At 42.3% G+C, this 249295-nt stretch overlaps 6 protein-coding genes across 20 annotated transcripts; 4 read left to right on the forward strand and 2 right to left on the reverse strand.

Annotated features, from left to right (window-relative positions):
• Positions 1 to 9839: 9839 nt before the first annotated feature.
• Positions 9840 to 55179, forward strand: LOC134047795 (calcium-activated potassium channel subunit beta-2). 2 transcript variants are annotated; one of them, XM_062499202.1, is made up of 5 exons: positions 9840 to 9913; positions 39881 to 39991; positions 46002 to 46172; positions 48599 to 48794; positions 54895 to 55179. In XM_062499202.1, exons 1-5 carry the CDS (start codon positions 9840 to 9842, stop codon positions 55177 to 55179), a joined length of 837 nt encoding a protein of 278 aa, XP_062355186.1. The 2 variants fall into 2 exon arrangements, with proteins under 2 accessions (XP_062355186.1, XP_062355187.1); XM_062499203.1 differs by lacking the exon at positions 9840 to 9913 and adding an exon at positions 12110 to 12150.
• Positions 55180 to 80339: 25160 nt separating this feature from the next.
• On the reverse strand, positions 80340 to 117704 carry ZMAT3 (zinc finger matrin-type 3). Of its 10 annotated transcripts, XR_009933474.1 has the most exons (8): positions 110574 to 117704; positions 100760 to 101085; positions 99118 to 99237; positions 97222 to 97388; positions 97010 to 97110; positions 92898 to 96014; positions 90148 to 90282; positions 88549 to 88858 (listed from the first exon to the last, which is right to left on the reverse strand). XR_009933474.1 is itself a non-coding variant. In XM_062499443.1 (7 exons), the coding sequence occupies exons 2-6, from the start codon at positions 101027 to 101029 to the stop codon at positions 95803 to 95805; spliced, it is 870 nt and encodes a 289-aa protein (XP_062355427.1). In that variant the 5' UTR covers positions 101030 to 101085; positions 110574 to 117704; the 3' UTR covers positions 80340 to 82331; positions 95790 to 95802. The 10 variants fall into 10 exon arrangements, 9 of the variants coding, with proteins under 9 accessions (XP_062355427.1, XP_062355426.1, XP_062355425.1 ...); XM_062499443.1 differs by lacking the exons at positions 88549 to 88858; positions 90148 to 90282 and adding an exon at positions 80340 to 82331 and having other exon boundaries at positions 95790 to 96014; XM_062499442.1 differs by lacking the exons at positions 88549 to 88858; positions 90148 to 90282 and having other exon boundaries at positions 91755 to 96014; positions 110574 to 116479; positions 117656 to 117704.
• Positions 106456 to 150452, forward strand: PIK3CA (phosphatidylinositol-4,5-bisphosphate 3-kinase catalytic subunit alpha). 2 transcript variants are annotated; one of them, XM_062499433.1, is made up of 21 exons: positions 106456 to 106480; positions 123157 to 123570; positions 125097 to 125306; positions 125993 to 126243; positions 127730 to 127975; positions 128824 to 128909; positions 130396 to 130501; positions 131561 to 131713; positions 131818 to 131952; positions 133591 to 133715; positions 134068 to 134149; positions 134596 to 134760; positions 135323 to 135426; positions 136119 to 136290; positions 136633 to 136739; positions 137215 to 137336; positions 137858 to 137936; positions 138794 to 138964; positions 139201 to 139318; positions 139486 to 139637; positions 140799 to 150452. In XM_062499433.1, the coding sequence occupies exons 2-21, from the start codon at positions 123219 to 123221 to the stop codon at positions 141067 to 141069; spliced, it is 3207 nt and encodes a 1068-aa protein (XP_062355417.1). In that variant the 5' UTR covers positions 106456 to 106480; positions 123157 to 123218; the 3' UTR covers positions 141070 to 150452. The 2 variants fall into 2 exon arrangements, with proteins under 2 accessions (XP_062355417.1, XP_062355415.1); XM_062499431.1 differs by lacking the exon at positions 106456 to 106480 and adding an exon at positions 120169 to 120352.
• Positions 150453 to 151428: 976 nt separating this feature from the next.
• ZNF639 (zinc finger protein 639) lies at positions 151429 to 157063 on the forward strand. 3 transcript variants are annotated; one of them, XM_062499434.1, is made up of 7 exons: positions 151429 to 151600; positions 151851 to 151957; positions 153479 to 153739; positions 153913 to 153989; positions 154528 to 154623; positions 155439 to 155573; positions 155827 to 157063. In XM_062499434.1, exons 3-7 carry the CDS (start codon positions 153690 to 153692, stop codon positions 156972 to 156974), a joined length of 1506 nt encoding a protein of 501 aa, XP_062355418.1. In that variant the 5' UTR covers positions 151429 to 151600; positions 151851 to 151957; positions 153479 to 153689; the 3' UTR covers positions 156975 to 157063. The 3 variants fall into 3 exon arrangements, with proteins under 3 accessions (XP_062355418.1, XP_062355420.1, XP_062355419.1); XM_062499436.1 differs by having other exon boundaries at positions 153479 to 153585; XM_062499435.1 differs by lacking the exons at positions 151429 to 151600; positions 151851 to 151957 and adding an exon at positions 152766 to 152921.
• A 3173-nt stretch (positions 157064 to 160236) lies between these two features.
• MFN1 (mitofusin 1) lies at positions 160237 to 181855 on the forward strand. Its single transcript, XM_062498958.1, has 18 exons — positions 160237 to 160289; positions 160884 to 161005; positions 161815 to 161950; positions 162952 to 163114; positions 163783 to 163907; positions 165356 to 165464; positions 167773 to 167880; positions 168528 to 168681; positions 168805 to 168872; positions 173193 to 173314; positions 174781 to 174907; positions 175183 to 175287; positions 176365 to 176467; positions 177436 to 177665; positions 178146 to 178301; positions 178828 to 179024; positions 179594 to 179728; positions 180417 to 181855. Exons 2-18 carry the CDS (start codon positions 160891 to 160893, stop codon positions 180484 to 180486), a joined length of 2223 nt encoding a protein of 740 aa, XP_062354942.1. The 5' UTR covers positions 160237 to 160289; positions 160884 to 160890; the 3' UTR covers positions 180487 to 181855.
• Positions 181856 to 182046: 191 nt separating this feature from the next.
• Positions 182047 to 212558, reverse strand: GNB4 (G protein subunit beta 4). Of its 2 annotated transcripts, XM_062498910.1 has the most exons (10): positions 212519 to 212558; positions 196789 to 196888; positions 192498 to 192536; positions 191712 to 191818; positions 190797 to 190860; positions 189912 to 190074; positions 189662 to 189728; positions 189320 to 189521; positions 187945 to 188161; positions 182047 to 186800 (listed from the first exon to the last, which is right to left on the reverse strand). In XM_062498910.1, the coding sequence occupies exons 2-10, from the start codon at positions 196843 to 196845 to the stop codon at positions 186694 to 186696; spliced, it is 1023 nt and encodes a 340-aa protein (XP_062354894.1). In that variant the 5' UTR covers positions 196846 to 196888; positions 212519 to 212558; the 3' UTR covers positions 182047 to 186693. The 2 variants fall into 2 exon arrangements, with proteins under 2 accessions (XP_062354894.1, XP_062354895.1); XM_062498911.1 differs by lacking the exons at positions 190797 to 190860; positions 192498 to 192536; positions 196789 to 196888; positions 212519 to 212558 and having other exon boundaries at positions 191712 to 191735.
• Positions 212559 to 249295: the final 36737 nt, after the last annotated feature.

Raw genomic sequence — 249295 nt, forward strand, 5'->3', positions numbered from 1 at the left:
GGTTCTAAGAACAAAGTGTTACCTCAATGTCTGGTCACAGAGCCAGGTATCTGCAGTGGGGCTCACACCCTGCAGTGAGAGCAGGCAGCACACATCACTAAAGTCCAAACATCAGATGTTAAAAGATACATTGCAGGAGGAGCACATGCATTACAAAACAGTTGGGGGATTAGTCAGAGAGACTGGTAAAAGACCAGAAAGGCTGGAGAACACTTGAGCATGATGCCAAAAAGCACAAGGCACTGAATGGCTCTGCTGTTCTGCAAGCTGAATGGCTAGTCACACCATTAGGACCAAGAGTGACAGCATTAACAAGATTTATCACACAGCATCTACTCTGGACTCAGTGAAGAGCTGCCCCAACAAAAACCTGCCAGCTCTGCTGTTGTATATTATCTTCATTAGAATGGCCTCTCTAATAACCACATTCATTAGGAATTTTAGCAATTCATTTCTTCATAAAAACTTCTACGTATGAATTCAACACAGACAGATGTGAGCAGGAGAGTTGGAAAGACATCATTATACTAATTCAGAGCTATATTTGTCAGTGGGTGTAGCAAAGAGAAGGGTTTAGTTATTTTTCTGCAAAGCACATTAGTAAATGAAATGGTAAATTACTGAAGAGCCTGTGCTACCACCTGAATTTTTATTTCCCCCCGCCCCCCAATCCTAAAGCCAGATGCAACATGGGGACACTGAGGCCATTACACTCAGGGTGTAGTAATTAGTGTTCTTCATTGTTCTTGACCAAAATTTACATATTCTTAAAAAAATAAGCATTTCAGGCCAGTAAATCCATCCTCTTTAACCTGTGAAGAAAAGGGTTTAACCTAGCAGCAGTATTGACACAAATCTCACAGAATAGGCAAACAGCAACTTAATTTTAGTGGCGTATTTTTACCCCTGGGTGGCCAGTCTTGCTAAATAGCATGTCCAATCCTCCAGAGGGACAAAGACCAGCAAAACCTGCAGCATATTGTTATTGCAACAGACAGGTGAGGAAAATCACCACACAGCCCCAGGAGCCCATCCCACACGAAGGGACACAAAAGATGTCAAAGGTAGCAAGTGCCACAGTGCATTTAACCAAAACTCTGCTGGAACAGTGGGAATAAGGGCTGAAAGATCTGCTCTCCTAACAAAAAGTTCATCATAGCCTCTGTGGAAATGAGATGGCCTTCCCTACATCAACTGGTAAACGTGAAGAGACAAGAGGAGCAGATAGACCAGAATTCCAATTACATGGTGCTGGCTTGGACATGGGTGCTACATCCAACTTCACTCTAATACTTTAAAGGACTTCAGAGGAATTTTTAAACAAAAGGCTAAAATGTAAATCTCAGTTCTTGCCAGCAAGAGAAGAATTTTCCACAGCAGCCTCTGAAACATTAGGCACGTTATTATTAACGTTGTGCGAGAAGTGGACATTAATTAATGCTGAATTGTAAAGAAATTCCAGTAGTATCACATATTTCACTCCTGCTGCAGCAGCAATGTGCTCATTATGAATAAAGAAATTAAAAACATATATCAGAAGGCACAATTAATGGTCTTCCACTTATTATTAACTGTGAACAACTTATACTACCAGACTAGAATAAACGAGAAGGAACATATCTCAGCTTTTGTTACAGGATAAGATCACAGCCCAAGGCATCTCCTTTGCTGAGAACAAAGTGTTTATCAAGTGACTTCAAAGATACTCACTGTGACCTTGAGCCAAACACTTAATATCTGACAACCAGCAGGTTTTCTATCTGCAAAACAGCAACAACAACTCTTACCTCCTGTAAATTCCAAGTTTAGGGTGTGAAGACTTCTTTTCTACTCTGTCTTTGCACAGTAGATTCCATAATGGTTGTGAACACCCTTAAGACTCCTTCAGCCACAGCAAGGGGATGGTGAAATTACAGCTCAAGGTCACCTGGGAGGTGTTCAGGAGCAGCCCTGCTGTGGTAACCAGGAACACCTGGACACGGTGGCTGACAGTGTGGAGAAGCTCAGCAATGGGTGCTTACAGCAAATCAGGGGAAAACTGGGCTCAAAGAGTCAGAGGTGAGACAAGACCAGCTGAACTGGGTGAAGCAGATGAACCAGGGTAGGGTCAGTCAGTCAAAACTTTGTTTGTGCTGCCAGGAGGGGTGTGGGGTGGCTTTTATTTTTCGAAGGTGTAGGATTGCAAATTCATCCTTAAAGACAAGCGCCAAAGCCAGGGCTGCAGTAAATCACTGATGCTCCAAGGACACCTGGGGGTAGCTGAGCTCCGGGAGCAGACCTAGTCCAGGGACACCAGCTCTGCTCTTCAGCATTTGCCCATTCCCAAGACATCTGTTACCTTGCAAATTAACCCAGGCTGACATTCAGCCAGGTGCAGCTGCAGCTACAGTGAATGTCTCCTGAAAGTTCCCGTGTCAGATACTTATTTCAGTACTTCTTGCTTTCAAATCTCTGGTATATTTACTATTTCCATCAGTCTTTTTGGCTTGAACTGAACAGTTTGCCTGCACATTATTTCCATCATTGCTCTGCCCATATCCAATACGCGTGTCAGTAACTGCAAAATTCCATGAAGCTTCACTAAATCCATGTTTTCTGGTAAATAATAGCAGCATGCCCCGTTCAAAGAAAATTATGAGAGATTTATTAATGTAGCATCAAATGAATTTCTGTTTTATGTAATTATGCATTGAATTTAAAAGAGATGTCATGCAGGCAATCTTTAGAGTCATAATAAACAATCTGTAAGAAGGAACAAAGGAAAATAATGTTAATAAAACATTATGCCCTAAGCAAGACATATGCTTCATATATCAAACATGAGTAAAGATAGTTATTTGATGTAAAATGGAGGTGTGACCTTGCTGCAGAAGTGTTCATTACCTAACACTGCAACAAGCAAATTAATGGATTTTGGAATGGTGCAAATAACAGTAATAATAATAGTCATTTTGGATTTTGGCATTTGCTTGCTGACAGCCAGATTTAGCAGCAAGTGGTTTGTGTTATTTTTTTTGTGAAAGGGATTGCAAACAGAATTCCACATAACCTTAAAGGGATTACAGAAGCATGTGTCTCGTGAAAGGGTATTGATGAGTAATCAAGGCTTTGCAAATAATTATAAACCAAGTAGTGGAAGCCCAAAAACAAAAGGCTGGCTGCCAGAAGATGATGTACTTTACACAAGGACACAGGTACATGCAGTACCCTCAAGTATACAACATCCTGACATTCCAATCCCTACATGGGAAGGTGATGGTTATGGTTACTGTGGAAATTACTCACACAATTTCTCGTGCATTTTCCACATGATAAACTGGGATAAACAATTAGTCTGTTGACGCTGTTGGAGGGAACTCCAACACTGTAGCACTGTTGGGAGGTGTAGAATTTTTGTAGAACATCTTCCCCTCTGCAGAAAGTCCCTTGCTAAGTGATTAGGGCTGTCTGAATCACCTCCTCCAGTAGGTCCCAGTTCAGTTCTGGCCCTCCTGGGCTGGGCTGTAGCTGCACAGAGCCCTGCTAGCCAACATGGCACCACCTCGAATTATCAGTCACAAACTTCATCTTCAGCAGCTGATGGAGAAGGCTTGCCCTTCCCACCCCCTCAGCCTGTCTGCAGAGCACCAGGAGCAGGCCACAAGAATAATGTGTTATTCTAGGTGAAAATTTACTGCAACAGTGACTTCTGCTCCTGGAAGAGTTGGACAGATAGGGAAAAGCTGATGGCATTGCAGTGATAGAGAGAGCACTGAAGCGTGCTGCCCCAGCTGAAGGATGTGCTGCCAAAATTTACCAAAGCGAGCAGGAAATGCTGTGCAGGGGGTTTTACCTCATTAAACCTCACAAAATCTAAACTGAGCCTTAGGAGCCACTTGCAACAGAACAAATATTCTGTGTGGACCTGGCAGGATTGCCTTTGTTTTTCAACAAAGATCACAAATAGATTTCTAAAACACTTTGATGTGTTTAAAACGATGAAGTTACTAGGCAAGTAGGCACAATAAAAGAAACATCTCTGCAAATGGAAAACCCCTGGGCATATATGCCTTTCTAAATGATATTGGAATTTTAAACTCTGATAATTGCTTTGTAATGTAAGCAATTGCATTATGAGCATGAACATCACAGCCCATGCATCACCAGGGCTGCACTTTCAGCTCTGCCTTCAGTCATTTCCCTCAAAACACACTCTGATTGCAACAGGCTTAGATCTAACTCATGGCAAACACTCAAGTGAGTTCATTTAATGTACAAACCTTGTTTCTCTGTGGTCATCTGCTCAAGAGTGGCAGAGGGAGGAAGCCCTGCACTGTGGGGCAAGGCTGGGCACCAGCTCCAATGCTGCCAGCTGGGAGCTTGTCCTGGCATGGGAAAAGAGCTCCAGCAACATTTCCAGAGGGCACCAAATGCTTTTAGGTGTCTACAGCCGTGATTTATTAGAGACCACTAGAACAAGGCAACTTTTCTAACATAGAAAATTTCCCTCCTCATAGTGAAACAAATTAAAATGGAGAAGGCTGAAAACAAACCTGGCTGCATCTTTGCAAGCTGTTGTTTCTTTCAGGCTTGCTCTGAATTTAGGAGCTTCAGAGGCTGCATCTAAACCTTTTAATCTGCCCTGGGTTCCATGCATTTCTCCTTGCCCATCACCACCCAGGCTGATGTCCAGCAGCCCACAGTGGAGCCCAGCTGCCCCACGCAGCCTCCTTGCCCCAGGGGCAGGTGCCAGAGCAGGCACAAGGAGCTGCCTTCCCTCCCCTCCACCTCTTCTGTGGACTAACACACTCAGCAAATCACAAAAAAAAAAAAAACTAGCTGCTTCAGGGAGGGAATGAAATGAGGAGGGAAATTGCCTGAAGGTGCAGGAAAGGCTGGATTTGGTACACAGCAACCAGCAGCTCCCCAAAGCTGGAGTAGGATCTCCATGGTGCTGGGCTATAGGTGACCAGCCTATTGCTAGTAGGTCCTCCCAGGCATTTGCTGCTTTTCATAGAATTTGGGCTGAAGTTGTGTGGTGGGTGCCTGCTGCTGAGTTTCTGGAGTGAAAGTTTCACAAAATAGCACCACAGTTTGTGAGTAGTGGCCTGGAGAGGAAATGTTGTGTTTTCACTCTGTTAAGGGCTCTGAAGCATTTAATTGAAAATCTTTAGCAACGCTGTACTTAGGAAGAAGAGCTGGGAATTTGACAATAGGTTTTTGGTGTCAAATGTGTGCCTTTTGCTATTTCTGAAGAGGAGAGGAGAGGAGAGGAGAGGAGAGGAGAGGAGAGGAGAGGAGAGGAGAGGAGAGGAGAGGAGAGGAGAGGAGAGGAGAGGAGAGGAGAGGAGAGGAGAGGAGAGGAGAGGAGAGGAGAGGAGAGGAGAGGAGAGGAGAGGAGAGGAGAGGAGAGGAGAGGAGAGGAGAAGCCAAACTGGCTAAATTGTGATCCTATCCAGCTTTGCAAATACTCAGTAAAGACTGGCTCAAACATAGGTACCAAATTCTGCAGTCAGGCTTGCTCCCAAATGTCCTTATCCCCAGATTCCTGGAGGGGAAACTTCCTTTCCCAAGTCCTTGGGTTTGGTGACGAAAGCAAAAACTCCTTCTCCCTGTCTCCTTCCAGAAGAGTCATCCCCAGTGCACTCCATAGCTCTGAGCTTCCTGCTGGGTGCTCAGGACTGGGTACACCCCGCCAGAACTGGGGAGGGTGCAAGGGCTGCACTGTCCTCCCACAGATCCCAGCACGACAAGGGGTCATCCACACTTGGGACAGGAGTCTGTTTTAACCACTCCTGTACCATGGCCCAGACCTTCTGGCCATGCTGCAATTGCAGTTGTTATCGTTTCTGAGAGTGCTGTGATCTTCTGTACTTTCAGTTCCTCAATTACATTGATTATCACTTTAAAAATTTTTGGTACTACAGGAACAAACTAAAAATAATAAGCTTGTATCTTCCTAATACAAATGAAACCCATTTGTACTACTAAAAGTGTAGCAGGTTCATTGTTTCGCAGTAATGAAGCTTTCATCTCAAGAGATTCAATTCATAAGAAATACTTGCCAAGGCTTTGCACACTTTTTTTTTAAACTGCCAGTAACAGTCCTTTAAGTTCACATCTTATTCAGAATTAGACCAAGAGTTGAAATAAAAGGGAAGAGACACAGAAAAGCAGAAAAAAACACCATCATCTCTAATGGCAGGGACCTCACATCACCCTCAGCCAGGCAGCCCAGTGCCCACCCAGGCTGAAGGCACTGTACACCTTCCCCTGCTATAAATAGCTGCAGACACCTTTGTTCCACTTCCCAAAATAGAGACACATTGCAAAGGAGATAGGAAGAGCAAAACACTGTACATAAGCTCTCTTTTATATCTATAAATATGAATTTGTAAACAAACCCAGGCAGGGTGGGCAGTAGACCAGTTGAGGAGATGCTGCCAGCAGGCATCTGCAGGGGAACCAGTGGAAGGATTCAGGCACTAGGTGGGGGGTGAGGAGCAAGAAGGTTTTGATGCTTTTCCACTTCTCCCCATGACATGGTCCAAGTTCCAACACTGCAATTAAAATGTATAACATAAAAACTGAGATCTGGCGACTCCAGAGTTGCAGCTAAGGTAAACAGTCCATCTTCAGGTCTGCCTCCATAGGTTAGTAAGGTTTCAAGAGTTGTGTGGAGGGGCATGGCACGGCACCCAGGCTCTGCTCTGGTGCTCTCCTGGGGAGATGAGCTCTTGCTACCCCCTGGGCAAAACAAAAATTATCCTGCTTTTCCCAGCCCGGTGGCTTCTGGTGACAGAATGGAACTGAGTGACTGTACTGCTGGACTTGCCCTCTCTCCATCCTTCCCTCCATGAAGGCACCCTGGAGATGAAAACAGTCAGAATATGTCTGCAGATATCCCTCCCATCAGGGGCTCCATCCTCTTCCCTTCCACCAAGTGGCACAGGCTCACAGATCTGATAGCAGCGAAGGCTTTCAAGCTTCAGGAAGGAAACTCATAGGCAGGAAAGAGGTGGAGGAGAGACTTCCCCTTGTAATTTCCCTTCAAGCCTGAAACAGCAGCATCTGACCCCTCACAGCAGGGCCTCACCTGCCCATGCCAAGCCTCAGCACACATAGTGTCAGCAGGAGAGCAGGAAGGGGAAGGATGAGCATCAATCTCCTCTTTTCTTCCTAACCGAGGTGGAAGTCAGGCCTTGCTTATCAGAACTTTGATTATCTAAAAACTCATCCCTTAACTAGAATGAGGTTGTGTTCCTGACATGTTCAATTGCATCAAAAATGGGCTTGAATATATCAGCCCTCATTTATCAGAACTAGTTTATTGTCACCTGTATTCCTTGATAAATGTAGGTGTGAGCACTTTTGGCTTTACTGGTATGGGCTGCACATTTACACTCAAGTTTTTTCCTGCTAAAATTAAAAACCCTGAAACCACAGGTCTGAACCTAAGCAGGGCTGGATCAGGCCTCTTCAGGCAGAGTATATGGTCCTGGAACTCTCCTGCTCAGATATTAGAGGTGCCACACCACCTTATGGGAGTAGAGATTTTTGTCCCAAATTGCTGACATCCATGGAGCATGATCTCCCTAATGCCAGAGCAGCCTGGAAGAGCCATACTCCAGCTGCTGGTGCTTCCCAGAGCTGGGCAAGCTTTCACAGTGAGCTCAAAATCCTCTGCAGGAATTGAAAAACATTTCATGGATCTGGTGCTTTGTGGCTGTTTGTTGTAATGATTCAGAGGAATTAGTTCCATGGAACATAAGGGAAGTGAGGAAATACAGAGAAGGATGTGGGTTGCCCAGTGTCTGTCTTGTGAACCTGCCTTGCTCTTCATCCTCCCTCTGTTCACTTGTGCCAAGGGCTGCTGGAAGGGCTTTACAAGAGAAATCTAGGAGTGATATTAGTTCCTGACTTGTCTGGTAAAAAGAATTGGAAGCAGCTTGGTTCCACTCATTTAGAATTGATGTCCCCTTCACTATGCCAGTGGTCTCAGCATGACAGAAAGCCCCAGACAGAGCAGGATTGTCCTGCTGGGGCAGACACAGCATGCACAGGGACTTGGAGCTTTCTGGCTGTAGGTGCACCAGACATGCACAACATGAACAGTCACCTCCAGTCCAAAATATTCCCTCATCCCCAAGGAACCCCAGGCAAGTCTCACCACAGAGCTTCCTGGCCTCCAGCATCCTCCACTTACACTGACTTTCTGAGCACAACAACTCACTATTTCAAACACAGTATTCTTAGCCTCACCTTGGACCAACTTTTCCAGCAATACTGATTCCTAGGAAAAAGGAATCTTCGGTGACCACCTTCCCTGCTGCTTGAACAAGCACCACAGCACAGGCAGCACTTTGCTATGTGTGAGTAGGGGGTCAGGCAGCAGGGGCTCATTACCAGAGCCAGAGGGCAACCAGGCAGCATCAAACACACCAGGCACACCTCCTGCAGAAAGTTACCCCATCTCTGAATCTTTGTACTTGACAATCAGTCCCACACAAAGCCAGAAATCTGGCTTATTAAAGCATGCACTGCTGAGCCCTTCATTAAACACCAACCTCATCTTCTCCTGGGGGATTATTTACCCCACAAATGAGGTTACTGACCCTGGAGTAGCAAAAGGGACTGCTAGCAGAGATGAGGCAATTGGGGCACATTTGCCCCCATAGGGTAATACCATGCTGTCTCACAGAGAGGCTGCTTCCCACACACATCAGAAAATATCCAGTATAGCTGTGTGCACACAAGACATATGTTTCTGTATAAGGTATCTGTATAGCGTAGCTCTTCTTTCTGCTTTCACTGTGTTTTATCTTTAAATTGGGAGAGCTTTTTAGTAGCAAATCATCAGAGAGGAACTGCTAGTTACCAAGGAGATTCTCTGATGAATCAGAGACTGACTGGTATAAGACCTAGACAGGCTGTAGCTTCTTAATTTGAGAGACCTTACATTTTTAAACAGGGGAACAAAAGATCCTACCACAACTAGCTGTGGACCTCACCAGCAAAAGCTGCTTTTCTTTTTGCCATAGAAGCAAAGAATAAGAGTGCAGAATGGGAAATCAGTGAGCAGCCGGAGACGAACGGGAGCGTCTCTGCAGTACATTCTTGACTCAGAAAAGCCAATTCCACCCAAGGACAAAGTGGTCCGATGGAGGTGACTGAGGGAAAGGCTGGGAAGCCCCTGATTTCACACCAGCACAGGCAAGGGTACGCAGGGATGAGTGAGCACTGGAGAAAGAGCTGCACGTCTGCTCCTGCACAGCCCTGACATTTTGGGAAGCAGAGGGTGCAGCGAGGTGCTGCCTGTCCGTGTGCTGGCCACGGGCTCAGCACAATATTGGGACTGCCCCAGCTCTGATCTCGCTTTTCTGCCTGACTCCTGCAGCTTTCTTCCAAGGAGCAGGTGAGAGGGATGAGCTTTGCCAAATGACAGAGAAGGCACCTACCCCACACGGAGCATCCTGCCCTCGTGGAAATGGTCATCATGCCCCAGAGGAGTCACGGCCACCAAGGATGTGCAGGCAGAGTGGATCTCAAGAAGAGTTTTTATAAATGTGAGGAGAAGAAAGAGCTTCGTGAAATAAAGTTTGGAGAGAGAAAGCTCAGCTTATTTTGGGTTGACTTTATTCAGAGGGTCTTCACACCCACTTCCTTCTGACAGCTTGTTTCTGTGTAGTTGCTGAATTCTGGTGCTTTGCCTCTATTTAAAAACCAAAAGTAATTAAAACTTCCTGGGAACTGTGAAAGCAGCGAGAAATACTTGGACACATTGAGAGACAAGATATTTGGAAGCCTTCCGCTGGTAGATAGGCTGTTTTCCCAAAGGTGGCAATTACAGAAGTTCATAGATGAGAGGGAAAATCTCCCTGTCACATCCCATTGAAATCTCCATTTTAGGCACTGCTGCTCCTCTGCTGCTCAGGTAAACCTGATCCTTATGAGGGGAAAGTGCTGGATGGGCCAAGGTATTTGGGATGGGGACGGTGGGAGAACTTAGGGAAGTACTGGGGAATGGAGAGTAAAGCCTGTATTAGAGCACATACAGGTTCTACTGCTAAGTGCACACTGGAAACTGATTTCCTAGAGAGATTACATCTGACAAGAGGCTGGCACCAGCCAGTCTTTAACCGAGAAGGCAAGTGAAGGACATTTTATTAGTCAAACAGTTTCAAGTGCTGATTTGAGTTATAAATTACACTTGCTCATCTGAGGAATGAATTCACTGTTGGTAGCATTTGTGGGCTGGAGCAAGAGGCTTACAGTAATGTCTAACTGATGCATGTTGTGATGTTTCAACTTATTAGCGTACCCTGTGGACTTCATTTGGAAAGCAAAATACTCCAGAATGCTGCAATAGAGACTGAAAACAGCATATGGGGTAGGGAAGGGACAAAAGAAACATTCCCTGACAGTGAGCTGTTCTCAGAACCACAAAGAAAAACTGTCAGGAAATTCCAGGCTGCGGCTCACAGCCAGGGGGGAAGTCACTGTCCATTCCCCTCTAATTTCACACACAGCAGTTCATACAGCATTCACTGGCAGCACTCCCCAGCTGTGTCAGGCAAACCAAAGGTGTAGGAGTAACAAATTAAAACAGGCTGCCAGCTTTAATGCCCTTATTGGTGGTTTGGGTCTTATTTGACTTCATATTTATGATCTTTATGTCTTTTAGGGTGGACGTGAAGTCATTTATGTGTTTGCATTTAAAACAGAAAAATACAGTGGAAGCTGTAACTGCACACAGACTTGTAATTGACAGAGCACAAACTTCCACTCTCCCCACCTTCCAAGCATCGTGCTACAGCACAGCAGTGCCATTACTCCAGCCCTGGGTTGATTTGGAATATCCATATTCCTCAGAATGTATTCAGAGGTTGTTTGTCCAAATGTGTACAAGCAGCAGAAGCTGCTGGAACAGGAGTTGTATTATACACAGTGGTTTTAATCCAAGAATAGCAAACAGGCAGGTTAGGGATTTACGAACAGAAAAACTAAGGCGGTGAGCATTTTAAATAATTTGGATAAAAACTTGAAGTTGAATAGGACAAGTGTCCAGATGGCAACTTAAATCTTCACTCACACTTTGCAATAACAATCTGGAAAGCCTTGGACGTTGCTTGCTTGTGATTTTTGTTGCACAGTGCAGTTGGTCTGAGCACAGGGACCAGCAGTAGCAAAGCCCTTTGTGGTATGATCCCTGGGCTGGAGCAATACCTGCATTCTGCTTTTGCTTGTGAATTCTGACTGCAGTAAATGAGTAGGACATTAACAGTGGTCTGCACAGTGGCTTTGGGGTTAGGTTTGTCACCACAAACATTTGCCTGTTGGTGGTGAATAAGGTCAAGGAAATAGGTGGGGATTCAGGAGGAATGTAAACTGCCAGCTGAAGGGTGGTTTCCACCAAGCAGTGATGCTTGACAGCACATTTGGTCCCTCCTACTAACCTGGTGTGGGAATAGGAGAGATTTTGTTAGATAACACTAAAATACAAAGAGACTGGGAAAGCTTTCTCACACATTCTTACATGGTGTTCCTGGGCAATCAATGATTCTCAGCACACAGAGTGTCTGTTGCTGAGCATGGAGTCCAGGCACTGGGGAAACTTATGAAACATCCATACAGATTAGCTCTCTGTCATAATCACTCAGTCCCACTGGAGGAAATCCTGTCTTTCCCTAGGAGGCCTTCATTGCCCCACTAGGAATTTTCTTATTCTCCAGCAGCTCCTGGGCAGAGCAGGTGGATTTTGCCTCACAGGGATGACCTGTCTCAGTCACTGGGTCCTCAATACCCAAAAAAAGTGTGTGGATAGATTCCACAAGGTATTCTCCCTGTGTCCCCAGCATGGTGTCCCAGCATTGTCCAACCTCATCATCCCAGGAGCCCCAAGGCTGCAGAGATTTCAGTCAGACAGGTTTAGGAGCAGCTCTCAGGACCAGCCCAGCACTTCCCATGTCCTGGAAGGCAAAGCTCTGTGCTGGCACAGCAGGGAGGTGCAGGATGGCTCCTGACAACCTTCTCTGAATGACCCAGATTGCATCAACAGAGCCTGCAGCCAGAGTTCTTCAGAGGGGAGCATAGGAATTACAACATGAAGCCCAAGGGAGACAAGGGGAAAAAAAGCAAAAGGCCTCAGCACCCTTCCCACTTTCAAAGCTGGTAATTGTTTCTTATTTCCCTTCTACTTTTGCTTTTAAAGAAGCTGGAGAAGTCACCCCTTCTCTATGCTGCTTTGCATGCCAGGTACAGACTGCTGGGAGATCCCAACACCAAGCACTGAACCATCCAGGTCCTGTGCCTTTCAGGCTACTATCCAAAATGCCAGCAACAACCCAGCAGACTGGAACATTGCATGTATCCAATATGGACCAACATGTCTCTCCTTTATACTCCAGGATCATTTGGTAGATCAGTGTACCCTGAGCCAGATGCAGGATGTTGTGCCAACAGAGGGCAGGGATAGCAAAGGAGTCTCCTGGTTTTTTGCATGCTTCTTCAGGGACTGCACATACAAAAGTACTGATGCTTGCAGCTGCAGGTGAAGGGCAGGCAGAGGCAGCAAAACCCAGACAGCAAAGGGGTCTGCATGAGCTTCCTGAAATAATCCTTGGGGCTACATGCCAGAAGTTCCCACTCCCACAAGAGTGTCCCTCCCTTTGGAGCACTGCAGCTCTGCAGTGCCTCTTGGGCTGAGCAATCCTTTTGGTTCATATCACCTAGTTTAAATGCAACAAGCATCCTCCCCTACGCAGGTGCAAGGCACAAGCACCATTATTCTGGACAGATAAGCCACTTAGAGCAACACTGCCTCTCTCTTAATGGAAAAGAGGCATCACAGCAGTAGCTACACCATGGACCATTAACTTACTGCCTGGCAGATTGATCCTAGATTTTAACATGCATTTAACTAGAGGTATAGAGCAGAGGTATCGCAGTGCAACTGTAGAAATGCACTTTTACAGGAGCAGCTTTAGTGCTGGTTGAACTCGCTGGCAAAGCTGCCAGGGACTCACTTCCATGGATCCAGGCACTGCCAGGTGGAATATTTGAACGTTAACAAAAAGTATGAGGCAGTATAATTTCATTAAGTGTTTCACCAGAAATCAGGCAGAAAATTTCTTAAATGACATTTATGTAAAACTTCCCCAGTACAGAACTGAAATCTGCACTTCTGATGCAGCCCCACAGATGCTGGTAACCCTTGTGCTTCAGGCACATTATTACTCCTTGCTGGGCTGCATCCAGATCAAGTTGGCTTCACTTAGCACAGCACAGGCACGTACCTGCCCCTTACTGCCCAACCATCATCTCCCAGCTGCACTATTGGGTATGCAGCAGGGTAAGAGACCAAATTTCCATATAATACCAGTCAGTTTAATTACAGCTTGCTCAACAGAGCCTTGCCCATTTCTAAAACAGGTCAGTTGTACCCCTCAGTTGGCAAGATGGTGTTGCTAACTGGTGTGTGTCCAGCAGCAGTTGTTTTCTTCTTAATATCAATGGAGATTTCAAATTGCCTTTAATTGAAGCTTTCAAAGATCCCCCTGCTTCTCAGCAATTAGCTTCTGTACTGACATTGAGCTGAAGAGTAGCCTTCCACACTAGAAATACAACAAACTTGGAAAACTGTCCATTTTTCATTCTGCTTTAATTCTTAACTCTGTTGTTGATGTGTAAAGGCTGGTGGGGAGATGAAATGCATCCCATATGAGAGAAGCACAAGTGAAAAACCTCAGAAATGTTTTAAGCCCATCCACATCCCACCCACATGCTTACAGTTGGGTTTATTCCGTTTAAAACTGAAGTCTGATTCCTGCTAATGACACAGTTAATTATCTATGAGTGAAGCAGTGAGGTTTTGAGGAGCATTGGACATTTCAGAGGCAGGGGAGCCTGTTGGGAAGCACACCAGCACTGCCAGATCACCTGACAGGTCTCAGCACTGCAAACTCCCCTCCAGTTCAGCATTAGGAGGCAAAGGTTATTCCTGGGATTTTCTGCCAGCACAGAAGGTAAAAGGAAAAGAGCTTTCCTCCCACTCACCTCATTTCCAGCCCTCTCATTTCCCACTCAGCACCATGTCCATCCTTCTGTGTCCCCCAGCTCTGTCTCACCCTTATTAGATTTCCCACCCAGGCCTTATTCTACCACCCCAGCTGCCCTCAAGCTAAGGCACTATTTCTGACACTACAAATTGCCTTACTCTTTTCCCATCCCTCTGCTCTCCATCCTGTGGCCTCCTGCCCTCCTGCATTGCCCCCTCAACAGGTCCAGAGATGTCACAACATTCTTATCTGAGGGACGGTGTGCTTTCAGCACCTTGAAAAAACTCCCTAGCCAAATTATTAAAACCATTTAATACCACATCTGACTGGTAAAGGCATTGAACTACTTAAAATAATTGCATTTCTCGCCAGTTACAGATAAAACAGACCCTCTTTAATAGTTTTTTTAATGATTAAGATACAGCCTGATGTGCATTACGAGATTATTAACAGCCCCATAAGTGAAATAACAGATACAAGACCAAAAGCTAAGTCGTAAGTATTCTCAGATGCCTGTAGATTAATAATTTTATATCTCCATTGGAGCATTCACCAAGGCTTTCCATTATCACAGAGTCTTAAAGCCACAAGACAGGTCTGTTCCCAGTTGCAGCTCTGCCTTTCCTACAGGAGGCAGAAGCAGGGAAGGAAGGCATTTGTTTGCCTCCAGATAGAAGTTAATGAAAAATATGGAACAGGATATAGAAGTTTCGATTCCTCATTTTTCCATTTCACTCAGTGAAAAAGCATTGAATTGGTGTGTCTATCCTCTATAGCAATTATAGAATTTCAAAGTGGTTTTTTCTTCAGCACTTTCTTGAAAGTACACAACCACTCCTGATCTCATGGGCTCAAACAGTACTGTTAGTATTTTTTAAATTGATTGCAGATCCCTGATCCATAAAAATTAGCAACACCACAAGCAAAACAAGAGCACAGGTGTTGCTGGAAAGTGCAGTGACTGCTCAGAATCTGAGCTTGTGGTTGCACAGCCGGAGACAGAAACCTGCAGCCTCCTCCCTGCAGAACAGAGGCCAATTGTGCTCCATTTGGGGTTCAAAGAGGTGCCTACACAGCAGCATCTGAGCCCTGTGTACCCCTATGGAGTGCTGTAAGTGCTCAAGAAGCAGCACAGCTTGGTTTTAATTGCATAAACACGCAGCTTGTTCAAACTCCACTCAGTCCCATACTCAAGGATCTGAAGTGTTCTTTAGAGCAGTCACAGCCCCGGATGCATCAGTCTCCTTTGCATACACACAAGGGGCTTGAAAGCTCCCATCCTTGCTCCTGGAGTACAAATCAGTGTTTCCTTTTATGCTGGTGAGTCAAAAAGACCAGCAAATTACTGATGTCAGAGTGGTCAGGGAAAGCAAGACAAAGTTTGAGCAGAAAGGCTCTATCAGGGTTCACTGTAAAGCATTGGATGAGTTTAATCCATCTCCTGTTTATCTTTACAGCCACACAAGGCAGAAACAGTACATTTCATCAGGGCACCAGGAAGCCACAGCTCTGCTCCTAACCCAGTTATCTGCAGGAGGGACCATCACGTCACACACACAAACAACCATTCCAGACTGGTCATTTTTGGGGGTTGTTTTTTTGTTTGTTTTTTGTTTGCACCTGACACGAGCACCCAGCCACACTCATAAGTCAGTCAAAGCATCTGCAGCTTCCACAGGCAAACCCATCATGTGAGACAAATGGCTCATTTTTTCTCACCATGGTTAATGGCCATGAACTTGGAGGCTGAAATTTCAGTTCATGCCAAGGAATACAATAATCATCGATAAATTCTGTCCACAAACAACCAGAGAAATCCTGAGCTGTGCTGTGGACCAAGGATGGAAAGAAGATTCATTTATGCCTCAGTTGTTTGCGATCACTCCAACACTCCCAAAATTGGCTCCCTCAGAATTATATTTAATGAGTTATTGCTATAGCCTAACCAGAAGAGCTCGGTGGTATGTCACAAGCTCTGCTGTCTGACACTACAGACAGCTGCTCCCACCCAAAATCGCCCATTAGAGTGCTTGCACTTGTTCAGCTACAGACAGTGCCTTTAGAGCTTGAGCATCAGGCCAAGAACAGAACAGCCAGGTACTCGGGTCAGGCAATTAGAGCCACTAAATACCCTCTAGTTAGTCATGGATGTGCTGTGAGGAAAGGTTGTGTGTTTAGGGGAGGTAGTCAGCTGGGAGAAGGGAAAGCAAGTCCTTTGTCCCTGATCAGAAGCATTACAGGCTGGAGATCCTTTTTGTGGGACCACAGCCAAGCTATTGCTTCTTCAAGGACCTGGCCAAAATCCAGCCTTTAAAAAGCATTATCAATGGCATGTTGTTAGGTGTCCAGAGGAAGAAGATATTACAGAAATATGAGCTATCATTCATTATTGCTGCCAATTTTATCGGACAAATGTCAGCATAACACAGCCAAGGCCTCATGTTTCTGATGCCAGCAGGAGCTCTTATTCCTGGAAAAGCAGGTCAGGCACCCTCATGCTTTGCACCAGCTGGAGACAGGGCCACCATTGAGGGCTACTACAGACAAGACCTCAAATGCCCCACCAGAGCTCAAATCTGTGTAGTTTTATAACTTTGCCAAAAGTGCTTTTTTCCTCCACGCTTAACTGAAACCCCTGACTGTGCCTCTCCCAGTGAAGTGACTTGGTGCCCACATGTATCTTCTGGCTGCACCCTCATGTTTTCCCCCAGGCTGCTCCCCCATCAGGGGTGTCCATAGGAGCACTCAGGCTCAGTCTCACGCTGCAAACCATCTGGTACAGGCAGCATCAATCAGCTTCCCTTAGGCAAGGTCTGATTATTAACAGTAGAACTTTCCAAATATTGACTCATTTTAGCCTAAATAATCTCATTCTGTTGTTATCACCTACAAAGCTGTCTCTGCTTCACCTTCTACAATACTTTGAAAGTGATTTAACTGCCTCAAAGATATCTCACATGTAATAGCACCAGAACCAGGTCAGGTTTAGTACAGTCCATCAGCTAAACTGGAACTCCCAGACCCCCATCTGCTCCTGTCAGACAGTGATAGGCATAAATCAATACACTCATTTCTGCACTCTTTTTCCATGACTGCATGCCTACAACAGGGAGGGAAGCACATACACTGAGCCTCATTGAACTTTAACAGAGATTACAGCAAACACAAAAAGTGGCATCTTGATACAATATAGTATACACATCTCACCCCAGAGGGGTACACTACAGAGAGTAAAGATATTTTAAGAAACCATGCACACATAAATAGGAAATACATCAGACTAGCGTGCACAGTGCCTTAGAACACAAAGAACAGTTTTCTACTTGCATGCAGCTCCTCATTCTTTGGCCCAACACCTCTTAAAAAAACCAAAAACAAACAAAAAAACCCCTCAAAATTTTATCAAAACAAAAGAAACACCACAGAACAAACCCCCAAGACTCCCTCTCTCCTGGGTGAACTATTCCTCTGCTCTTCATTAGCCTTGATCATGGGCACCTGGGACCCACAAGCACCCAGCTCATGCTGGGCTGATTGCTCTGAATTGCCATGGTTTCATTAACTTCAACAGATCCCTAATGGTAATCAGTGTCAGCTGAGGATGCAGGAGTTGTTTCTGCTATTTGTTTATGAGCCCAGGCAGTGTTTGGAGAGAGTAGAAAAAAACCCCTCATGTTATTTTTCTTATTAAGCCTGAATTCAGGAGGGCAGTAGCTAGTTAACTTCCTTGCAATCAAAAGGATTTGCTTTGTGATATATTGATTCTTCCTCTGAAATTCAGGTATGAGGTTTAGCATCCATTTACTTAGAACAACTTCAAGGAACAGCAAGCAGGAGGTAGAAGAGGTTTTGGATGTTTTCCTGTTGCTAAGGAAACTTCTTCGGTGGTGACTCTGCTCACCACAGCTGGGTCACTTGGGCTTTGCTTCTCTGAGTAAGGCATGAGTCATGGCTGGAAAGTAAATGCACAAACTTCCTAAGGAATGCCTTTATCGTCTGCTTCCACTCACATGTGAAAATAAAGATTATTAGTAGTGGCTCATAATAAAAAGCTATAGCAAATCTATATTAATACTTTCATCAGTAGTCGCATGATCTATATTACCAACTGTATTTGACCCTTCAAACACACAGGAAAAAGAAAATTATTTTTTCTACAGACTTACTAAAGATTTAACAGCTTGGCATTTGAGCATCAGTGACTTTGTTTCACTGAATTTTCCCATCCGCTCCCTTAACTAGATGTTACTTCCCAACACAGAGCTCCAGGGCCAGCCCTGTGTCATGAAGAGCCAACAAGCAGCATATGGTGACATTGGAAAATGGCAGTAAATTTTCACATGTTGTTTGGCCACTGACTGCAGTTGTACATGGCTCAGAGAGAAAAGCTCAGAGCAAGCACCTCTGCCCTCCTCTCAACACCTGAGCCAAGCAGAAGGTCATGGGTTGCCTCCAGGGCAGCCAGAAAATTGAACCCAAAATCAACCTCAACTCATTTGCAAACTTCATGCCTCTATTCTCCAAAACGTGACTTGCTCTAAAGATAATTCCATTTGCTTCCAGATTGCCTTAAAAAAAACTTCACCTAACTTTGACCTCAAATCCTTCTGCTCCGGTAAGGGCTGAGAGAAGATTGTTCTTTAGGACTCCAGCACTTGTTAATACTCTTAAAGAGATTACTCAAATCTTCTAAACAAATATCAGAATAGATTCTGGATTAAGATTGGGTGCTAAAATGACCTTGCTGATAAAATCCGCGTCATCAAACCTCACAGATTGAAGAGGGAAGCCTTGGATGTAATTTTGACTCGGTAGCTACTATCATGGTAAGTTATCAGACTGCTCTGCATCTCTCCCCCTATCTCTAACACTCTTGCAATATTCCTTGGGAATCAGTACAAGTAGTGTCAGATCTTTCTGATCCTCGTGGGAAAAACAATATTCTGAGACAGTCACTGGGGCTATGCACCACCCACTCTTTTCTTTCACTAAAGCTCTTTGCTTTTCCCATTTTGGGTATTTGAGTTGTCTGGTTGGTTTTGGTGTCAGCACGAGGCTGGTTTGTGGAACATGCCAACTCCTGTATTGATCAGATGTGGATTCAGTTCTGTGCATTTGGCAAGGTGGTCGGGCGTGTTGGTGTACCCCGGGGTCCAGCATGGACCATCTCCTTTGCCTGCCACCTCTGAGTGATCTCCCCTGCTTCCAGATAATGCCCAGAGTTATTTATGTCCTGTGCCTAAGTGCAGTTTCCTTTGCATCTCACTTGGGTTTCAGAAATAATTAGTCCTGCAAAGACTGATGTGGATTTTGGCTTTGTAACAGATCTTTTCTTAAGAACCAGGAGTGAGTTGGTGAGGTTTATGTTAAGTATTTTTGTCATTGCGTCATGGACAGGAATGAATCCCAGAAATTTTCTCAGGAATCTGTGACAAGCATTTCACAAAAGAGAGGTCTTTGCATCACTTTCAACCTACATCTCTTCTGTTGTTCTTCTATAACCTCTTCGGATTTCTGTGCAAAATCTCTAGTGTCTGTAATGGGAAAAAATTTAAATCAAATAACAATTAACAGGCTCTTTGAAAAAAAAAAATTCCTTAGAGGGCAAAGTCCATTACAACTGAAGCATTTACATTTACTTCCAAATCTCTTTACCCAATTTTCAGTTTAATTTAGTCATTTGCTAATCCTAATTTTCCAGCACTGTGCTTACAATATCTAACTGAATATCACTCATGTGGAAACACATTAAAATTTTGCAACAGACTGCAACTTATGGTCTCTGAACTCTTGTCACTTTGCTTCTCAAATGTCTACAGTAATGGTGGGTCTGTCTCCCTCTCCTCACAAACATTTTAGTCACCAGTCCCTTCCTGTACACTGTGCTCCATTTGACTGGCACTGTTGTCCATTATGGCAAAAGTCCCACCAAACTTCAAGGACACTTAATGCAAGAACACAACTTTTTCCAAAATATTTCTTCATATGCTCTTATTTGGGTTTCCTTAGGTCTTAAATAATTTAATACATTTCAGTGTTGACAGTGCGGTGTGTTGTGCATAGAAATAGCAAATAAATGTACTGTGTCAAAATACTGGGAATGGTGTGATTTGTGTACAGCAGTCAGAACAGAGAAGCTGTGTGCTGTACACCCTTGACTCCCAAGTGAAAGGACGAGTGATCTGGTTTTGTTCCACTGAGGAGGGCTGCTGTTAGAGCAGGCAGATCCCAAGGCTCCAATTCCTTCACATCGTCCTGGTTCACCCACTCCAGATGGAGTTCTGGAAAAGAACACCATGCAGGGGGACACAGTGGACCTGATCCTCTGATCCCAGCCGGGCTCACAGGGATCAAAAGTGTCTGTAAGGACCCCAGGCTGAGGCTGAAAGTGCATCTCCAGATGAGGCAGCTGAGAGACACTTTGTACTCAGTGATGCTGGCTCCCTTCCCTCCACAGCTGCCTCATTTGCTCTCTTCAGGGGGTTAGCTTTCTGTCAGCTAATTTAAGGAGAAAAGCCTTTTTAATCCAGTATCTTACCAACTCTGAGTATGTATATTTTTATACTGTGAATAAAATATGAATATTAAGCTCTTTAGGAAGGGACTTTTGTCTTCTGAGATCTCTTCAAAGCCCTTAGTATGCTGTGGGTATTACAGGTGTAAATATTACAAATAATATAATACAGTTTGGATCCCCGAGATCCATTTCATTGGGAATGGGCTCACAAACTGCATCTCTTTGTTGGACAGATATGGCTCAGGAATGAGGAGGGCTTTCCCAGAAGTTAGTGCTGAGTTTTGACCTGGAAGAACTTGGGGTCAGGACCCTGTTTTGATTTAGGTTTCCTCATAGTTCATGAAGCTCTTCTTGCTTTGGTTCCACCAGTTAGAAAGGTACAGCCTGCCCAAGGGAAAAAAAATACAGTTTAGCATACAGAGCACTCCTTTAAGAAGTGGACAAGGGCTGTTTAACCCTGCCAGGTAACAGCATATAGTAGTTCAAGGCAGAAAGGGAGAATTAATTCTCTAACTAGATGAAGGCAAAGAGGGGAAAGGACTTCAGAAAGTAAAATCTTTGTAGAAAAGAATATATTATTAACTGAAAACATAATTTAACAGAATAGTAATATTCTCATACCACTGAGCAAATCTAATACCAACTCTGCAAATTTAATGAAATTGCTGCAAAGGCAGAGAAGTTCAATCTGAAGTGCTCTCTTCTGAGGCTGAGGCCAATGCCCATTAAGTACAATGGAAATACTTCATCAGCTTCAACACCAGCCGGATCAGGAGTCCACTAGATTTGGATTGTCAGTGGCTGTTATTGTCTCCACAGAGTAATCCACTCAAATTTGCCCTGATGACTAAAGTAACATCTCATTTCCACAGCAATACAAGCAAATTCTCAGTATGGAATAATAACGTCCTTTAGATTAAAAAACACCTTTAAGATCATCAAGTCCAGCCACTAACCCAGCGCTGCTGAGTCCACCACTAAACCATGTCCCTACATGACTCCTCTACATCTCTTTGAAACCCTTCCAAGGGTGATGACTCAATTACTTCCTTGGGCAGCTTGTTCCATGGCTTGACAGCCCTTTTGATGAAGGAACTTTTACTAATAGCCTTGTGGCCATTTCCTCTTGTCCTCTCACTTGTAACTTGGGAGAAGAGACCAACCCTCACCTTGCTAAAACCTCCTTGGCCACCTCTGACTTCTGTTTGGTCAGCTGTTGACCTGTATGCTCAGGTCGTTTTCTGCCAAGCATCTTTCCATACCGTAATCCAAGTGGAATTCAGCAGGCTGCAAAGCACATGGAAAACTCTGGCCACTCAGTAATATTTCACCCAGCTATCTTGGTTTATCACTTTTTGCAGGTCTCAGCAATGTCTCTCAGTTGAGTGTTCCATTAACTTTTTCACCTCTTATGTCTTAAAAAAGACAGAAGCAATCTTAATCCCCCTTATCTTTCTGCACTGTAATCTTTCTGCATTCCTGGTGCCTTCCCACAGAGACTTTTTGGAACTGGGGTTTTTTTGCTTAGCCCAAAATTGGCTTGGAGGAAGACCATGAGAAGAGTTACTTGAACAAACTAGAAATAGAAATTAAAGCCTTAGTTTCTTCCTGATTTTAATTCAAATCAGATAGAGCAGGGTTCGTTTTACTGCATTTTAAGAGAAGGAAGCATTTCTTTTTTGAGGTAGGTGATTGATTCCTGTTAGATCTTCTCTATAGATTAATCCCTTGGATGATCCACACACTGGAGCCACTGGGGCCAGCAATTAACCCAAACCTATCAGCTCTGGAAAGAATGTCACCATGACATCAGTGGTGTTCTTTCCTCTGGTGAACTCAGGGTGATTGTAATGAAAGAAAATAGAGGTATAAGATTGGCAACTGTTTAAATAAAAATGACCAGGAAGAACAGGTAGAAAATCAACTTCCTTTAGCATGGGATTGAAGTAATTTTGTGGATAATACATCTGTAATAGCTTGCTGTATTAGTAAATGCAGTGCAGAAGCTTTCAAGTTCAAAGCAAGTCTCTCACTTCATTGCTTCAGAAAGTGCAGCCCAAAAGCTACTGATCTATTTGTACAGATAAGCACCCCACAGAGTTCTCAGAATCAATGCAAACACTCAGGCTAAGATTCAATGCAAATAATAAATAAGTACAGACTTAGGAAATAGAAATATATGACTTAAAACTAATTGAAATGCTGACCCAAAGTATAGTTTGTTATGTGCATTTCTTCAAATGTAATTCCAAGAAAGGGAAAAAGCAAAAAAGTGGTAATTTCAAGGGGGTAGACAAGAGAAGAGACAAGCAGAATCCAGAGCAAAGAAAATAGACAAGGGCTAGGAAGTGGTGGAAGCAACACTGGATTTTTTTTTATTTTTTTTTTAATATATATGAACTTAAAATTACTTTGTACAAATGAAGGTCTAGTTTTGTACCCATGTTCTTTTCTGAATTCAAGAGGAGTTTTGACACTAAACTTCTTTGTGTTTTGCTGAGCCATTTTCATCTGCTTTATTTGTGGGATGGGATGGGATGGGATGGGATGGGATGGGATGGGATGGGATGGGATGGGATGGGATGGGATGGGCCACCAATCTTTAAAGTTCATATTAGCCAGTTCATCAGTTCAGCATTCCTGCTGATGACTATATGGTAGGGCTTGGGTCATGCTAATCTTGAAATTATTTAACTTCTTCTTCAAGGCCTTATGAATTCCAGCAGCTCCAACTGGACTGTGCAGGGCACAGCAGTAAAGAAAGGCCCTCCTCAGCCCTGAATAACTCACAGCATGCTCTAGTTTCATTTCAGGTGTGGTCCAGACAGAAAAGATACAGGCAGATTCAGACCAAGTGTTACCTCACCCAGTTCAGTGAATTACATCTTACCCTATAAAGTAAATCCCAGTTGTGAACAGCCCTGCTTTGCTTGGTTTTGAATGAGGAATGGCAGCAGTGTGGTTTTCTGTGGAGAAAAGGTCACAAGATGTATCTTTTCATCTCATTCACCTTAGTGTTAAGAGTTCGCAAAATCTACAATAATTACCAGCTAAAAAAATACTGTTTAGCCTGGGAAAGCTGAGTCCTTCAGGAGAAGTTCATCAGGTTTTGCCAGACAGAGCACTGAACATGCTGGACCTGGGCTTTCACCCAGCTCCAGGTGGAAGAAGTAGAGGGCAAACTCCACTGAAATCACACCAGACAGTCCTGGAAGATGAGAAACACCACTGAGTTTCATACATGGTCCAAAGGACACTTACGGAAAGAAAGACAGAGGGAGGGTCAAATTTTTTTAAAAAAAAATTGATTAAAAACAAGGCACTATCAAAATATCAATCAGAAACCAAGTTTTGGCAAGATCTGCTCTTGTTTAACCTTCAGCATGAGATCAGGTCTAAATCTTTCTATTCTTGGTAGCAGCTGATGAACGCAGTGTAACAAGGTATTAATAAACATCTGCCCAGCTCTTAGATTAATATGGAGAAGAATTAATGGAGGTCTTAGCACGTTCATATTTTCTAATTATGGCAGATGACTTTATTTATAGAAATAATAGAAAGAATGGAAATTGTCACTGACACCATGTCAATATACATAACCAGATCCAATCATTTAATTGCATTACATTTGGCCATGGAGTCACATCAATAAAGGGCCCTCCTTGGTCACAGCAGTTCAGTGGTCACTACATACTTTATGTTAGAAAGCTATTAGGATTAATTTTATTTTCAATGATTCATGAGGGAAGTAAGTCATCACAGACATACATATTCCTATTGGGGGAAAGGGCTGGGGGCAAAGCTTTCCACCACAAGAGGGGAAGGCCACTGCCCCTTGTGTACCTCTCTGATTTTCATGCTCATTTCTGGACACGCTTTGCTTTCAGTCCCCAGAGCATCCAAAATAATGAAGCAGCACCCAAACTGAGGGCTGTGCTCTGTTTCAGATGTTGCTGGCCAGGGATGAGCCAGCTCCTGCAGCAGCTCTGGGTCATGCAGTGCTCCCCTCTACTACAATAAAGTATCACCAGTGCTTCCGTGGGAACAATAACACACTACACCACTGAGATAAATAAGGCATAATGTTAAACCTTGATGTGTTTACACCTCCTAAGAGAGGGGAAAGAGGCTTATAAAACTCCCACTAGAAGAGCCAGGGCTGTTCAGTTTGATAGGTAAACCCTGCAGCCTGTTTTTATTGGGACAGGCTGGTCTTAGAGAGCAGTTGGGGTTTAAGAAGGTTTTGGATTGAGTGTGGCTGTTTCTTGAGGGTTTAAATACATTTCATAATGTTCAATTTAGACAGGTAGCCAGGGAAGTTTGAATCTTTCCTCCAAGGAGCAGGGATAAGTAAAACAAGGCTATAATTGTGGTGACAGATGGCTTGTCACACCCAGAGCATTGCTAGTAATTTTGCTCCTTACACATTGAAAGAGATCTGGAGTGATGCTGAAAAGCTAAGAAAGTCTTCTAGTTCTCTCTTGTTCTTCCAAAAGGTGGAACTGGTCTTCTGAAGCTATCAGTCTGAATTAATGAAAGCAGAGCAAAGGAATGGTGCAATTTCTATTAATTATAGAGGCAGGTTTGTGCAATAAACAGAATTCATATCCCTACAGTGCTGCTTAAGTACCTATAATTCAGCTGCCCGGCTCACAACTGCAGCATCTTCTTCACATTGTTTTACAAATTAGCAAACCTGGAATCAGCAGCTGTGTACAGTGTGAAGACATTTAGTTTAACTGCAGGGGATCTGATCTGCTGAAATCCACGGGTGGTCTTCCAAGTGCTGCTTTTTGCTGGGATTGAGTTGCAGCTCCCAAATTAAGTACTCCTAGATGAGCTAAATGTTTTCCACAGAAGTGAAAATATAGACACTTAGGAAATAGTATCAGTTACTTATTGTAACTGCTGATGTTCTTCCAAGTACTGCCAAGCTAACATTTGGGGGATGCCCTTTCAAAGAGGAGCAGGAAGGAGGGTCAGGACACTGCTGGAGCCAGCCTGACCTCCCAGCTCAGCCAGTTGGTTTGTATTTACAGCAGGGTACATGGAATAGGAGCCCACACATGGGTATCTTTACTCAGTAACCCATACCCCACAGGAATTTATTCTGTACATCAAAATCTGCAGAACAGAACTGGATGTGCTGTCTCCTAGCCAGCCCTTCCTCTCCCATTGCCAGTGTTGGAGTCCCCTGGGGGAACTGGCAGTAGCAATGGGCTGAATGAGCATCCTCTGTCCCATCAGACCAAGCCTAGAGCCTCAGGAGGACCTGGCTGCCAAAAGCACTGTTGCCCCAGCTGTGGTGAAGCAAGTGAGAGCTTTGGAAGTGGTCACAGACAAAAGAAAAAAAAAAAAAAAGCAAAGTTCCTGGGGGCATAAAGGAAAGCTGAAAGGTGCAGACCAATAGTTTCCACTCCTGCTTTCTACTTTCCAGATTAAATAAACTTCGCTTTCCTCTCCACTGAGTGAGAGGAAGCAAATTGCTGCTTCCCAGTCAGCAAATGGGCTTGATAGCAGAACTCCAGCTGCAAGCCCAGAACTTTGCACCAGCAAACTGGTCTGACTGGGGAGCACTCTGGGGACTGAAACACTCAGTAGCAACATTTCCCAGCCCCTGTAATGTGCCAATAGCAGACCACTTTGGGTGAAAACGTGTTCTGATAGTAAATGACTCCACCAGGCTACAGAAAAAAAACAAAAAGGCACTTTGCTGAGCTATAGTGCAAAATGTTGATTTTTTATAATCGACTACTCACAGGGCTGCTGGTGTTACATTTTAAACATCTGACTCAGGCAGTCGAGTGGAAAGGTGATAAAATCCTTGACTTTGATTGAATTTGCATTGTGGCAAAACGTAAAAACAAATTCAAACACTATGAAGAAATATTAAAAAAAAATACTATTCGGACAAAATGTTCCACATTGGTTTTTTTTTTTGATCTGTACAGATGCTAAAAAAACTATCTCTTTTTTGCCTTTCATGAAGGTCAAAAAATCAGCTTTCAAGCATTCTTTCAGCAGACATTATGTTTAAATACTGAACTGCCTGCCTGTTTAAGGGGCATATTTCTTCAATTACATCCAACATTAGTGCAGCTGTTAGGATTTCCCAAGGGACCACTGCAAACTGAAGAAAAGTTTTTGCTGTGTTGCTGACAGGCTCTGCGGCATTGCTATGGCCCTTTGCTTGCTCCTGCATTCAGCTGCTGACCTCGCAGGTGTAAATAAGAAGAAAATCAAGTACCCAGTCTTTTCTGAGTGCATATCAAAGAGTACTGAAATGATGGACTTAATTAAGCTTGTACAGCAGCTGAAAAGGAAGAATTTTTAAAAAGCAGCTCTAGTGTAAGGAAGAGGAGCAAGTATGGGTGAAAGTTAAATTTTTCACCCTGTACAATAAAAATTCAGTTCCTGATAATATTTTCTCTAATTGAATTACTACTATGAAATCAATAAGAGATAAAAGCCCTCTGAACACATTAGGAAGAATAGCAGCAGATTTTATTTACTTACTACACTGTATTAGGGAGAAAGGCACACATTTTTCAACAGGGACACCTCAACGCATGAGCAGGGCATTAGCTGCCACCTTCACAAGTTACCCCACAGGTTTGTCTTCTTAAATGATCCCAACAATTTGAAGAATTCAAACACCTGCTTTCAGGAGCAAGATAGTATCCTGAGAATATCTCCACTTGAAAAACGTTTTTGGTTATACTTCCCTTAGCAGCTTCCTCAGCCACAAGCTCTGCTGTACAGCACCTTTATAATGGAAATGCTCTTCAGGATTTCAAAGTCAATGTGACAACACAGCTTTTCTGAATTTTGATTCAAATGTAATTCACATGATTTACTGAGGCTCAGAGATTCTCAAAAGAAATGGAGGCAGGAAGAATGTCCATAGAAACATCAATTAAACTGTCCTAAAGAGCAGAGAATACAGACATAACACGTACATTCTGATTTTCAGCATCTGTTTCCTTGTTTCCTTAATGACAGTATCAATTATTAGTAAAAGTCTTTTGTTGTCTGGAAGAAGGTGGGTGGAGACTGGCCAAATGATGGACACCTTAGAAACAAAAAACAGAGAAGGTGAGATGGTGCAGGCTGTACCTGAGGAAATTGTTTGAATAAATCCCATTTGTCTGGCACTGCTCTCTGGGCAGGCCTCCTATGTGTCTTCAAGTGCACATTTTAGCAACCAGTCTGCTTTTCATCTCCCTTGTGACATTTGGTGTGTTAGGGCAGTGATTTCTGCCTTGATCCTGATCGTTGCTGTCATTCAGCAGCTGCTGGGTGGGCTGTGGCCAGCATCAGCAGCATGGCCCATGGCAAAGCCAGCAGTGTCTGGGAGTGATCGATCCCAGAGAGGTGCCACAGGGCTCTCCAGCTTGGGACTGTCCCCAGGACAGAGGTGGGATGCTCCTCTGGCTGTGACTCCTTGGTGGTGAGGAACTTTCACCCTGCAGCACATGAACCACTTCCCAGTTTGGGAGGTCCTTCGTACTCTGAGTGCTGGTCCCCAACACACAAACGAGATTCCCTTGAGCCTGGGAAAGGGGGTGGTGCACAGAGCTGCTGGAGCAGAGTGGGAGCATCTTCCCTGAAGAAAGGTAGAACAGGTGTGGACCTCACACATCCACACACAAGGACATGTCCTGGACACTGCCCCTGTGTAAAGCTGTGGGAGGTGGGTAGGAAAAAACCCACCCTCACTGAGCTGCCCATGCACAGCTTTGAGGTTCTCCCCAGCTGCAGTGGGGATCAGGATGACGCTGAAATAGTGTGGTTTGGAGAATTTGGTGACCTGGATTGGGACTTCTCGTGGATCTGCAGCCTGCCCTGGTCAGCAGAACCAGACATGCTGCCAGGTGAACCCACTTGAGGAGAAGCTGTTCAGTGCCAGTCCTCTCACTGACTCTCACAGAAAGTCAGTTCTTTCTGCGTATCTTGCACGGGAGCTCCATTACCGAGATGAGTACCTTCCTGAGACCTATTATAAAATAACTTCCCACAAATAGCACAACAACCCAAAGTCTATCCCAGCATTCTGACAATTTCAGTGTGTTGCCAGCTCACAGCTTTGCTGCCACCAATTCCGTAAGGCAGTTTTGTCCAGCACTGTTGTAAAGGAAAACGCTCACTGTGCCCTGGGGGAAATGAAGCATGGAAGTCCTGTTATCACTGACAGAAGTTTTGTCTCTAATTCCCCATCTGCTCTTCTGAATGTTAACCTACAGTGCTGGCACATAAACTTAAATGATAAATAAGAATTCCAAGCAGGAAGCGACAAAATATTAGTCAGATAGGCTGGTGGTGTCTGCAAAAATGTGGTGTGGATGCTCATGTTTCACAGAAGAGAAATTATAGGGCAAAATAATATTATGTTACACTGATCAAGGGAAAGTGCTGTCACAGGATAGGACAAAGAAATGGACAAAACCAGATTTATTTGTTTTTTTACCTTTAATACATATAGGATCCTACATAGTTCCTCCTCCCTGCTCTTACTGTTATTTGTGTTTAGCAGCTGAGTAAAGCAGCACACGAAGCAAGAAATCTGTGAGGAGAGTAATAATGTGATGCATAGTGTTAACTTGCTTGCTTTGGAAATATCAATTTATCTTGGTTAAATAGAAGCTTGGCCCAAGTACTAAGTCAAGTAATCATGATTAGGGAGAGAAAAAGACATTCACTTCCTTGGAAACTCAATACTTTTCAACAGTAAGAGCACTGCAGTGACATTGTTCAAAGCTGGATGCTTGTAGTAATTAATATAGATTATTGTCATATGAGGAATGGAAGCATCTGTGATGCTCCTACCATTCCTTTCATTTCCAGACCAATTATAAGACCAAAAATACACGGGGTTTTTGTTTCATGGACGTGGCCCTTTCACTGTTCAGTGCTCCACTGCCCTCAGAGAACAGCAGAGATTTTCTTCTCTTTTTTTGGTTCAAAACTGCATTGAAGGCATATTCACACCCTTCTGTCTAAGAGAGACTTTGCTTTTGTTCTTTCTCACTATCATTTTTCCTGACTCTCAAGAAAATTGGTTTTATGCTAAAAATTATACTACAGGAACACATCTGTAAAGAGATTCATGAGCTCCCGAGCTACTGTTCTCCAAAGAGGCTGAATCTGCATCTTATCATCCAGCATATCAAGCACTGGACTCATCTGCAGAGGAGGTGCTTTGGAGTTTACACTGATTTTTGACCTCGTGGCCGGTGCAGAGCTGGGCTAAGCCCAGTGCATCAGCCCCATCTCAGCAGTCAATTGACTCCTTGCCTCACCACATTTCCCATCCACCTCGTGCCAGCTGCCTTGTGCATTTCATCACTACCTTGCTGCAATATGCTGCTGTTCCTGCTCTCTCTTGTGCAGTCACATCTCTACTCTCTTTGAGGTTGTGATCCCTGTCTTTCTAGCACTCTGCCTTCATGTGACCCACTTAGTTTCTACCTTTCTCCCTTGCCTTGCTCATCAGGCTGGATTTGATTGTGTCCTAACCATGAATGACTCCACTAGAAAGGCCTCCTTCTTCTTGCACTGGAAATGGTTCTCTGGGACATGTACCTGCCCAGGAGGAATTAGGGTTTTGCAATGTTCTTCCAATCAGCCAGATGACTTCTATCTCTAATATGTGGCTTGGACAATCCTCATCATTACTCCACAGATTATTACAGAAGATATCTGGTCACATATGAACACAGGTCCCCAACTGGTAAGCATTAAAAGTGTTTAGAGATCACTAGAACTATTATTTCCACATTATTCCCAGAAGCTGTTCTATTTTGCTATGAAGAGTAGAACAACTCAATGGAGAGAACTCCCTTCCATTCAATTACTATCTTAATACTGAACTCATTGTTAAAACAACAGCTCCTCTCCACTAATCAGCAAAAAGCAATCAGGCAAACAGGGATCTCCAGAGGACACATGTGAGTTCAAAGGTCCACAGAGTTGTAGCCATGTTGCACATGAGTTAGACTCAAGAGACAATAGACAGCTGCACTACAAAATCACGTTTTAAAAAACAAGGACATAAAGTTTTAAATTCTGTGAAAACTGTGTGAAATGTGTGCAGGAAAAAAAAAACACGTCTGGAGCTTTTCTACAGCACTTGAGCACAAAATTTTGTTTTATGAATCTGAGCAATTTATCATATTCATCTAAGAGGGCTACAGATGGTGAAGTTTGTGTTCTGAAAGGATGACAAGCCATTGCAGAGTGCTTATGATGCCAATTTTACCCTTTTCTAATAAGACAAAGAGGAAAGATGCTCATGAGTACCAAGCTGGGTGTTTGTTTTTACCAGAGAATTGCTCATTTCACAGCTCCATGACTCAGGATCAGTAATGTTGAGAATTACAACTGTCTGTCTCCATCAAGCCCTTTCCTTACGTTCAAGGGAGACAAGTACTTCCTACCCAGTGTCTGCCATATCCAGGTTTCTAAGCTGATGTGTCAGGACTATTCACAACCTACCTGTAGACATTCCCCTGCATTCAGAGGTTCTCCAGCAGGTCCAAGAGACCACATGTGATGGAACACAACTGCCAGTCAGCTGGAGATACACACATAAGCTCATCCTGTTCCTCCAATCCAGCAGTCTCTGACATTTTAGATCTCAACTATCTGTTCCTTGCATATGTCAGCAGATTTAATACAACATTTTTCACTGTAAGAGAACTTAAACCAGCAGCACATAGTTAAGTAACTTTCTTGAATTTCCAGGTCACATTGGCAGGGCTGATCCAACACTCCCAGTCCTCTTCCCTGGTCACTTTCTTGAATCAGAATTTTTAGGAACTTGCCTGCATAAACCCAGTGCAAAAGTGGTTGCCTGCAACAGTGAAGGAGCTTTACATCAATACCCAAAGCCGAGAGCCAACCTGCTTACTGGGTGAGCAGTGCAGGCTGGAGCTCTTGTCTGGACCAGGGATGATGCCAGGGAAGAGCTTTTGCAAATGATATCCTTGCTCTGCTCTGCTCTCCGTGTCACACCTGTACCTTCAGATGTCTCTGGTGGTCTTCAGCAAGACGTGACATGAACAGCTGCAGCAGTGGCTTTGTACTGGTGCTCATTGTCCCCCCTCAGCAGCACACAGGTCTGGTCAGCTGTGCTCTGCTAGATGCTCATAATAATTACCAAGAAGACTTAGAGCAGACTGCTGTATTTTACCACAGAAAATAAAGTCAAACAACAGCTAAAACTGGGGAGGGGAGGAGGGAAAGGGGAGCACAGAAGACAGACCAAAGGCAACAGAAGAGTTGTATTTATTTTCTAATCCCATCTCTTTTAGTGGCTGTGATGAGCGCTGTAACTAAAGGAATCTAACTGAATTAGAATTTCAATATGTCCTGAGCAGATTGGAGCTGTTTCCATTCATAAGCAGCACGTCCCAGCTGTAATTGCCTGCTTGCTTATCCACATAGCTCTTTACAGCTAATCCAAATGCAGACTCAAAATAAATAGTGCCAGAGTATTCACTTCCCGCTGGGCAGTAGTTTCAGCTCTCCTCTGCCTTTGCTTTGTTCCGGCTGGTGCTCTCCATGGCACAGGGACTGACTCAAAGGAGATAAAAGATGATTGACCCGCTCAAGGAATTTGGTGACAGAAAAACCACTCCTGCCATATCTGCCCTGCCTGTTTGTGCTTTTCCTCTGGGTGCTGCTTTGCATCTGTTTACTTTTTCTGCCCTCACCTCTCTCCCCTGCCACATCACTCATGCAATATACTTCTCCTTCGTGGTTTCCCTAAAAGCTGCTGGTGTCCTCTGTGTCCTCAGCAGCCCATCACCCTTCCTCTCCCTGTGCTCCTACCCTCAAACACACCGTCGGTACTTTAGTGCTGAAGTGAAACCCTCTTCAGGGACATTTAAAAGCCATGTCCTTCTCAGATCAGCTCCTCAGGAGGGGTGTAAAGCTGAGGCACAGTTGCACAAAGCTGGAAGGGGTGTCCCCATGGACGGGACTTGGCACAACCACAAAGCAAAGCTCTGCCTTTGCTCTCTGACAGAGGCATCTGTACATGTCTTGGCTCTCCTCCCTCCTCCCTGGGTGGAAGGTGGTTGTCCACCATTCTTTAGGCTCTTTTTCTTGACTACAACCACTACAGACTTCCGGAGAGCCTTTGGCCAACTCTCAGCAGCCTCTGTGCCTCTGTTCATCACCTCTAAAACAACACCCTGTTGCTTCACACTTTGGGGTGTAAATCTCAGGTCCCTCAAATGGCAGTGGTGAAAGGACATAGGAGTCAACTCTGAAGCCACTTCACTTCAGCATAGTCAGAGGCATTCAGGTCTCACTGTGCAACCAATTACTCTTAAAAATAGATTTATTAGTATCCAAAACAGCATCCTTTAAGATCTGGTCAAGTAGGTATCCATAAAAACAGCTGGGGAGGTCATTCCCTCCTGATGACCATCAAAGAGACTGATGACAGTATGGAGTAGTGTGCCTCCACTCCATCTCCTTTCTCTCGTCCCATGTTTATTTCCCACTGGGTTTATCAGGGCATAGCCATGAGCCACAGAGCCTCCTCACTGTCCTTATCCCACATACTCTTATCCAGCCAGCCTGGCCCAGCTCTTGTGGTGCAGCGCAGCACCCAAGGTGATCTATCCCTCTGCAATTGCAGGGGACTGTCTTAAGATTTAAAGGAGAGCATCAAGTGAGGTAGTGAAGCATTTTCACTGCCTTCCTCCTTACCCCCAGGATTCTTCTCCATCAGTGTAATACTACCTGGTCTTTGGCAGAGCAGATCTCCCTATGAAATTTTCTTGGCTCAGCTGGATAGAAGCAAATTGCAGGGAGATGACCCTGCACTTGCCACTGCTGAACCCCCTCCCAGAGCCAACCTCATTTTACAGGCAGATTTTGCCCTTCTCTGAAGCCAGGGAGCAGCTGAGATGATGAATATAGTGCTTGTCCAATGTGTCTCTACGTAAATTCAAATTCAGCACAGAAAGCTAAAAATGTTTGCAGAATCCTGACAGGCAAAGTGGACAATTATGTTCAGCTGTTCCTCACAAACACTGATCCTCGTGACTGCAACGTTCCAAGAGAGGCATTGCCACGTGCTTGGATTGCAAACTCACCAGCACCAAAACCTGAGCATGGTAGCAGGCTCTGGCTCTTCATCACATGTTCTGCCACCTGGAGATGGTCAGAAAGTGTTCTCTTCCAGGAACAGTGGCACCAGCACTTCTCTTGTACAGACAAGGAAACTGATAATAATGCAAGGCTGCCCCAAGGCCACCAAAAGGTCACCAAAGAAGAGAAATTGTGAGTCGCTTGCTTGCAGTGACAGACAGCAGCTCCCTCCTTTGTAGCTGACCTGGGGACACAGGGATTTCTTCAAATTTGTTGTTTCAATCAACTAAATCCGAATAATTGAGATTAACACCATGTGGCCAAGGTGAATGAAACGAGTTGTCACTGGGATAGTAATGTATAGGAAGAAACACCTGGGAAAAAAGTAAATAAAATTGGAGGAGGAAGTTAAAGGTAAAAAGATTATGAAGAATAAAGGCTATATCTACAGATATGCTGGGTGGACTAGGAAGGTGGTGGAAGCCTAGGGATGAAGGGCATAATTAAATGACAAGGTTCGAAAGCTTTTTCAAAACAAAGAAAGTCAGCACTGGAGAGAAAAACATCATGAGATGGAAACCTGGAAGATTCAGAGGTTACATTGGAATATTTAATTCTGAAGTGTAGACATATTGTTATGTAGCAGGGAGATACAGACACCTCAGCCTTTCTGCATAGTTCTCTTTCTCCTGTATATACTGGAAGGAAGGAAGGAAGGAAGGAAGGAAGGAAGGAAGGAAGGAAGGAAGGAAGGAAGGAAGGAAGGAAGGAAGGAAGGAAGGAAGGAAGGAAGGAAGGAAGGAATTAACAATTGTCAAGGGTGACTGAGTATAAAGAAATATTTCCTTAGAAGACATACCCAAATGTCACTGTGTCCCACAAACAGCTGATCTGCACCTCTGTGTGATGGTTTCAGTTGTCACTGACAGCCCTATTCTCCTCCTTTGGATGTGGAATGACCAAAGACATGCCTGTGACATGGGGATACAGCAAGACCGCTCTGCCCAGGATGTCTCCTTCATTCAACTCAAAATCTAGATGGAGAGCTCAGCTCCAAGCTCTGAGCTCTGGGGAGATTTCGGAGCAGAGTCGGAAAGGGAGGTGAATCATTAATGAAGCATCATTAACCATCATTCTTCCTATACTCTTGTCAGTACATTAGCACCAGCTGCCTGCAGTCCATTTTCCCCTTGCCACAGGGAGGAACCCCAGACTGAAGGTCATCTGCTGGTTGGGTTAGTTTGTTAGTACAGCTGGGGCTCCTGAGATGCTGCAACAAGAGCAGCAATTTGTGTCACTCTGTCCTGCCCCGTGCCCATCAGCTGTGCAGCAGCAAAGTTCCATCATGAGACACAAATTCTCCCTTTGATGTTGCTTTTGCTGCTCCTCAATTCAGAGCTGCTGCTGCTGCCAGAGCATTAAATGTTCCCTAAGTGGTGACTGTCTTCTGCTAATGCAGATTTGTTTCTTTTGTGTGTTAGCTTAATTGTGTTCTTGGTGTGTGTTTTCTGCCTTGTTCTGGATGCAAACAAGGGTACTTGGTCCAATTCTTTCATTCTTATAATACCAGGATTGGGAAACTGCCCTGGATCATCTCCTGAATCAGACAGGAGCATCTTGAAACAGTATTTACTTCTACCACTCTGCCTGGGAAACTCTTCCATGCTCTAGGGCACATGAAAGGCAGACTACTCTCCAGACTGGCTATACTTTACATCAAAAATTCAGGAGGCTGTTCTATTTATTCTCCCATCCTTCATCACACACCAATTCTTCCTGTTTTCTGGCTCATCAAAGCCATGAGAGAACATTCTATCACCAGACAGAGGCACGGGTAAAACCTATTGGGACACAAAATCTAATTGTCGATATTCAGTAAATTCACCTCAAAGTGAGTGACTGTCCCCTTGTAGATTGTCTTTGATTCCTGGTTTCAATCTCTTCCTTTCTCATAGGTGATGGTGGTTGAGACCATTCAAAAAAAGGTCTATCCAGGCATGAGAGAAACCAAATATTTCCCATTACTCACCAGCAACTGACCCATCTGTCCAAGAACTGGCACTGAAGTCTGTGTGGTGACATGGGGAGAGGTTAACATGTGAACTAGCAGGAAAACTTTGGAGTTTCCAGAGAACTCCCTTGGGGTTTGAATGAATCTTCTGGTTGGGAAATACTGGGATAAAGCATCCAGCACCTGTCAGCATGGACAGTGGGGGATGTGGGTGTATTCAGAGAAAGCTGAGGTGGTCAGTGATTGCATCTTTAGGTGAATGCTTAGCTTTTGCTGCCTTTTGATGAATCAGGGTGTCTTTTATGAGGCAAAATTAATGGAAGTTCTTCTCTTTTTACAGTGGCCCCATTACCCAGGAAATGAAATGTCATAAGGGGAATAAAGCTCATTAGTTTGGTGCCATAAATGGTTCTCCAAGGTGTCAGAAACCCTGTAGTTAACATAAACATAGACAGAGGCAATTACAAGCAAACACACATACAAAATCCACCTTTCCATCTAAAATCATGGTCTGCAACATGTCTCTTTGGCTGTTAACAGCTATGGTGACCTAGAGGTAAGGGACTTTTCATACCAGTCATGACACAAAATGAAGACAGAGGAAGGAGGGCAGCCAACCCAGGGTGAAAGTGAGGACACAAGGTAATATAGGGTATACAATATAGGGTATGTAATATAGTCCCCAAGGTACCAGCTAAGGGATTTTGTGATTTAACCACAGAACTACATCCGCTTTTGGAGCAATTTGAAGAAAACGCTGCCTTGTTGTGTTTTCTTCACACTGAAATACTCAATCAGATGGTTGCTGTTGGGTGGACATGTTGATACTCCTTAGGACAGGGCAGAAAAGTTCTAATTTTATAAGAGCTATCTCATATCTTCACCTTGCAATGGCTGAAAAAGTGGACATCTTGTCAAGTTTTCTAGTGAGTTCCATGAAATCCACAATCAGGTAATGTTCAAGAAGAGGATAAGGATAAGAAAAAGAGAAGATGGAAGGAGTGGGACAGCATCACAGACTCATATATTTGTACCAGACTGAGCAGTCTTTACTCTGAATTTCTGCTCTTAACCTTGAGCATTTACTCAGAATAGACCCAGAGATGAAGAATGAATTTTGTTTTGTAAAAACCAAAGCTTGCCTCCTTGTCTGTCTCTGTGGCAACTATGTCAAGAGTCAGCTGTGTTGATGCCACACTGTGAAAATAGTGAAGGAGGCAGAGATGTTCTGGCAAGGTCAGGCAGAAAGCCCAGAGTCCCACCCAGCATCCTGACTAGCAGAAGTCACATCAGCTACAGCACTCTGTGGATAACTAGCCCTATAGGAATGTCCCCCACAGAGAACTGGTAGTCAAAAAAGCAGCTTGAAGCATCTCTTCTGCACTGTTTTTAACAGGTATTTTCATGACTTTAGGTACTCCGTCTGTTCAAGCAATAACACAATCCACTCTGAATGCAAGGCTGACATCCTGCAGTAATGAGTTTCACAGGCTGATTACTTGTTGCATGATAAAGATAAGTTGCCAGCAGCTCACTCTGAGAAGCAATGGGGAAAAACAAACAAGAAAAAGTAGTGTTATTTGTTTTCCCAGAAAAGAGAGAGGGGGCAGTGAAGAAACTTGGTTCACAATCCTGTCTAGAGACTTACCCAGGAGGGAGAAAGGCATGGAAGTTTGTTAACTGACCTGGTGGGGCAGAGCATGCTCATGAAGGTTGTAACTTTGGAGGTTATGAATCCTCCAAAGGCCTCCAAAAAGTCTTGGGGAGTTTGTATTGTTGCTGATGCACAAAAGGTTTTTACCTAACATCTAACCCCTGCCTAAAGGAACCATGGACTTCAGTCACTTATGTCGACCTCTGGAGTAGTGTTATGATGTCATCAGTGTTACAATTTTACACAAAATTAGGTGTGCAATTGTGTGTTAAATGGTGGTAGTTAGCTTGGATTGCTCAACTAACGAAGCAGGCAGCATTAAAGCTGTCACATATGGACTGCTCCAGGGCACTGGCACTATAAGGCAGTCTGAAATCACTCCAACTTCACTGGGAAGAGAAGCACCCATTTTCCTTCTCTGGCATCCCCTCACTGGGACAGACCCCCTCACCCAGCCCCCAGCCCAGTAGTGCTCCTGCAATTTGCTCTGGAACTTATAAATCTGGCTCCCTGCCCAGGGAGTCCTCCCCAGGTGTCCCTGTAGGCTCAGACAGGTGGCAGAAGCTGCTGATGACCTCCAATGTGTGCCCAAGATTTGCTTAATTAAGAAAAGGCTCTCTAATAGCATTCACCACCATCTCCTGATGGCTCTGGGACCACTCAGGCTGTGGCAGCACAACCAGCCAGGCTTTTCTGTTATGTGACATCTTAAAGAGTGCAGTGGCAAATACATCATTTTATTTTCCAGCATTAAGGGACTCAGAATGGGACAGGCTCAGTCCAGCATGCAGTGTGGCCCTTGGGGAATTGGTCTGACCCCTCCTGCATGGCTTGGGGCAGAAGCACCAGCTGGTTGGTCACTGTGGTGCTGTCTAAGGTAATGTGGGTAAAATCTTATCCAGAAGTGTGAGGATTTGGCTCAAGGTCTTATGAGTGAATTTTCTGACCAATATCACTATCAAAACAGTTGATGGCTATATTAATTAGACCCGAGCAGGTGCTACTTTACCTTCTAAACTATAGTTATTTCAGGGAGGTAGTGCCTCATCTTGTTGATTATTCCCCAGTACTTAACTACAGTGGTTGGTAAGAAAGAACAAAATTGTTCTTGGCATTCAGGCTGCAATGATGACTACAGAATCAGGGAGAGGGCTGGGGGAGATTGCCCTCCTTCCTCCTCCCTTCTTTTGGACCACCTTCTTGTCCAATTTGCTGATCACAAATTCAGCCAAAACCTTCATCAAATATTGCCACCTTTTATTTTAAGCAAGGTCTGCAAGTCCCAGTTCCAAGCCAGCATCTGAGGAGGGCAGCAGGATCCCAGCAGGGAGGAGGTGACAGGAACACCAGTTTGGCCAGTTTGCCTGGCCAGCTGCCCAAGCAGGATGTGAATTTGGCCTGAGGCTGGGTCATGGACCCTGTTGTGGGGGCTCTGGGCTGACTCCAGGTGGAATGCTGAGTCCCTTAGCACCCATCAGCCTGTCTGCACACAGATGGATTTTGGCCCCTGTCCATGTCAATCTTCCCCTGCAGCCACCTCTATGGTATTTAAGTATTCTCCTGGTTCACCACTATGCAAATATTGAAATTAGCCTTTGTATGATTGTGGAGACAGTGACATTAGAGACTTTCTCAGATCATGTGCCTTCTCTGCTGACAGCATGAGCCATTAGGTTTATTTTTCAGTGAGGTAAAGAGTGGGCCCCAGTGTATGAAAAGTTCACAATTAAGTATTTGGTATCTGGAATATTTTTTTTCCTTAAGCTATTATCTGAATGCATTAAAAACACAAAATGTTGTGCTGTGAAAGAACGCAAAATGCAGCCTTCATAGGCCCAATTCTCAGAGACCAAGATTTTTAACTGAGCCTCACTAAAACCAGAAGAATTTAAAAGGGGCTACAAAGGGAGCCATAGCCCCACTAGCAGTTCCCATATGGCCTGAGACCCTGAGAGAAGGCAGCAGATCTCATACCCTGAAGTGAAAAAAAAAACTCCTTGGGCAGGGATCTAGCTGGTCTGGCCAAATGGCCTCAGGATAGTTATTTCTCCAAGGGAAGAGATATCTTTTTTATGTGAGTTACATTTCCACAAAATGCTGCATTTACATGTCATACTTGTGCCTCATTCAGACACTTTCTCCGAGAGCCTCACCTTACAGAGAGCTGCAGAACAACCAAAAACCTGTAATGAGCATGTATGTGCTTAAACAATAGCCATTTTGTCCCCAGAAAGTACTGCCATAAGAACATTGGACACAGCTGTTACCTTTTCTTAAACTACTGATGATTTCTTGCCCATGGTATGAATCCTTTGCAGCGTGGAGCAGAGCTAAGCCTGATTAGCCAGCCTCATCTTTTGCCAGTGGGGCTAATGGGATTTATTCTCCATTCTAACACACTGGTCTTTCATCCCCATTATTTTACATCTCACCTCGAGTTAACAAATGCTCCATCTTCAGAGCACATGGGGCATGGCCACAGGGCATCTGGCACTCTGGATACTATGTGCTCTGCCACACTGGATGGGCAGTGACAAAAATTATCCCTCTTCCCCCAGGTCCTTCCATCGTCCCACTGCAGCGAGCAGAGCCAACACTGGGCAACCCTCTAAAATGTTTATTTGGACCAGTGGCCGGGGATCCACATCTTACAGACACGATGAGAAAAGGTAAATGGCACCCGTGCAGATTGTCTCTTGTGGGTTTGAATATTTATGGGTGTGCCCCATGGCTTCTCCCCAGTGGTGGCACTGGACAAGTAGGAGGGATGCAAAGGATGTCCTCCCTGTGCCTCACAACCTGGCTGCTGCTCCCCCGGGCACAGGAGCAGCCCAGGAGTGCCAGGGTTACCGTGCCAAGCCTAAGCAGAGCAGAGGGGCAATACCAGAGCCATGGCCAAAAACTTCCTTGCTGTCAGGACATCAGCAGCACACCGTGACCATCTGTGATTTAGGTTTAAAAGCGCACTAATCCCCAGCCACAGGAATGCAGCCCCAACCCCTTTGAAGCCTTCATCTTTTTGCAGGTGTCCTGCCTCCAGCCATCAGCCACACTGTCCCCCATCCAGATCACTGCCCCACACAGCTGTTGCACATCTGAATGATGCATCCAGCTGCCAGAGGTGTTTTCTGGTTGTGCAGGACCACGTGTGAGGAGGAGCATGTGTGCAATACACTGCAGAGTAGCTGGAGGTTGTTCAGCTGCTTGAAAGTGAGCTGGTGGCTCACCAGCCCACTTGAGTGGTGTTGCTGGAGGGAACAGGCTGAAGGAGACAGAGGAATAAATGAGTTACTGGATCTCCCGGGGAGCAGAGAGATGTGCCAAAGAGAAGGAGAGGGAAGGAGAGGTTTGAAGTCCACAGACAAAAGCAGTGCTCAGTTGGGAATAAAAGAAATTAAATATCAGTGATGAAAGAATAATTGTCAGTAATGCTCAGACTCATCCTTCCAAAATCCCTCTCTTTTGTAGTAAGATTTGCTGGACAGCTTGTCTTGTCACAACAAGGACATATTTGCCTTTCTTTTCTTTCCTTTGCCCCTTCCCACATCTCCTTCTGTTCCTCTTGCAGCCACTATTAAACGTAAATCACTCAAGTGAAACAAAAACAGATATCAATGTATGTACAGTGCCAATTACCAAAACACACTCTTCAGTAATTCTAATGAGACATTACTGTTAGCACCTGCTTGGGAATATGCGCTCCTGATTCAGGCAGCAGAGCTGCCCTCAGGACCCTGAGATTCTTTGGAGAATTGGCCAATTCACTGAATGTTTCTGCAAAGGTTGCATAGGTGTTCAGCTCTTTGGATTATCTGATCCTAACCAGATATTTTGAAGACAAAAAGGCCAGCTTTGCAGCATGAACTTTCATTGGAGCTGGTTGTCTAAATGCCTCCTGTACTTCTGCCAGTCTCTTCTTCAACTGAATTTTCCCCAGGCTAATGTCCTTCCACATTAGAACACTGTCATGGTCCAAGGTTAGACACTTGGAGGAGATATTTACCCACACTTTGGGCTGGCTGGAAGCTCCTTATTAGCACAGCCTATGACTCTCACCATGGCTTGAAGACAGGCTCATCAACGTGGGCTGAGGGCTCACCAGAGTCTGGCCAGTATAAATCCAGGCAGAGCTCATCCCTGTTGTCTGCAGAAACAGGGAATAGGGAGCAGCATCTCTATGCCTACACACCAGCCATGGTAAATTCAGATATCTTGACAAACCTTCAGGTGGGTTTATTTCCCAAGAGGTTCTGTAGAGCTGCACAGAAGGACTTCTTAGTACCTTGTGAATGATTAATAAAATGCAGGAGGGAAAGGGAGGAAAAGAAGATGGAAATAAGAGAGTGCTGATGGCAGCCTGAGGACTGCAGAGGAGAGGTGTGAACACAGAGCAAGTGCTGTTAGAGGGAGAAGCTCATCCTCCAGTGTCTGGCAGTGATTTTAACACATGTAAGGTCACCAGTGCCATCATTATACCAAACAAGTGGTGCCTTTTAGAGAAATGACTCACCTTAAGTGACCCTTTCCCAGGAATTTTGTTCTTTATGCTTCAGACAGGAAGATTGTCATATGGATCAGCAAACCTGTCACCCAACATATGCTACAACCACAGACTTTTGAGGGGTTGCACCATAATATTAACTGGGCTGCAATGAGCCACTTGTTCTAAAGGAATCACCTCCTCCTGGCTGGAAGGTATCCCTCAGGCATCTCTTTTTGCAGGATCAGCACCCGGATATCTGTATTTCATTGTTGTTTTAGCCATTGACAATTCCCCAGCTGCCACTTTTTATGCTTTGGAAAACTAGTTGAGCCCTCATTCTTTCTCAGCTGTCAAAGAGGCTCTCCACACCATTGCAACCATTGAAAAACAAAGCACTGGTTTGGTTTGGTTTGGTTTGGTTTGGTTTGGTTTGGTTTGGTTTGGTTTGGTTTGGTTCTGCCCAGCCTGGTGAGGAAGAGGTGAGGAATTGAGTGAACAAATCTGTTAATATCTATAGGAATCTGCCTACAACCATCACTAAGTCTATTCTGAGGGCTCCAGTGGGATTTGACTTTTGCCATAGGTCTACTAGCAAAAACTGGTGTAGCCAAATATACCTGTAAAGAAAAATGTAAAGAAGGTGGCTTCTGAGCAGAAAAATCCCTGAACACAGGGAATTCTGCAGATAAGATATAGTAGTTTCTGACCATTGCATTTAAGGATTTCTGATATCAGTAAACACCTCACCATGAGGTAATTTGAGCGACATCTGCATAACAACTGTGGTATCAGAGAAGTGAATGTGAATTCAAAGTCATTCTGAATTATTCAGGCAGGCAGGCAGGCATCCCTGTCTGACAAGCCCCACGACTGTGGTGCCAGAGGAGGCAATGTCTCCCTCAGTGTCACACCATGGTCCGTTTGCAACGGGAGGGCTTTGAAGATAGGTATCTGTCTTTAATTGAAATAAATAAAGTAATTGCAGGTGCCTGTTATTCTAGCTTTCCCATGAGGACACTTAGCAGTCTTTACAGAGCTCTTAGTACAGCTCATTTTGGAGCAGGAGATACAGAAGGATCTGCTGACCACATTGCAGAGGGATCCTGCATGGCAGCAGTGCTGTGCATGACATGGAGACATGGAGAGGGAAACCTCTGCTCTGTCCTCAGCAGGCACAGTCACAGCTGAGAACTCCTCTCTGGCATTTCAGCCTGGGGAGAGCAGCCAGTCTTTATCTGAGCAACTTGGCAGAAACAACATGGACATTTAGCAGGGGAGAGCTTCAGTTTGGAAATAATCAAGGGTACAAAGACCTTTTGTCCTTGGGGGCTGGCTTCCTATTAAATGCTTTGCACAGGTCAGGGAGGCCCTGTGTTTTGACCTGGGGCTTCCTTAAAATCCAACAGCCCCCCTCGATGTCGTGCAGGAGTTATCACAGGTAATCACACGTGTTAGATGGAGTCATTTGATGAGCAGTGTCTGGGATGCAGCGACCTGGGCTTAAACACAGCACAGCAGGCAGCTGACTGTGGCTGTGCAGCTCTGGGATCCAAAATCAGCCAGCTAAGCATGGCATTATTCCAGCTGACTGAGCAGAGAGAGGCCCCTGAGCTGTGCCAAAAGTTCACAGGTACAAGAGCCCACCCTGACACAGCTGCACTCTCATGTGCAGGCACTGCTGCTGCCCAGTGAGGGAGTTTGTGTTTGCTCTTTGTGGCCAAATCCTGGGCAAAGCATATTGTGTTCCCCAAACCAGGGATCTAAGGGGTAAAAATGTGAAGTTTTGTAAGAGCAGACGTTCCCAGTATCACACAAAGAGAATTGGCAGCTCCCCAGTGCAGGTACAAGCATGAGGAGGAGGAGGAGGAAGAACAAGAGGAGGAGGAGGAGGAGGAAGGGCTGCTCAGCACTCTGTCCTGGGCTGTGGCAGGGCTGCTGGCATGGGCTGGCATGTGCCACACCACCACCCACCCCAGCAGGGTCACCAGGCTGACTCCTGGCAGGGATTCAGGGGAGAAGAGCCCTCAGTGAGGTGTACCAGGCTATCACTTGGCTGTTGTTCGGGACTTTGAATTACAAATATTTACAAGGGAGCAATGGAAGCAGTGCTCCAAGCCTGACCTCTGAGGCAGAGCTTTCTTTAGTTTTATTTCCTTTGGTAGGTAAGCTTGGAAGATGCCCCTTGCAGGTGGTGACCAGCCACCTTTGCCAAGTAGTTCATTTTCACTATACACCCTTCAGTCCATCCTTTTTTTACCTCTGATGGCATGTTCCTTGGATCCAGACCACATGGGAAACACTTGTAACCAATCTCAATTAGCTATTTGTTTTTAAATTGTCCATTTGTATCCCTTTTATGTCCAATGACATTAGTGAGTGATTGCACAGGGTCTGTTTTATGCCTACACATTGACATAAGTTATGCTGTGTGATCGTTTAATGTGCTGGAACTGCATGACAGTCTCTGCCTTCCTGTCTGCTTCCATTTGGGAGCAATGCAAATCCTAGTGGCAGCAGTTAAATACAGTTTGATAAATAATAATAGAAAAGTAACATTAGATTATTACTCTACATTACTTCTTTGAAGGCAATTGCATCTGCCAGTTTACAATATATTTTTTCTCCCAAACTGCAGAGAAAATCTTGACAGCCTGAATTACCATTTCATTTCCAACTAGGAAAACACTGACAAGCTTTAAAGGATGGTTTTGAAGAGGAACCATGGACACCTAAAGATGTAAACTACAGTTGGGTAAAAAAATCCTCAAGGGTTCTTAGGTACAGGAGATTATTTACTGCAGTACCATCTAAGCAAGATTTTTGCTATAAAACCCCACACCATATGTGCTTTTCCTGACTATGACTCATCATCTAAATAGAAATTCAATTCCAGTCTCAGGGACTCTATGATTAAACACATTTTTTGCTGTTGCTTCTACTGTGTTTATGTATGATTTTACATCTGTCTCATCTCTGTTTCTTTATCCTTAATAGTCAATGTAAGTTCTCTGGTTGACCTGATTCAGTGATTTTTTTTCCCCCCACGGGTGAGTGAAACTTGGTGGCTTCAGCTTAAAGGAGTGGTGGGTTTGCAGAGCCCAAAGTGACGTTGATGTTGCTCACCTGCCATTTTGCAGACAGTAGAAGAGGAACTTCTCCCACGTGTACTACTGTGTCCATGTTATGGTGGTGCCAGGGCTCAGAGGTGTGCGGTTCACATGCTTCGGGTGCTGCCTGGATGATTCAAAAGAACCATAACAGAAAACACAGGAGATTTTGACCAGCCTCAGGTCTGTAAGTACATTTTAAACCCACAAAGTTTGAGTGTGTTTGAAATGTACTCAAATATTTCCTTCTCCACCATTGTGTCCTCATGACCCATTGAATCATCAAAGGCTCGGAGATGAAAGAAGGACTTATGGTTAGAAAATGCAAAGGACTCTCTGCTGAATGGGGAATGGTTTGTTGTATCTTCTTTTTCCTTTCTTTTTCTTTCTTTTTTTTTTTTTTAATCCAAGAACAAATAGCTCTGGTGGATAATTCTCTGTGAGGGTTTTGCTGTAATGAGTAACTGGGCTTCCAAAATGCTGTTTTATGAATAAAGTAAATAAGCTCCCCATCACAAAACCCCACAGAAATCAATTGCAAAATCCCCATAGTGTTTCATGAGCTTTGAGTCACACTCAGGGCGGAAAATTGCCCAAACCAATAGCCTGTAGTAAATCAAAAGAGAGCATGGTCCTTTCAGATAATATTAATGATGACTTTCTTCAGGCTATTTCCTACATGTGATAACATAAGATCTGTTACCCTATTCAGCTGGAGAAAAGACACCTCATACACCTGAACATCTTCTAGTGGCCTAAGATGGCACTGGCAGGTCAAATGCACCACTGGGATAATTCTCCTGAGCCAAAGAGGCTGAACCAAAGAAGTATTTACTGAGCTGGCACAAGTGTCTAATGTTTGTATTTGCTGTAAGGGTTTTTTACCTTTTCAGAAATGGCTGTAATTTATCTTGGAGATGAATAAGTTTCCACCAGGTCAGAGTGAATCTGTTGAAAAAGGACGCCTGAGGACCTTTAAGCCTTTCTCTCCCATGAGATGGGTATGGAGGTGGAACTGCCCACCCTGTAGAGGCTGCATTGATATTTAAATATGAACTTTACATAAGAATGTATTATTTTCAACCTCAGAAATATTTACCAAAAAATCAGGGATCACGACCTGCTGGACAAAAGGAAAACAGTCACAGCCCTGAAAGCTGGAGAAGACCGGGCCATACTGCTGGGGCTGGCCATGATGGTGTGCTCTATCATGATGTACTTCCTGCTGGGAATCACGCTGCTACGCTCCTACATGCAAAGGTAATTTCATGGCTGTCCCTGCTCTCACACCCTCTGCTCCAGTTGACTTCATGTGGTTTAATCTTTGGACTCTTTTTATTAAAGTTTTATAATTGTTCATTTGGACGACACAGGTCTAGATCTGCATTTCCTTGCCCCAGTATAAATTAGGCACAGCCACAGTGAAAGCAGTTCTGGTAATGCTGGAATGAAGTGAGAGAAGAAGTAGATCCCTGTTTGACGAAATCTCGACCCACAGGCTATAGACTTGGCACAGTTTAACACCAGCATAATATCCATATCAGCTGGCCTGCAATCTGCTGAACCTTATAAGCTTCTCAGGGGCTGTTGCTGAAAAGCCCAGACTCAGGACAAAAGAGCAAAAATTATTTTGCAACTTTGAGAAACGATATGCTTCCAAATGAAGGATGGAGAATTAATTTGGGAAAGAAATCAAGCTCTTCGTAGCATGTAGTTTTCCATGTCAGTTATTGCTTTCATTTTAACAAGTGAAATCCTCATGAAAGATAGTAATTTGCTGAAAGCCAAAGACCATCTTTCATCATTCCTGCACTGCACTTAATTTTTCTGCAGTTTTCTCTGGCTTCCTCCTCTGTCACCAAGCAGAGAGTTTGGACTGTGATTCATTAACAACATTTGCAATCAGTTTTCAAGCATCAGTCCTATTTAAAATCCAGCTCAGACTCCAGTAAGACTGTGATGGGGTTTTTTTTCTGCTCTGATTGGTGGAGTTAAGAGAATAAAAAATGTGTAACTGGGGATCAAAGCATTATTCTGCCATGGCCCAAACCACACTAAGGCAGGGGCACATACCTGGAATATTTTGGGTTAAACACCTCAGGCTGCTCCTTAGGCGGGTGCAAGAAATGCCTACAGATAACTGGTGTGAACATCCTCAATTATACTGATGCACCTGCATGAGAGTATTCCCTCTTGACCCTGCAGTGATAAGGAACACAGTTGAGGATGAGTTGTACTGATTTGCAGCATCTTATTTATGTGATAAAGTTATTTTTTCCTCTTTAAATCAAGGCAAAATTTAGATTTTGAAAACTGAGATCAAGACCTGTTAGGTATCCAAGGGCATTTGCTATTCCAAATTGCTCTCCCAGATCTTTCAGCAATATCAGGATAAATTGCAGAGGCTGCTAAGGTCAAAATCGCTCACGTGGAAAGAGTTGATTTATATTATATGATATGTGAAAAAAAATGCCAGAAGATATCAAAACACCTCCAAAATATCAACTATTCCATCTTCACAAGTCTGTGGTAGGTAGGTGCTACGTTATTACCCCCCTGCATGAATAAAACAGCAGCCAGAAAATTGAAAGTGAGGAGAAGACAGCCCAGGAGCCTTTGCTGTCACTTTTTTCCATACAGATCTCCTCAGGGGTTATTTTCCTTAACAGCAATACCCCTCCAACAAATACTGCCTGGGAGGGGGGAAAAAACCCTTTCATTCAATTCCCACTGCCCCACCCCCCAGAAAACATAACATAATTTAATATAAATGTAAAATGGAATATGCAAGCAGAATTACTGTCAAAGTAAAACAGCAATAGAATTAGAAATCTTTGATATCACTTACTATGTAAAGCCTCTTATAGGGTTTTTTTGAGGGGCAAGCAGACCCTCATCCCCTTCATGGTAGGGCAAGACAGTCAGTTTGGGGGTGAGCTGGTGGGCTGAGCACACAAAGAGCTTTTTGCAGAGCCCTCAGTGTGCCCTTTCCCCAAGGGAAACACAGCTGTAGATTTTTAAATGCATGCCAGCAAACATTGCTAGTACACCGCCAGGCTCCATCGTTCCAGTTTTAGCCTCTGGTGAATTGGAGATGAGATGAAATCCTCCAGAAAAGTTACAACCGCTGACTTAACCTACAGAACACTGAGCAAGCTGCCACTAGGAAAGCTTTCCTATAGGCAGAGCTGTGTGAGGCACCACTTGAGGGTTCCTATGTCTTCATGTACATGAGAATCCATACCCTGCTAATTCAAAATTGTCCTCTCAACCTTCACTTTAAATTGGCCTGGATTTTGAGTTAACTCTCAAGCCTTAGCTCAGGGTGTCCTGTCAGGCAGTACCATGTGTGTTGTACTCTCTCCAGCACAGGCTGCTCAGTTTTCTTCTCTGTCTGCTGACACCCTTTTAAATATATACCTTCTCCGGGGTCAAAGTCCCAGTTCACTTTCCATTTATACACAGACATAAGTGAATAGGGTAATTTTGTGCCAAAGGCTAAAGTTTGGGTACTACAGAATAAAACACTTCATGTGATGAGTGATGTGAGACATCCCAGGCTTTGCTGCAACACAGCCTCTCCTACAAGATGCTCCAGGTATATCTCTGATGGGAAGACTGAGATGGCTTTAGTGCTTATTTGCCTATTCTTGCCTCGCTCTAATGTCTCCTTTTTTCCTGCTCAGTGTCTGGACAGAAGAGACTCAGTGCTCACTTCTCAATGCATCCATCACAGAAACCTTTAACTGCTCATTTAACTGCGGTCCAGAGTGCTGGAAAATCTCTCAGTACCCCTGCCTGCAGGTGTATGTTAATCTCACCTCTTCTGGCCAGAAGCTTCTACTCTACCACACCGAGGAAACAATGAAAATTAATTCTGAGGTAGGAGCACAGAATCAAATTTGTTCCTAAATGGGTTTCTGGAGGGCTTCTCATCTCATTACATCCATTCCTCACTTTAAAGCAATATAGCACTTCCAGCTGCTGCTTCACTGATAAATACAGAGCAGAGAAAGCAGAAATCAGTGCAAAAACCCAGTTCACATGTCTGGAGAGGGGCAACCACCTCCATCCACTCCTATGGGGTGCTGTGCCCAGAGGCTGGAGCCTCCCTCATTCTTTCCAAGAGCTCTACAGGAGCAAGGGATCACCGAGCACTTGTCACATTGATATTCTCATGGAACTGTGGACAAGACACTTCCCACCCAGGAATGGCTCCCCATGACAGTGAACACCCCTAGAAATGTGCAGGGAGCATCCACGTGACAGTGAGAATGGAAATGGCCATTGTGCTGGGCCAGGCAAGGTGGCAGGGGGAGACAAGAGCCCATCTCCATCTCTGGTGACAAACTCTGTGCCGAAGAGCTCCACTGATGGCAGCTGTGCTGCTGGGCTCCAGTCACTGCATTTGCCCTGCAAAGATCCTGAAAGTTTGCTGAGTGGGGAGTGCTGCAAGATAAAAGCAGCAGCATAAATATAAAAGGCCTGGCTTTGGGACGTGAATAAGATAAGGAGTTACCCCATCTTTACAGCACAGCTTCCCTGATTCCGTACACTGGACTAATGGAATTATTTTGAGCAAGTCTGAAGAATTCCCCTCTCTGCTTCTGCAAGTACAAAGTGCTGTGTAGCTCCAGCCAGGTGGGATGGAGAGAGCTCGTGTGTGATGGGGAGGTGGTGAGGAGAGGCACAGAAGGGGCTCCCCCAGCAGTGGCAGCACAGCTGTGTGCCTGACCCAGGGCCATGCATTGCTCCCTCTTCAGGGCAGCTCCAGCTCCTTCCACAGAACAGGGAACAGGGAAATGTCTCTCTCCCCACTTTCCTTTCTTCATATTGACAGCACCTCTGTCCCTCAGAGTACAAACTGGAATGAGCTGGGACACAGTGGAATCATTAGACTTACAGGCACCAGGTTTTCTTTAACTACTTGGTTATCCAAGGTCACTGAACCCCAAACTTGGCAAAGCACGCCCCAGAACAGCAGATCCCCGGATCAGGCTGCTGACAACGTAACCTATTGTGTTTCTATTTATAGCAGCTGTTCAGTAGAACAAATTACTTCTGCATATTAAGATGAAGTGATATTAAAATTAGTCAAAGCATGGCATGGTTGCACAAGGCTGCCTATTCTGCTGCATAATTAACTCTCGTGGCTGAGAGATGGAGTCCTCTGGATCTGAAGTGTGAAATGAAGAAGAGTTCCCCCTTTTTCCCCTCTGCTCTGGCATCCACTGTCCACGAAGCCTGAGGCAGGACAGACCCCACTTCCTGCTGGGGCACAAGCAAAATCATGATGTTCACACCTTAGTTTGATTACAAGAAATCAGATAAATCTCTATGCTCCCATGATTCAAATAAATCGAGAGATTCAGCATAAATTTCCACATTCTGTTATTGATCATTTTTGTTTTCTGAAGTGCACTTTGAAATTCTCCCAGATGCCACCTCTTCTTAATTTAGTGTAGGCACAGTTAATACTTCTCCAGCCCAAGGTTGTTTTACAGGTTAAGCTCTGCTCTCAGGAGGATTCCTAGGTTTTCCTGACATGCTGCTGGCTGTGTGACCTGAATAAAAAAGCAGTTCTGAGTGGAAGTTTGCAATGTCTATAAATTACCTGTCTTCTTGCTCATGGCTCAGATCAGCAGAGTTTCCAAGCTCAAATCAGCACAGTCAGTCTCAGCACTCCAGGTGTGCTTTCCCTCTTCCCTGGCCAGAGAGTATCCCCATGCAGCAGGAAAGCAGTCCTGAGCAGTGCTGGGTGGTGATGCTCCAGCTGGGTGCTAAGTTGTGTCTCTCCATCTACTCAGAGCTGTGTTCCCTGTCTTTACCCTTGCCAAAAAAAAAAAAAAAGGAAAAGAAAACCCTGTGCCTGGCTCACTGAGCTCTGCCATTACTGTGGACAACACTGGTTCTGACACTCCAAGGCCAACACCAGTGACTTTCAAAAGTTGAGCACCCCTCCACCAACCTCTCTGCTTTGATGAGCACCCACACACAGAGACAGAGCAGCATCAGCACGGACAGAGCAAAATCCACTTTGATTTTAAATAATGGTTTATCCAAGAGAATTGCTGTCTAACCTGGCTGTCAGCTCAGAAGGTGGAATAAGAGTAGGCACAATTTATACTGAGATCTGCAGCATGCTGCTGCCAGTCTCTGGTGGGAATCAGTGGGAAGTCAGTGGATATCTGTCAAGCTGCTTGAGTCTTTCCAAGACAAGCACATAAGATTTTTTTCTGGTTTTTCATTCCTCTCCCTGTGCCTACTTTATCTCTAGCCTTTAGAACAAGCCTAGCCCCTTGTCAATACTACAGACTAAACAGTTTAAATGCTTCCCTGGCTGCACTTTCCTTCCTCAGCTGCCAAAGGCTCTAACAGCCTCTGCAAGAGGTAAATCAGCCATGGAGCTAGGCTGTCACTGTGAGGAAGGGCTGTGGTAGTTAAAGCAATTAGAGAGGCCCCATTTTGATCTCATATTATGTAATTTTGACTCTCTTCATGTCATTGGAGCTACTGCTGATTTCTATCAGTTCTCCATTAGTAGATAGCAAGAAGAATTTAATCACCAAAATCAGTTGTAACTGCCTGAGACTCAGAAATTATCTGGATTCTCGGGGTTTCTCACTGAAGACTCAGGTATTTATAAGCCAGGAAAGAGTTTGCCTGGTGCAGGGAGGGGAAGCAGAGATGCTCAGCTGTGGATTCCAGTAGACCCATTTTAAAGCTGCAACTGGAGAATTCCATCTGGAGGAATCAATTCGGGCCCACACGGACACAGAACTCTTTCTTCAACCCTTCTCCAAACTTGTTGCACTTTCCAAAGGAGGTGTAAATTGACATCTGACACTTTCTCACAAAGATTGCCACAGCACATCCTGCCCGAGTTTCCAGGCTCAGCTTGGACACCACTCCCAGCCACAGACATATGATGAGAGTTGTGTATTTCACTGCCCAGCCTGAACTGGGGACTTTTCTGGCAGTAGCCTTTTAAGTGTATCTTCACTGATTTAAGGGAAATTGCCTCCAGCTCGCCTGGAGAAGTTGTGTGATCTCCATCCTTGGAGATATTCATAACTTGACTGAACAAGTGCCTGAGCAGCTCTGCACTGAGCAGGGCACTGGACTGGATGCATCCAGAGGTAGTTCAGGCAGGATACCTACCCAATCCTTTATTTTAGGAAAGCAGAGATTAAAACATTTATGACAACTTCTATTTGAAACTGGTAGATCTGGTAGATCCTTCTTGTGTTCAAATTGCAAGGAACACAGGAACCACCTTCCTCATGCTGTATCACAGAATCTTCACCTGAGGCAGAGCACCAGATTTTGTTTACTTGCAGATTTCCAAGTGCTTGACAATGAAGAAGTACCAAAAACAAGCATAGATTTAAACATCTACATCCACAGGTACAGCATAATAGTTGTTCCTTACCAGGCATTGGAGAAGACTATTGAAAATTTAAACTATGGATAACAAAGGAAACATCAATACATCCTGTTATTGAGTCTTCCTACTTGTTTGCCAAACACCTATAAAGCACACCCTGTGCTATCCCTGGGATCTCACTGGGAAAGCTGAGATGTTGAAGGTGGCCAGGAGTGCCCCACAACCAAAATTTAATGTCCTTGTGCTGAGGACTTTCTCAAAGCTAAGACCAAGATGTTTCCAGGATCCCAGGAGAACCAGAGTGAGGCAGTGAGCACACAGAGTAAAGGGCACACACACCTTGGAGAGCACCTGGGAGACCACAGCCTGGAGACAGAGCACAAGGATTCTGGATGAGAGTCAAAATAAAACAACTTCCCGTTCACAGGTGCCCTTCACAGTTTCATGCTCCCAGGCCCTCTGTCACAGCAACCCAAAACAGCTGGTGGCTCTGTGCCAGCAGGAGTAGGAGGAACAGCTCAAGTTCTGCTTCAGGTCCCCTCTGAAAACACTTGGACAATTCTTAGACTCCTTGCACTCTTGGGATATTTCTGCAAACTTAAAGCCCAGGAATCTTTCATCCTTTTGGCTTCTACATTATCTTCTGTTTTCTGTCAATGGGAAGTTGTATATTGATAAAAGTGACCAAGTTCTCATTTAATCACCTCATTGAGAATACTTCATAGGAAGTTCAGAAACAGAAATGAATAGCAAAAAAATTACAAGAAAAAAAAAAACAAATTCCCCCAAAAAACCACAACACAAATAGATTTGAACTGGAAATATTGCTCTTATGAAACTGATAGCAGATAATTTATTAAGGGAAAATGACAAATACTTCACTGAGAAATTTCCCCTACTAAGCAGATTATGATCTATTAAAGACTCATGGGCACTGGAAGAGGGCTCGTGACTTTGGACATTTAAGACAAATTTGGTCAGAGTACAAGAGAATATCCTATAGAGAGCAGGCACGCACCAGCAGCAAGATGGATGAGATATTAATGCTGTGATATTTTTCATCTCTAATTTCTAGAGCTCTATGAAATATTCATTATGGCAGTGTGGCCACGTTCCACCATTAACGCTCCAGTCTGCTAACGACAGACAATCCCTCTGCCATGCTCTCTGCAATCATATTCTGTGTTAATAACTTGCCAATGAATCAATCAAAGCCTGTTATGAGGTTAATTCTTTGATCATAATTAGAACTAGAGATTTGTTGCAGTATGTTAAAAAAAGAAGTCACAGCACGTCACAAAGAAGAACAGAGGGACATTCATAAAGCATGTACATTAAAACAGTAATAATCAAGACCCATGGGACACATTATTTTAATCAAGACATCTTTTTTCCTTTGCAAAACTCACTTTCTCATTAGATTATCTGGGGTTACTTTAGGTTCTCACCAGGACAAGTAGCCTGCTGGGTCCTCCCCCCAGCATGTCCAATGAGAAGTCAAGCAGCAGATTTCCATTCCTCCCAAAGCAGTTAATCAAAATCCTGTGCAGGTGTAGAAAACTTTCAAATTTGGTGGGGTGTAAGTGCATAGAAGAGAGAAGGAAGTGGAACACCCTGGACTGCTCCCATCAATCATCTTCCAGACCAGCAGGAGCAACAGCAAGTTCAGGGGTTTCTGCTCTAGGTCAAAAGTTGTCCAGATGTGGCCTCAATCCTTGTGTCTGCCTACCACCTCTCCTGCCCACCCACACCAGCTCTTGGCAGGGAGTGCTCAGCACAGCCCAGGACTACTGTCCTACCTTTCCCATGGACTATCTTCAATGCATGGACTCCATAAGGCAGGTTTTAAATAACTTGCCCTTAGTGTTCTCTGGAAATCTGGGTTGCAACTGTGCTAGACAGAGCCGCCCTCAAATCTTATTTCCTTTGGGACTAAAACTGACATTCCAGGAACATCTTCAGAGAGAAGTGGATGTTGGACTTATGTTGGGGTCAAAAGCAAAAGCATTACTGAGAGCCACCCTGGCAGCCAGGTTGATCTTCAGCTAGAGGCTGAATGAAAGTCCTCTGGGCTGTCAGCAGGAAAACCTAGACTACTTATTTGTCTCTAACTAAGGCATTAGAATATTTGTATAAAGGTCTCTTCTCATGCTTCTCCCCTCTGAGTGAACTCCTGTGCCCACTGTGATCATTTTGATCCAAGCCAAGTGAGATCCTAAACTACCAGATTTGTATTTACAGAAAGTCAATTACCCATCTAACTGCGAGCATATGTGTGCCACTTAAGATGAAGAGGTACTTCATCAGTTCTATTTTTGCATGTGTAAATTAGCAGTAATAATATATTCACCTATCTCACAAGGCACTATGCAGATTAAAGCATTAATGTTTGAACAGCACTTGGAGGTTCTCCAATGGGAAATTCTGTAGATGTTCAAAATATTGGGTTTTGCTGTGATAAATTTATTATTAGCGTAATAGTATTCCACTCTCGTTATGAAAAGCATAATCATTTAGAGATTTCCCCACTTGCCACCTGAAAACAGACACTGCAACAGGTTTGGAGACGTTTTTCTCCCTCTGATTTCTCCCCAGTGTTCGTACATCCCCAAGTGCGGCAAGAATTACGAAGAGTCCATGTCACTGGTGAACGTTGTGATGGAAAACTTCAGGAAGTACCAACGCTTCTCCTGCTTCTACGACCCCGAGGGCGTTCAGAAGAACGTGATCCTAACCAAACTGTACAGCTCCAACGTGCTGTTCCACTCCCTGTTCTGGCCCACCTGCATGATGATCGGTGGGGTCGCCATCGTCGCCATGGTAAAGCTGACTCAATACCTTTCCCTGCTCTGTGAGAGGATCCAAAGGATCAGCAGATAGGAAAGGAGACTCCTCTGAAATCTAATTACAGCGAAAATACTGTTCTTCTCATTCTTCACCAAAGAACCTTAAGTTTGTAATGTGCAAGTCTGGTATAAGTTCCTTACTATATTCTTCTACGTAGAGCAATAATGCAAAAGCTGTTCTATATGCAAATATGATGTTATTATTATGCAGACAACTGAAGTTACTGTTTTGTGTTGACGGTCTCTATGATCTTCTTTTATGCTGGGATTAGTACTTTCTTTTTCTACAGCCAAGATAGGGCTCAGTGTGACCATTGGCCAGGCTTTAGTCAATTGATGTTTTCAGTGTAAAAGATTCTGGGGAAATTCACTGCTGGACAAAGGGCAGCCAACCACTTGTGCATCACTGAGGTCTCACACCTGGCTCAGTCCATTCAATGGATTTGTGGTTTTGGATTTTTAATGTTGGCTGCAGGGGTGAGGGGAAAAACATTGATTAGGGGTTTTTTATGGTAAGATGGCACAAAAAGGATGAATTTTGAGGTCTGGATAAGCCTACAGTATTGTCAGCCCCAGTAGGTTTTGGTGATGCTTTCTGTTTGCTCCCTCAGTTCAGAAGTCAATTGTACCCTATGGTGTTTATAAGGTCTTTTGGAAAACATTTTGGAGTTTTACTTTGTGTAGTGCTAAAATTTTCTTCTGTCTTGCCAACATAACTTTTGTCACTTGCAGAAGCTGTAGCCAAAAAGCAAAAAACACCTTGTTCCATTTTGTATTCTAGTCTGAGCCCTATTGATGGAGGTGGGACCAGAACTCCTTATGTAAAGGTTTATTATTCATTTGTCTTGTATTTGCTACCATATCACTGTAAAGAAAAAAATAACACTATCAGCTATTTTTTCATTTTTTACTTCCAACAATTTTAGATTTTTTTACTTGATATATATACAGATATATATATATATATATATACAAAGAAAAAGCTATATTATATCTAGTTGTGTATTGAAACTTGTTTAGGGGGTTTTTTCTTTGTTTTTACCCACTGGAAAATGAACAGTACAACTCATGTATTTGTAACCTTCATCCTTGGATAATATCATAACGTGGAGAAGCAGCACTGCAGGATCTTATCCAATATTCATGATGTTGTTTCAGTCAAAGGTCTCTGTTGCTATGACATGGGAAATGACAAAAATCTCATCCAATTCTATGGCTCTATTAACTGAATTGTTAGATAATCATCATAACACATTTGGAAATCTCTCCTGACCTTAACTCACTATGCAGTGCTGGCTGACATGAATTATGATTTACAAGACCCAGGTGCAATGATTTATTGGAAAAACTGAGAATCTGGCTAAATTGTTGTCCTATCTGTCAGATATTTACCACAGTATACTTGCCAGTTTAATTTCATACACACTGTAGTCACAATTTCTGCATAATTTATTTTTATTCCCCTATAGAAAACATTCCTTCTTATGTTTTAAAGACACCTCTCCCAGTTCTTCATGTTGCATCCAGCCCTGAAGAACAAATACAAGGCACATCCTGGAAGCAATCCTGTAAACTCATTATCCAATATCTCAAAGAAACCATATACAGGCCTACTCAAACCAAGAAAATAACATTTTTCCCTCCAAAAAGACTGCAAATCAAGTATTCTGCCTAGTTAATCTATATATATATATGAGTACCTTTCCTCAACACAGCATTAAAAATTTCAAGATGTTGCAAAACAAGTCATGCAAGTGTAATGTGAGCTGTAAAAAAAAAAAAAAAAAAAAAAAAAAGTTCTCAGCAGTGAAAATAAACCTGAAACCTGCAATCTTGTAATCAGTAGTATAATTTTCCTTAGGTAATTAAATTCCTGGAGGGTGGGGGGATAATGAAGGTTCCAAAAATATGTAATAAAAATATTCAATTAAATCTTCCATATTTCAGTACTTTCTGCCTTCAGATCTGGCTCGTTTCATCAAACTACTTTGTGTAGCTTCCATTACCAGTGTGAGAGGAGTGCTGGTGCACCAGGGAATTCATAAATGTTACTGGAAAACACTCCATTTTGATCGATATGTTGGAATTGCAGAAGCTGGTGCTGGGAGATCTGGGAATCTCAGCATCAGTGGGACTGGACTGTGCTGCCAACCACAATTCCCAAATCAGGAATGCTGCACAGCCCCAGCAGCACAGAGCTCTGGTGTGGTGGCTTTTCCACACCAACACCAACACTTGTGCTGGCCATTTACACAATGATTTACGTGCCTTGTGACATTTTTGGGGCCTTTGTTTGTGTATTTTCTCTCAGTGACAGGGAAGCTGATTGTTCTTGACATTTACACATCAAACGCTGCTTTCAACATATTGTACCATAAACCATTTCACCAGAGCTCCTGTGGGTGAAACATCTTGCTGCTGTTGTAAGCTATAATCATTTTGTTGACATTAAGGGAGAGATCTGTGGGATAGGAAAACAACTTGAGTAATTGGATGGAGTGAGGTAAAACAATAATTTTGAAGGGAATTATCCATCTGATCCCTGGCACTGTTAACCCCCTACTGAAGTGTTAGCACTGCAAATGGGATTTTTGACAACTCCTGCTGCCCCAAAGAGAGGTAGTGTTTCAGCAAGGATGTTAGTCTGCCCTATTTCTTTCTCTACTCTATTTTAATATCATGTTTTCCCTTGTAAAAGGCACTGATGTTCCTACAGGCAGCTCAAATGAATGAGAAAAACACATAATGCAATTCAGCAGCCAGGCAAACCTACCCTGTTTCTAACACTGGTTCTGACTCTTCCCAGCACAGACATTTCAACTCTTGATGTCCCAGCTGGGCATTTGGGACAGCAGGGAAAGACCTGTCCTGGAAAACCCTGGAAGGGAGAAGTGCAAGACTGTGCAGTATTTCCAGGCATCAGAAGCCTATGACAAGTCCCCTTGTGTGGTTTAAAATGATTTAAAGCATTCATAAGTATTTCAGATACCAAATTCCCAAGGCCTTTTAGTAGTTGTTATTTTCTTAATTAGATTGCATATGTCAAGCCTTATTCCTATTCTGGAACATCTAAATCTGAAGCTGAAGTGTGAACATCCTTGCTGTAATACTTTGAAATTTGGCACCTTGCAGCAGATTTCCTAAATGTCACCAGCTAGGACAACAGAGGGTTTATTTTGATTTCGTTTTTTTCATTGATGAGATGTCAATTTACCTCACAAAATGTACTCAGGAGAAGAATACCTCTCTGCAGGGTGACCTTGGGTGAATGCAGCAAGGAGAGAGTGTACAGGAAACACAGGAACAGGAGGCACATTTCAAGGAGACACAAAGGCAGTGATTTCCCACCTGAAGGACAAATAGGGAATAAAGTCCCACCTTGTGACTTTCTTTTTTTTCTTTTGTTCAGAGGATAAGAGTGAACTTGGGTAAAGAATTTTTTAATTCTGTTTTAAAAATAGGGTTGGAATAAGGGTTAGGATTAATGTCAGCTCAATGGAACAAGTTGCTGAGAAAGAACTGGCTGGTGTTAATCTTTTCCATGAGGATTCCTGCTTTCATTTGACTGTCAAACCTTTGACCTTACAGCAGTACAAACTCTGTCATGAGTGGCATTGTCCATTTAATACCACCTTTATAATTTTTCAGCTAATTTCCCTTCTCATACAACCATGCCAGCATTAAATTAGCTCCAGGTATTCAAGGACGTTATCCAATATCTTTTCAGTAACACAATTTTTCCATAGACTATGAACATCTTCTTTCCATTAGCCACTGTACTGTTCATCATCCATCAGAGATTTGGGAGAATCCCTCACTTTTCTGCTCCACTGAGCACTTGTTACGTCCCAACACTCAGTTTTGCAGAGGAAAACCACGCACAGTTTTTGGAGTTCCCAAACATCTCACGACTGAATACAAACTTTGCCAAATTGTTTTTGTTGTGCAGGATAGAGTGAAATCCAGGATTAAACTTCAATTATTTTGTTTCAGTGTTTTGAAAACAAAATGTTCCCATTTTTCAATTTGAACTGAAGAAGCATTTTAAATCTAGGGATGAGGGAAACATCTTATATAGGAAATCTTGAAAAATAATAGTTAGAAACATAAAAGCTCCTCTGATGTGAAAAAAAAAAGTCAACAGTTGATCAGTTCACTGAATATTTTGAGGGGGGGGGGGGGGGGTGTGGTTTGTGACGTTGATTGGAAAGGTTCTTCCATTTTAATCTCCCACCAGTGAAATGCAGGATCCATCACAAAGATGTGACCAGCAGCAGCCCCAGCCAGGGTCCAGCCAGGCCATGTGGGTGATGGTCATCTCAGGGATCACCAGGATGGCTAAAGCAAAGCCCAGCACCTACCTCCAAGAGTGTAACAGCTGCTGGATTGAGCTGTTTGTGTGGATATACTCTGTGTTTAATGTTAAACCAAGCTACCTTGATTGATTTTTTTTTTAAACACAAAGTGGTCAGCTCATGGGATTCAATTATTTGAGCTGCTGTAAATTAGGGAGGACCCTGCATTCAGAGGCCCTGGGCCAGTGGATTCCATGTCCTGTTAGCCCCAGGAATGTGGCCAGCACAGCATTTGGCCCATTATGGGCTGGCTCTCCCAAGCTCTGTCCTCTCCTGTGTTTCATAAATCCCAGTGAACCAGGAGGGGGTTGGTGCTGCCTTTGGCCACCAGCTGGTTCCCCAACAAGCCACCTTTTGTCCCTGACCTGCAGCTGCTAAATGTAAAACAAACTTCATTGGACACAAAGGGCTTCTTCATCCTTCAGATATGATCTAAAATCAGCAATGTTGCCTGATGAATTTGGACCAAGATTTTTTAAATATATCAAATTTATCCAAACACTGAAAAAATATGTTTATATTAGCAGAGCCCTCCATACAGCCTGTTTACATTTTATAGTTCTCCATTTTCATAGAAGGGGCTGATAGATATTTATTTTTAACAGAGCTACATTTATTTAGGTAAGAATTTAGTGTATTCCATTGCTTAGTGATTTTACTATAATATATATGGTAAGAGATGTTCATTCTAAAATGCTTTGCAAGTTCTTTTGAAACATGGCCATTTCCAGGCAGAAGCTCAGCAAATGACTCATGAAACATGGGCAGAGATGGAGGATCAGCTCTTACTGAACACATAGAAAAAAAAAAGGTTTGTTTAATTTGGAAGTTCAAGAGAAGCAGGTGAGAGATAGAAGCATGTCCAGAGGCAGTCAGGAAAGTCAGATTTAGGGAACCATATAAATTTATGTTCATACCCTTCAGTATAGACACTGCTATAGGTTGAAAAGAAAAAAGCAAAAAGCACGGCTTTTTTGTCCAGTAGTGTGCTCAATTTTCAGTACATTTGAGGAAAAAAAATGTTAGAAAACTGCTGAAACACTGTGACATTCAGTGCACACAAAAACTAGCTTTCTTTTTAAAGATACCACTTCTACTATGCCTTTTTTTTCCCGAAACTTGTCAAAAATGCAAAAGCAAAATCTGAACCTGGAGTGATCTACCATTATTTCACCTCTTTGTATTGACCCAGCTTGATTTTTTTTTTCTCAGGTTTTTCAGTCTGCAGAATATTTTGAAGATTTTTTTTTTTACATTCACAGCTGAAAAAAATATAGTGGAATTGAAAATGTGCTTCCCACTCAGCTCAGGCTAAAATCTCTAAGCCTCCTACAATAGGTTTTCTAACATATCATATGGAAGGTGTCCTTTCCTGTGACAGGGGGTGGAATTAGATGATCTGTAAGGTCCCTTCCAAGCCAAACCATTCTGTGACTCCACCATGTGAAAATGTGAATTAAGAAGGTGGGATTTCATCTGCTCTTCCTAAAATCTCCACCTTGGCAATTCTTTTGCATAACTATAGGTACTGTTCTGTATTCCAGCACTTTTTAACACCCAGCCACCTGCACAGCTAACTCCAGATCACAAGCAAAGGCTCTGATGTGCCAGAGGCTGCTGAACTGCTCAATCCCCAAAATCCAGGGGGCAAAAAGGAAGAGCACCTTGAAACCCTTCCACAGGGAAGGCACTTGTGATTTCAATCACGGTGCACTTGAGCTCTCCGTTATATTCATCAGAAATTAAACAGGAAGCAAAGTCTGATGACTAAGCAGCAAGACCTTAATCACTCCCCTCAGAAGAACGAGTTCAAAGCCATTAATACAGCAAGGCAGCTGAACAATGCAATGGGAGGCTGCAAGCACTGCAGAGGCTGCAGAACAGACACACAGGGAGTCTGGGGGTAATTACTTGCCACTCGCTCGGCATCACTTCCCTGCATGCTCCAAGACTGCGGGAATGCAAGTTTGTACCAGCAGCAGCATGTTTTCCATCACTGGCAGCTGCCTCTCCTCCCCAGCACCTGCTGGCTCCCAACCCCACACAGGAGTTTCTGGGTCTCAGCCTTCAAGCACAAGACAAGATCTCCCGTCTGAGAGAAAAACAGAGGCCAAGAAATCTGTCCCAGAACAGGTTTTTCCACGGCACGTGAAGTGTCACTGATCCAAGGTTTCTATTAAACAGCCGCCAGGAAGGAGAGGGAAAGACAAACAGCAAACATGAGTAAATGAGATGTTCTGCTTTGCTCAAGGGAATTGAGGATTATCTGCTCACACACAGGAGTTCCCAGGGCAGGAGTTGTTCAGGGGCCTCATTCTCTGTTGGGAGACACATCATGTTTGGATATAACATCCAGGTTTTCATTTCATGGGCACAACACATGGCCCTTCACAAACCTCTGCTTCCCAAGGAAGGCCCACTGAACCAGATGCTAAAAGTTTTGAGTATTTGGTATCGAAACAGAATTATTCAAATGCCATCTAGACACAGTCCTGAGTAATGTGCTGTATGGGGGCCTGCTGGAGCAGGGGTTTGGACACCCCAACACCTGGTAGGCAAGTGCATAGAGTACAGTCTTGTCAAAGGAGCAGGAGTCGAGTCAGAAGCTGTGATGGACTTGGCTGTGAGTGGAGAAATTGGTTAACTTAATTTAAAAAACTGATTTTCTTCTAATACTCCATCACACTCCATTTTTCACTCTTTTAACTCAAAACATCCAGTGAAAGACACAGAAGCAGAGCTGGCAGAGCTATCCAGGAGGCTTTCCTTTGTTAAAGAGCACCAAAATTAGAACTGGCATCAGAGGGAATCCAGATCCTCTGCTGTCAAAACCAGGAAGCTTTAACTGTAACTTCAACCAGAAGGTTAATCCTGAGACAGTAGCCAGGAGAGAGGGACTGCAACCCAGATCAGAGAAGGGCAAAGGGGAGACCAGGCAACTTCAGGTGTCCCTGTCCCACCAGCACATTTGCCTTGTCCTGAGCACCCATGGCCGTGTGGACATGGTCTGTGCACAGGAATTTGGGAGGCACTCACTGCTCCTGTTTCCCCAGTGTTGTGCCATTAGCTCTGTGCCGCTCAGCAGTGACCTTAAGAAATCATCTGCAGTCCCAGATTACCACTACTGTCCCTGGCAGTCCTTCATCTTGAGCCAATAACACTCTGGCTGCAAATAGCAAATTAATGATCTAGGAAATCAGTTGTTCCCTTGTACCCTTTCCAAGTCGTCTCCCACCCCTTCTGGCCTCTCTCCAGGTGAGATCTTGGCCATGCAGATCAACACATGTAGGAAAGCAGGAGATGGATGGAATTCCATCTACTTCCCATAGTCAGAGCCATGTAAACTGGATCAGCACTAACCCCCAGTCAGATGCTTGGGCAAGGAGACCTTTGAGTTTGGTGCTGGCCATCACCAGCAGCAGCAGCTTGTTATGGACCCATCACCACGAATGACTCAAAGTCCCAAAGGGCACAGTGAGGAAGGAGCACCCAGGGCTCTCTCATGCAGTTGCTGGCCAGTGACACTTGTGCTGAGCTGACCCACACCCCCAGCTCCCAGACTGTGCTGCCCCATGCCTGAGATAACCTCAAACCCTTCACACCTCACACCAAGAGCAAGATAGGAGGTGACAGTCAACTCTAGGCATGCCACCATGCCCATGGAACACAGTGAATCCCAAATGTCACTCCTTCCTTCACCAGCTGTGGTGCAGATATTTTGGCGATGATCTTTGCCCTTTGACGTGCCCCTTCAAAGTTCACGAGGCAACCTGTCCACCACAGAGACTCTGTGTACAGACCCAGGGATGTGCTTGTCCTCTCCTCCACTTCGTGACTGGGAAATGCACGGCTTTGTCCTTCCCTCGAGCCGCTTGGCTGCTCAATACTAGCCTGACAATTACTTCCAGCCTTGGATAAAAATCTCCTGCCCTGATGCTGTTAAATTATGTAGAACAAGATTATAATTACATCCTAAAAAAAAACCCTCCTAAACTCTATACTTAAAAGAACATTATTCAGGTTGCAAAATCAGGCACTCCAAAGTTAAAAAATGCCAGAAATAGAGCTGCCTGAATAGCTTCCATGCTGCACCACTTGTATATGTGCATGATGATACAGGCTCTAGCCCTACAGGGATATGCCATTTTCTACAGGACCCCTGACCCTGCCCTAGTGAAAGACCTTTAGGCAGGATCACAGCTGTGGTAACATACAGGCATGGCAAGAGTGGAACAGGGAGATATGCCTGATGTCCTTCAGAGGAAAACACTGCTGAGATGCCTGTGAGTGTGGAGAGGATTAGGTTAAGGGAGGCTGACTGGGAGCCTTCTTTGCCCCAAAATACTGTGGATCCCTTTCCTGCTCATGTCTACCAAGATCTGGTGAAACCACCAGGCTGGAGCAGAACAAATACTGGGCTCTGCTCTGAGCAGGGCTCAGCTCAAGCAGATCATCTTCTTGCTGAAAACAACTTGAAGGAAACATTTTGGCAGCTCCAAACTGATCATCTTCAGATATTTTTGACCCGTGGGAAGCAGGGCCAGTTTACCATTAGTTTTTTAACACCTTTGTGTCAAAACTCCAGGAAAGTGCCATGGATCAGAAGCCTCCCTTATCTCCCCTGCCATGCCCTAGCAGCAGGGTTTGATTTACCCTTTACTCTGGGTGGCTGAGTGTCACCAAACCCACCCACCCCACAGCCAAAGGGCTCCACGACGAGAGGCTGCTCCCCTCCACCAACCCTGCTCCAGGAGCCCACAAATGCTGCCTCACCTCACCCCAGGAAGGTCTTTTTATTTGTTTCAAGGCTGAGCAGGCAGACCAGAATCAGCCTGCCTGAAATAGGGGGTTTCAGGCAAAGCCTATTTCTGCCTGTTTCTCAAATGAAATGAAAATCTATTGACACAGAGACCCTGTAGCCACCAAAACCCATGTTCCTCCAGTTCATGCCCATATGCCAGGCCAAAGGTCAGGGTGTTCACGTACTCAGTAAAGTTGAAACTGGACAAAGCCAGCCATTAGCCCCACAGATAGACCAAATCCTGTTCCTCTCACAATGGATTCTTCCCAGACAATATCCACAATAAGACATGAGGGTCTACCTGGATTTACCATCAGTTGACACCCAGCAGTAGCCCTGGTTCACATCACCATGTTCTATGAAAATGTGGTGAAACACAGTAAGGCAAAGTAACAATCAGGAAGAAATTAAGCAAAACTAATTGTCTTACCTGGTTTGTTTCAAATTTTTTCCCATGGTGACTACAGCATCACTTTGGAACAGACTTTCTCAATGGTCCTTGTTCTCTGTGACTTCATGTTTGGGTTTTTTCAGTGTTTGTTTTGAATCTGGCAAAGCTCCTGCTCAGTGATTCCAGAATATCTCCAGCACAGGAAATATAAAGAATTAATGCAACCTCAATGCTTAACACATTTGCACTGTGTAGCATCTCCAGTTCCTTGGGAAACAAGTGTACACAAATTGCAAATATTTGAGCTTTTGAACTGAAAAAAAAATAATTATGTCTACCTTCTCAATAATTCACAGTTCTGCGTAAGATGAGACAGTCTAGATGTGGGCTATGTAGAAGCTCAAGACTTTCCTATGTCTCTTCATGACTGTGGGTTTCAATCTGGGCCTGAGCCTCACCTTCCATTCCTGACTCAATTGGCCCCAGTTGACCTTGAGGTGTCCCAGAAATACAAGCCCTGTCACTGGCCTTGTGCTTTAGAACACTGCTGGGAAAAAAAGGAGGCAGAAACCCAGAAAGAATAAATCCATCAAAATTTTGTGGGAATCCAGGACCACACTTTCGTAGAACAATGACACAGAAACCTGTACTACAGCAAAATTTTTGTCTCTTCCATCTAGCCAGTACCAGCTGCTTGCTCCCCATGCCCAGTGGTGTCCACCTGGGATGTCCCATCATGGACCACGAGCCCTTTGGACACAAAAACATCTTCTGCTCTGGTGTTACAGGGCTGAGCATAGCTAAGCCTTGACACGCACAGCTGAAACTGCCCTAGTTACCAAAGTAAGCACCAACCTCAGCAGCAACTTAATGACTGATTTTCCATAAAAACAATAATTTTAAAAAATGAAGCCTCTCTGCAGGAGAGCATGAGTCTTGTGGGATGTCTGAATGATTTTCCCCTGGACTGAATCCCTGCAGGATGGGAACTGCAGGTGGTACAACTACAACACCCCCGTATGACCCCCAAGCCACAAGGAGGAAATTTCAACCCATCAGCAAAGAGCACACCCAGGGTGCCAGGGGCTGTGTTGTCTTGCCAGGGCTGGCTGGGGTAGCATATAGAGAAGATGTAGATATTTTCTTGAGATTTTTTTTTCCTTTTCTTTTTATTTTCAAGGTTTACTTCCAATGCTATTTGTCACATCTCTGCAATCTGTTTGTACAGCATTCATCTTCTCACCAGTGATGAAAGGCAGTGCCCTTAAGGACTTTTTCTGGCCTTTTAATTGAGTTGTTTAACTGATAAATTCAACTGGGGAAAACTATCTGAGAAGGAGTGATGATTTTATTAAATAAAGAGAGAGCATGAGCATCTCTCAAGCCACAGCCAATCTGGAGGAGCAAGTGCTGGGACACAGAACCACCCTCCTCTCCAACTGCATTTCTGCATGGCTAAAAATGGTGGGGAAGGGTAATGAGGGCACCAGAAATGCCTTAAATCAGCACCCTAGAGAGCTGGAGCCCCACATCTGCATGTTCAGATGGTCTTTTTAAAGATGGCCTGGCAAAGGAACAACCTTTAAAAATTATAGTACATTCCCTTAAATAAATACAGCTTGTAAATACATATGATTGTGCTAGTGGGTGAAATATCTTTCCCCAAATTTGGGGACTCACTTTCATTGCTGGAGGATAACTCAAGTAGAAAAACGCTGATCTGTATTGCAGAAGGGTTTTACAGCTGCACAGGATTCCTTCCACAGGAAAAATCAGTGATGAGAAAATCCAAGCTTAGAACATCATGGTTTAAAACAAATTTTTGCTTTGAAAACCTACTACAACATCTCCCTGCTACCAGTGAATGTACCCCAGGGCCAGGTCCTGCTAAGGGGTTCACAGGCATTATCCACTCCTTCAGATTCTATCTTTGGCAGTGAATAGCTGAAATCCAGGCTTTTCCAGCCTGTTCTGGCACCAAACCTGCTCTGTTCACTAGGTACAAACACCAACACTCTCCAGCTCAGTTTGACTTTTAAATAACCACGAGTGCAAGACCCACATCAGACCCAGGCTCAGGGGACCAGCTGACAGCACAATGCTGCCAGCCTCCTGGGATCCACCAAATCCCACCTTGAATCCTTCTTTTCTCTCTGGCACTTCAGTTCACTTGATGTTTTGCCCCTGTAGATTTTGATCCCTTGTTTCCTTCCCCTGTATTCCCTCAAGTGTTATTAAACATTCCAGCAACTCCCAGCCCAGGTCAGATTTGCAGGGAAGTACCAACTCCTGCAGAGGAAAAATTCCTCCTGCTCCAGCCAGACCTGACACTCTTAGCAGAGGAATGCTGAAATACTGAAGTACATGAATATCAATCAACCTGAAGCAAAAAATGAATTCCCTGCAGGAGCAGTACACTTCCTTCCTCAGAGAGCTGCTGATTAGCAAGGTTAATTGCTACCTGCCAGCAGCAGCCAGCGTGAGCTCGCCGTTCCTTGTGAGGGACAAGAGCTGATAACAGCATCCTTGCTGTCCTTGGGTGTCTGAGCACACACCAGCAGCTACAAGCTCCAGCTCTGCCAGGCTGGACTGGGAATTTGACTCAGGCAAGCCAGAAGCAGCTGTGGCTTCATGCACAACCACTGAAAATCCTCCACAGTAATATGTCTTTCTACAGGTGACAGATATTTCTATAAGAAGCAGAATAACTGATTTTTCAGCAAAATCTTTTTCTATTGGATAATAATATTTCTTATCCCAAAATTTCCAAAGGTGGAACATGATAGTATCAAAAGCATTTTATCTTAAAAGGTACAACAAAGGCATTTGATCTCTTCAGATGAGGATTTTCTCTTTGAAATTCAAAGTAACATATTTCTTACTTTCATTTACTCTCTATTGTAAACAAATCAAATGTCATTTTGGTACCGAAATGAGATATCACCCAACTGTGGCATTTGCACTAAACTGAATCATCATATTGAAAGAAACCACAAACCAGATTGTGGTACAGAGAAACACATTCTGGGCTCCAGCTACAGCACTCAGAGCAGGTATTTCATGCTCTGAACACCCCAAAACACACAAATCTGCTGTTGGGCACAAGAGAAAAATTTGGAAAGTTGCAGCCTCTGTGAATGTGGGAATTACAGGGCAAAAACACAGTGAGAGAGAGAGAGAAAACAGGGAAATGACTGCTGTATTTGGCCTGGGAAACCTGCAGGACTTGGCTTTGTCAAGGGTTGGTTCTGGAGGAGAACCTGCAGCAGTAACAGCTCAGCAGGGAGAGCACTCAGACTCTGGGTAATGCCTTGGACTTGGAAGCTGAACTGAGTTATTTTGACTTCTTCGTTGTTCCTGATGAGCAGGCCAGGACTAGAGCTGGGTGCTGCAAGGATGGGATGGACAGAGCAGCACATCCCAGAGAGCTGAGCTGGTCTGCATGAGAGGAGAAATTGAGGCTGACTGTCCTCAAGCATAGGAAATTGTATTTATGTTACAGAGGCACAGTTTCAAACCCAGGTGCTGAACTTGCATCCTTGGAGTCACAATTTGCCCCTGTCTGTCTGGAGATGAAACTTCTGTGAGTATCTCAAAACATGAGCTGCCCTGCCCAGCTCATGCTGGTGTAGACCTAGGCAATAGGACGCCTATGGTCTGTTCTGGCTCACTAAACTGCCTTAGAAATATCAGGTGTGTGCAAAACTCAGGTCTTTGGAGAGCCCAGAAGAGCAGGGCTATGTCACAGCAGCAATTTTAGAGGCTGCACTAAAGCTATTTTGGCCACTCAGCCCTGAAAGCCCTCCCAAAGCCCAGAAGAATTTGCCAACAGCCGAGCTGTTTGGGCTGTGCCAGGCTGACACCCGTCATCAGCAGCATCCCCCCAGCCTCTGCATTCCAGCTGCGCTTCCATCTGCCACACTGCTGCCACAGGAGCCACTGAGCAAAGCAGGCAGGCTGTGAGGGACCTCTGAAGGAGGTTTGCACTCAGCTAACCTGTCTAGCATGGCACAGAGATCTGTGCAAGAGCTTGTCTTCCAGATCCCATCAAAAGCCAGTGCAAGGCAGCGTCCAACACAGCTCCTGGAGGAATGTTTTCCAAACATTATCCTCCAAAAGGCAGAATAATAAATAGCGGGAATAGTAGTGTTTTGTTTGAAAGAAGGATGCAAAAGTAGAAGTTGGGTAAATTTACCTGGAATGTTGCACTGGATCAGTACTACCATTCAAGATGAAAATCAGCAGCAAGTTCTCCCTTAAAGAAATAAGTAATCCCAAGGCAGAGATAAAATTGGATAATGAATGTCCCGTGGGACACTGACAAAGAGCAGGCTGGGACACAGCTGAGCTTGTCTTACTCCAAGTCAATCCCATCACTTTTCTTCTCTGTTTGACATTGACATTTTCTGCAGAAGAGGTGCTGGAGCAGCATCCATAAAGCAGGACTTCTACATGAGCTGGGCTGTGGTTCCTCACACTGCTGCAGCATGTCCCAGGCCCTGAGAGCTGCAGATTAGCTCTGGCATTGCTCACTGCTAGGAGCCCTTCACAGCAGAAATACCAGGAATTTAATATATACACCTCAGTCAACTTATCAAAAGCATTCAAGATGTTTAGGTCATTAAGAAGCAATAGAGAGTAAAAAAAAAAAAAAAAAAAAAAAAAAAAAAAAAAAAAAAAAGCTTGCACATCATTACTACTAACTGCAGTCTGCTGAAAAGTGGAGAGGGAGAAGTCATGGAGAAGGGAAGAGCAGAGTCAGGTCTCTCCCTCAGAGCCAGTAGCACATATGTTACCCCTCCTGCAGCCTCTGCTCATTTGCTTACCTTGGGGTGAATTCAGTGGGGAATGCAGAGCCCAGACAGCAGACAGGGACCCTAGCCCTTCCAGAGGCAGAAGAAAGAAGAAGGGCTGTTTTCCCAAACCTGGCTCTGCCACTGCACCTTGTTCCTAACCTGACATAGCCAAGGGTCTTTCTCAAGAACTGGCTGCCAATTTCATCCAAAAAAAAAAAAATAGCCTGGGAAAGATGTCTCAGATTGCTCATGTCTAAAAAATTCAGGTTGCAGCAATGGTAAACTACTGGATGTACTCACAGCACGTACTTCAGCACAGCCTGACCTCTCCTCGCTGTACCCCAAAATGCCTCAAGCCCTCTTTGCCTTCACAGAACTACTGGGTAAGGCTTGAGCAGGGCAGCAAAGGCTGTGAGTGGTACAGACCAGCACACAAGACCTGTCTGGCCACCAAAATGAAGCAAAGCCTCTGCAACATCTGTCCTGGAAAAAGATTTTGCAGCATGTCCCATGTTGGCATTAAGACAGGCTCAAGCAGCTGAGAGAAAGAAAACTTCAGTTTTCCTGAGTAAAAATGCAGAAAGATGTTCTCTTTTTCTAAATTTAAAAAAAAATGGTTAAAAGCTTTTTGTTTTCATCCCCTTTTTGTAAAATAAAATCATAAAAGTCTTTGGCTGGCAGATCAAATACAAATCATCCTTTAATAGAGAAAATTAGAACTCCCTTAAAATACGTTTCTTACCTGTAAAAAAAATTCAGTTACACAGAAAAAAGAAACATGACTCAGGAGAAAAATAATTATCATCAATTCTTCCAAGGATACTTCAAAACTTTGCCACAGCCAAGGTAGCTGCGCTGTATTCATAACATCACATGGCAAAAAAAAAAAGGTGAAATATTATTAAAGCCTCTGAGCAAATAGTGGAGAGCTTCAATGTTAAGTCTGGTCTTGACAGCACACACCCTGTACAAGTCACAGCCCCTCTCCCCCATTTTTACCCCACAGCAGGAGCCCTGTGGTCCCTGCTCACCCCACAAACTGCTGTGCCACCCCACAGTCCCAGAGAGCTAAAGGGTTAACCTGAACATTTGGGTGTTTATTTTGAGTAGAGCATAAAACCCTGACAAGCCATAATTGCAGTGTTGATAAGCAGGGAAAGAATATTTGATGTTTCAAACATCACATGACTAATTGGTGCTGGAACAGATGTGTGTGTAATTTGGGGATGCTGCAGCGTGTCACAGGCTCGAGCAGCACACCCAGGAGGAGGGGGCTCCACGGACCTGTGCTCCTTCCTCACACGGTCCAGCCCAGCCATGCATCCCCCTGACACCCCCAGCACAGGGGTGACCTTCCCCTTAGTGCACCTTCAAGCTGAACAAATAGAAAAGTGAAGAAATAAACACCCATTTCGATTCTTTGGTTATGTTTTCGTATTGGGCTTCTCTGCAGAGCATTACAGACATTCCTAAAAAAAAAAATGCTGGTATTTTCCAGTCTTTGGGCAAGAGAGCAGTCAGAAAAACCTCAGGGGATGCCCTGGGCTGTGGAGAGCAAGGTGTGAGGCAGGTTTCTATAGTAAAATGCACCCTCATTTTCACATCAGCATACCAAATTTTCTTTTCTTGAGCTAAAGATAATAGCCAGGTATGTTAGTGGTCCTTACAGCAAAGAGTTCCAGAAACACCACAAAGCCCAGAGGGCCAGGGTCAGACCCTGGTGGCACTGGCAGCCTTTCTGCACCTTCACAGTGGGTTGGGTCAAGTCAGAGTGAAACTTCATTGTTCCTTTTGCCCTTCAACATTTCTCCTCCCTCGGGGTATCTTTGCACTCCCATCCAGTTGGGATGTTAAAAGAGTTTAGGTATTTATTTAGAAAGGGGTGAATATTTAATTGCTTTGAATCTTCTTGTTCTCTTCCCTTTCTCTCTCTTTGTCTCTCCAGTTTCCCCCCTCCAACTCTCCTTGGGAAAGGTCTCACCACCTTTCAGAAGAGATACAAATTTCATAGGCTACTCTATAATACATTACTTTAGAATCACTTTTTCATTCTGTAGTCCAGAGGGAATAATGAACTACACTTAAACCAAAACTTGGTGTGATAAGAGTTTTTAATTACTAAATACAATGTGTGCACCAGGGTATGAAGTTTGACTCTTTCTAAGTCTCTTTAAGGAAGAATTAACATGTCTGCAACTGCTCATGAGAAAAAAATCCTGACATTCACCAGTGGGAGCTATTTGCCACATGAAAGCAAACAGAGTGCAAAAAAAGAGTGTAGGGGATGAGCACCTGACCCAGCCCAAGTTGAGATGGAGCCAGTGAGTTCCCACAGAAAGTCCAGCATTCACCACAGCATATTTGCTGATGTCAGAGCCTCTCACTACTGACAAAAGAGCCCAGTTCACAGATAGAATTCAGAAAGAGTTTATAATTCTCCTCCATTTGTAAATGTAAGTCTGTTCACACCATCCCAACACATGTGCAGATGGAGTGAATGAAGCCAGCACTGGGGCACTACCCCAGTGTCACAGACACTTTCTCTAGGACAATGTGGCCATCCATTAGCATTTCCATGCACCTACAACTCCCCATTCTTCACAAAAACCTTTGGTGTCATGCAAGGATAGAGCTCCTCCCTATTTCCAGAGCTGCCACAGCTCCCCCAGGTCCATAACCTCCTCATAGCAGTGGGGTACAGCCAAAAACACCGAACAAAAGGGCATTGACAGACAAGTTGTGACCCATCAATTAACAGGCAGATTTGGCATCACAAGAACCTCTGGAGTGCCTGACCACCCACCAGGCTGCCAGGGACATCCTTATCTAGAGCCTTCAGCAGCCACTGGTGGAGTCAAACCAAGAGCCCATAGCTACAAAGATTTATTAAGAAAGTCATCTGTCCTGATGCGTTGTCAGAAGAGCTTTTCCTCAGCAGCCCCATCTCTGTCCACAGCCACAGCCACGACCACAGCCACAGCCACAGCCACAGCCACAGCCACAGCACCAGGTGAAGCTCACTCAGAGCTCCAAACTCACTTCCTACCATCAGGGGTGTGGTGGGTACCTGAGGAGCACCCCTGGGAACAGCAAACAAGGCACACATGGCAGACAAAGCTGGAAATATCTAAATGTGGGGGTCACAAATTCACCTCTTGCATTTTGCAAAGCTTGGTGTTTTACTGTAATTATGTTTTGGCTACAAACTGCAGAAGAGGGAAATGATTACGGGTTTTACTATCTCTTAGAATTCAGCACAAGAGCCACAGAGCAGCTGTGGCTGAAATGATGAAGTATTTATATTGCTGTTTTTCCATCACAGGTGTTTCCTAGCATAAAAAAAAGGAAGATTCCCTTGCATTGCAGTAATATGTAAGTGTACACTGATCAGAGCTACTGGCACCTGGTCTCACAGCCAATAGGAAAAACAACTTGTACATCATTTTCTATTCATATTTTTATAAGCTCACCAGTTATGCATGATAGCATTGTTGTATCTAGGCCTCATGCAACAGTAAGAGGGGTTTATTCCCCAAATAATGTTGCATCATGATATTTTTTACCAGTGACTTGTGGTGAGGTAAATCTGGAAGCCTCTACATAGATTTAGGGAGGAAGAAGGAATTTTTACTCTTTCCTTTCTCAGGGTAGAGGAGGGGTGTGAATACATGGTGTGATGTACTTGCTACATAATTTTTTGCATGTAAAAACAGTAAATTTTTGTAGGAACAATTCTAGAGTAAATCCACTGTGACTGAAGGTGAGATAATTTAGTATTTAATTTAAAATCCACTAATATTGATTTCTGAATGCTTTTCCTCCCCCAGGGCTGCAAATCAGGTAAAAGACTGTCAGGGCCTGGCAGCACACCCCTGCCTGTGGTCAGCATCTCTTCCAGACCTCAGCCAGAATCCACCAGCCCAGGGGAGAGGCCCTGGACCCAGCATGGCTGATGTGGGCTGGGAGCTCTCCTGCACCTTCCAGCCAGGCTTTCAGACATTTCTGCAGGTCAGGGGACATCAACAAAGCAGCTGCTTGTTTGGTTCTGTTCATCCTGATCCATGGGTATCATGGATTGGATCCAAGGACTGCTGTCAGCCACTGGGGCTCAGGATGTTCCTTCAGCTTCATTTTCCTGCCTCCTCATTCACAAAATGATGTGTGTCCTCAAAAGCTTGAGCAGCAACACCTCAGCTCCTTGCTGGGGTGGGTGACACTGATGTCCCCAGCACTCTCTGCTGGTGTGACTGTGGCCTCAGCTGTGCCTGCAAACCTGGAGTACCTTAGGGTGCCCCAATCTTCCTGTGGTGTGACAGCCCAGGGGCCTTGATGGACTTTGCCCTCACCAAGGTGCAGATCTTCCATGAGCCAGGTGGGGCAGGACATCCCTCAGATCCAGGGCAGGTGTGACTAAAGCCATGGAGAGCACATGGACATCCCTCAGATCCAGGGCAGGTGTACCTAAAGCCACGGGGAGCACATGGACAGCCCTCAGATCCAGGGCAGTTGTACCTAAAGCCATGGAGAGCACATGGACATCCCCTGGAGCCAGCCAAAGCTAAGGGCAGAGAAAACCACGAGCTGCTGCTCTCTAGACATCAAAGCATCTCTGGAATGTTGAGCTCTCAGCTCTTCCACACAGGGGCTTGGGGATGTGCCCTGACCTACTCCCTCCCAATCCCACTCCCAGAACCACTCACTGATTCATGTGAGTAGGTGGAAATGAAAGAGGATCCTGTGGGAGGCTTTTTGCTCAGGATTAACTTCTGTCTGAGAGGGCTGAAATCAAAGTGAAGCAAGTGGGCAGTAGGATAGCTAATATCCAAGACCTGTGGTGGTGGAGTTAAAAACTCAGCAAGGAGACACAGATGACTACTCGTAGTGAAAGATTTGGGAATGCTGCACCTCTGAAAGTATGCAATGGGAAAAGGAGAGAAGCGTTTTCAAAGTCCAAAAGCTACTCTGCCTCTTTGCATAGTTTGTGTAGCTGTCCAGAGAGGAAACAAAGAGGGCCACAAGATGTGTAAGGCTATAGGTTCAAGAAGCATAATTGAATATCTAATAAGCATCCTCACTAAAAAAAAAAGCAGAATTCCTCACATCTTATGACCCATAAGATGTTGGTGTTACTTGTTTACCCAGGGCTATTTTCCAGGAGCTGCCTTGGTTATCCTGCCACCTGCTGCCACAGGTCACACAGTGGTTAGACTAGACTAGCAGCCAGGCTCACCCCTAGTCGTGATCTAATTCATTCAAGTTTGTGCAAACTTAAGCTAAAAATTGATCTCGTGATGGTGTAGAAAAAGCCTAGACTGGAAGCACAAAACAAGCATCTTGAAAGCAAAATGAGGTTTAACTACAGCTGATGATCCAACTTTCAAGCAGATAAATTACTTTGCAAAAAGATTTGTACAGCCAAGCCCCTTTTCATTTGCAGAAAGCTAACTCAATCAGTTCCTATTCTTTTTAGATAGATCTGCTGGGTGTAAATGAATGTGCATAATATGTGGACCATTTATTTCTAAGAACAGTGTGGTGAAAGTTTCTTTATGGATTTGCTGCAAAATCCTAAGTAAAGGAAAAAAAATCAATAGAAAGTATCCACCTTTCTTAAAAAGAAAAGCCATTTTTCACCCCGAAGTTAATTTCATTTTGCTCTGGCACTTACTGACTTTGATTAAGAACCTTTCTGTGTTTGTGCAGGGGCTTTCCTCCAACTTCCCTGGAAGAAGTTTCAAGTCCTTAAGCCAAGGGTTGTCTACAGAATTGGAGGGGCTTTGATGGGATATGGGGAGCAATCACAAATCTGAAACTCATGTCTGCAAGTGAAGGTGAAGTTGTTTTATTATTCTTAACTGGGGGTGTCTGTGGGTGTTGTCTGTATTGCAGCATCAGCTGCAGAGGCTGCACTGCCCCAGTATGACCAGTATACACTGGGCATGACAGACTTAGGAAGATGGACCAGCCCAGTCCAGCCTGTGGTCACCAGATCCCTCTGAGCTTTCCTGAAGCATCCTGGCTTTGAGACATTGTCTGGGGCTCAGGGGCTTTGAGGTGCCAGCAGAACTCATCATTGAAGTGTTGGTGCAAGTCCTGAGGCAATGAATTCAGCAAGGATTGGGACTGGGAGCAGAACAGTCCACTTGGTCTCGCTTACTTAAATATTTTGCCTTGATTTGGCAAAGAAAAGTGGCCCCAAAGGTCTTGGCAGCCTCACTCACAACAGCACTGGGCAGTATGTCTGTTTTTGGAGAGCTAAGCACTGGCACTTTGAAGGTGGGTGGGTACCAGCAGAAAGCAGGAGATTCTGCCAGCTCCTTTTTCTTTCTCTCAAGGACCAGCTTGGCTCAACCACCATTATTAGCTAGCAAAGTGGAGGTTTTCATCACCCAGTAGCTGTAAGGAGGTGGTTGTGCTCACTCTGAAGTGAGATAAGACATGGCAAGGGCGGGTTTGGTGTTCCTGTGAGCTGCTCATTCCCCTGTATCTTCTACCAGGCACAGCTCCTCACAAGGGTGGGCTCTGTGAAAGGGCAAGACCCTTGCACAGAGAGGTAATGCTCTTTCTGTGGTGCTGGGGTATCTCTGATAGACTATGGAAGCAAAGAGTGAAAGTACCAAACAGATCCTGTGCTCGTAGTGAGCCTGACGTTATCCTGTGTCTGTGTACACAGGGAATGGAAAATGTCAGATAAATGCAAAGGCACCTGTACCTTCACTCCATCCAAAGTCAAGGGATGGCAGATGAAGCAGGTGTCTATAAATGCAACATGCTTTGTAGAAGCCTGTCTCTTCTAAAAATGCTTCCTTTTCCCCCAAAGAAATTCACAAATAACTTCAGGCTAAATAAATATTTGGTGAGAGATATTTTTCTTAATTTCTTGAGATTTCCTTGACTGGAAAAAAAAACCACTAACTCATTATTAAAAAGAAGACATCTTACCTTTGATAAAGCTTTTTTTCATTCTCTTTTGCTGGCATTAAATAGGAGGTCAGAAGAAAAGCACAAAGGAGCAAATGATTTCCTGAGATGATTTTCAAACCCAAATATATGACTTGAGGCACTCTAGACATTGACTATATGGAAGTCAGTTGTCCACAAATAATAGCATGGAACTCATTAAACATTGTTCCAAAGCTGTTATAAATTAAGATGTAATTGTGGGTTTTAGTAACATGTGTCTGGTATCTGATAGTTTTACCTATCTCTGGGGGTGGGGAGGATAGATGTCTCAGATTAATTATCAACTACCTTGCAGATTAATGTGAGAAAATGTCTACTCTGGCCTTAAAAATGTCTGACTGCTTTACATTAATTGGCAGCCAATTAAATTGTGGCAAAAAGTGCCCAGGGTGGACATACTCAGAGGAAAAGAATTCACTCTGTGTGCTGTGTATGTTAATTTAAAATCACTATAACAGCCATTTCAAAGTGAAGTCTTTTCCAGCGTGACTGAGGATTAATCTTCATTCACATTCCAAGGGGGATAAGTGCACTGCTGTTAAATAAAGCCATTTTTCAGTTTCCCAAGCTAAAGCAAGAGTTACGACCTTTCTGTCAGAATATGTATCACGATTTTGGGTTTTTAAGTGACCAGTCTTTGAAGTTCTCCTCTGGAGACTACTCATCAGACATTGTGATGCAACTGGAAAACCCTATGCAGAATGAGGATTTCCCCTCATCCCCCACCTTACCTGTGGAAGGCAAATGAATTACTCAGGGTTAGGGAGGAAAAGTCACTTCTCTCTGATCAGATGGCTCCCGTGAACTGAGTACCAAGAGTTCATTTTTCCCATCTTGCTCAGAAAATCGAAAATCTCAGCAAATAAAAAGTGTGAAATAAGAATTAAGGGCCAAACAGGGAACTGTATGTATTTTATTGCAAGTACTTTCATAGGGACATTAGGGGGTTTGCTGCATGGCAAATTGTTATTATGAACAATATATGAATTTCTTTTAGACAATTTTCTTCTTTCTTTACCTCAAAAAAAAGAGAGGCATTAACAATGCTCTCAGCTATTAGTGAATCAGCTTTGTGCTGTCTGAAATTAATGTAAATTGAAATCAGAGCCTCAGGTGCTGAGGTGAAGTTTGAAGTTTTCTGTGATGTGAAGAAAAGAAAGCTGAAAAATCTCAAAGATACTCATGGAAATGGGCCATTTTATCTGCATGGTTTTTTCTATTTTCAGAAGGCAGCAGAGGTGAGATTATCACAGCAGTTAAGAGAAGAAACTGAAGTTTCATTGAGCTGGCACATCTAGATAAATTAAATCTGGTTGTGAGATGTAAATGAATAAAGAAGGCAGCTGAGATGGAAGGGGGGAAGTTTCTCTCCTTCCTTCCCCTGAGTCCCCATCTCCTGCTTTGACAACCAGTCTGGGCTGAATGGCCACAAGAATCACAGAATGGTGTGGGCTAAAAGGGACCTTAAAGATCATTTAGTTACAATCACTCAACCATGGCACCCTCTAGATCAGGTTCTTTGGGGCCCTGCCTCAGCCTGGCCTTGAACACTGGGGTACCATGCTTGTATTTTGTGGCAGCTCACATCCTCTCTCCTGCAACAAAACCCTGTTTCTGTCCATATTTACTGATGTGGTCACACCAGACTGTCCTTCAATGTGCAGCAAAGAGGTTAATAAATAGGACTGAGATTCCTCTCCAGGAGCAACACAGGCAAGCTCATCACACTTAGATACTTCTGTCTTTTAGTTAACTAATAGGTTCATTCTGGTCTGGAGCAGTCTGCCTTACCTACATGGACCAGCTGCTGGCAGCCATTGAAACCCTCTGGCAGAGCAGCACTAGCTGCACTCCTTCTTCCAGATGCTCACTGAATCCAAGAAAGTGAAAAATATAAATTAAAAGGTCACTTTTCCACATGGACAACTGCTATCCTTGCCAAGAGGGTGTTCTATCAGCTCAGATAAGGAAAATGGAGAGAGAAGTATAGAGCTCCAAGGGGAAATACTCCTTGCTTCCAAAGAACAGGTTTCTGTCTGCCTCTCTTTCCCACACACAGAATTAATTCAAATGTACCACGTGGTTGTAAAACACAATAGTATAAAAAACAGTCAGGAGTTTAAATAGTGCAAATGTAATATAAGCTTTGGGGACAGAGGAAAATAGGTGGGAATCTGAGTTTTCAGAGTAGAAAACAGACCTTTCCAGAGGATAATCTCTATTAGATTGAGGAGGGATGTTAGAGTAAATTGCCAGTGCTAAGTAATTTTCTGATTTAAGGCATAGGAGGTTTATAACAGCCCCATGTGTTTTGGTTTAGATCATTTTGTCTGTTTTGCTAGCAAATATCACCATGTGCTGAGTAGCTAATTTTCAGCAAACCTTGGTAGAGCCATCAGGGAACCAGGTTTGTTCTGTGCTTTAACTTCACCAAAACACTTTCATTTTTTTCTTTTCCTTTTTTTTTTTTTTTTTCCTTTGACTGAAGCACTGCAAATACTCTGATCCCAATCTGAAAGAACAATCTTGCCCAGCAAACACAAGCTTCAGTCCCTGGAACCTTCATTGCCCCATCCCAGGTCCCCCTTGGCAGGTGCTTTGGAGCAGTCATGATGACACATCAATCATTTCAAGCTCCCTTGGTGCCTTTTCAACATCTACATCAGTTCCTTGATATCCAGCATTTGGAGAACAATAAACCCAGCACTATTTATGCCATGGCTTTCCAACCTACAGCTTCACAGCCAGTTTTCCTTTGCCCCTATGTGCTATCATTTGCCTTAGAAACCTGCATGTGCTAATTTCTGGGCCCCAGCCCAGCTCCTGGGGAAAAGTTCATTGCATGCCAAGGTCACTCCAGCCCTCAGCATCCAGCATGGAGGAAAAAAGGAGGAAAGGCTCACTTTTCTGTGGATGTAATCACATTTGTGACACTTCCAAGTTATTCATTTGATTGGAATAGGACAATCATGCCAGCTGAGCTGTGTCTGTTGTTTCAGAGAGCCTCCTCCTCCAGCAATATTTCAGAGAGCCCATGACCATCAGTGGATGCAACCCAAATCCCTGGGGTCTGGCTCCTGCCCATGATCCCACCCAGTCTCTATGGACCTAGCTCACTTGGAAGAATTCAAACAACAGGGCATGGCTGTGCTGTGCCTAATTGATAGTAATGTTAAAAGACTGATCATAATTTGAATGCTAATTAAGGAAGATAGTTATTGATTTTAATGGGAGGCAGAGCAGGCTCTTGCACATCTACCACATAATGAGGAAGTACTGGGGCTGCTGTCAGTGCTGGGAAAACAATCACAATAATAATGTGCTGAGAAAAATGCAGCTTCCTCTTGATAAACCCGTAACAGCACCAAGAATGGCACTAAAGAAGAAAGGACTTTCTGTTCCCAGCCCTGGGAACTTAACTCATTTATTTCTGTATAATTTACCATAGTTATAACAGTACTTACAAACCCCAGTAAACACAAATATGGATCTTATGAGGCCACCTGGCACTAAGTTATGTGGACAACTGGAGCTTTTAAGATGCTTGCATAAAATGTCATTCTCTCCCCACTCACAGCATCCAAAATTCTCAATTTTTAGTACAAAATTCTGCTTTAAAAGTTCTTTACTTTTAGTAGGTTTAGTGTGAGCTGAGGTCAGCTAAACACCCAGCATCCACAAACACGTGGTCCATGATTCCAGGGGAATTTAGAGAGAACATTATGTTACTGTGACATTTGGAACTAAATATTTGGTTTACAAATATCCTTCCCCAAAATTCAGCACCATGAGATTTTTTTCTGACTGTAATTTTTAATTCTGTCAATTCATCTTTGATTTATTGCTCCCTTTTTTAACAGCAGAGGGGGAGAGGAATGGTGTGTTCAAATTCCACTCCATCAGGGTCCTCAAAAATAAGAATTCAAAAATCCATAAAATTGGCCATTGTCTTTCAGCTGCAAAATCCACAACCCATGCCAAGAATTACCACAACAATAAAAACTTCTCCATCTTTATTGCCACAGAGCATATGATTCATTGCAAAGTTTCCCAGGAATATTTGTATTTATGCACATGACTCCATGTTGACCAGAGAAGGTGGAAAAATCTCCAAGCCCCCTCTTTGGCCAAATTAGATTTCACAGCTGAATCGTTGAGATTGTATTTCGATTTTCAATGCTGGTGCTGGCATTTCTATGACAGTGGCTCTGGCTTATTAACAGAGCATATTGAAACCAGCTTGGTGATTTCCCCCTCCTTCTTTTCACTCTGTTATACCAAAGAACATTTATTACTTTTTGATAAAAGATGCACACCCCTCCCTTAGGAGAGGGGTACTAAAGCAGGATGAGATGGCTCCTGCCTTTGTCACTGTCTCCAGAGTAACTGAGGAAGGGCAGGAACTGGAGTGTAATCATTCAATAGAGTGACAAAATGCAGGGCTGAAGGAAAAAAGCTTAGATTAAATAATTCTTCGGTGTCCCTTATGTCTTCATCTATTTCTCAAAAGGCATTATGTGCAAAGCAGAAAATGGTATTACTTTTTTGTGTTAATAGCAGAGATGAATCATCTAATGCCATTCAACAGTTGGAACTAACATCAAGATTCAGGTTTCACAGCTGGTTGTAAGAGAGACTAAAAAAGTTGCATAGATCAAAAGGCATTCATGTTTTGGGGAAGGTCGCCCTCCAGTCCCTCAGTCTGTGACTTCCTCTGAACTTGGAAATTGAAGCTCTCCCTTTAAAGCCTTCCAATTTATTTCTTGTTCTCCTGAAAGCTAAACATCCAGAGAGAGCATTTTCAGGATATGCAAGGAGGGAGTTTGGGCTTGCTGCCATATAGCCATTCTCCAAAACCCCAACAAAACCTTTAGGAGGATGATGACAGGGCCCTTCAGGGTGTTCAGAGCAGCTTGTCAGGCCAGCAGCAATCTCCTGGCATCACCATGTAGACTCCAAAGAGCCAGGTGGTTGCTAAGGGTGGAGGCCAGGCTGCCAAGGACTCACTAGCCAGGGACCACCTCCCACAGCCCACTGGCCCCAGGGATCTGGTAGGGTCTCCATGCACATCTGGGAGATTTGGAGGAAGTCTCAGATAAAAAGTGGCTCTGGAAAAAGACATAAGTAAGTCTACTGGTGATGTCAGATTGTTTCTAAAGAGCTGAGCTTTTTGGGAGGTGCACTCAGGATTAGAGGCTGAGGTGGCTTCACCCCATGGATTGTTCTCTCTCACCTAGGGGCTGCCTGGCCTCCAATTCCATCTGTGACCCACCAATCCCTGAATAACCAAGTGAAGTGGCACTAATTTGTTGGTATCAATTGGTCTAAAAAATGAGACCATGAAGCACAGAGAAGCTGTTCCACATGAGGTTCAGCTGTTCCTGCTGCAGAGGTGGCTGGCACTCCAGGTACAAACTGCCACAGCCATCTGTGTTTGATCCACCTGCATAACCACTCAGCCTGTCTGGAAAAAGCCTGGATGTGAGTCCACTAGGACATTATGACTAATCATGAGAGGGGAAATAGAGGGAAGAGCACTCAAGAGGGTTGTGAGTAGTACTGTCTCCAGAGCAGGAAGAATTCATTGCTTGCACCCCAGTTCTTTGCAAGTTGTGGAAGTCAGCGTGAAGAAAGGATGCCCACATCTCACAGAAGGAAGGTGTGTAAAGCCAGGGTCACCTTTCACAGCAAAACTTCATAGGAATTAGATGACAGCCCAACCATACTAAGAGTTTCTCCACATCAGAGGTTTTGAATTGCAGCAGAATAATTCCAGCATCTGTAATTAGCGCTTCCATTAAATCCTCGTTGCTCTCATATTAATTTCAGGAGTTTGGAACTGTCAGGAGCATTATTAAGGGATGTTACCCTTGTCAGGAGCTGAAAATAAAATTTGAGCCTCTGATTAAAAGTTTAGGGCAGCCCTCATTATTTCCTGCATCAGAAGAGCAGTCTGTTTTGGGCTACCCTTCCAGTTAGTACTGTTTCATTACGGAGGGTCTCTAATTATTTCTGCCTTGGAGCTATTAAAAAAAATAATAATAAAAAAAGACAGTTTGTTTTTTACATGCTTCTTGGTGCAGCCAAATACAAAAATTCCCATTTGTTTTCAGAGCTGGAAGGACACAGTGGAACTGGGAAGGTTCTGGGAGAAGTCACTCTTGAGTTTTCCAAATTACCTATCTGGACCAACTAAAGTACTGGGAAGTACAAGTCTCACATGAACTGGAATTAACTGCCCCTCTCTTTAAGAGCCACATGCAGGATGTGCCATCCAGGAAACACACAACAGACTTGAAGCAAACACATCCAGGACATGTGTTTCCATGGGATTCAGTAGTATAATTTTGGCTTTAAAAACAGACCCAATTTCCTGACTCTGGATCCAGCCATGCTCCCAGCCGTGGGGACCTGGGAGAGGGGATTTTAGGTTTTGCATTGTGGGTTTTTGCAGGCATCATGTGGAAAATCAGGTATGGGAAATTTTATATGGAAAACTTGGCCACCCTGTGCAAACTGCCTATGTGCTGTTTGTGTACACTGAAAAATACATGTACAGGTTGAAGGCAAGGCAGGCTGGGGCTGGTGCCAGAGTAGGGCTGCTCTGGGCCTGAAATCAGGGCTCAGGGCTGCACACTAGAGCAGCTGCATGGTCTTCAGCCAAATATTTGCCAGGAAATAAAGATCTGGATGGAGTTAACCTCATTGCAATCTCCTGTCAAACTTGTGTAATTGTTAACATTGGAAATGGAAGTTTGAAAAATCAAGATGCCTTATTTGAGAAATTACAAACGAAGGTTTCACTCCAGGAGGATGTTTTAGTTTGGAATTTATGCATTTGTTGTTTAATAAAAACTGAAAACCTCTTTCAATCAAAAATGACCCCATGCATTTGGGGGCTTTGAAAAACATGTACTAAACTTGATTTTTCCATGCATACAGACAGTTGACAGCATTTTTTTCCCCCCATGGGCAGTAAATAACGAAACTGACTCAATCCAGTCAGCTGCAGATGCCTTTTACTTTGTCTGAAGCTGAATATCTCTGAAGACCAAATTCTGTATTCCCTTGGTTACTTTTTAATTACATTGCAATAAAATTGCAAGGAATCTAATTTTGCCAGACAAAACCCAGGGACTCAGTGGAAGGTGATGGGGGTCCAGCTATTTTACACACTAATTACACCAGCACCAGCCCTGAAATACTGTGCTATTTTTATTCATTCATGAAAAAAATAAAAAGCTCTCTCATCTAGATCTGAGTGACTGCTATTTCATTCTCAAAAATAGTCAATGCACTCTTCATTTCCCAAAAAACAGCTGCCCTCTTCTGTTTCCAGGGAATATTGCTACCTTTCAAAATCCTAATGGGTATGCTGTTGAAATCAAAATAAAATGCCATCACTCTGCCTGTCTCAAAACAACAACCTAATCTCAATAAAGCACTTCCACTTTTCTTAAAACCTCTGAAAAGGAGGCAACATTAAATAAGAGCTTGAAATGTGGGTCTAAGGAGGGAGTTGTTGGGGATTTCTAAAAGTATGTCTGCAGTGCCATCAGGAGGTATGATCACAGCATAGAAGGCTGGGCTGAGCTGGGGCCAAGCCGGCTGGGTGAGGCAGTACAGCCACCAGGACAGACAGACACCAGGGCATGGATGTGGGGACAGGCATCCCATGTGCTCCTTTCCAGGGATAACAGCATCCTGAGAGCTCCAGGTACCTGGAAGACTCACCACAAGGTGTTGCCACCTCTGTTGCCCCTCTGGCTGCAGCCAGCACTTCAGAGCCCCGACCCCTCTGATGGGAATTCTGCATCCAGGAGGCTCAAACACACGGAAACATGCAGTCTTCTAAGGGCCTACAAGACTCATGTAATTTTTTCTCTTAATTTTCTGGAAGCCAATTAGAAAACCACAGCCTGAATATGCAGTGGGTGAGAGGATGATGAGTGATGCCCAAGCAGGACACCACAGCCCACAGCAAAGCTGCTGGACCTGCAGGGAGGTGGCAAAATTAGAGCCTGAGAAGGTGAATACCAACTAATATGAGTTATTTTTGAGTTGTGAATTACTGTGACCCATTTCTGCCAAAACTGACCTCAGATCTCTATTGTTCTCACCTTTCCAGTTACTAAAGCCATCCCTCCAGGGAATAAAGATTAAACACTTGGTAGAGAGTTTCAGGAGAGATTGCTCACTCATCTCTTGGCCCCATAAAATGCATCATAAAAATGCCTTCTTTACTGCCTAATAAAGGAGGTTCAAGTGTATCACTGCATATACATGAATGTTCAGGACAGTCAGATTTTCCACTTAGGTATTACACCTTGAATACTATTTTTTTTCCTTGAAATAGGACTGAATCCAGTCATCCTACAGTTGCTCTTTCCCCAGAGAGACAGGTAAGATTCCACTGAGACACAAGAAGGTGGAGCCAACAGCTGTTCCCTGTTATATGTTCTATTGGAAATCTGGGCATGAGGATGCTGATTAAAGCTGGCCTCTTCTTGTGCAAGTGGAAGTCTTTTCTGAGTAATAGAGTCTGGCTGGACTTAGGGCATCTGGCCTTGTACATGTGCTCCAAATGAACAAGATTGCCCCCCAGAATACTGCATTTCATCACCAGTTTAGCTTCATAGCAAGAACCTCCACCGCAGCTGGTGATCTGGGTTTAGAAAGGTAATAACAGAAAGATAGAAAAAAGGGGAGACAAGCCAGTGTCTGCACTCCTCAGCTTGGCTCTGGACTGGCACAGCCCTGTCATCTCAGAGCCCCTGTTTTGTTCTTCCTTCCATGGGCTCTCCATCCACACCACTTAACTTTCAACATTTCCCTGTCAGCAATACATTTCCATCCTTTGAGGGTGCAAACTCTTTGGAAAGAGCCTCAAAGCACACAAAGCACATGAAGAGCTAACACTCTTTTAGCCCTTCAAAGGCCTAATTTCTGCAAGGTGACAATTTGCTTTGGTCATACAGCATGTGTATGGAAACAAAATGCTGCAGACAGGATTTTCTCACAGTGCTGTAGGTGGAACTAGCTGTATTGGGTTAAAGGCAGCACTTCCAAAATAGCTAAGCCATTTCTAATAAACAGAAATTGGAAAAGCCTCCAGCATCAAAACCATATTAAAGATTGAATCCTTCTGGGAAAGACATGTGATATTTGTCTGGCAAAATTGCTGCCAGCCATTCGACACTGTAATTGTGTAACATTAAGTTTTATTCCAAATGCCAAGCATTAAATGATGCTCCTGCATGATGTGACACAGCTTCACTTCCTTCTGGAGGAAATCTAGATCAACTTCAGTGGCACCTGCTGAGCACAGGGTGACTTCAACCAGTCTCTAGAAAGACACTCAAACATTTTCAGTTTGACTGGGGCACTGCAGCATTGAGATGAGTTCCTACATGAAACATATAGCTTGAGACTGGAACCAGAAATGTACCCTGTAAGCAACAGGGGGCTGTAATCCTTAATTTTGGGTGTAGGCAGTTCAGGCAGCTCTGGCTCTCTGCAGGGAATTGCCCTGGAAAGTTCTAGCCAGGCTCCAAGGCTGCAACTTCACCCACTGCAGTTGCACAACCACATGCTGATGACTTCATTTAGGGTTAAATTCTGTAAAAAAACCAGCTCCCTTGGGGTTTAAGCCTTGTTTTCAAAGATAAATTGCAACCAGATTTACAGAAATGCTACAGCAATTTGAAATGTCTGCTGGGGATGTTGAAAACACCCAAGCAGATTAAGTTGCCAAATGTTTTCAAATGTTACTCATGACCTGCGCTGGTCTTAGGTCCCAGGGTTGGCAGGATCGTCCCAGGGAACTTCAAAGTTTCTCATTGTTTCTATTCTTGTTTCTTCTACTGATCGTTACTTTCCCTTCTGGGATGTGTATGTAACATTCTCTTTTAAGTATAACAGCCTGTGATCGGGACCCAAGGTGTGTGTCTTTGGGTGCTGATATTTTAGGGACACGAGGTCTGATTTGGAAGACCTGTGCTGTATTCACTGTGGGAATACTATGTTGTATGCCAATGACAGTAAATGCTGGCTGAACCATGCTCATGAACCATTGCAGGGAGCTTGGCTGCTCATCCATTTAGCATGCAGTTTGTTAAATGGGCAGCCTGGCAGTGGCAGTACCACAGCTTCATTTTCTCCTAACAGCTTTAGACAGCATTTCTTAAATCAAGACAAAGCCTTTGAAGTCAGTGTGCGGAGAAGGCAGAGCTGGCTTTGTTACAGCAATCAGAAATGCAAGTTGAAAGCATGTATGCTAATTGCCAAGGCTGCTGCCATATAATTAGCATATATAGTCTGTACCCAAATTAAGAAGAACTCCCTTGAAAGCTTATTATGCCCTAATATATCCCCAGTATGTCTACACCTATAGCTATGCTCTGCCCCACCTTTGCATTTCTCAGCAGCTGTGAGGAGCTGTGTGAAGATCAATGCTAATCCATGTGAACAAGGTGTCTGCAGAAATCTGTCTCATGTGTTACACACTGGGCAATGCATGACAGGAGTTCAGGCTGATGTAACCATCTGTCAAGAACCCTGTGAAGAGGAGAGATGCAGCTCCATGCAGCCATCCCGACCGTCCAGTGCCTCCGTGTCCTGCTCACACACAGCCTCTGATGTCTCAAAGCTCCAGGTATGTAGCTAAATCTTACATTTTAATTATAGTTGTCATGTCTTCTGTGCTGACACCAGGCTAAAAACAGCCCACCCCAAGGTCATGGGCTTTTATACAGCTTGCTGCCTTTGGCCTTTGTAGGAAGAGAGTGCAGGGGAAGGAGGAGGCAGCTTGGCTCTGCAGAATGATCCCTGCAGAGCCTCTTGCATCCTGCCTCTTGTCTGCAACTGCAGGTCAGCCTTAAGGAAAGGGTAATTCACATGGTCAGCAGTGCAGCTCGGATTTTATCAGACTTTATTTCAAGGGTATAATTGCAAGTACAGCAGCTGAACCCTCAGAGTATCTTGGGATTGTGAGATTGGCAAAAGACAGATTGGAACTAACCGCAAGTGCCTCCCATTCCTGCATCCTCACTTTGTGTGGCTAGGGTCATTGCAACCTTGCAAATCTCTCTTCTTTATATTATTCTTTTTTATATTCTTATTCTTCTTACCCCTGTTCCCTGTGCTTTTCAATAATATCCACTAGAAATTGGGGTTTGCATAATAAAAATCTGTGCTTTGTGCAAGCAATTAAATTGAGGTGTCCTGTTAACTGCACTTCTGTGACTGTGACAAGGCAAACCAAAGATACTCTGGTCAAAAACAGATCCTCAAAGACACAGTCACAGGGAGGAGGCACAATAGGAGGCATGAGAATCATCTAGCCCTCATGCCTGGGTACCTTGATGCCAGCTATGGAGGAGCAGAATGGATGGCAGCCCATAATCCCATCTGACATAAATAAATGCAATATCCTGCAGATGAATAGCTTTGCTACTCTGTCAGAACTCATGCCTGCTAATCCAAACATGGTCTAAGTATTACCAGCTTTTACAAACACGAGATACTTGTCCAAGATCTCATGTGTTGAGTGATTTGGCCATTTCTTAATTAAGCTGCTGTTGAGATGCTGTGAGGTGTTAGAGGAAGCTGCTAAAAGGAGCTACTGAAAAATTATCTTTAATAATTAGTGGACAAGAGCAAGGAGGAACAGTCCTTAAAGGGACAAGCAAGCACAGACATGGCAGAATTAGCCCCTGGAGGCTACTGAGACCACAGCCCTGCCTTCCAGAGGAACCTCCCCCTTTGCTGAAATAATCCCCACCTACGCAGGTTCACACAGAGCAAAAGGAGCTGTTGTCATAAATGACATCTCAGTCTCCAAACTCTCCAGTCAGCTGCAAAAAGAGAGTCTTGACATCATTATGTTGTTCCTACAAGTCTCTTAATTCTGAAGTATTCTGTCCAGACTCCCCAGAATGTCAGGTGTTAAGGTATATGTGATCATCTCTTCTGGTGCACAGGGATTTGGCCATTTGACATTTTTTTTCATACCATGTGTTTCAATTTTTGTGTTTTTCACACTATTGGTCATGTTGCATCTATTAAAGTACATAGTCTGCTTCTTCAGGTGAATACTGAATTCCTGCACAAAATTCCACCAACACACTAAATGCAGCCTATTTTATTTCTCATGCAACTGTGTTAATTTCTTCTTAGAACCCTACAACACCTTGTTCTTTCACTCATGGTATCTGTGTACCTTGATACTATGAAACACCTTAGATTAATACTTTTTTAACATCTTTATATGTACTGCAAACACCTACCACATTCCCTAGTCTCAGATAATACACTGTAGATAATCTTCATATCTCTCTCTCATGTAATTCCAGTGACTTCACACAGGTAGAGAGGTTAAGGAAGCCCAGTCAAGAGCGTGTCATACCCTGAAAGATAGGCCAATAAATCCTTGATATTATCTGTTACAGCAGCTTATTACTATTCCAGAAGAAAGAAGCAGCCCTAACTACAAATGTTTTAGGAGAAGTAGAAGTAGGAATAAAGGGAATTTATGTGAAGGGGGCATAAATGAATACAGAAGAGCTTCCAAACCTGCACTTTACAAACCTGCATCCTTTACAATCCTCCTAAAAGTTGTTTTTCCATGTTTCCACTAAGATTTAATGGCAGAAGCAATACTGGAAGAGCTCTCTGTCAGGATTCATTATTTTTAAACCACATGCTAAAGTCTTAATGCTTTATAAAGCCACTACCTGAACAATGAAAATCCAACCATTATTAATCAAATTGGTTTTAAAATCCAGTCATTTTCATCATCCTGGGAGCAGGAAGGCTGGATGGAGATGAGGCAGGGACAGCAGCTTGGTATTTAAAAGCACTAAGTTCAATGTTCCTTTTTAACCATAGACTTTCTGGACAAATCATTTTTCCCCCAAATTTTACTTCCTCAATCGTAAAATGTTACAGGACAACTACGTGAAATCCTTGGACACCAGGCTAACTGTAGAAGCAGATGGAGGGCTATTTATGCTTTCAAATTACACATTTAGTCTTTGATTTTCATCTTTTTTTTATAGTACTTTATTTGCTGAGTAATTCAGCAAATGCCTGTGATTCTCAGTTAGGCTGCCCAGGTATATATGTATCACTATGGTTTTTGGCTGTACCAAATTGCTATAGAATTGATATAAAATACAATTACCACATGTAAGTATTGAAGAGGCAGTGATTTATCAGAGAAATCTGATATAGGGGATGTGCTGCTTTGTAGGGGTTTGGTTTCCAGGATAACCAAACACAGCCTAGATGAACTTGAACAGTAAAGGGCTGGGGTGAGATTTAACATTAAACTGCACTTACAAGTTTTTATGACTCTATTTACTATAAGTGATAACACATAAAGCCTCCAGTAATCTCACTGTTAGCACAGAAGAAGTCACCTAAGCACGGAGGCAGCTCTCATCCCAAATGCTAAATCAGGGTAATTCCACCAGTGTCAGTGGTCTCTGTAAAGGTCCAATGCCTAGAATAAGAGAGGAGAGTTCAGGGACACATCCCTGTTCATAGGTGCTTTTACACACAGATCTGTGCCCCAACAGCAGTTACACCCCCAAATGTATTTGGTATGCCCCCAGGACACTGCCCTTGAGATCAAGAGCTCACTGCACCAACAGCATGGCTGCAGAAGCACAGAAGGACTGTGCTTAGCTCTTACCTGTGCTGAACTCAAAAAAAATAGATTTTCTCTCTTTCCAAGTCTGCAGAATGTTCCTTCTGTTTGGAAAGACATTTACGCTGCACAAGCACACGCTCTTCCGGAGCCCTCAAGTAATTAAAGGGGGAAACAGCTCTGTGGTAAAAAAAATGTGCAAATATAAGTATCAGGCTCAGCTTGTCACCACCTTTTCACAGTCAGAGTTGAAAGTCAGTCCACGGTTCAGCCTGGGGCTGTTGCAGAGCTTGTGATGTCCACTCAAGGGGAAAGCACAGACAGAAAGAGAGCCATTTGTGTCCCCCTCCTGGATCCTGTCCTGCCAGATGCTGACTACTCCCTAACCCTCCCAAATCCAAGACAGGTCTCAGCTGGCTTTCAGTAACAGCTGGAAGTACACTGACCCTCCTCCAGAGTAACAAATTCTACCCTGAATCAGACTCCTTTATCAGTGTGTGAAAGCATGTTCATGTAGTTGCACTCAGTGCTGGGCTAACTCAGTTGTTCCAGTCCAGCCATGAACAACAGCAATACCAAACATAAGGGCTGCACAATGGTAAGAGCAAGATGGTTTATTATAGAATGAAGAAGAAAAAAAAATTCATTTTTCATCAAGTATTCCCTCACGGGTGTCAGTACAATATAAAGGAAATAAGGGAAAATGTACAAAACAACCTGACAAGAAAGCTCTAGATGAAATATGTTCAAAGCACTTGCAAATGATGTTGCTGGACAGATGCAGAAGGAAATTAAATCAAGTAATTTTTCCCCTGCAAAATACAAACTGAAAAACTGATTTTATTTTCAAAAATTCAATTCTGTCTTTACCTGCAGACATTTCAGGTAAGCTGACACACTTTTAGCTGTGACATTTTTCAAAGGAAGGATTCCCAGAACTACTGTTCGACCACATTTATTTCAAGGTGGATTTCATTTTCCTTTCCAACTTTATGCAAGTGGTAAGCTGAGCTCAAAATGAAAGAAGCTTAGCCACTGACTTCAAAGAAACCAGGTCCATATTTCTCCATTTTCTGTTTTCCTTTGGCAACCAAGGCATTTGTTTTTTCCATAACTAGCAACAGATCTCCATCTCATCCAGAGCATCCTTGTATATATGGTTGTAAAATTAAAAAAAAAAAAACAACAAACCACTAAACAAAAAACACTTATAAAACATCAGCAGTGAGAAATTCCTAAAGGTTTTCAAGCCTTGCTCCTAACTCCACTGAAGTCAAGGTGCTTCACACTATTTTAGCTGGAGCAAGACCAAATCCTTACAGAACCAAATACATGGTCCTCAAAAAGCAAAACCATAAGAGTGCTATAATCCAAATGGAGGAGTAGAAGACAAACTTAGCAATGTACCTTGCCTGGCCCCAGCCAACATAATATCTTTGCCTTAGGTATTTCATTTACCCCTGACCCAGGCAAGATTCCCATTGGTTACAGTGAGAGCATCACTTAAGTAATGTAGCAAAAGGACATCATGCATTAATAAGCTAAAATATGAATCCATGCTTATGGCAATAGCTTTCCCTTCTAATGCCCTATAATGGGCATCTAGGAAAGGAAATAAGCAGCTTTACAGAAAAAAATCTGCGTTTTGTTGACCATCCTAAGCAACTCCACAGAAGTTTTCAGGGTTCCTTTCAATGGGCATGAAGAAAGCAAAGAGTCAAAAACAGACCAATGTTAGGCAAGATTATAACAGATTTACTCATTAGTGCAGAATGCAAAACAACAGCTAATGCTTAATACAAACAAAATAGTATCACTTTCATAGTCCTCAAAAATTAACGGATTCCACATGGTTTACTTCCTTGCCTTAAAAGAAATTAATGTTTAAATGAAGCATGAACTTTGTGTCTCTAAAAATAACATCCCAAGTTAGCAAAGGAATTATTTGAGGAAAAAGAAATTGGAAATGGGCATTTAATAACAAGTTGCAAGGAGATCCTCATTTTGTTTAGCATGACGAGATCCATGGGTTGGATTTGGCTGGGGGGTTTTGCTGTTTGGGTTTGGTTGGGTTTTTTGCATCAAGGGAAAGAAAACAATAGCTATGTGGGAGGAATAACATTTTCACAATACAATAAATAACTGCTCTGATCCAAAAGCAAAGTGCGATGTAGAATTTTTCCACTTAAAAACAACCTACAGCATAATGCCTTAAATACTGACAAATCAATTAGTGGTCAGCACAGTAAAATAAATATGAACATACTGATTTACATTTTGTTCCTAGCAGCAAAAGTCATTAACCTACTGGCCAATGTGACAGCTTCACAGAAGTCCTGTTTCTTGGGTTTGGTACTTGGTTTAATATGAGAAAAAGATTAATTGGGTCTGGAAAATGGCACTTCAGCTGTACAGTGTTTTCCCCAGCCCACCTATGTCAAAAGGGTTTGCCCAGAATGTAATTTCACTATTCTTTGAACAGTGATTTGGAGAACGCTTTTCACAAAAAGAAATAAAATTAGGATCTACTCAGTATCTAATGCTGATGAGTATGAGTTTGGATTGTCCTGAACCCTAAGGATAATGGGGAGGTTGGGTGTTTTCTCTTTGCAGTCAGCAACTTCCTATGCTGAAAGGTGAGTGGGAAGATCACAAGCCATTAAGCAATGCAGAAGAGGGAGAGGAAAGCTTTGGTTGCTTGCAGGAAGAGGCACAACACTGCACTGGGGCAAAGTGAGTCTCAGCTGCTTGTCCCAGCAATACAACTTTCCTTCCATGGAGGAAATCTGTCCTACCTTGTCACTTGAGTTCCACTGCCTGCTGTACACTTGCTCTACAAGCCACCACTCTGAAATCACTGGGATGACTACATTCACTTGTACTCCCCTGAAGAGAAAAAAGCAGATTCAGGCTTCTCTGCTCAGGGCAAACTGAAGCCACCACTCCAAACCAGACTCAGCCCCAAGCAGAGAAGAGCCTGCAAAAACAGCCCCCTGCACATTCCTCACACACCCTCCCAAAAGCACCAACACACAGCTGTGCTGTGGCACATCTGCACAGCTGGAGCAAACCAAGTTTTGACACCTCCAGCTGTCACTGGAAATGCCAAATGAGGAGCAGAAGGCTGGGCTGGGAGTAGGAGCAGTAACCAAAGCTAAGTGGTGAACAGCTGATTTCTGGGACATGTGAAAGCAAGCAAAAATGCCTCCTCATCCCTAGGAATAAGCCAGACAGCACCTCCAGCTCCTCCAGCTCATATTTCACATAGGGTTGTTTTTCTGCTACTAATTGCAGCCTGTGGGGAATGCCACATTTTAATTTACAGCCAGAGGGATGTTTAACCATAATGCAGGGGTCACTGTGCTGAAGCACATTGTGGTAAGGCTCATCTAACTTCCTCTGTCCCTCTGGACAGTGGTGTCAGACTGGCAAACTAAAGGACAGGACACAAAGAGAAAACCAGAGTCCTTCTGTCAATACAAATAATGAGGAGGGAAGGCTGATGAGAGATTTTGGAAAGGCAAACGTTCTTCAAGGCTACACAGAGGGTGAGGCAGGGGCAGAAAAGCACAGAAGAAACAGACTTACAAAGCTCTCATAATTATTCAGTGAGTGCTCTACAACCTGGGCACCTGTTCTACCTTCTCATGCACTCCGGGACACAAACCCCATTTAACTAAGTTTTGCACAAAGGAGGGGAAGAAATCTCATTCATGAGGACACCTATTCCTCTGCCTCTATCTGCAGGGCAAGGAATGATCTAGTGGGGTGCTCCCAACTACTTTGCAAGCACTCACCTTGTCTGGACTTAGGAAGGCTGCATTCAGATTGCATGGTTCCCTGATGCTCACTCAGGGAGCTGAAGAAAACAATACTCAATTTCTGAGGAGCAGCCAAGTGCAACAAACCTTTTGAAGGTGGACTAGGAAGATGAATAAAGACTATCTGGAAATTTTTTGTTATTCATTCTTCACTTTTTAAGGCAAGCAGAAATTCCTTCTGGAATGCAAGAGGCAGGATCAGAATGGCAATAAAAGGAGGGAGGGGACTTCTCTTCAACGCTATGCACTAGGTACAACATATCCCTGGTAAAATCCTACTTAAACTAATGGAGCTGCCTGAAGAGGGGTGAGAGATGAGCCATGGTGCTTCCTGAACCCTCTCTCTGCACCTGCCACTGAAGTCAGCGAAGCTGAACCAGTGCACAGCTCCAGCAGCACAGTGGGGGATCAGGTCCAACAAAAGCCACCTGTGTGCTGCACTTGCCCCTGGAGACCATGTTTTAATGACACTGAACTGGACTCCAACACAGCTCCTCACATCTACCCAAACAAGCAGAAGAATAACTGACAGCCCTACTTCTGCTCTTTATCCCCTTCCTACTTTTGCTAAAGAATATCAAAACAAACACACACACACCTTCTGAGTTTGTCTACAATTAAAAAGTTGCTGAACAAGTTTCTTGAATACCTTCATGAGGCCAAAAAGCTGTTACTCAATCATCACCCTGACATTTAAATCCTAAATAACTTTGAATTTTTGATGGTCCCTAGAACAGTCAAGTTCACATCAAGGAATGGAATTAAAACCCATCCTGAGATGGAAAAAGAAAGAGAGGGGGAAAAGTCAACCAATATTGGCAGCTCTAGTTCAAAGCTAGAAGTTTCATCTTTGCTCTATAAACACCCATTAGGCTTTGCCCAGGGAATGGCATGGAAGTGAGACACACCAATACCAGCTACCCAGAGTCCAGGAAGCCCTGCTCTGCCAGAGCAAGGACTGCAAGACAGAGAACAACTCTTGCTCTCTTCCACATCAACATGCAAAGAAATTACAGCTGACAGCTCCTTCCATCTATTCTCAACCTGACTCAGTCTAAGGCAGAATCAGAGCACAGCACATCTCACCTGAGCAGGTTTGCTTTCCAGTTCATTTCATTAAGCCATGGAGATCACCAGAGACACTCTTTAGGGAGATGAGCTACACCCACGGTATATTAAGGTGTACAGGCAATAATATCAAGAGTAGAAGAATATTTCAGAATGGGGCTAATCAGCTGAAATCCATGTCAGAGGTTCAGAATGGAATCTGCATCGCAGAGGAAGCAGTAAGTGGCAAGACCCTCCAAGGAGAAGAGGTATGCACAGCCTTTCTACAAGGATGTGGAAAGAACCTACTCTGGACTGTAATGGGGGCCAGAAGCAGCAAAGTGTGGACAAGTACACAACCTAATTCACACATTCACAGGCCCTGCTCCTGCCCCTCTTTTACAGGCTGCCCAGAGATTCAATCTGCTGTAGGGAGGCATTCTGGAGCGCTGCTCTGTGGTGTGCCAAGAGGGGAGCGGGCTTTGCACATGGTCCATCCATGTGGAAGAACCACAGAAGTTCCCAGCACTTCTTGGGCTTTGCATATTCATGCAGAAGGCTGGGGAGAAAACACAGTTCCTCCCCACCACTCAATACAATGAAGAGCCTTAGATAATTAGCAAACAAACACCAAAAACACTTCATGTCCTGCACAGCGTCATCCTGCCGACTATGATAGAAAAAAAATCTAACCATACCAGTAAGTTTGCAGGTGTTACATGTACAGCTCGAGAGCATACTCCTACCCAATGGAGCACAAAGCAGGGCATGTGGCAAACAGCAGGCGAGAGACAAGCTGCTCTAGTTGCAAACTACTACCGAGGGTGGCGCGTCATTGGACATAGCCCAGGTTCTCCATCTCGTTCCTGTACCGCTGCTCGGACACTTTGCTCTTGTGCTGTTTGCTCTCCAGGTGCTGCCTGAACTCCACCTCCTCGCTGGCACCCGCGTTGCACATGGAGCAGTAGAACTGGCCACTGGGAGTCACACACATGGCCAGGTCACGGGGGATCCTCTGGCGCGAGCGGGGATTGAAGTAGGGGCCTGGGGAGCCAACAGAAAAGCCTGGTTTACCTGTAAGGAATCAAAGCTTGAGGCAGCCCAGTGACAATGCTTAAGTCCAATGAATGATTGAAAAGCAGATAAAGATTTGCTGCTTTAACGAATTAGAGTCAAGCTTTATTTTCCCCACAATTGCTCTGCTGATTTCTAGAATTCCGGAGGTGCAGCCCACAGGGCAGCACTTGAACTTTATAAAGTAGTAGAGTGGGTTTAATATCACAGTCTTATTAAAAATCAGGAGTCTAATCATTTAGGTAATGAATTAATTCTTTTTTTCCTTAACCATCTAATTCCAGAACTGGAACAGTTTTTGATTAGAATAAGCTGCCTCAGTTTAAAACTCACAAAATGATATTTAATAGAACTTACAAAGATTCATCTTTTCCACATAACAGTCATTAGAATGACATGATTAAACCCAGCTTCACCAGGAATCAGGGTTTCAGCTAATGTGTGCTTGTAAAACAACTTAAAATGAAAAAGAGAAATAGATGCCTGGCTGGAGATTATAGTACACTCCTTAAATCATAGTAAAGAGGCAAAGTTAGTATCTAACACCTGAGGAAGGACTCTATGCTAGGAACAGATGGTCTTAGAGGGAGGCTAACATGCTCTCTCATTCTGGTCATGGGAGTGCAAGTACAGGTTGATGTGCCACAGCAGGAGTCAAAGCACCTGGCCACCTGCCAAGAAAATAAAGCAGGAAAACTGTCACCACTCAGAGCAGGCTTAGAGACAGGCAGATGGTAAATTAAGTTACAAACTGAGAAAAAGAACTAACAAGCAGGCTGACAAAACAAAGGAACTTTAGCAGCTGGGAAAAAAAAAACATGCAGATATAAAGGATCAGCAGAGCTTGGACCAGCTCCTTTCACAACCTGACTCTCCTAAAACAGACCTCAGAAAGAAAAGAAAAACAAGTCTGTTTATTATTAATTACTATTCCACCTAGAGAACAAATGCAAGCTCCAAGTTACCTGTGTTGTTCTGAACTGTATATGTATTTCTCCTGTTTTGCATCATCTTATATTCATTTCCTTCTTTCCTTGCCCTTCGTTTGCCTAGTTCTGAGGCATCCCTGCAGATTAAACAAATACAAACAGCTGCAATTCAGGGTTTTCTCACAAATGGACCGCCAGAGACACTGCCACATGCTTTCAGCCTGAGCATGAGGTTGAACAATACCTACGAGAATGAGTTATTCTGTGCCTCTGCAAGACGCAGCCGCTTGGCGTGATTTTTCCCTTGGTAGTGAGCCTGTGCCACAGCCGGAGAACTAAATGAGGCATCACAAAGCTTGCAGTAATCATTCTCTGTAGCCAAGATCACTCTGCCACCTGGTTTACTGGATCCCATCTAGTAGCAAAGGGAGAGACAGCATGTGAAACACAGGAAGGTTAAATCACTGAAATATTTCAATCACAGGGACTGAGACCACTGCCATCTTCATCAGATGGAAGGAGAGAAGCAGGAATTAAAGCCCATGGATTAGGACAAGTTCTCCCCAAAGTGTTCTTACAACAAATTAATTGTTGCTGCCTCAGCCTCCAGGACAGCCTGCAAATTCCTGGTCTAAGGTGGAGAGAAAAGCAACCTGAACAAATAGCTCTGCAATAGCCAGAGAGGCTTGTTTATGTCACAGGATTTAACTCCTCCTAACTGCTGGGAGCTGATCAACAGTGACTTTCACACTGAGAAAGAGGTAGAGGTGCTTCTCTGTCCTATTTACAGTCCACCTGATCTCTCCACAGCACCCTGACCACAGCAAGAGGAAAAAAAAAAATCCAAAAAATACAGTAGCAAAGCTGCCAAACCTCTGATCCTTAACCTTCAGGCAGGAGGACACCTGGATCCAAACTTCAAAGGAAGGACCCAGTCTCACATAAGTAGCTCCTGCTATATGAAGGACACCTTGTCTGTGGAGTCAAACCACATACAGTGATCCAGGCAGGAACCAAGCCTCCTCAGCATGTAACATCCAGGGAAAAGTGTTTTGTAAACAGGGCAGCAGCAGTGATTCATGCAGCCGTGTCACTGCAGCACTTGACAAGCCAACATTCCTTCACATTTCCTTTGATACTGCTCAAACCTACAGACATACAATTCTGACTCCTGGCTTACAGTGTGAACCCTCACGTGGTCCCAGAGTTGTATTTTTATTGCCACGGGCCGTTTCCTCCATTAAAAAACACACCACCAGATACCCTGGCAGGTACAGCAGCCACATCCCTGCAGCCCGGGCCAGACCCCACCCCATCCCTGCTCACATCCCTGAGCTGCAAAGCAAATTTACACGGGGCCAAGTCTCCCTCTGGTGGCTCCCTCTGGTCAGGAACAATCTGCCACTCTGCAAATGGTCTCTGCTTCCCTACACACAACACTAGCTTACACTGTGGGGACTGACAGGCACAGCTTCAATCCCTGGGGCCCAGCTGTGCTTCCCTGCACAGCCACAGGCAAAAGCCAGGTTAGCTGTCACATCTCATGACAAACCCAAGGGATGAATTCTAGAAGGAGATCGCAAAAAACATCTCTTTTGCCTCTAATATGCCCAAAACAGAATTAATCTGGATCACTGAGGGAACAATCCATTCATTCTGCACACAGGAATGAGCACTTCCAAAGGTGCAACAAAAGAAGAATTAGCTAACAGCCCTGGGCAATGGGTGTAGGAGCACTAAAGCACTTTTTCCATGTAGGCTTCCCTCACACAACAGAGGGATGGATGATTGTGCAGAGCAGATGCCACACCCTCACATCCAAATCCAATTCCAGCAATGCTGTTTTATACCTGCCCTTAAACAGCTACAATCAGCAGCACATCGGGCTTACTTAGGAATCAAAGTATTTGCCAGGCAGAAACAGAACATTTGAAGTCCAACATTGTGCTGCAAAGGCAGATCAATATCTGCGTCTTCAAAGGCAAGCAAACAGCTCACAACAGGCCATTTCCACCATCCTGTGCCATCACAAGGAAAATTCTTTCCCAACTCTTGTGGTAATCCTCAAAGCCTGAGATCTGGTTCTCTTTACTGGGGGTTAGGTGACAAGCAAGCATGATCTCAGTCCCCTTCCCATGCCTTACCTGAGTTGGAAGAGAGACAACCTGAGGTGGGGCAGGCTCAACAGAATTACTCATCCTGGCAGGTGCTGGACAGCTGTTGGCAGCATAGTAATTCCGGAGTTTCTTACTGTGGTTTTTACCCTGCAAAGATAACCCAGAATAATCACTGTCCTAGTAATAGCATCTTACTCTGAAAGACAAAGGATCCAGAGACTGAAATGAGAAAGTGCCCATGAAGGTGGCAGCTCAGGTAGAGGAGCTGTCACTCAGAAAATAACAGCTCTGAATTTAAGAGATGCAGACACTCCTCCCTTTCTCCAAAATACTCAACACGTAGAATGACTGGGACTCATCTTCAGCTCATTTTCTCAATAAGTTTACAATTAGTTTCTCAGTCTGTTTCCATTTCACTTAAAAGCAGTATTTTGTGTTTTAAGACTATCAACTGCTTTGCAGTTTTTGATAAGCCTGAACACACACACAGATTTCATGAGACTGCAAGCTTGAGTTAAAACGTAAGACTGAACACAAAAATCCACTTCATATTTTATTTTCTCTTGGAAAACACAGACCATGGTTGTTTCTGGTGTTTTGAAAACCTGATAGAACAACATGAGATTATGTATATGCATTGTGGATGCAGAGTAAGGCAAATGCAAGTTATGTACAAGTTCACTTCTGTCCACTCATGGCAGAAATTCTGCAGAAATGAGATGTTAAAAGTGTAACCAATCCAACCTACCCCTTCAATAGCAAAATACTACTTTTTCGGGGCCAATAGCAAATCTCAAATCTGGGTCTGATGTCCTGAGGTTATGGATAACCATTGTTTTGCATTCACTGGTGGAGAAAGTCACTATCTCCAATACTCATGCAAACACAGCCCTAGGCAGAGAAGGTGTAGTAAAATGGGGTAATGCAAGACTGACATGTTCAATCTCTCAGCAAGAAGCATATGCAACGAGTCCTTTTCCTATTTCAGATAAGTCAGCAAGATCAGCTCAAATAAAATAAATTTGATCTGAACCAATCCAGCTGATGAGAGTGTTTACATAAAAGGCCCCACCAGATCAATGCTATGCTTAGCTTCAGAAAGGAGACCCTGACAAACACATGGCAGCAGCCCCCTTCCTAATGGCACAGCTGGATCTAACAGAAAACACCTGTCCAGGCTTCACAAAATCATGTCTGGAATCAGAAGGTCAATTTTACTAAACTAGGGTAGATGTGAAATACAGGTTGCATAAAACAAAGGAAAAACCGTAAGTGTCTGCTTTTTGACCCATGCCATCTTATCACCACTTCTCTGTCCCCAAGGACAGAGGTTTTGCAAAAAGTTCTACTAACAACACCTTAAATGAAAGCACTGCAGCATGTCTGGACAACCAGCAAAATCCAAGTAGAGTGAAGATATTGCTACAGAGCAGTTTCAGTCCATGAAGTGGTGCAGAGGTAGCTCCAGATGAGCAACATGAATGCTGCTGCTGGTGTGCAGCACTCAAAACCCCCTCTAGAAGCTGAGTGAGTCCTCCTGCATTAGCCCACACTTCCCTCTGTGCTACCACAGCAACACTGCTGGCAGTGCTCATGCTGGCATGAGAATGTCTCCACAAGCTGCAGATGCAGCAGCCCCAAAAGCTGAGCCTCCTGCTCCTCTCCTTACCTGGTAATGAGCCTGGGCTTGCTGGGATGAATTCAGAGTGACATTGCAAAGCTTACAGCACAGGGGCTTACATAGTTCCTCCAGCATAGGGTCCTGCTCCACCACCTTGGCAAGTTCCTCTTCTTGTGTGTGATGAAAGGAAGGCCCCAGTCCGAGAGACTTTGGTGGGGACAGTGGTGAGCTGGCTCTTGGCCTTGTAGCCACTGACATAGGAAGGGATGAAGGCTTCTCAGGATGAGGAAGAAGTCCTGCTTGCTGTAGAAGAATCATTGGCCAGGAAGACTATGGGCATACTACTGCTGAAGGAGGAGGAGTCTTCTTCAGATCTAGACAAGAAAGACACAAATGCTGAAATAAGCAACAAGAACAGGAACATGAAGGATGCAGGGGCAATTCCTGTAACTCCATTGCCTCTACTTCATGCCTTTTCAAACTGCCAAGCAGGATACAGTCAGTTTGCAACACTTTACCACCCACGGGAACAGCAACATCCCAGACAACCAGGGCCAGATTACAAGATATTTGTGTAAGAAGTGGGTCCTCTGGCACCCTCCTGGCCAGTGAAGATTCGTAACACCCATAGCACCTGACAACTCCAAGACCTCAACAAATATTACAGTGGACTACTGCCATGAACATTTACAAATACTTCAAAGCAGCTTTATTGTATATAGGTTGATACAAAATAAATAAACAAATCAATCCTCAAATACTCACGAAGACTTTCCTGAGGAAAAGCTTCTCCCCAGTAAGTCAACAAAAGAGTGGGAATGAGCTGGAGCACACCTTGTTGTACAGTCAGTTCCCAAGCGCTCTCTCCCATGGTCTTCTTGAACGACCTTGAGCTATTTTTCACATTTCCATTACTAACTACAACCAGTGCAACATTTAAAGCTACATCTTCTTCTGCAACATGGAGAGCTTATCTCATATTAACCTTTATTCAATTATTTCTCAGTTAATTCAAGTTATTAGAACTAGCTCTACATTTCCAACAAGAGGTTCTGAGAGATTTATTTAATTAAAGTTTATAAACCACATCTACAGTCCAGATGAACATCCCTAGAATAATACAGAGAAGTCGCATTATGAATTAAGGCACAGCTACTTTTGTTAATGTCTTATTAGCTTCTTATCATAACAAATCCTGTTCAGTGCCACACTGGGATCAAGAAAAGCATTATCTTGGCCTTTGCAGTTCATTCCCAGCTAGGGCTGCATTGGTACCAACCATGTTTATACTCTGGGCTTTGCTCATTTGTTTAAGCAAATAACGAGACACATCTGTATTTTAAAACAGCACTTGTGGGAAATTAGGGAAAAGTAAAAGAAATGCCACCAAGGAATTTTGTTCCCGAGTTGCTCTTGAAAATAGGGACTTCAAAGGCATTTAGGAACCTGAAGAAGCAGATAACATTTATCTAGGATAACTTCTGGGATTTTTTAAACCTGTCAAAATTAGCTTAAAATAAATACACTCAAGTGATAGAAAATCCCAGTTGATGCCTTCAGTTTTAAGTACTGTATTATCTTTGGATCTCTCTTCCCAGAGAGATCTATGTTCTATTAGGAAAAATAAAACATAAATTAATGAATAGAACTAAAGCATTCAAGTGACAAAAAAAAACATTTCTGAAATGTTTATCTCAAACCCAAACTTACTCTAATACAAGACTTGAGGCAGTTCACTTATTGCTAATAACTACAGCTAAGGAAAAAAATTTAAATTATTTTAAAAAAAAGGGGGGCAGTATGCACTGGTTTGGGGACAATGTTTTAAGGCAGTAACAGAGCCACCATGAGTTTTCATGTTTATATTATTCCTCCACCACCAAGGCTCTGTAAAATTTCAGAGCAGGAATTCACCACAAAGAAGGAAGAGGACACACAGGAATGGTGCTGCAAATCATCCATCAGCAGTGTAAATTCTGTAGTGTTACCTAACCCCTCTCCTATTTTCAGCACATTACCCCGGTTAAACAGAAGAGAAGGCAACTTTATCATCTTTATTTTCCTCAACTAGTACTCTGTAGACAGTCTAATTAATTTCTGTGGGACTACAGATGGAACAAGTTCATATTCATGTTGGTAAAATACATCATAACGCAAGCCTATCAAGGCAGTTTAAATCAACTATGCAAGCAGGTAAGCATGCCAGCTAATTCCACAGTTTTGTTACACGAGTATAAAGGGCCTCTTACCTTAAAATGAGAGTAAATTATAGCCAAATACTTCACAGAGCAACATAAAGAGATGTACAGTAAATGGCAACTGAGATTTATCTGCTCAATTTTGCATGAGCGTTTGTTGCATCACATTTTCTTGCAACTGTCACAAATGGGATTTGTCATATGCAAGAGGACACAACACTTACAGGATCTATATCTACAGGGGGGAAGGTATAAGTAATAGTCTTAGAAAATCTTTAACCGTAAGGTCATTTACTGTCTGCTAAAGTAAGCAGTTGTCTGAAGATAAAATTAATGCTGCACGAGCAATTTCAATAGTAAGACTTCTTGATTCAGCTTATGCAATATATATAATTCTGGTTTTCCTCTGACAGTGATCTTTAATCACTGAAATTGCTCAAGTTATGCTCATTTCTCTCTTATTGGTATTATTTATAAGCAAAAAAAATCACTTTACAGGTCCCTTTAATCCTCCACTGCTGGTTGTTACAGCTACTCTGCCCAGGAGGGGAAAAAGAACATTTTTAACGCCTCCTTTCCCTTCACACGGGCAGCTATAAAATCTTTACCTTACAACACAGCAAAGGAACAAGGCACCTCCATCACCAGGGACCCCAGGCAGCACAGCCCAGGGCAGGGTAAGGACCTGCAGCTCTCCAGGGTGAGCTGAGGAGCTGTTCTGCCACAAGACAGCACCTCTCAGAGCTCAGCATACCAGGATACACTTCCATCCCATTCCAGCTGTCCTTGAGTGGATGAAAGGGGGCAGAGCCCTTCTCCCTCCTTTCATTTGGGGCATCGCAAAGGCAGCACTGAAGGAGGAGACCCAGCCTCCAGCCCCGAGTACCACAGCCTGGAAATGCCCACCTAAAGGGGAGCAACCTCCCCAGCTGGCCACAGCACAGTGCTGGGAAACGTGCTGGTCCGTCCTCAGGTCTAAGGCTGGGGAAGGCATGGCTTGACTTTCCTTGGTGAAAAGAATAAACCACAGTGAGAAATCCATGTGTTCCCCCCAGAATTGTTTTGTAAATGCAGCTGATGAATATAACAGAGCTGTAAAAATGGTGAACAATCTGTGAGTTTCACTGCTTTATTTTCAAGACGGGAAGCGTTTCTTCTCAAGTTCACTCGTCTATCAACACATGGACATCCCTTAATGTAACCGTGCCAGGAAGTTTCCTTTGGCCACAGACCGGGCCTACACCCTTCACCCTGAAAGGCAGGTTGTTTTGTAACGCTGCGGGGATTGAAGGCAACACCAAACACACACACATCATGCACAGCTCGACCTTAAGGTGCTCTGACCCTCCCCTGACGAGGATACACATTTAGCAACTCAGAATCACCCCTTACGTCAGCGGGGGTATCAGAAACCAGGGTGTAAATCCCGACTCCTCGCAGGCATTCCCGCAAAGCCGCTTGCCTCGCAGTCTTGGGAACGGAGAGCAATTGAAAGAAACAAGCCCCGCTACCTTACTGCATGGGAGTCACCGCAGCCTCACGGCACCGCCGCACCATTCCGGGAAGGCACAGAGCACAGCCGAGAGGCAGGGACAGGCATCCGCATCTCCCGAGAGGCTCGGCACCGCCCCGGCCCCGCCAGACCCCCGCGCACACCCCGCACCTACCGCGGAGCGGAGCGGAGCAGGGCCGGGCCCGGGCTCGGGCTCGCTCTCAGCTGCGGGAAGTGACGGCGGCCGGGGGCGGGCCGGGCCGGGGCGGGGCGGGGCCGCCGCTCCGAGCCCCGCACCAACGCGCTCCCGGGCATCGCCGGGCAAAACACGCTCCTGGAGCTGCTTCGAGTAGTGCTCAGTCCTGACCTGTGGTTCTGCAAAAGGGCAGTCTTTAGTCTTTTTTTCTTTCTTTTTTTTTTTTTTTAATATAATTATCTTATTTTTTTTCCGCACAGCCGACATTACAATCAACCTGATTTGCATATATAAACATCTTATTCATGCTGCTCGTAGCCAAAATGAGTAATGATTTCCCCTCGAGCCACCAAGGCCTCACCCGCTTGGTTGGGCCACCCTGTTTCAAAGCATATGGAGTTTCTGTTGATTTTTCTTCCCTTTTGTTAGAACACGAAAGTGTTGAAAAGTCACTGCAGGCTGAAACCATCACCCAGATTTTACAGTAGTCATCAGCCAACCCACTTGGCAATCCGCTGGTTAGACACACTGATTGTTACTAATTTTTGTTAGATTTTTTTTTTTTAAATCCATTTATCAGATTCATGGGTTGGAAGGCCCCTTACACCTCATCTCGTTCCAACTCCCCTGCCATGTGCAGGAACACCTTCCACTAGCCCAGGCTGCTCCATGCCCGTTCAACCTGGCCTTGAACAATTCCAGGGATGGGGCAGCCACAGCTTCTCTGGGCAACTTGTGCCAGGGCCTCCCCACCCTCATAGTCAAGAATTTCTCCCTAACATCTGATCTAGATCTGTCATCTGTCAGTTTAAAGCCATTCCCCCTTGTCCTCTCACTACATGCCCTTGTCACAGGTCCCTCTCTTGCAGGTTCCCTTTGGGAGCGATGCTGCAGGTTGGGACAGGGAGCCGTGGCGATGTGGAGCAGAAGCAGCAAAGGGGCAGCTCAGCAGCAGGAATGCTCTCGGAGCCTGCTCTGCCCTGTTTGCTGGGTGTGTTCTGCCATGCCCCGCACGGCTGTGCTCCCACCTCCTGCGGCACCAGCTGCATCTCAGCCGGGCCACGGCTGTGAATATGGTCCCATGCTAGGCCCTGCAGCTGGAGAACCAGTCCAAGGAGGAGAATTCACCGAACGCCCTCACATGTTCACACCTGGCTCCAAAACTTGCTTATGCCATCTCTCTTGTTGAAAGGCTAAATATCCCTTGACAATAGACTGTTTTGCCAAAAAAACGCCTTAAGAATTAATAACCCAGCTTATCCCTGTCGTCCTCCCTGTCACCACCTCAGTGCCACCCTCACTTGTTGCATCTTGTTGGCTCTCACCCAGCTCGGCGCTCTCATTTCACACCCTGAAAACCCACACCACTTGGGAGCGTGTATTTACAATGCTCTTCGACTTCTAATTTGTACGGGCATTCGCTCGGCGGGCCACTCTTTCAACAAATCACCGGACTCCGGTACGCAGACTTGATGCCAGTGGCAGCTGGCTGTAAAGAAACCTGGGATCCAAGCGGGAAAAGGGCCAAGACTGGGTCACGATGTGCAGGGCACGGGGGTGTCAGCGACAGCTTAGGGCAACAAGCGGGGCAGGACGAGCCCTGGATACCGCAGCACACCCCGCTTCCCCGGCCCGCTGCCCGCCACGGCCGGCTCGCCCGCCTCCCCCCGCCGCGGTTCCCGTTCCGGCGGGCGGTGCCTTCTCCATCCGGGGTCAGCCCCGCTCCCTTCCTGTTATTCCCGTGCGGGAGGCGGTGGCTGTCGGGGAGCGGCTGCCGGCGCCGCTGCCGCCCGCGCCCGGGGCACAGGCACCGGCCGAGGCGAGCGGGGCGGCCGCAGCGGCGGGAGGCGGCGGGCGCGGCCCGGGGCGGCCGCGGCGGGCGGGTGAGTGAGGCGGGCGCGGCGGGGATCGTGAGGGGCCGCTCCCGGGGTCGTGAGGGGCCGCTCCCGGAGCGCCGCTCGCCCGGGGTGAGGGCTCCGGCGGCAGCGCGGGGCTGAGGAGCCGTGGGGCTGCGCTCGGCCGGGAGAGCTGCCCCGCCGCATCCCGCGCTCGGGGTGCTCACAGGGACGTGACCCGCGAGAGGAAGAATAGCGGCTTGTTGTTTTCCAGTGTGGGTGCCTCCACCCCTGGAGTGGAGCTGTTTCTGTGGATGTGCTCCGGCGGTGCTGGGGATGGGGCTGGGTGATGCCGCTGGGAGCAGAGCCTCTCCCGATGGCTGTTTGTGTGTGTGTGTGTGTTTGTGTGTGTGTGTGTGTTTGTGTGTCTGTGTTTGTGTCTGTGTTTGTGTGGATCCTGGTACTCAAGCTCCTGCTTCCAGATGCGCTCGCTGGCAGTAGCAGTTTCTCGTCCCTGCTACCTGCAAAACCTTTCCAATTTTATGCTGCCCAGAGATCGGTTTGTACTCATGTTAAATATGAAATTGCTGATTCTTGCCGGTATTTTTGTGTTTTCTGGTAGACTCTGTGTTGGCAAAACTTTGGCCAAACTAACACTGTCTGTTTTTCTTTGGGGGATTTGTGGCTGTTTTCACTATTCCTTAATATATTAAGGTATCAGGCCAATTACTTCTATAGCTTCTGTTATGGATATGTCTCTAATGTTTATATTTTTTGTCTGTATTTCTTTTCTTTTTGACTAAGCAGTGCCTGTTCAGAACAAACAGGAGGCAAGCATATATACTTTAAAAGTAGACAGTAGGGAATATAATGCTTTTTTAATTTAATTCTGCAGCAGACTTAAAAAGGAGTGGTAACTTGAGTTCTGAGTCTAGATATTTTATAACTTAATATAAAAAAATCTGTTCTGTTCTGTTAGTTATTTGTACCTTCACATCCCTGCTTTGAGCTATATACCAGGCATTCAAATTTATCACACTGGATAAAGTTAGAAACTTTCCCATCATGATCTGACTAATTCTTTAGTTTCTTCCACCTCACAGTTACTTTACAGAGATGTACTCATACTTGTTGCTTCTATGCTGCAATTCTGTAATGCACTGTAATAATCAAAATCCACTTCTTGTGTGTAAACTTTGTTAGTTCCTAGGAATATTCCAGTACTCAGGACGATGGGATTTAATAGTGTGTCTGCTATGAGGAACTGACTGGATAAGGTATTCTAAAATAAAGCCCCACGTGAACTTAAAGCTTCACAATAATTAACTTTATTCTCAAAGAACAGCATTGGAAATCTCCTTTCAGAGTTGTTACTTATTTAGAAGCCTATTTTAGCCAATGTAGAGAAACCACACATCAACCAAGCTCACAGTGTTCACAGAGGAATTTATGAGAACCACGGAATTCCTGTGGGATCCATGAAATACTCCACTTTTTCATTAGGACAATAAATGCAGCAGCTCGAGAGCTGCAATTGGAATTTGACTGGTGAGATGCCCTGCATTTCCTAGGTGTTAAGTTGGTGCCATTCTTAGCAACCTGGAGACAGGTTTCGTGTTTTTTCAGGACAGGCAAATCCCAGTGCAAACCCATGCCAAAGTGTTTTAATTGGCTGCTCCAAATTGGTATTCTGTATCAATAACAAGTTTATTCTGTTTGTTTGTTGCATTTACTGCCTGAATGATGGCTCTGAGAGGTGGGGGTTTTTTTTGTTTTTTTGGTGGTTTTTTTTTTTTTTTTTTTTGTTTTGTTTTCTTTCTTTCTTTTTTTTCTTCTTTCTGGAGTGTTCTTTGGGAAAGGGGGTGTAGCTGATTTGTTTACAAAGCAATTGTGCTTTTATTGGAAGTCATAAAGTGGTTCAATACTTAGTTCACTGTTTCTCTGATAATCAGGCTATTCCTGCTTTCTGTGAGCAAATGGGGGATAGTTTTTCCTGGATAATTCTGATCTTAAAAGTTGCTCAAAGCTTTAGAATATGATTTTCTGCAGCCAGCAAGGAGTTCATGCTTTCTCACAAAACTAATTAATTTTCTCACCCTGTCTCACAAACCAAAGTAAGTAACCTCACAAGAGGTTTCCAGTTATTGGAAGAAAAGCACACACACCTTTAAAGGGTGTTGTGGCATAAGGAATGGACTTCCTGATCCACAGATTCTCAGATTTTAGTGTATGTGGTGTGCTTTTTAATGGCTTGCTCCTGTGTAATACAACTTGGAACAACCTTGATAATCATCTTAATAATAACCTTGATTTCTTTCTGAGTTAAAACTGTCTATAAATGACTAGACAGCAAGCCTAAGGCTGACATGCACTCTGCAAAAACTGCTTTCTTATGTTTTGTACATAAAACATCAACTCATTATGTAATCTTTCAGATTGCTGGTGCAGATTCTCTGGGTTTCAGGAATACCCTGAACACCTTGCAAATATCCATTTCCAAATGGAAGATTGTTGCTATTGCTTTTGTTTGCCTGTTATGGGGGAGAGGAAATTGGGATGATGATACATTAGTTCCAAATCACACAAGAAATAATACCAGCTCTAGATTGGTATCATGTAGCTTTGCTTTGCCTAGTTGAGTATATTAATGAAGGTTAACAAAGACTGTAGGTAATAGGACATTTGAGGATTGTTGTGTTTGGGTGAGGGGAAGCTAAGATACTTTAACTTCAATACTGATGCAGAAACTGGTTTGGTATTTATAACTGGACAAAAATAGTATTGTGAAACTCATCTTTCTAGTTTAGTCTTCAAATGCCATTATAAAACTAAGCTTTGTCTTACTACTTACGGGTTTGTAATTACTGAAAAATATGTGAGACCTAGTAAATTCTCCCCACTGAGAAGTGGGCCATATCTGCATTTTTATGTGTGTGATGGTGTTGGAGGGGAGCACTTGGAGGAAAAGAACAGGAGTTTGGACTTCGGCTAACTGGAGGACAGATTTGGCTTCTAGTATGAGCTAAGGTTTGGGGTTTTTTCAGCTTTTTATGTGTGGCATGCCATGCTTGTAGGAGTTTTGTCTCATCCTTTTAAAAAGCCAGACATCCAGCTGCTCCAAGGGGATGATGCCTGTCTGTAGCTATGACTAGGAGAGGCCACAAAAATATTTACACTAAAACTGGATGGGAATTTTCTTTTGCTCTTGAAGTTGAATGTGTCATGGCAAAGAATTCTGTTACAAATGTCTCTTTGTAGTATCCTAATCCAAATGGGAGCAGTGGAAAGAATAGATTTGCTTCTCTCCATATTTAATTGGACAACAAATGTATGTGATTTGTTTTGATTACAGAGTTGGTAAAGATAACCTCCAGAGGTTCCTCCCAACTGAATTTGTTCTACAGATCTATTTTTGAATGGTTAATGAAGTGTTAAATACTCTGAGTATTAACTGCTGGGTTTTTTTGGTTTTTGGGTTTTTTTCGGTTTTTTTTGGGGTTTTTTTGGCTTTTTTTATTTTTTGTTGTTGTTGTTGTTTTGTTTGTTTGCTTGTTTGTTTTTTCTCTTGCAGCACTGGTATATTAACGTTAACAAAATCCAAACAAACAAACCCACACAATCAAACAAACAAAAATCCAGCACAAAATCAAGTCCAGCTAGGGGGTAGAGGGAATTAACTGGTTTGAAAAAGGAAAAGAGGCATTTTTATAAATCCTGTATGTTAATTTGTAGTCATATGGAAAAGCAGCAGACTGCATACAGTTTATGTAATTCTGGATCTCACTTTTCAGTCTAAGCAATACTTAATGATTTTGCAGCACATATGTTGTTTTATATGTCATGCATCTACACTTGAATTCTAGAAAAGTATTTTTCTAGTTAATTGTGGGCACAGATTTTGTGCAGGGCAGTCTAAGATACCTGTGTATTTCAAAGAAGAAATGTGAGGGACAGTAGACATCATCACTTGTTCTCTATTTCCAATGTTCTTAAAGCTAGCAAAGCAGGGGTTAAAAACACTTGGGTGATTGTGTCTGCTAAGGAAACTCCCTGGGAATGGTTATAGTCTGTCTTTGGAAAACTATGCTCACATACCTGAGCTCCAGAAATGTAAAAGCAGAATTCTAAGAGGCCAGCTTACCTTTGTAGAGTTGAACAGGACAAATGGTGGAGCACTGGTGAAGCTGTTGCTTGACTTGCAGCAATAGAAGTGGCTGCTTCAGTCAAGTTTAAGAGCAAACAATTGATCAAACATGCAACTTTAGGCTCAATGATCTCTGTTTTCATGCCCTGTTACTTTTCACCAGTAAAGGCTTAGAGAAATCCCAAAGAGACTGGGGTTGGTTGTTTGGGGCTTTTATCTGCTCATTAAGATATTTGTTTTGATTAACTTACTTTCGTGGATTTTTATGCAGAAAAAGCTTGGCAGTTTTGCCTACACCTTCTGATTAAAGAAACATTTGCAAATGTAGCTTTTGAGGATTGTGAACTACAAAGCGTATTTGTTGAATGCAGAAGACTTATTGAATTGACTGACTCTAAGTTCCTTGAAATTTTGAGACAGCTGAGTCGCATTTATTATGATAAATCTGTATATTCTGACCCTTTTCTAAGGCAAAGAAATGTAGAGAAACATCCCTTGGGTTATTTTCTCTCCAACAGAAAAGAGGAAGCTGGATGGGTGCCTCCTAGATTGTACAACATGTCAAAAAACTTATCTGTCATTAAGACTTCACTGTTTTTCTTTTTTTTTTTCATACTCGTTAGTAGTCTTTTGCCAATACTTAATCTAGCAGTTAATGGTGATTAATGACTCTTGCCCAATATGTTCCAAGACTTCCTGATTTTTAACTCTTGCTGTTAATTTGGGTCCTGCTCCTTCCAAAAACATGAATTTTCTGGTGAAATTGCATTTGTTGTCTTGGAAAAGTGTCCTTGTCTGTCAGCTCTAGCCGTGGATCCTTGCAGAGGACACTAAATTGTTGAATAAAAAATTACTCCTTGTTGCAACCTTATTCCTTCTCTTGGCTATCAGCAGTCAACAAAGAAAGAAATTCTGGAACATCCTCAAAATGCAAGAAACTTTGAACTTTACTGAAAGGAAAATATTCAAGATTCAGCATTTAATCTGAGACTAATCAGCCATAAGTAGAAATACATGCCCGTTCTGTGATCTGAATCTAATAGAACAAAATTTCCAGTACTTTGGGACTTTGACTTCTGAATTGCTGGAAAAGTGAGGAGATTGATGTCTGCAAAGACATTGGCAAACTAAATGTGGAATGCTTGAAAATCCATGTGCAAAAGAGGGAGAATGAGCAGAGGGGTAAAGGCTTGTTTACCAGGCAAGCAGAGTGGAGAGGAATTGTTTCTTTCTCAAATTTCCCTTTCAGTTCTGACAAAACTCAATAAATATGCTTACTGTGACAAAGAATGTTATGATCCAGCTTTGGCGCTTGTGCCATTAAGATGCTTTTAATTAAATCTGAAAAACACTTAATTTGGCTCTTGACTACAGGCAGAGTTTGAAAGATGGAAGTTAATAGTGCATAAGAAGTTTCTAGATAGAGCTAACTTCCTCTGGGAAAAAGGAAGTCAAAACTATCATTCCAAATACTCCAGAATATGCTGGTGATGTCATTAAACTACTTAGACTCTAAAACATAACACTTAGTCTTAATTTTTTTAATTTATATTCCCAGCTCATTACAGAATAATCAGGAAATGCTGTGACAAGTAATAAAAGTGGAAGTGATACTAATAACACTGAAAACTGTTCTTCTGTCTTTGTGGATGTTGAACAACCAGTTTATCAAGGCAGTCTCCACTGGTGGGAGGGAAGTGATAAATATATTGTGTTTCATCTTCTTGCAGTTTCATGCTGTCACATCTGAAATCTTCAATTTTAAGGCGTAAAGTACTGTAAAAGAGCACTTGTCCCAAGAAAAGCTCTGGTGTTTAAGAGCTAATTTTTAATCAGCAACCAGACATCTGGAATAGTCTTGATTGTGCTGTATAATTGAAGATGTACCTGTGAGTTCCACTGCCAGTCTAGCAAATTTTTTACAAAGATTGATTTGTGATAAATGGCATTTGTATTTTGGTGTAAAATGGTAATATATGAAACTAATGCTGTGATTGGAGAGGATAAGCTTGTACAGTTACATGGAGTTTCGGATAAGAGATTGCTAGTTAAAAGAAAGGGCTTAAATTGATTTTCACATTTTATTTGAGAAGGCAGAGATTAACTCTTTTGCTCTTGTTTCAACCAAGGTTGAACATCTAAAATTCTAATAATTTCCCTTCCTCTTCAATTTGCTCTCAAATGGAGGATACAGCACTTGATGTTGTTATCACTGCTCAGCAGCACTGCCTTGATCTCAGATACCCAGCTTGGAATGTTTTGACAGTTCAGGAGCAATGGCAAAGAGTACCACTAAGAGATAAAGATGAAAACAGAAGCCAACAGGCAATAAAATGGCAAGAGTTTATATATGAAGAAAAGGATAGCAAAACGTATTCCTGACTATGGAAACTCTTCTTAAATACGTTGTCAAAGTGCTTTGTAATCCAGCTCTTCAAGTCTTCTTTCATCACCTCTTTTCCAGGCTTTCCATTGTACATCAGCAGATAGTACAGTATCACAAACAGCTTCAGGGTGATATGAGAAGTGTAACCATGATTATAGATTCCAGTCTCTTGTTGTCCTGATATGTGGGCAGGTTGTTTATTTAAACAACAAAAAAGATGCTTTGCAAGATAGATACATTTCCCTAATTGTTTTTTTTTTTGTTGTTTTTTTTTTTTTTTTTTTTTTTTATGGTTGGAAATTAAATCCAAAACACTTGAGCTTTTGTGGTCTTCTGTTCTATTCCATGGTTAAACTTCACCAGGCTGAAAACTGATTTCGTTCTTTTTGAATATACACACCTACAAAAACATTAATGAAATGTTTCCAAAGAATCGCCCATGTATTTAAAAAATACTTTTTTTGTTTGTGCAAATGTGTAAAATTCTCTCAATGGCAGTGACTGATTACTACTGATTACCGGTATCTTTTTGGCTTTTTTAAAATAAAGACATTTCAGTTTAATAGATGCTTCTTACAGAGCTCTGATTGTAGTAGGAGGCTGCATGTACCTTAGTCTCAAACCATTTAATCTGGATATGAAAGTGACTTTCTAAACTGGGAAGCTGGTAAATCCTTAAACTACTGCAGAGATGTGACTGATAGTCACTGCTTAAATACCTATGAGCTTCTGTCACTTCTTTGGGAAGTTCATGTTCACTACAAACATTATCTATTTAGACAAACAGTAGTCATTTCTTTCTGGTACATCAACCACAAATTGCTGGTACGCTGACCTTGTTAGAGAAACAATTTGGGTTACAGCTTGAAGTAGAGGAAAAAGGGACGCACAGCTTCATGTCTCAGTAGCCCCATGCTTACCGTGCTTGTGTTGCAAACATGGTTTGCAAAGCAGATGCTGCAAGGAAAGGGGTCATAACATTTCCAGCATCTGCCTTAAACACTTGCTCAGTGTTGCTCAGAAACTTGTTGCAGAAACACCAGAGCTGCCTCTGTCAGAGCCACAAAAATGAAGAGTTTTTGTTCTGACCAAAGGCGATGCTTTTCACAGCACTGCTCCATTGTAGCGTGTTAGAGAACAAGTGTGTGACTGCACCAGCCAAGGAGCGGGGTCACAAAGAGGACACTTGCTTTTGGGGGGTGTGTGTCTTGTATGACTGGCAGAGCAGACCCTTAATGACCACCAAAATAAGAGCTGCCCATGTGCATTGGTGAGACCACACCCTTCTCCCATCTCATGCTAGTGAGGAACCGAAAACCACTCAAGCTCTCATGCTAGTGAGGGATGCTTTAAAACTGACTGGGACTGAACCACGCGGGATTCTACCACCACTGTAAAAAACCCAGGGCACTGGAGGACCAACAGGACACCATAGGATTCACTCTGGTGACTCTCCTGCTTGCACACTCACTCTCTCTCCTCTTTCTCTTATATACTTAATGTGGCAGAATAATGTTGATATTGTTGAACAGGCGTTTGGTTTCATTTGCAGCCTTATTTATGCAGGAATTTTAACAGCAAATCATAACAGGTGCTTCTAACAGTTACATACAGGAATGATCAACACTTGATTAAGGATGCTGAAGAACTGCGTCCCAGTTCACCAGAGCTGGTTTTGTGCTTCAGGCTGAGCGTGCAGGGCCTGCTGACACCAACAGTCACAATTAATCATGTTTGTTTGCACTTGTTGAACACAAATGCAAATGTATTGAGGTCTTGAGCATCATGATTGTGGTATCCAACCAGTAAATGCAGAGAAAAGTGCTTGCTGTTCAACCAGGGTCTACAGCTACAAGAAGAATAAACACTCCTTGATGTTTCAGAGAAACTTTGATTTCTTTGTAACTTACATGAAGCAGTCAGATAAGTTTACAAAATGGGGAATTTAGTCTTGCAGTGTTGTTTCACATAGAAGGCCCAGTTTTCTTGTGTGCTTGGGTGCAATACAAGGATGTGATCTGTGACTTTTAGGGAGATGAAGCCTGACTCGAGCAATTAGTGGTGCCAAATTCTTTGCAGGTGAATATTATCCCCACTTGGTGTGGGGGGCAGGCAGGACAGTCTTGGTCTGTTGAAAACATTTTATGGAAAACTTGCTGTTTACCTTTCAGCAGGGTTATCATCTACTGCTAAATAAATATTTAGTTAATCACTATTGACTGTATCACAAACAAGTGATAGGGAGTAGGACTTCATTTCTGACTGACCCTTGAAAAGCTGTGGTATTTTCCTGTTGTGATTGTAGCTTGTGTGGAAGTAGACAACAGCTTCCACGGGGCAGGGTTTTCACAGAACTGGATTTGTTTGCTGCTGTATTTGTACAGGATAACCTGCTGAAAACTGTGTGAGTTTCAGCTGTTTATAGGACAAGTGTAGCTGCAGAATTGAATTTTTTCATTATAGTGGCTGTGCCTTTGTGTTAACTCTGCTACAAACTTCCTTAATTCAACAAATGGTTTTGAAAAGGGAGCTAAGTAGCAGCTCAGTGGAGAAAGCATTGTTTTAGTTTTTCAGTTGAGGAGTTTAAACAAAGAGACAAACCTATTTCCATGGCTTTTTCTGAGGCATGTGGTTCCTTACAAATCCTCTAACAAAAATGAAGTTGCATACTTCCCCTGCTTGCCAGTAAATAAAAGATAACGATTTCTGCTAACTCAATTCTGTAAGTCCATGCAGACTAAACCCATGTTCCTGTTAAGTACTATTTGGCTACACAAGTCTGTATAGATAGCATAAATGGAAAGCTAATTTATATTTGCATTACAGAACTGAAACTTCTGTTTCCAGTTCACTGTTCTAGGCTTATTATTAAAAATCCATGAAGGTGCAAGAATGGTACTATCCACTGCCACTCCACAAGCTTTTTCTGGTTTTACACACTGGTTGCTTTCAGGGTCTGGAGTAACTTGGTGCAGCAGAAACACTTTATCTCAATTTAAAGTTGCTGCCAAAGAAATGTTACATGAGAAGTAAACAAGATACTGTAAGTCAGTCTGAGTCTGATGTCTCTTTCAGCTGCTTCTTAGTAAAGAAAAGGCTCACAGGGTAACTATTCTGAGTAAAGAAGAATGTGAATTAATAATTGAACCCTCTTTATGCTGTTGCTTGTGTTAGAGAGGCAAGTGTAGCTGTGTGAGGTCTGCAGTACCTCTATAGAGTTTTTTGCAGTTCTTTCGCTGCCTTTCCTCTCCCTAGTTGGGAGAGGAAATCTTTCCTCTTCTTCAATGCAACTGGAGGTTCCTCATGCTGCAGCAGTTACTTCTAAAAGCCAAGGTGACCAATCTGGGGAGATCAGCACTGGGAAAGGCCCTGGATCTGAGTTCCAGGTCTGCTACACAGCTGCTCATGTTGGGTGTTGATTCAAACTAGACTGGAGCGCAGAACACCTGGATTAACTCTGCTCTGGTTCCTTGCCTGTGTGCCAGCACTTCCTGTTTTTAAAGATCCTGTTTACTGTCTGCATTCCAAATATCCCAGGAAGGTGGGAGGATGGGAAGAAACATGGAAAGAAAAGTAAACAGCATTATTTAAGGTGGAATTTTTATATTTTTTTTTAGTTATATGACCAGCATTTGTTACTTTTCAAACCTGGTTTCATTAGTTACATTCTAGAGTAAGCTTTTGTTTACATCATCTGGCACTAATTTCCAAAAGCAGAACTGCATGTTAAAGCTGACATTGAAACCACTAATATTTGCAGCAAGGAGCAGAGTAATGTTTTGTGGTGTGCTTTGGCTTCATGTTCTTCCTGATGTTCACATAAAACAATGTTTGTCAGCAATATGAAATGGAGTATTAAACAAAAATACGCAATCAGATGAAAACCTTATTTCTATGGGTACGAAATGACATGTTGCTCTGATTTTGTTGCCAAAGTTTAAAAACGTTTTTATTTAAACAGTTTGAAAGAATTTGGGTGCTGCTCACTGACCTTCAGAGCTCACAGCCTACTGTACAGGAACAGCAGAGAGCCAGGTGGAAAGATAATTCTTATCCTGCTACAGAGCAAGCCAAGCTAATTGCTGAAATAATGAGTAAGCAGATATGTGAAGTGTAAATAGATGGTATGTTGCTTTTCTGCTTCTTTGTTGTACTTTATGACTACTAGTCCTCTATAAATAACAAAATCCTGTACTTTGAGGTGGAGCTAGAGATGGAATTACTGAATGATTTTGGACTAAAAGGAAAATTTAATTCCGGGCTTTTCTTTGTTTAACAGAAAGTTCTGCCTTTAGCTGGAAGAAAATGTTCTAGGACAGATATTTTGCCTTTGCTATGTCATGGGATCCCTAGGGACAAGGCACAGTCATAGTGGGAGTTCTGGAGGTCACCAGCAACTTGAAAATGCTTCTTTCTTGTGATCCTGTTTTCATGGCTCCCAGACAGTGAAGGAAGCTATAAACACTATGCCTGCATGGATGGGGGAGGGCGAGCAAGGGGATTTCAGAATAAGAATTCACAAAGGTCTTTTGGTTCACTTGGAGAGGAAGAAAATACTACAGCAATAGTAAATCTTTTTAAACTGATCATTTTGGATTTGTTTCAGCTGTTTGATCCTGCAACAACATAACACACATAGTTCCTCTTGGGAAATACTTTGTAGTGAGTTCTTCTTTTTTCAGGATGACCTCACCATTAATTTTATTCATAGTATCTGAGAGTCACTAGGAGAATATTGTATTCTGAAAAAAAAAACAAAAACAAAAAAACCCTGGATGTAAGATAGTTTGTAGAGAACAGCTCTGAAACATAGCCACACCATATTCTCATATCTAACTAAAGTGAAACTTCACTAATTTCTAGTGAGCTTTTGCATTCACAGGAAAGAATGATCTTGTGTTTCAGCAGGACTATTATTCTACAATTGTTGCAAATAATTTTAGGGGGCTTTAGCTGTGTCTAGAACAAGACAAATGTAGTCAGCACTGTTTGTGAAGGGTGGAAGAAGTGGGTAACTACAAATAAAACCGGTGGTGTTTGGAAATACTTGCCTGTTTCAGAAGAAAACTAAATGGTAAGACGTTTTTGATAGTGTTGAATCCTCCTGTTTGCTTCCCTTGGGCTGCTGTTTGTGATCAGATAAGGAGTTCCGGGTATCTGCACATTTTCTGGGAAATAAGGATGAAAGCAATACGTATGAAGTAAGACATGCCTGCAATGCAACAGTTTTCTATTCTGAACAAAGCAGTATTTTTACCAGTTAAATCTGTGTACAATAATGTTTTCATGGAGGACAGTTTCAGACATCTTTGTACTAATCTTCCTGGATTCTGGAAGAGTGCCAGCTTGGCAAACAGGAAGAACAAAAGGGCAGTACTGAAAATACCTAGTCTGGGTCAGTCTCACTGTCACCACACAGCAGGCTTGGACAGCAGCAAAATTAGACATGTTTTAGAGTCCCTGATCTGTCTGATGGTGAGAATAAAACATTCTGGCATTTAGAAAGGTTGAAGTGTTCCTTGCATTCTGAAAATGTTGTTCTTGTTCCAGGAACTCTTTATTTGCACAAACTCACAGCTTCTGTTTTGGGGATTACACAGTATTTTACAAAGGCTTATTTGGGGTCGTATTTGTAATTGATACTTCTGCCAGTGTTACAGAGAATCAGGAAAATCATTTAACCTACATGTGAGTGCACAGGAAATGAGGTTCATAAATTGTTGGACTGTTAAATGAATAGAAGACAGTGCTAGGAGTCTAAAGGAAATTCTACCTGGAAAAGAAATCAAGTCCAGATACAAATCCTAATGAGCAGCTCTCTGATACCAAAGATGCCACAAAATATTATAAAACATTGCTACATCCTGTCTGTAAAAACAGTGTAATGGGATTTGTCTTGTGACTGGAAAAACTAATGGACTTCAATTAAAGTGTAGCAGTTTGCTGAATGACTCATTCAATTTCAAACGTGGGCTGATAAAATTGTATCGAGTGTTCAGTCTGTCCTTTGAATGGGTTTTGAAACACTGCCTGATGTGTACAGCAGTGCAGATTATTCAGTACTCAATCACTGGGAAGTGTGTGCCTCTTTGCATAAGCATCCCATACTTTATACTTCAATACAATATTACAGCACAGTGCACTTCTTGCTTCCTGGTATGCTTGCTACATTTCTCACTAGTTGGTACTTTGGAGAGGGAGGAACTTCTTGCAGAGCCTCAAGAGCAGCTGTAGGTACTTGTGCTGATGACAGACAGACTTAATTATGTCTGCTAAAGTGAACAATAATATTTTTCCCCTGGATTTCCCCCCTGACATGCAGAGTGTGTCTTCATCTGTGAGGCACTAAAATTCATAGTTTACTGGAACCAGATTTTGTAGGCTTGGAATCTCATATTCTTAATAAGGAATTATCTATATCAGATGATAGCTGATTTCTGTCCTGTAAGAAAATAGGTTATGTACATCACCATTCATATGCTAAGTGTGTCTGGAAGCAAGCAGGAATCTGTATTATGGAAAGGACGTTTATCTTCCTGCTGTCTTCTCTCATATATGTTTATTCTTTTTTAATAGAATCTCAGAACTAGAGATTGTTTTGCGCTAGTCCAGATGTCCCAAAGCTTTTGGCAGGGGAAAAATATTTAAGGTGCTTTAGGAGGGTCAGGGATTGCAGGTATGATGAAGTGTTCGGTTGCAGTGTTTGCATGTCCCCTTAGTTTGATTTAAATAACATCTCGCTAGAATTCCCTTAAAATTACAGTCCTTTTACTGTCGAAGAACATAATTGATTCTATTTATTCCAGGCAGCCTTCCAGATTTGAAAGTGTACACAGAAACACAAGCTGCCAGCTATACTTCAAAACTGTTTCTGTTTACATTCTTGCTTTCCAAATCCAAACCCTGGAGGCGTGCTTACATGTGCAAGTGAAATGAATGTGCACACAGAGTGACTACATGCACCATTCTAGCAAATGCCCGTATCCCAGCTTGAAACAAGAGCTGCTGTCTTGGTGCAGTTGCTCTAAAAATTGTAGATTTTGGAATGTCACATTTGGACCATTTGCAAGTTTTTAAAGAAAAGGTATTGAGATGTCATTTAAGGTTTCAATTCCTTAAAGAAGCTAAGGCTGATGCTTATTTTGTAGAGATGCTTGGCTAAGAGGATTTACATTTTTGATGTATGTGTGTCCCCCACTCCTGCCTCTGTTTCTTTGTTGCTGGTAGGGAGGGAGGAAAACTTGCAGTGGAAGGAGGCACCATCCTTGCAACTGCTCTTTCCCAGCACTGCTGCAGTCAGGCAGCCCCCAGCGCAGACCTGAATTAGGCTGACTCCATGGGCATCTCAGGAAGGACCTAAAGCAACAGAAGGCAACACAAGAAAGGGCAAGTGAGTTGTGCTCTTCCTCTTCCATCCATCTGAACTGTAACCAGTTGGCTCAGTGAGTCCCGGTGCCAGCAGGGGGAGGAGTCAGGACACACACCTTGGGCAGGGCAAAAATAGGCTCTCGTGGTTCAGAAGAACCTCAACAGGATGGTGGAACTGAAATTAAAAGGCTGCTGGTATAAACTCAGTCTATGTTGTGGATATTTAATTTGGTTGCAGTCTATCTGTACTATCATCGTATGTGTGTGGACAGGAAAGCTCATATGACTGCATATTCTTGTTTGTTTGGGGGCTTTGTGCTGATTTGTGCTATAATAGTGATGTGCTTCTGCCTGTATTTGCAGTTCAGAAATGTAAATAGGCATGTGATTCAGTGGAATGGAGAGGGAACCTTGTAAATGTTTTGCCTGATCAAAAAGATGCCATTTAACTTGTGTATTTTGTTTTATCTGTGAGCTGAGGATAGTTAGTGGTTTGGAACTCTCCAAGTTACTCTGAATAGTGCTATTTGGGCTCACTGGTAATGTTTTGTAATTGGTAAGCTTCCCAAGTTTGTCTCTGTAAATACACTGTGTGTGCTGAGAGCTTTCCATTTCAGCATCTGCTCACTGAGGCTATTACCATGATGAGGGAAATAAAACAGCTTCTTTAAGCTCTTTCTTAAAAAGAAGTCAGTTGCAAAGTGTTTCAAAATATGCATGACGTGGTAGTGGAAAAGCATTTTTCTAAATCTGCAGTGGAACTTCGGTACTTTCGTGGATATTTTTAAAAGTCTAAACTGCAACTACAAAGGAGGGATTTAAAAAGACAACCCTATTGCTACTCAGAGTTGCTTAGGAAGTGGTGGATTTGGGAAAACATCATTTACATTCTAATGTTTCTTTGTAAGTACTGAAGTGTGGCAAGAGCAGTTACTGGAAGTACTTGGAAGAAAACTTTTTAGTAAAGAAATGCTACTGCAGCAGGGAGGATCACTTCTTTCTTTTACTTATATCTTAAATGTTATATATAAATATTATATGTACATAATTTAATATATAAAGAAATGTATTTTTATATAAATACATAGTTTTAAAATTTGCTGAGCAAAGGGCAAGCATTGCTTTTCTACAATGAGAGCTCACAAGAAGTTGATCCAACAGATCCAACAGTAGAGATGTGAAGCTCCTGACTTGTGGGTTTTCCTTCCTTTCTGTTGTTAAGCAAACTGAGATATGGGGGAGTCCTAAGAGGGTTTGTGACTGTAGTGATAGGACAGGGAGTAAAGGGTACAAACTAAATGACGGTAAATTTAGGCTAGGTAGATGTTAGGAAGAAATTCTTGATGATGAGGGTGGGGAGGCCCTGGCACAGGGTGCCCAGAGAAGCTGTGGCTGCCTCATCCCTGAAGTGTCCAAAGCCAGGTTGAACAGGGCTTGGAACAACCTAGGCCAGTGGAAGGTGTCCCTGCCATGGCAGGGGGGTTGGAATGGAATGGAATGGTCTTTAGGGTCCCTTCCAACCCTTAACATTCTTTGATTCTGTGATGTCTCTCTCTAAAATTAAGAGCAATGAATGCACAGATAAGCAACTTCATTTCATTACAGAAAAATGAAATCACACAGGAAATTTCACGCAGGATACTGTGTGAAAGTATCAGGATTCCAGTAAAGAAGACCAAGTATTTTGTAACAGGAAGTGTTCTTCAGTCTTGTTACAGGATGAGAACAGTTTGTATGTGAAAACATTCTGAACAAAGTGGATTTCTTTTGCAGGTACACAAATACTGCCTCTGGTTAAGGAAATTTTTAAAAGGTAGGGATTAGGAGTGTTTATTGGTGAAGTATCACATCTGTGCCTGCTGGGTAGTTCTGCTTTGTTTTTTGGCATCTCCCCTCACCCACTGGGCTATAAAACATCTCTGCTCTGTCCAGACTCTGGTTTTCTCATACTCTGAACTATTCTCATTTTCTCTCTTTCTCATACTCATTTCCTCTCCTCTAAGATGGCCTGAGCAGCACAGATAGAAGGTCTCACGTGTTCCCCTTCTTTCCTTTGGCTTAGCAGAGACATTCATGCAGCTGCCAAGGGGAACTGGAACTGGGCATTGGCACTAAATTAAACAAGCCCGACTACAAAGTGTTAGTGGGGCTCAGTTCTTCTGTCTTATTCATGGAAAAAGGGTTTGTTGTTGGTGTAAGTAGCTTATACTGAACTGAAACAGCTATGGCCAAGCCTTGTGTATACATGGATTCTTAAAATCAAGTTTAGAGCTTTTAGTAAATACTTATAACTATTATGTACGTGCTGTTTGAATACTTTCAAAGTTTGTGATGAGGGAAAAAAATAGTAGTGTGGAAGATTGGTTTAGCTAAACTTAAAAGAGCTGATGGTTTGTACCATCCAAATGATAATGAATGCTTCACTTTCCAAATTAAAACTGTGGAGAGCTTGTCCTGATTTGGTTAAAAATTTCTGTAATAATTTGAGTATTAGATATTTTCACCCCTCCCCCCCACTATTGAAGAGTTTTATTAATGAATTAAAAGTCCAGATAAAAAAACCAAATCTCTGCTTTTAAGACTATGTATATATACATTAGCATTTTTCCAAACTAGTGTGATTCTATTAAATGTTTTGTTTGACTAGATATTTAGATTCAAATACAAGTTCTCAGGCTTAGTTTTATCAAGTCTTCCTTATGAATGTAAAATTTAACCATGAATATTCATGTATAATTGCAAGTGATGTTTGAACCATTTTATCTGAAATTCCTGGTGATGTGTGTATTTTAAATTTTAACATTTAAATTTCTGATTTTCACTCAGGTTTACACATACAAACTACTGCTTGAAAAGCCTGAAGCACAAAGTTATCCCAAGAGTTAAAAATGCCTCCACGGCCGTCATCTGGTGAACTATGGGGCATCCACTTGATGCCCCCCAGGATCCTGGTGGAGTGTCTCCTCCCAAATGGAATGATAGTGACTCTAGAATGCCTCCGTGAGGCCACTTTACTGACTATTAAACATGAACTCTTTAAAGAAGCAAGGAAGTACCCTCTCTATCAGCTCCTTCAAGATGAGTCTTCTTACATTTTTGTAAGTGTTACGCAAGAAGCAGAGAGAGAAGAGTTTTTTGATGAAACACGGAGACTTTGTGACCTGCGACTGTTTCAGCCTTTCCTAAAAGTTATTGAACCAGTAGGTAACAGAGAAGAAAAGATTCTTAATAGAGAAATAGGTGAGATTATCTTTTTTTTTTAAACATAATCTGTTTAACTGATTACCCTGTCCAAAATACAAGAAATTGAAATGGGTCGTGTTTGTCACCTGTATCTGTCGTGTTTCATAACAACTGATGCCAGTTGTTGCATCAAATGTCCAAAGATGCTGATCGTAGCCAATATTTATAATCAGTGAGTTAAACTTCTTTTTTCTGATCTGTTTTGTTCACCTTGGCTTTGTAAAGTGTATTTGTAGTTGCCTGTGGGTTAGAGGGTATCTTTTTGCTCATCTTTTATTAGCGGGATTTCATATTATTACAGAGCAACACCTGTCCTATTATTTGGAAAGTCAGTTATAATTTATTTTGGTGTTTACAGAATTATAAATTCTAGATTTAAATACAAATCTTAAACCACACTTGTGGACACAGATTTTAATACTGCTTTAGCTTGCTTAAAAAGTCAAATGACAGAAATGTGTTTTTTTCACCTTTCCTCTTCCCCCCTTCTGACAAAAGAGCATAGGGAGAGGAGGGGAAAAACACACCTGAGACTGGAGATGAAAAGGCAAGACAGATTGTGATGCTTTGAATCATCTCTGGAGTAGCTTATGATTTTCCATGATCCACTGAGGAAGCACAGGGAATCTGGCATTTGTTCCAACATCTTGGTTAAGTGTTAAATTGGGGCAGTACAAACATACCCGCTCCTGTTTCATTGCTAGCACATGTTTACTGCAGTGGCAGAGACTTGGCAACTGGAAATACTTGTTCTGAGGTACTACTAATTGTTGAATTATTTAATTGTGACGAATGCCTAATAAGTGAATTACTTCTGTTTTGTAAAGCTCAACGTGTTCAGGACTTGGGCAGAGCAGTGGTTAGGTAACCATGCAACACAACAATTGAAAGTTTCCATTTGAACACTCATGCATAAATGATGATTTATCCAAGTAATCTCATTGAAGTAAATGGAATTCCATCTGACATCGAGGACCTGAAAGAAATACACTGTTATTATATGAATCTGTGTCAGAGAGCCAGAGTTCAGTGTCTCTTGGACTGCTCTTTGCAGTTCTTAAATAAAGTAGGTCATTTAAAGCAAATTAATAGCTGTCATTCAGTTGTCAGTAAAGTTTATTATGGTCCTAATAGTTACCAGTAATCCTGCCAGGGTTTGAGTAAAAAATCAGCTTTCACAGCTCCTCTGGTCCCCTTAGGAAACTGTGCTGACCTCAAAGGAAACTGAGTCCTGGTCCTTTTCCTCCAGGAGGAATGTTGGCTGTGAGAGCAGTGATTTAAGGCTTCCAGGATCTTCAGGGAATGTACACCTGTTTTCTAACCTTTTCTGTGTCTGCTGAGTGCACTTAACTTTAGAACTGTGTAGTTCTTGAATGATATAAAACAATTACGTATGCATGAAGAAGCTGGCACATACTTTAAGCTGTGTTTTGCTTTTAAGTTGGCTTTTTTGTGACTTACTGAAGAAATTTTTAGCTCTACTTGTCAGTTACAACTATCCTCACACTGCTCCGATGCTGTAGGTTTTGCTATTGGCATGCCTGTCTGTGAGTTTGACATGGTCAAGGATCCAGAAGTACAAGACTTCAGAAGAAACATTCTCAATGTCTGTAAAGAAGCCGTGGATCTGCGAGATGCCAATGCCCCACACAGCAGAGCACTGTATGTCTATCCTCCAAATGTAGAGTCCTCAGCTGAACTCCCCAAACACATATACAACAAGCTAGATAAAGGTAAGGGCAGTATTTACAGCAGAAACAGAATATGTTTTCAGTGTTTGAAATCAAAGAGTACATCTGTTGACTTAGGCAGATTGCTGGTTTATGTGCTCTATTTAGTGCACTCCAGCAATATCTTGCACTTCTAAGTTCTTCAGAATAATTTTCTTGATGGACTCTACATTCAAAAGGATATTTAAAATTGTTCTGTTCTAACTGAATCTTTAAATATAACCCAGTAAATAGAGGGTTAATAAAGTAAATATAAAGTAATGACTTTTTTAATGGGTGGGGGCAGCTTGTTGGCTTTGCAGTTTTCTATTCAGATATCTGGAATTAAATGATGCTGCATCACTGAGTTATCTTGCAGTCCTCAAATATGAAAGAGTTACTGCTGTTTTCTTGAAGTCAAAATAGTCAGTAGTACTCAGTTAATAAAAATATTTTTGACTTTAGGACTAAAAGTTTGAATTTCCACTAGTCAAAAATAAGCTTAATGCATCTAGTTCCTTGCAGAAATTATAAACCCTCTCTCAGTTTAGGCATGAATCTTGTTTATGTCTTCTTTTAATACTGGAAGCAAATCTCTCTTGGGGAGGTGTGGGAGTTGTTTGGTTTGGGGGTTATTTTCGGTTTGTACTTTTTGTTTGGAAACTGCATTGAAAAATTATAGGCCTGACATTTTTTTACATTTATTTCAGGGCAAATTATAGTAGTGATTTGGGTAATAGTCTCACCAAACAATGACAAGCAGAAATACACCCTGAAAATCAATCATGACTGTGTGCCTGAGCAAGTTATTGCTGAAGCAATTAGGAAGAAAACTCGAAGTATGTTGCTGTCATCTGAACAACTGAAACTTTGTGTCTTGGAGTACCAGGGCAAATATATTTTAAAAGTCTGTGGCTGTGATGAATACCTGCTAGAAAAATGTCCACTGAGCCAGTATAAGGTGAGTAACATAAAGGATTTATTTTGAACTGCAACAAAATAATCCAGATTTGTGGGGAGAAAAATGATCAGTATTAGGTCTGGCTTTTTCATTAAATTCATCCAAAATGTAGGAAGTGACAGTGTGTGCACAAATGTGCTGCAGAAGGGAGAGGGGGGGAGAAAAGGTAGTTTGAACTGGAATTTGTATCATTTGTGTAAGTTTTCTTGTTTGAATGTTTCCATCTAATGTTAGTGCTAAATCAGAGACAGGTACTTTCAGAAATATCCTAGACTTCTGATGACAAGAGATGAGCTATATTTGAATGGTGCTGATGTAATAAAGTAGGAAATTTGATCAGACTGTAAATTATGAAACAACCATTGCTGCTGTAAGTCCTGTCCTAAAGGGGTAGTAAAAGAGAAACTATTTTCCTGTTACAGCTTTATTGTTACTTTAATAAGATAAAAAGTGTAGACTTCCAGCACTACAGAAATAATTGCTGAGCCTTCCTTGTGTCTGTCTGCCCTTCACTGCCTGGGTTTGTTAGTGCTGGGAGTGAGAGACAGAATATGGGACAGAAGAGCATCTGAGCAGCCCTCTCTGAAGCAGACAGCATTACCCTGTAGATTTCCTGACAGGCTGCTGCTGCTTCCTCTTGGAGGAATGTATTGTTGTAATAAAACACTCCCATTCCTTTGGCTGAAATGGTTGACAGTCTGTTCTTCAGAGGAGTGGAGGAGAGAAGAAGGGATCCTGAATAATGGGAAAAGTATCTCTATACTCTGGGAGCTGGGGAACAAGTGCAGGCATACATGAATAATTTTGCAGAGTCATCTGAAGATCAAACACCAGACCTATGTGATCTAGCATGCTTTCTTCAGAAGCATCTGCTCTGCCTTTACTGTGCCCCAGCAGAGCTTGCTCATTAACTCCAGGCTGGACCTGTCCTAACACACTGTGTTTTGTGGTAGTGTTGCCAGACTAAATGCTCTCAGCACTCAGACCTGAATGGACAAGTGAAGTATGTCAGGATCAGTGCTGAGCATAAGGTAATGAGCACAGCTGAACCAAAAATGAGTGTCTGCTGCTTACCTTATGCTACCTGCCTGGGACGGGCAGTATCGGTCACCTGTGCTGCACTGCAGGCTGGTACAGCCCTTGCTGTTCCAAAACGGCTCAATTGCTTCCAGGAGCAGCTCAAATCCATCTGCTCTGTGCTGCACTGTGCTGGGGCTAAGGAGCTCTACAAGAAACCTGGCTGGTGTTTTTTTCAGCTCCCATCTCTCTCTCCAGTTCAGCCTTCCATTGTTGTAGATGTCCACATCTCAAAACCATGAGGTGTGGCTGTGTGACCCTCCCCAACAACGTGTTCAAACTGCTGGAAGCTGCACCTGCTGTCACTGTACAGGGTGTGCATGCAGGACATGATAAGCTCTTTCACTTTTCTATCTCCCCAAGAGTATAGGCTTTGAAAAGACACAGGATTTTGGTTGTTTCCTTGCAGTACATAAGGAGCTGCATCATGCTTGGCCGCATGCCCAACCTGATGCTGATGGCCAAGGAGAGCCTGTACACACAGCTGCCCCTGGACACCTTCACCATGCCATCCTACTCCAGGCGCATCTCCACTGCCACGCCCTACATGAATGGAGAGGCCACCACCAAATCCCTCTGGACTATCAACAGTGCTCTCAGAATAAGGATCCTCTGTGCAACCTATGTAAATGTGAACATTAGAGACATAGACAAGGTATGGCACCACATGTGGCTTTCCTGCAGTTCTTGGTTTCCCTCCGGAGTGTTCTGTTTTGACATTGGAAAAGAATTGTTATTTAACATGTTAGAAAATGATACTACTCTTTTACTTAAATTGGAATATTTAATTTGAAAGAATACATCCGTGATTCAGCATCTGTAAACTTTTCTATACACTTACAAAGTGTCAGTTTTGGTAATTAGCTAAATATCTTGCCTGCTAGGAGCTGGACTCAGTTTGTGGAGCACTTCAGCAGAGTATGTAATGGATAGAGAAAGAAAGCCCATGTTGTTACCTGTCTTCTAAGTAATTATGTGTAAGAATGTATTACAGTAACTGAGAGTGTTTTTGGTGAGGGGATGCTATCTTTGTTTTGGTGAGGGGATGCTGTCTCTGTTTATGGAAGTAAAAGTGTGGGGTGATAGGGGGCAAAAGGCAGGTGTAGGGTTCAATTCCATTGAAAACATCTACAACCCTGACTCTCTTTCCTTGGAATTCCTTTCACAATACCTTGGCACAGGAAGAATTTAGAATAAATTCCAGGGTGGGGGGGGGTTGTGTTCAAGTTTGTTACTGTATTTTTTTAGAACTAGTTTTGCAATCAATGAGGAGAAGGACCAAAACACTTTTTCTAGAGGGATATGCTTATAAACTGTACTTCACACCCAACAGAGCATGAATTAATTTGAGGAGTGGTGGGGCTGTTTGATTTTCAGCTTTGGTTTTGTTTTTCACTTACTGAATATGAAAGGATAATGTGTTGTAATCATGGTATGTGTTGACTGCAATGAAAAAATTGTTTATAGTAACATTTCAAAGACTAATATGGATGTTGTTTTCAGATCTATGTTAGGACAGGTATTTACCATGGAGGGGAACCTTTGTGTGACAATGTGAATACTCAGAGGGTACCTTGTTCTAATCCCAGGTAAGATGAGTACCTGAGTGACTATAGAAAACCTGACTTTCAGGGCATCATAAATGATAGCACTGAAGAAGTAAAGTCTCAGCTTAGCCATTACTCAGGCAGAGCTCCTTGCTGGGTATCCTTTACATTTAAGTTTTGTACACATATATTACATAAGCCTATGTATAAAAATAGCATTCATTTAATTAATTTAATTTAAACACAAGCATTTTGTCTTGCACATAATAGTATAGTATAGAATATATTCTTGGGATGTTTGACAAACCATCATTATTACCTGGAAAAAATAAATCACCTGAACTTAGAAGTGCAAAAAGAAGTTTTATATGAGTATATATAAACAGTGGAGACATCTTTTAGCCAACTGTTCTCATAACTTTAACTAATGAAGAGGTGTGAAATTTCAGCACCTACTAAGATTAGATGCAAAGTATGTGTGCAGAAGTAATTCTTTGCTTGCATTTTCTGACTTCATGTCTTAGATAATAATTTTTTAAACTCTCATTTTTATCTGTACATTTTCTATGAATATGATTTAAGTTTTATAATTAAAGGATTAATAATATACGTAGTTGGTGAAAAATAGTCTCTCCTCCTGAATTGCCCCAAATACTGCTATACTTGAGCTGATAGTTTAAACTATTTTAGAGAAAATCTTGGAAAGGTGGTGAGGTTTATGCCTTGAAATCATGGATATGATTGCACAAATCGTATTATATGAAATGAACATATGAAAAGTGATTAAAGTTTATTTGCCAATTTCCTTATTCTTCGAGAAGGGCTTTCGCAGTTATTTCTTTGTAAAATTGCTTTCAGTAGCTATAGATACATTGAAAAATTAATGCTGTCCTTGGAAGCTGCTGTCTCTTTCAACTGAGAAAATTCTGTATGACAATCCACTTAGGGGAAGAAACGGGATCAGAAGTTCCTCTTCAAAAGCTCAGTTCTACCAACTGAGAGCTAAATTCTCCTTAGAGAAGTTCATGAAAACAAAATCAAACTATTTCTGTAGAACCAATCTGTGCTATTATTACTATAGTAAATAGAAAAATATTTGATTTAGGAATATTGCTTTGGATTTCCACATTCTATCCCCATCCTGAAGGTATCTTTTTATGTTCCAAAAGTTCAAGTTTAGTTGGTTTTGAAAGCTCTTTTTCCCAGCTGCCTTTGTCCCCTGGAGGGAAAACTGTTTCATAAGCTAAATCTTACATCATTGTAGCATATATGCAAATCCATTATCTCTAGGTTGCAGGAATTGAACTTACCATGGCTTTTTAAACAGTGTTTGGGCTAGAAGGTTATTGAGGAAGTTTCCATTCCCAAAAGCAGTGAATGTAGTCAAATGCATACACAGAGACCCTTTTCCAGTAAGAAAGTGTGCTCTGTATGCAAATATACAGTTTAGGAATATAACAAATGCCTTTTAGCTGAGCGAATGATGTCTCCTTTAACCTGGTTTAATTCTGCCTTTTGAATCTTGCAGATGGAATGAATGGCTGTTGTATGACATGTACATTCCTGATCTCCCACGTGCTGCTCGGCTCTGCCTCTCCATCTGCTCTGTTAAAGGCCGGAAGGGGGCTAAGGAGGTAAAATACCTCATGGATTTATTGCACTAATCAGCCAAAGCTACTTAAATCAAGTTTGGGAAGATATTTGGTAAATGCTGTCCTGGCAATGAGTCTTATTGCAATGTTTGATTTGAATCTGATTAAAATAGGGGTGTTTCTTTTCTTGTGGGTTTTTTTTATGTTTGGAAATAAACAACACAGAAAAAAGCTTATCAGTAAATCCTACCTATGCTGCAGTGCCAGACATGGAGACCAGTGTTAGTGTTTTGAGGTGGAAGTGCTTTTGAAATTAATTTTCAAAACCCTTTGTTACTAACCCATTTATTTTTAAAGGACAATATTTGTACCTTTTAGAGTTGAATTTTCAAGTAAAGAAATTTTGTATTCCTTTAGCATTTAATGCAAGATCTCAAATAGTAAATTTTAAGAATCTGCAAGGCAACATTTAATTTTTAGTCAGCAGCACCATTACATTGTGGGTTTGAGTGTGTGTCACACATAATGTATAGGGTGTTTGTCTATGAGAAGGTCTGTGAACCTTGCAGAATGATTTGAGTTTGAAGGGATCCTTAAAGATCATCCCATTCCACCCCTCTTCCACTAGCCCAGGTTGCTCCAAGCCCCATCCAACCTGGCCTTGAACACTTCCAGGAATGGGGCAGACACAGCTTCTCTGGGTATCCTGTGCCAGTGTCCTGATTGCCCTTATCATAAAAAAACATATTTCTTTTGTCCAATCTTAAAATATTGGCCTCAAGTTTAAAACTGCTGCCCCTTGTTCTGTGACTGCAGGACTTGGTAAAAAATGTTTTTGTCAGAAAAACTTTCTCCATCATCCTGACTTATTCTGGTGTGAGGAAGATATGTGCATGTGTTTACAGTTCTTTTAGTATCATTTTGTTAATGGACTGCCATGACAGGCATTTATACAAAAAAATGGTACAGCTTCCACAATTGCTTTCTGCTAATCTGGGAATGTAACAACTTGATCTGGGGTGAAAATGTTATTTCTCCTGGGTCGCTCTGCAGTAATCCATAGATGACACTGAAAAAAATCATATTTTAATCTCTTTTAAGGAACATTGTCCATTGGCTTGGGGAAATATAAACATGTTCGATTACACAGACACTCTGGTATCTGGGAAAATGGCTTTGAATCTTTGGGCAGTACCTCATGGGCTGGAGGATTTGTTGAATCCCATTGGTGTTACTGGATCAAATCCAAATAAGGTATTTGCATGCCAGCTTCTCCCTTAAGAGTACATTTTCAAAATATGCTGTATTCTGGTTGCTATAACTCAGCAGAAAAAGTAATTTAAATTCCCTTGGCTTAGGAAACTCCATGCTTAGAGCTGGAATTTGATTGGTTTAGCAACCCTGTAAAGTTTCCAGATATGACAGTGATTGAAGAACATGCAAATTGGACAATTTCACGGGAACTGGGATTCAACTACAGCTACGCAGGGCAGGTAAGGCAAACTCCCCTTCCAGGATTAGCTATTCAAATATGAAAGTATTTTTACTACTTTTACTCAGTGTGTCAGTGACAAAACTTCTTTTTTTTTTTTTAAATCCTCATTTGTTGTAAAATCAAAAAATCTAATTTTTGTAGCGTGTTTGGTAAAATGGGCAATATATATATTCTCCTTTTGGTCTATTACCAGTAAAGTGACCTAATGCTTCTGATTGACCAACCAAAACACTCCAAATAGAAACTGTTTTACTGTATTTTTGACATTTTTGTGTCACTTATTCAGGTGTTAAATGACTTTGTTTAGCTTTTCAAAAGTTGCAGTTCACCTTCAATGATGATGTTTTTCTTTGTTGCAGCTTCATGTTTATAGTTAGGCCTTCCTGTATAATCCAAAGGTGCTTAGAACTCTTTCCTGTCTGTTTTATGGGCTAGTTATGACCACAAGCACAGGGAATTTTAAGGGAATTGATGGACGTACACATGGGCGTAGTCCTTCATCTCACTTTTTCCACAGACAGAACTTGTGCATTACAATTCACTTTTTGGTGAGGATTGGAGCTTTCTTCAAAGCACATTTTTGGATGATGAAAAGAAGTAAAAACAGAAAAGCAGTAAAGCTAAAAATGCTCTTTATTTCAAGCCAAGGCTGTCAAATTGGTTGGTGTGTTTTACATTTTCTTCTGGAGGGTGGTTAAAAGCCTTGGGTTTGCCCAAGAGAGCTCCGTGGTCTCTGTGCAGAAGACCCTTTGGTGAGATTTTTTGGTTTTGGCTGTGCTGGAGAGCGTGGAGGTGGCAGAGAGCTTCCAGAGTGGGAATTCTGGGGGTATTTATAGCAGTCCTCTCCCAGTGTATCCTGAACAACAGGTTGTGGGCGTTCGATTTCTCTTGATACTCAGCAGGATGTCCATCATAGCAAAGCATTCCTGCTGTTTATGCTGTGACTGAGCAAGGCTCTTAAAAATGCTTAAACACAGTTGTCTTCTTGGTAAATAACATTCCACAGCCTCTTACCTGGGCTTCTGTACTCTCAGCTCATTGTTTTGTTCCATCTGGCACAAAGGAAAAATGGTGAAGAGGATAAACTCACTTCACTGACAACGTAGTTATTTTCTGCATGTAGCAGGTCTGTTTTCTGTGCTCTTTGGGGAATGTCTTACACTAATTGTGATTTAATATTTTCCCTCTTCTGTTACTCAGGGTTTCCTACAGCATTCTACCTCTTATTTACCCATGTTCATCCCCCACATTCTGCCTTTTCAGTGCTGAATCCTTTTTACTTCTCTCAGCATCCTTCAGCAATCTAAAGCTGGGGTCAGAAATGACAAGTCTTACTTTGTGCTGCACTGTGTCATTCATCAGATGTCAGCTGCTGCTATTTCTCCACACAGCTGATTTAGTTTAAATGTAACTCTTGTGCCAGCAGTGACTAAAAGCAGTTGTAGAGATCAAAGGCCTAGTCTTTCATCTTTATTCTAAATTTTAAGCTCTCCGTTATAACAACTGGATACAGCAAGATAGTAGTGCATGACATAGGCTGCAGTGATTGCTGTGCTGTTAAAATACTGTATTTCATGTTTGTGGTTTGGCAATAAAAGAAGTTGTGTGGAGGGCTAATGTGCCACTGTCTCTGCAGAGTAACAGAATAGCTCGGGATAGTGAATTAACAGAGAGTGACAAGGAGCAACTGCGAGCCATTTGTACCCGAGACCCTTTGTCTGAAATCACTGAGCAAGAGAAGGACTTCCTCTGGAGACATAGGTATTGCAAATCAAAAACCAATCCAAAGAAAAACACTTCTTGCCTTCTTGCCATAATCAAACTTCACGCAATTCATTCCAAATTTGTCATGGGTTTTGCTCCCTTTTCTTCCGTGCTGAGGAGCTGGTGTTTTAGACAAGGCTTGTAAAGCATTCTGCATTGTGTGGTTTGGTTGTAAGTGGAGAAAAGTAAGTTGCTGGATGAGTTCCCATTTTCCTTATTACTGGATGGTTGGATCCTGACAGCACCTTGCTGACAAAGGAAAAAAAAGGTGCAAGGCTGTGGGGACGTAGTTGATGGCTACCAAAGCAAAAATTTGTTTTTGTACATGCAACTTTTTCCTCTTTTGCAGACACTATTGTGTGAATACTCCAGAAATTCTACCCAAATTACTTTTGTCTGTCAAGTGGAATTCTAGAGATGAAGTGGCCCAGGTAACATAAAGCGCTGAAGAAGCTTTAAAATATGCTGTTTTAAAGATAACTTCTGGAAGTAAAAACCATATTATGTGTGCATGATCCATTGAATGAATAGTTGAAGTTTCCACTATGATTGACAGGTGTCTCTGGTCCATAGTTCTTGTTTTTTTGGCTCAGTCTGGTCTTAAGATTTCCTCTTTCTGGCATTACTTGAATCCCTGTTACATTGCCAACTTGTAAATTGCAGTTAAATGTAAGGTTTTGTTTTCATTCTTTTTAGAGTGAATAAAACAACAAAGTCAACTGGCAACTAATACCAGATTACTGCTTGAGAGGACCAGCAAGCAAACAACTTCTGCTCAGATGTAGCTTGTGTCTGACAGTTCCTTCCAAAAGCTCTGTGTTACAGCTTCTTCCTGACCAGTGCAAAGGTGTAACGTGCTTGGCCTTCTTGCCCACAGATGTACTGTTTGGTGAAGGACTGGCCCTCAATCAAACCAGAGCAAGCCATGGAGCTCCTGGACTGCAATTACCCAGACCCAATGGTGCGAGCTTTTGCAGTTCGGTGTCTGGAGAAGTCCCTGACAGATGACAAACTGTCTCAGTACCTAATCCAGCTGGTACAGGTACTGAACGTATTTTGGCATGTTTGTTGTTTTATATATATATTCAATGATCACAGAGGCTTAAAACACAGCAGAAGTTAAGTTGTTGTGACAAGAGGTCATCAAAGGTGTGTTTGCTTTGCAGATTATTTAGGAGATGGAATGTTATTTTTTTTCTGTAGTGCTGTGGTTTTGCTTGTTGGTACTAAATGTCAGAATTCTGCAGCGATGCAAAACTGTTCCTCCAACTGGAACAGGCAGTTATTTCAGCTGTCCTAACATATGGGAAAGGATGAGCAGAAGCATCTTCTCAAAATTTTGAGCAAGTTGAGGCTAAAATATTTGGTAACAGTAAAGCAAGCATCAGATGGTAAGTTCCTGAAATAGACACAGCCAGTGCACAGTTGGCATATATTGTTCAAAGCCTAACACATGCAAATATTAATACCAAGATCAGTCATTCCAGAAAAAATATTGTAAAACATAGATGGCCTTTTATTTAACTGCCTTTAATTTGTATTGTTCATAGAAATAATAACTGCATCTGATTTTTTTTTAACATTTTCTCTTTATCCTTAACTAGGTTCTGAAATATGAGCAGTATTTAGATAATCAGCTTGTGAGATTTTTACTCAAGAAGGCACTGACCAATCAAAGGATAGGACACTTCTTCTTTTGGCATCTAAAGTAAGTCTGTTATCATGTTAAGGGGTGGTAGGCTTCCTATTTGATGTAAACAATTAGTTGTTCTAAAGGTTTCACATACTAAATGTCCTTTTTTAGAAAAACATTTCCACTTAAAATAAAGATTGTGTTATATTATTAAGCGTTTGAATACATAGTTTGGTGATAGAAATCATGCCTTGCAGTTTCAAAAGCTACTTAATAGTACTTAGACTTGTGTTTCTTTTTGTTTAATGATGTTTGTTCTAAAAACAAGGTAGTCTGAGACTGCTGAAAGTCTCCCCTATTGTTAGCTGCCTGATGCCCCATCAATTTTTCCAAAAAACTTTACAAATATAGGAGAACTAAAGAAAGCCACCCAATTCAACAAGGTAAAGCTTTGAAAAGGACTAGTAAAAACTTTATTTTTACTTCCTAATTCAAGGCTTCTTACGGAGCTTGATGGGTCAGTCTGCAACATAATGGGGTTGTAGGTAGAGGTCACCTAAAAATTCTGTTCTGAGCTGGTGTAATCAGACCAGAAATAGAAGCAAGGCATCTTCGTTGTGCTCTCAGTTTTCTACTTGCCTTAGTGTCATCAAGGATAAGGGAGGGAATTGTTTGAGGGAATGTATTTTAGGACTGTATGAAGATGTCAGAAGTACAGCTTCATTTTTGGCACCTCTAAGCTGCAACTGATCTTCCTCTCTGTGTAGGTCTGAAATGCACAACAAAACTGTCAGTCAGAGGTTTGGTTTACTTCTGGAGTCCTACTGTCGAGCGTGTGGAATGTACCTGAAGCACCTGAGCAGACAGGTGGAGGCCATGGAGAAGTTGATTAACCTCACAGATATTCTCAAGCAGGAAAAAAAGGATGAGACACAGAAGGTATGAAAAGCTGTCCTTGTATCTATCAAAACTGCTGCTGTTGAGTCACAGGAATGACTTAGAACTGTTCTATTTGATCAGTGAGGAAATGCTTATGTGTTAATGCTCATTTCAGTAGGTGGTATGTTTTCTGGGGAGCTGCAGTATTTTCTGTGCAATGCCATTGTCTAGCTCTCAAGGCAGTAGAACTGAAGTTAAAGGTTTCAATTTGTGTAATATGTAGCTGAGCTGTACTTACATCAGAACTGTGCAAAAACCATGCTTGAAAAACAAAGCTAAAATGTGATACCTTAATTTACATGTAAATAGTGTTCTCAAGACCTGAATATTCTTATTTATCAGGTACAGATGAAGTTTCTTGTTGAACAAATGAGACGGCCAGATTTCATGGATGCCTTGCAAGGTTTTATCTCTCCTCTTAATCCTGCACATCAACTGGGAAACCTTCGGTACTGTGTCCCTTAAGTAAATGTTTAGAAATGGTAATAATAACAGTGTTGAGGTTGACTGTTAACTTAGTAAATGTCAGTATCTTCAAAGTGCACTGAACAGAATTTGTAGCAGAGTAATCCATAAAGAGTAGAGGCATTTCAATCTAATGGTTTAACAAATCAGGTAGCAACGTGACCTTTAGTTGTTCCGTTAAGGTGCCAGGAACTGCAGTCCTTTTTCCAGTTGTCAGGAGCTCATATTGCCAAAGGAATATTTGCAATATTCCCTTGCAACACAACGCTTCTGTTGGTCTTAGCATAACATAGCACTTAATAATTTAAGTTTGAGTCTAAAAATGAAAATGGTGGATTGTCTTTGCATCTTTAATTCGATGCTAGTTCAGACCAAAACAGGGAAAACTTAGCAGTATTAGAGAAACATGGTATAAGAATCAAATTATGCCTATTTCATAGAAATCTTATCTCTTTTTAGGCTTGAGGAGTGCAGGATAATGTCATCTGCAAAAAGGCCGCTGTGGTTGAACTGGGAAAACCCAGATATTATGTCTGAATTGTTATTTCAGAACAATGAGATAATATTTAAAAATGGAGATGGTAAGGAAAGATAAGTGTAATTCAAAAGCTACATACCTGTTTATTTTCCTAAGCTTTTAATTAGTGTTTTTATAAGATTATAAAGTACATACGTAAAGAAATCAGCTGAGCAAAGCTATTTTCTTTTCCAGAAAAATTAACCATAGACAAATAAGTATTCATCTCAGTCAAGTACAAATTTTATATGTTCTAAGATGCTCAGTCTGTCAAGGTGGATCACAATACTATTTAATATTTGTTCTTTTTACTTGTCAACGTCTTCAAGATATTACAGATGTGGAAACTGTGATTTCATTGTCCTGATTTTAGTGTATGTTTTTAAAATCACAAGTTTATTTTAATTTTTTACTATTTAAAACCTGCTTTTCTCTACTGAGGGAACAAAACCTGCACTAAACTGTGCAAATCTCATTACCTTTAGAGGTATTTAGGCATAGTTTTGGGGGGAAAAGGAAACTAAGATCTAACCAAAGGTTCTGATGTTACGAAATTTGCAAATTTAATGTATCTGACTATTTCAGATTTGCGTCAGGACATGCTGACACTTCAGATAATTCGAATTATGGAAAACATCTGGCAAAATCAGGGTCTTGATCTTCGGTAAGCATTAGAGGTCATTCCCAAGTAATGCTGATCTTAATGGTTTGGGCATTGGTTTGTTCCCAGAGATTGCTTCTGTTTTCCCAAGGTAATAAATGAAATGCTATAAATAGACATTTTTGTGCATGTTAGAGCAATATTTAGTTTTTTCGGTTAACTACTGGATTTTATAAACATAAGATCATATTTGAAAAAGACTTAATTCTCATTCAAGTGGGTCTGAGTGAGCTATGTGATGTGAGCTATGTATCCAAGGAATGGATACAAGAGCTAAGGCACAGTAGCCACACTGTGGCCAAGTGTCTGTAGGTTTGGCTTTGACCAAGGTGCCAAACCCTCAGCCCTGCTGAGCAGTGACTCTTTGTAGTTGGTGTCCTCACTTCAGTCCACACAGTAGATATTGCCCAGTCTGCATGAGATTCTCCACCTCCAGACAGTCTGTGGGTGCAGCAGCTTCTGCAGGGCATTCAGGATAAACTGTTCTGCTTCTGGAAAACTGATCCTAGACCTGTTACACCTTCAAGTTTGTGTTTGCTGTTTGGTACATTTTTTAGGTGAGAACAAAGGAGCTGTCTGTGCACTGTCTGGAAATCCCCAGTTTTCATTTCCGTATCTGGACAAAAGCACCTTTTGGTCTGTGTTATCTCTCATGGGTCACAGTTTTGTCTCCAGTGCTGTAATAAGTGGCAGAATTAAGCCTTTGTCCAAGAATAGTTTGCAGAATGGTTACAGTTCCCTATGTCTTAAAGAGTAGCTAGATACAGGAATCTACAAAAATACATTCTCTCCCACCTCTTGCCACCATTCTCTATAAAGCAAGGGAAAAAAATCCCCAACAATGGACTTTTGTCTTTCAGGATGTTGCCTTATGGTTGTTTGTCAATCGGTGACTGTGTGGGACTCATCGAGGTCGTGAGGAGCTCTCACACCATCATGCAGATTCAGTGCAAAGGAGGCCTAAAAGGAGCACTGCAGTTCAACAGCCATACATTGCACCAGTGGCTCAAGGACAAGAACAAAGGAGACATGTGAGATTCCCTGTCACCTGTTTTTCTTGGCCACATGCTTCTTTTTAATGGAAACTTCAAGAGAACTAAAGTCCATCAAGTGGGAGATTATGTCCATAATTATGTCCATCTGGTTTTGGTTTTGTTTTCTTGTTTACCTCTCCTTGTTTGCCTGGTAGTTCTTTTGCAAAAGAAAAACATGCACTTCTGTGTTGTTAGAATATCTGAGGAAAGTATCTCCTTTTTTCTTCCAATAGGTATGATGCAGCTATTGATCTGTTTACACGTTCTTGTGCTGGCTACTGTGTTGCCACCTTTATCTTGGGCATTGGTGACCGCCACAACAGTAACATCATGGTCAAAGACGATGGACAAGTAAGAGATGTTTTTCTAAAATTATACCCTAAGGTCATCGTCACGTTCTCATGAGTTTGTTTTGGGAAAAAAGCATCTGTCAGAACTATAAGGAAATGATCAATTTTACTGTGACTTCATTTAAACAAGGAATTATTGATATTAAAATACCTTTCTGTCTTTCCAAGCTGTTTCACATTGACTTTGGGCACTTCCTCGATCACAAGAAGAAAAAATTTGGTTACAAAAGAGAGCGTGTGCCATTTGTCTTAACACAAGACTTCTTAATAGTGATTAGTAAAGGAGCCCAAGAATGTACCAAAACAAGGGAGTTTGAAAGGTAAGCTTTCTTTGAAGTGTTTAACCTCCAGAGCGTTTTGTGTCTAAAATGCACTTTACTATTGGTGACCTTTAATATTTAGACCTTTTAACTGAACAGTAGTATTTTAATTGACTTGCAGTGGGTATGTTCTAGTTCTTCAGTTGAAGATCAGCCACCTCTTCTAAGTCAGTGGGTATTCTTAGCACTTACATGACCTTTGATCCATGAAATCTCACTTGAGATTTGCAGGGTCAGTATACATGTGAATAAAGACGGTAATTTTTCAAACATCTGAAATTTCTGTGACTTTACACTTAAAATCCTCTTGAGATGGCAGAACTGCAGCTACTGAGAATTCTTAAATGTTGGGTGTTGTGTGCAACAGAGCCTTGCTGGTCATTCAGCCACACTTCTCTTTCCTATAGCTGCTCTGGTATCAGCTCTTCAGCTGGCCTGTGTGCTTTGTGACAATGGCCAGAACCTGCTGAGCAAGAACTTTAAAATAATAACAGTAAAGAAATAAATCTGTTGCTGTAGTCATTCTTAATATCTCTTTCCAGCAATTAAGTCTTTGAGAGGTTTCAATTTTAATCTTAATTTAATTATGTTGATGGCAACGGAAGACAGATTTCGAATTATAGTGTCAGTCTGAGCACTGCAGTGAAGCCTTCTTGCATTTTTTCCCTTAACCTGGGTATTTCTTGTCTAGTGTGCTATAGTGAATGCCCCTGTTTTCAGTGCATTCTTCAGAGTACCCAAGGAGCAACAGCTGCTGCCCTTGTAAAACTATAGGAGAAATGCAGCTCTGAAGATAGCCAGGAAAGCACTGATTTTAGCTGTGTGTCAGGAAATATCTTTTGAAATCTGAAATGTCTGTAGCAGTGATCTCACATAAATTTATGTTGAACAGTTGTATGAATTGTAGATGGGGTTTAAGATTAGAAAGCCTGTCTTTGGATGTTGTGTTAGTCTGACCACTATTAATCCTTACACAAATGAAGATAAACTAAGTAGAAAAATGAGTGCATCTTCTCAGCTACATTATGGTGTTCTTACATAATAGACTAAGACTGGCTGGTTTTTTAGTCTCTGGTTACCGTATAACTGTTTTGGAGCTGAAGCAGTGATATTCATCCACCAGAGAAATGCACTGAGTTTTTTTCCCCTGGTCTCTTCCAGGTTTCAGGAGATGTGTTATAAGGCTTACCTGGCAATTCGGCAGCATGCCAATCTGTTCATCAATCTTTTCTCCATGATGCTTGGCTCAGGAATGCCAGAACTGCAGTCCTTTGATGATATTGCATACATTCGAAAGACCCTTGCATTGGACAAAACTGAGCAGGAGGCTCTTGAGTACTTCATGAAGCAAATGAATGATGCTCACCATGGTGGCTGGACAACAAAAATGGACTGGATCTTCCACACAATAAAGCAACATGCTTTGAACTGAACTGACAGCAAAGAAAACAAGAACTGATACCCCACTTGTGGGTACTGCACTGTTAATACCTGTTAGCAGCAAAGACTGGTTGCATAGGAATTGCACAAACCATGAACAACATTAGAATTTATGGCAAGAAAAGAGATGAATTGTTCAGGCAACTGTTGGAAAATAATGTAAAACAGGGTTTCAGATAGCACTAAAATTATAAACTTCCAAAATTAAGCTTTAGTACGAAGTGTGCAGGGACCTCGACAAATTAGAGAGATGGGCAATCACCAAGTGTATGAAGTTTAACAAGTGCCAGATTCTGCACCTGCAATGGGGCAGTCCTGATTGTGTGTATGGACTGGGGAATGAAAGGCTGGACAGCAGGTGCAGAAAGGGACCTGGGGGTCCTGGTCGGCAGCAAGTTGAACACGAGCCAGCAGTGCCCTGCAGCCAGGTGGGTCAACTCTGTCCTGGGGGCATCAGGCACAGCATCACCAGCTGGGCAAGGGAGGGGATTGGCCCACTCTGCTTTGCACTGGGGCAGCCTCACCTTGAATACTGTGGGCAGTTTTGGGTGCCACAATCTAAAAAAAAAAAAAATCAGCTATTAGAGAGTGTCCAGAGGAGGGCCATGAAGGGTCTGGAGGGGAAGCTGTATGAGAAGCAGCTGAGGTCACTTGGTGTGTCCAGCCTGGAGAAGAGACTGAACTCAGACCTTGTCGGGCTCTGCAGCTTCCTCATGAGGGGAAGTGGAGGGGCAGGTACCGATCTCTTCTCTCTGGTGGCCGGTGACAGGACTTGAGGAAATGGCATGGGGCTGAGTCAGGGGAGGTTTAGGTTGGACGTTAGGAAAGATTTTTTCACCCAGAGGGTGGTTGGGCACTGAACAGGCTCCCAGGGAAATGGTCACAGCCCCAAGCCTGACAGAGTTCAAGGAGTGTTTGGACAATGCTCTCAGGCACAGGGTGTGATTCCTGGAGTGTCCTGTGCAGGGCCAGGGGTTGGACTCGATGATCCTTGTGGGTCCCTTCCAACTCAGCATATTCTATGATTCGAGATTCATGTTATGCCTTAAGCTCAAACAGGTAAACTTGGAAGAATGTTTCCTTTCCTCATTTGATAGGATAAATTAGAAGGAAAAAGAAAACAGTGCTAGTGCGAACGTGAGAGTCCGTCATGTCTTACCTTAGATCTGGTACAGCAGGTAGAGACTATGCTGGATTGTGAAGAATAGAAAGAGAATTCAAGTGATAGCAAATAATTGAATGCAGCATAGTTTAAAGGGAAGGAATTTGAAGCTCAAAGATCTAAAAGCAGTAGTGAGAGGACGGTGCCTTTTAATTGTGCTCAGAGGCATTAACATTTGTGGGGTTTGGGTGGCCCTTCGATTTCTGGGTCCGTCATCTGCACAGCTTCTGAAAGCAGTAGGAAATAAGCCCACTCAGTATGGTGTTTCTTCTGCTCAGTGTTTCTAGGGGTGCAATTCATACTTTCACAAACTCCCTATCATCCCCAAAAACTGACTAACCTGGAAATTGAATGGTCAGAATTGGGTTTAGTGCAACAGAGCTGTAGTGTTCATCTTAGGTTTGCTTTAATCTAACTTGAACTGAATAGATTTTTTTCATACATGTTTTCCAGAACCTAAAGAAAGGTGAGTTATTAAAATTATTGAAAGATTATTTTTTTATAAAGGCTATTTATATAATAGGAACTATTATTAATATATATTCTTTATTTACATGATTTGTCCAATATTAGCTCTCTTAATTTTACAACCCAGTTCTATCTGTCCAAGACTCCCATTTTCATTGACGTCACTGAAGGCGACCAGACATACTCCTAGGACCAAATTCAGCCCTAGTGAAAGAGGACACAAGTACCAGTGAAGTAGTGGGAATATACCCAATAAAGCCAGAGGTGAACTTGGCCTAAGTCTCTAAAACAATTTTTGGGAATCACTCTTCACATTACTGAAGTGATACAGTGGCTATTCCAAGAGCACTCATTTAAACCCTCAGAATTTGGGTCAACCATTTCTCCTCTTTCTTCCTCCTTTGGAAGTGGTTGTTGAATCCAGTAAGATACATCAGAAATAGCAGTTTAGATTCTCAATATGATCAATAATTAGCAGTTCAGCAGACAGATATGTTGGCTAGCTCAAAGCATGTGGAGTTACCAAACATTTTATAGCTTCGTCTGTTTTGTGCGTGTGTAATATATATTAGTAAATCTAGTTGTTGTCCTTTAACACAATTATGACGTGTGCAATCAGTGAAATTGGCACCATGTTTTGAAATTGTTCAGAGTACTAAGGATTTCAGATTGCCCTTATGCATAGCTTCAGGTAGGACTCTTTTTCTAATTCCTAAACAGGTTTTTTTAAAGTTAATGAAGCCCATAATAGTTCTGCGGGTGATGTTCACCCTAACATTTTAAACTTGCTAGATTGGCAGCACTTGAATTCCAAAGGTTTGGGGCTTTTGGGGGTTCAGCTTGTTCACTTGCAAACACACACCAAGGTGCCACTCAGAAAGTGCAATACCATGTGTAATATAAAATATGCTGACAGTTGGTGTTAGATTAGAATATAAGCATATAAATAAACTGTACTTCGTGCAGGCTGTACTGATGAGGTAATGAGTGGTTGGCTTCATTTAGCAAATTGTAATATATTAAAAATGTGCAATCACGTTATGAAAGACTTTGGGGGACTATAAAGCCAAGGCTTTGGTGTTACAAGACACTTTCAAAGTCAGGATCTTGCAGCTGATTACTGTACCCATGGATACTTGATGTTGTGGGGGGGAAACCTGGTGAAAACTACAGAAGCTCCAAGAATAGTATGGGAAATGTGAAGTTTTATTTCCTTAGTTCTATGAAATACTTTGAGTAGTCCAATAGACTTCCCATTGCTCTTTTTATTGACTGTTACATACTGCTTTTTGTTCATATGAATATTTTAACTCCTGCTAAGATTGGTTGTACTTTCTAGAGCAAAGTTACCCTTGTGTCTATTACTTTGCAGTCAACACACAATAATGGTTTAGCTCTTAAAATGGGTTAGTTTCAGTTTAAGTTTGGTTCACAAAATCTGAAACCCTGTTGGCTATAATTCTTAATATAACTGAGTAAAACTGTTGCACAGACATCACATTAGGTGCTATATTATCCGTATTTATCTGGTGTTGAAACAATGCTTTACCTTTTTTATGCAAGAAATGGTCAGCCTTTTCCAGCCGGGATGAAAAGATAAACTCAAATTTATTGGATGTTATGAGGCCAAATTTGTTTGTACTTTGCCCCCTTCCTAGCCCTTCTGTAAATATGAGTATAAATGTCTTTCAGTTCAAGCACAGAATTCTGCACCCTTTTTGCCCAGACAGAGGTATGAGGAGGCAGGCTCTGTTTCCAGAAGTTACTGCAATTAAATGTTGTGCATAAGCTGCAGAAGTTATTATGAGAATCATATAGTAAAGGAAAGGAAACTTCAGAGTGGTACAGACATAATAAGACAGTTCAGGGTAATTGTAGCCTTTCAACAATTTCTTTTTTTAAAATAGGAGGAGCTCCTGGGCTTTAACCAGTTTTTTGCATAACCAGGATGGCATTTGAAAAACATTCTGCCAGTGTTTCACAGAAAACAGCAATCCTTTTCTCAGCTTCAAAGTGTTGAACCCTAATAACTGTATCCTGTCACAGCAGTTCCGTGCTGATGTAAGTTCACTGAGGATAGTGGAGGCACTGTTTGCTTACCCTGGTGGAAATGAGTGGATGTCATCTGCTCTCAGTATCAGAAAGAAGATCTGCTTACAGACCATGAAAGCACTTGTAACTGAGTCCTAGATTTTTACAGAAATAGCTTGGAATTTGGCTTTTTCTTTTTTTCTAACTGTTCCCACTTCACAGAGATTTGAAAATGCTCCCTTTGTTCAGGGAATCCACTGCACAAAATCTTAAAGTAGTTTATTTTGGGCTTGAAGTGCATCTGGGCTCCTTGCTCCTGCAGAACTTCCTTGTGAGACTGCCAGAGCTAGGAGCCCAGTGCTGGGCCATGTGTTTTATCAAAAAGCATTATAGAATGGTGTTTCAGTGAAATAAAATTTAAAACCACTAACTTTTTCAGCTGTGAAACTGTGTTTGATATAAAGACAGAATAGGCGGCTGCATATTAGTTTTACTTAGAGTTACATTCATTGCTTTCCTAAACATAGCAGAAAAAGTACCTGTACTGATTTTATATATGCTTACTTCTTTGTCCGAAAGGGTGCATTGGTAGTTTTTTCATAAGTGAAACAGACTTCCAGTATAATTTTTATTTTTTTTTTTAAAAGGCTTTTAAATAAAACCAAAACTGTAAGTGGTTTGGCATCTTGTGGAAAAGATATAAACCTGCATATTGAGGAAAATATAGAAATGACCAGGTTTGTAAGATCTTTCTTTGTGATGACCCTGCTGTTGGTGGTTTGGTGAGTTGTTTGTGGGTTTTTATGCCAACTTTCCTTTTTCTGTAAAGTATTAAATGTCCTTCAATGGTCAGTACCCCATGTTTATTGACAATTTGAAGGTATTGTCTTTGCTTTGTCAGTATATAACTGGCATGTTCAAATGTCTGTTCTTAATAATAATTATGAATTCCTTCTGTTTTGCATGTCTGTACAGGTTGCAGACCTGGGCTGGACCCCTTCAAAACACAAATATCAGAAAAGCCACTTGAAATTACTATTTTTGTTGATGTGTTTGACATCTTGAAAATATTTCAAGTAAATGAAAGTGGTGTGGTATTACAGAAAGAATTGTAACTTGCTGCTTCTAGGATTTTTTTTAACTTCTTTGACTTGTTTTAGTTTTACGTGAATGGAAGAACCACACTAAAACACTATAGTGTTTTCTAAAAACACTATATAGCTGTGGCTGTTGTTGCAGATTGTTGAATCCCAATTTAATACAAATAATTAATTTGCATATTTTAATTTTGTGCTGGAAGTTGTCTCAGTTTAGGAAGGGCTCTATCTGTCCAAAGTGATGTGTAGCTCACCACCCCTGCAGCTCGTGTTGGTTTGGGGGTTTTCTTTGTTTAGTTTTATTTTACATCTGTGTTAACGAAGGGAAGCCAACTGGAAGCTGGCTATAGAAGTTCTCTATTTGCATGTACTAACCAAACCCATAGCTGCTCTGCTCTTTGAGAAATTCTGATTTCACTTCATGCTGATACAATACTTCATCAGAATCACTCTGGATTCAAAAGAGCATATGAAATCAGAATTAGGCTATATGTGTATCAGAATTCCAGATTATTTATTCCTATGATTCAGTATGAAAGGTTCTCATAAGGAGAGGAATATTCATTAGCAGCCCAGTTAAACACTTAATAGCTTTACTTTGAAATAGTCTTTATTAGCAAAGTAGCCTTTTCAGCTCTCCAAAAGCACAGTAATCTTGTCTACAGTTTGTTTCATTTTTGACAGTATTTTTGTTCCTTGCTAGCTTAAATGTTTTCTCTTCCTACTCTTTTGTAGCATACAGACGTGTTGAACCCACACTCAGGAAAAATCACTGTTCTTCATTTGCCATACAGTGTTCTGAACTTCTGAGTTTTATGGGATAGACTCTGAAAAGTCTGAGGTCTTGCTGTGTTAGTGCTCCTGACTCTAAGCCAGAGGTGAATCCCTCTGTCTCTTCTCTTTCTCCAGCACTCCTCTGGGACATGCCCAGAGCATAAGAACATCATAAAATATTTGTAAGAGAAGATCAATCGAAGCAATGTTCTGCCTGTACTTTGAAGTTAGTATCCCTACTGGTTTGTGTAAGTGTGTTTTAAGTGTCCTTACTGTCACTTCTGTATGTGATGCAATATTCCTGCAGCAGAAGAAAGGCAAAAAATACACTATTCTGTCTTGATTATTTTTGAAATTCTGGTGCCTGATTCCCAGTAGTTATTAAACTGCTTCAGGAGCCATTCAGTTCAGTGTAACTGCATCCATTTTGTTAGACTCCTGTTCCAGTCATAGAATTAATCACAGCTAAACCTGACTTAATTTTATTGCTGAAGTTCCTGAATGCCTAATTAAGGCAGAAGCTGTTTCTTTCAAGAATCTTTACATCTGTTGTAGTTTAGTTAATTCCTGTGAGCCAAAATATGGATGTTCATGGTTGGAATCTCATTCTGCCTTGTTTCTTTAACTATTTTTAATCTATTTTCAGGCTTTATTAATAATATTCTATATCCTGAAGTATCAACTGCCCCAAGCTGTCCAAAATTGTCTTACTGTTTCATTTGGGGCTGGGAAAAGAAAAGGAATAGATTAATCTTCTTGTCTTATAGCAGCTGTGGTCCAAATTCTTCATTTCTTATGTGAAGATAAATGTGTAATTCATTATCTGGGAATATCATCCTTTCTTTTTGCCCCCTTGCACCTCTTCAAGTTTTAACTGTGAATATCCACTACACTATCAAAATCTACTTCCCTGGTGGAGAAAAGGGCTTTAAATATATATGGCTGCAGTCTGAAGTCCTGAATTCTTGGGTTTGAAATTTTCTAAGTAGTGTTGTCATTGTAAATGGCAACACAACTGCAGAATTTTCACAGAATCATTGAGGTTGGCAAAGACCGTTGGAGTTCATTTAGCTCAGACACCCTGTTCAAAGCAAGGTCAGCAATAGAACAGGATGCCCAGGACATTGTCTAGCTGGGTTTAGAGTCTGTCTGAGAAAGAGGAATCTGCAGTCAATTTTTTTTTCAGAATGTTTATATGAAATACCTTCTATTTCATTGCCTGATATCCTTTCAGTGGGCACTGAGAAAAGCCTTGTCTGTCTTTATTCCTCCCTATCAAGTATTTATGTACATTGACCAGGTCCCCCTGGGCTTTCTCTTTGACCTGGATACCAGCCCTCAGCCCTCTCAGCCTCCTCTCCTATCCGTCACCTTTATAGCCCTTCATGGACTCATTCCAGTACATCCACGTCAGGTTTGTACTGGGAACCCCAGTGCTCCAGGTGTGGCCTCCCCAGTGCTGAGCAGAGGGGCAGGGGGAAGGCTCACCTCCCTTGACCTGTTCTTCCTAAGGCAGCCCAGGATCCTGTTGGCATTTTGGGAAAATAGAGCCCAGGAGGGTGTCAGCTCTCCATGCTTCTGTGTAACTTCATTGAAGCTGGGAGTAGTCACCTGGCTGCATCAAAGGGAAAGTAAAAACCCCCACCAGTGCTTCAATTATCTTTAAAAAATGAGACAATTTGAAATAACCACTACTGGGGCAGGAGGGGATGTTGCCATGTCTGTGTCATTCTGTGATAAAGGTCTGTGGTAAACTAGGTAGGAAGCAAGACATTTTTAGTAATAATGGGCCAAAAAGTATTTAAGATGCAGCAAGATGCATGTGTTGTCATACTGAGAATATTCTTGCAGTACTTCAAATAAAAAAAAAAAAAAAAAAAAAAACAACCTTTTTTTAACCCTTCTGCTGTGCTACTCAAGTAACAAAAGTTTGGCCTATGATACTTATTGTAGCTCATGTTCATGGGAAACTGTAAAAAGTCTGCTTTTTATTTATCTTTGCGGTCTGTATCATGCTGTTTATTAAAAAAAACCTACTTTTGTTTGGTTTTTTCACACTTTTGAGTGTTAATGTATATACTAACAATTAAATTAAAATGATATGGTTGGTACACTTGTGAATTCTGAAGCAAGAATTTAAGGACTATTCAGTCTTGATGTGTGATTTGGTGTTGCAGCTCTGCCTTTGAAAAAGGCTAGAAGAAGGGAAATGGAAATTGCATATCTCAGTTAATTTGGGGGGAACAGAAATAGAATTTGCGTTATTTAGGAGTGAAAAGTCCAATATGCGTGTGGCATTTGTTCTTGTAAATGCTATCCTCAAAATAAGTAATTTTATTTTAGTTTTAGACGTGGGCTGTAAAAAGCTGTGACAAGAAAGATTATATTATTGAAGTGTTTCAGCTGGATGGTTTACAGTCCCTGCTAAATCAGTCTGGTTGTGAAAAATATTCTTCATGCTTTCATTACCAAAATTATAATTTAAAAAAGCAAACAAACAAGCTTATATTTTGTATCCAATACTAATTTTGAAAGAGTGACAAACATATTTGGGGGAATTACTCACTGGCAGTATAACAGCATGAGGCTGCAAAGGAACTCCTTCTGTGGACATGTTGGCCTACTTTGGACTCCAGTTGCTAACAAACTGGGAAGGATTTGAGTTCTCTTCTGAGGATTTCACTTTTTTTTTTTTTTGAGGGATGAGGCAAGTGTCAGGGTTTTTAATTACAATATTTTCTCCCAGTCAGCTCTAAACTTTACACTGGTCAGTTCTGTTTCAGGTCACACTGCCCAGCTTTGAGAAGGGCTGTGCTTCAGCAGGTGCTCAGTCTGTGCTCTGTAATAAAAGATGGACATCATCATCCTTACGTTAATTTTGAAGCTTCAGCAGAGCTCTGGTCTGAAAGTAGTGTTAGGGATTTGGAGATAGCTACTTCAGTAACCTGAACAGGTTAAACTTGTGCTTATTATACGTAAGGTGAGTTTTACCTTTTCTTAGTAACTGTGAAATGGTTTTGAGTGGCTACAACTGTGTGTTAGTTGCACAGGATGCTTCAGGGTAAGAGGATTAACAAGCTCTTGTTCAAATACAAATTTTAGACTTTACTGCCATTTAGTACCAGGGTGTGATTTTTGTGGTAGTGGTAAGTCTAAACATGAAAAAATCACAGAAAATTTGCAGAATAATGCTGGTGAAACAAGAAAGTTTTGCAATGGGCAGTCTGCTTTAGCGTGGGAATCCTGATTTTATGCTCAGAAATCAATCTGTTTTCCACCCTGCCTTGGAAAGACTCAAGCTAAAGTCTGAACTCATGTAAAAAAAGAGCAAAGAACCTGATGCTAGACAAGATAGGTCGAGTAACCTCCCACATGTCCTTTTAAACACTAACAAATCTACCTCCAGTGAGGGTTATCCTCTTGAGGTACGCTAACTGCTTTCCTTGAAGAAAGGGTTTACCCCATGCTTATTTTGGTCAGGATACATCCCCACTAATTGAAATGAGCATCTATGTTGCCCATTTAAACAAGAATGTGAATGTCACATAGGCTTTTCTGTATATTCAGTTGGAATCTGTTCTGAGTGATTAAAACCTCACTGAGGGCTTTCTCAACGTCTCAAGCACATGGTGGTTTAGAAAACAAGACTCATTTAGGCTTTTCTGTCTAAAGCATTGATAGCTCTGTTTGATGCATGTGACTTTGAACTGGATCTGCAGCTTCAAAGAGGATTCTCCTCAGATGTTTTTCTCTCATTTAAAGCCTTGTATTTTTATCTCACATAAGTGGTGTTGGGCTGTACTGCTTTGGGTGGAGAATAAATCAGTCAAAAGGTACAGAAGATGCTTTTGGTCGGCCTGAGTTTGCTTCATAAACAGGACTGAATTCAAAGCAAAGGCTTGGACTTGGGTTTGGTGGGGGTTTTTTTTTTGTTTGTTTTTTTTCCCCTCTCTCTTTGCTATGTATGGATTTTAGGGTCTCATCACTGCCCTCCGCTGGGAACTGGGGAAAGTGCTTTCCTGGAACATTTGCATGGAAAAGGTTTTGGTGACTAGAGGGGGAAGTATGTGGGCACCCACCCATTTGGGTGGCTATAGCCAATTTATGAGATCTTTAATACAAGCTGTCCTGGGGAAACCTCAGCAACCATGGCTAGAATAAAAAGCAAAGAACAAACTGAACTGGGAGACCAGGATCTTGTTTGATTGGTAACTCAGTGCAGGAGATCATAGACATACTACCTTTATTTAATGTCTGAGAGCTCAGCAGTGTGCCAGCAAAGGGACACCTTTAGTTCCGTTTTGCTGCTTACCACCAAAACTTCTGTGTGATCATAGGGTGAAGCTCTTTCCATCTGGCTCTAAGTGAATTACATTATGCCAAAGGCACATTTCCAGCCTCAGGACAAAGGCTAAAGGTAGGATTTTATAGACAGAGTAAGTCCAGTTCCATCTGCCAGATAATGAATGAAACTAAGGCCAGAAGCAGGGTATAGTTTCTTTTTTTTTTTTTTTACTAATAGTGGAGCAACACCATTGGGGATATTGTGGATTCTCTGCTAACTCAAAACTTTTTCTTAGAACTAGGTAAATTCAAGCTAAGCGGGAGCAAAAAAATTAAGTGAATGAAACACTAAGCAGAATTCCATAAGTTAAGTCATGAAAATAAGGGACCATAGTGGCCTCCCTCATGTCTTCAAAATTAATGAGGTATTTTTTTTAAATAGTAAGATGCTGTTTGAAGTGTTCTACTTTGTGAACCAATTCAATTTGGTGGTTTTTCCTGTGGCATGATAAAAAGTGAAGATGAAATGAGCAAAAATGGATGTGATTATAAACTTGGAAAAGAGATAAGTTGCTTTTTTAAATTTTCAATTTCAATTTATACATATTTCACAGAATTGTGGAGTTGTTCATTTTTAAAGGGACCTCTGGAGATCATCCAGTCCAAGGCACGGTCACCTGGAGCGGGTAACACAGGAACACGTCCAGGTGGGTTTGGGATGTCTCCAGAGAGGGAGATCCCACAACCTCCCTGGGCAGTTGTCCCACTGCTCTGCCACTTCAATGTGAAGAAGTTTTACCTCATGTTGAGGTGAAAATCCTTGTGGTTTAGTTTACAGCCACTGCTCTTCATCCTGTTGCTTGGAACTACCAAAAAGAGTCTGGCAGCATCTTCTGTCCCGTGCCTTTGCAATATTTCTGTGTGTTGACAGAATCCCTCTCGCTGTCTCCTCCCCAGACTAACCAGGGTAGTCCTGCAGTCTCTCCTCACAAGAGGTGCTTCAGACCCCTCTCCCTTGGTGCCTCCACTGGAACCTCTCCAAAAGCAACTCCTTTGTCCTTCTTGTACGTATCTATTTCTTTCTTGTACTGTATATATTTATGATACACTTTATATTGATTCTCCTGTGCAGTAGCTCTAAGGGACAGCTTCTGCATTGACACAAAACGTAAAGTTGAGCTTTATCAGGTTCGGCTTTGCCATCACCCTCTCATTTGTGTAAAAATCTGGGTGCTGACACTGTTCTGTAGCAGGCTTCCGCGCTGCCAGCTGCCTTACAGCCCTGAACGAGGCACGTAGATGAAAACGTGGCTGTGCAGACGGGTACACAGAAATATAAACTAAAGGTTTATTTAGGCCCTGTCGCTATGGCGACGGGCGGGGTGCGGAGGCCGCGGGGCCGGCAGGGGGCGCTGCGGGCGGCGGCCGCTCGCGCCTTTCCCGCCCCTCGCCCGCGGAGCGGCCGGGCCGGGCCGGGCCGGGCCGGGCCCGAGCGGAGCGGGGCGGGCCGGGGAGAGCGGAGCGGCCGCACCCGGGGGCCCGGGAAAAGCGGAGCGGAGCGGCACTGGTGGCCGGCAGGTGAGTCTCGGCCGCAGCGCCCGGGGAGCCGCGGGACAGGAGCCGCCCGAGCCCCGGTCCCGCCGGGGAGGTGAGCTGTGACTCACGCCTGGCCCGCGGCTCTCCCGGTGCGGCCCCGGGACGGGCCCTCTGCAGCCGCCCGTGCGGGGTCGCGGCCTCGCCCCTGCCCCCGGCGCCGAGGCGGAGCGGTGCCTTTGCCGCGCTCCCGCCAGGGGCTCGCCGTGCGGCCTCCGCGCAGGCCGCGCCGCCCGGGGCCGATCGGGATCCCGCTTCTCCGGGCCTGGATCCCGCTTTTCAGGCCCAGGGAAAGCCCCTGGAATAGAACAGCCCGCCTTGCTGCCCCGCGGTCCGATCTGGGGAGAAAAGGTTGAGCTTTTCAAGCGCGTTACCTGGGGTGAGACTTGCGGTGTCAGTGCGCTGTCGGTTCTTCGCTTGCAATCACAGAAAACGGTGAGGGTACTGATACTTCTAGATCGTGATATAACGTTATAATCAATGATTTTCCATCCCTTGAAATAAAATTTGAGTATAAAATATTTAATATCCGCAGAACAAAGTTGACTTGATGAAGGCTCTTTTTTCCCTCCTTTCACCTCTGGTGCATGCCACTGACTACAGAAGATCCTGGGCCCGCAAGTGCTCTTCAATTATGGCAGCCCACATCATATCCCTTGTTTGCAGCCTTTTCTTCTTCAAGATTTGTTTGTCCCGTATATAGCTCAAGAATTTGTGTTTCGTTTCCACATATTTTTCTGCTCTCAGGAGCTGCCAAGTGCAGCGAAAGCCAACTAACTTGAGACAAAAGAAAAAGCAATATACCAGTGCATCCACCTTACTAATTTTGATGCTCTAAATTGAAATTAGTATCAACTTATTATGTTGCTTTCTAGCTTCAATTTCCATAGATTCATTCTTTGTAGTATTTCTCTCACTTTGTATCTGATTCTGTGGTTTTTTTCTATTTTGTGTTAAAGTTTTAAGTGGTTTAAAATGCTGTTACTCCATAGGTGGAGTGACTCTTCTTGAACTGATGCATTCACTACGTTTGGAAGCTGTACAGCCATCAGCTTCTTAGCTGCTCTACTTCCTGATACTGAAGAGTCTAAGACCTTTGGTAAGAGAACATGACTGTGTTAAACACTAAAACTTGTTTCTGAAGGGCTGTGCCTCAGAATGTCCTGTCTCTGACAAAAAGGATGCTGGAGAGAAGGCTTGTAGATGACCCTGAGTGCTGGAGTACCTGGAGTTCTGACTTGTCTGTCTGTAAGGTGAACCTTCTTTTGCTCCAGGGCAGGAATTTCAACAATTGTGTGGATTTAATGGGTTTGTAGCTGTATCAAAATAGACGGGGGGGGGGGGGGGGGGGGGGGGAGTGGGGCAAGAAGAGGGAGTAGGAAAAAACTATAAACAAGTCTAATTCTTTAATGTTTTTACTTTACAGTTCATGTAGACTGTTCAAAATGAATGAACATCCTAAAAAGAGGAAAAGGAAGACTCTGCATCCTTCTCGTTACTCAGGTCAGTCTAGAGCTTGAGTTTATGTACACTTTAGTAAGTAATTTTTCTCAGACTAATAACTTTACAAGAAGGGACCACATATGCCAACTCATGGAAAAACAGTGACATAAAGGGTGGTATAAGATACCTTGGCTTGAATAAGCAGCACCCACTCTGCAGGCTCCTTTGTTGGGCCACTTTGAGTCCATGCACCTGAAAGGCTTGTTCTGAACTCCCTGCACATGAGGGAATTGGCTTTAGCTGCAAATGAAGGTGATTCTGCTTCCACAGAGGGGAGGAATTCTGTAAAAGTTGGGGTGGAGGTAGAGAGAAGTGCTCAGCACTGAACAGACGATGCCCTTGTCCATGTCCTCAGTGGGAGCAGAGACTTAATACTCCAAACATGAGAGCAGCAGCTCTTATATAGGAATAGGAATATTTGGAATTCTTCCAAAATGACACGTAAAAACCTGAGAAGAATTTTGATGAACATGAAATACGTCTGTAGCTGCAATAAGACATGAGTACTTAAAACATTTTTTTTGCTGTTTTGGTTTAGATTCTTCAGGTGCAAGCAGATACATAGACAACAGTGGAATTTTTTCTGACCACTGCTATAGCGTCTGTTCCATGAGACAGCCAGATATAAACAGAGGTAAGTCTGCGTTTTGGGGTCTTGTTCTGCAGTTCTTTAAAATGTCATGTTCCTATTCATAGGAGCAAATAGAATACACAATATATAGCAGGTGATTTCTGAGTGTCCTTGTAATCTGATGGGCCTTAGACTTGTGGGAGGTTGTTCAGTTGTTACAGTTGAAATACAGTTTTCAAAGTAGAAGCAATGACAACAAAAAGACCCTTCAGTTTTACTGTATAATGGTAATTAAACTACTTCAGATACACGCTAGGTAACAAAGTTGATGAGGTTACATGGAAATTACAAACAGTTTCATTAAATTGGACTTGTACTAAGCAAAACAGAATGCTTTTTTATAGAGCATCCAATAGTAGGTGGAAAGTTAGAATAAATGTGATGGTGGATTTATAGTCTATTTATTTTTCTTTTCACTCTAATAATTAACCATAAACTCCTCAGAACTTTTAGAAAGTGTCATATTTTAAAATGCAGCATCCAAAAACATTGAAGACTGTTTCTAAAGTTGTGTCTTTTAAATGTAACATTTCATTTAAGGATTTTAAGTTTTTTTCTGTATAATCACCTGACTATTACCTGCTGAAATTATCTAGACAGAGTTGCTACTTTTTGAATTCTTTTGTTTCTCTCTGCATGTATGGAAATAATTTTCAAGGTATTTATTGTTACTTTTTTTTTAATGCTTAGTATATAAGGATAAACTTACGCAAGTAGAATAAATAAATAATCAGTAAGATCTGTGACTAAATCAAGGAATCAGGATGATGTTAGTGTGGACAAAGGGTGACAAGGAAATGCTTCCCTTCCCTTTGCAGGTAGATTCCACAGTCCTGTGCAGAGCCTGGACACAGATGATGACGGGAGTCCGGTGCATGCCGGGAGCTCTCACTGGAGCGGGGCACACTCAAACGTTGGCATGCACTGTGCAGACCCTAAAAAGAAGGATAAAGGTAAAGGTCAGTGTGTTTGCAGATGAGGTGCTGGGAGGTTGGAGGGCGCAGATGCTGCTGGCTTTTCACGTAACTTTGACAGAAATGGTCAAGGATTTGTAGTGTCTGCTTTGTTAGCTGAAAATACAGCATAGTCTGGCAGGGGAAAAATAACTTGTCTTTGCATTTGAAAGCTGACTGGAAAATTAAAAATGGGCCTAGGTGTTTTGTACTGGGTTTTTTTCAACTTCCTATTATGTATTTCCTCCTGCAGATAAAGGTACTAACAATGGCATGTGCAGAGACTTATGTGACTCACCTATATTCAGTGATAGCCCCACAGAAGAAGAAAAACCTCTAGATATCCAAACTGTAGAAATTTCTACAACAGAAGTTAATGCTGTAGAAGTTCACGATATAGAAACACAGACTGTGTCACCTGAGAAGCTGGAAGCTGAGGATCTTGAGGAAATCCCTCTGGAGACCTGTAAAATCTTTGAGAAGAACCAGGCTTTGAATATCACAGCTCAACAGAAATGGCCCTTGCTGAGAGCCAACAGCAGCGGCTTGTACAAGTGTGAGCTGTGTGAGTTCAACAGCAAGTACTTCTCTGATCTGAAGCAGCACATGATCCTGAAGCATAAGACGTGTACAGACACTCACGTCTGTAAAGTTTGTAAAGAAAGTTTCTCCAGCAAAGTGCAGCTCATCGAACATGTAAAACTACACGAGGAGGATCCATACATCTGTAAATACTGTGATTACAAAACGGTGATATTTGAGAATCTGAGTCAGCACATAGCAGACACTCACTTCAACGACCACCTTTACTGGTGCGAGCAGTGTGATGTGCAGTTCTCCTCCAGCAGCGAGCTGTACCTGCACTTCCAGGAGCACAGCTGTGATGAGCAGTACCTGTGTCAGTTCTGTGAGCACGAGACAAACGACCCCGAGGATCTGCACAGCCACGTGGTGAACGAGCACGCGTGCCGGCTCATCGAGCTGAGCGACAGCTACAACAACAAGGAGCGTGGCCAGTACAGCCTCATCAACAAAATCAGTTTTGACAAATGCAAAAACTTCTTTGTGTGCCAGGTGTGTGGCTTTAGGAGCAGGCTGCATACAAATGTCAACAGGCACGTAGCTATTGAGCACACCAAAATATTCCCTCATGTTTGTGATGACTGTGGGAAGGGATTTTCAGGTATGTTGGAATACTGCAAGCACCTAAGCTCTCATTTATCTGAAGGGATTTATTTATGTCAATACTGTGAATATTCAACGGGACAGATTGAAGACCTTAAAACTCATTTGGATTTCCGGCATTCAGCAGATTTGCCTCATAAATGTACTGATTGTTTAATGAGATTTGGGAATGAAAAAGATCTTTTAAGTCATCTTCAGATACATGAGACAGTGTGATTGCTTTCTTTCCCCATAATCAGTTTGTTAGAATTGGAATTACTTTCCAGTCACTGGAATGTGATATTAAATACAATTTTTAACAGTAATTGTACATTTCTAATGTTTTCATCTTTATATCAGCAAAGCATGTATAGCACTTGGTGTTGTGAATTTCCTTGTTCTAGGGGTTTCAGTAGGAATAACCACATGTACAGTGTGATGGATCAGATTTTGAGGGGAGGGACAGTGGGAGTAATTGCATGTTGTGATACCAGTTCTGATGGTAATCTCGCTCTTTCATGTCTAATGTACAAGACCAGTTCTCTTGAGTTTAAAAAGGCAAAAAAACAAAGCAAGTACCTAATTCCATGTTTAAATAACCCAGTACTGGTCTCAGTTCCACATCCAGCTCATGTTACCCTGTGTGGCAGCAGGTCATTGCGCTGGTGTTTAGGAACAGCACTGGCCTGCCAGAGATAAGGGTTTTCCAAAAGTTCCCCGGCATGGACATCTCCAGATTCACATGCAGCCTTCATTTCCCACCTCATGCTCCTGATGTGCAATTGTCCTGTTTTTCTCTTGGGGTACCCTTCTGACCTCACAGTTCACTTTGTTCTATGTTTAATTTCCATCTGTGGGACTGTCCAACACATGTACAACACACTCTTCCACACATTATATTCCCTTTTTTAACCTTCTGTTCTTGTCTTTTAATGCACTGAGGAGGCACACATTGCTTGGGTTTGGACTGGATCATGTTCTAAAGAGTAATTGCAAAAGGAATTTGCAGTGATCCTGCTGAGACTATACAAAATTAATTTCTTGTGTAAGATCCTAATTTACTCTCGCTGAAATAATGGATGTCACCAACCTCTGACTAGAACAAACTTCTAGTAGTCTACATTATTGTAATAATTTTGTATATTTATAATTATCTTTCCACCAGTAGTAGCTTGAGGAATGTTATTTTAACTCTGTAAATTTTAAACTTTTATATATGGGTAAACGTTACAACATTTTTACTAATCACTCTCAAAATTATTTCACACACTTGTTTATATTATATATAGCACTATCCTGCCATTGTAATCATTGGAAGTGAGTTTTTACAGTACATTCTGTAGCTCTATTTCCGAGTGAATACATGGACAGATAAAAAAACAAGAGTGGGGTCACGTAGATTATGCTAGATACCATGGTGAAAATACCTGTAAATTACTGGTGGAATTTATATTTCTTTCTTCATGGACTGTAAAGTTGTAAGATTGTCTAATGCAAGCTTTGTATAGAGATAGTTAATGTGTCAAACATTTCTTGATCAGTGAGATTTGGTGTTACCAGCTTCAAGGCATGCAAGGGTCTTTGGATTTGATTTTTAAAGTTAAGGATAAAACTTGGCTGAATGCTATCAGTTAACGGAAGTTCTGATTTCCAGAGAATTATTTCTGGAAAGTCTATGAACCACTTAGTGTTTATTTTGTTGTGGGAGGCAAGACCATTTCTGTCACTTGGAAATGCTGATTTACTACTAGATCTTGTGTTTTGTCATTGAAAGGGGCAAACTGAGGATGTCTTGCTGTATTTTATTACTCCTTTGTATAGAGAATGACAGTATCTGTGGTAGAACTGCTGATTTCCTATTTTGAACACATTCTTCTTGGCTGTCTTAAAATGGTAGCAATAATATAGTTAACAAAACACTAAGATTAATTATTTTCTATATGGAAAGTTTATTTTGCTCATATATCTGAAAGAGGGAATGCTGGTTCTCTGAAAACTTCTCCTGATGATGGCACAGAGGTAGAACGGCACAGCTGAACTCTGGAGACAAAGCTGCTCTGGGACAGTGACAAGAAGTGGAAAAAAGGCATTTTAAAATCCCCCAAAATAAATACTGGGGTTTAAGTAGTGTGTATATTTGTGTAGACCAGCACTGTGTCCCCAGGAGGAAAGGTGGTGTCCTGTGCCAGCACAGAGCCCTGTGATACAGCAAACTTGCTTGTTAGCATGAATAACTTCATGTCTGTCTTTAAGTTGGGTTATTTCTGATCTCTGAACTGTCAAAACAATACCCCACAGGAATGTTGTGAAGCCACATCATTCCAAACTAAAATGCAGCGTCTAAACAGGAAATGTATCCAAGGTCGTTTTAGGTTGGATTTTATAAATGAGAGACTAATGTTAGTATTTTCTTTTTCATATCTGTCAGGGAGTAAGTGGAAGTGTACAGGAGTAGTAGCCTGTCTCATTTTAAAAGGGAACACAAGTACACCGCTGGCTTCTACCCAATCTGCATGTTAAAGCAAGAAAGTTACTCAGTAGTAGGAAAAGCAGGTAATGAGTCTGCCGAGAATCTGGAAGGCTGAGAGGCATGGCTGAGCATGCCAAGGACAGGGAGGACATTGGGGTTATTTGGGTGAAGCACGTCCGTGGAAGGTGAGTGCTGTGACCGGAGTGCAGCTGCTCTGGTACGGCCACAGAGCTGTCACCTTGGAGCCTGAGCAGCTCCTCTCAGCCTGGAGCGGCACCAATAAACTGTAGGGACCACGACTGGGCCAGTGTTAATTACTTTTGTTCAAGACAGTAAATACCAAATTCTGGTTGTTCATTGGTACAAGGTTCAGCTGTTTCAGAAACTGTATTCCAAGCACAAGCTATGCAAAATCATGAGGTTGGTTTTGTTAGTGTTTTGTATGTGTGAGAAATCTGTATTTGATTCTTTGCTTTTGAGATTTTTGAACCCTTAGTTCCAATGTATGACTCGATTTTAGGGGTATTTTCCAACCTTAACAAATCTCTGTGTGTCACATTCCTGGATCATGTTTCTTATTGAGCAAAAGACTTTTCTTAATGTGAAAGATTGAAAGTTTACATCCTACAAATTATTGCAAGATCTTCAAATACAGCAGATTAATAATCCTCAAATAACGTGTTCTCTAGAATGCTGTTGTCGCCGATTTTCATTTTGGTTCTGGTTTCCTAATGCTCCTGCATCAAATGCCTGAGGTATCGGAGGTCTTTAACCCCTAGAGCCCGCAGCGTTGTCACTTGGCAGCCTGTGCCCAAACCGTGCTGCTGTGGGTGAAGGCCTGGGGCTAATCCCGGTGCTCGTTATTCCAGGGATGCTCTGCCCGCCTCCATTTCGGGACTGCCCGCGCTCAAGATGGCGGCGGCCGCCCTCAGCCCGCACTGAACATGGCGCTGCCCGGGCGCGCGGAGCGGGGTCACGCGAGAGGAAAGGGAAGTGACGCCCCCGTCCCGGCGGCGGCGGTGACGGGCGCGGACGGGGCCGGCGGGGCTCCGTCAGGGACAGGGGCCGGGACCGGGAGCTCCGTGAGAGACCAGGGGGCGCGGGGGCTCCGTGAGGGACCGGGGCTGTGCCGGGGCTCCGTGAGAGACCGGGGCGATCGGGGGTTTTCGCGAGGGAGCCGGGGCTACGTGCAGGACCGGTGCCGAGCCAGAGCTCCGCGAGACCCCGGGGCTGAGCCGGAACTCCGTGAGGGAGCGCGGCTGAGTGAGGCACCGTGAGGGACCGGGGTCGCTGCGGCCCCTCGGCCTGACCCCGCCGAGCCGGGGCTCCGGCAGGGAGCGGGGCCGTTCCTCGCTGGCCGGCGGGGCAGCGCTGACCTGCGGGCGGTTGGGAGGCGGTGGCCGGCTCTGATGAGGGGACGGCCTCGTGTTCCTGGGACAGGTAGCACCAGATCGGTTCGAGCCTGTTCCCGAGTTTCGCCAGCCGCTCTTGGCGCTTGTGGTGAGGAGGTGGGAGTAAACAGTGCAAATTGAGCTTACTGCCCTTTGGAGCTTAGAACTTGGTTTGGGGCTTCGGACGTTTTTGTTTTGTTTCTTAATGGCTGTGTGAGCAGTGTATGAGTTTTAATTAGCTGGGCCTACTGAGTGTTTGGTCACTTTATGCACCTTTCCTTGCAGCTGCAGCATGGCAGACGCCTCTGTCTCTCCACTGAAACACTTTGTGCTGGCCAAAAAGACCATCACTGCCATCTTCGACCAGCTGCTGGACTATGTCACTGAGGGAGCAGCGTTTGTGGAAGGTGAGCTTTATTTCCCCTTAAACACGAGGGCCTTGTCCTTTGTTTTGAGTATTTTTTACAGCAGTATAATGTACCTTATGTTATCTGTTACTGTGCTGTTTGTATAAACATACACCTTCAGAAATAGTCACATTTTTCTTTTGACACTGGTTTTTTTTCAGCTTGTCCTGGAAGGAATGCCTGGCATGGCTACACACCTGAAAGCTGATTTAAGTCACTTGTGCTGGCAGCCTGGTCTCCTTTCCATGAGAGCGAAAGCTTAACTACTCTGGCCTTGTAGTTCTGTGGCAGTTTCTTTCACATAGAAGGAAGGACGAACAGGTTCTCCCATTTTGCAGCAGAAAGGTGCATCAGTGATGCAATGCAGGGAGCCACTGGTCACACTCTCAGAGGTTCTAGCAGGTGGAATGTGTGTGGCCACACAGAGTTGGTTCCTCTGCTGGGGCACAACAGCCCAGCTTAGCTGGTGTATCCATCAGAGCTCCTGGCTTTCCTTTCTGAAGGAAGCAGGTGTCCCAAGGAACTGAGCAAGTGAGCTCATCAGGCTGTGTTCACAGGTTTAGTGAATCAGTGCTTGGATTGTCGATTGATATGAAGTGATTTATGTCGTGATTTCACCAGTGCTTGTGGCAGAGCTGTCAAATGACAAGGGCTGGTATCAGTTTCTGTTGTGGGGTTTTGCTTGTTTTGTTCAACCACTGTAATTAAAATTTGCAGTTTGCATGTTAAATACGGATTACTTATACCTTGTATCACTGAACACATTCTCTGTATGTGATTGCTTTTATGTTTTTCCTTTCTGTGTGTAGCCACATACAAGAACCCAGAGCTTGATCATATAGCAACAGAAGATGAACTAGCAAAAATACAAGCATATAAAAACAAGTTGGCAGTCATTGGAGAGGTGCTTTCACGGAGACACATGAAAGTGGCATTTTTTGGCAGGTAATGAACAAAATCACCAGTATTCTATTTCTTTTTTACTTGGGAAGGTCAGAGGTTGTCCTGTTCTCCAGAATGGCTTTTGGGTTTTTTGAAGGTCGTGGTTTTGTTTGTTTAATATATATTTTTTTTTATTCTGGACTGTTTCTGCTCAGGACTATTTTTAATGTTTGATCAGAAGTGCTGAAGAGCTAAACTTGGAGCTGTTCTGTCTGTAAGCAGCTGAAGAGAAACAGCCTGGTTGGTTGTAACATCAGTCTGATCCATGTGATGATTTTAAGGATAGCAGTAATAATGTAGTCTGCTAGTCTGCTTTGCTTCAGGGAGAATAATGTTTCTGTGCTTACATATAAACATGTGGTTACATATTTTTGGAGTGAATCTTCATGGTTCTAAAAATTCTATAATAGTATTGGAGAAAAATGTGTACAACAGTGGTCTTGTATTCATTTTGCTAAAAGTAGTGTAGTTATGTAAAGGAAAACTGTAAAAAGTTCTGGAATAAAGAAATTATATCTCAGCCTTGATATTTCAAAAAGTTAAAAGTTGAATACAAGCTGTGATGCGTGATAAAAGTTTCCCTTTTGCTAAGAGAAAAAGCTCTGAGCAGGAGAAAGAGAACTCTGCCTCTGGCATTTTGAATAAATTTTGAACTGTTGTACAGTGAGTACTCAACTTTTTCTGGAAGTGGCTCAAAAATGAGTTACAGTCTGTGTAACTTCATTCTGTTGTGTAATAGTTAAACTTCAAATATTTATGGGTGAGGGGTGGAGGGTTAGGGCAAAGTAGGGCACTGCTGAGGACTTCAAGTTGTTGCAGAAGGTAGAGTGGGTGACCAGTTCCTCTGAAAGAGCACTTCCCACTCTCCTGGCTGGAGCTCTGCCCAAACCAGCTCATGTTCTGTGGGGCTGATGCACTCCAGTGGGGTGCATTCAGTTCAGCACAAAGGTGTGTTTAATGCTGCTGTGCTCTGCTCACAGTGCTTTTGTTTTCTATCCCTCTAGGACAAGCAGTGGGAAAAGTTCAGTCATTAATGCAATGCTGTGGGATAAGGTACTTCCCAGTGGGATTGGCCATACAACAAACTGCTTCCTCAGTGTGGAAGGGACTGATGGAGATAAGGCTTATCTTATGACAGAAGGATCAGATGAGAAGAAGAGTGTTAAGGTACATTTCTTGGATGATTTCATGCCACTTTTCACAGGAACTGATTTTCAAAGGGTCTCTTTTTTAACAACAGTTTCAAGTCCAACAAAAGTATAAGGCTCCCTCATTCTGCATTTTTAAGTTCTTATTTAGGAGGGAAGAACAAACTAATGAAAGTGCTCTGCTCTGCAGTTTTTCTTGGCTGTTCTAGAGGAGCAACTAATGTGTGTCTCATTGTAGCATAGCATGTGTTGAGTGATTTATTTTTATAAATAAATTTTATAAATTTTTATAGGACTAAGTAAGTCCTGTTACTGATTAAGGATTTGGAATGTGCCCTTCATTTGGACTTACGGTGCTCATCTTCTTGAACTGGTTATGCTGATACGTTAAACATCTGAGGCAAATTCATGATGGTGCTCGGGAGCGCACAGTCCAGCCCTGTAGGGAGCATTTGTGGCTCTAAAGAAACTCTTGTCTGAGTTTCAAGGCACAACTTGTTCTTTAGATGCTGGTGAGTTGAAGAGCTTAAAAAAAAATCACAGCTATTCACCAGAACAAAGTATGAACTCTGTTACCCTCTTCAAGATACATCCTGTCCAAGTTTGCTTGAGAACTGTGTTAGACTGGTGTACAGACTTGTCAGAGGTGCATATTCACGTTTGTCTTTTCTTTAATGCTCTCTCTAGACAGTCAATCAGCTGGCGCACGCACTTCACATGGATAAAGATTTGAAGGCTGGCTGTCTCGTCCATGTCTTTTGGCCCAAGTCAAAGTGTGCCCTGCTGAGAGATGATTTGGTTTTAGTGGACAGGTATCTTTTCTGTTTTAGTAAATCTTTTCTTCAGGACATTAGTCATTACAATGTTTAGAAAAGAGATTGGTTATGATTCAAAATTCATGAAAGGCCTTTTTTTGTTTGAAAGGACAGAGTTTGTTCTTTTTATATGTCCTGCTTGTCATTACCCTCCTGATTCTGCCCTTGTAGCAGTTGGAACAGACAAGTGTCTTGTGACTGAGCTGAAAAAGGGAATAGCTTTTGGCTGAGGATACTCTACCTTTAAAACAAACAGTATGGAAGTGTGAATGGGGTTGTTGCAGCAACAACCTTTTACCCATTTCCATTCTTGAAACACTTCAGACTGATCATGTGAAGTATAAACAATGTGGACTTAATTTTTAAAAGCTTCTGATAAGAGTTGCAGTGCCTACATACCAAAGTAGTGGGAGACTTCAAAATGTAGTTGTGACTATGTCAGCTGTGTGTGCCCTCTGTGAAGCTGGCATTTGCTATGTGATGATTTATTTAAAGAATTCTGGTAATGGTTGCTTTATCTGTGCCAAATGCCTTTATTTCTGACCACTGAATTATAACTTGGTAGTAAAACCTTCAGGTGATCTGTACCTGATGAGTAAGTAAATAAATACTGAATTTGAGAGTAATTCACAGAGGTGTCAGTGAATTTTTAAGTATGATTTCTTCAAGAAAGCAACACCCAGAGTGTATTCTAATAAATTGCAGTGGTTTTTGTTCTATGTCTGCCTTGAACTTTGAAATCACTGGGAGTTTGTTATTGTTTTCTTGGGTGCATTATCTTGGATCTGCACAGCCTCTATTGCTAAAGGTGAAAAATAAAGGAAAAAGAAAAGAGCATATATTCTGAGAGAGCAGGTACTTGAAAAGAGCAAATCATCCTTTTACTGTTAAATTGGGAACATTTGAACCACCAGTAATTTAGGTGTTGCATGACTTAATGCTCTCATTCCACTTAATGTTTGTGTTTTTTTAAACGGATAGCTCTGTAGTTTTAGCTTCATTTTGATTTCTTAAATCTGTGCACAGCTTACATAGCATATTTCTTTAAACCTGGACTTTATTAATGAAAAAATGTTTTCTGAACTAAAGTCTCTTCTGATTAAAATTAGGATCCGAGGCGGGAAACCATTGTGTGGGGCTGCCAGGGTTTCTGATGGACTGCCTGTCACTTCTCTTGGCAGTTAATTACATATGCATACTTATTAATCAGAAATTGCATTTTGGAATGAGTAGGTAGTCTAATGATCAAGTGACTGATACATTCTAGATGGTAATTGGCTTGTGCAATACTTACCTTCAGTTTGAAGTAGGCATCAGCCTCAAGATGCAAACCTCTGTAACTTCTTATAACGCCCTTAGGCATTTCCATGCTATTTTTATCATTTTATAAAAATCAGCTGCTTCTTTGCTGTAGTGTAAGAGTTTGTGGTTTTTGTTTTCAACAGCCCTGGCACAGATGTCACTACAGAATTGGACAGCTGGATCGACAAGTTCTGCTTGGATGCTGATGTGTTTGTCTTGGTTGCCAATTCTGAATCAACTCTCATGAACACGGTATGATGTGCAATGATTTTATGCTGCTTCTTCATTTAAATATTCAGCAGTTCCATAACCAGAATAGCTGAGACCTTTACAGAAGGTGAATCACTGCATTTAGATCTCGTGAATAGGATTTGGTGGTGGGAGGCAAGAAATAATGTATATCCCTCACTAGGAAAAGGAGAACGAAATTTAAGTTTCTTACTGGCTTGGCTTTCTCTACCTTGAACATCATAATTGTCCTTTCCAGTTCAGTTGCATAAAAGGATGATGGAGTGCTTGTCTTGCCTAGCAATTTGTTGGTATTTGTTACCTGAAGAAATTTTTGGAAGTATTTTGGAATATATATGTGGAATGTGTTAATAATATATTTTGGAATATATATTTGAAGTATTTGGAGGTATTAGTATTTCTGGATATGAAATACTCTGTAAGTTCAGTAAAATACACAAACTGGGTGAAGGGAGTTGAGCTCTGTCTCGTTCCTCTCTCAGGAGAGGGTGAATTCCCTTGACACACCTTGTGTTGAGGATGAGGGCTGCAGGTTCCCCTGAGTGGACTCTCTTTCTTCTGAAGAAGGTGTTAGCAATAAGGGTTCTGTGCAGTGTGGAGAGCTGAAGATATTTTAATGTCTTTGTTCGGTAAAGCCTTGTTTCAGGAGAGTTCTCTGATCTTGCAGCCTAAGTATTGTAGGACTTGTAAGAGGAGAACTTTTAAGATGACCAGAGGAGCTGTTGCAGTAATTGAAGTACAAGACCAGAAATTTGGTGTACTTTTTTAGTGATCTCCAGTTTTGACTAAACCAAGTCTTGTGGATGCTGACAATAAAAGGTTTTGAAGTTATTGCAAATGTGACTACCAAAATGAAGAGTAATGCTACTGAGAAAATTCTTGATTATTTTTATTAAGCCTACTGCAGACAAATAATATGCTCTGGTTGTTCTGATCATAGTTCTGACCTGAATGGTCTGAACTTTCTGACTGTTGAGACAATTTTTAATACAATAAAGAGCCGAGTGTGCAAAGGCAAGTATTTCTTTGCATTCTAGCAAATTAGAATAGGTTGGTAAAAGTCCAGGAAGAATGTAAGTTTAAAAATATTGCATTCTGTCTTCTGAGCTGAGTCCACAAAGAGTCAAATACAAGAGAAGTGATTTAGAAGAAAAAGAAAATTCTTAAAACATTCAAGGCAAAGAGGATTTGGCAGCACTGTGGCCATATCTTCTCTCTTATGTCACGAGTCACACTTTCAGGCTTTCAGTAGGGACAAAATCTGTAAGTTGTTTACATGATGTGTATAACACAGTTGTTGGGGTTTTTTAATTAAAGGAGAAAGAAAAATTATTTCAGTGAACATCTCATTGTTGTATAGATAACATAAGTTATCCTGCAGATAAAGCTTTTGACAGTTATGTTCTCATCCTCCTTAAGCATTGTTTCTGCCTCTTACCATAACAGATTTGAGAATACTTGGCATTATTCTGCCACACTACCAGAGGTTTTGTGTGTGTTTTTTTTTTTTTTTTGTGAAATAATTCTTCTACTATTCCCTCATAAATTCTCCTCAGACAAAGTTCTGATTTCTGCAGCAGTGATTTGGTTTGCACATGCTTATTCCTAGCTGATGGAGAATAATGGATCTCCAGTGCTGTGTCCAGGATATATGGCTGTGTCCTGCTAGAAAAGTTTATGGCAGCCCAGAGATTTCTTCTGTTTCAGCTTGGTTGAGTGGGGACTTACTCCATCATGACTTACCCATTATGACTCTGTAAACAGCAATAATGGGTGGTAGGTGCAGGCAAGAGACCTAAATACACTTAATTTTGTTAAATTAAGACATTTCATCAGTGACTTTTTTTGCTATGCCTCAACCATACGTCCTCATGCAGGAACTTCTGTGTAGTTCAAGCTGATGTTGCCTAGCTGAAGAATAGTTAGGTGATGTATTATCTGGATATAAAACCAGGTTTGACAGGGTTAGCAGGAGCATCTTGGTAGTTCAGGTAAGGGAGATATCATTATTCTAGTCAGGCATCAGTGTTTTCTGAACTATTTTTGGAAGTTTTCTTAGTTTGTATCTTTACCAATTTTTAGAAAAAGTTGCAGTGTCTTTGACTTTTACAACTGGCATCAGTTTTAAGACATTTGATGACTTTCAAACTGCCCTAAGCCTGTTATGTGCTGAATATCTGTGGGTTTCAATACTGACGAATTCTTTATTACAAACTTTTGAAGAGTTAGATAAACTTCGGAATCTGTTACAGAAGAATGCATGACTGGTTTGGATGTTTGGGGAATTTTCTTTTTTTGCTTTAATTCTTAGGAGAAACATTTTTTCCATAAAGTGAATGAACGACTTTCCAAGCCAAACATCTTCATCCTCAATAATAGATGGGATGCTTCTGCATCAGAACCAGAATACATGGAAGATGTGAGTGAATTGATGAATCTTACATGGGTTGACAGTTAATTAATATATATTCATATGAAAACACCAGCTTTGTCATATTAAAAAAGGCTAAGTTACTTGGTTAGAAACTGGAAATAACCTGTTCCTTGTTCTGACCAAAAAGGAACTTGCAGTTCAAATGACAATACATGCAGACAAGTAATAAAATTGGAGACTCCTTAGAACCTTTTTCCTCCACAGTTAAGCTTGTTTTTTAATCTTATTTGTATTGTCTTTTGTTTCTGCAGTGTAGTGCAGCCTGAGGGCACAGTTTGTACATTTATACTTGCATAGAGTAGCTGGGAAAGTGTAGTGTTAGATGGGAACAATTTGGATCTTTAGATCTTCCCAACAGCAGCCACCTTGCAGTGAGAATTATTTCTCCATGTGTGGGAAATGAAGGGTTTACCCCAGTAACTGGGTGAGATCTCTGACTTGCGTAAATAACTGTGGAAGGAAATATTGTGTCCAGGTCTGTTTAAAGGAGTAAAAGTAGCGGCTGCCTCTGTAGGGTTGGCAGGCATCTGCTGTCAGAAGGGTGGTTCAGCATCTGTTCCTGACTCTGATATTGTGATGTGTTGATGGCTCAGTTTTTGCCTTTTTTCATGAGCTTTTTGTCTTTTCCTTAGGTGCGTAGGCAGCACATGGAGCGCTGTCTGACTTTCCTGGTCGATGAGCTCAAAGTTATTGATCCTGTAGAAGCAAGGAATCGCATCTTTTTTGTTTCAGCGAAAGAAGTTTTGAGTGCCAGGAGACAAAAGGCCCAAGGAATGCCAGAGGGTGGTGTGTAGGAACTCCTGCTTTTCCTCAAATACAGAAAAGCACTATAAAACCTGATAAATATATTTAAGATGCAGTCCCTGCTATGAGATAATGCTGTGTCCCTTATGGTCTGTTGTTACACAGGTGGAGCACTTGCTGAAGGATTTCAAACAAGATTTCAGGAATTTCAGCATTTTGAGCAGATATTTGAGGTATTTATGATGGGCTTTTTAGACTGCCTGTTTTTTATTAAAGGTAGCTTTTTCTTATGCTTAGTGTAATTATACTGAGCATTACCCATATTAGCAAGTGGAGGAATGTAAGGTATTTATACCATCTGCAGCTTTGCCTTTTCTGTGTGTTCTGTTCATGCCCTCTCACCTTGAGTAACAGGTAGTTGTTGGAAAGGAGGATTATATCAGTGAGGGAAGGGACCAAAACTCTTAGCTCATGTTTTGAGATCTCAAGACCAATGTAGTATATGTAAGAAAAAAATAGGGTTTTGAAATGTGTGTATCACTTACAGCCACGTGCTGCTGAATGTTTGCAGTAAGAAATTCAGTTTCATCAGTGTAAATCTAAATATTTACTTACATTTCTAAAGCCAGAGTTTTGAATCCATTGCCATCGTGTACCTCTTAGCTTTGTTACTCTGAATATTAACACTCTCCTTGCATCCTTTGTGCTGTTCAGAATCCAGCCTTCCACATCAGTTTAGCCATATTCATAGTTGGATTTCAGAGTTTCTACAGAAGGAGGAATGGCTAGACAGTTAGTGTGATTTCTTTGAGATAGGATCCATTTCACTTGCTAAATTTGATAACTTTATTTCACCAAAGCCATTCTTGGATATATTCAAGAGGCCTCTTGGTTATCTCACAATGGTTGTATATGAGTATTTTAAAAAAAATCAAACTGCCTCTGAAAAGTATTTGTTCTTGCATTACAACAAACCCATTTAACCTTAGCAAAATTGAATTATCTAATGATATGTGTATATCAGAAAGGTTTTAAAATAATAGCTTGATTTGGTCTTGCATAAGCAAGAAAATCTCAGACTAAATTTAATCTTTATCCACACTCATGATAGGTGACTGAAGTGTTGAAATGATGGGTTGAGGGTACTGGCAGGGCCTGGCTCCATGAGACATGACATTTCTTGTGTCACTAGCTATAGTCAAACATGTATGTTTCTTGCAATTTTCATCTTCAGAACTGTGGTAGGAAACTTTGAGGCAGCAGGAGAAAAAGTGGAAGTTGAGCTTCTAAATCAGTTATTGTTCTTTATTGTATTTTGCCATCTGCTGTAACCAAAGCTTTTTTGACAAAATCTCATATAATTGCAGTTAAGTACTCAGTGCTTAGAATATTTCAGTATGAAGATGGATGATGTGATGCTGCGAGTGCTCAGCACATCCATAAGTCAGATGTCACAGACTCAAGTTGGCCACCACAGTGAGAAGTATCTGTCACAGGATCGTAACCATGACAAGTTTCTGTGGCAGAGGCTGGGATAAGGAACAATTTTGTGAGAGCGCTGCATGGCCTTAAGTCGACCTCTTTTCTTCTTTCACAGTTTGTTACATTTGCTGCACACTTGACTCCAGCAGTGAGAGTGGAGTCTGTAGTGTTTTTCCCTGCTCGGCCGTTTCATCCTAAAATCATTATTAATAGCTTTGAGTAGGGGTGTGATCCCATCATTTAAAGAGAATGACAACTGTGCTGAATTAAGATTGCCAAAGCAATTTAAATTTGAGCACTTGCTGGTTCAGCCTCTTTCACACTCAGGTTTTGTGGCAGTTTCCTGAGTTACAGTGGCAGTTTATGTGCTTTTAAAGCAAGGCTGAGATTGAAGTGATTCACCAGGTCTGATGTCTTCAGACCTATACTCATATTACTGTAACCTGAGCTGATAAAATAGCTGACATCAGCGTACGGTTGTGGTCAGTTCTACTTGGCAGCTCTAGGCTCTGTGTTAGTGAGGAATCTCAGACTGCAAGGAGAAGTTTGTGTGAAATCCTCACTGATACCATGCCTTGTGCACTGCCAGACCAAACTCAGATGCTCTACAGCCCTGAGTACAACCTAAGCACTTCTGCCTAAAGCACTTTGCATTTACTCTGTTTCCTGACAGAGGAGCTGCAAGTCCCAGCATCTTGGATTACATTCCAGTGTGTGAAAAGGAAGGGATGAGAGCACAGATGCTTCTGTCTGTCCTCCTCAGACACTAACTCCTCCCCTGCCTCAGTCTGTCTTGCCTTTAGCTCCTTGTCCTGTGCAGGTGCCCTCCTCAGACTTCCCAAACTTCTCTTTCACTTTTTTGTGCAGCTCGCATCTCAGTAATTTGTCACGTCACGGACCTGTCCACATGTGCCTTGTTCCCCGTGACTGTATCTGCTGGGTTTGCTTCTCCTGGATTCTCTCGCCCTGCTTTTGTCTTCACTGCAATTGGACAGCTTTTCCCTCTTCTCCATATGGGCTGAGAAGAGGAACTGTTACTTCTCCAGTACTTCCACATTCCTGATTTTAGTATCAGTTCCCTGATGGGAAAGCCTGTTCATTCCAGGATTGTTATGAGCTCAGTATAGATAGAATATTTTAAAAAAAATAAAATTAGAAACAACCCACCAGTGCTAGTTAGTTGTGATATGAAAAAAATTTGGACTACTTTTGAAAGGCTTATAAGATTTATGTAGACTTTTGTGTGAGAGCAAAAATCATTCCAAAACTAGATGAAACATGTTTGTCTGCAAAGCACAGGATGGTTCAACTTGCTAAAAAAACTGGTGCAGGCATTACTAGAAATACTTGTAAGCAGTGGGGAAATTAAGATTTTTGAGATTCATGTAGTAGCTTTAAAAAGTGATGCTACTATGTATAGCAACAAAGGAAAGGAGAGAGGCAGTCTTAAAGCATTGAGTTCTTGGATCAGTTCCTGAATTTTTATATTGGGGAATAATAGAAAGTAGTCAATGTATTTCCTGAAATTTTACAGTGAGGTACATAGAATGTCCTATTAAAATGGAGAAGAAATGCCTGAGCCCTGCACTGCGTGCAGTAGTGCCTAGAGGGTATCCTACATAGAATCAACCCCACCATGCCTTAGGTTGGGCTGCTTCTCAAGTTTCTTAAAAATGCTGGTAGCAGAAGAGGTGTGGGAAGCAATGGAGGAGGGAGGCAGGGTGGAAGAGTCCTCCTTCTCTAGAGGGGAGTGAAGGCAGAGCTGGAATGAGGCAGCTGCTGCAGAGCCCTTCCCCAGCCCTGCTCAGGGATGGAATACAGAACACACTGGGCACATAACAACTGTCCTGTGACACTGGCTCTGGGCTGGAAGATAACCTGTGTTTCAACAGTCAGTCAAAACCAGTTATCTTGGTTTCAGAAAATACTGATGTACAGACTAGCAGGAAAACTGCTGCTGTCCCCCTCTTATATTTCCTCCTCGTTTAACTAACCTTTGTGTTTTTCCTAGTGCTCTAACTTGGATTTTCTGATTGTGTTGTGAGTGATTGTCATCCTTTAATCTACCACATACTTACATTGGGAAGACTCTGCTCTGTGCCTAGTCTAGCTCTTACAATGTGCTGATATTTAAGAAACTCTGGCCTTTCATTGCTGATTTCTAGATCTGCTTCGTCGAGGAACAGGAATTATTTTACCCATTTTGTTTATTTTGTTTTCATCTATTATTTTTAGATAGCTGACATTTGTAATTACAGCATATGCTAAGGTCATAGGTGAATCTTCTAAAAGCAGTCCAAACCTGTGCCTTGAAGGGTAAATCCACAGATGGAGAACAATTTACAAATTCCATTGATATGGTTTAAGGAAATCAGCTGCTTACTTTCTTCCCCTCAAACACAAGAGCTCTTCAGTCACTGTCCTGTATTTCTGAATTGCTGTTCAATATTGAAGATTGATTAGAAATTGTATTGTTAGAGCATTTTCTACTTACTTATTTAACACTTCAGTAATATACAAATAAGCTGTTACTTTAAGGACTATTTGACTTTTGTTTATCCCATAAGAAAGCCATTGTTTCTTATTCCTGATTGTATATTTTGTTCCTGGATGGTTAGTATTGACATGAGAATGTCAAAATTTTATTGACAGAATTGCCTCTTGAAAGACTGTATAGCGCAATAAAGAAAACTCAAGCCAGGCCAAATTGCTAGCATTGATATTTGCAGTTCCAAATAGATGGTTTTGAAAATTTCCTCAAGAGATAGGTTTATCTTGTGTATTCATCTGAGTTGGTTTTTTTGTTTGTTTTTTTACATTATTCATTTATCTTAAAAGAATGAAAACCCATGCACATTACTGTGAATAGACACGAAGGCAGATTTGCTGCTATAGATTCATTTGAAATTTCAGTTTCTTTTGTCTTTTAATTTCTTTAAACTTTCTCCCTTTTTACTTCCCACTGGTTTAAGTTCATAGTAAAATTGGCAGCTTGTGCTTTCTGACAGTGAAATTCCTGATTGTGTTGGCATGGAATTGCAGTAATGTGTTGTGGCTTGGGCCCCTCGCAGGAGTGTATCTCGCAGTCAGCCGTGAAAACCAAGTTTGAGCAGCACACTATCAGAGCTAAACAGATAATAGATACTGTGAAAAACATTATGGACACCATAAACGTTGCAGCAGCAGAGAAAAGGTAGGTGGGTTGGAGGGCTGGTTGGATTTGGTTTGTCAAGATCATCTGAGGAGCCATTTCTGTGGTGGTGATTTTCTTGGGCCATTATGGACTTTAAAATTCACTACTTCTGCTTGGTAAGAAACAAGACAATTTCCCCAGTGTGTCAATATGTCAGTCTTACCATTGTTCACTTGCCCACTCAGTTGTGTTCTTGGTCTGTGACTTCAGTACAGGGATCATGGTTTACTTTGGTGGTCTTCATTACTGATTGCAATCTGTATGTTTTCAAACCTTTTTTTTTTTTTTAGAAATATTTAAAATGTTAAGTTTTTCTAGCAGCATTTCAGAGGTGACATTTGGGCCTGCTCTACTTTCATTAACAGTTAGAGTGGAGAAAAAAAATGGAAGTATGTAGATGTTTAATTTGCAACTGATTAAAATACTGTAAGAGAGGAGATGAGCCCAACCTTACAGAGGCTTGGCCTCTGGCCCTTTCCAGATTGCATCCTTAAATATCCTTGTTCTCTCTTCACTCATGTAATCCTTTAGTGCTAATGATAGCAGCTCATCTGCTCTGTCTGGTAGCTTCATGTGTCCTTTGAGGTTAGCATATGTGTGCAGCTTTTCCTCACTTTTGTTGCCACCTTGTGTCTCTTGTACACAGTGAACTTGCTGTCACGATTAATCCTTCCCATCCATCTTTTTCCTGCCTGTCAATAATGTGTCTTTGTGTTTCAACAGACTTCACTGTCCTGTCAAACACACTCAGTCCCCTGAATATGTTAGTTTTTACAGACTGCCTGTTTACATACTGACTTGTCTTCATGTTGTCAGATCCCATGAAAACATGCTGTGAAGTGTTTGAAAATATTCTGATATTCTACTCCTTTCTGTCAGTTGACTTAATCAAAATGTCTGTGGCGACACCTCTTAGTCTGAATTGCTGTTTGCTGTTTCTGCTGGCCCTTCAAGATGAAATCGCTCCAGGTCTTGGGGAATTTTTGCCTAAGTGATGGGTCAAGGAATTCTGAAGAGACTTGTTTATGACAAGGTTGCCACGTCCCCTTTGCTTTGCAGGGTCATCAGACCCGTGTCACTGTTAAGGAGTGGTTGAGTGCTGTTTGTAGCAGCAGTTTGATCAGATTTACCCTTTTTAAAAATCAGGATAGATGAGTTATTAAAGGCCTCAGATTCCCCACACCTTTTTTAGTTGTAATTATGTGATAATACAGTGATAACAATTCTGACTGGAAATGCTGGGTTTGAGTTGAGTTTGCTCAGCACAGCCTTTGAATGCTTGTGCACATGGAACGGCCACGTGCAGCCCTTCTGGAGCAGTGCCTCTGCTCTGGGTAGCCAGTGTCACTTGGGATTCCCCCTGGCTGCTCAGGAACCCATCAGGATGATCCATGCCTGCTTAAGGGCCTGTTTCTTTCCTGGGGGAATGCATGGTGGTGATGGTGATCTCCTTTCTGCTGGGTTAGAGTCCATTCCATGGAAGAGCGAGAAGATCAGAAGGACAGGCTGGACTTTGTGCGAAATCAGCTGAACATTTTGACAGAAGACACCAAGGAAAAAATCAAACGTGTTACCGAGGAAGTCGAAAACAAAGTAAGTAAAGGCAGTGGGAGCAACTTCCCAGGTCCAAGTGTTGCCTCCTCTCTCAGGCAGCTCCTTTTGGAGCCCACTCGTCTCAGGAAATATATTTGAAATGTCAGAATGTTCCTTTTTCAATGCAAAAAGGAAAAACAAAAGCTTAAAATGGCAATCTTTCCTGGCTGTCAGCTGATAGAAAGATTTCTTGGGACAGTTTGTGCAGTAGTCTGTTCTCACTCTGTCTGGAAGAGGTAGCAGAAATGTTTTATGTGTTTCCTGTATTCTTCCAGGTCTCCTCTGCCATGACTGATGAGATCTGCCGGCTTTCAGTTTTAGTTGATGAATTTTATTCTGATTTTCACCCTTCTCCTCAAGTATTGAAGCTCTATAAGACAGTAAGTTTTTTTTCAGTGGTTTGAAACCTGGCTCTTTATCTTTCCCTTAATTTCTACTTTGTATTTTCATAAATTGCATAGATTGTGTGAGACTTTGAGCATTGCTGGATTTTTGCTTGCTGACATATGCTGACATATCTCTACCCAAAACTGTGAAAGGTTAAAAATGTTTACTGCTTTGGTTTTGGAAAGAAGTTTAGTTTTTTAAACATCTTTTTAGTAGTTGAATGGTTCTTAATTTCAGGTTTTGGCTTTCAGTAAATAAGACCTTGCATAAATAATTTTCACTACTCCTAAAATCAGATAGATCCAAAAATAAAATGAGCTTGCAAAAACTCACCACTTTTAATAAAAACTGGTTTGGGTTTTTTTTAACTTTTATAAATTCCTCCTCAAATGTAGTGCTTTAAATTAAAGCACATAAAAAGCACACTCTATTTGCCTCTTGTGCTCAGACTTTGCTGATAATGATGACTGTCATAGCTTCCCCCCTGGAGTCACAGAATGTTCTGAATTGGAAGGGACCCAGAAGGATCACCGAGTCCAATTCTTAAACAAATGGCTCATACAGGGATGGAACCCACAACTTTGGTGTTAACAGCACCCTGCTCCAACCAGCTGAGCTCACCTCAGGCTGTTCCAGCCTGGCTGATCACCTGGGAGCACTGTGTTTTCAGGACAATCTGTGCTGTTTCACCTCAACAGAGCATCCTGAGCAGGCCCCCGTGGGAGTTGGTGGGATGGGTTTGTCCCTCTGCAGAGCAGTGGAATTGGCTCCCATAAAATGACACAGTAAGAGCTTTGCAGGGCAGTACGTAATAGTTTGCTTTTCACTGTCATTAAAAATACAGTTTTATGCCTTTTAATGTTTACAGTCCTAGGGAAATCTTTCCTGTGTCACTTTATTTAGGTTTTCTGACCCAATGTGCAGTTGGAAAGCATGGTATTTCCATGGAAACCTGCTGTTCTTCCCACTGTAAATAACAGTGCCTGATGTATAGCATATTCCTGCACTATGTAATGTAACTGATTGGCTAAATACGAACTTAAGAGCTTGTGTTCTTTATAACACTTCAGGAACTGAACAAACATATAGAAGATGGTTTGGGAAAGAACCTGGCTGAGCGCTGCTCCAGTGAAGTGAACCACTCGATGCACCAGTCCCAGCAGGAGATTATTGGTAGGAGGAGGGAAGAGGAATGTTAACATTTCACATTTAGAGGAAGACAATCTAAGAAAATTCCATTTTAAAAGAATTTCCCTTCTGATCATGTTTAAGATTGATGCTCTAAAGGAAAAGCCATGATAGACCAGGACTGAATGTTTAGCTCAGTCCCCTGTTTCTGATGCTAACAAGTAACAGATGCTGGGGGAGCAGAACAGTAAACCAGGGTTAAAATAGCAATTCTCTCCATTTTATGGGCTTCTGAGCTGATAAACTGCATCTGGATTAATAGCAAGTAGTATTGGACCTGTCCTATGGAAGCTCATCTAATTCTTTTACAAACCCATTTAAGATTTGGCTTCCACAAGAGATGCACCAAATACACTAATTATTAGAAAATGTTTCTGCAATATAGTGCTCTCCTTAGGTTCCTCCAAAGACAGAATGCAAAACAGCTCATGTCACGAAGGATTTGTGCACTCCCCCTTTTTTTATTTTTTTCTTTATAAGTGGTAACTTAATTGCACGTTCATCTCTGTTGGACTGTTCCTGGTAATAAAAGATGTAGAGCAAGGTCATGAAATTATATGAACCCTTCTGTCCTCTCATGTAATAATGTTGCCTTTTCTCTGTGGCACCACAGAACTGATGGATAAATCAATTTTTTGTCTTACTCCATCCTTATCTTTTGATCACTGATGTAGGTCTTTCAGTTAATTTGAGTCTTTTTTTCCGGCAGTGCTTCCTTGGTGAGTTGATACTCATGACTGTTTTCATGTATCAGAGCAATAAATTCCCTGCTCTCAACAAATTGACCCTGTTAGGGTCAATCCTGCTGAAATGCCACTGATTTTACAAATGAATGAACTGGTCAGTTTAGATTCTCTGAATTGACAAAACTGGTCAGCAGTGCAGAGATACTGCTTGTGAATATGCTGTTCTCCTAATGTTAACTCACCTTTACTATTTGTTCTTATTTCCAGAAAATCTGAAACCATTGTTGCCTTCTAGTGTTCAGGATCAGCTCCACTTGCTAATTCCATGCAGGAAGTTTGACCTTAGCTATGATCTAAACTGTCATAGCCTGTGTGCAGATTTTCAAGAGGATATCATGTTCCACTTTTCTTTGGGATGGACTTCTCTTGTAAACCGTTTCTTGGGTCCTAAACAAGCTCAGAAAGTACTCTTGGGATTAGCAGATCCAAACCTACATGTGAGTCCTTCAGAGGCTGAAGGGGCTGCCTTGTTTTACCTTGATGAGAATATATTGATTTTTACTCTGTGCCAGTGATATTCACACTTCCTGCTTCCTGCTGCCTTTCCCTAGATGCATTGTGTGAAATATTTTTGGTGACGATTGTTTTTATTGGATTATATTCAGGGTTAGAATGGAACTAAAAGCCTTTTAAACTTTCTGCAGCTGTTACACAAGTTGGTTTGCCTTTGGGTTGAACCCTTTGAGTAGTCTATTCCATTTGTAACATTTGGATCCCTAGGTCAGAACCAGCCCTATGCAGACCCTTATTCTCTGTTGGAGGAGCTGTCAAAGCCTCCACTCCTCAGGAGTCTCGTTCACATTTCTCTGCTGAAGGGTTTCTTTCAAGTAAATCGGAGCCTGAATATATGAAAATAAAACCCATGTGTGTAGTTCCCTAATGCTTTTGACTCAGGCTGCCATGTTCCCATCTTCTAGATCCCTCGTCCTTTAGCCAGCACCCCGTCTGCCGCCAGCCTTCCTGCCATAACTCCTGAGAACGTGCCCCAGGATGACTTTATGGTTCCTTTGGTGTTGAGTTTAGCCTCGCTGACATCCCGGACCTCCATGAGCATCATCGTTGTTGGTGGAGTGGCAAGTAGCACTGGCAGCATTCTCTGCTGGCAGGGATGGCAGAGGCTGAGCTGCTCTGTCCTGCTTGGGGTGTGACACGTGGACTTGATGCTGGGCCAGATGAGCACGTGCAGTGCCCTGGATACCCAGTCAGTTCATTGTGAGAAACCTGGCCAGTTACTCTGAGGATAGCTGGGCATGTTTTCCATGCCATAAGTCTATGTTCAATATGGGAATTAAATGGTGATTTAATGGTACCTCCTTCAGTTTGAATTTAGTTGGAGCTTTGTTTCTTCCTTCATGGAAGAGCAGCAAGGCTTCTGTAACCTGCACATTCTTTGTGCCATTGGGGACCAGCTCATGTGAATGTAGCTGTATTGCTCTGCATTAATAGGGAAAACACTTATTTTTATCTAGGTATTTTTATTTTATTTTCTTAAAACAAATCCAGTGAAAGGGCTGTGGAGAAGATTTTTTAAAAATGGGTGGAATTAGTTTTTATTCTGTAGGGTAACTTAGTTAAGCTAATGAAGATTTTGTGTTTCAGATTTGGAAAACGATAGGCTGGAAACTGATCTCATTCTCCTTGAGCATGTACGGGCTGCTGTACCTGTATGAGAGGCTGACCTGGACCACTCGGGCCAAGGAGAGAGCCTTCAAGCAGCAGTTTGTGAACTATGCCACCGAGAAGCTGCAGATGATCGTCAGCCTCACAAGTGCCAACTGCAGCCACCAGGTGCAGCAGTAAGTGTCACACCAGGTGCAGCAGTAAGTGTCACACCAGGTGCAGCAGTAAGTGTCACACGGGCCATTGGCGCTGGCCCTGCATGATGGCACCTCTAGTGTCCCCTGGCACTTCGTGGGAGGTGGTTTGAAGAGAGTTTAAAAAAGGCCCACTTGAAAAGGCCAGTGCCTGCATCTGTGTGTGGCTGTGTGTGGTGCTCTGAAGATGGTGACTCTTTGTCCAGCACCTTGCAGCAGAGATACGAAAGATTGTTCTAGTGGAGGCTAGAACTTGCTCAGAACTTTCCCACAGCAGAGCCCCATCTCAGACTTGGACCTGCTAATGTTCTATGAAAATGGCCAGGCACGATGTAGGCATAGACTGAGGTGCATTTGGTGTGTTGAGGGTTTCTTTTTCTAATTTCAAAATTACCTAATTCTCCAGCTTTCTGCTATTCTATAATCCCATAACAGATGGAGGCTTTGCTGTGTTCTGCACACTGCAATGCCATGAGATTATGTTTCTTACTGTGGTTTTTTTTTAGCATAAACTTCTCTAAATCATGACTATAAACTTGTTTTTGCTTTAGGGAAATGGCCACTACTTTTGCTCGACTCTGTCAGCAGGTGGATATTACTGAGAAAAACCTGGAAAAAGAAATAGCTAGGCTTTCCAAAGAAATAGATCAACTGGAGAACATACAGAGCAGCTCCAAGCAGCTGAGGTAAGTCCTGGTGTGAGTGGCCACAAGTATCTCTTAGCCCTGCTGACTTCAGTGTCATCAGTGCTTGCTGTTACTCTCAAGTTGAACTAGGTTAGTTCAGGTGCAGAAGGGCATGCAAAGATACCCTGAACAGCTCTGGGTAAGTTAAATAAATGTTTGCTGCTGCCTCAGTGAAACAGCTAGCCTCCAAAAATACTATTTTTTAGATCACTGATACCCTTGTCTCTAGTGTGGGAGACAGGCCTTTGACCAGAATTTTAGTGTCCTGTCAGTAACTTGAAGATGGCTCTTTCCCAAAGCCCCCTCCCCAGAGCAGAGCAGGAGAGTAGCTGTGCTGTGCTGAGTCATCCAGTGCAGTACTGGTGCTGCCAGTGGTAGGTGTTGGAAGAGGAGGAACTTCCAGCAGCTGGTGCTTCAGGGACTTGGAAGCAGCCTTGGCTGTAGTTTCCTGTTCTTTCCACCTGCTGAAAGGCTGCCCTGGCTCTGGGCTGCTGCCTCCTGGCCTTGGGCATCCACCACCGCTGTCAGGTGAACATTGGCCCCCACCCATCCCTTCTAAAAACCTGCATTTATGTTTTCTTAGTGCTGGGGGTGTCAGCAGAGGAACAGAAATGAAACACTGATATCGATCCTACCTTTGGGATTTTCAGGCTCTGAAATAAATCCCTTGCTTTTGTTTGTTTTACAGAAATAAAGCCATTCACCTTGAGAACGAACTAGATCGCTTCACAAAACATTTTCTTCAAAAGAGTAAATAAAACATCATTGTGAACCTTCCCAGCGCTCCTTTGTAGGGCAAATTTTAGAAATTTTACAAGTGCACTTCTGTGGAGTCACTTGTTATTATTTATATTTTTAATGTTACTCTGGTAACAGTTGTAAAATTTGGACTCTGATGGTGAATCAAACTGAAGAGCTGTGGTACTCTTGAGTGTTATGCTTATTTTGCAGATTTTGGGTTTAAAATTACCTTTAAACACTACATTTTTTGGGCACTTGACAATAAAACCCCAGATCCTCACTGGTTTTAATGAGTATGTAGCAGTGACAAGTCTCACTTCCTGGCATCCAGGACCTTAGGCAGGCAGAGAGCTTAGCCTGGTCTCCTGCTTTCAGCTGCTTAGGAATTGTCCAGGACTGGAGGGTGCTGGTTTTCCATGTGGATGTAATTTTGTTTAGTGAGGGAAGTACAATCGCTGGCATGGGAAAGGACTCCTGACATGTTTGGAAAGCAGGTGCCAGTGTGTTGGGAGTGGTTCCTCTTGAAAGGGCAGCAAAAGATGAGGATGGACTGCACTAAGGCAATGCAGTGGGCTCAGAGCTCCTCTGGCCACCTCCTTGAGCCAAGTAACAGTGAACTTTCTTGCAGTTGGTAGAGCAGTGAAGTGGTTCCTTTGCCCGTGAGCACAGGGCCAGAACCATGGTCAGGTGAGCTCAGGTGTGTCACTGTCCCGAGCTCACAGCCAGGCAGGGTTTGCTGAGATGGTCTGGACACAATGGGTGCAGGAGGGACTTGGAGCTTCTGCTGCTGCATTCAGGGAGTACGACATGGTAAAACCCCACCTCTTTCTGCCCAGTCCCTCTGCTGTAGAACAGGTCTCCTACAGACAGCTGTGCTGGAGTCCTTTACCTTTGCTCACCTCCAGCAAAGCCTCGTTAAAAACCTTCTGCTGTTGCTGTCTGCAGTCATTCAGTGTCTACTTTTTTCTAACTAGACTTTTAAAAATTATTTTAAAAGGAAAGCCTTTTCAAAGTATTTATATATTTTTATGGCCATATTAACATTGACAAAGTTAAAGATTCAGCTCTACGGTATAGGAGTTTGCTATTTTCCAGTAACTAAGGGCTGTCTCATCAAGAAATAAATTTAAGATGTAATGCTGGAGGCGTTAAGGGAAGACAGCAGTTCCACCAGTGTGTTCAGATGTTCCTTCTGCCTGTGCCTGGGGAGTCGTGGGGGTTTGAGGGAAACTGTGGCATCAACCCCTGAATAACAGCCCAGCCTTGGTGTCCATGAGGGCACAGCTCTGTATCAATGCTCTGTGGAGCATATGTATTGACATTGTATCAAGATATCAAGATAAAACTTTTAATGCATGTGTTCTACAGATTTATTTATTAAAGTGCTACCCCTGTGCTCTACTAAGTTCTTTGGCAGCTCTGTCCCAGGTGGAGACCTGCAGATCACTCCCCTAGATAATGCAGATCCAGGACAGGTCCCAGCTGCTGCTCTGTGGCTGCTCCATCCCCATCCCAGGAACACTTTCAGTGCAGAGGCTCTCTAATACAACACTGACAGCCGAGCCAAGCTGGTTAAAAGCACTTGTTTATTGGTTACAATATCAACTCATGGCAACATCTTTCACTGAGCCACTGTACAAATACAAAGAAAAAGATCCATCGTGGGGAAAAAAAAAAAAGCTATAAACAAAGTTCATAGCAAGTGATTTTTTTTTTTTGTCACAGGGAAGTCTTTTTACAACAGCACTGGTAAAGAACAAATGGCACAAGTCCCTGGTTTTTTAATAGCTTAAATAAAAGCTTTAAGACTGTTTCTGAATACATACACAATCCAAAGGCAGTGCAGAATCACTTCATAATTGGTAACATTACCAAAGTTTTCCGAAGTAGTCAGCAACAAGTAAAAACGAAACAAACAAAGCTGATGAGAGATGCTGGGAACTAAAGGCAAAGCAAAATTAGCACTTTGCTTTGGACTCCTTTGGATGTAATATGTACTAGAAGTGTTCAGATGCTTTTATTAAAAAAAAAAAAGACAAAAAAAAAAAAGACACAAAGAGAGCACCATTGTGTAAGTAAAACAAAGGCTTGAAATACCTAAGACTATTCCACCGAAGTCCATATTAGTTAAAACCTAAACATACTGTGTGGTATAAGAATGTCAGGCACATGTAATCTGTTATCAGTTATATCAATTAGTAACACTGTTCACACATTTACCATAACAACACTGCATTAACATTCTGCATGTATTTTACATAACCAGCAATTGGATAAAAGGCTCTGGTGCCTCTGAAGTGTAGGAGTGTGACCAGCATGCATGCCAGAGTACTGGATACACAGTGCACCATCAACCCATGCTAAGTACTTGGACAGGAAATGCTATCTCAAAACCAGCCATTCTGCTACACAACCATTGATACCAACTAGTCCAATTAGCCAAAACTCTCACCAACATCTTAAAGCACAGCACTAAACCTAGTGGAGGTGACGGTGTCCCCAGAGAGGACAGACTACAACTCTTGGAATGCTTTCACAATGTTTTCATTCCACCTTAAAGTAATTAATGTGAACTTCATCATGGGAGGAGCGGTTACACAACCGAAGGAAGGAGTCAGCTACTTCCATCCCATACATTACAGTAAGGACACGCTGGGCCCTGCTGCTGCTCCAGCTCTGCTTTGCCAAGGCAAGGTCAGGCCCTGGCATGTGGCAGGAAAAGCCTCTGTAATGCACATTCCCTTTGGAGTGCTACAAATCCTGTCAATGCACGGAGCTCTCGGCTCTGCCAGCACTGCCATGGCTCTGCATTCAGCACAGCACAGGACAGCAGTGCTTGGAAGGAAAAGGGCTGCAGACAGATGGAACCAGGCCCCGTTACTGAAGTACACGAGCAAGCATCAGCACGAAGCCACAGCAGCTTTCTGTGGTTTCCAGAATCTCAAACAGCTTTCTCCACCAATAAACAGCCATCCAAGGCTACACAGGAACAAGCCCAGGCTGGGCACTTGCCTGAAGGGAGAACTCTCTACTGCAAAGTTCTATCACATTAGAAAATACTGGCAAACTCTACCAGAATAAAATAAATTTTGTTACACCAAGCGCATGGTTCTGCTTCCTGAGCCATAACAGACTGCCTTTAGAAGAGAGGCTGGGCAAGAGTTACTCTGCCACTGTTTGGCACAATGCTCTTGCTTACTCCAGTTCTGTAATGACACAACTTACTTGAAATTCAGCTAAGGATGTAGTCTGACTATGAACTTTTAAAACCAGTGAAGATGTGCCCACTCATGCTGCACACCTGGGCCCATGTCAACTGCAGGCGCACACCAGTTTGTTTGAAATTCAAAGCTGGGGTAAAACCTTTTAAGCAAAACCTATCGAGTGTAATTTTATTACCTTCCTTATTTTAGGAGGAGCTTGAGCTTTTACCAAAAGCCACCTCCACTTTAGCTGGGGCATCAACCTCCAGAGGACCCTGCCAGTCATTTGAAGAAGGGAATGCCACAGCCCGAGTCATTCTGTGGCACCACACAGTACCTGTGGTAATGGAATCTGCAGGCTTGAAAAATACCCCACAGCCAGGGCAGTAATGGAACAGCAAACATCACCTGGGCAGGATCCATCACAGGCTTCTTACAGGCTCCAAAGGTGCACCAGCCACCGATTCCCCTCTTGTGCTCGGGCCTCTCCCAGGTCTCGTGTGCTGACACGGAGCCCCTCAGACCTGGGGTGAGCAAGGAGCAGAGGCAGGCAGAGCTCTGTGATGCTGTTGGACACCTCAGCAAGTAGTTGGCATTCCTTAGTATTTATTTTAAAAGCAGCTGAATCCAAGAGGCAACAGCCATCCAACAATAACAGTGAAGTTATTTGCAGTAATACCTGTACAAGAGCCATTACCATTGTCACAGACTTTACCTGAACTGGTAAGAAAAGTTATATACAGCTGTAAAATTGGTTTTGGAGTTTCACAAGTAGAAACCAGTTTTAATACCAGAATGTAAAAATGGCACCTGTCTTGGCAAAGGTGTTGACTAGGAAACTGGTTCAAAACGCACTTCTATGGAAAATAATTTTTTTAGAAAAAGAATATTTTCTTAAAATTCCTTAGTAATAAATTTCCAGAATGATTCACTCAAGGCAGCTGTGAGTTAAAAAAAAATAATCAAGTGCACCACTAAAAAATAAACGGAGTCTGCGAGATCCCAAAGAGCTGCTCACTTAAGAGAGTTACAAGAATTCCATAACAGTTCTATAAATGCAGACAGATCACAAAGCAAAACACTGAGGAATTCCTGTGACACACAATACAACGGGATTTTGGTCCTACACCACAGGCTGCTGTTAGGAAATGTTCCTTCTCCAGTGTAAGAAGCGCCTTTTTCTGATTTTTCAAGTGAATTTACCGTGATTGACTGGTACATTTATTGGCACCTTCACCATTACAGACATGGCGAGTTTACAGGCACAGTCTGGAAGTAATGAAATTTAAAAAATGTCAGAAACTTCACACAAGTCATCTCAGCCAGAAATCCATTTGGATATACTACAGGATTCTGGGCCTTTCTCTTTCCTACCTGACCCACAGACATCCAGACTCCCCATCAGTTCCAATGAATAATGACTAACATCATCTTCCAACCTGGTGATTTAAAATTCACGTTATCTTTAAAATAAGTCACTTAAGCCAACAGATGTAATTCCCCATTTCAAAATAGCCAGAGATGTTCAGATTCCCAAGGGAACATCCACCATGAGTGCAGACATGCTGCCAGGCACCAAAAAGTTAAGCAACCTCCCTGGGCAGTTTCAAATGGGCATCAGTCACATGATTTTCCTGTCTCTGCACAGTACTTGGTGAGATTTCTAAGCAACTGACATAAAAATCAGAATCAAATCAGGAAAGGAACAGAAATGGCTATTTACAGTGCTGGAGCTGCAGAACATCTGGCATCTCAAAACCCCCACGGCACAGCCCTCAGTGACCACACAGAACAAGCACAGACCCATCCTCAAGGTTATCCTGGGAGGTTTTCAGGGGTCACACAGGTGCAGTTAAGTTAGACAATTCCTTTGGTAATTCACACTGCACAGAACTGACAACAAGCACTTTTGGCTGTGGTGTGCTTTGGCAACCCCTGAATTTGGAGGGGAATTACAAGCAATTAACTGCACAGTTAAATTCTCTTTAGGAGTTTAAGCAAAGTCCTCCTGAATTTCTCAGTTGGTGTGGAAGGAGCAAGCTCTGCACACTGCTCTGGACTCTGAGCAGCAGCCAAGTCCCTGTGAGTGCAGATCAGCTGGAGCTTGGGAGGAGCCAAACCCACACCTCTGGCCAGAGCTAAGCTGGCCACAGCACTTGGCCACTTGGCTTCTGTACCCACGGACTGCATGGAACTGATGCGAAAACCTTGAGGGAGGAAGCTAAAACGTCTGGATTTATTTTATTTTCCAATTATTTCTGCTGTTGGTGCAAGTCTACCTGCCCTTAACTCCTTGGTGTTTGGAGGTCATGACTGCCAATGGATGAACCAGGAACCACTGGCTTGAAGGAAGAACCCCCCAGATCAAAAATAGGCAAGCAGGTCAAGAAGTGAGTGAATAAGGCGGTAGGTAATAACTGGGAGTCTCTAGGGCCTTTAAAAAAAACTCAAATGCCTTCCATTATAAAAAACACATACATACCATTGGCTTCACTTTATCTACAGTAAATTCACAAAAACATTTAAAACAGCAATCTAGTTCACCCATTACAAAAACTCAGAAGTGACATCTCGGGTTAAAAGCAAAGCTATAAATGTAGTTCCTTAAAAAATGCAAACATACTTCTTTACATACAGACAAATGTTACATGATTGGCTGCTATAATGTGTATATTCTGTTATGTACAAAAAAAAGTACAGGATTAGCAGACTGAGCACAAGCGAAAACCCTTCAAGGACAATCTAACCAAACCACCAAAAACAAAAAGACTGGCTCTTAGTTTGTCGGTCACCATGATTATGTGTGCTGGCCCCTTTTAAAAAGTCAGTGATTTCTTCCCCCCTCCCCTATTTCTCCACTTGATTTTTTTTTCTAGTTTACAGAAAGCCTTTTTGTGTAATAATCAGTGAATAGAAAAACTTCACCTGCAAATACAAGGTAGAAATGTTATTTCACAGCTATAGGCTGCAGCATTGATTTCTCCAGATCTCAAATGGAGAATGTACATGTTTGGCTCCCAGTTAATTCCAGATTCTGAGAAAACTGTCCCAAGACCCTGTAGCTACAGCCATGCCGTCATCAGTAACACCTAAACAGCTGACACGGTTGTCATGGCCAGCCAGGACACCTGGAAAAGAAGAAGCAATGGAAGTTTAGTGTCTGCAAGATGTCAAGCACTTCAGCTGTTACTCTTATCTCCCAGGTAAGTCTTACATGTACTAAAAAAGATACAATGCAAGATCTTAATTCTCCTTTTTGTCTTTACTCTGAGGAACCACACAGACTGTAACAGCCTTATAAAAAAAACTAACAATAAGGTATGCAAAAACATCTTACACACAATACTGCCTCCATTTTTCTCTCTCCCCTTATGACTTCTTCCTGTCCCATAGATGTCCTTCTCCCTACTCAGGCTCTCTGTGAACATTGCTGTTCACAATTTCAGCCATCGAGCACTTCTGAAATCCAGTGTGATGTACCCTGACAAAGCCCTGGATGCATTAACTACCTTGAGTTCCCAAGTTCTGCAAACCCTAGGGATTACAAATCTCTTATATGTTGTGACAAACGTAAGAGCAGCACTAGCCTGCCCCTTTTCTACTTTGGTTCTGTTTTCTCTCAACCTCTCTTTTTGCCTTTGTCTGCCCTCCCAAGGTTTCCCACCGAGGTCTAACAGAACTAAGGAAGATCTATTTTCAGTCTGAACTGCAGAACTGATGTTCAGAACTGAATCAGCCCAAGCACTTAAGTTACTGTAAGAAGTGAGAAAGAAATAACTGTGCTATATAAACATGCTGAGTCCTGACAAAAGTGACTGATTCAAGGACCACAAGTTTCCACTTTCCCTCTCTTTCAACAGCAGGAAATGCAAAGCAAAAATTCCTGTAGCTACATCTGAATTACTGCCACTCATGGGTGCAGAAGTCAATGCAAATGTGTAATTCTGCACTACTTAATTCCATACACGTTGATTGTAGATGCAATTTTGGAGGGCATTCCTCAGCCTCAAGAGCTGGGATCTCCCAGTAGAGAGATCTGTAAAGCCCAGGAACAGGCCAGTTCTCCTGACTCATTTACAGCTCACACCACAGAGATGGAACTGAAATGCAGCGTAACTTCTGGAAGACATAACCAGATGCAATAAAAGGATCCTATTTCAAGAGAAAAGAGCGTTAAAAAGCAGATTCCACACCATCAGCACCGGCAATGCCCTGGCTCTGCACTCGGCACAGATTTTGGCTGCGCAGGGCTGCCAGCGGCCGTGTCCTCACCTGCCCTCTCCCCTTTGAGGGTGTCCCACACGTTGCAGTTGAAGTCGTCGTAACCCGCGAGCAGGAGGCGCCCGCTCTTGGAGAAGGCCACGGAGGTGATGCCACAGATGATGTTGTCGTGGGAATACATCATCAGCTCCTGGTCCGCGCGCAGGTCGAACAGCCGGCACGTGGCATCGTCAGAGCCCGTGGCAAACGCGTGGCCGTTGGGGAAAAACTGCAAGGGTTCGTGGGGACACCAAAAAAATACATTGGTCATGCCTTAGTTGAACAACATCACAGGATTATTTCACCAGACAAAGGCAGAACGGTTTGTTTTTGACAAGTATCTGCGTGTTGAAAAATGCACGTACACAGCTATGCGAGGGAACATCTCTGGAACAGCACTGGGGACACCTGAGTGTCTGGAATTGTAGCCAGGCAGTGGCTGTGTGTGCTCTAACAGGAACCACAGGGGATGCTACTGACTCCTACAAAACGAAGCAAACCCCAGCTCTGCACATCCTGGCTGAAGTGGAACACAGTGTTCCATCCTGAGCTGGTCAGTCAGGTTGGCTCAGCCAAGAGAGAAGACTGCAAACAAGCAAATCAATTTCCTAAAAAAAATCTACTCCAAATCCGAGTTATTCTCTCAACAGCAATATTGATTGAAATGGGAATGGAGACAGCCCAGCACATCTCAGGGTCCAGGTCTAAGTATAGGAACTGCATTTTTGTAGTGGTCATGAGTTTGGTATTTTCTCAGCCTTAACAATTTTTCATGTTTATCAAAAACAGATGCAGCTTCAACTTATATTTCTTTCCCTATTTACCAAAGCCTGGATCTTGCAGATCAGAACACAGTGTTATTATGACAGAGGGGAAATATAATCCAGTTTCTAAATATTACCAAATTATTCCAGGGAATATTCAACATCAATACTGATTTTAACTGCCTTCCAGAAGATTTCACTGAAAGCTCTTTTTGTTCAACAGAAAACTTTAGGATGAGAATGCCTGGCTGTGTTGCACACTCTCAGTATATAGCGTTTATTTATTTTAATATATTGCCATGGTTCAAAAAGTTTCCCTAGTCAATTCTTTACTTATTAAAAAAGTGGTATCTCAGTTACTGAATAAAACCACTATTTTTAGTGTTTTAGTGAAACTACTCCAGAACAGCACAGTGCATCACAAATAATGGCAATAATAATTCAGTTACAAAGCAGATTGTAAGATATTACACAACCTTCTCCATTACATACAATTTAACATTCTCTGCCCTACCTAACTGATTTTAAATCAAGGTAGCTCAGTAGACTCTAAGCTGAATTGATGTAAATGTAGCCTTTATCCTCCCCCTTTCTTCCCACGTGGAAACAGGAGGATCACTTACACAAACTGCATTAATGTCTGACACGTGCCCTGTGAACGACTGCCTGCACATTCCATCACGGATATCCCAAAGCTTGGAGGAGGCATCGCAGGCGCCCGAGACAAAAGTCCTCATGTCTGGACTCAGAGAGAGGCTCATCACATCTCCAGTGTGCCCAGTGAATGTGGTGGTCTGCTGGCCAGTTTCAATATCCCACAAAGCACTGCAGACAAAGTTAACACAACATCTGTCATTATTTCAGAGTTCAAGTTTTAAATACAAATTAAGGCACTGGAGAGAAAAAAAAAAAAAAAAGGGAAGGAAGAGGAGGTAGGGGAAGGCCAACAGAGCTCAAAAACTCACCAAGTGGTGTCTCCTGAGCTAGTGACAATTTGGTTGTCATCTAGGAAGCGACAACAGGACAAGTATCCTAAGAACAAAACAGTTGTGTAAGGTTTTGACCCAGGAGTAATGACTGAAGGTTAAAATCCAAGAAGAGCGTCCAAGTTCTCCCACAACCAGTCTGTAACCAGCACATGCATTGACCAGCCCGGGGCAGGACCGTTTCCCTTGGGGCACTGACAGCAGGTGGAGCAGAGCACACCTCACTCACCTGTGTGCCCTGGCAGCTCCCGGCTCACTCGCACGTTGCCCTCCCTGGTTTTCAGGTTGTAGATGGAGCAGATGTTGTCCAAGCCTCCGCAGGCCACGTAGTTGCCGGAGGGAGCGTAGGCACAGGTCATCACCCAGGAGGACCTCAGGGGGATGGCGTGCATCTGCAGAGAGAGACACAGCTCCTGGTCACAGCACACCAGCACCAGGGGCACGGGCCACCCCCAGGGCCAGTGTTTGGGCTTACAGCATGTCACATCCAACTCTGCATTGTACACACTCACACCTCCTGGGGCACAGGTACCAGTGGTACCTTCAGTACGTTGTTAGCAAAGCTATCGTAAACTTAAACATTTACAGTGTTTGTTCATTCTAGTTAAGATTTCTCTGTCCGCCGTTTTTACATCTTTAAACTGTGGGTTGTAAGGTGGGATGGTTATCCCCATGGAGACTGCACAGGTTACAGAAGCACAGCTCCACTCCACACCACCTAAGCTTTTCCCTAACAGCTGTTTTTCTTCCTTCTCCCTCCTCTGCCCTCAAACCCAAAGCACTCTTGTAAATTCTGAGGTTGCATATTTCTATAATTCAAAACCAATTTAGTTTTAGAAGCAACACCACACAGGCAGAGAGCTACAGCTACCGCACTAGCAAAGTAAGAGTGAAAATGTTACACATTACTATGTAATTAATTATTGCTTCAGAGACACAACCTACAACACATCTCTAGCGCTCACCTAGCCATGAAAGGAATAAAAAGAGATTGTTTGAATGAGAAAGACTGCTTTTGATATTTTTGCCTTGCAACCATGGTAAAAAACAGATATAAGCCCATTAAAACACACAACTGATACATAAATTATTAATAAGGATTATAAATAACTACCTTATTTGTTGTATAACTATCCCAAATAATTAATTTTCCATCTTGAGAAGCACTGACTAGTAGCCTAAATATGAACAGAAAATAAAATATGTTAATATAAACCAAACAAAATCTCAAAACAGACATACATCATGCATGATTATCAAGTGATTCAGAAGTTTCATAATTTCTTTATGACACTCTGCTTTTCCATTTTTATTGGAGGGATGCATTTGTTGGGAAAAGTCTGCAAAGATCTCCATATCACCTGACTGAGGAATCCCATGGGGACTCATGATTAAAAATGAACACAAGCAAACAACTCACTGAAAACACATTTTATGAATTTTCTCACAACTACTTTCATTATTCATACAACTACACAGTTGCACAAAAGCAAATAAGGAATTTAGGCAAAAATAAATCTTGAGAACAGATTCTAGATTAATTCCTCTCTGGAGGACACGATACAGAGCAGACCACGAGGCAGTGTTTACATCTCACCATCAGCTGCTCTAAGGGCAACAGAACAACACTCCAAGTTACTGTTCCCACTACATACAAAAGGATCGTTTTTTCAATGAAATAAAAATTTGTCAGTGAAGTTTTTAAATCCCTACCACAGAAGTTACATAATTATTCAACATCCTGGAAAGTACAATATCCAGCATTCCAAAAAATATGCCTCACCACAATACTCTCTTGCTTAAACAGACCCAAAAACTTCAGTTAAAAGTGAAAGAAGGAGAAGGCAAAATATCTATGGCAAGAACAGGCAAAGTACCTCTTCTCTGAACCCCCAGAAGTGGTGGTCTGTGATGCCCTGCAAGGGCACCAACACCACTCCATGAGGCTCCCAGGACCTGACATGAACCCAAAGGTGCCAGTGTGACCTCCAGCCCTCCACTGGCAGGTCCAGGGCTCCCCTGTACAAACCTGGAGTCGGATCCCCAGTGCATGGCATAGATTTTGGCTAAGTGACCTCGGAGCGTGCGCCGGGTTCGCATTTGGATCCGACCCACGGAGTCCAGACTTGTTGTGATCTACAAATAAACAAAACAAACCCCTGAGATACTGGGAACTATTTTTAATGCACAAGAGAACAAAAATACATTTGAACTTTGATAGAATATTATCTATCTTGGCACACAATAAAAACCATTAAAAAATAGGATACTGGTGTACACCCAGCAACACCGACACAAACAGATTTTACAGAAGACAGACATTACACACTTCACAGTGGCTACAATGAAACTTCAGGAAACTCTTTCAAAATACTTCTACATTATACTAAGACTATTTCAGATTATTAAATCTCAGAGTTTTCAATTTAAAATCAATGAAAGAAAATGCTCCAGTATTTACTGCACTGTTACTTTTTGAAGCATGGCAGAACTTTAAATGCAAAATAATCCTGTTTTAAAATATTCTTAAGTATTTCTAAATATATTTGACACAATAAACATATGTTACTTAAAAGGTAAACTGGAAGCAGGATCCATTAAGATGGTGGGGGGGGTTTTGACTGGTTGAGTTCTTTTGCTCTTTTATTTGGCTTTCTTTGGTGGGGCTTTCTTTAGTTTTAAATAACTGTAAACACACTACATGTTTCCCAAGGCTTCTTTCACTTTATTCTTTCAGTAACAGAACAGGAACATGCTAGAGTCATAAACTGATTTATCTCTCAAGTAACAGCCTACACAAAGAACAGGAACATACCTGAGCAAGAGTTGTGTCACTACAGGCTTTCCTGGCATCCTGAAACAAAAAATGGAACAAGCTGAATTGAAAAGGCAACACTGAGCATCAACTGAGAGGGTCTAAAGGAAAAGTAACTCTTGAGCTAAATTTCAACGCACTCAAAGCCACATACCACCACCAACTAACATGCTAACATTCCTTCCGTCACCCTCAACTGGTTTATTGTGCAAGGAACCTAAAAAGCAATGTCACACAACGAGGGGTAGTGGAGGGAAGAGGGACTTAAGAAAGGTCACGCCCCAGCAGCTTTTGAATCTCCCTTTCTACAGACTATGGGATTCAAAGGCATTTGGAGCCATCCTGAAGTCCCAGAGCCTACCCTTTTCCCTGTATTCCTTCCCTGGGGCGGATGTGCTTGCTCAGGGTGTGCTGAGCACAAGGGAAGAACTGATCCACCTGGAAAAGCAACCACATATTACACAGGATTAGCAAGCTCTGCGCCACACGAGGCTCCTGCACAAATTAACCCTCTTGCTGGTTGGCAGAGGCAGGATCTGGGGAGCAGGACAGACAGCAGGATTACCAAAGCTTAGTGGTTATGTACCTGACACAAACTGAAAGGGAAAAAATGACCCAGTAACACCCTTGCCCATTTCAAGGAATAGGTGGTGCTCAGATCTCCAGAAACACACTCCAGGGTTTTTTTCTTATCTCAGACTCTATGGACACAGGACTTGTTTCCTGCATATGATTCAACCTGGCCTAGAAATCAGACTTAACTTTCATCTGCATAATTCAGAGTCCCAGACTGCAGCTCTGACACAGGTGAGCTCCACTGAGCCTCACCTGCAACACGGATTGTGCAAGACCTGTTTTTAGTCACAGCTGTGACTGCACTGCTCTCCTGCAGCTCAGGGCCTGTCCCCAGAACACAGAAACAGGCACATGGCCAGCACCTCCTTCTGAGAAAATGGCTTAAACTGGCTTCAAGTTAGACAGGAACTGTGCAGCACAAGTTGAAGTAAAAAACTACCAACAGCTGTATTGAAGGACCAGCCACAGAACTCTCTCAAGTCCTGGCAATTTCTCCAACTTGTGCAACCACAGAAGCAGGTACCCAAAAAAAAAAAAAAAAAAAAAAAGGTGCCTCTTCACCAGCATTCCTTGTGTCCCTCCAAAGTTCAGTCTGTGCAGGAATGGCAGCATCCCCTTTGAGAGTAGCAGCAGAAACATTTGCTCACACATTTGGAACTGCTTCAGCATGTTCAGGATTGGATCTTCAATTTTTTCCAAACTCTTGCTTGAGAGTTACTTGACATTGCAACTTTAACTTCTCTTAAGTGCATGTTTATTTTGACCACCCTTTATAGCTCTCCTCCCAAAAAGCAAGCCTAAGAGCGGATTAAGTCATCTCAACTTATTTTTATAATGTCTGAACTGTAGAAATATTTATAAAATGTTGACGTCTGGAATCAGGAGGGGTTTAAAATACCAGAGCAGCAAATCCCTTCGCACTCAGGACTTATTTCATCCACAGGAAGAAACACACTGGATTTTTAAACATGTTTGTTGATTTGTCCTGAAATAGTTGAAAATGTTCAACATAAAATGAATTTTGAATGCCATCTGAATGAAACAAAGCATTTTTTAATCTTTAAGAGCAAGCTATTAGAATCTCCTATGTTTGAGGCTGTCCATTGCAGGAAAAGGAGAGTTTCAACAAGCTATTTTAATTCTTACCTTGAAACTGTATTTCTACATATGCATCATCATAACAGAATCATTAGTGTCAAAATATAAATGAGCTCCTCTGTGTAACTGCAGATTTTTTCTCAGTTCATGCAGTAGGCAATGAAAAATTTGTGAGAAAAATCTGCTTGATCAGTGTGCAGCCTCCAGACTTTCATAGCACACACTTCAGACTGCAGTTTTTTCCCCAAACTACATGTATATTTTTAAATATAGTGTGTTATTTGTCCAAAATATCTGGTTCAAATGACACTGTGCCAAGTAAGCAACGCTCCTAAAAATGATTATCCTCAATTTCAGTTCTCACAGTGAGGACACACGTATCAGATGGGAACTTCATTACAGACAGAACTAGGAATTAACTTTAACCATCAAGTCATCTGACAGATATCTGGCAATTCATTGTTCAGTGCTCCAACTTCCTGCACTAAAAATTTCTGCAGTCTCAGGTTGTACATTCATTGGCTGTGCACAAACCAGAGCTCCAGCTGCATGGGGAGACACAGGTGCCCACATCACCTAGATACTGAAAAAAATAAAATCAAAAGTCACGAAACACTTCTAAAATATTGCAGACTGAGGTTCATCAGGGAATCAGCAGCTCCACACTGCAGCTTCTACACCTTAGGATGCTGTTAGGTACAACCTTACCTGGACCTCACTTCCAGGCACAAAGCCAATCTTCTGTGATTATACTGTTAAGAGGAAATATCAGACAAAACCCAAGAGCTGTCAACAACTAAGAAAGCAAAATGCTAGCTATACATAAAATATCAAATGCTGCTAGTGACCTCATCTCTTTTTAGGTGTACATCAAAAATAACTCCTGAAAATAACCAGCCCAGTAGATTTCTTGACACTTAAAAACCCGTATTTTTCAGATCCTGTGTCTGTCCTCTTACCCATTCCAAACAAAAACTATGCAATGATTTAATAAGAAAGATAGTAGTCATCTCCACAAAAATAAAATTGAATTATTTGGTCAGAAAGTTTCACAGACATTAAGCATTTTTAACTGCCTATTAGTCTGAAGCATTTTTAATTGCCTATTAATCTGAAGTTAGAATTAAGCACAAGGTATCCAAGCCTGCACTCAGATGCCAAGAGGCAATCACCAATTGCCACTGCTGAGCCAAGGGACACCAAAGGCAAATATAACCATGGTTACTCAGCTACATCTGATCGATCCAGTTACAAGTTTGGGTGGTAGAGTTACAAAGAAATGTTAAATCAACCTAAGCCACAAAATGGAGTCACTGGCCAAGAGCCAATCAGACTTTTATGCTCTAAAATTCAAAAAACAAGCAAACATTCCTACAGCACAGTCTAAGCCTTCTAACTTTCCTGGTAGCTCTTTCTTCTCACAATTTTGCATGAAACCAGACTCACTGAGAGACTGGAGAGACTTAACTGTCTCCCCCAGCGTAACATAATGATAAAGTCTTTACACACCATGCAGAGGAAGAACTGAAAAATTATGTACCCCTTTTAGCAGTGTAATTCTGTAATAAAACTTACATTGGAACAAAAAAAAAATAGTATTTTAACTAAAAAATATTTGTATCCTCTACAGAGCTGGTGGAAGGGATGGATACCCAGTGGCACAGCATTGATTGACCCCCACCTTGTCTTTGCACAGAGTGTGAAGTGAGAACAGGACAGAGCTCTCCTGGGATGGCACTGAATGAGCAGCCCTGACACATGAAGTGAGTTCAGCACAAGGCTGACACCACCTAGCAGATACCTCCTCACACCTCGCAGCAGACACCACACAACAACCACTGCCAGCAGATGCCACACTAAAAAAAGCCTCTGTGCATGCAACATGTTCCAAGAAACCTGTACTGATAGGAATGTTTGCAAATAAGCCATTCCCATATAAATCAGATTTATGAATGTGCCATGCTTTGAAAATTTTGATGAAAAATAAACAGACTTTGAAGATCCTGCTTATACTTTACTGAAAACTGCATCACTGATCTATAAATGTACATTGCAAAAAATTCCTGGAAAACTGACTGGGCATGACAGCTCATACTTGGTTTATCTTCACTGAGTAAATACAACCAAAAATTAGCCTGTATGGGGGCATCAGCATTTAATAAAAATAAACTGAACAGGAAGCCAAAAAACAGTGCTTGTAGAAATGACAGCCACCCTGGAAGGCTCTCTAACACTCTCTGCTCTAACCTCAGGCTTCTCAGGGATCACTTTTAGCCCAGGACCAAGCTTTTCTAAGACCCATAACCAAACTTGTCATGTCTAGGTTCTAGAAGTTTCCTGCTCCCTTCTGTTTTTAAAAAACCAGAACATAAAACTTGCAGCAACGCATACACCCCAGCACCAAAACTCAGCAAACTACATCAGGAAACACACTGTTCAAGAAATATTATGAATTTACTGCATTATACCAATGGCTTTTCTGATTTTTTTTACTCAAATATTCAGAAAATATTTTAAGCTCTGCATAAGTTAAACAGGAACAATTGACAGATCTTTACAGTTTATTCCATTAAAGGAGGAACTTTATAGTGGAAAATAAGCAATTCACAATTCTTACTCTGATTTGGTTTCGCAGCTGCTCTGCCTCCTGCCGTAACTGCTCCAGCTCACTCATCTTCCTCAACCTCTATTTCTCACACTCCACTGGTGAAGAAAACCTGCCAAGAAGAGGGAAGAAAGAGATGCTGAAAGTTATTTTTCTCCTTCTTAAAAAAACATAAAAACCACTAAGAATCTGTGTATATATATATATATATATATATATATTTTTATTCTGTTTTTAGAAAGGCTTCCAAATAGACATTCCCTTTAGTACACAGTGTTAATGAATTTGGCAAGACCTAAGTGATTTCAATTCCTGAATTACCACAAAAAGCAGAATTGAGTGAAGTCTATTTTAAATATAAAAGAAACTGTCAACAGAACCACCCACTGTACTTTATAAACCTGTTTTGTAGCAGCTCCCTGCTTCCCTGCCCAGAAATCTGTCAGTCTGTTCCCCAGGATGGCAGCACAGAGCAGAGGCTGCAGGTGCCCCCAGTATTTACCCCTGGGCTCAACAGGGCTATGATACAGGCACCTTGCATCCAGGACACACTTGGTTTTAAATGAAGATGAAATTTTTGAGTCTTAAACTACAGTTGAAACAGCAGATTATCACCACTTTTTTCTCTTATTTTGTTTTAGGCAAGGCACAATGATCTTTTGATTTCAAAGCACCCATGGAGTGAGAAGGGATAGCAAAGACCAAACCCTCCCTAAAAGCATCCCTGTGCTGATACAGCCCTCAGCTCCCTAAAGCAGTTGCCATCTGAATGAGGACTCAAAGCTAACTTGGGATCAATTAACAGTAAGACCACACGCAGGCACATTTTCAGGTTAGTAATTTTTATTTCCAAATCAGATTTCTGCATTTGATTTTTTTCAGCGTGCTGTACAAAGTTTCCTCAGATGAATTTTCAGGTTTTTTTATCTCCAGCACAGCCGTGCAACCAAACACCACTAGAGACCTCTTAAGTCTATTCACACACATGGAGACTTCAAAATCCTTGCAATGAAAGCAACATCAGCAAGTAAATTGCTCACAAACAAGCCAGGTGCTTACTTGTAATTTTTTTCATGACAGTAAAAGCACACCAGAAAGGTGATGATAATGGTCCCATGGCACTGTATAAAAAGCCAAAACATTTCTAGCTTGTAGAAGAAGACAGACAAGTCAGACTACTACTCACGAAATGGAAATTGAGGAAGGAAGGAAAAGAAGCAGGAAGAAGAATCTATTCAAAACATTAGTCTATGCTTCCTATTCAGTCCACTGAAAAATGGCCAAAAAACAGAGGCAAAAAGGTCACAGTGTGTCTCCTAAGTTGTAGACCTCTGAGGAAACCCCTTTATTTGGTCTGGTTACTGGTTCTCCGCAGTTCAGTAATGATGTGCTCTAAAAGACTGACTCAGGAAAGGGTTTTGCCATCTATAAAACACCACTCATAGACTGAAGAGAGTGACATGCTTTGGTTCAAAGCAAATTACAATAAAACAATCATCCTTGGAATAACAGCATATGCAAGTGTTTGAGAGCTGCAAAGTTTATTGCTGCTCCTGAAGAAAAGTATCTTCACTAATTATTCATCTACTTCCTTTCAATCTGTGCTTCCCACAGGTATCACTTCAAGTCCACTTCAGAACCAAATCACAAACACACATTAAACTGGATCATCTCCAAATCAAAACACAACCTCATCAGTAAGAGGGATGGTGACTCAGCTCTAACTAGTATTTCCAGCTACATGTAACCAAACTGTGAGGTTCACACATTTCCCTTCCTTAAACCTGTGCTCTGTTCAACTACAAAGATGTTGTAATTCATCTGGAAATTCTCAAGGAGACGTCTCCATTTCCTGCTGTGTTCTTTTTTCAGAAGCTCAGACTATTTAACTCTGCTGAATGCACAGCAGAATAACATACAAGCCATCTACACTCGTGTCCAATTTGAAAGATTAAGCATTAAAAACGTGACTTTAGCACACACATTAATCAAATACCTTTACAGGCTATTGAGTTTAATTACAACCTTAATGCCTTTAATGGGGATACCTTTATGAAATATAGCCCCACTTTCAGTTCTGACAGTGTCAAATTAATCTTTTCAGTACAACCATCCGTTTTTTATTCCAGAACCTACTCAAAGGTAACACAGACAAAACAGTGGTCTCAAAGCCAGCCAGCCATGTTGCCTCCAAATGTTTAGTAGTCTTGTGTGCTATTTTTAACAGGAGATAAAGATTCCTAGCAGGGAAGTTGATGTATCTCTCATTTTCTGAGAAGGGAAGTCAGCTTCTGCCCTGTGATGTGCCACACACTTCAGTGCTCTGTAGACAGTCACTTCACATTCTCACAGAGAATTACTGATCATAAAGAAAGTGACATTCTTCACAACTGGAAGCATGCATGGCCAGTCACAAGCACCCAAAATTAGGGCATTTTTCTATTCATAGGTAAAGCTGTGAGCAGATTTGAGAATGAGCTGTAGCATTGCACTGGCAAAGACCATCAGTGACAATTCTGCACATAAAGTTAATATTAATTAATGTCACTCATATCGGCACTGTTCACCACTAAAGCCATTTCTGCACCAAGCTGCACCAACAGCTGCACAGCTGTTAAACCTCACAGCTTTAAATCATGTTACACTTCTCCAAGCTCCTACATGGACAAACTCCAGAAGGCTTCTCACTCACCCACATGTCTCTAGTTTAAAAATAATTCTGAAGCAAATAAAAGGACAATGATCCTTCATATTCCTGAGAGAAACTTTTTTAGTAGTGGAAAGCCCTAGCAGCACCAGCACATTCTAAATCTGCAAAACGTTAAGCATTGCTGCTCAGCAGATATGTGACAGTGGTTCAAGGTCAAGCTATACATCAATGAGCAGAGCTGCCTTCAAACCAGCACACACTTGCACAAAATCCAGGTTCACTTTAGAACTGGTTCACTCTAGCTTTAAGCATGAAAGTCCCTTTCCAGTACACAGCATTTGAACAGCTAACTCTGAGATATTAAGCTATGTATAAACACCAAGATACTACAGTAAACACACTAAGTGCAGTTCAGCTATTAAACTGAAGCGTATCCAACAGTGTTGAACTGCCTGGCAGCAGCTCCCAATGCGAAGGCCTGTGTGTTCAGATCATCACCCACCATTAAATATTTAGCAGAACTGAGAGAAAGAAGCTTCCACTTGGGATTTTTACTTCTTTTTCAAGCACTATTTTCATGTGCCCACAGGAAGCTACAGAAATTGAGTGGGCAGGGAGGAAGCTCTCATGGATGCAATTCCAGATTCACACTAACTCTGTAAGCAACATCTCTGAACTCCTGTGGGAATAGCTTACTGATGTCACCAGACTCACAACAGCAACACAGGAAGATAAGCACATGCTTGGAAGTCGTGGATGCACCCCTGTTTGTTTTAATACTTCTGAATCTCCAGCAGTATGGTTACCATACTACTGAGGTAGTTCCATGCAAAGACCATTACTCAGACTAGATTTACTTGCTGTGATACTGTTTCAAAGCCTAACAGTGAGGAGAAGCACAGAAAAACACAGAACTGAGATGCCTGGCAGCAGTGTCAAAGCAGAGGCTGCATCCTACAGACCTGTCCTCACTGCAGAGAAGCAAGACATCACCATAACCTTGAAGTGTGCTACCAGGCACCAGGCAAACAACTTGGGTTTTATCAGATTACATGCTGGGACTGCTTTGGCAGGGTTTACAAGGATTTCCAAGAACAGGGGTGATCTCTGTGTTGCAGATTTTTCCTCATACAAATTACTGAATACCTCAGTGGATTCATCACCAACCCATGCTAGGTTACAAAGGACACAATGCCTGTTCGCTCTCCCCTCCAAGATCAAAATACTGCAGCCTGGAAGGAGTGCAGCTTCACAGCCTGGAAAAATGTCTATTCCAGATATGAATTTCTCCAGGAGCCCAGCTGTACCAGGCTTGGTCATATACACAGCAAAGCCATCAGCTCTTGCACCTGTATAGGCAGAAAGAGTGAGTGAGGATTCCTCCTGCCATTTCAGGACACTGGGGGTAACATGATGTCTACTTTCCTGACTTGTTCATAGTTTTAATAAATGTTGAATCAGAGAAAAAATATTCTGAGCCTGCTCACATGCAAAATACTCGTGGTATCTGCTTTTCAGCATTCAGAGGTAGCACCTCTTTCATCAAGAGGTCAGATGCTTCTCTTCAAATACAACTCATGATGTGCACGATGCACTGTGAACAGTTCCACCCGCTGAGGTCTCGAGGAGAAGAGCAACAGGACAGGGAAGAACCTTTTAGTACCTTTGGCAGCTGAGGGTGTGCCACTGCAGGACACCCAAACCAGCAGGAAATGGAGTCAAGGACACGAGATGCTTCCATCAGAAGCACCAGCACAGGGAGCTCATTGTGAGCACTGACTTGGTGTAGCCAAGCGCATCCTTGCCCCCAGTCATTTGTAGGCTAAACTGCACCTCAGTGGACTTGTACAAGTGAATTTACTGATACCAAAATAAAGTGCCTCCCCAGGCAAAATAATTAATTAAGTCAGATTCCACAGTATATCTAGTGCCAAGAAAGCCCCTGCCAGGCTGGAGTGCTCCACAGATAAATTACTCCTTACACTATTCCTGATTCAGTAGCAGCATCATTTGCTAAGAGTTTAATTCTTCATCATAAAGGGAGGCAGTGACAAATTACCCCAGGGTCTTGTCTCCAAAATACTCTCTCTGCAACCTGTGGACTCAAAACTTTGTGGCTGGAAAAAAACACAATTTTCTCTGCAAGAGTTACTAGAGAAGTGTAAATATGCCCCACCCCACAACAAAGGCTTGCTATTTTTGTGCCAAATATATAGAGATGAAAGGGACTGCAGAAAGAACAGTCTGTTTGACTGAATTCTTAAGCGCTATCAGAGTTATTTACGTAAAAATTTCATTTTGTATTAAAAAAAAATCCATCCTTTAGAACTGAAATAAGCACTTTACCTACAGATCAGCTTCAGGTTTTCAACTCCTATGCAGCAAGATCGCAAAGTGATCAACAAACAGGAGGAGAAAGGAGGTTCCACACAGCTTTCATGGGATCATCTCTACTAGTTATCACACAGGTGGCTAAACATAAGGAATGCTAACTATAGCACTTTACTAAATACAGGGGAAAGAGACCAAGAAATACTCCAGTTCTCTCAAGGCAGACACACTGGTAACTCACAGACACTCAGGCTGTGGACAATGGGCTCTGGCGCTCAGACCTGCCAGCACACACAGACCAACACTTTATATATTCAGGATGTACCAGAGAAGATTTTGATAAAACATTTCTTCATTTAGTGACACTAAACAAGACTTCGGCAGCTTTGCCCAGTCATTTATGTTTCCCCAAAGCACCATGAATAGAGAAGAACAAAAAGAGGTTTTATCTCTTACAGCCTGAAGAGAATGGATTTGACATATTCAAAATCTACAAACCTGGATACAGTGGACAAAGCCTTACATCAAGTGAAATCTCTGCCTGCACAGCAGTCATTTAAAGTAAATGCATTAATGCTGTGCTGCAGTTACATGCCTTCATATATAGCAACTATTTCAGGTGGAATTTTACATAATGTATTTTCTGTGGTAGAGCTGTTTGAGAACCACACACACTCAGCTCTTCACTGAGGAAAATGAAGCATTTAATGGCTTTTTTTTTACTACACCTTGGCCCTAAGCTAGCCTCTCCTTTGTTTCTCGGAGACCTTTCCAGCTATCCATTCTCCCAAGCCTTCTTTGTTCTGCCATGTAGCAGTACTGCATCAATAAACAAAGACAACAAAGCAAGGAGCTTTTATACTGGTCAACTAATACTTGAAACACAGGAGAATAATGCTAGGATAAGTTGAAATAACAGTATATAAGGGCCCTAATTGTCCCATTGTGTAACCTTGGTCTTTAACACTCAAGAGGTTTGAGAGGAGAGAATCTCCCTCCTTTCTTTATCTTTAATGTATGTTTTGAGGAGTGCACTAACTGCGGAACATCTTACACACATCAGTTAAGTAAGAAAATAATGGTTATTCCCTCAAAAAATGGTTACAAATAAGAAAACAAGCCTGGAAATCCTAACTCAATCTTTAAGATTTTTGTACGTTCATTTTTGTCAGAAGGAATTAATTGCCGCTCTGATTTCCGACCCCCAGGCAGATGCAAAGGAGAGCTCTCCCATGCTCAGGGCCTCTGGTCTCCCCAAGAAGAAAACAGGAAGCAGCCTGGGTGTGACCTCGCTCGCTGAGGTCAGTGCTATTGTTGCACTTCTGCACATTTTGGAAGTGTTTTAAAGTGATATGTCTCCATTATAACTTTGGTACAAAAACAGGAAATAATCAACCAACGCCTCTCAAGAGGAAGGGTATGAGTAGAACTTACTTAAACACCCATTCCTCTAAGAGATACCATCCCCAATTTTAAGGGATCAATGAATGTGTGTGCTCAGAACTGCATGGACAGCTGGAATGGAGAGGTGACACGACAGACTCAAGCGAACTGCAAATGAGTGGGGTTCAAGTGTCACCTCCTGGTGTACCCACAAGCCCTGAGCAGTTAGAGCAGGAACACAACCCCATCCACCAACAGGGTGGCACAAGCAGTTTCCAGGCAGCAATGTTGCTCCTTCCTCCCTTCCCCAGCACACCTGGGACCTACTCACGGTGAAGAGCAGAAATAAAGTGCCATTTTATACACATGGACACAGCCAGCCAGGGATTTTAACAGGACTTTGAAATAAAGCCTGCCACATCAAAACACTTCTATCTACCACAAGTACTACTTGGAGTTATGAACCGAATATAAACCTCTGTGTTTGCCTTCAGCCTTGAGCACTGTAAACATCACCCTTGAGTGTTTCTCAGCCACAGAGGGGAGCAGAGGAAGCAGCAGCTGAGCACGAAGCCATAGCTTGGCTCAGAGAGAAAACCCACACGGGCTGGGCTGGAACTGGGACATCTTCAAGGTCCCCTTCCAACCCAAACCACGCTGCGGACCAGCCCCAGCACACGGGGGCACGGCAGCACCTTGGGTTTGGTGGCTGGTTTAACTACGGTTTCCATGGAGGACAAACAGACCAACAAACACTGACCCTGCTGACAGCAGTTGCAAAACAGACAAAGGAAATCAGTTTAGAAACTGAAGTGATTCTGAAGTTTACTAGTAAAAAAACATCACTGACTTGAGACTGTTGTCCTTCATTTGGCTGACAGCTCATGAGACTGGTGTCTTAAGCCCAGAGACATGAGAGTTTATTCCTAAGAACCGACCAGCTAAAGTCTAAGCCAAGTACATTCATAAAACACATACAGAAAGACCTTACTCTTCTTAACCCACACACACTAGATTCTAGAAAAAAAAAGCCTCAAGAAATTCAGTGTTAAACATAAGGCTGAGAAAAGCACAGGAAGGAAGGAATTTTTTACTCATGAATATTTCACAGTCCAACAGTGATTTTTTTCCAAAATTAACATTCTTGCATCTTATATTCATTATGTTCCTTTCCAGGTCAAAATGTTTTGGTACATAAGCATAGCCTTATTTTTATCACACTCCCTTGCGAACAGAACTCCACATGAAATTAAAATTATCTTGCCTTTAGTGACTATAATAATGATTCCCCAATAAAAACTTGGTTCACTGACCTCAGGACGCTCCATTACTGCACAAATTATTACTGGTTTTGCAATTCAAAACATGTAAGAAATGGCAAGAAAGATCTTAATGAAGCAGAAAGATATAACCCTAAGTAAGAAGACAGAGATGTTTCCAGTCCAATTTTTTCCTTGGGGACAGACAGGTGGACACACATATGGAGTGAGCTGAGGGCTTTTGTCTCTTCAAATACCCAGCTATACCCAGAAGCTATTTTAACATTTTAGTACAAGTGTACTGCAGATTGACAATTCAAAGTCATTTTGAAAGACCCTCATTTACATTTAAATCCATTTCTAAGCAAGTTTGACTTTGGATTTTTTTAAGGGGCTAATGCACTGGTATTTCCTGAAGTGGCATCATGTAGGGCCAAGCAGTGCTATGCATATAAAATCTGGTCTGGCACCTACAGGCACAAAAGATTACTGAAGCAGCCTCCTGTTATCTGAGAGTGAGCAGACTGCACAGTGTGCATAAAAAGCACCAAGCGCACAGAAAATTTTAGGTTTAAAGTCAGCAGAGAAGATACACATTAAGAGAAACTATAGTGCCTACAGGAAAAGTGCCTCCATTCAGCTCGGATGACTCTTCACTCCCTGCAATAATTTCTGGCTGACAGTTTTTGAAAGTGGAGCATTCTCACTCTCTTGAGGAGCAGAAAGCCCAGCAGTACCAGCTACACACACACAAACACACTGCATCCTTTCAAATGTACCATCAGCTCGGGAGAAGCCATGCATTTGATGGATACATGGTCCCCAGCACCCTTCGTCCTCCCCATCCAGCACCACTGGCACTCCCTTGGTACTGCAGTCACAGCGAGGCATTATGTGCTGAACACAGCTTACAGCTGCACCCTTTCACAGCAAAACAAGGCAATATAAACATTTGTGCTTTTTTTAATACCAATTATGCAAAGGTCAGATAAAACTACTGCCCTCAAGTCTAATTTTAATTTTGCTTTTGGGTTCACAACACAATTCTGCTCAATTGCTTGTGATTTGAAGCCATGAAAATTAAGTTGTCTTCCAGACTAGAATTCAGTCTAACTTAGTAGGCTTTTCTAAAAATTTTTCTTTTTTTGAGATTCATATTTGTATGAGATGCATATACTTTCTACCAAAAACCTCACACCACAGAATGATCAGAAATCCAATGCTAGAAAGTAAAAACCCTATGTACTGTTTTTTCACCCCTATTACTGCACATACAGGATTAAGAGCACAAGAGCTGTGTAGCTACTTCTGGTACCACTTGTGATGAGACTGATATATCTAATCTATGCTCCTTGGAATTCCTTTTGATGTTTCTCAAGCAGTAATGCCTCTTTTCAAACAGTTGCTCACTAAAGATAAAACATCCAATACTGAAGAAAGAAGTTGTCAAGGAAATCAGTAGCACTGTGTTCCTAACTATCTCCACACTTGCAGGGTTCTCAAAACAAAAGGCTGTCTCCATAGAAGCAATTTTTAATTGGTCCATAGTCAGAAATTACCTATCTGCCTGGAAAGAAAATGGGCCTAGACGAAGTTTCGAACAGAAGAGGATAAAAGAAACAAACTGCTGCTGCAAGGAAGTACAATACTGATTCCCACCTGTAGCAGTCTTCCACAAAGTATAACTTTCTTTTATGAAAACTTTTTTATGAACACATGATGCTCACTAGGTTATAAATAGCAGAATTCCCCTGTGGAGACAAAGCCTAAGGTTATAGACAGGAATAATCAGTCAGGCACCAGGGCCAGGAGAGAGCCCATGGCTCCACAACCTGCTTTGCTCAAGGGTTTTTCCAATACACTGAAACTTCTGCTGCTGTAAGTGCTCCCCACTTATCTCAGCCATGGTGAGCCTGGACAGCAGCTCAGCTAAAGCCCTGTCTGTTCTAGCCCTCACCACAGGGCAGACATTGCTCTTGGAAGTCTATTTGGGTTTAATGTTAGATATTCCACCACTCAAGCTTTTCTCAGCAATGGTGACTGATGGATTGGTAAAAATGGCTAAAGATTCTTAAGCTCCTGCTTCCACAAGCTACACACCAAGCACAGAGATACCTGTGAATGAAAAGACAAACACAGCCACAGCTCTGAAACTCTGCAGCAATCCAACTGTTTGCTAACGTTGTTGGCCCTTCAGCTCTCACCCTGTCAGTTACCAAAGCTCTATGATTCAGGGCCATGAGGTTTCTATGAGAACAGAGAATTCCTTGAGCTTCTGAAGCAGCACCACCAGGAAAAGTCAACTTTCTTCACTCTATCCCTTTCTAAAGTGCATGTTGGGCTTTTGATGCCCATCTATCTGCATTTGTAAGAACATCTAACAGATAAGCAGGAAAAAAAAATGCCTAACTTCCCATCCCCAGCTACCTGACATTCCAAATTAGCTGCTTTTTCCTAAAGTGTGGGTAACTCCAGTGAAGCACTCACATCATCAAATACTCATTTACAGGACATTTGCTCTGGACTAGTATTTTATTTTTATTTTGCTGTATAAAAATACATAAATAATCCAGCTCCCTCTATTGGGAGGCTTCCAAAACAAAAAAAAGGAGTTTCCCCTTTTCTGATGCATATCTTAGAAGTTAAGGTTGTGTTTGTAGCACCAAAGCCACAGCTTTACTTCCAGGCCATCTCATTCTCCATACCTTCAATTAATTTTGTATTTAGACACCTTGAATTAAAACTACTTGAAAAAGCAATGAAGAAGTTTCTTGTCCAACAAGTGTCAGTCAGTGAGACTGAAAAGAGGCATTCAGTGTCCTATAAAAAGCTGTAACACTTCCCTGTGGAGCACTGCTCTTTTCCCCTGAGAGAGTCAGGAGCATCCAACCCCCCCTGCTATGTCCTTCCTACCATTCAATGGAAAGAAAATGGTATCAACATTCTGATTAATTTCTTGAAATTCTAGGGCATCTGGACTTGATGCTGTCATGGAAAGTTTGCTGTGCTGTTTTTTTAACTCTGCTTTATCTTGCCTAATGTTGAGATTAGAACAAAACTTGATCTTCCCATAAGCACCATGCACAAGGGAAGGGCTCCAGTCTGCCTCCTCAACAGCAACACAAGATAAATACATGATCCGAAACCTAATTCATATTTTTTTGGGGAAAAGGAAGCTTTTACAGAATTTAACTACCTACAACCTAGTGTACTCCAATTTACTAATTTTTAGTACCATGACATTATATTGCACTGTCAAAACCTTTAAGTCAAATCATCAAGACTGATCATGATCACTAGGTACACAGTAAATTTAGTGTGTGAAATCAGATTTTGACAAGCATAACATCTATACATGGACTCTGAATACTTTTTTCAGCTCAGTAACAACTAAGCTCAACTTAAATCAAGACCTGAAAGAAGAAAAATGTCTTTCTTTTCCAAGCTAGGAATAAAACTGTTTTATATGAACAATCACCTAAAACAACCAATTATGAAATAAATGGTCACCAGAAAAATATTCAGATCAAATATTTCTTTTAAACAGACCAATTTTAAATCACATTTCAACAACAGATCATAAAAGAGCATCTTTAATTTTAATGCGGGACTTCAAATGCACACAAATTGCATCTCAATATACAAACAAAATTATAGAAGTGAAATTTATGTTACAAATAATTACTACAGATATACATATATACACACATATATGTATGCGTGTATATATATATACACACATATCAGAAAAAAAACATATACAAAAAATAATCCAATAAGAATTAAATCATCAGGTTATCCTGAAACTGCTTGGATGCTTTGTGCTGGACTAGATGCTGACCACCTGAATTAATACCTGCATGATGAAAACAAACCAGGCAGGTCCAAGAGTTCCCACTGCTGATTGCAATGAGGTGATTTGTGCTTGTAAAGCTGCCAAGACAGTCGCTGAAAGCAGCTCCAAAACCAATCTCATTTAAGAAGCACATTCAATCCTGTGATTGATTTTATGATTTCATTTTCTCCTCCCCACCCCACTTGAAAATTAAAACCTTAAAAATAATTTCAATGTTAACATTACTCAGCGCTTTAATTGTTTCAAAACACTTGGATTCACAATGACTCAAATATCTGGCTTACAACGAAAATCCATATGATTAATATTTATTTGTCTGAGATCTAACATATGAAGGAGGGGGAAAACAGTTCCTGCAGATTGTCAAACCTGTTTTGCCCCATTGAACTAATTTTATGTAATAGGTGGCACTTGAGAGTGCCTTTTGCTCCACAATACAACCAGGCACTTCCATCTTTCCTCTTCTTTTCAGTTTAAGCCCTTTTAGAAAGCAAGAGATTGCAGGAGTTACAGTAACTGAATCAAAATTAGCCTTAGCCTGTGTCAGCATTTCATAAACTTTTGGAAGCCGAGACACCTTAAAGGAAATGAAACCATCTTCAGTGAACTGAGTAAGCATTTGCTAGCCAATGTCCATGTGTACCTGTGCTAATTCTGGCTTTCATAAACCCTCAGCCCAGCTCTCCCCAGCCACTCACAATGATCTCACATCCAGCATCACTGGTGGCATCCAGGCTGACATCCACTCAAAGCACTCAGGAGTTCTCCTCCTGCTCTTGTTTCAGGCTCTCTGCAAGGACAGTTCAGTTGTTCAAACACTGCTGAAGACATGACCCAAGCCTGAACAGGGCCATCCTTTTAATTAAAACTGCAGGTTAGTGCAGCCATGTCTCCTGCTACCCAGGATGCTCCATGAAGCCCTCTGCACTAATATCAGGTACCAAAGCACAGCCTCAAGGGAACAGCACACATTCTGTGTTTTTCAGGAGCATTTGCTGTAGTTCTGTTTCGGGTCTTTCACATAAATTCTGTTACAAAACTCTGGGTTGCAAAACACAGAAGTTTCATACAAGAATGAAACAATAACAACTAAATTTAATTACACACTTCAGAAGATGAAGTAAGTGACAGGTCAGCATCCAATTAGAAAACAGAAAAATTTTGGTGCAACTTAAAAAAATGTTTTCTTGATTAGTGATACTATGCATACTTTCTAAACAGCCGGTTCCAGGCACTTGGGAGCTGCATTAATCTGAGCATTGATATTTCCAGACAGTGTTAAGTACAAAACACAATCACTGCATTATCACTGTCCCAAAGTATTTACATTCTAGAAGCATGCACTGCACATCAAGCTCAGAGAATTTCTTACTAGCTCGGTTAAGACATCTCAAAGTGACTTCCGAGATACAAAAATTTTAAATGACTGCATTCAGTAACACAACAGTCAAAAATTAAAGATTAAATTATTTGTATATCTTATTCACCTTCAAAATCTTATATTCATAAATTCTGTGCCATTTTTTAAAGTTCTGTAATGGTCCAAGAGAGAACTACACACTTCTGTATTCAAAAATATTTTTGCAAGGTTTTCTAGTGAGGTTTTTGAGTCCTACATTTTTCTTTAGAAACTTGAAAATTAAAATACTTGGACAAATTAAACACAAGATGCATTAGTCCTCAACTAAGCAACATGGAAATACAGGTGAAACTTTCATTATCCAACATAAATATAACACATGGCATTTGTAGCCAACAATTTTTTACCCAATATTTAAATTACCTGAGCAGTTAATCAAGACCAACTTTCCAAGCACTCAGAAAGGGGCTGAAATAGAGATAGAACAGCAGCTATTTGCTGCAGCACTTAACAACACAGAAGAGAGAAAAAGATGCATCTGTAACCTGAAACTCAACTTTTTTTTGTGATTAACAGGTGAAAGGTATATACTATATACTATTACAACATAGGTTATACAAGTTTACAAATTATAGGTTATACAGATTTAATTGGCTGAGAACTAAGTTCTCATAGACCTATCTACATTCTCCAGTGAAAATTGCTCATTTTAGAGAAACAATAATTCAAAACATAGTTTTCCAGAACAGACACACAGTGAGATATAACCACATACTTATGATCGCCCTCATTTCCCCTATTCCCCTTCTTCCAAGACAGCATCAGTCTGTTCTTTGGAAGCATAAATTAACTTCACCCCAGCTATCATGCTTAAAAATCACAAACACACCCTGCAAAAACCCACTGAAATTCCCTTCCATTAAGATACTTTCATGACTGTGTGTGCTTGTCGTGTGGTTTGTTTCATCTTAATTTGTTGATATAGTTATTATTCCTGTTAGCATGGCTTCAGACTTCCCCCAGCTCTAAGCAATAATTGCATGTCCTGTAGCTGACACTTCATTGTCAGGTTAGTGACCATCTTTTACATCACTTCCCATATTTCTAAGAGAAGTCAGGAAGCAGCTTCAGGTTTTCCTCTGAACACTCCCATGACTTTGCAGACTCACGTCCCTGCTATTCCTACAGAACAGTTTTCATCTCCCCCTGTGTTTTCACAGCAGGTTTTACAGCCTGGTACCTGTCTTCTCTCTCTGCACCATTTTGTCATTCTTTCCCCTTCCCTCCCCAGTACTCTCCACCCAGCAGAGGAGCACTCCTTTGCTGCTTCAGAAACTGATTACACCTAATTAAATTAAGCACTTTTTTCCTCACCTCATACTTCGCTTTGAGACCTACCCTGCTTCTATTTCAGAACCAAAAACCATCCTGGAAAATCACGTACTTTCCAAGCTACCAGTCTAATAAAAGACAACATTCTCAACTGCATAATCAGCAGGAGGGGACAGATCAGAGGCATATTTTGCATTAGTTTAGATAATATTACAGCATAAACTAGTCTACCACATCTATAGCTAGTAGCAATTGGGATGCTTTTCACAATTTCCAACAGAAATCAAACTAAAAATCAACATGATAATCTCAACAACAAGTGTAAAATTTAAAAAGCAGATTTAAAAAAGTAAAATAAATCTGGATGGGGAAATGAGCAATACGCACAAAGTATGACACGAAAAGCACCTAATGACTCTGCACTTTTCCTAAAGACAGGGAGCACCTTCCGATTCACCTTTGCCACAACAGTCACGCAAGTCATGCAAGTCACAGACCCTCGCCACAAAGCCGATTTATGGAACGCTGAAACCCAGAGGAGGGGAGGGTTGGGCTGTTCCAGTCAGGTACCCGAGAGCGGAGCTTCCCCAGCTGCTCCCCGAGCCGGGAGCCGCCCGCACTACAGCCCGGACCAAAAGCGCGGGCCCGGCCGGAGCGCTCTGCACGCCCCGAGCCCCCGGCACTGCCCACCGCGGGCCGTCCCTGACCCCCGGCAGCAACTCCTGGGCCGGAGGGACCCCGCACCCCGGGGTCACCGGGGACCGCTGCCCCCGCTCCGCCCGCTCCTCACCTCCCAGCCCGGGATACCGAGCCTCTCCCTCCCTTCCTCACCCCCCGTCCCCGGCACCACCCCGGGGGACCCTCCGCGCCCTGTCCCTGCCCCTCCCTTCCCCGCGGAGCCCGGGCGCTGTGCCCGCGCTCCGGGGCGGGCGGGACGGCACCGGGTGATGCCGCCCGCCCGTCCCGCCGCTCCCGGCGGAGCCCGGGACCGCGCCCTCGCCCCGCGGCCGCCCCGGCCCCTCTCCCGCAGGGCTCTCCCTACCGGGGGCTTCACCTGCCGGGGTCTCACGGCGCTGGGGCCGCTGCCGGCGGCGCCGCCCGAGCTCTGCCTGCCTCCCGCTCCCGCCCCCCTCCCCCCCCAGCGCTGCGGTGGTGCCGCCCATGCCCCCCCCAGCGCCGCGGATGGGGCCGCCCAAGGGGCGGGGCGGGCGCGGCGCTCCCGGGCGGCCCCGCGGGGGCAGCGCCGGACGCGGCACCGGGACCCTCCCCGGGTCCGGCCAGCCCGAGCCCGCCCCGCTGAGACCGAGCCCGTCCCCGGCCTCCGCGGCTCGGACAGGATGTGCACTGGAGCCTGCACTGGAGCCTCCTGCCCGCCCGCGGGAGCGGCCGGCCCTGCAGCCGCGCCGGGAAGCGCGACCCGCGGCCCCACGCGGCCCCGCCCGGCCGAGACTCCCCGGCCCCAGCGCGGCGACCAGAGCCGCGGGGGGACCGGGCACCGCCCTGGGCCGGCCGCACGGAGCCGCGGGAGACGGGCAGAGCCGGCCGCGGGGACATCTCCCGGGCGGAGGTACCTGCGGTGTCCGGGCGGCCGCCGAGCGCGGTGTCACCGAGCCGCCGCCATGGCGCTGCTGGGGCGGGAGCGGCTCCGCCCCGCCCGCATGGACCGGACAACGTGACGGGCCGTTGCCTTGGCAGCGCCGCGTGACGTCAGAGCGCGCGCAGCGCCACGCCCCCTGGGGGCGGCGCTTCTGTCACCCCGCGTGTGACAACCGTGAGGGACGGCACACGGGGGATGGGGACACTGCGGGTGACAGCCGTGAGTGGCGGTGTGACCCCAGGGCACGGGGACCGAAGGGATGGGGGCACTAGGGAATGGAGAGCTGATGTGGGGACCCAGAGATTTCACCTGAGGGTAGGACCCCTGGGAATGGGGACTTGGGGATGGGGACATTGGTGGACAGCAGTGACATGGGGATGGGGGTCCAGAGAGAAAGAGATGGGTGGTTAGAGTGGGGATGGGGACATGGCGTAAGGGGACCCCGTGGAGCCAAGGGCAGCACTGCTTGCCATGAAGCCTTCAGCTTGCTGAGCACCCACGGCCCCTCTGCTGCCCCCGGCCTTCCACAGCTGATGCTCCACTCGAGTGTCCTGGGGAGGGAGCCGGGGGGGCTCAGCTGGAGAAAAGGAGGCTCAGGGGGGACCTAATTGCTCTGCACCACTCCCTGACAGGAGGATGCAGCTGAGCAGGGTCAGGCTCTGCTCCCAGGGAGCCAGCCACAGGAAGAGGGGACACAGTCTCAAGCCACGGGATGTTTAGGTTGGATATTCCTTTCATTAGAAGGAATTTCTTCAAAGAAAGGGATTGAAGATGGTAGTGGGGTTTCTGCCCCTGGAGGTGTTTAAGGAAGGACTGGTCATGACACTCAATGCCATTTTCCAACCTAATTGATTCAGTGATCAACTGAAGTCCCATCTCCCCCTCAGCACGCTGGTGAGGTTTCTCTTTGGTTCGTAGCAAGGACTGACTCCACTGAACTTCACAGATCAGTAATGGGGATTGGGGGGGGGGGGGGGGGGGGAGTGAAGTGTAGAATGGGTACTCAAATCCTGTGTAGTCCTCACAAAGCTGCAATCCCACATCCCATAATGGTGCCGCCCTCCTCACACCTGTATGTGAAAGTCAGACAGACCATCGAGACTGACTGACAGCGGTTTGGCAGTCCTGTCGTGGATCTGTCTGACCATTCCGTGTCTGATGCTCCTATTGCAATCAATTTGCCAAACTACAACCACAGCCAACCAGAGACCTGGAAAGATATGGGATAGCTGATCTGTGGGATGCTCTGGCCACACCTCCGAGTCTCTCCTCCACTGTTCGTGATGCCACAGGGACAGCTGTGCAGAAGTCAGAGCCTCAGCACAGCCGGCGGCGTAAGGCAGCCCTGCCCAGCCCTCCAGCACCAGACATGGCACACTTGCACCATCCATCTCAGCACGGGTCTGCCACACCCTCAGCTACACAAACTGACAGATTTTTGCAAAATATTTTACCTGAGTCCCAAAACTGTGAGTAAAGCAATCTTTGAGCTATTACTGTGTTACTGATACATGGCTCAGTATTAATGACAGCACGTGCTGGTACATACAGTACATACTGTATTGAAACAGCTTATTGCTTACCCTACATCGGTCTTAAAAAACATGCACATTCCCTAACTGACTCAAGCCTATGCTTTTAATAGCTCTGTCCTGGTTGCAAAGTCTGTGTTGTGCGTCCCTGCACTGCAATACATCTGTCTTCGTTTATCCAAAGGACAGATGCCATTCAGCAATGTGTCTACTTTGCATTTAATGAGTGATCAGACAGCAAAAATCAACAAGGAATGGGTTTGATTTTGTTGGACCATACTTGAGGAAAATACACTTGTCTCAGAGTCACTGTATCACCATGTAACTTAAATTTTTATGAAGAGGAGAAACTGGCACAAGGATAGTTCTCCCTTAAAATATGCTTGTTCCCTTACATTCTTCCTAATACAATCTTCTGAACCCTGAGGAGTGATTACTGACAAGTTACCATCCCAAAATGAGCACACCATTTCTCATCTTCTGTTTTCAAACAACTTTGGAAAATAACAGGCAGCAATGAGAGCCCTAGAAAAGTTCAGATGGTATTTGGCTAGTTACATATTATTCAATTACCAGGTTTTGTCCTTCCAGTGCTAACTAAAACATTTAAAATTACATAATTTATCCTTATGACTCATTTGTGAGACAGGGAAAATTCTTCATTTGCAGGCAGTGAAAATGAAGCACACAGGACAGGGTTCTCCACAGGGGAACTCATCCTGCAGGGGTGGTATTGATGTGGCTGTGGTGGTCCAAGGCAAACAGGAATATCTTGTCTTGGACCAACCAATACAAATACCAGCAACTGCCCCTCCTTATAAAACTCATCTCACCCACTGGGTAGTCAGTTTAGTAATTTATTAGATGCAGTTGCAAACTCCTAATGAAATAGAAATCTATTTTATTAATCCAGCTCTCCTGCTGGCAGTGTTTTACCACCAGCTTTCATCCAGTTCAGCTTCTGATCACTGGTTTCACATGCCAAACCCCACTCTGAAAAATCAGAACTACTCCTAATGGAGCCATTCTTATGCCAGTTCTGCAATATGCTTTGTATTACTTTGGAATTTATATAAGGCATCAATTTGTTCTGCAGTGAAAGAGAAATCTTGGGACACAGTGCCAGATTAGTTTTTAAAATCGATATCCAGATCAGTTTCTCTAACATGTTCCATTTGAATTATGAGCTACTACAGCCAGTGCAGCAACTTTGGTTTCTGATAGATTAAATGCTACTGTAGGCCTCCAGAGCTTGGATTCCTGCCCAATGAGTCTGAAACACCTCCGAAGGGAAGGCAGAGGAAGGCAAACTGTTGGACATTGTGCTGATTCAGCTGTAACTGATAGCCTCAGCCAGGACAGCTCCAGCAGCACCCTAAACACTCTTTTGATGGAAATTTGTGAAACAGTGTGTTAGATCAGTGAGTGGAGATGAGGAAGCAATGAGACATTTTCTAAAAAACTTCCTAGTCTGGGCACGGCTGAGGCCGAAAGGTACGAAGATGGACAGGGACATATATATATACTTATACATATATATATATATATATATATATATATATATATACACACATATATATACACTTATACATATATATATATATATATATATACACACACATATATATATACTTATATACATAATTATAATCTAAATGACTAAAAATACCACCAGAGTCTCTGCATGTCTTTCTGGGTTCCAGAGAAACACAGGGTTCACTGTCAGCCTGGTACTTGGCCTGTACCAGAAAGCCCCCACATTTCATTAGCCCATTATCTGACTGCTTCCCAAAACATTTCAGGACACACATGAATGTTCATGTTTGCTCAGAGACAAGCCAAAGGAAAAAAAAAAACAAAACCAAACCAATAGCTAAAAGACAGATTCAGAGGGAATCCCCTGCACTGGTGTGACTGAATCACACAACCCTTTTGACTGACATCAGGAAAACAAAAGAAAAAATAAATTGCTCATTCAGACTTCAGAATTAATTTACCAAAGGGGCAGTCCACTTCCTTGACACCTCTACAGTGGCAAGGGTGGTTTCCTTTCAGGATCGTTTGTGTCACTGTCACCACAGTTGCACTACTGCCTTTATCCTCTTTATTAATGTCTGACAGCTCTTCTGCCACTGCAGTCTGCAGCTCTTCAGGTGAGATGTGCTAATCTATATATCTTCTCCCTCACTTTGCATCATTCTTTCCAGATCTAGGAACTAAAATGGCACTTAACCCCTTATTAGTAAGTGAGCAATCACACTTCATTTTAGTCAAACCTTATGGAGAGCACAAGACAAAAGTTCACTTAATTTACTGATTTAATTCTCTGTTAAGCAGGATTACACATATTATCTTTATATTCTATATGCATGATGGAAAACATATCCTCCTTCAGATATCCCTTCCTTAGCTCATTCCTAAATGTGACAGCAAAGGTTTTCCTGCTTAACCTTCAATCTCCTGGTTTTACTCTCACTGGAGTCTAACATTCACTCCTTCCTTCCAGACCCCTCTGCTTTCTCAGGGCACAGCTGGAGTGGGACAGATCCTCTTCTCTCCCACTACTCTTCTGTCACCCCACAGCTGATGCAGAGTGGCCTTTCACAGCACCAGGGAGTGGTGATCTCTGCACACCAGTGATGCTCCACATGAAAAGCATCTGATGTGGAAGTTCAGTATACATTGTGTCCATGTCTCTCTAGAATTCCTGGATGGAAAGTATAAGGCACCTGCACTGCTCACCACCAGCTCTGGTCCACAGATCACTGCTTCATGGGGCAGGTGGAGGGGAACGTCCTTGCTGGGTTTTACGAGTGTCCCTGTGCTACTAAGAAACAGGGAACCTCAATTTCTAGGGCTGCCAATCCATCAGTTCCTTTTATATCCTCCTGCTAATTTCCTAATATTTAATCCAAATTAAATATTAAGGAAAACTAATATAAGCACAAACCAAAATAATATCAGTAGATGTCAGTGCATTTACTTTTTGAGGTCCTGTAAAATACTTTATCAAGTTACACAGCTGGATCATTGTGCAGCTGCAGGTGACTCACTCTCTTTCAAGAGAACTAAACAATCACTGAACACTATTTAAATAGAAGAAAAGGGAGTGGGGATATATGGATAGATGCTTTAACGTACAGCCTATATATATGCATGCATTTCTGAAAACATCAGTATTTATTTCAGATAAAATGAAGAAGGATACTCGTGGAACCGCTGAAAGTGCTCATTGTAAAGGAACAATGGCAGAAATCAAAGGGGCTGAAAAAGCCATTTGATCTGTAGTGCTCCCTTCTAAAATCAGTTTGACGCTGGGATCAGTCGTGGGTTTCACGTGCTCGCTGTAATTTGCAGGGTATTTCACAGATGTAATTTGCAGGGTATTTCACCGCTGTCTGAGATGACTCGGTGAGGCAGAGGCAAAGCTCATCTCACTCACGGTGCTTCCGCACGTTCGCTGCTGCTGCAGCCCAGCCCACTGGCAAGGATGGCACGTGAGGGCTGAGAAAACTCCACCGTGTGTTTTAGAAATTCTCTGATTCCTTCTGGAGGGGGAGAGGAGTAAGCAAGCAGAGGAAAGGGAATCTTACTTAAAACCCACACAGAAAAAAATAAGAGTCTGCCTACAAATGCCAGACTCGGGGAAAGAAGCCTCACATCAGCTGTAACTGGCAGCACCTTTGCTTGCCCTGGCCAGGGAGAAGGCTCCTTCCTACCATGGGCGTGGGTGTGGAATCCTAATAGACACTTCCATAAAGTGCTGTCTGCTCAAATGTCACGATGTTGGCTTTCTGCCCCATTTTCAGCTGCAGAGAACAGCAGATGGGAGGGGCAGAAACAACGAAGATCCCTTTTTAACTCTCAGTTTGAAAAATCTCCCAGTCCATTTCAGGCAAGTAGGTCTTCTCCCACCTATTCTAAGCATGGCGTTTTCTACATCCTACTATGGAAATTACACTTAGTTTACCATATACCAAACCTAATCCTAACCCCCCCCAGAATTTTACAGTGTGTGCAGTAGGGAGTAAACAAGGACCACCGTGCTGCACAGAGAACAGCAAGTGATCACTTTTTGTGAGTTTTCAGTTACTTCCTCAACAAATGAAGAGTATAATGTACAATAAAGTTGTGTGCCAGGTATAACGTGTGGACAAAAGAGAAAATGAATAGTCATGAAAGGAGCTTAACAAAGCATTCAGTAACTGACATGGGTAGTAAAAATGTTGAATTGGGAAGAAAGGAGTATTAAAGAAGTATTGTTTTGTTCAGTCTGTTCAGAAATTGTTTGGCCTTTTCATGGAACTGAAGCATGCCTTTTCAAGGCAGGAAGCCAACTGAATAAGCATGATCAGGTACATTAATTGCCCTTAGAAATTCTTACACATATAAGCTACTTTCTAATCACAACAAAACCAAAGTGCTTTTCACATTTTTAATGAAAGATTCTTGCATTCCACTGCTACCCAATCTTAGGAAGTCACAGGTGTAATATTTTAGTGTGTGTATCCACACAGTGCTGCCCACAAACACATTCACATCCAAAGCCCTGCTGCACATAACCTCAACACTGTCCCCTTGAGCACAGTTCATGGCAGCTTCCTGCAGGCTGTAGAACACCAAGCTCCCAGGAGCCACACTGGCAAATGCCTCGGTGAAGATCAGTAAAATGAACCAAGAACTTAACTCTGTGAGTTGCAGTTACATTACAGTGAAGTTCACAAATTCACTTTTGGAATCTAAGCTAACCCTCGGGTTCAGTGAAGCAAGAAATACTCACTGCAGCCAAAGGTTGCATTCAGAATAATTACAGATGTGGTTCATCTTCCCCCGGACTTTGAGGCTGAGCTTACACCAAGCTGTCAGCAGTGGTACTCAAGCTCGAAGTACTCAAGTTTTGAAGTTTTGCCATTTAACTTACAAAATTTTGGTACCCAAAGAGTTTTATGGTTATGAATCAGAAAATCTGATACAAGAGCCTGGGTTTCCAGGTCTGCAAGGAGACAGAGACCATTTTTAGGAAGCTTTTCAGCATAATGCTGCTGCTGGCTCTTTACCTCCATCAGCATCAGCAGTGTTGCTCTGACCCCAGCCATTCCTGAGGGAAAAGGGATTCAGTTACAAATTAATGATACTGGAAATGACACCCTGGAGGAATAAGGTAGAGGAATTATACTGTCTCTGCTGTTATCTGCAACACTTTTATAGGGCTGTAAGTAATATAAAGTTATGTAATAACTGTGCCCTTAGCAAACTGCTGTGCCCTGCTGGTGAACACTTTATCCAAATTAAACTGGGGAGGGAGGGAATAGAGAGAACATTAAAGTTTAAGGAGAGAGGAGTTCATACCCTCTGCAGTGTCAGTGCAGATCTGTACTGTAGCTGTGTCTCAGTAGTTATTAGGATTTGCTACTTGCATATCACACCTGTTAAATGGGCTGAAGAATCCAGAATGTTTGGGATTTTTTGCAGGTTGAAGACTAAGATATCTGTGGTGGTTTGGTTGTATGCATCAATGATGACGACTCGACATTTAGAACTAATTCAGAAAGGAAAATTAAGAACAGAGGCTTACTGGGTTTAACTGATAGACATTTTAAGGAGCACATGGAATAAAATATCTGGTTTTATGTGTGCTTTCCTTCAGTAAATAGCACTAAGTATTTGCACGGTTCTTTTTTGTCAAAGATTTTGAACTGTTCTTCAACTATGAATCTCTTTCTCTAGGAAAGTAAGGCACAGAGTGGTGTAAACAGCTTCCTAAGCAACCAGTGGTGGAGCAAAAATCAGAATTCCGATGCTTACCTGTTTCCTTCCATCCTTGCTGCTGAGCAAGTTACCCAATGTGAGCTTTTTAGATAGAAGAACAAGTGAGCAAACAAAGGAGTGAAATTAAATAGAAGCAGAGTGAAAATGGCCAGTATGAGAGACTAAACAAGCAAACTGCAAAAAATAAATAGTAAAAACACTATAAAATAAAATTAGAGATTACAATAAAGAAGCAATTTCCATTTTAACGCATGAGAGCTAATGGTGTGCTAATGCATTTCCTCATATACAGAGGGCTTTGGTCCAAAACTCTGAATGAAACCATTCATGCTCTTGTGTGTATTTTTTACCAGAAGATATCCATGCTCCTAACCCAAGAAGCTCCTGATTTCTGTTCCTGTTGCCAGCCTGTTTTCACTGCATGTCATCCCAGTGCTGGGGAAGGCATCAGTCTGACAGCTCCACAGGCTGGTGTTCCCCCTCTGAGAGCAGGGAAGGATGCAAGGCAGGAGGCAGCTGCTCCCCCGGAGCCTCGGCTCTGCCCTGCCCCAAAACAGCCCTGGCTTGACAGGGAGTCACTTGGGGACAAGGGCAGTGCTGGCTTTTGTGATGCTCCTGCTGGAACTGGACCGAGGCACAGCTCACATCATCCATCAGGCTGTGCTGACACGGCAACAGCTCCTGGTCACTCCTGGCCTGGGCTGGGTTGCACTGGGCAACAGGCCATGAACAAAAAGCCTCTGTGAACCATTCCCAGCTCCTCTGAGCCATTCAAGCCCCTGTAATGCAGCAAAAGAAGAGGCACTTTTTAAAATGAGGTTTCTCACAAATGACAGGGAAGCAGTCACCCCCGCACACACCTTATTCACTCACAGCTCTGAACTGGCGTTCCTTCAAGAGCTGGGATGGACCCAGATCTGCTGATTCAAAGACACTTGGAATAAGAATTCAAGATTGAAAGGTTTTTGTTCCTTCCTGGTTGTTGCTTCTTTCCTTGGCCTGCTCTGCCTGCCCATGTTGAATGTCAACCAGCAGAGCAGGAGCATCTTTGCAAAATAGCCCCAAGTATCTTGGCAAATACATTAACAAGCAAATGGAAAAACCCCAAGGTTTTCACTACTCCAAAGAAGAAAGGGCTGGAGTAAAGTGGTGGAGCTGAACACTGGACAGGGACAAAGGGTCGAGAATTGATAAAGCTGTACATTCTTGTTTAAACTATAGCAGACACAGAGGTGTCTTTTCCAGAAGAGATTTCTAAATGATCCTCACATTGCATCCACAGCCGATTCTCAGAGACATTTGCATCAAATATTCCTGGAAAAATTCCCATAAGGAAACTGCCAGAATGAATTGCTAATTGCACATGCAGAGAACCTTACGTCAAAGAGGTTGTGATCAACACAAAGTATTTCTCAAAAAAGGCAGTTGCATTTTTATTCAAGTCTCTGCCACCTTATAATTGACAGCTATTTGATGTTCTTGGAATGAGTAACATCTCAGTTTATTACGAATTTCTTAAATCCTGCAGTTAGGACCAGCCTAAGTGAGCAAACAGAGAAAACTGATTTGAATTCAACAAATTCAAGTCTTCCTCTTTGATGGGCTGATGAAACTGGATCATCTTGATCTTTTGTTACTACTGAATAGCTGGGAAAAGGTTTCTTTTGCAACCTGTCAGTTTGACAGCTCCATTTAGAACAGGAGCTGTTTTCCTGATGATTTCCATGTGAAGCTCTAAGTGACTGAGCATTTTATCTTTTCATTTTAGGAAGCAAATGTTTTGTATGTAGAATGTTTAACAGCATTTTCAAGGTCAATATAACAGGATATTCCCCACAATTGTTTAAATTTTTAATCCAACATTTTGAAACTTATAAATAAATACAATGGTTTTAAGATGGCTGCTTAAATTCTGAAGCTCAATTGATTAAAATCCTAAATAATTCCATTCATTTCATTAATTTCATTGCAGTTTCAAGCACTTCCCCGTAACAGGAGTAGTGCTAATATGGACCCTAACATTGTCCCCATTGGGATGTAACAAAAGTATATTTAATCTTTTAAGGCTAAATCATGTTCAACAGTGCCTATTAGGCAGGTAGGCTTCTCAGAGCAAGTGTGAGAAGAGGTTTGGCTGTTCTTTGGATTTCCTCAAGTTTCCTGCACAACAGTAAAGTGGAGAGTTGAGCAATAGGCCTGGCACAGGAGCTTCATTGATCCCTCAATTATTTTTGCTAAAGAAAGACAAATAAATATAGTAAGAGGAATTGGAGAAGTCAGGCCACGATGGCTTGTGTGTGCACTGAAGAAATGAGTAGCTAAGACAGAAATGGGATAATGTCCCATCATGATTATCTTCAGACTACCCTGATTAGTGGCAAATAGTAGAGAGATGGAGATCTATACAAATGTCATTAGACCAAGGGCTGTAATGTGATTCAGTGATGTGGCTGCAGTGGCAGCTGGTTCCCTTGACACAGCAAAACAGATGGTGTTTTAGCAGTGTTGGTTCACCACTGTGCTAAAGAGCAAGAATCCAGCAGAAATGTGTGTCTGTGGGAGGAGGGAAGCACGGGCTTGGTGCTTATTGGCATCACTGTGTATCAAACTGGTGACTTCAACTGGCTTGGGGAGAGTCAGGGCCTAAGACAAAACATCCTTCAAAACCCTGCACCAGTGCAATGGGGTTTGATCTTTCCAGCATACAAGGTGAAGAATATTTCCTTTTCCCACTGTTCCTCCTCTGCCTTTTTTTTTTTTCATTCCTTCCCATTCACTTTGCTTCATCTTGGACTCCCACAGACGAGGCTGTCTCAGGCTTCTCCAAGTGGCACTTGCCAGGGAAGGTCTGCAGCAGATTCTGCTGCACAGTTTTGTTTCAGGAGCTTGCCAGTTCCAGTCCCGCTGCCTGGGCTCCAGCTGGCCCTGCCCAAGATCAGATTGTTTTTTCTGGAGATTTTTTGGGCCGTTGTCTTCCCGTAAAAGGGCAATTTTAAACTCTTCTCTCAAGGGAACTAGCAAGAAATAAACTTTCTTTGGGATAATAAGAGAATGATGCTTGCAACTCCATAAAACTTTTGGGGTTGTTTTTATAATCTTAATTTAATCTGGTAGTCTCTGTAATACAGCAGCATCATCTACTTCAAGGCATTATACCAGAAGAGCCAGAAGAAAGTCTGTAGAAAATTGCCTCACTCCTTTTCTACCCTTCAGTCAATTAAGAATGACCAAGCCCCTCTCTGATGATTGGCAGAGTCTGGATATGGCCAGTGCAGCAACCTCAATGTATTCATAAGCAAACGGATTTTTGTTATTAAATGAGAAAGTTTTAGGAATAATTGAATCTTAGTATATTTATTTCCGAACAGCTTCCATCCATAAAAAACCCCAAAACTGCAAACACAAAAAACCAAACCACACAACAAAAAACGATGGTGAGCGTATAGGACAGAAGGAGATGAACTCTTTGAAATCTTGGTTGTCAATTTCCCAGTGGTGATTAGGTTCTTTAAAGACTAATTGCAGCTGATCTCTTTTTTAGCATGTCATGCTGTCTGTCATCAATCTACAAAGCATATGAATATGGTTTTCTGGTTTACAACCTTGATTTAATTCTGTTTGTAAACACTGGAAAACAAATGCAACGATGGCATGCAACTGTTGAGCAAGGCTCTGAAACACAGCTTACTAAACCATATTCTCTCTCACTTCCATCCATCTTCTGAAGGACATAATGCAGTTACTGTTCATCTTCCTTTGTAGTCATCTTGTTCATGCCAGTGGGAGGACACTCCCTCCTGACACATGACTGGGCAAAAAAACATCAGTGTGCATTGGAAACACCCCCTGCCACAGTGTTCAGGCACTCTGTGTCCAGGCAGAGATGGATGGAAGGAAAATATTCTGAGATAGGAAAGAGGGGACATGGTTCATAGGCTTTGGTACTTCCTTGGAGCCTCAGTGAGGTAAACAGTAAATGATGTCATGGATATGCCTGAACTCCCTGACAGAGCAGGGAACCAAGTCCTCAGTGCTGAGGGATCTTCTAACACAGCTATTTCTGTGATCATTCTGTTTTTCTACAGTATTTGTAAATTCACAGGGGAAGGAGAGGGATTATGCACAGAAGACAGTGCTGTGTTTTCTGTTTATTCTGGACACAGAATAATACCCAGAGCTTCCTCTGAAAGCCTGCAGAGGACATGGACTAAAAGAAAGCCTGTGAGAGGAAGTGCTGAAAAGTAAATAGGCAGCACAGATAACGCTGCTGAGACACTCCAAAGTCGGGCAGTGCATCAGAGTTTTGGTCTGTACCCCGAACAGAAATTGCCATATAATTCTTTCTGCAACATGTAATTACATTCTTAACCTCTTTGTCTTTTTCCCCCTTTTTTGATAAAGAGGAAATAATTCATTTCCAGGAATATAAGTGGCTTTAATTCACTTAGATCAAGCCTCTTTTTTTTTTTTTTTTCCCCTGATTCAGTGCCTGACTCAGAACCATCATTCTTACTGCTTCTGTCAGACTATCCCACATTTCCCAGTGGTTTTTACTATTGCAGTTTGGAAGCACTCTTTGTTCTTATAGTCCCAGTGCCTACCAAGGCTTTTCTTTTCATGCTCTTTGACGTTTATTCCCTAGGAGCCGGATCCTTGTGTCCTTACATGTGAGCCAAATCTCCCAATGAATTTGCAAACATGCAGGATCAGCAACTTAAACAGTTTATTTGTTCTTCAGGGTTTTCTGTGTTCGCAGGAAAAAGGGCGCCTATAGGCAAACACTGCAGCACCAGGTTTCATCTCCACAAAAAGGAAGCTTAGAGAGGAAGGAAGGCACATCAGCGCGGGGTTAACGATTAAAAAACAAAAACAGCCTTCTCAGGGTTTTTTTTCTGAGAGGATGGTGGTGACAGATGCAGTTACACTAAACACTAGGACACTAAACATGTTTCTTGAAATACATCAAAAGCCTCCTTTGCTGGGTTTGGCTCAGTGTCAGCAGTAATAGCTGATTCCAGTGTGTTATCAGAATAATATAAATCTTTGGATGTATTTTGAGACACCTTTCTGCTTGGATATCTATGCTACACTTACATTTAGCAACCTGGAATTTCTAATGGCCTGCACCTCAGGCTGAGAACTGCCTGCTCCCACTTACTTCACCTTTGGTGTTTGCGTCAGAGAATTCTTGCTGGGCATGTTAGGAATTGTAATGTATTCACTTTATGTCCTACATATAAATTGAGATCAGCATCAACAACCAGATCCAATCTGCAGCGTTAATTCAAACAAACAGCACTGCTGACAACAAGATTGCTGTGGATAAGGACATCATCTCACAAACTTATATACTGGAGAACTTTCAAATTTCACTTTAATACAGGTGTCGCTCTTCTGATGTCAGAAATTTTACGGCAAGTAGTCTTGGTGATGAGCCAAGGTTTGACATGATCTATCTATCGAATTTTGTGAAAAATTGTGGTGAGACAGAACCATTAATATTTTATTCTGCAGCAGAACTAAAACCCTTCTTTGCTCTCTGTCTGCTGCGCACATAGAGAACAGAGCTATTGCTACAGATCAATGGATTTTCCAGCCAGAGAGATTATTCTGATCTCTCAGTCTGGCATTTTACAGCAACGCTCAACCACATTCCCTGACAAGTTTGTGCATCAGGCCCCTTAACTTGCCGATATTAATTCGGATTACACGTGTGTAGTTTTATGGGGACAAACCCTGAGCTTACTGTGCATGTGAAACATCACGTTTCTTTTCCAGGTATGCCAGTGGCCCACACTAAGGACACATGCCTCATTTCCAGTCTGACTCTATCTGGACTCAGCTTCCTGCTATTGGATCTAACTACATTCCAGAAATATATCTTGTTGAATTGTTAATTATTTTAAAGGGATAGAGTTTAGAACATGTAAAGCTGATTAATATGTACTTCCACAGGTGTTTTACAAAGACTTTTACCCTAATTCTGTTGATTATTTAGGTCCACCATTCTTATATTTTCTATAAAAATCAAGTAGATCCATTCACAGATATTTACCCAGTTTTGTTTTCTACACTGCTTCAATTTCAGCTGAGATAATTTCCATACATGGCTGGACCATTTGCACACTAAAAAGCAAAGGACAGGGGTCTAACTGCTCAGCTGAAGTCAGAGGCCATAAGGCTCAGGTACTTCTACCACTTGCTGGGAGTGTTTTGTACACCTCTGTATTTAACCTTGAAAACAAGTGTGCTACCACCTATAGAAGTTTATGCCTCATCAGGACTACTTTGCCAGCATTTCAACAGAAAATCACTTTTTGCAAAGGCTATTTTACCCTACTGACATTATAATTGGTGTCAAGGCCATCAGAGAAAGCATCAAGCAGACATGAAGTCTGCCACAAGATCTCAGCTGCTTGTGCTACTGCATGTGCCTTTGTCCCTGATGGCATCCCCCAGACCAGAGAGAATCATCTTTTTATGAGAAAATTCACATAAATCCATGCTAGAACAATGCAATGCTCTGGAACACTGAAACAGCTTGTGAATGTAAAAATCATTCCCCAGTACAAAACCAGGGCGTTGCTGCATTGTCTGCAGGAGATAGGGATGTTCAGCCCTCGGGGGATACAGCAAGGAAAAATGAATGCAGCAGGAAATCTTTCTAAACAAGAAGTTGGCCACATGCTAAGAGCCATATGCACTTTATTTTGTAAAAGCTTCCCTGTATTTCTATTTCTTATTATAATTCTCTTTGAAGATGCTGCTCCTTCAGGTAAGAGTCACCTACATATATTTCTCTTAAAAAAAAATAAAACTCACAAACCCTTCGAATGAGGAAAAATTCTTCAGTTTGTTGTTTGTTTTGTTTTTTTTTTAAATTATATTACATCTGCCCCCTCTGGACACTAACACTGTATATAGAATTTATTTTTTTCTTTTTTTTTTTTTCTGTTTTTTTTGATGCCTGTCTCACAGGCTGAAGAAAATGACTGTAAATCAGTTTGCATTCAAAACACCACACTTGCACCTAAAAGAACAGGATATTACACCATTAAAAATAAGATTCAGTATAATGGAAAAAATTTTCTGACTGACAGCATAGCACCTTTTGAGTCATAAATTCTCATTTTTAAAGGACAAAAGGGACTATCACAATCACTGTCTGAATTCCTACATAACAGAGACAGTGTAATTTCAGACAATAATTCCTACGTCAGTCCTGCCTTCTGATCTGCAAGAAAAACTTCTACTTTACATGTCACACCCTGCAAGCAGAATACCTAGGGATTCTTAATCTTTATCCATAGCAATTATCAAACAGACTTATAAAAAACTAATAAGCAGTAGGGCAGAATCAAATCCTAGTTCCAAATAAATTTGAACATAGATGAATCAGCACAGGGAAATAATGAAAGGATGGGAGTATCTTTTAGAGATCTCATCTTTTACAGGCTAAGCACAGGATATCCAACTATACTTCAAAAAGTTCCTGTAACTGGATCTTGAAAATGGCTAAATACTGCAATGGATCTGTTGCTTCATTAGCACACTCTGACATGCTGCTGCAGCACATCCATCAAGCTCCTCATTCCCCCTGGGGAAGGCTCCTGCAAGGGGCTGGTACAGATGTGAGTCAGGCTCTGCAGGAACAGAGGTTTTTGGGGGGTTTGGGGGGTTTTTGCTGAGCTCTGGCTACAAACCAGAGAGGCTGGGGCCAGGGTGCCAAATTTGGAGGGAGAACAGGTTGTTCTCCCTGCTAAGGGGACAAGTGATAGTTGCAAGTGATTTCTGATGGTTTTGAATCACTGTGAAGCTGGTGTGGGCGAGTACGAAGGGGTGAGACAAAGATTATACTTTGGCCAAGGGAGTTTCAGGCCCATTTTTAACTTGTAATGAGAATCCCTGGTGTTTGTCTGGGACAGTCACAGCTTTATATTTTTACCCCTGCCTGCCTTTATACAGTGAGTTAAGAAGTGTAAAAAAATATTGTTAGGAGTAGGTCAGGTTAAAAGATCTCCCAAGAGCACTGATAAACCTAGCTGAACATTTCTGTCCATGGCCTAATTAATATAAAAAAGCCAAGATAAGATTTTCAAAGGTTGTGAGACACCCAGTCCTGTGTAATCTTAACTTTCATCTTATATTGCTTCTGTATTTATATGTGTTTTTAATTCAATGAACTTTAATTTGGAACAGTTTAGTATCTGAAACACCTTATTAATACCTCAGAAACTAAACAGAAGTTTGCATTACAAGAATGGAAGTAAGTTAAAACCTGAAAATGTGACCTCTGTCTTCAAGCCTGTCTTAGCTCATAAATCTGTAATCAAGGCCTAAAGGTCGTAACATTTATGCCAAATAGCCCCAAAACACAGGATGAGCAGGATACTTTCCTGAACTTGGATACTGGAGGCACCATCTACGCCCACATGTGATTTTTACTGTACATTACTTCTTAATCTGGAACGCCTCATTTTGCAAAATTAGTATTGCTTTGTGTTTTATCCTTTAAAAGAACTCAAAATTAGTATTGTTTTGTGTTTTATCCTTTAAAAGAACTGTGATTATACTGGCAGTAACACTGATGTGGTTCTCATTAATCCCATAGTTACATTAAGGACTGCAAAACACAGATAGATCAGATAACCTAAACAGTGGGAAATGAACATAAAAAGCTCACTTACCATGACAGTTCTGGAATTGCACCAGGGATGAACTTGTCTCTGTGGGCTCTCCCAGCTCATGAATCCTAAAGCATCATTTGTACCAGGGTGATGCCCAACGCTATTACCCTCACATTTAAACAGAAAGCCCCTCAGCTGAGCTCAAGCTCTCTGCCTCCCATCCACTGGTAGTTTAAGCAGACATTTGATTTTTCTATTCTGTGTTTGCCTGCAACTATTCTTAGCAGCTAATAACTGCCACCCTCGGGACCATGATGTCAGCACACTCCACACTTACTGAGCTCTCCCAAGTCAAACCCAGAGCTCAGCACAGTGAGCTGGCTCCTTCAGCAGGGCTGAGGGACTGACACCAGCACAGACCAGCTCAAACACACCAAACAGCAGGAAGGTCATCTCAATTAAAGAAATATCTTTCTCTCATAAGTAATCTGCAGTAAAGATTTGAAAAATGGTATTTGTTTTTTGAGGCTGCCAAGTACTTTTCACAGTACTAGTAAAAGCACAGCCTTACTGGCCATCTTCTTGTCAGTGTCACATGCAAAAGTTTTGTACACGTTTGGAATTAACACCAGTCCACCATCCACATCACAAAGAAAGCTACTGAGCAGACAACGAATGGTAGGCAGCCTTGTTAGTAATCTCAGCAGAGAGGCTACGGTGATCACAGACACTGAACCTTTCCACTCATCAGTATTTGCTGCAGATGAATTTAATGATTCATCACCCTAGAAATCTCCATTTGGTTGGGTAGATGAGGCATTCCTAATTTCCCTTCAAAAGATGAAGCTCCATTCCCTTCTCATCCTATAGCTCTTCTTTACACCTCTCACAGCTTTAGTTAATTTTTTCTGCAAACAGCTACACCCAACTGTAGAAATACTCTAGAGAAGTTAACACTCCTTGTAAGATGGTACCAATGTTTCCTTCAAACTATTAAAAAACTCTCACCTTCCAGGACTGCGTTATGTTTTCTACCCCAATTAAATTCCAATGTTTCATCATATTGACGCTTCCACTGATCAGTGCACTCAGGTTTGTTTCCACCTCTGCTACTTCCAGTTCACAAAGCCCCAGGTTACAGGTGAGGTTATTATTGAACACAGAGTATATGGTTTATATTGTACAGTCTGAGACTTAGTTATATGACATCATCAGCATGCTGGTAAAGAAGTTAGCCTAATCCTTTTTGAACATCAACTCAGTCTTCCTCACCATTGGCAGTGCCTCCCAATGTGTCTTACCTAGCAATTTCACCTCACCACACTGGTAAAGATACTAAATAGACCAGGTCCCAAGACTAACCCCAGAGAAACACCACTAGCAACAATTCTCCAGCCTTGCCACTTTCTTTGGAATAGAACTTTAGCCAGCTCACAGTTCTTGTGTTCACCACCTTCACTTCCAAATTCAAGAATTACTTCCTATGGGGTATCAGTTGCTGGATAAGTGGAGGAAGCTCACCCTGGGTTATGTTCTCCCAGGTGCAAGAATGCACATTTGTCCCTGTTGAACTTCATAAGGAAGGAACAGAAGTTTCAGCTGTGGGGTGAGTGCCCACCACTGTGTGAGACCCAGAGCAGTCCCTGGGCTGGGGCCCTATGAGCAGTGCCCTGCTCTGCAAAGTGTCCCCTCCATCCCTGTCCAGAGCATTCCTGGTCACTCGTGCTCCCAGCACAGCTGCAATCTCCCAAGGTTGCTCTCCAGAGCTGCAAGAGCTCTCTGCTCTTTCTTGGATTTCCCTGGCTCTGGGATTCCCCTCTCCCACCTGACCCAGTGCTCAGCCACAGGAGGTGCCCCTGCCACAACTGCCTCTAGGACTGAGTATTTACACTGTCAGCCGATTGTAAACACTGCACACACTTCCTGGTGGCATTACCAGCTGAATTTCATCTCCTCTGCATAAAGGGCCACTTAATAGGAGGAGGAAGTTTCTTCTTACTGCTTTATTTAGGGATGGTGAATGCTGATGCAAGATCTGGTGATGAATGTCAGCCAATGTCAGCTTTCTTGTACCATGAAACATATTATTGTCATTGTTCCCCTGCTTCATTTGGTCTAAAAATAGCTTCCTATTACTATTATGTTGCACAAGATCAGGCTTTTTTATGGACATATATAAAGGAAAAAAGCACGTGCTTATATTTTAAATTCCTGTTGCAGCACTAAGTAAAACATACAGTGAATATCAGGATCAAATCATAGCATCTGTCTGTCGGGATTTGTTGGTATAGAGCTGTCACCCACATGGCTCCTTGTCTGGTATTAAACAAGACAAGTGCAACAGAGAAACATGAGAAGTGTTAATAGTGCTGCAAGTCAGCTGCAAAGAACTTCCAAAGCTGGCCCTAGATGAAAAATTTTCAGCAATTAAATTTAAAACTGTATTTTTAACAATACATTTTAAAAAATTCTTTTTTGAGTTTAAAAAGTATCTGTTTCAATGAAAAGCCAATTTTTACATATCTTCCTTTTCAAGTAAATACTGCTTTTTTATTAAATCAGATATAGCACAAAAACTATCACTCTTGGTTTAGTTATGAACCTTGCTCTGTTTTTCAGAGATGTTATTGAACTAAACAACGTAAGTTATGATTTTATGTTTTTTACGAATCTTAACCCTGATTAGAGAAATAACCTCCCATGTCTAAGTAGGAAATTCTCTGACTTGGTTAAAAGTACAATGCACAGACCTAAGATCAGCTCTGTCCTTCAGACAAACCATTCAGCCTCCACAGACGAGAACTGTGTGTTATATAAGGAGCAGAAAGAGAAGCCTGAGGGGGAAAAGGAAGTTTCCCAAGGAAAGAACATTATCACTTTGGGTACAAAGTTGCCTTTGCAGTGGCCCTGCTTGGGCTATAGGATTAGGGCAGGCTTTACCCAAGTTTCCCACAAAATCACTGAAGGGTGTCTGGCTCCTCTAGAAGCGCTTCAGAGCAGAAGCCATACTTGTGGACTCTGAATTTCTCAAATAACATCCTCTTTTAAAATAGATTAAATAATCTTTCAACTGTCCAGGAAAAATTGCCTTCCTCATCGAGGCACCTGTTAGGCATGCAAGGTTAGGCAATAGGAATTGCCTTACATGTCTCTTCCCCTGTGCCTCTGCACCCCATTTCTGTTTCTATCACAAATTTGGCTGAAGCTAAAGTAGCAGATTTCATCAGAGCAGTAAGTGGTTCAACCGCACTCTTCCTGCTCTGATACTTCTGGTTGTTTGAATGCCTGATCAGCATCTGAGTCTTTGATCCCCTCCCGAGAGCATGCGCTCTTAAATTTGACTATTTTTAGTTCCTCGTCTGTGACCATCTCCTCCAGGATGAAAGAGCATGGGATGACAATGCCTACGAATGTTTGTGGACTGCTTTCATCCTGATTTGTGGTAATCCTTATACAGGAATAGTGTACTGCATTTTAATACTGTGACTGCTAGTCTCCTGTACTTCACCTGAATATCAATTTATTTACTTCTTGTAATTTGTCACACTCCGATAAAATCATTTCTCATTTCTGAGAAGACAGCACACTGATTAAAAACTCCAGTCTACTGCTTGTCCTTCCTACTGTGATTTGTGGGCATAGAACACATTGATGTGCAACAAGTGACACAGAAGAGTGGTTTAAACTTTTTGAACAGGAAAATTATAATAAAATTCTTATGAAAGAGTCAGTACATTATGCATGTGATTGACCTTCATTATAAAACACATTGAGATATGTGGATGAAAACTACTAAATAAACACCAATTGTTATCATTTAGGTTGGAAAAGAACTCTAAGATCATGAGTCTGACCTTTACCTTACCACTGCCAAGCCCACCACTAGCCTATGTCCCCAGGTGCCACGTCTGCACATCTTTTAAATAACTCCAGGGGTAGTGACTCATCCACTGCCCAGGTCACCTGTGCCAGGACTTGACAATCCTTTCCATGAAGAAACTCTTCCTAATATCCAGTTTAAACCTCCCCTGGTGCAACTTGAGGCCATTTCCTCTTTTATTATCACTTATTTGGGAGAAGTGACCAGCACCCACCTCATTACAACCTCCTTCTATGTCACTGAGTACTTCAGTGCTGCTCTGTGACAAATCTGAGCTTTACTTGAAACTCACTTCATCATCTGAGTCACCATATTTCTTCAAAGAAATTTGCTATTTAAGAGTCTGAATGCCTGAAATACAGAATATAATACAAATATAGAACTACAGAATGCCTGAAAACAGAATTACTATTTGCTCTCACACCAGTTGTTTTCTTCCGTAATCACAAACTGAATGAAAACAAAACAGATACAAATGGACAGTTTTGTTGTCAAGTTGATTAGATTTTATAAAGCCATTCATAAATTTATTTTGAATATACACTCTATTTCTGTAAGACTAAAATATTGCCCTCATTTCTGTAAATTTTCAGCTTTTCTTTGACAACCTCCCTGCTCCTTTTGGATGGTTTTTAGTCTTTTTTTAAACTTCTTTAACAGGCAAACTGAATCCTGACTCTTGACAGTATACCAACATGCCTAAAACAAGAAAGTGTAAGTGATTAATGCTTTTTCTGCTACAAGCTTCAGATCAAGTCTTTGATAAGAAAAACACATTCTCTTTTGAAAGCTGAAACACGTCAGCAAATACTGCTGCAATATATCTACTTTACTATAAAGAAAAGCCTCTTTAAGAAAGGGCTGTGAATTCATATTCCCAATCCAAACTGTGTGTCACAGTCTGAATTTCCTGGTCTGATAGCACCAGTAAAATGCCTCCCAGAGACTAAATTCAGCCTTAATTCAGGTTTGTGTGGCCAGCAGAGAATTAAGGAAACCCCAAACCAGGGTCTAATGGCTCTAACAGCTTCTGTGCTAACTCCCATATTCCCTCCACACAGAACGCATCCAGGGAAAGGAACATTCCTCAAAAACAAATGCTTCAGAGGAACATGAAAGAATCCCTATCCAAAGCAGGCAATTCAGAAGAAGTCCAGCCTCTAAATATTTTCTTTTAGCCTCCGCTGAACATTAACGATTATAACTCTACATTTCTAACTTGTTTTACAATGTTCTTTCTACATTACATCACACTACCCAGTGTATAAAAACAATGGAATGAAAGCCTCTAATTTTAGCTGTCATAAGTTAAAGAATAAATGGCAGTAGAAGCTTTCACACATAATTGCAGGATTTTAGGTGACTACAGAAAAAGTTCACTCTTCTGTACGTGCACAAATGCTCAACCCTTCAAGCAAAATTTCAGGAACTGTATGAAGCTGTGTGTACTCAGGAGTTAATGGTGAAGGTGTCACTATGCTCAGAAATAGAGAGCCAACTTTCCCATGTCACATTCAGCTTATTAATAACCCCATTATTTCTGTTGCAATGGCACATGTCTCTCCATTCCTTGTTATTGTTATACAACTGGAAGAGCTTTCAGAATCTCTTCTGGCTGAGCTTGAACAGGTAAACTATAAAATCCAGCTTGAATTGAGCTTTATGCTGAAATGCTACTGCAATTCACCCGATGAATGCTGAGTGACACAGTATGCAATTATGCAAGAAGAATGTTTGCAACAAGCCATCTTGGAAGTACTTCCATTTGCAAGAGGATTTTTTCATATTCTGAATCTGAATACATTAAAAAGCCTGTAATCACTTAATAGAGTCAGATCTGCAATTCTTAATTCTGAATATCTTCTATAACGAAATGAGCTTCTAAATTCTTGTGATTAACTTGCAAACAAAGCCAAATACAAGAAGCTGGCTCAGAAAAATCAATGCAGGAAATCACTGCCAGATTTCTCATAAATATTTCTGCCTTAGAAACCACTGGAATGTACACTCTCTTTATCACACATTCTATAGGACTATATATGCAATTACAGCACTTCCTACACAAAATAATACAGATCTTGCATAAATGGGTATGAAAATTCTATGCAATATTCTATTCTCCTGGAAATTTGCCAAAGTGGCCCTTATGCTTAGAAAACAGTGCATCGATCTCATCTGCTCTCTGTGTTTACACATGTATGCCAATATTGCTACAAAGCTGCTTTGTTTAGATGTGCATTTTCATGACCTTGAAGCTCAGGATAATGTATTTCTTATTCTATTCAGCATTAGCACATAAGGGTATCTACTATCACTATTAAAAATCTCCAGTCGGAGAAGTGGGAAAAAAAAAAAAGGACTTGGACTGCTCAGTTTCTAAATTAAGCTACATCTGAAGTTAAAAATAGCCCTTCTGACTGAAGATGCTATGCTGCCTGAATTTAAATAGCCTGCTTCTTTCCCTGACAGATAACATTTATTGTGTTCTCTGCTGCTGCAAAAAAAAGTGCCTTCTATAAGGAAGCTACCTTTATTTTTATGTCCAGTTTCACTTCACCTACCATGACAGAATTAAAGAAAGTCAGTGTTCTACCTGGGAACTGTATCAATTTTGCCACAGATACATTCCCCCAATTTTTCTAAAACAGACCTAAAACTATGCATGTTATATATGTGTGACTTAGCTCTTCCTGCAGATTTTTCTGGGAAGATCTGTAGCAAGAATATAGTCTGAAATGCAATCAGATTTCTACCACACGTCCTAAAACTGCTTGTGCCATCTTTTGTTTTCATTTACTTACATACACACACATACATACACACACACACACACACATATATATATATGTATTTTTCATTGCTGTTTCTGGATAAAAAGAAGTATGAAATGCAATTGCACACAGTATATGTGAAATGGTTTACTCACCACTTTTCCCCAAAGCAGTGAATGAAAAGGAAGAGAAGCCATATCCCTGTTCTCTCCAGGCCTAACACAGAGTCAGCATAAGGATTTCTGTATTATCCATATTCCTACTGCAGTCAGAGGCTGAGAGGTCATAATTAAGCTACACAGGGCCTGCTTGTGCTACTCACATAGTTATTCCAACACTGGTTTATAGCACATGCAGATTAGACAGGTAAAAATTCCTTCAAGCCTCCCTGACCCTTCTCATCAGTTTTAGTTCTTTTTGTCAGGATTTCTGGTGCTCCAATCTGCATAGCTTTAAATTCCAGTCCCTGTATTCATGCTCACCCCTAGGAAACTGTTCATTTTCCTCAATATTCATTCTAAATTTACCGTGCCTTAATTTTGTCATTTTATGAGATTAAAATTAATCAGATTCACTTTTACCTTTTAGGCAAGAAAATAAGAAAGGTGCACTTTTAATGTTCAAAGTGAAACTTGAATCTTGCTGTATTGAGAAAGTTCTGCTTTCCCTCTCTTTGTTAAATTGCAGATTTTACATGAGCATTCCCAAAGGAATAGCACAGAGAGACTCAGGAATAAGTAAATGAAAGATGAGATGGATATAAATACTCCTCTTACCCCCGAGCAACACTTTCACATTAGTCACTTTGTGGACTAAAAGCCTGAAAGATCCCCAAAAGCTTTGCAAGCATCAATAATATTTGCAATGATGGAAGCCAGAGGCAATGATGTAAATTCTGCAGTCCCTAATTGAATAAAACACCCATTGAAGTCAATAGGAATTGCAGTCAATTAAGCTGTAAATATTTCAGGTCCCGAGCTTTTTACATAATGCTACTACATGGCATCTAAGAGTACTTTCATCTGTCCAGGGCAATGTTTGCTCAGAAGCCTCTGTGAAAGCAGACAGGGCTGGAGCAGGCACATGATCAGGTGTGGAGTCTCAGTCACCAACTCCCATCACGTTCTGCCAGGGTGCCTGAACACTTACCCAGATGAAAATATGAGGCTGCTGTCACACGAAGGCCTCAAGCAGCAAGGACAATTGTATGGACTGGGGCTGAATTTGGCTCAAATTTTAGGTAAAACGGTAAATAAAATTAAATCCTCACGAAATTTGATGTGCGTGTCCAGAGCCCATTGGAGGAATGAAATTTCTCTGAACAAGTGAACCCAAGCTGTAGTCAGAGCTGTTAATTACTTACCAGTATATGGGTAGGTGTGTGGCAGAGTCCTGTCACATACAGAACAGTTTATATTGTCCTTTGCTGTTACACCCTAACTCTGCTTTATCCCCAGCTGTGAGAAATCAGAGCCACACGTGCTGCCCCTGAGGAATGGCAGAGGAGGGAGGGTTGGTGTGCAGCCCTGGCACTGAGGATGGCTTAGGATCACTCCTGCTGCTGGAAGACAGGGCTGCGGCTGCCAGAAACTGTTCGCATTGCGCTGTGTCAGGAGCTTCACAAAAGCACACAATAATGCTCGTAACGAGTCTCCAGAACCATATTTGTGAGGCCTGCAGAATGTTTCTGTTTCCCAATGTGAATTACTGAGTCATGCTGTTCATGTGAGACAGACTGAACTCTCTTCCCAAAGAGCTCCTTTGAATCACTATTACCACCAGATAACAGATGTTGCTATCCAGGAAAGTGTTTCATACAAGCTCTTATAATCATGGGGATTACTTCAGCTTAACCTTGTAACTACAACAGAAAAACAGGATGAACTGGGGGGTCTCAGAGGGCTGTGTGCTGCAGTACTTTGCATATCTAAGTAACTAGGCCTCGAACAACATGGCTACTCCAAACACTGCACAAAGAACAACAGGAGCACCCATATTCTTATAAGGCAAATACTACTCACCCCCATCTTACACAGGGGAAGAAACAAGCCCTGAAATGCTGAATGGACTTGTCTGGTATCACACAACAACTACATAACAATTCAGCAACAAGTGATCTAATGTCCAAAAGCATCTCTCTTTGAAACTTGGAGCCTATGGATGTGCAATGAAACACAAGTTAAATACTTTGACAATAGGACTAAAATTATAAATTGGAAGCTTTTAGTAGTCCTCTAAAATGCCCATCATCTATCAACCACTTCTGTTTTAAATCACATGACATTTTTCTCTCTAATTACTTGCTCATTGAACCTTAGCACACACTTTAAAAGAGACATTGGAAATGCTGTAATAACACTTTCCAAATTTTAACCTTTCCTAACTATGCACATTGCTGCTTGAGAAGCAGTAACTTTCCTTCTGCATGCCTTTGTTGTGTACCTGAATTGCAGTTTAGGATGATAAAGCACATTTTCACCACTCTTTTTTTCAAAAATGCCGGTAACTGACAGTTTAAAACCAGACATTTACGTTGCAACTATTCTGTGCCTTCTGGGGCCACTTCAACTAAGTTCATGCAATTAAATTATTCTCTAATGCTCTGAATATACACATATCATGATTTCACACCAGAGTTTTGGAGTTACATCACCAGATCCCAGAAGTAACAGAGCTGTGCTTACTCATAGCAGTGGACAGTCAGGCCCAGGTAATGAAATAACAGCCTGGATTCCAGTGATAACAAAATACAAAACCGTATGTCTTTGGTTCGACAAAAATTAATTAGTAAATTTTTCATCTGATGGTCTCATCAACAACTACAGTCACAAATTAAAACTCACAGTATTCCTGTGAGATATAGATCCAGAGAGATACTGTTCATTAAAATAACCAACAAACCAACGAACCAAAAACGTAATCTATGCCAAATCATGGATAGATGACATCTACCAGATAAAATAATCCATCAGGTCAGGAGAACTGACCTCCAGCAGCAAAGGCCACAGTTCAGGCTGAGCTGTCCAGTGCAGAGATAGCACTAATCCTGTTATCAATAGTGATTTGCTTTGTCATACGCTATGTTTAGAAACTATTGTTCACTCAATGATTATTCACCTTCATTTATTTTTTGCCTTCTGTTTCTCAAGGGATGAGGAGTTTGGGCTACCGAATGTTTTTAGATATTCTTAAATTTATCCAGCCTTTATCTCCTCTCCTGGAGAGACTTCTCCTTTCGGCTTCTCATTTGCCATCCTGACATGTTCCCCCTTTCATGATCATCTCCTTGTTTTTCAGCCTGTACCATACTTTCCCATCCTGGTCTGAAGCCTGAATTCTTGTCAGTGGATCAGTTTGAGCTGTTTAATTATTCCTCTCCTCAAGGCCACAGATACCTTGCCCTAATTACTGGCAGTTATACTGTGTGCAATTCACAGCGCAGGCTCATTCCCTTTTCCTCCTTGCAGCTTCCCTCTCTCTGTCCCACTGTCTGGAAGAAATGCTGTTCTCTGCAAAATACAGCTACAGAGCACTTTCAAGTTGGAAAGAGAGAGGGTGAAGGAGACAGGGGAAAAGTGGACAGAAAGTTAAAGACTGAGGCTTGTTATCCACCATCTTCTCCAGGAAGGTTTATCTCTGAATCCCTCATTTCAAAAAACCTACTTTCCTAATTGCCTTTTCCTAATTTCCTTATCCTAATTTCCTAACCTGCCTTATCCAAATGTCATAATGTTGTTTGTCTCTCAAAAGATACCACCTAAAATAGTACAAAATTATAATTTTGAGGTTCTGCTTCCCAGATTACTATAAATAGTGGAATCATATGGAAAGCTGATAAATATTAGATAACAATAAATTTTCTTTGAGCTCACTGATTTTTTTCCTCTACAGTGCAAGCATTTAATATTATTCATGTCCTAAACTACTTAAAAGTGATACCCAGGACACAGATGTCAAAAAACAGTAATGATTTTTAGAGAAGGGAAACTTTCTGAACAAACATATTTTCTCAACAGCCTGATGAAAAGATCATTTTTATCTCAGACTTTTAAAATTGTCACTCTGAATTCTCTCTCATATATACACATCCAGACTCACTGCTGCATTCCAGTTGTTTTGATAATGCAAAGCTATCATAAATACAGCCAAACACATAGCAACATCTAAAATTTAGCAACTGGAACTTACCACACTAAATTAAGTGCCTCGATATATTTTTCTACTAGGGAGAAGTGTGAGCCAAAATTATATTCAGTATGTATTTGCAGTAAGCAGAAAACAGAGTACAAGAAATATATGCTTTATTCTGGTTTATATACACCCTGCCCATCAGGATAGGTGAGATTGCCAAGATGTGAAGCACATGTGTAGGTGCACATATATTAAGCAGCAAACAGTAATTCTGATGAGACAGTTACTAATTTGAACTTTGATATACTGGCAATTCTACAGAAAAACAATGCAACCACCTCATCAATTGTCCCTCTCTCCCAGGAAGCCATCATACAAACAAGGAATTGGGCCAGAGTAATTCTGAGGGGGGTCATTTAAAACAACAACAAAAACCAAATTAAACCATCCCAAACCAACCACTTCAGTCACATCTGTCATAACCCAGATTACACATAAATGCTTCATACAAATTTCTGAGGTCATTTGGAACACCTGAAGAGATTTTTTTTTTTTTTGCCTCCTTTCTCATGTATTATTTAGGTGCCCTCTTATGCAAAAGAAAAAAAAAATCTGGGCCTAATCTGAGAGGCAATGGCCACCATTACCTTACACTACTGATCCCAGTGCCAGAAAATAGATCTGCAGCCTGAAGGCTCAAATTTCTCATCGTCCATAGGTGAGCAAAGAGTCACCTGTGAGCCTGCAAGTGGCTATTCAACAGACAACACTTAAAAATAACAGGAGTTCAACATCTTCAGCATCCTATGGGACAGGACTCCTTTCTGGATTTCCAGTTCCCAGCTGATGTGACCTAATAAATACATACAGCACAATGAAGTGTATTCAGAACCTCCCATTTGCCTGAGAGGCAACCACACTTCATGCTCTGAAATCTGCATTACAACACTCTGTGGGTTTCTTATTTTTAATTAATTCTTCCAAAAATATTTTGGGGATGAGTGGATGTATAGGGTGATTGTAGTGCTGAGAGAGGATTGTGGGTTCATAATTACAAAGAGAATAAAATCCTGCCCTCCTGTATATGCAGCACTATTAAGATTTCATTGTTCACATTAGGCAAAACCTCTAATTTCAAAATCAGCTACATGTATAACAACAACAACAATAACAAAATGAAGTAATGATGCTCAATGCTTTGAATAAATCCAGACAGGACAGTTAATAAAACAGAAAAATCCTCACTTACCTCAATAGTTATAAGCTGTTATTTCATACTCTAAACTTTCCCTCCCTGCTAACTAAACAAAAGTTCTGCCATCTCGATGCTAGAATAGCTCTCAAATACATACTGCAGAATACCAAAAAAGAGAAAGCCTATGTTGTCCTTACTAGCAGGCATCTCTCCAGGGATGATTGGTCATTACCCTGGCAACCCTCACAAATGGCAAATGACGTAAAGAGAGTGGGAAAAAAAAGCCACTGAGAGCAGAAAGCACTATATGCATTATAGATAGTTCTGGGAATCCATGCTCACGTATGCATTAAATGGCTTCACAGTAACACAGGGACCTTCCATTTTGCAGAGCTGCCTGCTGAGGTGAATAAGAAACTTTCTAATTTTTTCCTTAATCAAAACATTGGGAACATCTCTAAGTATTTAACTGAAGCAAATTGGGGGTTGATTATTCTAATAATTCAGACACTGGGTTTATTCTCTCTTTTTTCCCCCAATTCTGTTAAAATTTCCCATTTAAATAGCTGACAGTCATAGTCAGACCAGGGTGGATGTATTTTTCCATTATTCCTTTTCACCTTATTTGTTGCTATTATTATATTTATTCCCTTTATGCCTCATACCCTCATTTTTCCCCAACAATTCATTTGTACAAATTGTACAAGATTTCCCATGTTTATGTCATTAAAAGCATAGCAGTTTTATTTAGTGTTACTGATAATTATGCCTAAAGAAGATGTAGCTCTAGCCAAACACCAGGGGACAAAATAAAAAGCATTCTGCTATTTTTGCACAGAATGATCACAGTGAATTTGATCATACTATGATCTGTCTGTCACAGAGCAAGATGAATTTGGGTATGGTTACTTCTTCCACAATTAGATTTTAAAAAACACAAGTAAGATAAAAAGGAAAACTGCTTTGAGATTGTTTAGCATCTGCACCACTCTACAATTCAGTAAAAGCAAAGGAATTCTGGGTACAAAACCCAAGAAAAGCATCTTCCACCCCTGCTTGCATGTGTTACCAATTAAAACCCAGGATCAGGCACCCTTCTCCTTGCTTGTCTTTAGACCTCAGGATTTCTGGATTCCTAAATGCGCAAAAAACAACTTCCCAAGAGCATAGTGGAGAGCATTAGCACTCAGATCATTTTGTAACCTAAAGGAAAGGGCACAGTTCTCTGAAATGAGAACTGAAGAAGTAAGTGAGGTGAGGTGGCTGCTCTAACCACTTAGCTATTATGTAAAAGTTGGATGGAAATGGCTCTACCATGACAACTGAGTTTCCTGTTGAACTGATGAAAACACATTAGATGTATTTGAACTCTGCCCCACTCCAAACCTGAATTGAAATGGAAGTAACCAGCAGCTTCCATGATGATATTTCTGTCCCTGGCTACCTAAATTTAATTAGTTACAGCTTTACGGAGTAAAGGTTAGCACTCACTGAAATTCAGATTTTTATTGTTTTCCAAAGCTACTACTCCACTGCAATCAGGAGGAAGGTGTTACACTTCTATCATGACAATCTTCTAAAAAGCCCAAGTGAGCCACTGGAAGTGACTTTTATGGCCAAAGAAGTAATGAACATCAAGGATATTCCATAATGCTCCATTAGGTGTACTTTATTTATTTGCTGAAGACAACTAAATTTTAATTATTTAAACTCTGGCAACATCATACCAGCAAATGTTCTGCTGGATTGTAATTGACAAATACCTTGGTCTGAGCAAACTGAAATCTCAGTATAACATTACCACTGATATTACATCTTTTTCCTGACAGGAGGATGAGGATTACTTTGTGTTTAGAAACCACAGAAAGCAGTTTAGCCATTTGTGTATGGCAAATGAAAGCTCTATGTTCCCATAAATCTTCTTCCTGAAGGTCCGAATCGAAGCTTCCCATTTTTTTTTACAATTCTTCTTTGTAGAAATTTAGATCCAACTACAAATTTTCCACCAATCTTTTACTCATTACCAAAACTAAACAAAACCCCTACCACTGGTGCTCCCAAAGTTGCTTTTGTAAGAACAAATGTGGTCTGTCATGGAAATATCTTGCATGAAATGTTAGTAGATATAAGACCAAAAGCACTGAAATATACAAAAACTTTGTGTGTTTTTGCAACACAGATTGCACAGATATTTCTGTGTTTTGTGGTCTTAACAGAAACTTGTATTTTCAGATCATATCCAAGCCTGTCAACTTGCCTTTGTCTGAGCATGTGAGATTGACTTGTGAATGTTCTGGGCAGCACAACAGGGACAAATCCAGTCAGTGAGTGGGGAGATGGGGAAGACACTGGTGCAAAGCTGCAGTCAGGAAACAAAGTTTTTAATGGAGTCTTAGGAAGAGACACAAAGGAAAATAGGGTTGCCAGTCCTTAAAGGACCCTTTCTATACACTGGTATAATCTGCCAACACATTAGCAAATTAAATTAAAAATTCATCAGTATGTTAAAAAAGACTGGAGATGGGAATCACTCAATAAGTAAATTATTACTGATTTCAAGTGATTCATCACAGAAAAGGATCAGCTCACTCCAGTGAGTGGGAATTAAAAGTTTTCAGCATTTTTCTGGCTCAACCATTTAAATGACTGTGAAATACATCATGTTGCAGAATCCATTCACTTAACTATGCCTGTAGTGGCCTGGTGTAAAGGACAATCACATCTCCATACTTCACGAATTCTGTCTTTAGCTGTGTCTACTCCAATCTATTTTTAACTGGAAAAAAAAAGAGCTCAAGTTTTAGCAGGCCCAATGTCCTTTATGCCACAGTTACAGAAAAAATCCTAAGCTTATCAGACATTATCTCTCCGAAAGCCCTTACGCTGTCACCTCATGTAAACATCAAAGGGGAGAATGATGATTTTTGTTTCCCAGGCTATGGATATGATTCTGAACAATACCCTGTTGAGTAAGGACAATATATTCTTTTTCCTTCTCTGTCCTTCTAGAGGAAGGACAGACGTGTGCCTTGCCAGATGATGCCAAACCCATTATTAGTGTCCTTGCACTTCTCCATTAGCAATATTGCAGCAAGACCAGCTGATGTCAAGGGTGTTCATGCTTAAAGATAACAACATTCCTTAGGAGGAGAAATTACAGCCTTTCAGCATTCTCTGGCTTTCCCACAATTTAGCTTTATCTGGGACCATTATCACAGTGAAATTCAATGAGATAAACTAAGGAATAGAAAGTACTAACTTTCAGAAAATGCAAACATCTGAACAGGAATACACTGCTGTAAAGCAGTATCTTTTACTACCCCATTTTAATCAAATCCATAGACACAGTCTGCATTTTAACACAGATGCATCCAAACACAGGAATTCTTCCTCTGACTCCCTGTTTTTCCCAGTTCCTGCATTTATCATCCAGGACCTCAGCTACCCAGACCTGCCCCTGCTGACCCTATAAACCCTGTGCTAAAATACTCCTGGAGGTGACAATCACTGTAATGGGGAATGATGAGGCAGGAACACTGGAGCAGTTCTGACCAGAGGGGACAACATCAAGTCCAATCATTCCAACACACGACAGGGGCAAGGTCACATGTGCAGGAGACGCCCCGCAGAGTCTTCGCTGCCTCACTCTCAGGGCTGCTGGTTCAGACTGACCATCAGCTACCCAGCCAACCAAACCACAGTCCTGAGAGGTGCTGCAGCCTCGGGATCCTCACAGCTTGGGCTACAACTCGTAGTGAGCAGCAGCAGATCTGAGGGACCCAGAACTGGTTCTCCCTGTGCTGGCACAGGTGAGCCTGAAAGCACTTGTACACACGTAGAGAAATCGTGTCGGCAGCTTTGATTAAGGCATATCTAAACAAGCCATTGAAAATAAGCAGCCTCTGGGAAATATAGCTTAAAAGGCCTGGCTTCCTCCAGTTGCTTTTCATGTTTAGATTCTTTTGTGTGCCTCAAAAAAAAAAAAATTCTCATCAAAGCTTTTACTAGGATAAAAATACTTATTCAGTCTGTGTTCTACATGGATGATCTGTTGCCAGCTAATATAATACAGTTTATGCTGCTACCTTATCATTTGTGGAAGCAATCAAAAGGGTAGCATAAGCCCAGTTTCCTAAAAACACTGGTTTAAAAATACCTGAGACTTGCTTACATCAGTTCTCCCTACCATAAGCATTTTCTATCAGTTTTCTATCTCTATTCTTCTTGATTGCTCAAAGAAATCAAGCAGTTAATAAATACAAAATACCAAGATTTTCATGGAGTGGTGCTCTTATATGCTGTTTATGTCCTGTGTGACAGAACATTCCTGACTACCCTCTTAGTCAGAATTCTCTACGCCACACCTAATTCTCACACATAGGAGTAAATAATGAAGAATACCTACACATGTAAGCTGACATATCAGGACTCAAGGAAAATCCATCAGCAGAAGATCTGATCAGGTCTGCTGTACCACATCTTTTTCTGATTACAGTTGGAAACACTTATTCCTCTCCACTTCACTTGCATGGAAGATGTCTTGGGCCTGATGCACATGATTTTGCTGTACTGAAATAAAAGACACTGTGTCAGTGTGGTGAGAGAGAAGAATCAGTCTCCAAGATAACCACATAATCAGAAGAAAGAGGAATTGCAAATGTGCACGTGATATAAAAGTCAGAATTCTTACATTAGTTATAAAAAATGCCATGAATGTATCTGTTAAAGCAATTTCAAATAATGAGTAAACGGTAAACATCAACAAATGCAAAGATTTTATATATATACCATCCCAATACTTTTTAAAAGGAGTATAATATATAGTATAAGATGTGTACTGATGCTGTAATTCAGCAGCTGACACTTTTGAACAGCTGTAGCATGACTGCCCTACGATACAGATACTTTATGAATAAATATTCAGATAAAGCACTGCAATTCAAAGCTTCCCTCTATAAATTGGTAACTCTTAATAGAAACAAACCCTTTTCTTATCAGACTTCTTGCTGCAATGCAATTGCATCACTCTACATGCTCATTTTGGATGACAGAGTACCTACTTGTCACAGTAATGACCTGAATGAATTCAAGAAAGAAGCGACACTCACTTTGCAAACATGCCCATCCAGCAAAACTGTTGTTTTTCCTCACTACTGTTCAATAATTTAGTTTACAAATATATACATATGTATTTTGTGGCACATTAATACATAAATCTAAAACCCCCAAGCCAATACTTTTGTTTTTGAAGCCCAGCAGAAATAATGCTGCTCTACAAGACAAGGTTTTGTATTCCAAACCTTGCAGCACTATGTGGACAGCCAGTGTCTCTGCCACTGCCTTGCCTGTGCCCTCTCCTGGTGGCAGAGCACACATGACAGATGTGGTTACATCAAAACCTCCCCCGCACAACAAATATTTCCTGATGCCAAGTGCAAAGTGCTTTCTAAAGTAAACTAAACAGATTCCAAGCCTGATGGTGCTCCAAAAAGGTGACACAAAACGTGTCACTAGGTGTGTAAGATCAGTAAGATGATCACATGTGTGTAAGATGAGCACACCCTTACAGCTCTGCTCCCCACACTGCCTCATTTCACCCACAGAGCCTGCCAGAAGGGGCCTTCTCTCTCAGAGGAGGAGGCTCCCTTTTGGATTCCTCACCTCTGCACAGAGCCATTGTTCTGAGCTGCATGGCACCACAGTTTGAAAATGCTACTGAGGCAACCCAGCACCTCCAGGAAACCTGGGAATAGGGATTTGAACATCCATGCTGCATCTGGCCAGGAAGTAGATCAGTGCTCCATGCTACCTGCTCAGCTCTTACAACCAAATTCCCAATGTCACAGTGGGAAGCACAGGGGATCAATGCCCTTCCTAATGGCAGGGCTCAGCTGACACAAAGATCTTCTGTTTGTCAGGCTAAGCTGGTTCCCAGCTGTAAGGAGCTTTGTTTCTGCAGATGAGAGGTACTGAGCTAGGTCAGGGTTGGCCCAGCTGCCAAGCAAATAAGCCCTGCAAGAATCCAAAGCGACTACAGACCAAGCACTAAGCCTGAAACAGTGAGTTCTGCCAGATCTGAGCCAAGTGAGACATATGTGCACAAGTGACTCATTTGAGAAGGGCAATACAGGCACACTTCAGCTCTGGCCAGGGCCAGCTCAGTCCAGAAGACCAATTACCTCAGAACCAGTTCCAGGGAAGTACTGCTGTACATTGCTGATCAAGTCTGGCTCTGTGATTCCTTACTCTGCCTGATCTCAACAATGAAAGGGTCTGGAGGCCTCTAATTTGGTTTCCCAGGAACCACTTACAGTACAGAACTGTAAAGTAGTTCTGTTATTACATGGTTTTTCCCCGTATTCTCCAACAGATCCTAGTCACTATTATTCCAGCCAGTCAGATGGAATCTCAGCATGCTCTCTGACATCTAGTCAGGCCATCCACTGGTGAGGAAAAGCTGACTGTGTATTAGTGGCAAGCACCATCATCTCTTCCTTCAGTCATGTTCTACAATAAGAGTGAGTCATGGGTCTTTTGCACACACCAGCTCCAAAAGATTCTGGAACATATAGGCTCAGGACTGCCTTGCTGGAGTCACAGAGAGATTGCAGACACATCTCCTTTCCTCAGAATTTTCAATTGCCAAGCCCAGACAGCCTCTACAGTGGTTATCCAGGTTTAAGGTGTGTCTATCTTTAGTACATTTTATATGAAACAGAATTCAGTGCTTGGGCTTCAGTATGAAATAAGAACCTAAAAGTCATTGTGCCAATGTTGAGGCTCTTCAGTGAGTGAGGCTCAGCATTTAATTTATGTTCTTGCTCATTTTCTGCAGAAGGAGAATGATAGTCCATTAATACTCAGCATCCCTTTGAGGAAGGGGAATATTTAAATTAACAAAGCATGCAAATACTTTACCAAAGAAAGTGGAAAGATGAGAGGTCATACAAAGTTCTTGAGTGAGTAAGTACTAATGATTATTTTGCTTTTTCATCTACAGATGCTTTCCTAGTTCACATTAACATTTAAATCTCATCCAAAACCAGGAAAAATAAAACCTTTAACATGCATTTTGCAATCAAGAAACAAGGAGGAACCCAGACATGATGAATAAGCCATTGTCACAGCCAGTCTGCTGGCACTGTAGTCTGGGAGACTGGCTGACAGTTGTATGGCACAGCTCAAAAGCAACAGGCCATCAACCACCCCATGGGGATGTGCAGATTGCTGAGAAACAAAAAATCATTCCGTTCAGCTTTGGCTTGACGTGTACATTACTTTCTACATTGCTTTATGTTCCCCAAAAGGTGAATGCACTTGCTTGAAACAATGAAGTCTTAAAAAATCTCAAAGCAATAATTAGGAAACTTCTGTTTCTCCCGATTATCACTGGTGGAATTAATTTTTGCTTATATGTTAGAATCATCGTCTTGGTTCATGCCTCACTTTTCAGTGATCTTTATTCCCATGGACAATTTATGCCAGTGTCTGGATCTAGAGTTACTATATAATGTCACATACAGTAATCAGTATGTGATATTCCCATGAAAAGTACAGGGTTTGTGCTACACCTGCATCCACAACTCCTGCCAAGATATTATGGCCATTTGTACCAATATGGGAACCTACATAAAATACCATTACTATTTCTATCTACCTTGATTTAAAATGAAACTAAGCAAAAAATGTAAAAAGACCCCCAAATATTTGGGTTCATTATGGAAAGTGGTAGCAAAATTACAGATTTCACCTGCTGTCATGCAAACATAGGATGATGTGCAGGAGTTCACTGAAATAATCTGAAATTTGCAACTCTGTAAGTCAGGCTGGACTCTGCTGAAAACAGATGTCTCAAGTCTATTTCTCTTGTGCATGGAACAGTGCAGGGTTATCCACCTGCTGCAGTCACTGCAGAACCTTGCCAAACCACAGGGATGATGCTCTGCACACTCTCCACTGATGTAAATGCCTGGAACAGTACAAGGAAGACAAAAGTAGGACCTAGAGAGTTGTCAGTCTATATTTCCTTCCCCTTATACTCCAGACTTCTTGTGATTTGCATGGATTTGGCTTTGTTCTTTATGGCTATCAAATCCTGAGGCTTCTAGATACCAACATGATTTCCAGGGCATGTTCTTGTGTAGAAGAAATATTGAAAAAAACTAAAGTGGTAGAATGCTGTGCTGGTTTCTGGCTTGCAGATCAGTCACAAGCAGCTGTTGTGCAAAGAGCAGGATCTGGCTTAAAGTTGTCACTTATCACACGAATACAAGGAATCATCACTGCAAAATAAAGTACGAGAAGAAGCTTAATGAAGAACCTCTGGCATGGTAACTCCAAATTTTCTGAACCGCTTTTCCCATCTGCAATTAATTCCTCCTCCTCAAAGAACTCTGCCTTGAGTATTACTGCCACATACTGGAAATCATGAAAACATACTGACTTGAAAAATACTTCATAACACAAAATGAAGGTGCACTGACTTTATGATGTACAGTTAACGAAGCAGCAGCATTTATCTTTCCAATGGTAGCACTTAGATGTTGTATTTTACTATAAATTATAAAATAATTTCTTAATTGCATGATAAAATTATGAAGTTTGCTACTTAAAGAAACAGAGATTCAAACTGTGTGTCAAATTAAGCTCCTTGCCCTTGAGAGTCAGTAAATCAAATCAGTGCCTTGTAATGTCATAATTGTGCTTAAAAAAAACACACTCAAGTGGTTTGGAACTGCTGGATTTTTTTGGAAACTACTTTTCCTATGTTTTGACACCCTCCCCCTTAAAGGGGGATTGCTGCTCACCAGCCCAATGATAGCTGCAGGATCTTGGGACCTGCAGTA

The sequence above is a fragment of the Cinclus cinclus genome, chromosome 10, assembly GCF_963662255.1.
Source record: "Cinclus cinclus chromosome 10, bCinCin1.1, whole genome shotgun sequence".
Lineage (NCBI taxonomy): Eukaryota > Metazoa > Chordata > Aves > Passeriformes > Cinclidae > Cinclus > Cinclus cinclus.

Bases quoted from the DNA above. Each gene is read 5' to 3' on its own strand.
- ZNF639 (XM_062499434.1), top strand. From the start codon at position 153,690: ATGACCCTGAGTGCTGGAGTACCTGGAGTTCTGACTTGTCTGTCTGTA. The intron at 153,990-154,527 runs GTCAGTCTAGAG...GTTTTGGTTTAG, and splicing joins GCATCCTTCTCGTTACTCAG to ATTCTTCAGGTGCAAGCAGA. The intron at 154,624-155,438 runs GTAAGTCTGCGT...TTCCCTTTGCAG, and splicing joins ACAGCCAGATATAAACAGAG to GTAGATTCCACAGTCCTGTG.
- PIK3CA (XM_062499433.1), top strand. From the start codon at position 123,219: ATGCCTCCACGGCCGTCATCTGGTGAACTATGGGGCATCCACTTGATG. The intron at 130,502-131,560 runs GTAAAATACCTC...ATCTCTTTTAAG, and splicing joins GCCGGAAGGGGGCTAAGGAG to GAACATTGTCCATTGGCTTG. The intron at 131,953-133,590 runs GTAAGGCAAACT...CTGTCTCTGCAG, and splicing joins ACTACAGCTACGCAGGGCAG to AGTAACAGAATAGCTCGGGA.
- MFN1 (XM_062498958.1), top strand. From the start codon at position 160,891: ATGGCAGACGCCTCTGTCTCTCCACTGAAACACTTTGTGCTGGCCAAA. The intron at 161,951-162,951 runs GTAATGAACAAA...CTATCCCTCTAG, and splicing joins AAAGTGGCATTTTTTGGCAG to GACAAGCAGTGGGAAAAGTT. The intron at 176,468-177,435 runs GTAGGAGGAGGG...TCTTATTTCCAG, and splicing joins GTCCCAGCAGGAGATTATTG to AAAATCTGAAACCATTGTTG.
- LOC134047795 (XM_062499202.1), top strand. From the start codon at position 9,840: ATGAGAGGGAAAATCTCCCTGTCACATCCCATTGAAATCTCCATTTTA. The intron at 9,914-39,880 runs GTAAACCTGATC...CTCTTCCCCCAG, and splicing joins GCTGCTCCTCTGCTGCTCAG to GTCCTTCCATCGTCCCACTG. The intron at 46,173-48,598 runs GTAATTTCATGG...TTTCCTGCTCAG, and splicing joins CTACGCTCCTACATGCAAAG to TGTCTGGACAGAAGAGACTC.
- GNB4 (XM_062498910.1), bottom strand. From the start codon at position 196,845: ATGAGTGAGCTGGAGCAGTTACGGCAGGAGGCAGAGCAGCTGCGAAAC. The intron at 192,537-196,788 runs GTAAGAATTGTG...TTTTTGTTTCAG, and splicing joins AGCTGCGAAACCAAATCAGA to GATGCCAGGAAAGCCTGTAG. The intron at 189,729-189,911 runs GTGAGTGAGGTG...TTTTGTTCTTAG, and splicing joins GGAGCTGCCAGGGCACACAG to GATACTTGTCCTGTTGTCGC.
- ZMAT3 (XM_062499443.1), bottom strand. From the start codon at position 101,029: ATGATTCTTCTACAGCAAGCAGGACTTCTTCCTCATCCTGAGAAGCCT. The intron at 99,238-100,759 runs GTAAGGAGAGGA...TTATCTTTGCAG, and splicing joins AAGCCCAGGCTCATTACCAG to GGTAAAAACCACAGTAAGAA. The intron at 97,389-99,117 runs GTAAGGCATGGG...CTTTGCTACTAG, and splicing joins TTGTCTCTCTTCCAACTCAG to ATGGGATCCAGTAAACCAGG.